This window comes from Hyperolius riggenbachi, chromosome 5, assembly GCF_040937935.1.
Source record: "Hyperolius riggenbachi isolate aHypRig1 chromosome 5, aHypRig1.pri, whole genome shotgun sequence".
Classification (NCBI taxonomy): domain Eukaryota; kingdom Metazoa; phylum Chordata; class Amphibia; order Anura; family Hyperoliidae; genus Hyperolius; species Hyperolius riggenbachi.
Window position 1 is genome coordinate 430,937,308 of NC_090650.1, and position 288,358 is coordinate 431,225,665.

General features: G+C 46.3%; 5 protein-coding genes across 9 annotated transcripts; all 5 read left to right on the forward strand.

Moving 5' to 3' along the window:
* The first annotated feature begins 78,931 nt into the window (after nt 1–78,931).
* LOC137519214 (E3 ubiquitin-protein ligase TRIM11-like) lies at nt 78,932–217,222 on the forward strand. Of its 2 annotated transcripts, none has more exons than XM_068238075.1 (2): nt 78,932–78,956; nt 215,150–217,222. In XM_068238075.1, exon 2 carries the CDS (start codon nt 215,152–215,154, stop codon nt 216,742–216,744), a length of 1,593 nt encoding a protein of 530 aa, XP_068094176.1. In that variant the 5' UTR covers nt 78,932–78,956; nt 215,150–215,151; the 3' UTR covers nt 216,745–217,222. The 2 variants fall into 2 exon arrangements, with proteins under 2 accessions (XP_068094176.1, XP_068094175.1); XM_068238074.1 differs by lacking the exon at nt 78,932–78,956 and adding an exon at nt 205,186–205,305.
* On the forward strand, nt 107,652–109,664 carry LOC137517895 (E3 ubiquitin/ISG15 ligase TRIM25-like). The gene has a single exon (XM_068234971.1). It carries the CDS (start codon nt 107,655–107,657, stop codon nt 109,248–109,250), a length of 1,596 nt encoding a protein of 531 aa, XP_068091072.1. The 5' UTR covers nt 107,652–107,654; the 3' UTR covers nt 109,251–109,664.
* On the forward strand, nt 149,740–160,460 carry LOC137519213 (E3 ubiquitin/ISG15 ligase TRIM25-like). The gene is made up of 2 exons (XM_068238073.1): nt 149,740–149,856; nt 157,176–160,460. The coding sequence occupies exon 2, from the start codon at nt 157,178–157,180 to the stop codon at nt 158,771–158,773; it is 1,596 nt and encodes a 531-aa protein (XP_068094174.1). The 5' UTR covers nt 149,740–149,856; nt 157,176–157,177; the 3' UTR covers nt 158,774–160,460.
* On the forward strand, nt 171,870–182,225 carry LOC137519211 (E3 ubiquitin-protein ligase TRIM11-like). 2 transcript variants are annotated; one of them, XM_068238072.1, is made up of 2 exons: nt 171,870–172,189; nt 180,569–182,225. In XM_068238072.1, exon 2 carries the CDS (start codon nt 180,571–180,573, stop codon nt 182,149–182,151), a length of 1,581 nt encoding a protein of 526 aa, XP_068094173.1. In that variant the 5' UTR covers nt 171,870–172,189; nt 180,569–180,570; the 3' UTR covers nt 182,152–182,225. The 2 variants fall into 2 exon arrangements, with proteins under 2 accessions (XP_068094173.1, XP_068094172.1); XM_068238071.1 differs by lacking the exon at nt 171,870–172,189 and adding an exon at nt 174,934–174,974.
* Nucleotides 217,223–237,165: 19,943 nt separating the features above from the next.
* On the forward strand, nt 237,166–264,474 carry LOC137519215 (E3 ubiquitin/ISG15 ligase TRIM25-like). Of its 3 annotated transcripts, none has more exons than XM_068238077.1 (2): nt 237,166–237,418; nt 244,692–246,965. In XM_068238077.1, exon 2 carries the CDS (start codon nt 244,694–244,696, stop codon nt 246,296–246,298), a length of 1,605 nt encoding a protein of 534 aa, XP_068094178.1. In that variant the 5' UTR covers nt 237,166–237,418; nt 244,692–244,693; the 3' UTR covers nt 246,299–246,965. The 3 variants fall into 3 exon arrangements, with proteins under 3 accessions (XP_068094178.1, XP_068094180.1, XP_068094179.1); XM_068238079.1 differs by lacking the exon at nt 244,692–246,965 and adding an exon at nt 262,394–264,474 and having other exon boundaries at nt 237,168–237,418; XM_068238078.1 differs by lacking the exons at nt 237,166–237,418; nt 244,692–246,965 and adding exons at nt 258,354–258,543; nt 262,394–264,474.
* Nucleotides 264,475–288,358: the final 23,884 nt, after the last annotated feature.

A 288,358-nucleotide genomic window follows, 5' to 3' on the forward strand; every position in this document is an offset into this window, starting at 1 on the left:
TGTAAACTGCTATTTCCCGCCATCGGTTTACGATATGTGGAGGTGACAATACTGCCCTCTCTCAACGTCAACTTGAGATCAAGAAACGGTAAGTGGCGTCCACAGTGAAAGTAAAGCATATATTGCGCTTATTTTTATTCAAGTCATCTATAAATACCTCCAATTCAGTTTTCGTTCCCGTCCCAACCAGCAAGGTATCGTCAATGTATCTTATCCAGAGGGCGACATGCGCCCCCAAATCCAGGGCTCTGGTAGACTTCCTGTCTTTCCCAGAGACCCAGATGTAGGCATGCATATGCCGGGGCGCATGCCACCCCCATCGATGTTCCACTGATCTGTCTATAGTATCTCCCATTGAACTTGAAGCAATTTTGTTTCAACACCATGCTTAGGCTTCTCAAGATCATATAATTATGCTCTTGTGTCTTTGGATAGTTTTCTTCAAGGAAGAAACAAATCAATGGCCCTGAGCCCCTCCTCGTGTGGTATTGACGTGTCCAATGATTCTACGTCGATCCCGACGAGGAGGGACCCAGGGGGTGCCCTTAAGTTCGAAAGGACCTTCAGGACATCTCTTGTGTCCTTGACATAAGATGGTAACTGAGCCACCAGAGGTTTTAATTTTTCGTCCATAAATCTTCCAAGTCGTTCACAAGGCCACCCATTTCCTGAAACTGTAGGGCGACCTGTTTTTTTTTAATTTTTATGTATTTGCGGGATGAAATATATTGTAGGGGCATTGTAAGTGGACAACCACAGATATTCCCATTCGATTTTAGATATTACCTCATGTTCACGTGCTCCATCTATAAGATGGTTTATTTTATCCTTTATTGCCGGAAATGGGTTTTCTTTACGTTTTTCATACGTATTCCTATCTGCCAACTGTTGCATTGCTTCGGCTACATAGTCCTCTTTATCTAAGAGCACTATATTGCCACCTTTGTCACTTGGTTTTATTATAAGGTTTCTGTCAGATGCCTGTCAGGTTGAATCTGATGTGTGCCACACAGTAAGAACATATTTCCAATAAATTTCAGAATTAAATCTAATGGAAATCTATTGAAAATCGATCTAAATGCATTATTGCCCCATTAGATCCAATGCAACTCTAGATTTTCCATCCTGTCAGATAGACTAAATTGATCCAAATCAAATAGATCAAAACCGATCGATTGTGCATCAATTTGCGGCTGATCGATCAATTCGATCAAATCGATCGGTGGCTGCAATCGACCAGTGTATGGGCCCTTCAACAATGTTCCTAATCTATCCCTGAATCTGTACACAGCTCTCCCTGGCTGTCTTCCTCTTCCTAGGTACAGAGCATAAAAAGGAGCAACTAGCCCCTCCCTCCACACCTTTAGTTATCTGCCTATGGTGGGATCTCTTGTAAAAAAAAAAAAAGTTGGGCCTTTCTCACAAAAAATTGTGGTAAGCGAGAAAGGTCCAGCCCTATTTATACATATTTATAGGTATATCAGTTTCATAACTGTACCCAGAAAGGTTAACCCTTTCCCTGCCAAGCAGGTACCCTGTACGTGTTGGCTTGGAAAGGCTTTGGCTGCCAACAATCTAAGCCATACATTGTTGGCAAATTTTCCCCCTAGGAAGCAGCGGGGAGGGAGACCGGCATCATGCCTCCCTCCATGTGGGCCCCCCTCCTCTGCCTCCCTGCCCGGCTGGAGTAGTGGTGCAGTGGGTAATTAACAGTGGTGCTCAGCAAGATTTCGGATATCCAAAGTACCTAGATAATCCAAACTTTTTCCACTATCCGAACTTTGAATAGCAATTCGGATATTTTTTAAAATTGAGAGAGAGAGAGAGAGAGAGAGAGAGAGAGAGAGAGGGGAGAGAGAGAGAGAGAGAGAGAGAGTGAGAGAGAGAGAGAGAGAGAGAGAGTGAGAGAGAGAGAGGAGAGAGCGCTCCGAAAGGTTTTTTTTTGCCATTTTCAGGTCACTTCCGGTTTTCCATCCGGATATCCGAATCCGGACGGATACTGAGGTTGGATATCCGATTCGGATCCGGATTGGGAAATTTTAAACTCGGATATCCGACCCGGATCGGATATCTGGGTATCCGGAACCGAATTAGATCCAGATAGTGAAAAGTGGTATCCGAGCTGCACTGGTAATTACTCACTGATCATTAGTTTATGCCAGATGTCCCCCGCCGCAGCTGCCTCCTCTTTCTCTCCTCTACTTCCTGTATGACGTGTGATTACATATGCGTCATACAGGACCGGTAGAGCAGAGAGGTGCCTGCAGCCGCTGGGGACACACCGCATGGAGCGATCGATTGGGTGAGTGATTACAGCCCGCGCCGCTGCACTCCAGCCAGGCAGAAGAGCCACAGGAGGGGGGCCCATGTGGAGGGTGGGAGGTTGGATGATGTCGGCCTCCCTCCCCGCAGTAGCCCCTATACCTGCTACTTACACTGGGGGCTCTTATTGCTACTACCTATACTGGGGCAACTATACTTGTGATCTATACCTACTACCTATACTGGAGGTACTTATACCTATTACCTATATTGGGATACCTATACTGGCTACCTATACTAGGTCACATATACCTGTTACCTATACTGGAGCACCTATTCCTGGCTATGTATACTGGCTGCACCTATATCTGGCTACCTGTACTGATGGCATCTATCAAACAGACATCAAACAAATGACAGCGCTCATAGGCTGCAACTGAATTGTAGACCAACAGAGGCATGCAGAGCTCCACAGGGGCTAAATACATGCCTTGAATGCAAATCAGATGCAAATCATGTACTAGTCCTAATCTATAATTTGAATGCAAATTGATGCACATGGATGCAGCTAGCCATAAGTATACTTACATGAGTTTTGTACAGCAGGAGACATTGGCAGCGCTTCCAAACAGAGGCTGCACCCGAATTGACTACCTGCAATAGATGTGCAGAGCTCCACAATTGTGGACTAAAATACACAACATGCATTCAAAACAGGTACAGCAAAGGAGGACGTCCATGTACATCAATTTGCATTCAAATTATAGATTAGGACTAGTACATGATTTGCATCTGATTTGCATTCAAGGCATGTATTTAGCCCTGTGGGGCTCTGCATGCCTCTGTTGGTCTACAATTCAGTTGCAGTCTATGAGGGCTGTCATTTGTTTGATGTCTGTTTGAGAGAAATGTGTATACCATTTTATGACTAGCAGCACTAGGAAAAAATTGTGTTTTTATCGTTAGACTAGCGGTAGTTCATCCCCGAGAGGACCGGTCACTGCCGTGGGGAAGTCTAGTAGGGAATAATTTGTGCACATATTATTTATACTGAAGCTAACGTCCTCCTTTGCTGTACCTGTTTCGAATGCATGTTGTGTATTTTAGTCCACATTGTGGAGCTCTGCACATCTATTGCAGGTAGTCAATTTGGGTGCAGCCTCTGTTTGAAAGCGCTGCCAATGTCTCCTGATGGCATGTATACCTGGCTACCTATACTGTCCACACCTATACCTGCCTATCTGTACTGGGGGCATCTAATCCTGACTATCTATACTTTCTGCACCTATATCTGGCTACCTGTGCTGGCATTGCTATTCCAGAACAGGAAAAGTGGGATACCAGTACATATCTGGTATCGTTGGATTCAGCAGAACTAGGGCTTTTAAAACCATTAACATTTTTGTCAGTAAATGTAATTCATTTTTGAAAAAAAAACACAACAGAAACATATTTTATTTTTTATTTCACTTTTTTTTAATATGTTATATCTGCAGAAAAAGTACAAAATATTGTTTCAGTGCCCAATTCATTACGGAAAAAAGCAATATATAATATGTCCTATTTCATGTAGGTTTTCTTGTCAAAAATACTAAGTAAACCTAATGAATGCAAAATGTCTAAAAACTGCTTTGCAGTAGATGTTTGCATTTAGGACAAATTGGCTGGCAGCAAAAGGGGTTAAATCAATGCCGTCGTGCACCAAGAATAATACTATGGGCTTGATTCACTAACCGGCGCTAAGCCGGTTAGTGAGCCTTAACACTTTGCGGAAGCAAACCAGGGCGCTAGGGGCTTAATTCACTAAGACAAATTCACTAAGACAAATAGCGTGCCTTATCAGAGATAAGGGGCCTTATCGGTGCCTTATCAGAGTTAAGGGGCCTTATCAGAGTTAGTGTGCCTTATCAGAATAGCATAGCGAGCACTATGAACTTATGCCTGATAATTGACGATGAGTAGAGCTCTCGGCATTGTCAATTTTCAGGCATAAGTTCGTAGCTCTCACTATACTACTCTGATAAGGCACACTAACTCTGATAAGGCCCCTTAACTCTGATAAGGCACCAATAAGGCCCCTTAACTCTGATAAGGCCCCTTAACTCTGATAAGGCATGCTATTTGTCTTAGTGAATTTGTCTTAGTGAATCAAGCCCAGAGTGTTAAGGCTCAGCGCCGGTTAGTGAATCAAGCCCTATATGTGCAATTTTGGCAAATAAAGTTAGCTTAATGCGCACCTGAACTAACAATAAACATACAAGGTTTATTCTTCAGTGCCCCCACAATCTCCCCGGCCCCTCAGCCTCCCCTCTGCCCTTGTGCTACAATCCACTGATTAATTGCAGCAGGCTGGCATCTGCCACTTCCTTCTTGGAATACTTTGGAATGGCTGTGTCTTATATTATTGTCAGAACTGACAAGAATAGCTGCATGCTTGTTACTGGTGTTATTCAGATACTTATGCAGCCAAATAGATGAGCAGGGCTGCCAGGCAACTAGTATTGTTTAAAAGGAAACAAATATGGCATCCTCCATATCACTCTTACATCAGGTTCACTTTAAATACAGTAATAGATATGCAGTCATCAATCAAAAATGACCACACCAAGCTACTCAACACTATAGAAGAGCGCCAGGGTAACATGTAACTAGTGGCTTATCTTGCATTAGTAAAAAAAAAAAAATAATAATAATAATAATAATAATCACGTGTTCAAAAAAATCAGCCGTTTGCTAAGTGTGTCATGGATAAAGCCAGACGGCTACCTACTGGAGGAGTGCCCTTTGGATTGGTGCAGCAAGAATTGCATTTTTGGAGTTGAAAATCATAATGTTTCACTCAAAGCAAGCACTACATTCTTGCAGAAGAACTGTGAAACATGACGGTGGCCGAACAATGGTTTTGGCTGACTTTGCTGCCTCTGACCACAATGACATTGCAATCATTAATGAAACTAAGAATTCTCTATTGTACCAGCAAGATCCAGAAGGAAAACATTGGGGTATCCACTTATGGATGGAAGCTTAAGGGAAACTGGGTCACAGGTCAGTCTACCAAAAAGTAGAAATCCACTGCTATAAAAAAAGAATATTGCAGACTGTCTATGATTTAAAAAATATGGATAAATGAGTACGGATGGCGTAAAAAAAAAAAGTCAATAAATAGTACTCAAATTACTGTGAGCCTGGAGGAGCAGAATTTTCCCTTGCCAGGGGGCTTATAAGCTGCCCTGAAATGCAGCTGATATAGAGACCACACCAATGTTATGGTTTCTTTGGAATTCCAACAGTAGAAATGGGTTTGGTAGCAGGGCTGCCATCAAAATCCATCAACATTTTGTGGGGTTAGGTACACTGACCACATAGGAGGACACAGGAACAACCAATCAGGGCACCTTTTGAACCCCCCACTCTGGATCATTTTACTCAATAAATAATGTAGATTTGCATTATTATTTTTTTGTGTTTGTTTTTTCCTTTTTTCTTTTAATTGAAAGTTCACCTGTGTCACTGGAGTGGCATGACTGGACTGTAACTTTTCTGATCCATAGGAATGTTCCGATTCCTTCTCTCTCGTTATTTATCAAGCAGAGGCTGATGAAAGGGATTCGCAAGAAACTCATCCATATTTAATAAGACGCGCTGGGCAATAACACTCAGCCAGTGAAATGTAATCAGGTCCGCGGCGCAGCCAAGATTATTTTTTTTTCTCGAGAGTACACTTCATATCTCTGTTCCTTGGAATATATTACATTTATAATTGAAATAATTTCTGCTAAAAGTATTGGTGGGATTGTATTATGATAATGGTGACATTATCTCTTATCTTCATAATATAGATTGATTCTGCTCACACTCCGGGCCGGAATAAGGAGAGAGTTTGCTCTTTTAATCAGGAGATCATTACAACGGAGGATGACATTTCCACCAAAAATGAGACGGTTCAGGTAGTTAGAAGTCAAATGACTCTCTTAAGGGGAGCTCTGCTTACATAGTACTGCTCTCTTGCTGCACTGTCCCAAATATACTGCAACCAGGGAAATCTTCTTTAAGAAATTGATGGAACTATTTCAAGACTTTCACAGATTAGATGATGAGAGGAAAACTCTATATTCTACTGGGAGAGGAGGAATCCACAGTGACAATCGCTGCACACTGTCACAGCATGCCACAGACTGAGAGGAGGAATCCACAGTGACAATCGCTGCACACTATGTCACAGAATGTCACAGACTGAGAGGAGGAATCTACGGTGACAATCGCTACACATTATGTCACAGAATGCCACAGACTGAGAAAAGGAATCCACAGTGACAATCGCTGCACACTAAATCACAGCATGCCACAGACTGAGAGGAGGAGCCCACAGTGACAATCGCTGCACACTATGTCACAGCATGCCACAGACTGTGAGGAGGAATCCACAGTGACAATCACTGCACACTATGTCACAGCATGCCACAGACTGTGAGGAGGAATCCATGGTCACCACACACTATGTCACAGCTTGCCACAGACAAGAGGAGGAGCCCACAGTGATTATTACGACATGATGTCACACCATGTCACAGACTGAGTGGAGGACTCCACAGTGACAATCGCTGCACACTTAATCACAGCATGCCACAGACTGAGAGGAGGAGCCCACAGTGACAATCGCTGCACACTATGTCACAGCATGCCACAGACTGAGAGGAGGAGCCCACAGTGACAATCGCTGCACACTATGTCACAGCATGCCACAGACTGAGAGGAGGAGCCCACAGTGACAATCACTGCACACTGTGTCACAGCATGCCACAGACTGAGAGGAGGAATCTACGGTGACAATCGCTACACATTATGTCACAGAATGCCACAGACTGAGAAAAGGAATCCACAGTGACAATCGCTGCACACTAAATCACAGCATGCCACAGACTGAGAGGAGGAGCCCACAGTGACAATCGCTGCACACTATGTCACAGCATGCCACAGACTGTGAGGAGGAATCCACAGTGACAATCACTGCACACTATGTCACAGCATGCCACAGACTGTGAGGAGGAATCCATGGTCACCACACACTATGTCACAGCTTGCCACAGACAAGAGGAGGAGCCCACAGTGATTATTACTACATGCTGTCACACCATGTCACAGACTGAGTGGAGGACTCCACAGTGACAATCGCTGCACACTATGTCACAGCATGCCACAGACTGAGAGGAGGAGCCCACAGTGACAATCACTGCACACTGTGTCACAGCATGCCACAGACTGAGAGGTGGAATCCACAGTGACAATCGCTGCACACTATGTCACAGCACAGACTGAGAGAAGCATTAATGAAGAACTGAAAACCTAAAAATGTCCACAAACAGCTAACTCACTGTACCCTTACCCCCCCCCCCCCCCCCCCCTTTGGCAATGCCTGTATGAATTTTGGTTATGCCAATAAAGCAATCCTCGATTTGATTTGCTTTGATCTGAAATGTACTCAATGGAAGAAATACAGGCAGGCACACAGTGCAATAAAAGACATGACACCACTTTACTTATCATTAGACATGCTATCATTAGACAGACGCTGCTCCACAATCTGGTTTCTCAGCATTTTAAAAAATTCACGTCAGCGGGCGTAAAACAGCATTCCATAGACTACGTCTGACAGCATTAAGCTCAGCAAAGCATAACAGACATGGAGCAAAGCTAGCAGTGCAGGCTACATGTGCGTGACCAGTTCAATGGTAGTATATAGATAAACCCAGAGATGTGGGCAATGCAGCAACGGGTGACAACTGAGGCTGTTGTCATAACAGCTGTTTCTCCTGTGTTCCCACAGCCTCATCAGAGGAGCTTCATGCTACACAGCACGTCCCTCACTGCAGCAAGACAGACACCAACTAATGTTTCCACCATTAAAGGGGCACTAGGGGCGAAACATTGTAAAATGTAAAATATGTGAAAACATACAAATGAGAAGTATATTTTTTCAGAGTAAAATTAGCCATAAATCACTTTTCTCCTATGTTGCTGTCACTTACAGTAGGCAGTAGAAATCTGACAGAAGTGACAGGTTTTGGACTAGTCCATCTGTTCATAGGGGATTCTCAGGGATTTATTTATTTTCAAAAGCACTTAGTGAATGACAGTTGCTCTGTCCAACTGCCAAAAAACTGTGCAGCGAGCAGGGAAGCTGACCAGCATCATTGTTTCAATCCTTTTTAGGGAACATCTTTATAAAGAATAAAAGCCTTGCTGAGAATCCCCCATGAAGAGATGGGTTAGTCCAAAACCTGTCGCTTCTGTCAGATTTCTACTACTTGAAAACGGGGAAGGCGAAGAAGAGGACGCGTTGCGGAGGGGGTGACTGTCAGTCGGCTGAAAACGAAGCTAAGCCGTGGCGGGGGGCCCGGAGGAGCTGCGAGGGCACAGGATGGCTGCGGAGGGCTTGGGGAAGCCCCAGGTAAGTTAAACTTTTTTTTTCTCCAACAGTTAATTTTCACTTTAAATGTACTCTCTAATTTCTTTGGCCTTGCCTTGCCATGCCATAGTGGTGGATACACACAAGAATTCATGGACATAGGTCGCGTGCATGTGCATCAGTTTTGCAGCTGTATACCGTCATGTTCATACACTATATATGTGTATATACTGTCTATACTCGACTATAAGTCTAGAAATGTAGGTCTGACTCACTAAATAAAAGTATAGTGCTCGGCTTATACCCGAGTCATTGGCAACACTGAGAACACTAAGTAATGTGTGTACTATTAGTGACATTCCCATTTGCAGCAATGTAGCCTGTAGTAAGTGATACTTTTTTGATAAAGGAAATGCAGAGAAAACACAGGTCTGAAAGTCCTGACCCCACATACTACAGAAAGGGAAGTGAATTCAAGGCTGCACTTGGGATCTGGAGGAGGTATTGGCAGCACATAAGGGACAGGAGGGGTTAATGGCTGCAGTACTGTATGCAGTGCAGTTATTAACCCTTCCTGGTCCTCAAGTGCAGCCATTAACTTTGCTGGGGAGACTTATACTTAAGTCAATAAAAAAATCCAACTTAAGGGGGTCAAATATTGGATACAACTTATAGTCGAGGATATATAGTATGACACTACATAACACTCACCTTCCCTGACCCTAAGCAGGGCTGGGCCGAGGCAGAGGCGAGGGAGGCTCCAGCCTCAGGGCGCAGTGTAGGAGGGGGCGCACAATTTACTATCTCAGCTATCATTTCCCTAATGTGTTTGAAGCAGAGAGGAATAAGAAAAGGGGATACATGGCAGTGACTGCAAGCCAGGGGAGGACTGGCCCAGGGGGACGGGGGGCAATTGCCCCCCGGGCTGCCCAAATCTTAAGTAATTAGGGCCGGCCGCTACCATACGCAGCGGCCGCAGACATACCACAGGTGACAGGTTCGCAGTGGGGATCGCAACCTCGCGCGATATTTCCCGGCAAGTTGAAGTATCCAATCAAAGAAGGGGCTGAGGCGGCCGGCCGTGGTATGCCCTTGTGCGTGGCTGCGCCTGCGGTGGATGTGAGCGGCACAAGGACACAAATAGCTTAGGTCCTCTCCGGCCAGGTGGGTTGACCCTGCTTGACTCCGCCCCCCGCCTGGAGCCATTGCCGCCCGCAACGTGCTGCTGTGCCTGCGGTGTCATCGGAGTGAGCTGTCTCACTCTTCAGCTTTCTGTGCTGGGGGGACTGGGGGCCTGGAGCTGTGGCTACGAGTGGCTGGCTGGAGGAGTCGGACACAGTCCTCCCCTGTGCTGCTGTGCCTGAGGTGTCATCGGAGTGAGCTGTCTCACTCTTCAGCTTTCTGTGCTGGGGGGGCCGGGGGCCTGGAGCTGCGGCTACGAGTGGCTGGCTGGCTGTCCTGGCTGGAGGAGTCGGACACTCTGGGGGCTGGGAGTCGGAGATGCCACCTATAGCTGCTTGCTGCTGTGGAGGAGGAGGAGGTGTAGGACTGAGGAGACAGGAGGATAGTGGAGGTCGGGTCCAGGTTGCCAGAGGAGAAGGTGTTTTTTATAAATTTTGTTTCTGTACTTCTTCTCCCTTCTTGTCACTGAGTTACTCACACTTTGCTGCCTGCCTGCTACTGCTGTCAAATTCAATTCTCTGCCCAGGCCAGTGCCCTCTGAGTTTTTTTTTGTGTGATAATCATCCCCATTCTGACCCTGGCCTGAGGGGGAACGTTTTTTCTTCTTGTGGTGTGATTGGCGGCAGGGGAGGGGGGAGGCAGGCAGTTAGGCACTGTCAAACAGGTAGTTGGAGGGGGGGGGGGAGTAGGTGTCAGACAAGTAGTTTGTATGGTGGGTGGGCAGGAGTGGGGTTAGGCATCACCAGGTAGGTAGGTTTGTGTGTGTGTGTGTGTGTGTGTTGGGGGGGGGGTTGTTTAAAGGATTTATCAGGCATTTTTAATGAAATAAGTGCTACTTACCCAGGGCTTCCTCCAGCCCCACGCTCCCAGCATGTCCCTCGCCTCAGCTCTGCAGTCAGCCATTCGCTGCCGCTGCCTCCCAGTCCCCGGCGATGGCACCAGTCCGACCTGGATGTCGGCCTGTACTGCGCCTGTGCGAGCAGCACTGTCAATCACCGCCACGTGGACCGGAGTGTACTGCGCAGGTGCAGTAATTCTGCGTCTGCACAGTACGCTCTGGTCCATGTGGCGGTGATTGACAGCGCCGCTCGCACAGGCGCAGTTGGCCTGACGTCATCGCCGGGGGCTGGGAGGCAGCGGCAGCGAACAGCTGACTGCAGAGCTGCGGCAAGGGACATGCTGGGAGCTTGGGGCTGGACGAGCCCTGGGTAAGTAGCACTTATTTTCATAAAAAATAAAAAGCCTGATAACTCCTTTAAGGTTAGGCATCAGACACAGACAGGTAGATTGTGCGGAGAAATGGGGTTAGGCATCAGGTACATAGTGTGTGTGTGTGTGTGTGTGTGTGTGTGTGTGCGTGCGTGCGTGCGTGCGTGCGTGCGTGTGTCTGGGGCTGTTAGTCATCACAATTTGAAGATTTGCACACAAGAAAGATATGGCTTTGGGCTGTGGATGCCGTGAAACGGGCCTCTAGTTTGTGTTGTCCCCCCAGGCCAAAAGGTCCCAGTCCTCCCCTGCTGCAAGCCAGATAACTAGAGATTAAGGTGTTGGGGGCCCTGGGGCACCTCTTAGTCTAATAACAATCAGGGTGTGAAGGCTGGGGTGGGAGGGATGGAGGGGTGCACTTTGGTGTCTTAGCCTTGGGTGCTGGAGGACCTTGTCCCAGCTCTAGTCCTAAGCCTGTTTGTTCTCACTGATTAAACTCCACCTGTCCTGGCCTAGGCTTACTCTATGACTCCTCTTAAAAGGAACCTGAAGTGAGAGGGATATGGAGGCCAGAGACACATTAAGATGAAATGGAGCCCTAGGCAAGCAAGAACTTAGGGCCCACCGCTGATGGTCACCTGGCTTTTTTTTCGTTAGTTGCGTTGGGAGTTAGCATAAACTAGTCCCCTAGACTCTCTCCAGGCCCTAGGCACCTGCTTAAGTTGCCTTGTTGGTCATCTGGCTCTGATGGAGGCTGCTATATTTATTCCCTTTTAAATAATACCAGTTGCCTGGCTGTCCTGCTGATCTGATCCGGCTGCAGAACTAGTGTCTGAATCACACACCTGAAACAGGCATACAGCTAATCCAGCCAAAATGGAGTCAGAAACACCTGAACTTAATGCTCGTTCAGGGTCTATGGCTAAAAGTGTTAGAGGCAGGGGATCAGCAGGACAGCCAGGCAATGTGCACTGTTAAAATGTAATAAAAAATGCCAGCCTCCATAAATCTCTCGCCTTGGGTTCTCTAAGCTACTTGCTAGGTCTGCTCCCTCATCGATGGGTTTTTCAGTAAAAAGAGTCACTTTTTAAGTGGGACAAAAACCTCCCACATCTAGGCAACTGACAGCGATGACACGTCGCATCATGGCCGTATTTCAGGGAAGGCCGCAAAGGCCTTGGCTCAGGGCGCCAGGAAACCAAGGGGCGAGCTGCGGGCAGCAGTGTATCAGTTAGCCTGTCGAACATTCGTCCTGCTCCACAGAGTTTGCACATAGTGGTGGGTGGCTACCAAAAGCCGGATCTGGCACTCGGGGGTGGGGGATGAAGGGGCAGCGAACAGGCACTCAGGCCTGGTGTACACCAAGCATTTTTGGTAGCGTTTTCAAAACCGCTGCCACCTGTGAAAACGCTTGGCTAATGTATCTTAATGGGATGGTGCACACCAGCGGTTTGAGGTTTTTTTTTTGTTTTTTTTTGCAGCAGGAGTTGTCGCGTAGGCCATGGGACCTAGAGGTGGTTCCACGGCGCTCATTACAATTTTGGTTTGGAGCAGCAGGAGTTGTCGCGTAGGCCATGGAACCTAGAGGTGGTTCCACGGCGGTCATTATAATTTTTTGGGGAACAGCAGGAGTTGTCGTAGGCCATGGGACATATACAAAATGGGTGGGATAGGTGAGATAGCTAGGGAGCTGGTTGCTAACGTAGGATTGTTTGGTTTTTGTTAAGACTCTAATTGGTGCTGAAATAATTCCGATTTTCATGCAGAAATCCTGTTGGTTAGTTTTTGTTAAGCCTCTAATTGGCGCTGAAATTCCGATTTTCATGCAGAAATCTTGTTGTTTTCACTTTAAGCTTCTGTCTAGGGTCTTCCTTGTGATTGGCTTAAAACAATCCGCATTCCGACGGAATTACGCATAGCAATTACGTTGTTGGAACGCTGTAGCAATTCTGTTCCAATGAGACGGAACGGAATCGCCAATTTCCGATCGGAATCGCAGAAAAATGAATTCCGCGGAATTCGGTGAGCATCCCTGATTAGGATGCTATCGGACCGGGGGCAGCTGGTGATAGTGGGCCTTGGGCGGTTAAAAGTACAAATCTGGTCCTGCTTTTTAAATTATCCCCTAGAGCAGGTATGCCAAACCGGTCCTACGAGGGCCGAGGTCCTCACACATTTTTGACACAGCTCAAATTAATTGATGTGTCTGAATCAGGAAAGGTGTGGTCCATCAGGTAGAACACATTCCTTTCTTTCTCAGTCAATGCTAAACACGGGCATGGATCTGGCCCTCCAGGCCTGGAGTTCCACACCTGTGCCCTAGAGGAAGGTGGTAGATGTTTCACTGACCATTCCCTGGTGAGCTTCCAACAGGCTAATGTGGGGCCAGCGAGGACGATCCTATTAGACTGACAGCATCAAAAATCAAACACTTGTTGTTGTTGTTTTGTTGCTACTCCAAAAAGTTCAGTATGACTATATATATATATATATATATATATATACATATACAAACGGAAATCCTTACTTTTAAATAAAATAAAACCAAAAGAAACAACATAATAATCTATGGAGACGATAGCCTCCTGGCTGTCTGTCTAAACCACATAAGACAAAATGACTGTTATCATTTTTGGGACTGGTTATTTTCGACTGTTATCATTTTTGGGACTGGTTATTTTCCTCTGCCTCCGTCGATAGTTTTTCTTCGGAGTTGTTTTGGTTGCTTGGTATGCAAGGTAGCTCTGCAGACTCTGGAAACAGTAGCCCATTTCTTTGGCTAAGTAATATTGCTCCGCGATGAGGTATTATGCTGTTGGAGGCGCGTGCTCGGCATGCGAAAGCGGATCGGCGCTCGCAAGATCCCGTTAATATCAACTTTCCATTAAAATGCTGGCGGAGTTTGCGTCACGCAGATAGGAGCGGCGGGAGAAATCCCTCGAACATTTATGCACCGTATACGTCAAAAAATGGCCCTTCCAGTCACCTGAGCCGCGATAATTCATGAATTTATTATAAACGCCTTCTCTTCCGCTTCTACAACCGCGGACTCCCGGTGAAAGATTGTCCAGGATATGTTTACTCGGAGGTGTTACGCTGTGAATGATAATGAAAAAATTATTTGAATGTATTTCCACCTGCCCTGAGCCGGAATATTTTATCTTGTTATTCTCGAAATAAGCGGTGATGAACGAGACGGCGGCGAAACTAAATTTCCACCTTCGTTACGTAATTATCCTGACATATATCAGCGCTGCACGAGTCATTCTGTAATTTCATCTTATTAAAATTGATCTATTGCAGTTTGAAAGGCTAAACATTCTCAGAAATATCTCTATCCCAATCATCAAATCAGAACTAATAATCCGATGAGATAAACAAGTCTTCCTTGAATCCCATAGATGAAAGCACACCTGAAGCGAGAGTGATATGGAGGCTGACATATTTATTTCCTTTTAAACAATACCAGTTGCCTGGCTGTCCTGCTGATCATTCCGGCAACAGCAGGGCCAATTCTTGACTTTTTTCCTGGCTGAGGTAAACTTGTGAGGAAGCACCCCCCCCCCCCCCACTCCCCGATTTGGAATGATCGCACAGCCCCCAACAATGTACTCTGCCTCATTTAATGTTCTCACATGACATGCTGCAGCTCAACACAATAGCACACTGGCTGGCTGTGAGTCTGTGACAAACAAACTGCTCACCCTCAGCCACTCCATTCCTCCTCAGTCAGGACAGCAGTGCCACCTCCTCCCTTCTGCTGTGCAAGTCAAATGAAACACTGCTGCTCTCCTGCCTCCCCCCTCCTCACTCACTGTCAGACTCCTCACACAGCACAACAAGCTGCTTTTCTCCAATGATGACCTCTTCACCTCGCTCTGCTCTCACTTCTCCTCCTACTCTGACTGCATGATGTTAGTGTAAATACACAGTACACACATGCTGCCCCTGTAATCTCTGCGCCTGATGCACGTTTCACCTTGCTTCATGAGAGGACCAGCCCTGGGCATCAGTGGAGTCTGAATTAAGGTAGCCATACATCTAGCGATGATGGGCAGATTAGACCAAGAGACAAATCTCTCTCTAATCGAATCTGTTTTGAGAGAGATCTGTTGGCTGTCCATACACTGCAGGCTGATTCCCTATCAATTTCATGTTGAAACTGATCCGGAATCAGCCTTGCGCGCCGCCTCGCCATCCTATTGTATGCATTACCTGTCCGCTGCTTGTCCACCACTGTTACTCCTTGCTCCGTTGTATGCATTACCTGTCCGCTGCTTGTCCACCACCGTTACTCCTTGCTCCGTTGTATGCATTACCTGTCCGCTGCTTGTCCACCACTGTTACTCCTTGCTCCGTTGTATGCATTACCTGTCCGCTGCTTGTCCACCACTGTTACTCCTTGCTCCGTTGTATGCATTACCTGTCCGCTGCTTGTCCACCACTGTTACTCCTTGCTCCGTTGTATGCATTACCTGTCCGCTGCTTGTCCACCACTGTTACTCCTTGCTCCGTTGTATGCATTACCTGTCCGCTGCTTGTCCACCACCGTTACTCCTTGCTCCGTTGTATGCATTACCTGTCCGCTGCTTGTCCACCACTGTTACTCCTTGGTCCGTTATATGCATTACCTGTCCGCTGCTTGTCCACCACTGTTACTCCTTGCTCCGTTGTATGCATTACCTGTCCGCTGCTTGTCCACTGCTGTTACTCCTTGCTCCATACACGCATACCCGTGATGTCAGTGATCCTGTTAATCTGGCTACCACATGGGGCGTATGTATGCAGCAAGGAGTGCCCGGAGCCAGCGGAGGACAAGCGGTGGAGGCAGACATGTAATGTATAGTGCACTGGGCACCGGGGGGGACGTTACACATTAGGGGGGACAGCGTCGGGGGTCTCGCCAAGTTTGTTGCTCGTCCAAATATTGCACGCTGTTATCGCCGCATGCAAGATCAAACATGTCGGCCCTACATCTTGCCGCATATCCGACCGATTAATGCAACCAATTTCGGACTGAAATTAGTCGCATTGTTGATCGTGCATGCGCTTGGCGGCATGGATTTCATCTGATTACAGTAATCGAATTTGATGGTCGATCGGCCGCCAAGTCCCCTGATGTATATGGCCACCTTTACACAGCTGAAACTGGCATGTGACTAATCTTGTCAGAAACATTTGATCTACATGCTTGTACAGTGTCTATGCCTGAGCAAAGGCTCAGCAGGAAATGCAGGCAAACTGGTATTGTTTAAAAGAAACCGATATGTCAGCCTCCATATCCCCCTCACTTAAGGCGAGCTTTAAAAAAAATATTTCCTTGTGTACCGAGACAGTCAAAACTTTAATGTTGTTCAGGTCCCATATTTAGCAATTTTTTTTTTCTGGCTCTTAGAAACATGGAGTTATGAACACCCCAGTTATGAACTGATACAAACGGCACGAAAATGTGAAATATAATACCTCATATACCCGCGTATAAGCCGAGGTACCCACTTTCCCCTCAGAATCCAGGGAAAAATGATTGACTCACGTATAAGCCCCCTCCCCAGTATAGCCCCCTCTACAGTATCCAGATGTGCTCGCAGTACAATCCCATCCCCTCCCCTCTCCTATAGATGTGCCCCAAGAATTAGCTGATAAGAAATCACCAGTGCACAATCCTTACGCTCCTCTGCCAGTAATAAAACCTGCTCCACCAACCGTTCTGCTCCACTGACTTGCATATATGTCAAGGGGGTAACTTTTCAGCACATTTTTTATGCTCAAAAATTAGGCTTATACGCGAGTATATAAGGTATGATGGACAACAAAAGTTTGCTTTCTTAGAACAGAAAGAAATTGTGATAATTCAGGTTGGAGTGAGCTTAGATGTCTCCCAGTGCATCACTGCTGAATATATGCAAATTAACCATTGTTACTCTTAGAAGCTAAACACACCTCCAGTTCCGCTGGAATGCAATGATGTGTCAGCTTGTTAATTTGTACAGAGCCATAATATTCCAACATGCATACAGACTGTTTCAGGTTGTTTGATCATCATCAGTGCATGGCATGGATTAATTTGGCTCTATGCAGTAGGGCTTGTAACACCCATAGGTACAGACTAACCAGCAAGCTTATGTTGAACCAGAACGCTCCAATGAGTTCTGGTTCACCATGAGCTTGCTGGTTAGTCTGTACCTTAAAGTATGATGGGAACATTTTCTTAGAAAATAAGATTTTAACCATTCAAAGAAAAATTATTTTTAAACCAGTAAAATGAGGTTTTGCTGTGATACACTGAGGGCACAAGGGGACAGAAGTGACACAGTGTGTGTGTGTGTGTGGGGGGGGGGGGGGGGGGGGGGTACAGGTGTCACAGAGGGGACAATAAAGACATGGCAGAACAGAGGTGGCACAGAGTGGGACACTGGAGTTGTAGAGGGGACCGAGATGGTGCATTGTGTTGACTTATGGACAGATTCATCTTAGAATGAACCTACAGTCCCTATCTTGTTTCGATAGTTAGAGGACTACCTGTAGACTTTTTGATATACAGAGAAACGTACAACTCTAAATATTACTATTGAGCGAAACTGCCTAAAACATTTTCTCAAAAGGTTTTGCAAAGTCCAGGAATGGCAGCTTCCATATTTCTGACGTGACAGGTGTGCTTTAATGCCTAATGGAGAAGACAAGCGGGCAGAGAAACGAGTTGCGTTCCCTTTCCCATTATCCTGCGTACGAAAGCGCTGCTCTGTTTCCAGATAATTGCTTCTCAATATAAACTGCTTCGCTGTGTCGTTTATATATATTCTTGCTCATTTCACTAACAAATAGCCAAGAACAGCATTATATTAATTTGCTGAAGAAAGAGAATCATGATAATATTACTAAATCAGCGCCAGGCTATTTTAATTTGGTATAAAACGTGACTGAACACGCAGAATTCTGCTGCAGTGTCTCCAAGGTTAGCCAAACTTTTCCATCTATCCTCACGTAATAAATTAAAGCAAATATATACAGTATATATATATATATGTATATATACATATATATATATATATATAGCCATTCTGCCAACATGGCTATTCAGTACCTGTACAAAGTATATTCTCCGTGTAATCATATCTGGGATTTGTTGTTCTATGAAATCAGCTCTGAAACAGTTAATTGCATAGTTGCTGTTTGCAGTTTTCCCTCCTACATCTAGGTGGAAAATTCCGCTCACCAATAGGAGAGCAGCTTTTATACTGTGGAGATTTTGAAGCCAATGAGAGAAAGTCTTAGCTCAGAGAACAGAAGATTTGCTAGAACATGAGCCTGGGACGTGTGTTCCACACACAGATCTGAACTGTCTGGAGAGATAGCAGAGAAAGAACCAGTAGAGCTTTGAAGAGGAGAGCTTTACTCAGAGCTGCTGAGCTATCTGTGGGGTGAAATACTTTCTCCACAATGTCCTGTGGCTGCATCCTTTCTGAGAGACTGTGACATATTACTTCACATGGCTGCTTCATTCTGCTTCATCTGAAGGGACTGTAAGCAAGCTACAGTACTTTATTACTACAGTGACCGGCTGATAATAAGTCCAGTTTATTGGTATGTTTATCTGCCTGCATAGCAACCCCCTGCAGATTCACAGAGCCAGCTTTGAGTGAGTGATTCCAGTTGGATTGTGACTTTCACATGGTCAGGCCTCCCAGGGTCTTATGCAAAGCAGGTCCAGTTTGGACTAGAGACAAACACTGTCATATTGGCCTAACAATCTGTTCTCTGGTGTCTAGACCTATCAGAAGAGGAACATTAATATATATCTAATAATTCAGCTTGTGTTATCTTCCTGCTGCTGCTCTCCTGAGTAAAGCTCCTTGTGGGTTACAAATACTGTTTTATATATGAGCTCCAACTGCCGGCCTACTACTTATATTAACATTGGCCAATGTTAGGGGAAATTAGCTTAAATGTTTATCTGAGTTTGATTATAGCAGACTGTGTATGCATGTGTCATTTAGAGTGCACTTAAAGCGGAATATAACCCTGCATTTCAACTTTGCTCTAAAACATTATTTTCAGTATATTATATGCAACCAGCATTTTTTTTACTACACCAGCATTGGAAGGGTTACACAGTGCTTTAAAGTTCCTGGAGATTTCTGCAGACGCATCCGAAGCTAACATAGATACATTTTGTTTACATAAATGTATCTAAGTGTTGAATGTGACTCACTGAGAAGGAGTTGGAGGAAAGCCAAAGAGTGTGTAACATTTATCAATAGATACATATAACTAAATAGAATGTAACAATCTGAACTTCTGCATATCTCTCCACGGAACTTTAAACCTCTGTGTTTAACCCTTCCAATGCTGGTCTAGTAAAAAAAATGCTTTTTGCATATAATATGCTGTAAATAATGTTTTAGAGCAAAGTTGAAATGCAGGGTTATATTCCGCTTTAATGATTTACTGTAGTTTGGGGGATTTGCCATCTCTGGATTTTCTGGTGCTTCTTTGGGCCAAACCCTTTCCAGAGACTTTGGAGGTGTCATTCTCTATTGCATTCCTTTGCCAGCAACTGTTGGTATTCCATTATTGCCATAACAGTTCAGATGCTATGACCTATCTGTTAGAACACATTGCTAGAAGGCAAATTGTTAATTTTATCTATATTACTGGGTCTTCGGATCCAATAAAATTGCTTAGCATTATACTGCTGGTTCATGTGTATCACTGGAGGTTGTGGGTGTCACCGGAGTTGGACAAGAGCAGGACCCATCTAACACAGCTACACCTACAGGTGCGATTTATGTCACAGGAGCCTATAGGCACAGATGTCCTGGCACCCTAGACTTCACCCTCCATGACCCTTCAAACCTCCACCAAACTGCACTGCAACTGTACTGGCTGGCCCACTGTCACTTCTCCCTTACTTCCATTGCCCATCATAGGTGTCCCTTAGTATTAGGTAGCCAGAGGTACCCTCAATATTAAGTAGCTAGAAGTGCCCCCAAGTATTATGTAGCTAGAATATCCTCAGTATTAAGTAGCTAGAGGAGACCCTGACTGAAGGGAGATCTCATCAGTGGAATGCTGAGAGGGGGGTGAGTAACCTCTCATCTACGCTCTCATCAGGACTCTGCGTGGGAAAGGAGAAAGGGAGGCGCTCAGGGAGGGGAGTGAGCCGCCTTTCCATCATCAGGCGCCTGAAGGCATATGCCTACAGTGCCTTATGGGAAATCCGGCCCTGGGTGCGATAGATAGATAGATAGATAGATAGATAGATAGATAGATAGATAGATAGATAGATAGATAGATTTATTGTGATTTGCTTTAAGAGGCTCTGTAGTGACATGTAATAGAATTCAGTTTATTGTTCAGGATACCCACAGGTAGTGATGCTCAAATACCCCTTTTTAAAATTCGAGTTTGGTCGAATTCGAATAGTAAATTATTCGAGGTCAGTCGAATATTCGAGTCGAATAATTTTTACTATTCGATTCGACCTCGGACTTCGAGCTCACTATTCGAGTCGGTATTCGAGCTCACTATTCGAGCTGACTATTCGAATTGGCCTTAAATAGCTTCCAACACTTGTTTTGAGGGTGAATGATGCAAGAAACATCTTTTTTTCCAAGTAACAACAGCAAGTGATTATGTGGGGATGTTCCTTTAAAAAAAAATGTGGAAAGAGAAGTTGTGTCCTTAATTTTGTTCAGTAGTGTTACTGTATATACTTGTTCTTCTTCTTCTTTATCTTTCTTCTTCTTCTTCTAGATCTTCTTCTTCTATATCTTCTTCTTCTTCTTCTATATTGTCTTCTTCATCATCTTCTTCTTCTTCTTCATCTTCATCTTCTTCTTCTTCTTCATCTTCTTCTTCTTCTTCATCTTCATCTTCTTCATCTTCTTCTTCTTCATCTTCATCTTCTTCTTCTTCTTCTTCTTCTTCTTCTTCTTCTTCTTCTTCTTCTTCTTCTTCTTCTTCTTCATCTTCTTCTTCTTCTTCTTCTTCTTCTTCATCTTCTTCTTCTTCATCTTCTTCTTCTTCTTCTTCTTCATCTTCTTCATCATCTTCTTCATCTTCTTCTTCTTCTTCTTCATCTTCTTCATCTTCTTCTTCTTCTTCTTCATCTTCTTCTTCTTCATCTTCTTCTTCTTCTTCTTCTTCATCTTCTTCATCATCTTCTTCATCTTCTTCTTCTTCTTCTTCATCTTCTTCTTCTTCTTCATCTTCTTCTTCTTCATCTTCTTCATCTTCTTCTTCTTTTTCATCTTCTTCTTCATCATCTTCTTCATCTTCTTCTTCATCTTCTTCTTCATCTTCATCTTCTCCTTCTCCTTCTTTTTCAATATCGTCTTCTTCTTCTTCACGTATTTCTCTTTTCAATTTTTTTTTTTAAAGAAATGCAGCTATTTTTGAGCGTAACAAATAGCTGGTGGGCGCACGCATGTTGGAAGCGCCATTGTATGTGCTCCCTGGCAGTGGAAACACAAAGACAGCAGGAGGTAAATTCAGCAGCAGGAGGAGGAGGATGAGTGTGTGGCAGCAGGCAGTCAATGAGGCAGGCAGCTCGCCGTGACATAATAGCCCTGGTACCTAGCGGTGATACCAGGGCTGTAAATAAACACAACAGGAGGTCCCAGACAGCGGTCGTGCAGCCCACATTGTGTCCAATACACAACTGGGACAACACAGTTTTCAACCCGGGCACCTCAGAAAAATTAAACCTTTTTTTTTTTTTTTTAATGGTTTGTTTGGTTTTGGTTTTGCAACCAATATAGCTATTGTTTGACGTAATAGCTGGTGGCAGAGTGGCAGCAGAAGGTAATTCTGTGTACCCTGGCAGTGGGAAACACAGACAGACAGCAGCAGCAGGAGGAGGAATGGAGGAGTAGGCGAGCAGCTATTGTTTGACGTAATAGCTGGTGGCAGAGTGGCAGCAGAAGGTAAATCATCTGTGTACCCTGGCAGTGGGAAACACAGACAGACAGCAGCAGCAGCAGCAGGAGGAGGTATGGAGGAGCAGTGTGAGTGTGGCAGCAGGTAGGCAGCGTGACATAATAGCCCTGGTACCTAGCGGTGATACCAGGGCTGTAAATAAACACAACAGGAGGTCCCAGACAGCGGTCGTGCAGCCCACATTGTGTCCAATACACAACTGGGACAACACAGTTTTCAACCCGGGCACCTCAGAAAAATTAAACCTTTTTTTTTTTTTTTTTTAATGGTTTGTTTGGTTTTGGTTTTGCAACCAATATAGCTATTGTTTGACGTAATAGCTGGTGGCAGAGTGGCAGCAGAAGGTAATTCTGTGTACCCTGGCAGTGGGAAACACAGACAGACAGCAGCAGCAGGAGGAGGAATGGAGGAGTAGGCGAGCAGCTATTGTTTGACGTAATAGCTGGTGGCAGAGTGGCAGCAGAAGGTAAATCATCTGTGTACCCTGGCAGTGGGAAACACAGACAGACAGCAGCAGCAGCAGCAGGAGGAGGTATGGAGGAGCAGTGTGAGTGTGGCAGCAGGTAGGCAGCGTGACATAATAGCCCTGGTACCTAGCGGTGATACCAGGGCTGTAAATAAACACAACAGGAGGTCCCAGACAGCGGTCGTGCAGCCCACATTGTGTCCAATACACAACTGGGACAACACAGTTTTCAACCCGGGCACCTCAGAAAAATTAAACCTTTTTTTTTTTTTTTTTAATGGTTTGTTTGGTTTTGGTTTTGCAACCAATATAGCTATTGTTTGACGTAATAGCTGGTGGCAGAGTGGCAGCAGAAGAAGGTAATTCTGTGTACCCTGGCAGTGGGAAACACAGACAGACAGCAGCAGCAGGAGGAGGAATGGAGGAGTAGGCGAGCAGCTATTGTTTGACGTAATAGCTGGTGGCAGAGTGGCAGCAGAAGGTAAATCATCTGTGTACCCTGGCAGTGGGAAACACAGACAGACAGCAGCAGCAGCAGCAGGAGGAGGTATGGAGGAGTAGTGTGAGTGTGGCAGCAGGTAGGCAGCGTGACATAATAGCCCTGGTACCTAGCGGTGATACCAGGGCTGTAAATAAACACAACAGGAGGTCCCAGACAGCGGTCGTGCAGCCCACATTGTGTCCAATACACAACTGGGACAACACAGTTTTCAACCCGGGCACCTCAGAAAAATTAAACCTTTTTTTTTTTATGGTTTTTTGGTTTTTGGTTTTGCAACCAATATAGCTATTGTTTGACGTAATAGCTGGTGGCAGAGTGGCAGCAGAAGAAGGTAATTCTGTGTACCCTGGCAGTGGGAAACACAGACAGACAGCAGAAGGGCAGTACACAGCAGCCCACTGTAGGTGTAAAATGTGTGGCTGCAGGCGACGTAATAGTCAAAGTGAACCAGGCTGGCTTAGTGAGCAGGAGCCAGGAGGTGGTAAAGGGTGGTAAGGCACATTAACGATGGTTCCGGCAGCCAGTTCATGTCCCCCTCTCGCCGACAACAGGGGCCAGGAACTCGCCTTCCACCCACGCCTGGTTCATCTTGAGAAACGTCAGTCTGTCCACAGACTTGTGAGACAGACGTGAGCGTTTCTCGGTGACCACGCCACCAGCTGCACTGAAGCAGCGCTCGGACAGCACGCTGGAAGGGGGGCAGGACAGCACTTCCAGGGCGTACTGCGCCAGCTCGCTCCAGATCTCCATGCGCTTGACCCAATACTCCATGGGATCAACAGGGGCATCGCTGTCAAGCCCGCTGTACGACCCCATGTAGTCAGCCACCATGCGGGTCAGGCGCTGGCTGTGACCGGAGGAGGATGCTGCTGCATGCATCTCCTCTCTAGTCACTGCTGCCGGAGCCTCTACAGTCCTGTAGAGCTCGTGGCTGAGAGACAGCAGGTCTGTGGGGCGCTTGCTGCTGCTGGATGCAGGCACCTGCTGCTGCCTCTGTGCTGGCTGCTGGACAGTGGGGGTGGAAGGCTGGGGGAAGGCTTCCTCCAAGCGCTCAACAAGGGCCTGCTGCAAGCTCCTTATTTGTTGCGCTGGGTCTCCTCCTGCAGGCGGCAGGAACTGGCTCAACTTCCCCTTGAGGCGTGGGTCCAACATCATGCTGATCCAGATGTCCTCCCTCTGCTTCATCTGGATCACCCTGGGGTCCCTGCGCAGGCACATCAGCATGTGCGCTGCCATTGGGAAGAGGCGGGCCACGTCTGCTGGCACATCGACGTCAGTGCTGTCCTCATCCTCCTCCTCTGCCGCCTCATCCTCTCTCCACCCCCGCACCAACTCAGCTGCGCTGTGCTGATCCCCCTCATCAGCAGCCAGGTCAGGGACCTCCACCAAGTCCTCCTCCTCCTCCCCCTCAGAGGTGGACTGCGCAGCTGGTTGCCGCTCCTGCTGGTCCAAGGCTGCCGCTCCCTGTTCCAGCAAAGCATCGAGGGCCCTGTTCAGCAGAGAAACCAGGGGCACCCACTCGCAGACCATAGCATGGTCCCTGCTCACCATGTTTGTGGCCTGCAGGAAGGGAGCCAGCACAAAGCACACCTGCTGCATGTGCCTCCAGTCATCATCGGGGACGATGGACGGGATGTTGCTGGTCTTGTCCCTTCTCTGAGCTGCGGAAACAGTGGCCAGGGCAAGGTACTGTTTGACAGCGTGCCTCTGTTCAACCAGACGCTCCAACATCGCCAGGGTGGAGTTCCAGCGAGTCGGAACGTCAAGGATCAGCCGATGGCGTGGCAGATCCAGCTCCTTTTGCACGTCTTCCAGGCTCGCACAGGCTGCAGCCGAGCGCCGGAAGTGACGCACAACATTCCTTGCCGTTTCCAGCAGTTCGCCCATTCCCCTGGTAGGTGCGCAGGAACTTCTGCACCACCAGGTTCAGCACGTGGGCAAGACAGGGGATGTGGGTCAGGTTTCCCCTGTCTATTGCGGCAACCAGATTGGCCCCATTGTCGGCCACCACCTCTCCGACTCTGAGGCCTCTGGGGGTCAGCCAAATCCTCTCCTGCTCCTGGAGTTTGGCCAACACATGGGTTGCCGTCAGCTTGGTCTTCCCAAGGCTGACCAAGTGCAGCAGCGCTTGGCAGTGGCGGGCCTTCACGCTGCTGCTGAGGCGGGGGGTTTGGCCAGGTGTGCCGGAGGATGGCAGAGGATCGGAGGAACCTGCTGCAGTTCCCCTGACCCTGCGGGGTGGCACCACCCACTGTGTTGCTGCTGCTGCTGTGCCCGCTGCTGCTCTCCCATCCTCACCCCCTTCCACCAAGCTGACCCAGTGGACAGTGAAGGACAGGTAGCGGCCTGTCCCGAAGCGGCTGCTCCAGGAGTCCATGGTGACGTGGACCCTTTCACCAACCGCGTGCTCCAGCCCTCGCTCCACATTGGCCATCACAAAGCGGTGCAGTGCAGGAATGGCCTTGCGGGCAAAGAAGTGTCTGCTGGGGAGCTGCCAGTCTGGGGCTGCGCAAGCAAGCAGCGCACGAATGTCGCTCCCCTCCTGCACGAGCGTGTACGGCAGGAGTTGGGAGCACATGGCCCGTGCCAGCAAGCCGTTCAGCTGCCGCACGCGACGGCTGCTGGGAGGCAGAGCCCTAACCACCCCCTGGAAGGACTCGCTCAAAAGGCTCTGGCGTGGCCTTTTGCTGACACGGGAATCAGCAGACACAGCAGAGGAGGCCACTGAGGACTGGCTGCCAGAACAGGCCTCAGTGTCGGCGGCAGGAGTTGCAGAGGGGGGAGGAGCAGTGCGTTTCCGCACTCCTGCTGGTGCTGCTGGAGGAGCAGGAGGGCGGGTGGCTGCTGTTGCTGCTGCTGCTGCTGAAGGCTGTGCAGTGATGGGTGTGGTGCCACTGCCAGCACCAGATGCCTTCAGCCTCTGGAACTCCTCATGCTGGTGGAAATGTTTAGCCGCAAGGTGGTTGATGAGCGAGCTGGTGCAGAACTTTAAGGGGTCTGCACCTCTGCTCAACTTCCGCTGACAGTGGTTGCAAGTGGCGTACTTGCTGTACACAGTGGGCATGGTGAAATATAGCCAGATTGGTGACTTAAACATCCCCCTACGGCATGGAAGCGCTGCTGCCTGTCTCCCTGTGGTGGTTGGGGGGGGGGCTTGGGGGGCTTGGGTGCGGCTGGTGGTGGTACTGGCAGATGCTGCTGCTGCTGCTGCTGAGCCTGAGACACCAGCAGGCTGTGGGACCTGCCTACTGCTGCTGCCAATGCTTGCAATGATGCGCCTCCTTGCAAGGCCCACAAGAGCATCCTCCTCCTCCTCCTCAGAGCTGCTGAGGACGACATCCCCTGGAGGTGGTGGCACCCAGTCTCTGTCTGTCACCGGGTCATCATCATCCTCCCCCTCCTGAAACATGTCCTGCTGGGATGAGGACCCCCCAAACTCCTCTTCTGATGCATGGATGGGCTGCTTGACTGTCGCCACAGTCTTGCTGTCCAATCCCTCATCCCCCAAAGTGCCCATCAGCATCTCCTCCTCAAAATCGCCAACAACAGCAGACAATTGACTCATGATGCCTGGGGTCAAAAGACTGCTGAATGACAGGTCGCCAACTGACGGTGAACTGGCCTCCTCCCCAGGCCCTGCTGGGCGGCTGCTGCGAACAGGGGTGGTGGTGGTGGTGGTGGTGAGGGTGGAGGCCTCGGATGCAGAGCTGATGGCGGGCTGCTCATCCTCCGTCATGAGTTGCACCACAGTGTCTGCATCCTTTTCCTCAATGGGACGTTTCCGACCCGGCTGGAGGAAAATGGGAGCAGGTGCTACACGCTGCTGCTGCTGTGTCTCTGCAGCGTGAGTTGCAGATGCTCCTGCTGGGCGGCGCCCAAGGCGTCCACGGCCAGTGGCTATGGGAGGAATGTTAGCCACTGACGCTGCTGCTGCTGCTGCGGAACTGTGCATGGTGGCGCGCCCGCGGCCGCGGCTTGCCACAATGCTGCTCCCTCTCCTCCTGATTCCCTTGCTGCCCTTCCCCTTGCCCAAACCGCGCTGGCTGCCACTTCCAGACATCTTAAATGTTTTGGGCGTATAGACAAAAGTTTTGTAAAAGGGCGGGTGAAAAGTGGGGTACTTTAATGGAGTGGGTTGGTTGGTGAGGTGACTGAGTGAGTGTCCCCTAGTACAGTAAGTAAGTAGTAACAGTCAGGAAGTACAACTAGCAGTTACAATAATCAGTAGTAATCACAAGTAAATTTAGTGTGTGTACACTCAGACAGTGAGTGCACGCACGCAGGAGCTAGTAGCCTATGGACAGTGACTGAGTGTCCTAGACTCCTAGTACAGTAAGAGTAAGTAGTAACAGTAAGTAGAACTAACTAATTACGATAATCAATCAGCGATCAGAAGGAAATAGAGTGTGTGTTGTGTGTGTACACTCAGACAGTGAGTGCACGCACGCAGGAGCTAGTAGCCTATGAACACAGTGACTGAGTGTCCTAGACTCCTAGTACAGTAAGAGTAAGTAGTAACAGTAAGTAGAACTAACTAATTACAATAATCAATCAGCGATCAGAAGGAAATGGAGTGTGGGTGTGTGTACACTCAGACAGTGAGTGCACGCACGCAGGAGCTAGTAGCCTATGAACACAGTGACTGAGTGTCCTAGACTCCTAGTACAGTAAGAGTAAGTAGTAACAGTAAGTAGAACTAACTAATTACAATAATCAATCAGCGATCAGAAGGAAATGGAGTGTGGGTGTGTGTACACTCAGACAGTGAGTGCACGCACGCAGGAGCTAGTAGCCTATGAACACAGTGACTGAGTGTCCTAGACTCCTAGTACAGTAAGAGTAAGTAGTAACAGTAAGTAGAACTAACTAATTACAATAATCAATCAGCGATCAGAAGGAAATGGAGTGTGGGTGTGTGTACACTCAGACAGTGAGTGCACGCACGCAGGAGCTAGTAGCCTATGAACACAGTGACTGAGTGTCCTAGACTCCTAGTACAGTAAGAGTAAGTAGTAACAGTAAGTAGAACTAACTAATTACAATAATCAATCAGCGATCAGAAGGAAATAGAGTGTGGGTGGTGTGTGTACACTCAGACAGTGAGTGACCGCACGCAGGAGCTAGTAGCCTATGGACAGTGACTGAGTGTCCTAGACTCCTAGTACAGTAAGAGTAAGTAGTAACAGTAAGTACAACTAACTAATTACGATAATCAATCAGCGATCAGAAGGAAATGGAGTGTGGGTGTGTGTACACTCAGACAGTGAGTGCACGCACGCAGGAGCTAGTAGCCTATGGACAGTGACTGAGTGTCCTAGACTCCTAGTACAGTAAGAGTAAGTAGTAACAGTAAGTAGAACTAACTAATTATGATAATCAATCAGCGATCAGAAGGAAATAGAGTGTGTGTTGTGTGTGTACACTCAGACAGTGAGTGCAGTGCGCACACGCAGGAGCTAGTAGCCTATATGAACAGTGACAGTGAGTGTCCCTACGGGTACAGTAAGAGTAAGTAGTAAGTAAGTACAACTAACTAACAATAATCTATCAGTAATCAGAAGGAAATAGAGTGTGTGTACACACAGACAGTGAGTGAGTGCACACACGCAGGAGCTAGCTAGTAGCCTATAAACAGTGACAGTCAGTGAGTGTCCTACTCCTAGTACAGTATAACTACAATACTATTAGTAAAGGACAGCAGAAATACTGGTATAGATGAGAGAAATAAACAGAGGACAGCTGCCCACAGAGGCAAGGCCCCCCTGAGGCCTAAACCTGTAAGCTTGCAGCAGCTGCCTGTCTCTAATGTAACACACAAGCTACTAACTAAAATACAATGTCTATCTAACTAACAACAATATAGGTGTATATGGCAGGTGTAGGTGAGCAAAAACGCTAGGCAAATGATCACAATAGAGCACTTGCTAAGCCAAAGCACAAAGGAGCAACTCTCTCTCTGTACAAGTCTCAGGCAAGCATGGAGAAACGGAACATGGCGGCCGCTATTTATAGGGTAGGGGCTGGCCAGGGTCCCCCTCTGTGATTGGCTGCCGTCAGAGGGCCTGGGAGCCCTCTGATTGGCTCTAAGGACATCAATCTGGGCTATGACGCTATTCGAGCTCGGTACCGAGCTCGAATAGCGCCGGGTTGCTCGAATAGCTCGAATAGTGAATGGGCTATTCGAGTGTACTCGGATAGCCCATTCGAATAGCTCCAGCTATTCGGAGCTCGAATACCGAGGTCGAATAGCTGAAAAAGAGCTCGAATATTCGAGCTACTCGAATATTCGAGCTCTGCTGAGCACCACTGCCCACAGGATACCAACATCAGCATCCCTGTAGCCCCGCCCTACCAGTGATATTTTACCTAGGCTGTTTAGCTACTGTATGTGGAATTCGGGGTCGCCTCTGCTCTGTGACCCAACTCATGTTATTATGTACAGGGCCGGATTTGTACTCTTTACCACCCAAGGCTACTGTCACCAGCCGCCGCCCTTCAGTATAGGTAGCGAGATGACCCCTCCCCTCCACTAGTATAGGTAGCCGGATAACCCCTCCCCTCCTTCCCTCTAGTATAGGTATCCACATGACTTAATTAATCCTTCCTTTCCCCACCCCTCTCCCCTTTCAGTATAGGTAGCCAGCTTGCCTTCACACAGCAGCAGCCATCAGTGTTACTCATTTCTCCACTCATCTCCAGTGCAGAAGCTTCCTCTTCCCTTCTGTCTGCAATGCGGCCCAAGTCCATAGCCGCCGGCCTCAATGCAAACGTGCACAGAGAGCAAGGTGGCTGCTGCACAGGCGGATGGCAGCAGAGTACCGCAGTAAGGCGCTTGCCTGATCTCCCTGCGTTGCAGCGTTTGCAAATGCTGCACCAGTTTATCCTGCTGCTTTGGTGCCCTTGCTCCTGTGGCGCCCTAGGCCATGGCCTAGAAGGCCTTGGCCTAAATCCGGCCCTGAATATGTAATAACATACCACTGGGTCACAAAGAAGTTGCGTCCAGTGGGCTGAAGATGGCAACGCATGGACTAACAAAGGAACACGCCTGCAGGGATAGGTGAGTTGCTACACTGCCAATAACTCTGCAGGGGGCCCCAGGGACCACAATAAAGTAAGGGGGAGAGACCTGGGGGCCCGGCAGTGTTCGGGGGCCCTGGGGAAATTGCCCATTTTGCACCCATGGAAGCACTGGTCCTTTTAACATCTCACAGCACTAAGACCCCAACTTTGAAAGCAAATTATGCCTCATCTATCCATATCATCTCAAAATAACAGGACAGATTATGTTTTTCCTCTGAGTCTGTGCTGGAGGAATGTTTTTAACATTAATGAGCCCTTTTTTCCCAGTTCTTTTGTCGCAGCATTTTCTTACAATCTTTTTTAGCGTGTATGACTTTTTTTTTTTCCTTTTTTTTTTTGCGCACTTTGAACTTCTGAAATATCGGTAACTTAATACCAGGAAGGGAATTGAAATAATCTTTGTATACCACTCACCATTTAAAGTAACATGATAGCAGGGATCAAAAAAAGGCCTTTCAAATGATAATATTCAGAAACTAAAGAGAATATCCTTCCGGAGATTAAATAAGGATGAAATCCTGGGAATTGCAGCCTATGAATATATGAATACAATGATCAGGTATTTGCTGCTTTTTATACACAAAGAGGCTAAAACGTTCCTTTAGGGTAAAAAAACACCGTAAGTAGACCTACGGTATATATCTAAATGTAAAGAATGAGTGCTTTTTTTTCAGATAATAATATGCCCAAGTAAGGCAACATAGAGAATGCTAAGCCAGTCTTTTTTTCAGTTCCATTTTAATTGACAAATAATTGTTTTTAATAATAAGATTCCCTTCGATACAGTTCTCTTATAGGCATCGCCGGATTTAAGCCAAGGCCACCTAGGCCATGGCCTAGGGCACCATAGGAGCAAGGGCACCAAAGCAGCAGGCTAAACTGGTGCAGCGTTTTCAAGCTTGCAAAAGCTGCAATGCAGGGAGATCAGGTGAGTACCTAATCTCCCTGCTGCCAGCCACCAGTGCAGCAGCCACCTTGCTCTCTGTGCACGATGGCGTTGTGGCCGCCGTCCGGCAGCTATGGACTTGGGCAGCATTGGAGACGGAGGGTAACAGGAAGCTTCTGCACTGGAGACTAGCAGAGAAGTGATGGCTGCTGGGGTGTGGAGGCGAGCTGTACTGAAAGAGGGGGAGTGGGAAAGGGAGGGATTAAGGGAGTCATCAGGCTACCTATACTGGAGGGAAAGAGGGGAGGGGTCATCTGGCTACCTATACTGGAAAGGGGTCATCAGGCTACCTATGCTAGAGGGAAAAGGGCAGGGGGGGGGGGGGGGTCACCTGGCTACATATACTGGAAAGGGGTCATCAGGCTACCTATGCTAGAGGGAAGGGGGCAGGGGGGGGGATGTCACCTGGCTACATATACTGGTGGGAATGGGATAAGGGTCAATTTGCTACCTATACTGAAGGGGGGCGGCTGGTGACATTGGCCTTGGGCGGTAAAGAGTATAAATCCGGCCCTGGTTATAGGGAGTATTGGCAGCGAGACAGGCAAAAACTGCACTGGTAATTTGGGCACACCAGGTGCAAACATAGGTCATAATGTGAATTACGGCGATAGCGGCGCTCAGTCAGTAATTTGGGCACCGTTAGAAGAGGGTACCCAAATTACTAGAAAAAAACAGCTAAATTATGTCTTACCCCAGAGTCCACGGCAACTTGGAGGGGGAATAGTAATTAACGCCACTAGGACTTTTGCAGGAGCAGGGGAGCCGTTTCTCAACTTTACGCTGCTCCCAAATTTTCTGGGGGCCTTAATTACAGGTACACGTTGGCAGACTTTTCAAAGTGCTTGCCTTCTTTGCTGTGCCTAGAGTTATACATTGTACACCTCTAATTGGGAGATATTGGGAGCTAGCTAAAAATAAAACACGCTACATAATTAACCCTCTGTGACCCTAAAAATAACCCTACATGTTTTGCCTCCTTAATGAAGGCTTCGTCGGGAATGTTTTAAAGTGCAAGGAACAAAAGTGCAAGATATAGTTTTGGCTATGTCTGTGGCCAAAAATGTTGCCAATGTGATTTATTTGCATGTATTCAGACTTGTGGAGAAAAAGAATGCAGCGACTCCGGGAGCCTGATCTGATGTAATATATGGAGTATAGCAATAGGGGTAAAGGTATTATCAGTAGATCATTATACTCTCAAGACTGGGTTGCTTAGTTAGAGCATGGGGGGGGGGGGAGGTAGGTACCATCCCCACTCGGCTTTGTGGAAGTGATATGTCGGTCATGACTCCAAAAAAAAGTTTTCCTTCTAGGAAGACTTGTAGAATGAGTCCCTCAGTTAGTTAAGGGTCACTAATAACAACTGAAAGTTGGCTGGATGGAGGTGCCCAAAATAGCATATGGATAGGTTTGTATGTATATTCAGCAATGAGCGTAAGGTGGTCCTAACTTCTAGAAGGAGTCTTAGCTGTATTTTGCACATAGGACAACACGTTTCACAGCATAAGCTGCTTCATCAGGCACTCGGGTCTGATACTGGAGAGCAGAGCGGCATGTTCTTTGACCTGATAAAGTAGATGATGCTGTGAAACGTGTTGTCCTATGTGCATAATAAAGATTAGACTTTTTTGAATATTTTTTTTACATGAAAACTCCTTCTAAAAGAGACTCTGAAGTCTCTTTTTTTACTTGCTTTTCTTATAAAATCCTCTTCAGCATCATTGCCCCACTTCAATTGCTGCATCTCCGCGGCACATGAGTGATTTATTACAGAGGATTAGCCCTGCAAAGCTTCAGGGTTCGCTGGGCTTTGCTTCCTTGGAGAGGCAGAGCTTTACGCTGTAGCTCTGCCTTCTCCTCAGTTAATCTCTGCTGATCGCCGCCTCCTCCCCGCCTGTCTCAGTCTTCTTTCCCTGAGAGGGGCGGGGAGGAGGCGGAGATCCGCGGAGATTGATTGCGGAGAAGCTTCTGATGAGTCACATAGTGACGAAACATGTCAGGCGGGGCCTAATGCGGAAGTGACAGCGGGGATACACGCGGCTACGGCGGGACCTCGGTTGCCAGAGGAGGACGGATCTGACTGAGCGCGCGGCGGTCGGAAGTCCACCAGAGGCGGAAGGATACCCAAGCCAGCAGGCCACCTTGGCGGGGTAAAATACTCTACGCTGTCATATTACCTCGGAAATTGTAAGTGTAATGGTTTTATAAAGTTTTCATTAAAGAAGCAGTATTACGCTATGTGGAGCTTTTTTATTGAGGTATACTGAGGAAGACATAAAGTATATGGGAATTGCCTGATATCTGCTGGATCTTGCCTGAGGGGTGAGGGATGATCCTGTGACCGTCCCAAGGCGTCATTTGACCTACCAGCAGGTCTAAATATCCGGTGAGTGTATCTCACAGAGGTGTGGTGACGGGTCTTTGGACGTATGAATACATCAGCACTTTAAGAAGAATGATTATGATCAAGCCATAGATGCCAGATGTGGATTGGATCTTATAGTGTGTAGAGACTGTGTAGAGACTGTGGAGGCTGGAAATAGAACTGTATTTTATGGGGGGATGCCTGTTATTGTGCCTTGGATTTGTCATATAGTGGATTTTGCATTTATTTAAGACGGAAATCTATTCCTGTTTATCTATTATTCTATATCTTTTATTGTTGTTTTCATTGGGGGGAAAGCATACATTGTGCATAGTGTTGAGCTGAAATTTTCGAAATTTCGCGTTACTATAATTACGCATGCGAAATTTGCTATTACGATGCGAAATTATGGTAGCGTAATTGCCATTAAAATCGTAATTGAAAATAACGTAAGCGTAATTTTCAACGCGTAATTTCGCGTTTCGTTCATAACGTAATTTCGAGTTAAACCATAGGGTAATTTTGCGTTAAACCACAACGTAATTTCGCATTTCTTCGTAATTTCGCGAATTTCGTAATTACTTGTTAGCAGGGTTGCTCGCGAATTTTCGCCAAAGGGTTCGCTTAATTTTTGCGAAATTTAGCTTATTTTTTTCGTGTTTTCGACTGCATGGCGAATTTTGATGCGAAATATCACTACATGGCGAATTTTATATGCGAAATAGCACATGTAGACAGTACAACTTGTCTCGAAAAACAACTCAGCATTCCGTAACGCGAAAACTACGCGAAAATTAACGCTTACAGTAGTATGAACTATCGCGAAATTACGTTATGTAACTACGCTTACAAACGGTTTCATGCAAGGCAAACGTAATTTTGCGATACCCACTGTAATGCGAAAATTACGCGAAAATTACGCTTACACGGAATTTCGCGAAAATGTTCTTCATTACGATTATGTACTTACGGCCATAATCGTAATTACACTAATTACGCGAAATTTCGCGAAATCGTAATTAAGTCATTGCGCTCATCTCTAATTGTGCATCACTTGTGAACAAAGGTGGATGGGGTAATCAGCATTGTTGAGCGCCAACCTCTGAATCTTGTAAATTTCACAGTATATCTCAGAGGGGCGATCTAGTGCGTGAGGAAACACGTGTCATTTTGCTAGTCAGCGCAGAGTGTGTATTTTTCACTTAACACATAGATATGTTTTGTTTTAAACCATTCCATTGTTGCCCTGGCTTTATGTTTAGGGTCATTGTCCTGCTGGAAGGTGAACCTCCGCCCCAGTCTCAAGTCTTTTGCAGTCTCCAAGAAGTTTTCTTCCAAGTTTGCCCTGTATTTGGCTCCATCCATCTTCCCATCAACTCTGACCAGCTTCCCTGTCCCTGCTGAAGAGATGCACCCCCCGACCATGATGCTGCCACCACCATATCTGACAGTGGGGATGGTGTGTTCAGAGTGATGTGCGGTGTTAGTTATCTGTCACACATAGCGTTTTGCATTTTGACCAAAATGTTCCATTTTGGTCTCATCTGACCAGAGCACCTTCCTCCACATGGTTGCTGTGTCCCCCACATGGCTTGTGGCAAACTGCAAATGGGACTTCTTATGCTTTCTGTTAACAATGCCTTTCTTCTTGCCACTCTTCCATAAAGGCCAACTTTGTACAGTGCATGACTAATAGTTGTCCTATGGACAGAGTCTCCCACCTGAGCTGTAGATCTCTGCAGCTCATCCAGAGTCACCATGGGCCTCTTGACTGCATTTCTGATCAGCGCTCTCCTTGTTCGGCCTGTGAGTTTAGGTGGGCGGCCTTGTCTTGGTAGGTTTACAGTTGTGCCATACTCCTTCCATTTCTGAATGATCGCTTGAACAGTGCTCCTTGGGTTGTTCAAGGCTTTGGAAATCTTTTTGTAGCCTAAGCCTGCTTTAAATTTCTCAATAACTTGATCCCTGACCTGTCTTGGACCTGTCTTGTGTGTTCTTTGGACTTCACAGTGTTGTTGCTCCCAATATTCTCTTAGACAACCTCTGAGGCCCTCACAGAGCAGCTGTATTTGTACTGACATCAGATTACACACAGGTGAACTCTATTTAGTCATTAGCACTCAGCAGGCAATGTCTATAGGCAACTGACTGCACTTAGATAAAAGGGGGCCGAATAATTATGCACACATCACTTTGCAGTTATTTAATTGTAAAAAAATGTTTGGAATGATGTAGGATTTTCGTTCTACTTCTCACGTGTACACTACTTTGTGTTGGTCTTTCATGTGCAATTCTAATAAAATTGATTCATGTTTGTAGCAGTAATATGACAAAGTGTGGAAAACTTCAAGGGGGCAGAATACTTTTGCAACCCACTGTATAGATAGATAGATAGATAGATAGATAGATAGATAGATAGATAGATAGATAGATAGATAGATAGATAGATAGATAGATATAGATTGATCATCCACAAGGCAAACCTAGGCATTTGCCTAGGGCCTGGAGAGAGTCTAGGGGCCTGGTGGATGTTAGCCCCACCAAATCTTGCTAGAAAAGCCAGGTGACTGTCTGCGATGGGCAAAAACTTATATCTTGCTTAAAGCCCTATTTCATCTTAATACTTTTCATAGCTCTGACTTTTGCTGGAGGGGGGGAGGGGGGGGAGGCATGTGAATTATATATTGTTTGTTACCACTGCACCTTGTCCATTATACTCCTGAGGAAGCCCTTCGGGGTGAAACATGTTGAGTGGGGTGTAGGGGTCACTGGTATATATGGACTCGGTAATTTTTTATGTGAATCCCAGCAAGTGGGTGCTTGCTCTTTAGGTGTGTAGTTGGTAAGAGGATCTGGGCAGGGGTGGTGGGGGATCTCAGGGGTGGCGGGGGATCGACCATGGTCACCCTGTTGTATCTCCATTACTGACAATAGTGATACAACCTCAGTATTGTTCTGGGGGGCAAAGGACCACTGTCATGAAAATCTTAAAATGTAAAATATATGTAAACATATACAGGCAAGAAGTACGTTTCATAGAGAGTAAAATGAGCCATAAATTACTTTTCTCCTATGTTGCTGTCACCCGTCGCACACTCGGCCGCCTGGCTCCCTGGCCCCATCCCCGTCCTCCTGTCTCTGTGAGGCTGGGTCCGCGCTGTGCACATGCGCAGTAGCAAAAAGCACGGACTCAGCTACACAGGGACAGCGTGACGCAGGGACACAGGGGCGCTGTACACAAGACCCTTCTGAACACTGCATAGGGACTTTCTACAAATCTTTGTCTACAAAACTTTGTATGATTCCTCATCAGTGGCTGAGCAGATGAAGTCATCAGAACAATTGTGCAGAGAGCTCTTAGTTGTCAGTCTCTCAGGACAGGGAAAATAAACTTCTCCCTCCACAGGGCCCCCTCTGGCTTCTGGGCCCCCCTGCGGCTGCATCCCTTGCAGGGTCTATTGTTACGCCCCTGGTGAGAAGTTATTTATGACTCACTCCGGAATAAACATGCTTCTTATTTGTATGTGTTAACATGTATTTTAAATGTTAAGATGTTGGCGACAGAGGTCCTTTACACGCTTATCTTGCGCTATAGGGCTTGTCCAATTGGACGTATTCGCTGCAGTGTATATATATATATATATATATATATATATATACATATATATATATATATATATATATATATATATATATAGCAAAGCTTTTTAAATATTAGGCCTACTAACCTCTTGGTGGAGGTTTCCTTACTCTGAGCTGCACAAAGGTTGCGTTCGCCCCCAGAATCTGCTTCCTATGCGCCCCTCCTACTTGCCGTGCGTACACATCTCAGCGCTCCTCTTCCTGCGAGGACAGATTAGATGCGTTGAGCTTAATGAAAAGAGATTTATTATGTAAATGAAAAGCATTCACCCGCCACTTGTTGATTTACTTTGAACAAGCAGTCCTCACTCACGGCAGCAATAAAATACCTTTTTTATCATTTTTCTTGAAGGCCAAAACAAAATAGAACATGATTAAAAGCAAGCGCCTCATGTTGGAAAGTAATAATGTACACAAGGATCACTTAAGGGCTTTCACTTAGTTAACAAATGTCAAAGTGTACATCAGAGGATGAGGGACAGGATACAGCGAGGAGAAGGAAATAGAAGAGTACATCGGAGGATGAGGGACAGGATACAGTAAGGAGAAGGAAATAGAAGAGTACATCAGAGGATGAGGGATAGGATACAGTAAGGAGAAGGAAATAGAAGAGTACATCAGAGGATGAGGGATATGATACAGCGAGGAGAAGGAACTAGAAGAAGAGTACATCGGAGGACGAGGGACAGGATACAGAGAGGAGAAGGAAATAGAAGAGTACATCAGAGGATGAGGGACAGGATACAGCGAGGAGAAGGAAATAGAAGAGTACATCAGAGGATGAGGGACAAGATACAGCGAGGAGAAGGAAAAAGAAGAGTACATCAGAGGATGAGGGACAGGATACAGCGAGGAGAAGGAAATAGAAGAGTACATCAGAGGATGAGGGACAGGATACAGCAAGGAGAAGGAAATAGAAGAGTACATCAGAGGATGAGGGACAGGATACAGCGAGGAGAAGAAAATAGAAGAGTACATCAGAGGATGAGGGACAGGATACAGTAAGGAGAAGGAAATAGAAGAGTACATCATCGGATGAGGGACAGGATACAGCGAGGAGAAGGAAATAGAAGAGTACATCGGAGGATGAGGGACAGGATACAGTGAGGAGAAGGAAATAGAAGAGTACATCAGAGGACGAGGGACTGGATACAGCAAGAAGAAGGAAGTAGAAGAAGAGTACATCGAAGGACGAGGGACAGGATACAGTGAAGAGAAGGAAAAAGAAGAGTACATAAGAGGATGAGGGACAGGATACAGCAAAGAGAAGGAAATAGAAGAGTACATCAGAGGATGAGGGACAGGATACAGCAAGGAGAAGGAAATAGAAGAGCACATCAGAGGATGAGGGACAGGATACAGCGAGGAGAAGGAAATAGAAGAGTACATCAGAGGATGAGGGACAGGATACAGCGAGGAGAAGGAAATAGAAGAGTACATCAGAGGATGAGGGACAGGATACAGTGAGGAGAAGGAAATAGAAGAGTACATCAGAGGAGGAGGGACAGGATACAGCGAGGAGAAGGAAATAGAAGAGTACATCAGAGGATGAGGGACAGGATACAGCGAGGAGAAGGAAATAGAAGAGTACATCAGAGGACGAGGGACAGGATACAGCGAGGAGAAGGAAATAGAAGAGTACATCAGAGGACGAGGGACAGGATACAGCGAGGAGAAGGAAATAGAAGAGTACATCAGAGGATGAGGTACAGGATACAGCGAGGAGAAGGAAGTAGAAGAAGAGTACATCGGAGGACGAGGGACAGGATACAGTGAAAAGAAGGAAAAAGAAGAGTACATAAGAGGATGAGGGACAGGATACAGCAAGGAGAAGGAAATAGAAGAGTACATCAGAGGATGAGGGACAGGATACAGCGAGGAGAAGGAAATAGAAGAGTACATCAGAGGATGAGGGACAGGATACAGCAAGGAGAAGGAAATAGAAGAGTACATCATCGGATGAGGGACAGGATACAGCGAGGAGAAGGAAATAGAAGAGTACATCATCGGATGAGGGACAGGATACAGCAAGGAGAAGGAAATAGAAGAGTACATCAGAGGATGAGGGACAGGATACAGCAAGGAGAAGGAAATAGAAGAGTACATCAGAGGATGAGGGACAGGATACAGCAAGGAGAAGGAAATAGAAGAGTACATCATCGGATGAGGGACAGGATACAGCGAGGAGAAGGAAATAGAAGAGTACATCATCGGATGAGGGACAGGATACAGCAAGGAGAAGGAAATAGAAGAGTGAATCAGAGGATGAAGGACAGGATAAAGCGAGGAGAAGGAAATAGAAGAGTACATCGCAGGACGAGGGACAGGATACAGCGAGGAGAAGGAACTAGAAGAGTACATCAGGGGATGAGGGACAGGATACACTGAGGAGAAGGAACTAGAAGAGTACATCAGGGGACGAGGGACAGGATACAGCGAGGAGAAGGAAATAGAAGAGTACATCAGGGGATGAGGGACAGGATACACTGAGGAGAAGGAACTAGAAGAGTACATCAGGAGACGAGGGACAGGATACAGCGAGGAGAAGGAAACAGAAGAGTACATCAGAGGATGAGAGACAGGATATGGCGAGGAGAAGGGAATAGAAGAGTACATCGGAGGACGAGGGACAGGATACAGCGAGAAGTAAATAGAAGAGTACATCGAAGGACGAGGGACTGGATACAGCAAGAAGAAGGAAATAGAAGAGTACATCAGAGGACGAGGGACAGGATTCAGTGAGGAGAAGGAAAGAGAAGAGTACATCGAAGGGCGAGAGACAGGATACAACGAGGAGATGGAAATAGAAGAGTACATCAGAGGAGGAGGAACAGGATACAGTAAGGAGAAGGAGATAGAAGAGTACGTCAGAGGACGAGAGACAGGATACAGTGAGGAGAAGGAAATAGAAGAGTACATCAGAGGAAGAGGAACAGGATACAGTAAGAAGAAGGCAATAGAAGAGTACATCAGAGGAGGAGGAACAGGATACAGTAAGGAGAAGGAAATAGAAGAGTACATCGAAGGACAAGGGACAGGATACAGTGAGGAGAAGGAAATAGAAGAGTACATCAGAGGACCAGGGACAGGATTCAGTGAGGAGAAGGAAAGAGAAGAGTACATCGAAGGACAAGAGACAGGATACAACGAGGAGATGGCAATAGAAGAGTACTTCAGAGGAGGAGGAACTGGATACAGTAAGTAGAAGGAAATAGAGGAGTACATCAGAGGAGGAGGAACAGGATACAGTAAGGAGAAGGAAGTAGAAGAGTACATCAGAGGACGAGAGACAGGATACAGTGAGGAGAAGGAAATAGAAGAGTACATCAGAGGACGAGGAACAGAATACAGCAAGGAGAAGGAAACATAAGAAAACATTGAAGGACGAGTGACAGAATACAGTGAGGAGAAGGAGATAGAAGAGTACATTAGAGGACGAGGGACAGGATACAGCGAGGACAAGGAAATAGCATGCCTTGTCGTTAATCTTCCGCAACGGGGGGACGTCAGAGCACCAAGGGAAGCGTCAATAGGATCCTGAGGCTTCCCTCTCTTTAGGGGTAAGTATCTCAATTTGTACCCAAGCTTTGGCTCGGGTACACTTTAAACCACCTATAACAGTTTATACAAAACTGTGAACACTGAACATCAAAAACATATAATTAAAAAAACAGTATTGTACATTTTGTATATGAAAACAACTTTGTATCTCTGAAACGTAATCCGAGTGGTTTGTAAGTAGGGGACTGTCTGTACTGTGTCAGAGTTTACTATTATGAGATTATGTTATATTGGCATCAGTCAGTGCCCAATAGCAGCTATACTTTTTCAACATATGGCCAGGGCTGGTTTTAGGTGAAACAGAGCCTTGGGCAAGAAAACCCAAAAAAACAAAACATGCCCCTTCCGGCATATAGCAGTATTAGTTGGCTACTGTAAAGCACATAAAGAGATGACTGTGCACCTGTCTCTTTAAGACCTTTTATTCAGTAAACAGCATACAGCCACGAATGCAACAGTTTGACAAATAGTAGAGATGCATCAAACCTGGATGATGGAGGGTGTCTGGTGAGGTGGGAAGGGTGACCAGGGGATGAACAGGACGGCACTACAGCCGTTTCACGCCAAAACCGGCGCTTGCTCACGTGCAATGTCCTGTTGGCTTCTGTCCCCCTACCCCCCTCAAAAAGCAGAATTGGGGTAACCAATCGGTCACCCTACCCCCAGATTGAGGTATTAGGTGGCCTTTGTCCTCCTCTCCTAACAATAAAGAGTAAGCACTAAGCACAGCAGAGCATCACATCTGGCCTGTCCTACGCCACACTCCCTCCCTCTTTGTCCTTCCTCTGCACACTCCAGCCTTCTGCATCTCCTTCCCGATACCTTCTCTCCATTCTTCATAGGCAAGCTCACACTGGCGTAACATATTAGCAGAGATGTCACATTTAAAGGACACCCGAGGTGAAAATGAACTAATGAAATAAATGATTGTATCTATCCTCTTTCTCCTTAAAATTATTTTTTAAGATATTCCACAGTTTTATTTTATATTAAAATCTACTTTTTAAGTTTTTACTGTCTTATTGTTATTGCTCAATGACACATTCATTGAAGTATGCCAGAGCTAAAATCTATGAACTATTGACCCTTTTTATCTCTTTCCTGCTCTCAGAAGCCATTTTCTGCCAGGAAAGTGTTTTATAGTTGTAATTTCTTATCAGTGAGGGTCACATTGTAGTCTGACCCCGTCCCGCTTGCAAAAGTATTCGGCCCCCTTGAAGTTTTCCACATTTTGTCATATTACTGCCACAAACATGAATCAATATTATTGGAATTCCACGTGAAAGACCAATACAAAGTGGTGTACATGTGAAAAGTGGAAAGAAAATCATACATGATTCCAAACATTTTTTACAAATAAATAACTGCAAAGTAGGGTGTGCATAATTATTCAGCCCCCCGAGTCAATACTTTGTAGAACCAGCTTTTGCTGCAATTACAGCTGCCAGTCTTTTAGGGTATGTCTCTACCAGCTTTGCACATCTAGACACTTAAATCCTTGCCCATTCTTCCTTGCAAAACAGCTCCAGCTCAGTCAGATTAGATGGACAGCGTTTGTGAACAGCAGTTTTCAGATCCTATGTTGCTGTCACTTACAGTAGATAGTAGAAATCTGACATTACCGACAGGTTTTGGGCTAGTCCATCTCTTCATGGGGGATTCTCAGCATGACCTTTATTCTTTATAAAGACACTCCCTGAAAAAGATTTATACAAAGATGCTGTCCAGCCTACCTGTTGGTCGGAGCAACTGCCATTCACTAAGTGCTTTTAAAAATAAAGAAAACCCAAAGAACTCCCGTTAGAAGATGGGCTAGTCCAAAACCTGTCAGTAATGTCAGATATCTACTCCCTACTGTAAGTGACAGCAACATAGGAGAAAAATAATTTATGGCTCATTTTACTCTGGGAGAAACATACTTCTTATTTGTTTATGTTTAGATGTATTTAAAATTTTAAGATTTACGCGACATGGGTCCTTTAAGTGTCTGCAGAAGAGCTGTGGACAGCAGTGAAGAAATCAAAAGCTATTTTTATGGCTAATGAACAATCTGCCTCACAATGGGCAATATTCTCTGAATTCCATTAAACTTAACAGGTGCAGGCAGCGCGGGTGAAGTATTTATGCAAATTATGTAAACATAATGGAAACATAATTTCCATAACGAGCATTATAATGTGAAACACCTACATTATCTGTTACATTGCCATATATAATGCAAGTTATGCAAATAGCATAGCGGGTTATGTAATTTGCGCCAATCCCGACAAACTTAACATGCCTGCATTACTTAAAGGACCACTATCGTGAAAAACTGTACGATTTAAAATACATGTAAACACATATAAATAAGAAGTATGTTTCTTCAAGAGTAAACCGAGCTATAAATTACTTGTCTCCTATGTCGCTGTCACTTACAGTAGTTGGTAAAAATCTGATGGAAATGACAGGTTTTTGACTAGGCCATCTCTTCATGGGGTTTCTCAGTATTGTATTTATTCATTACAAAAGCAATCCCTGGAAAGGATCTATACAAAGATGCATCCCGTCCCTCCTACCTGTGTCATACTATTCTGGCAGCTGAACTGAGCAACTGCAGTTCAGTAAGTGCTTTTGAAAATAAAGAAAACCCTGACAAACCCCCCTGAGGAGATGGGCTAGTCCAAAACCTGTCAATTCTGTCAGATTTCTACAACCTACTGTAAGTGACAGCAACATAGGAGAAAAGTCATTTATAGGTCATTTTATTCTGGGAGAAATGTACTTTTTATTGATGTGTATTTATGTTTGTTACATTTTACTTTTTTTTTGCAATAGTGGTCCTTTAAGTTTAACGAGGTTAAAGAGGAACTTCAGCCTAAACAAACATACTGTCATTAAGTTACATTAGTTATGTTATTTAAAATAGACTAGCTGACCCGCGGCGTAGCATAAGAGGGTAGAGGGCAGGAAGGGGGTATTGGGCACAGTGGCAGGGAGGGGGGCTGGAACCCCCTCAACTGGGTCCCCCATGTGCGCTCTACCTCCAGCTTAAGCTCAGCAGGAACCCCCCCCCCCCCTCACCTGGGTCCCCCATGTGCGCTCCCCCTCCTGCTTAAGCTCAGCAGGACCCCCCCCCCCCTCATCTGGGTCCCCCATGTGCGCTCCCCCTCCTGCTTAAGCTCAGCAGGAACCCCCCCCCCCCTCAACTGGGTCCCCCATGTGCGCTCCCCCTCCAGCTTAAGCTCAGCAGGAACCCCCCCCCCCCCCTCACCTGGGTCCCCCATGTGCACTCCCCCTCCAGCTTAAGCTCAGCAGGAACCCCCCCCCCTTCACCTGGGTCCCCCATGTGCACTCCCCCTCCAGCTTAAGCTCAGCAGGAACCCCCCCCCCCTCACCTGGGTCCCCCATGTGCGCTCCCCCTCCTGCTTAAGCTCAGCAGGAACCCCCCCCCCCCTCACCTGGGTCCCCCATGTGCGCTCCCCCTCCTGCTTAAGCTCAGCAGGAACCCCCCCTCCCTCACCTGGGTCCCCCATGTGCTATCCCCCTCCTGCTTAAGCTCAGCAGGACCCCCCTCCCTCACCTGGGTCCCCCATGTGCTATCCCCCTCCTGCTTAAGCTCAGCAGGACCCCCCTCCCTCACCTGGGTCCCCCATGTGCACTCCCCCTCCTGCTTAAGCTCAGCAGGAACCCCCCCTCATCTGGGTCCCCCATGTGCGCTGCCCCTCCTGCTTAAGCACAGCAGGATACCCCTCCCCCTCACCTGTGTCCCCCATGTGCGCTCCCCTCCTGCTTAAGCACAGTAGCAGCCGCCACTATTAGTAAGAGGCAGCGGGTGGGGATGACTCACCTCTTCCGTGTTCTATCGTGCGTTCCACTGTCGTCACTTCCTGCAATGCCACTCACTGTATTGGTGTAATTTGCCTTTTTAAAACAGAAGGAAATCTGCAATAATTCAGCTATAAGTGAACATTTGTGGCTACCACACTGCTACTAAATATGCGAATTACCCCTTTTCCCCCTTGGTAAGCCAAGCAAGCATCCAGAGCCGCTGGTGTAAAGTAAGCATATAGCTTTAAATTTTACACAGTCATATCAAACCCACATGTAGACAGCCTGTTTCAGACTTTCAACCCTCATCAGTAGATAGCAAAGATTGATACAGTTGAATGAGATAGGGCTTGGACCAGTACAACAGAGTAACCAAGCAGCTCAGGGTGACCCAAACTTCTAAGAATGTATAGGGGGATAAAAGAGACCAAAAATCCCTCCTACTAAAAAAAAACAAAGCTTGGTGTAATTTGTCTTCCTAAAACAGACGGAAATATGCAATAATTCAGCTATAAGTGAACATTTGTGGTTACCCACAATGCACTGCTACTAAATATGCAAATAATTCCTTTTGACCCTTGGTAAGCTAAGCAAGCATCCAAAACCACTGGTGTATAGCAAGCCTATAGCTTTAAATTTTACACAGCCATATCAAACCCACATGTGACAGCCTGTTTCAGACTTTTGTTCCTCATCAGTACATGGCAGAGATTGATATTGCTGTATGTGACAGGGCTTGGACCAGTACAACAGAGTTAGGCCCCGTTCACATCACAAACGCGGATGGCCATGCGTGCGGAACACAACGCATGCGAACGCACGCCATCCGCGTTTGTGTGCGTTGCGTGGCTGATCCCATCACTGAAAAGTGAATGGGAAAGCCACGCATTTTTACAAAAAATGCGTGCAGCATGCGTTACCGGACCGCACAGGTCCGGAACGCATGCATTGCGAACATCAGATTGTGCACTCTATGCACTGTCTGATGTTGTGCGTGTCTGCCTCCTGCACGCGTTTCCAAAATGCGTCTGGAAACGCGTGCAGTGTGAATGGGGCCTAACCAAGCAGCTCAGTGTGACCCAAACCACTCGGAATGTATAGGTGGATAAAAGGGACCAAAAAGACCTTCTTCCAAAAAAAATCAAAGCTTGGTGTAATTTGCCTTCCTAAAACAGAAGAAAATCTGCAATACTTCAGCTATAAGTGAACATTTGAGATTACCCACAATGCACTGCTACTAAATATGCAAATTATTCCTTTTCACACTTGGTAAGTCAAGCAAGCCTATAGCTTTAAGTTTTACACAGTCATTTCAAACCCACATGTGCCAGCCTATTTCAGATGTTTGGTCCTCATCAGTACATAGGAGGGATTGATAAGGCTGTTTGAGATAGGGCTTGGACCAGTACAGCAGAGTAACCAAGCAGCTCAGGGTGACCCAAACTACTAAGAATGTATAGGAGGATAAGAGAGACCAAAAAGCCCTCCTACTAAAAAAAGCAAAGCTTGGTGTAATTTTTCTTCTTAAAACAGAAGCAAATCTGCAATAATTCAGCTATAAGTGAACATTTGTGGTTACCCACAATGCACTGCTACTGAATATGCGAATTATCCCTCTTTGCCCTTGGTTTGATATGACACTACTTCTTCTTCTTGCTTGGACCAGCCCCTTCTTCTTGCTTGGACCGGCCCTGGGGGCAGGGCGCTACTTCTTCTTCTTGTTTGAAGGTTGAGGCACTTACTCTATTATATATATAGATAGGTAATATAATCTCTTACCCACCCTGTTTTAAAAGAACAGGCTTGTGATTTCATGATGGCAGCCATCTTTTTGGTTGAACAAAGGTGACAGGGAGCATGAGACACAGTTCCATCTGTCCTGTGTCCTGATGACCCCTCCCAGTTGCTAGGCAACATGAATAACAACATAGGAAATCCCATCATGCTTTGCACAGCATCAGGTGAAAAAAGCCCAGGCAGTTTTCTTTCATGGGGCGGAGCTTAGCTAAAAATGCAGCTAAAAATGAGACTTCCATAAGAAAAACAAAGTTCTGATGATGTGAAACTGTTAAAGAAACACCGAGCCTTTTCAGTTCTGCTGAGTAGATTTTTAGTCTGGAGCAGGGCCGGCCTTTGACCTGAGCGACCAGAGCGATCGCTCAGGGCGCCGGCCTTCAGGGGGCGCTCCTGCCGCCTGGCCGCATGCATTATCTGGCTGCTGCGGGCTCCAGATGGGTCCGTCTTGCTGTGCGTCTTGCTCCACCCCCTGGTGCCGCTGGGGGCGAAGAACAGCAAACTGCTGGCGTTTCAGCTGCACCTTTGCCACTGAGCCTCCCCTCCCGTTGCCGCCTCTGCACCCGCCGCCTGTCCCCGACAGACCTCAGATCGCGGCGACAGCAGAGTGGCTGGCTGCGCAGGCTATCCACACTGAAGGTATTCCAAATGCGGAAGTGACGTCATTGACCGCTGACGTCACTTCCACATTTGGAATACATTGAGCGCGGGTAGCGTGCACGGCCAGCCACTCTGCTGTCGCCGCATCTGAGGTCTGGACTGCCAGACAGGTCTGTCGGGGACAGGCTGCGGGGACCGGTCGCCGTGAGATCTGAGGTCTGTGACTTGCCCCAGCCACAACTGCCCACCCAGCCACAACTGCCCACCCAGCCACAACTACCCACCCAGCCACAACTACCCACCAAGCCACAACTGCCCACCCAGCCACAACTGCCCACCCAAACAGCCCACCAAGCCACAACTGCCCACCCAGCCACAACTACTCACCCAAACTGCCCACCCAGCCACAACTACTCGCCACAACTGCCCACCCAGCCACAACTACCCACCCAAACAGCCCACCAAGCCACACTGCCCACCCAGCCACAACTACTCACCCAAACTGCCCACCCAGCCACAACTGCCCACCCAGCCACAACTGCCCACCCAAACAGCCCACCAAGCCACAACTACCCACCCAGCCACAACTACTCACCCAAACTGCCCACCCAGCCACAACTGCCCACCCAGCCACAACTACTCACCCAAACTGCCCACCCAGCCACAACTACTCACCCAAACTGCCCACCCAGCCACAACTACTCACCCAGCCACAACTGCCCACCCACAACTACCCACCCAGCCACAACTACCCACCCAAACTGCCCACCCAGCCACAACTGCCCAAACTGCCTCAGCCACAACTGCCCACCCTGCACCCAGCCACCAGCCTGCACACTGCCCTAACCAGCATCCTGCCCCTGCACCCATCCTGCACACCGCCCTAACCTGCACCCAGCCACCAGCCTGCACACTGCCCTAACCAGCACCCAGCAAATACCCTGCACCCAGCCAGCAATTGGGTGTCCGCTATGGCTACCTAACATCTAGGGGCACATTTTTCTACCTACTGATATGTATGGGCACATAGCTATCTAATGCTTTTATTTTGTGAACATGGCTGTTTAATTTATGTATCCAGGGTGGACTTGGCTACTAAATTGTTTTATCTTGAGGCATCTGTCTATGTAATGTTTTTATTGTGAGGTACCTGGCTACTTACCGTAATTATTTTATCTGGTTGACTGTTGCAACTTTATTTTTATTGGGCAGCATGTGACTACTTGATGAATTATCTGATGGCATGTGATTACTTGATGAATTATCTGATGGCATGTGATTACTTGATGAATTATCTTATGGCATGTGATTACTTGATGAATTATCTGATGGCATGAGACTGCTTGACGAGTTATCTGATAACATGAGACTGCTTGATGAATTTTCTGATGGCATGAGACTGCTTGACGAGTTATCTGATAACATGAGACTGCTTGATGAATTATCTGATGGCATAGGATTACTAGATGAATTATCTGATGGCATGTGACTGTGATGTGTTGGGGGGGGGGGGCGGAGAAATTTCAGTGTTTACCATAGGCGCCGTATTACCCAGATACGCCTCTGGCTGCCTCTTGGAGTGCGAGACTCTGCCAGGCCCCGCGATATGTCAGGAATCAGCATGGGCGGAGGCGCCCTGAGGCTCAGGCTGCTGCAGGGAAGCACGCAGTACATGTGCCACCAGCTCTGTGACAGTGTCCTGAGTGACGACAAGACCTTCTCTCCTGCTCCCAGAATTCCAGCAGCTACACTGGCACTGCTCTGCAGACAGTAAGAATAGAAGACCAGCAAAAAAGTAAGGTTCCCCATCCCCAACCTCCCTACGCGAAAGGGAGAATATGCCTATGCTAGATACACTAAGAGGGGAGGGGGGGGGGGGGGGGGGGGATTGGCTGCCTAAATACACTAAAAGGGGATCTGCAACTGCAAGACTAGTAGCCTAAGCCTATATACACTAAGGGGGGATCTGCCTATATATACATTAAAGGGGATCTGCCTACATATGCAAGACAAGTAGCCTATATACACTAAGGGGGGGATCTGCCTATTATATGCACGTGAAGAGGATGAATGGGGAGGGAGGGGGCGCCAATATCTGATTACGCTCAGGGCGCTGTGAAACCTAAGGCCGGCCCTGGTCTGGAGGTTCACTTTAAGTAAATGTACCCCAATGCCTTTCTGTACTTTGCGCAGATGAAGGCTTAATATCTCAAAACAACTCGTTGCAAGCTGAAATCAATGACTATAAAATGAAAGCAGTTATTTATGCTATAAACCAGCAGTTCTGAAGTCATTATTGGCCAACAAAGACATAAAGGAATGATTTACACAGTTTCTCCAGCTGTTCAGAAGTGGGGCATTTTGTTCTTACCGTTTTACAGACAATATTGCACTTTGAAGCACTTTCAAAAGAATTATTTTTAGGTTTGTTTTTATTCACTATGAAAAATCCTTGTCCTCTGTGAGATCGCACACAGCCCCTAATTATAGTTACAATGATTGCATACATGTGTATAAAGAAGAACTGTAGTGAAAATAGCACAATGAATGAAATTTATTATATTTCCCACAATGCAACAAGGTTTACAGACAGCACACTGTCAGGCAGTGGCGTATCTACAGGGGTGCAGGTATGGCATGTGCCATGGGCACCTCGTACTGGAGGCGCTGCACCATACAGTCCCCGGTATTCTCCATATAGATCCTAGTTTTTATCTGGGGGATATTTTGCTGTCTGGTTACATTTTATGGGGGGACAAACTGCCTAGTTATTATTTGGGGTATATGTACAGGCTGGCCTATTGCCATACTATTGCCAGTCTTACAGGCCATGCTTCATGTCAACTTGGACACAACCAATTCCACAAAGCGACTGCACCTTACATTTTTTGGATGGTGTATCCCCCTTCTCTTCCCAGGGGCAGATTTCAGTGTTAGCCAATAGCCATAGGCGCTGTTTTCCCTAGATACGCCTCTGTCATCAGGACCATGGTCCTGACATCACACTGTGGGAGGGGTTTCACCACAATATCAGCCATACAGCGCCCCCTGATGATCCGTTTGTGAAAAGGAAAAGATTTCTTATGGGAAAGGGGGTATCAGCTACTGATTGGAATGAAGTTCAATCCTTGGTTACAGTTCCTCTTTAAACACCTCACGCTTGGCTATCACACTCAGGAGGACCAACAAACTAAAAAGGACTCCCAGCATCCACAGTAGTCCCAAAGATTGAGGCAGAAACTTAAAGGAATACCGTAGGGGGGAAAAAGAGTTGAACTTACCCGGGGCTTCTAATGGTCCCCCGCAGACATCCTGTGCCTGCGCAGCCACTCACAGATGCTCCGGCCCCGCCTCCGGTTCACTTCTAGAATTTCCGACTTTAAAGTTGGAAAACCACTGCGCCTGCGCAGCCGCACCCTCCCTCCCACTGACGTCACCAGAAGTGTACTGCACAGGCGCAGACCGTACTGGGCATTCGCAATACACTCCTGGTGACGTCAGCGGAAACGAGGGTGCGGCACAGTGGTTTTCCGACTTTAAAGTGGGATGCCATGAGTTGTCCCATCCCTAGGTCACATGGGACGCCATGAGTTGTCTCATCCCTAGGTCACATGGGATGCCATGAGTTGTCCCATCCCTAGGTCACATAGGACGCCATGAGTTGTCCTATCCCTAGGTCACATGGGACGCCATGAGTTGTCCTATCCCTAGGTCACATGGGACGCCATGAGTTGTCCCACCCCTAGGTCACATGGGGCGCCATGAGTTGTCCTATCCCTAGGTCAGATGGGACGCCATGAGTTGTCCTATCCCTAGATCAGATGGGACGCCATGAGTTGTCCTACCTATCCCTAGGTCACATGGGACGCCATGAGTTGTTCCACCCCTAGGTCACATGGGACGCCATGAGTTGTCCTATCCCTAGGTCACATGGGACGCCATGAGTTGTCCTATTCCTAGGTCACATGGGATAGCATGAGTTGTCCTATCCCTAGGTCACATGGGACGCCATGAGTTGTCCTATTCCTAGGTCACATGGGATGGCATGAGTTGTCCTATCCCTAGGTCACATGGGATGCCATGAGTTGTTCTATCCCTAGGTCACATGGGACGCCATGAGTTGTCTCATCCCTAGGTCACATGGGATGGCATGAGTTGTCCCATCCCTCGCTCACACCGGATGCCATGAGTTGTCCGATGCCTAGGTCACATGGGACGCCATGAGTTGTCCTATCCCTAGGTCACATGGGAGGCCATGAGTTGTCTCCTCCCTAGGTCACATGGGACGCCATGAGTTGTCCTATCCCTAGGTCACATGGGACGCCATGAGTTGTTCCACCCCTAGGTCACATGGGACGCCATGAGTTGTCCTATCCCTAGGTCACATGGGATGACATAAGTTGTCCTGTCCCTAGGTCACATGGGATGCCATGAGTTGTTCTATCCCTAGGTCACATGGGACGCCATGAGTTGTCTCATCCCTAGGTCACATGGGATGGCATGAGTTGTCCCATCCCTCGGTCACACCGGATGCCATGAGTTGTCCGATGCCTAGGTCACATGGGACGCCATGAGTTGTCCTATCCCTAGGTCACATGGGAGGCCATGAGTTGTCTCCTCCCTAGGTCACATGGGACGCCATGAGTTGTCCCATCCCTAGGTCACATGGGATGCCATGAGTAGTCCCATCCCTAGGTCACATGGGATGCCATGAGTTGTCCTATCCCTAGGTCACATGGGACGCCATGAGTTGTTCCATCCCTAGGTCACATGGGACGCCATGAGTTGTTCCATCCCTAGGTCACATGGGACGCCATGAGTAGTCCCATCCCTAGGTCACATGGGATGCCATGAGTTGTCCTATCCCTAGGTCACATGGGACGCCATGAGTTGTTCCATCCCTAGGTCACATGGGACGCCATGAGTTGTTCCATCCCTAGGTCACATGGGACGCCATGAGTTGTCCCATGTGACCTACTGGCCAGAGGTGGAGAGGAAGTGGCATTTATCTTCTACTTTGCTGCCTTCTCTGCATCCCACAGAAACCTTTCATTTTCCCGGATCAGAAATCTATTTTGGCCGCCGCGATAGGCTGTTTTGTTTTGTTTGCTTCCTCCGAAATGTCACAGCAGAAGAATAATAGATTTAGATTATTGATAGCTTTCATATTCTCTCAGTCTTCACTTCTCTCTAATGGCCTGCGCTGACAGTAAGTGTGAGGAAGATGAAGAGCGCGCATAAAATATACCATAAATTAGAATACTTTGTTTATCCGCGATTGTAAAATCAAAGAGGCTTCACGAGCTCTTCAGCATTTCATAATTCCCAATATTTGCCGAGATCGTTTGTGTGTTTTTTTAAACTTTGTTCCTCTTCCCTTCTCGACAGATGAATGGGGCATTGGAGAAAATGTTAGGCACTTATACATTTAAGTTTTCATTTACATTTCAGGTCAATCTGTATCGCTGTATGGAGATGTTTATTTATGCATATGTTTAAATGTAACTTACTGTTAACACTGAGCTGTTTATGTAACTGTCTGGCAACTTTTTTGCAGTAAGAGTTCAAAGCCACAATTTAAAGTGAACCTCCAGATTAAAAATCTACTCAGCAGAACTGAAAAGGCTTGGTGTTTCTTTAACAGTTTCACAGCATCAGAACTTTGTTTATCTTATACAAGCCTCATTTTTAGCTGCACAGAAGCTAAGCTCCATCCCATCAAAGAAATCTGCATTTTTCCCCTGATGCTGTGCAAAGCATGATGGGATTTCTGATGTTATTGTTCTCATTCTGCTGTTTTGGTGCAATTTTTTTCTTTTTTTTTAAATTTAAGATTTGAAGCCTAGTGCGCGCAGCTGAGAGGGTTAATCACGACACAGGACAGTTGGAACTGTGTCTCACGGTCCCTGTCACCTCCTTTCAACCAAAAAGATGGCTGCCCCCATAAAAAAGATGGCTGCCCCATGAAATCACAAACATTTGCTTGTTCTTTTAAAACAGGGTAAGTAAGAGATTATATTACTTATCTATTTTAATTAACATAACTAATGTAACTTAATGACAGTATGTTTTTGAGGCTGAAGTTGCCCTTTAAGGAAACTTAAAACAAAACTAAACCACCCAGGTAAACAAATATAGCAAAGTCTTTGGTATCCGGCACCGGCGGGGATCACCTGATACCGGATACATGCTTTTGCCGGTTGCTTGAGCAACTGGCCCAAAAAGCACAAACCCATCCCCACCTGCGCACTAATAAGTACTCATCAAGCCTCGAGCGACCTCTTCTAAGCTTCCGGTAGCTCCCGGTAGCTTTCAGGCGTCCTCTGTGAACAGCTCCTTGCGTCTCACCTGACCAATGTTGGGTCACATGACACGCCGGCAGCCGTGCATCAACGCCAGAAAGCCACTAGCAGCTACAGGAAGCTTATAAGACAGTGCTGGAGGCTCGGTAAGTATTTTAATCCCTGCAAAACACACAAAACACAGTCCCCATTATCCCCTCAGGCATGCTGGTTAGTTGAGACTTCTGCCTTCCTGAGTTCTGGAGAATGGGGACTCTGCTGTATATCTAATAATTGTACCCTCAAAAGGGACTTTCCTGACATCCTGTAGTCTTATTTTGTATTTAAAGGTTGAAGACCAGAGTAGGGTACTGATAGGTAGAAGACTTCCTACACATACAGGAAAAACACAGAGTAGGGACACCAAGAGCCAATTATAGTGTAGTATGTACTGGTAGCTGAAATGAAGTATGATAGAGTAATAAGCTATACTCACAAAGCAGGGTTACCTCAAAGGCAACCACTGTATAGGCAGGTGGGGAGATTAGACCTGACCCCACTCAGGATTAAGAAGTTGCTCTCCGTAGATGAGGAAAAAAGGGGGTATTACCCCTCCACCAGGGGTGGACTTAATATAGCGTAGTATGGATACAGAGGCGCCAAAAGGATAAAAGTATCTAAAAAGTTTAAAACATGAGGAGCAGTGGTGGACTTACCTCCTCCGAGCAGACACAAAAATTGCCAATGTGTTTGTCAAATAGAGGTGCCTGGCTCTTCTACTGACCACATATGCTATTGCTCTGTTGTTATTGCCTGATGAAGCTGATCAAACCTGCGAAACGCGTTGCATTGTCCCCCGGAGTATGTAAATAAACTTGTTGTATTTGACAAACAAATTGGCAATTTTTGTGTCTGCTCGGAGGGGGTAAGTCCACACCACTGCCTCCTTGTGTTTTAAACTTTTTAGATTCTCTTATCCTTTTGGCGCCTCTGTATCTATACTATGCTAGATACTGGAAAAAGCTTTTAGGCACTCCGAGCTTTGCACCTTGGCTACCCACTACATTATTTCCCAAATGACATCCCATCCAGCCTAAACCAGGCCTAGCTCATAAGTGTCCATCATGCCCTCTCTCAGCATTGGTCCACCTTACGCCCGCCCCAGATGACCCAACCAATGGTCAGAAAGGGAGGGAAGTTTCAAACACTATATATATATGTTTGTCCTAACTGTTACATTCATTTATGCTTGATAAAGCAGGGGTGCTCCTCTGTGAAATGCGTCGCAAAAAAATTCATATCATTTGCATATCATTGCGGCTAACACCGCCTTGCTTTGCTAGCTGTTTTTATCTCCTACTACATTCATAGCCGGGGAATCAGGCTCGTACCGGCCGAGTGCAGGAAAACTTTTGCACGCCCACCGCAGAGTGTTCCAAATAACCACCATGGAATCCTGACCGGATCACCATCCAGGACCGTGAGGATATCCGTGCAAGCCAGGTCCCCGGCATAAGAGGGACACAAGCGTGACAGCTGGCAAACCTATATAGGTTTCTCCAGGCTCAACAACCAGGTGAGACCTTTCCTATGGGGCCTAGAGCCCTGACCTACTAGTATCACAGTGTGCGATTCTTCTCCTTTCTGTCTCCATATCCAGCACTGTACTATACAGGTAGCAGCACCTGTGAGACAAGAGGACCCGCAGATCACTCTATGATAGTGAACTTTACTACCAGAATCCACAGATCTACATAACTTGGCTACCCAGACACTACTTTATCTGATCTGAGGAAGCGGACTGTGCTCCATGAAACGCGTTATCGTTTTTGTGTCTGATTAAAATGTCTTTTTAATGTTAGCGATGCCTGTTTTTCTTAGAGGTAAGCCATTTTACATTTATTACATCCATGGTTATTTTTTCGGATGCCTTCTCCCTCCCGGTGACTGTGAGTGGCCAATCAGCCACTCTGTAATAGAAGCAGCCAATGGCTGCTGGAACTTGTGGTCCCACCTGCTTGACCTTTCCTTTAAAGATCTGCCCCATTCGGTGTATCCCCACCCGTGATAAGGAATAGTTGTCTAAGTTGCCTTAGATGCTATTTTGTTGGGTGTTTGACCTTTTTGGAAAAGTTTGTGTATGACCTTTAACATTACCCTGTATTGGATTGTTGTCTGGATCAACCTTTTCCATTGAACCTACTCTCTGAATACCAAGGATTAGCCAGGAAGCTTATGGTCACCCAGAACCACGCACTGGCCGGGGCCCCAAGGCCAACATGCGATACCTGGAGGGGAGTGCAGGTGGGCCTGGACCTCTCACACCCAGGTTCTGGACCTCTCACATCCAGAAAACCCACCAACACTGCCTCCATACTGAATGCTAAATTCGACACACACAAGCAATAGAACACAGCAATACATGCATCCAGCTACATTTAAGTGGTCAGCAGGTGCTCGTCAGCCAATCAGGATGCACTGTCATACATCCTTTACCTGCCATACCACATCTAGCAGCCATTAGCATTCAGGTGGGAGGCTTCAGCAGGCAGATCTACTTGTGACCTGTGGCTGTGTGACTGTCCCTAAAGAGTAAAGGTTCGGAAGTCCACGGGGTGGGGGGTTAGGAGGCGCAATTTTTATACCCTTGCCCTGGGTGCAATTTAGCCTAGAAACTGCCCTGTGTGCCATGCTTCCCCTTTATACCCATTGCTGACCACCTGGTTGTACCTGTACCTTGTGGTGTACTGGTAATACTGCTTCCTTCTCGGCCTCAGTCATAATACCTTGCATACTTAAAGAGGAACTCCAGGGAAAAGGGGATAAGTAAATCAATACGTTGCAAAGTGAGACTTTAAAAGATAAAAAAAAGAGATCAAGAAATGATTGATACTCACCATGTAATTTGATCATATTGTTTCATCCCGAATCAGCCTGCAGGTCATCATCTTTACTACTGGCAGACATGAAAGAATAGAGACAGCACCAACTGCTATTATCTATAACCACACGTCCTAACAATGAGATAGGGTAAAAGGTTGTTTATTTATAGATATACATAGAGACAGAGGGAGATAATGGTTGCTAGGCAGTTAGAAACAGCTGTTTCCCACAATGCAACAAAGCTCCTACATTGTGATGTCAGGACCTAGGTGCTGACATCACACTGTGGGAGGAGTTTCACCACAATATCAGCCATACAGATGTGGTATTACGAGTGCAGAGATGATGTGAAGGAGACGTGATGAGGAGATTGGCGTAATGTGACTGAGGAAGGTGTGGGGATCTGGAAGGCCTCACAACCATATTGGCAGCGAAGAGTCAGAACTCCTTATTACTAGGCACTTGCATAGGTTGCCTTGTGGGTGATCCATGTCTAGAATGATGTGGGGTGTCAGTACCCTGTAGCTGGCAAGATTGGTGGCTTTACAGCAAGCAATCAGAAGTTTACCCTGGAACACTGAGGCAGAGCAACAAGAAAGTTGGCCAAGGGGCACTAAAAGTGTAAATCTGGCAATGTGCACAGCTGAAGAGAAAGTGGAGAGGATATGTCCCACCAACGAAACAAGGTACAGTACGACACTCTGCTGCCTGCAGGTGGCCCTCCTGAGACTGTTGTTAAAGACTGTACCTCCCTGCTCTACCTGTTGGTGGTATTTTGGTTTCTTATAACCGTCCGGCCACCAAAACAAGGTACAGTAAGTATGGAGCTCTCCTGCCATGCTACTCTGCAAGATCAGGGGTGGGGTTGGGGTGGGGTGGGGGGATTCGTGAACTGCACACACGTGGGGGATGGGGACTGGGCAAGCATACACATAGCACCATGTAGGAAGGGCCCAAACTGACAAATCTTGCGGGAGGCCTTGGAGTTAGTTAAAGTGAACCTGAAATGGTGCGAATTCAAAAATTTAAACATACCTGGGGCCTGATTGCTCCCTTGCCACCGTGCCTCCGCTGACTGCAGCCTCTGCAAATTGCCCCGGAAAGTCCTCCGGTCCAGGGCATACTGCGCATGCTCACCCGTCCACGTGCGTGTCGCTGTCACGTTCTGCACCTGTGCAGTACTTTGCAGACTCAGAACACTCCGGGCAATGGGAGCACGATGGGTGCACACAGCTGGATTGCGTCTGCGCCGACTGGCCCCAACTGGAAAACTTACCTGGGCCAGTTGCGGACGTTCAGGCAGTGGAGGATGACGGCGAGGGAGCGATCAGGTCGGAGGGGGCTGGAGGAAGCCCTAAGTATTTATACATTTTTTATTTCCCCCATCTCAGGTTCACTTTAAGTTACGCCCCTGCCAGGACAGTACACTTGGCTGTGTTACTGATGGCTCTTTTTGCGTAATGTCCGCTGCTTGCGGCGGGTTTAGCGGTCCTTCGGAGGCATCGGCCAGACAACAGTTAATGCGCTTAGCGTAGGCAGAGCCCTGAGATAATACATGGCACGCTCATTATGTGAATAGAGTTTTATGAAGACAAATATCCCGCTCAATCCAACGCGTTCCAGCAGTTAATTAATCCCTGGCAAAACGGGATGTTTACTTGTGATCATAAATTCTCCGCAGATGCTCATTTGTCTCCCGGATTGGTGGGAGTGAGGGATGGATGCTGCTTCTGCCGCTGATGTACAAGTTACACTTTCTGCTCTATGGGGGTTTTATGGCCAAGTAGTAATAGTAATGTAAAATAGTCATACAGTAATGTTCTTCAGGTCAGGTAATTGTTAAAGCATTTCTTTATTAAAGTGATATGAAATGCAGCATTTCCTCTTTGCTCTAAAAGATGATTTACAGCATAAAATCTACTACCACGAAAAAAATGTAGCAGAACAGCATTCAAACAGTTAAACACAGCACTTTGTTCTTCAGCGTGAAGCTCCTTGATTCCGTGGGCAGCTTCTGGCTACATCCAAAGAGGTGAAAACATTATCTTTTGTTTACATTCCTTGGTCCGATACATTTAGTAAACATTAGCAAAGTGCTGAAACTGAGCTCTCTCTGCTTCTAGTACTGTATGTGTGCAGTTTAGAAGTAGAGATGGCCCGAACAGTTCGCCGGCGAGCAGTATTCTGCAAACATCGTCTGTTCGCATTAGCGGCGAACATTTCGCGTGTTTGATTCGCCCCTATAAATCATCATTGAGCTAAACTTTGACCCCTTACCTCACAGTTAGCAGACACATGGCAGCCAATGGGCTAGCACCCCTTCCTGGACACCCCACCCCCCTATCAAAAAGCAGTTGAGGTGGCCATATCGGATACATTCTCTGCTGGCTGCTGACTGTTAGTGAGAGGAGGGTCAGACTTGCTGCAGATAGGTAGGGAAAGCATTAGCTAGGCCTGTGTTGTTGTTCCTCACTTGCTGTGAAAGCACCCCAAACAGCCCTGTTGGAGGGCTAGTACATCAGTCTCCTGTGTTTTTTTTTTCTGAGTGACAATCCGCAGCCCACTGACACCCAGAGCTGTGTGCACATTACTGCTGTGCTGTTGCCTCATTAAGTTGCAGGCACAGAACCACTCCAGTGCATTATTATTTCACTGTATTCTGATAGTACTATTGCATTTCTCTGTGTGAGACAGTCCACAGCCCACTGACACCCAGAGCTGTGCATAATGGGATTTCTGCGCTTTACGGATTAAAACCTGACTTTGCGTCAACTTCGTAAATTTTGGTGGGACTTTTGGCATGGATCCCCCTCCGGCATGCCACAGTCCAGGTGTTAGACCCCTTGAAACAACTTTTTAATCACGTTTGTGGCCAGAAACAGTCTTTGTAGGTTTTAAAATTTGCCTGCCCATTGAAGTCTGTTCGCCTGTTCTTGAACATTTGCGGAAGTTCGCGTTCGCAATTCGGAAACGGAAAATTCTATGTCCGCGACATCTCTATTGAGAAGTAATCACTAGATAAGTATTAATATGTCAATACAGCAGCCATGCAATAACATACAATGGCAGCTTTCAGAGCAAAAAAAAATGGTACTCTGGGAATTTGTAATTTATAAACAGACAATATTACTTGTGCACAAAAGCAAATATTATACTGTAATTGTAATGGTTATTAGAAATAGGAAAACACATTTCTATTGAATGTTATGCCAGCGGTTTATCCCACTTTAACCTACAGAAAAAAATGCAATGCTCATTACATCTACCATCATCTCTATGAATTTAAAGTGAAAGTACTTTTAACATTTACTCCCATTGCCAGGGCCGGATTTGTACTTTTTACCGCCCAAGGCCAACTATACTGTCTGTTTGGTTTTTATATCTGTGTGCCCCAATGAGAATTCTACTTACTTTCCATCATTGGTGTCACAGACAATAACTATTTTAGTAATATGCGTATAGACTATGTTATGTTTTCCTTAAGAATTTTTATGTTATGCTTGCCATCTCGTTAATGATGGACCCATTGTGTCACCATGAGAGTTAGGCTGATGTGTACTTGCAGGATAGAGCTTACAGGTGTTGCAGGGACGACACAAGTACAGGACAGAGGGTTCAAAGGGTAAATCTGTCCTTGTAGATAGGGATGGCTCCATAGAACAGCTTTACTGCCCCTCGCTGAGCCGCCCCTAAATTTCTGGTGCCCTAGGCCATGGCCTATGCGGCCTTGCCAGAAATCCGGCCCTGCCCATTGCCCCTGTATTCATACTTATGGTTGTATTTAATTTATTTAATTTATCATGCACATTTGATACAATAAACAGTTTCTGAACAGTGAAGCAGTGATTAATTTTGATTTTGTTAATTATGACTTCAGAGTGGAAATCCTGATTCTTGAGGTTGTTTGTGCATGTCATGTGACAGGCAGCCTATTGGGCCAATCAAAGTGCGGGGATAATGTATTGGACCCGCAGGGGCTCAGGGTAAGACGAGTGGAGCTCTTGCTAATGCAAATTAGCAGGCATAAGTTCGTAGCGCTCGCTATGCTACTCTGATAAGGCCCCTAACTCTAATAAGGCACGCTATTTGTCTTAGTGAATCAAGCCCACAGACTATATATATATTTTTAGAGAGTTTAGCCTGTCTAATTCACCCTAATCTGTGACTAATCACAAGTGTAATTTGATCTCTCAGCTGGCTTCCTCGGCAGAGCAGCTAATATGTAAAGATGGGATGTTAACCCTATGCCTGCTTCCATGAAAGCAGGAAGTAGAAACACTGCATATTTATTGCAAGATTACTATCAGCTGTAACAAGGAAATGTTTTTTCTTTAACCATTTAACGACCAGCTAACGCCCATAGGCGTCGGCAGGTCTTAAGTGGTTTACCATTGAGCCTTTCCATGTCAGTTCACGGAGGGTGTCTCCGTGAACAGCCGGAGAGCCGCCGATCGCGGCTCGCCGGCAAAATGTAAACATGCGGCCGGGGATCGCCGGCATATGATAGGCTGAAGCCTATCCTACAATGTGCAGGACGGATATCCGTCCTGCGCTGTTTAGAGGGGAAGGGAGAGGGAGGGAGAGGGACGGAGCACTGAAAACTCTGCGGAGGGGGGCTTTGAAGAGCCCCCCCCCGCAAAGCGCAGCAAGCCGGCGGCGATCAGACCCCCCCAGGAGGACATCCCCCTAGTGGGGGAAAAAGGGGGTAAGTCTGATCGCCCTGGCTCTATCCCGATCTGTGCTGCGTGCTGGAGAGTCCACGCAGCACAGATCAGGCAAACCACCCCTGGTCCTTAAGTGGTTAAACCAAGAAAAAACATTACCTTGTTTAATACACTGTTGCTGACCTTTTATAGCCAGGGAAGAAGTTCTGAGTTCAGGTCCACTTTAAACTTGATGGACACATGTCTTTTTTTTAAACCCAAATATTCATATAACTCTGCTACCTTTCAACTCCAACTTCATATGCGTGGCTGCAGTGGCATACCTAGGGCATTTGACACCTGGTGCTGGGTATTATAAGACACTCCCCCTACCCCCCCCCCCCCCCCCCCCGCACCCCACCAAAAAAAAAAAAGGATCGAATACGGCATACTAAACGCACCGCGTCAGGTAATGCCAGATATAGGTGCCACCGATGCAGGTAATATAGTTGCCCCAGTAAAGGTACCATAGTTGCCCCATTATAGGTAGCTAGTATAGTTGCCCCAGTAGTATAACTGGTATAGTTGTCCCCAGTATAGGAAGTATAGTTGCCCCCCAGTGTCGGTAGTATATTTGCCCCCAGTATAGCTGACCCCAGTGAAGGTAGTATAGTTGCCCCAGTGTAGCTAGTACAGTTGTCCCCAGTGAAGGTAGTATAGTTGCCCCAGTGAAGGTAGTATAGTTGCCCCCAGTGTAGCTAGTACAGTTGTCTCCAGTGTAGGTAGTATAGTTGTTCCCAGTGAAGGTAGTATAGTTGCCCACAGTGAAGCTAGTATAGCTGCCCCAGTGTAGCTAGTATAGTTGCCCTCAGTGTAGCTAGTATAGTTGCCCTCAGTGTAGCTAGTATAGTTGCCCTCAGTGTAGCTAGTATAGTTGTCCCCAGTGTAGCTAGTATAGTTGTCCCCAGTGTAGCTAGTATAGCTGTCCCCAGTGTAGCTAGTATAGTTGTCCCCAGTGTAGCTAGTATAGTTGCCCCCAGTGAAGCTAGTATAGTTGCCCCCAGTGTAGCTAGTATAGCTGCCCCAGTGTAGCTAGTATAGTTGCCCTCAGTGTAGCTAGTATAGTTGCCCTCAGTGTAGCTAGTATAGTTGCCCCCAGTGTAGCTAGTATAGCTGTTCCCAGTGTAGCTAGTATAGTTGTCCCCAGTGTAGCTAGTATAGTTGCCCCCAGTGAAGCTAGTATAGTTGCCCCCAGTGTAGCTAGTATAGCTGCCCCCAGTGTAGCTAGTATAGTTGCCCCCAGTGTAGCTAGTATAGTTGCCTCCAGTGTAGGTAGTATAGTTGTCCCCAGTGTAGCTAGTATAGTTGCCCCCAGTGTAGCTAGTATAGCTGCCCCCAGTGTAGCTAGTATAGTTGCCCTCAGTGTAGGTAGTATAGTTGTTCTCAGTGAAGCTAGTATAGTTGCCCCCGGTGTAGCTAGTATAGCTGCCCCCAGTGAAGCTAGTATAGTTGTCCCCAGTGTAGCTAGTATAGTTGCCCTCAGTGACGGTAGTACAGTAGCCCCCAGTGTATAGTTGTCCCCGCTGCTCCCCCTTCTAGCACTGCTTCCCCCTCCTGATCTGCCGCTGTGGGGGGTCGTGGCGACAACCTCCTCGCTGTCAGTCACCAAGTGCGCCACGCCCCCCTACGCTCAATGGTGGGAACGCCCCTGCGTGGCTGAGCCAGCTGAGCCAGAATCTCTCTAATTCACATTCCCTGGCAGTGACGTTGACGACTCTTATTAATCACCCGCTGTAAGTTGCCTTTTATCCATTCGTGTAAACTCACCTTAAAGAGGAACTCCAGCCTAAACAAACATACTGTTATTAAGTTACATTAGTTATGTTAATTAAAATAGATAGGTAATATAATCTCTTACTAACCCTGTTTTATAAGAACAGGCAAATGTTTGATTTCATGAGGGCAGCCATCTTTTTGGTTGAAAGGAGGTGACAGGGAGCATGAGACATAGTTCCAACTGTCCTGTGTCCTGAGTACCTCTCCCAGTTGCTAGGCAACGTGAATAACAACATAGGAAATCCCATCATGCTCTGCACAGCATCAGGGAAAAAAGGCCCGGGCTTTTTTTCTTTGATGGGTGGAGCTTAGCTAAAAATGCAGCTAAAAATGACGCTTTGGTAAGAAAAACAAAGTTCTGATGTTGTGAAACTGTTAAAGAAACACCAAGCCTTTTCAGTTCTGCTGAGTAGATTTTTAGTCCGGAGGTTCACTTTAAACATATTTTCATTTTGAGGTTGATAAAAAGAGACTCCACTTATGGAATGTTTCGTATTCAGAACGTTTCTGGAAAAGTTTTAATTACGGCGGGGTCGAATGCCATTTACCGGTGGGTGAGCCCGCAGGAGAGTTGTGCGGGTGTCTGGCTTGGTAATTAGCGGGAAGAAATTTCAATCACCTTTTTTTCAAACCACCTCGAACAAGGACATGAAATATACTTTTCAAAAGGCAGCCCGGGTCCCGCACAAGCAAGGCTGGAAAGAAACCAAACTAAAGAGGAATGGGTGGCAAAATAACATAATGCATCAAATTCACTTATTTTTTACAATACTCATTAAGGCCTTGTTCACATGCGTTCTGATCGCGTTAGCGATCACATTGGGCTTTTTTTTACTTTTTTTTTTTTTTTTGCGATTCCTGGCGTTTGGGTGGCTGGTGCATCTTTGTTAAAAGCGCTTTTCCCAAACGTTTTTTTTCTTCACTCACATAAGTCAGGAAGTGATTACTTTGCCCCCAAAATGAATAAGGGCTCGTTTCCACTATCGCGAATTCGCATGCGTCCAACGCATGCAGATTCGCACATGTAATGCAAGTGGATGGGCCTGTTTCCACTGTAGCGTTGTTGATGTGCATTTTTTTAATCGGTGAAAAAACGCACAAAAGAGCCGCAGAATTCGCCTGCGAGTGGAATGCATGCGAATCGCAGGCAATGTATTTAATAGGGAAATCGCATGCGTTTTCCTTACGCATTTTTTTTACGCGCTTACGCGTGCAATTCCGCATAGGAACCAGAGTAAATTAACACAGGCAGTGACATGGTTAAAAACGCATATAGCCTAACCTATGCCAAATCGCATGCGTAATCGCGTAAAATAACGCATAAAAAAACGCACCTGCATGCGATTTCATCAGAGGTGGAATCCAGGCGATTCCGCACCGCAATAGTGGAAACGAGCCCTCAATAGAATGTATTTATTCATTAAAGTGTTATGCGAAGCGCTTTTTCAATATCCCTATACCTTCCATTCAGGGCAAATCGACCTGAAAATGATCCATGCAGCTCTTTTGTCAGCGGCAAGTAAACGGAACGCCGCAATGAGAACGATCTCATTGGAGAGCATAGTAGTGTAAGCGCTTTTAGGACGATTTTAAAAAATCGCCAGCGCTAAAAAATGAAAAAGCGCCTCCAATGTGAACAAGCCCTTATGGATTATTTAGTCGGTGTTTGTCCATTGTAAAATCTCCCTTTCCCTGATTTACATTCTGAAACGTATCACATAGCGACATCTTTAGTCCTGTCAGGTGATCTCTGCGGAATGTTTATATACTGAGAGTTCTAAAGCCCGTACAAAATATACCTGGTCTCCCAGAATGCTTGGTGGGCGTGGAGTTAGGTGAATTCTCCATATTATACAGTATAGGCTAAGTGTGGATAAGCCTCAGCCTCAGTGTGTGTTGGGGGGGGGGGGGGGGGGGGGGGCTACATACCAATAATCTGCAATATATAGCTATAGGAAGTGTTTCTGATGCTAAAGCCTCTTTTTCCCCAAACACCTCTTTGGCTTGTAAATGGGCTAGACCAGGCCCTGACTCTAAGCTTCACCCCTCCAACCCCACCGTTTCCCAGGTTGGCATGTTTGGCCCAGAACCAATCTTTCCCAGTAATCACCACGCTACGCAGTTCGCCAAGCTATGCACATACATGTGCACTTTAAGGAGGCCACGCCCACCCTCCCAGCGGTCTTATGATCATGGCACACGCACACTCACACGCTGGAGATACAAAGTGCACAGGCACGCGTGTACGTCGTGTAGCCTGGCAAACTGCGCAGTGAATTTGGAACAAAAAAGTGTAAAATACCGAATGTGTATTTTACCGATCTAAATTATTTTCCAAACTGCGCTTAGTAAATTCAAACCATTCATTCAGTTCCTGCTTTGCCAGTTCTACAGCCATTCAAGGTCTGGGCTGCAGGATAGGAAAAGACACAGCATACATCGATATGATGATGAGTTAATGAATTTATTAATTTACTTAAAAGGGCACTACAGTGAAAAATTGTAAAATTTAAAATATGTGCAAACATATACAAATAAGAAGTACATGTTTTCCAGAGTAAAATGAGCCATAAATTACTTTTCTCCTATGTTGCTGTCATTTACGGTAGGCAGTAGAAATCTGACAGAAGTGACAGGTTTTGGACTAGTCCATCTCTTCATATGGGATTCTTGGCAAGGCTTTTATTCTTTATAAAGATATTCCTTAAAAAGGATTTAAACAATGATGCTGGCCAGCTTCCCTGCTCCCTACACAGTTTTTTGGTAGTTGGACAGAGCAATTGCCATTCACTCAGTGCTTTTGAAAAGAAATATATCCCTGAAAATCCCCTATAAAGAAATGGACTAGCCCTAAACCTGTCACTTCTGTCAGATTTCTACTACCTACTGTAAGTGACAGCAACATAGGAGAAAAGTAATTTTTGGCTCATTTTACTCTGGAAAAAGTGTACTTCTTATTTGTATATGTTTGCACATATTTTAAATTTTACAGTTTTTCGCTGTAGTGCCCCTTCAGTATTTATATAGCGCCAACATATTACGCAGCACTGTACAGAGTATATTGTCTTGTCACTAACTGTCCCTCCGAGGGGCTCACAATCTAGTCTGAGTTGGAGGGTGTTTTTGTACATCAGCCAGTCGTTCAGTGTTTACACTCAGCGTTATACAAGATGTTAAAGGCAAGCATTAGATTGATATGTTGGATAAACCTCCCTCCTTTCCAGTTTATTTCGGAGAGCATTGCTTTTTTTTTTTTTTAATCAGTACTTAAACCACATTTTAAACTAACCATCTCAAGAGCACAAAACTCATCAATCTGTCTCGTACCTATCTATGACATTTTTTTTTCCGCCCAGAGTTTCTGCTGCCTTTGGAAAAAAAAAAGTAATTTAAAGAAATCTCTCAGATCTTCAATAAATATCGTGAGTTAGCAAGCCAAATATAGTAAATATTATTTTTGTATCTATTCTTGGCGGTTTCTATAGAAACTGGAGCCGTTTAAGGCAGAGGAACTTGCTCTCCTACCAGTAGGGGCTGATCATTTTGAAAGATAGTTAAAAACTGTATAATATGTTACAGAGATGTCAGCATTTCTTTCAGCTAAAAAGAAAAAAAAAGGAAACTTAGGGGCAACAGCAGAGATATAAAAAAATCACATAACTAAAAACGGCCAATTAAGACAGCATGGTTCAAAAAAAAAGAATCGTTTATTTTATTTTAAAATTATGAAAATACAAAAACCACACAGTGCTCATATCTGCATAAAACAAAACAAAAAACACTTTGTTTGTCACAAAAATATAGAGGACAGGGTAGCCCAGAACCCCCCCCCCCCCCCCACACACACACACACACACATACACATACACACACACACACGCACACACAACCCTGCTCCTTAAAACATGATCGGTGGGACCCCAGGACCCTAGTGCTAAAGCTAAGGCCTCGTTCACATCTGCTGCGCTGAAAAACGTGTTAAAGCGCATGGTAAAAACGCATGCGCTTGTGCGCGCTTTAGTCCGCGTTTCTGTGCGCTTCTTTAAAGCACGTTTTGCTTACTGTAGCAGCAGCAGTTGTCAATAAAACTTTGTTTTTGTATGTAAATGTATTTTTTCTCCAAATTAGGGGTAAAAAACGCATGCGCTTCTATGCGCTTGTACGCGCTTCTATGCGCTAAAAAAGCGCACTCATTCACTTGCATTGCTGTGCGCTTTCCAGCTCAACGCACAGAAATGCATGCAACCCTACGTTTCAGTAACGCTGCTCAGCGCAGCGCATAGATGTGAACCAGCTACATTTAGTTACATGGAAAAATGAATACCTTGCTGAACGCACAGGGCAGTGCGCTGTGGAAAGCGCACAGAAACGGCCCTGATGTGAACGAGGCCTATCAGTTGGACCTGTCCCCACCAAACATACCATACAGCCATGCACACTAGCCGGCCAATAGTTCTGGATACATCGCTGAACCAAGCAGTTTTCCATATACAATGCTGGATGTAATGTAATGTGGATGGGATACTCTCACCACTCCTGGCCCTCGTAACAACACATGCCGACCTCCGTCAGGGATAGGGATTGCCCTGATTAGGAGAAACTCATGGAGAAGCATGTGATCAGTTTGATCAGCTGATAGATTTGTAAGTAGGGTTGCCAGGTCGGCTGATGGAGAAAACCGGACAGGGGGTGGGGTTAGGGTGGGAGTTAGGGGCGGAGTCAGAAGCGCACTTTTATGTAGAGTGGGGCTAAGCAATGGGCTTTTTTAAAAAAAATTTATAGTATTTATATCGCACTGACATCTTCTGCAGCACATTACAGAGTACATAGCCATGTTACTAACTGTCCTCACCAGTAGTACTGGTCCAGTGCACATAAGAGACAGTTTTTCACCAGTAACTGCACATTATAAGAGACACCTTTTCGCCAGTAAATGCACATAATAAGAGACAACTTTTCCCCAGTAAATGCACAAGAGACAGCTTTTCACCAGTAAATGCACATAATAAGACACAGCTTTTCACCAGTAAATGCACATATAAAGAGACAGCTTTTCACCAGTAAATGCACAAAAGAGACAGCTTTTTTTACCACTAAATGCACATAATGACAAACAGCCAGTGTTCCCAATATATGTAGCCAGGGATATATGTGCCCAGTATATGTAGCCAGGGGGTATATATGTCCCAGTATATGTAGGCAGGGGTGTAAATGTCCCAGTATACGTAGGCAGGGGTATATATGTCCCAGTATATGTAGCCAGGGAGTATATGTGCCCAGAATAGGTAGCCAGGGGGTATATGTGCCCAGAATAGGTAGCCAGGAGCTATATGTGCCCAGAATAGGTAGCCAGGGGCTATATGTGCCCAGAATAGGTAGCCAGGGGGTATATGTGCCCGGAATAGGTAGCCAGGGGCTATATGTGCCCAGAATAGGTAGCCAGGTGCCCCCCGCCCCCCCCCCCTCCCGCAGGAGGAGAACAGTGCAGCAGAGAGAGAGCTGGGAGCAGCGGTGGAGAAGGGGGGCAATCTCCCCCCCCTTCCCTCACCTTAGGGTGCTCTCTCTCCCCTGCTGTCTCCTCCAATATGATGTGCAGGCTGGCGGGTGGCTGCGGGTGGAACTTACCTCTGTGTCGCAGGCGCCGGAAGTTCGGGTCCCGCAGCCGCTGAGATTCGACTCAAAAAAGATCCGGATCAAAGATCCGAATCATTCATGAGCCGGACAACACTATTCAGACTGATTAGTGTTGTCCGGCTCATGAATGATTCGGATCTTTGATCCGGATCTTTTTTGAGTCGAATCTCAGCGGCTGCGGGACCCGATCTTCCGGCGCTGGAGCGACACAGAGGTAAGTTCCGCCTGCAGCCACTCGCCAGCCTGCACATCATCCTGGAGGAGACAGCGGGGGAGAGAGAGCACCCTAAGGTGAGGGAAGGGGGGGGGAGATTGCCCCCCTTCTCCACCGCTGCTCCCAGCTCTCTCTCTGCTGCGCTGTTCTCCTCCTGCGCTGCGGGGGGGGGGGGGCTCTAAACCGGACAACTTAATTGTCCGGTTTAGCATGCCTTTTTGCACCGGACACAGCGCACAAAAACCGGACTGTCCGGTGTAAAACCGGACACCTGGCAACCCTATTAAGGTCCTGATGTGCTGTGATGACTTCCTGGTTTAAAACCTGATCAGGACCAGCAAATCAGAACCTTACAAGTCTATCAGCTGATCAAACTGATCACATGCTTCTCCATGAGTTATCCTAAGCAGGGCCATCCCTAGTCAGGGACGCATACATAGGATGGTGTGGTCACTGCTAAGCACAGTGATGGCGTTGTTAGAGAGCAGTGAAATGCCGAATATACACACGCCGAGTCACGGAGCTCTGTGTAACTCTGAAACCTGTGGGTTCTGGAAATTCAGCCATGTTTCGCCTAATGGCCAGGGCTTTGTCAAGACTGCAGAAAAATTATACTGTGAGGATACAGCATGACGTTTATCAAATTTTTGATATAACGTCTACATCTTCTGAAGTACTTTGGGGTTGATTCACAAAACTTACTATCTTATGATTTATCTCTCCCTATGTGTTTTATCTCATGAATTATCACTACTTACCATATCTATTATCTCTCTGATGCTCAAAAGACCGGTAATTTTGCCATGCGCCGTCAGCACCAGGCGAGCCCCGCCCGTTACTCTCTTTGCGCCTCGCCCATGTTGCTTTGGTAGCATGTGTTACGCTTTTCGTTCATCAGGCCTCTTATCTGCTTATCTCATGAAAAGAAATTCCTCCATGCAGCTGAGCGGCTGAGCTGAAAAATCAGTTATGTGAAATATTTAATAAGATATGATTTGTGAATCAACCACTTTATTTTATATTACTTAAAGAGGAACTCCAGTGAAAATATAATAAAAAAGGTGCTTCATTTTTACCATAATTATGTATAAATGATTTAGTCAGTGTTTGCCCATTGTAAAATCTTTCCTCTCCCTGATTTACATTCTGACATTTATCACATGGTGACATTTTTACTGCTGGCAGGTGATGTAGCTGCTGTTTGCTGTTTTGGCAGTTGGAAACAGCTGTAAACAGCTATTTCCCACAATGCAATGAGGTTCACAGACAGGAAACTGCCAGGACCATGGTCCTGACAGTTTCCTGTGGGAGGGGTTTCACCACAATATCAGCCATACAGAGCCCCCCCTGATGATCCAATTGAGAAAAGGAATAGATTTCTCATGTAAAAGGGGGGATCAGCTACTGATTGGGATGAAGTTCAATTCTTGGTCGAAGTTTCTCTTTAGGACTGGGGATGGGGGGATGGGAGGGGATCAGAATCACACTGGACGGCATGCTGCAGTTTCCCGTAGTGCGCTCCCGCATGCCTATAGCCCTGCATGATGCAGCTGAGCGACTCTGATGTGTACTTGCATCATTGCAAGTGAGGCAACAGCTAGGAGTACATGGGGTCAGAAATGGATTAGGATGTAATGGGGCCCTGGGCAAGGTGATAGATGTGGGTCCCCGTTGTGTTACTTTTGGTAAGCTGAAGTGGAGAGAAGTCAGAGAAGGATGCAGATGGGCCCCTAGACACCCACTAGGCCTCAGGCACCTGCCTAGGTTGCCTGGTAAATGATCCTGCTCTGCATGGTGTGGGTGTCCTGGCAGAGAAGGGAAGGAAGAAGTGTTGCCCCTCCCCCAACCACTGGATGTCCTTTCTACTGGACGGCTGAAGATGCAAGAGGGGGATGCCACAATGGTAGCAACTGACAAGGGGACGGGCACACGGTTACCAGCGGCGCAGGTGAAAAAGGCCCTTATTTCCTGATCTATAATTCCAGCTGTCCACTTATAAGGCTCATCATTCGCTGAAATACACCTTTAAATTCTATTTTCTGCTTGACATATCGAATGAATAAATAAATACATTTTTAAAGGTCTCACTAATGCGAAAATCATAAAATTTTAAATACATGTCAACACCTACAAATACAAAGTACATTTCTTTCAGAGTAAAATGACTCATGAGACATAAATTACTTTTCTCCTATGTTGCTGTCACTTACAGTAGGTAATAGAAATTTGACAGAACCGACAGGTTTTGGACAAGTCCATCTCCTCATGGGAGGTTCTCAGGGTTTTCATTATTTTCAAAAGCACTGGCAGTTGCTCAGTCCAATTGTCAAAAAAGTGTGCAGTGAGCAGGGAGGCTAGCAAACATATTTGTGTAAATCCTTTTCAGGGAGTGTCTATATAAGAATCCCCCTTAAAAAGATGGACTAGTCCAAAACCTGTCAGTTCTGTGAGATTTCTACTACCTACTGTAAGTGACAGCAACGCAGGAGAAAAGTAATGTATGGCTCATTTTACTCAGGAAAAAAGTAGTGTGTTTACATGTATTTTACATTTTTTTCGGGATATTGGTCCTTTAAAAAAATAGTATTACCCAAAGCATAAAAACCTTTTTGAAAACAGAATTTATTGTCGGATCGCCCAGAGCTACCAGCTAATTATCAATGCTACTAATTAATTGATTGATGAACAGTAAAAGGCTGGATAACTTTTTAAAAAGAGGTTTTCCTGGCGCCCGATGAGGTATCCTCTGGCGGGATCACGCAGCAATTTTTTTTTATATTATTTTTTTAGACGGAGAAAGAAATTAATTTCCCATTAATCCACGCACCCTCAGTAATTGCGTAACGATTGAATGGGCAATTTACATTTGGCAATATTTACTCCCCATAAGACGATAATGCAATGTATAAGGCCTTATGTAGTCCTAACTGAATCCGGAATGAGCCAAATGTTTCTCTCTGGCCCTGGAGATAATTTTAGACCCAATAACAAATTCATAATTGGCTACTTAGTATTCATTTGTTATACGCTTTGCTGCCAAGATGGTCGATATATTTAATGACACACAATTACTTGGCCAAAACCCCACTGGTGATGTCATCTCGCTAAAATTTAAAAGCTCTTTTTTTTGTTGTTGTTGCAAGGATCAGTTTTAATGTGCGTACTTAAACGCCCGTCTCCATGTGGAGTTCTAAATATACCAACTGACGACTCAGTAAGCAGAGTCAATGTTACTAAAAAAAAGGGGAGTGAGGATTCTGCTGCTAAAATTCCTCTTTAAAGGACGACCGAGGTGAAAATAGACTAATGAAAAAAACAATTGTATCTATCCTTCTTCTCCTAAAAATGACTTTTTTAAGATATTCCATAGTTTTATTTTATATTTGAATCTACTTTTTAAGGTTTTTTTTACTGTTTTACTATTTTTGCTCAATGACACATTGATTGACGCATGCTACAGCTAAAATCTGTGAACTATTGACCCTTTTTATCTCTTTCCTGCTCTCAGCAGCTATTTTCTGCTAGGGAAGTGTTTTATAGTTGGAATTTTTTATCAGTGAGGGTCACACTGTAGTCTGACCCAGTCCTGACTCAGACAGGAATTTTTTACTCACAAACCTGATGTTTAACCCTTTAAAGAGACACTGAAGCGAGGATAATTCTCGCTTCAGAGCTCATAGCCCTGCTAAAACGCCGCCATCCCGCGGCTAAACGGGGGTCCCTTCACCCCCAACCCCCCCCCCTCCCCCCGCAAAATCAACGACCAAATTGGTCGTAGATTTTGCTGCTCCTAGAGGCAGGGCTAACGGCTGCAGCCCTGCCTCCAGTCGCGTCTATCAGCGGCGCATCGCCGCCTCTCCCCCGCCCCTCTCAGTGAAGGAAGACTGAGAGGGGCAGGGGAGAGGCGGAGATACGCGCTGACAGACGCACGTGGGGCAGGGCTGCGGCGGTTAGCCCTGCCTCAATCAGGAAGAGATCCCCGGCTGCACGGAGGGGATTTCTGGGGGTAAGGGACCCCCGTTTAGCCGCGGGATAGCGGCGTTTTAGCAGGGGCACACATGCCCCTGCTAACTATGAGCTCTGAAGCGAGATTTATTCTCGCTTCAGAGTCTCTTTAAGTCAGAGAAAGAAAGAAAAACTAACACAGCATAGCTATTTGTGTGCTGGGCATGCACACGTCTATCTCATCATGTCACATCAGGTATCCTTTAAGTATATAGAGCATGGGGAAACCCAACTGAAAGAACAGCAAGCTGTGTGGGCAGGACTGCTGCTTGGTATCATTAGGACTTTTGTACAGGGCATAGTAAGTTGTAAAAAGAATGGCATTTAAAGGATACCCGAAGTGACATGTGACATAATGAGGTGACATGTGACATGATGAGATAGACATGGGTATGTACAGTGCCTAGCACACAAATAGCTATGCTGTGATCCTTTTTTTTCTTTCTCTGTCTGAAAGAGTTAAATATCAGGTATGTAAGTGGCTGACTCAGTCCTTTCTCTGAAGTGACTACAGTGTGACCCTCACTGATAAGAAATTCGAACTATAAAACACTTTCCTAGCCGAAAATGGCTTCTGAGAGCAGGAAAGAGGTAAAAAGGGGAATTTCTTATCAGTGAGGGTCACACTGTAGTCACTTCCTGTCAGAGTCAGGACTGAGTCAGCCACTTACATACCTGATATTTAACTCTTTCAGGCAGAGAAAGAATAAAAGGAACACAGCATAGTTATTAGTGTGCTTGGCACTGTACATACACATTTCAATCTCATCATGTCACATGTCACTTCGGGTATCCTTTAAAGAGCCCCATGAGGATTGCGCCACCCTGTTTTGCTCCTCCGCTCTATCGCTATGGCTCCCGGTACACCAATCATTCGTGGCCAGTCTTGGGTTTTTGGGCATGTGCGCATGGGCGTAACTAGACATCTCTGGGCCCCCCTGCGAAACTTTGGATGGGCCCCCCCCACCCCCACCTCCCTCGCTTTCTGCACAGGAAAACTGAGGACCAATGTGTTTTCCCCATGCAGATAAAAACACTTAGACTTAAAGGAAACGTCAGGCAATCTATGCTACCCCCAGATCTCCTTACCCGGGGCTTCCTCCAGCCCCTTGCAGCCGACAAGTCCCCTGTCACAGCTCTGCTCCCAGTACATACATACACACACACACAGCCGTATTATTTTACTACATGAGAGCACATGCTATATGGAGGAACAACAATGACATGCTGAACATAAGATATAGTATTCACTGTAACTTTGGCAAAACATTCAGAATGTCACTGATTGATACTGTTATTACAGGATCTTGGACTCAGTATGAGACAACAAGCTCTCAATGAGTCAGCGACAGTCAGACATCAATTACCCACTCCATTGTGTTGTAAAAGTAATCAGACACCATAAGGTCATTAGCCTGTGTCTGATAAGAATCTAGGAATCTCTTTGGACTGATTGCTGGATAAGGGACAGTCTACAACTTTTTTTTAACCTGTAACTCCTTTGTTTGTAAGGTTGTACATCAGAACTTTGCTGCAGTGTGAGACAGATGTTTTTTTACGAACCCTAGAGAGCAAAGACAGTGTACAAATTCCAAAGTGTGTATGATTTCTTATCTGTGTGGTGGACACACACAGTTAATATAACAATGGTGCAAGTGCAGAATACGGTTTTTCTCTTTATGCCCTTAGTCAGCAGTCTCTCAAACTTTTCCCCCCACAGGCCCCCTGGGGCTTCTGGGCCCCCCTGCGGAGGCATCCCTTGCAGGGTCTATTGTTAAGCCCCTGCATGCACGGGTCAGTGACTCGCCGTTCTCCCGACCTGGTCTGTGCCTGCGCAGTACTACATTGCATGTGCAGAACGCTCCCAGAGGCGGGAGCACGACAAGGGTTGAGCGTGGCCAGCCGGATTATTGCGAGCCATAGCATAAGAGTGGAGGAGCCAAAGAGGATAGCGAGAAAGGCCACGGTGCTCATGGGAATGGAGGCTGCCCCAGGTAAGTATAAATACACTATATTTCAACACCTCAGGTTCACCTAGCATGAAATCTCTCGGGAATCGTCCGAGCCCGTCGCATCCACCACCTCACTGCTGTTCCCTAATGTATAAAGGTGTGCGCATTTATACATTACCTGTCCTGTGTTGCGGTGCCCGCCCCTCTGAATCCCCCGCTCTTCCATAGCCACGTACATGCTGCCGGCGTGGCGTATGACATCACACGCGGCGTCCTATGTACTGGCAACGCGTATGGGGCTAACAGAAGAGCGGGGATTCGGAAGGCGCTGAGAGATTGCAATACGGGACAGGTAATGTAAAAATGCACACATTACACACATACATTCATTTATACATTGCGGGAACAGCTCCAGCGGGTTCATCGCTCCTCCCAATATCGCTCGCCCTTACTGCCATGCAACCGACTGACCTTGAAAGCCTGACATCTTGCAGCATGTCCAAACCATATATATAACCAATTTTGGCCCGAAATTGGTTGCAGTGTCGGTCAGGCATGCGCTTGGTAGCATTGATTTTCATCCGATTCTAATTATAATAATCAAATCAGATGGTCAATCCGAATCGGATGGTCGATCGGCCGCCAAGTCTCCTGATGTATGGCCACCTTAAAGGAAACAAGAGACCTAATTAAAAAAAAAGTTTTATACATACCTGGGGCTTCCTCCAGCCCCATGCGCAGTCGCGGCCAGTCAGCGACTGGCGGAACTAACGGGACTCGATACCGGAGCTGCGGGCAGCGGAGGATGGCGGCGTGGGAGTGATCCGTGCACATGGACCTGGAGGAAGCCCCAGGTATGTATAAAACTTTTTTTTTTTTCGTCTCTGATACACTTTAACCACTTCACCACTGAGGGGTTTTACCCCCTGACCACCAGAGCAATTTTCACCTTTCAGCGCTCCTTCCATTCATTCGTCTATAACTTTATCATTACTTATCGCAATGAAATGAACTATATCTTGTTTTTTCCGCCACCAATTAGGCTTTCTTTAGGTGGGACATTATGCCAAGAATTATTTTTTTCTAAATGTGTTTTAATGGGAAAATAGGAAAAATGTGGGGAAAAAAAAATTATTTTTCAGTTTTCGGCCATTATAGTTTTTAAATAATGCATGCTACTGTAATTAAAACCCATGAAATTTATGTGCCCTTTTGTCCCGGTTATAAAACCGTTTAAATTATGTCCCTATCACAATGTTTGGCGCCAATATTTCATTTGGAAATAAAGGTGCATTTTTTTCAGTTTTGCGTCCATCCCTAATTACAAGCCCATAGTTTATAAAGTAACAGTGTTATACCCTCTTGACTTAAATATTTAAAAAGTTCAGTCCCTAAGGTAACTAATTATGTATTTTTTTTAATTGTAAATTTTTTATTTTTTTTTTAATTACAAAAAAAAAAAAAAATGGGGAGTGTGGGAGGTAATGAGTTAATTTTGTGTGTAAAAGTCATTTATTTGTATGTGAAAAATGTGTAGGGTGTAGTTTACTATTTGGCCACAAGATGGCCACAGTAACTTTTTGCTTTATTGCGACCTCCAAGCCTCCTTCCGGAAGCTTGGAGGAAGAATAAGGAGGCTGGACACGTGAGTTTCTTCTCACAATGATCGCGCTGCCCATAGGAGAGCAGCGGGTCATTGTGGGGCTTAGATCAACGAACGGGAATGGATTTTCCCGTTCATTGATCTCCGGGCGAGCGGGCGGCGGCGGTTTTACTAGCGGCGGGCGGCGTGTTTACGAGCGGGAGCGCGGACAGCGTCGGGAACGCGGAAAGTACGTGTTTCTCCGTCCCTGGTTTTTAAAGGATGGAAAAAGGGGCGGAGAAATACGTACGCGCGGGGGTAAAGTGGTTAAAGGAGTGTTTATTAATGGACACCTCAGAGTTATCACACAATTTACTGGCAGCTCAGATTTGTTTACTTTTTATTTCTTACTAGCTGCAGCATGTGCTGATCCCTGCTACTTCCAGTATGTACAGGATGAGCTATAAAGCCTGCTATACACATACAATTTTGATTAGCCAATTATACGACTTCTAGGTATTATGAGAGCCCAGCTCTGTTCATAGTTTTCAGTCTTTTGGCCCTCATATTACATAGTGGTGGTAAACAGCGGTGTTGCTAGGATCCCAAGAGATTCAGGCAATCTTGGGCACTCCAGCCCTAAAATGGGCGTGGTCACGCACTGGAATGTGGGTGTGGTCATGGGTGGAGCCAAAGTTACATGAACTTAACAGCGGTCAAAGTAGGCCTGCCCAGCAAAAAGTTAGATGATGTCCCCTCTCCATTAATACAAAAAAAATGCAGCATATATACTGTATGACATAACTAGCTGATTGCGCAGTGGTGCCCGGGTATGTATTTGGCTAGTGTTGGCTCTGCCCACTTTTTCTAATACTAAAACACAATTACTCAATTGCTCAATGACCTAGTTTGTGAGCTTTCCGGTCTTTGGCATCAATGATTTGCATTGAAATGAAATGAATCTGATTGGCTGTGGCTCCACCTCCTTTTCTCAATTTGAAACCCAGTCACCCAATGACCAGCTGCACCAGGTTTGAGGCCTGTGCCATTAACAGTGCAAGAATGGCAGCAATGAAATATTTCCCCTTGAAAAGCAATAGGTGAATTTTGATTGGCTTATGTAGGCTCCACCCACTTTTCTGAATATTAATCCTAGTCACCCAGTGACCAACTGTGCAAAGTTTGAGAACTCTACCATTGACAGTGTAAGAATGGCTGCAGTTTACATTTTCTCAGTGAAATTTGTCTTTTTCTCTGTCCTCTGATGTCCTGACGTTGCCCGGGTATGTATTTGTCTGGTGTTGGCTATGGACACTTTTTCTAACCCTAACACACAATTGCTCAATGACCAAGTTTGTGAGATTTGTGATCTTTGGCGTGAATAATTTGCATTGAAATGAAACAAATCTGATTGGCTGTTTGTGGCTCCACCCCCTTTTCTGAATTTAAACCCCAGTCACCCAAAGACCAACTGTACCAGGTTTGAGGCTTGTGCCATTAACAGTGCAAGAATAGCAGCAATTAAATATTTCCCTTGAAAATCAATAGGTGAATTTTTATTGGCTAATGTAGGCTCCACCCACTTTTCTGATTATTAATCCCAGTAACCCAGCGACCAACTGTGCAAAGTTTGAGAACCCTCCCATTAACTGTGTAAGAATGGCTGCAGTTTACATTTCCCAGTGAAATTTGTATTTGTCTCCGCCCACATTTTGGTTATAGGGATAAAAATTATCCGATATGTTATTCCAGGTAATGTACTATGTGTGTGCCAAAGTTCATTCAAATCCGTTCAGCCATTGTTGCGTGATCAAGTAACAAACATCCAAACATCTGAACTTTCCCATTTATAATATTAGTACGATTTTTTATTTTTTTTTGAAGATTCTTAGCCTTGTTTACTTTTTTATTGACTGTAACTGTAAATTTACTGACAGTTGGCAACTCTGCCAGGTAGTGTGTGTGTGGGCTCCTTCAGGCAGACTGCTGTGGTGATCATAGAACTGTACAGTGTAACTTCAATGCTGCACAGCTGTCACTAGAGAACAATCTGCCTTGTCTGCTAGTATCAGCAGTGACAGCCATCTTGCTGTAGACCAGCACAACAGTCATACATATAGACAGGAGGAGACCACAGCCTGCTGCACTGAGGACTAGAGATGGGAAGTTCGGATCTTTTCAATGATCCGGATGATTCGAATCGGATCATTGAAGAGATCCGGATCTTTGATCCGAATCTCGGATCATTTTACTACCGGAAGCATTCGGGGGTGAAATGAACAGCAGGACAGGTCTGTGGACAGGAGAAGGGGAGGGAGTGGACACATAGAGAAGGGGAGGGAGTGGACACACAGAGAAGGGGAGAAGATGGACAGAGGGCAGGGAGTGGACAGGGAAGGGAGGAGGGATGAGCAGAGAGCAGAAATGTTTGCACGTAATACCCACATGCTGCAATCATATGCTTTACATATATTTCACCTATATGTTCATCTGTGTACTTTGAAAGAAAAGGTCGCACAGTGAAAGAAAGCATTCCCAGAAGATAAGTGCAGCTGTTTAGTGCCGAGTGCAGGAGGATTATATTGCCTTTCAATCACACTGTCTGCAAAGTTACTGAGCTGTGCTGAGCCAAAAGCTTCCAATGTGATCACTGTGCAGCACTACGGAACAGACAGCCTATAATGGGCAGCACATTATAGCCAGTATGTGTGCTCTACACATATCTGGCAGTGGCACCCATGTCCCCTCTCTCTGATCTACCTGTCTCCCTGCAAGGCTGGCTCCCCTCCAACTCAGCTATCCATCCCTGCTCTGCTTCCAGGACCCCCGCTGCCCGCGGAGAGGGGGCGTGTCGCTCCTGGCCCCGCCCCTTTTGCGATCCGAATCACTCATTTTGATGATTCGGATGATCGACTCATAAAATAGATTCGGATCAAAGATCCGAATCGTTCATGATCCGGACAACACTACTGAGGACACTTTCTGGGAGGCTGTGCTGCTCTGAGCCTGTACAGCACAGTCATGTGACCAGCCCCCAATCTGCCGCTGATGTTTCTGAGCTTGCAGCAGCCTTGCCTGTGTCCCACAGTCCCCGGGTCATCTGGGAGAGGGAGCTGTGTGTGAGCAGCAGCCAGGCCTTCATTATCCTGAGTGTGCTGAGCAGGTGAGGGTCGCCTGGAGGAATGTGTGTCTCTGCTGCAATGTTTATACAGTAGAATCCCTTTATCATAAACTCCAAGGGCCGGAGAGAGTGGTTTATTAAATCAGACGTTTAGGCCTCTATCGCAGTGGGACGTTAAAGTCGCATGTTAAAACAACATTTAATACAGAATAACGCACTGCAATGAAAAATCAATGCACCATTCACGCAACGTGCAGCATTAGACACTACACATTGTGTTGGTGTCTAATGCTGCACGTTAAGTGAAAGTACTGCATGCAGTGCGTTATACACGTTATCAACTGCGTTAGACTGTTTGCACATGCTCAGTAATGACCTGCAGACATACTTTTCATTGCCTGTATTTTCCACTGTATATGCTGTATGCGTTGGTAGTGCTGCTTTGCGACTTTTTGGGCGCGTTGAGTTGTAAGTTTTGCGATGCAAGTTGCATCAGAACGCGACGTCCCACTGTGAAAGCGGGAGTGTCACCATAAAAATCAAATTTCAACAGCAACTGATCTGAGTGTATTAAGTGATAAAGATGCTAATCCTGCATTCAAAACTTGCAAAACTTTTTCTGCTGTTATGGTTTGGAGTTATCACATAATTAAGGAGCACTGGCCCTTTAGTAGTCAGTGCCAAACAGTTGAATGCTGGGAGTTTTTTTAATCTATAATATATTCCTCCTCTTCCATTTATTTCCCTGCCTAGCTGCTTATCAGAAACACCCTCTGATTACTTGTGTTTACAAGCAAGGCTGAGGTGACTCAGCGATTGGAGGAAAAAAAAAAAAAAAGACTGGGAGGAGGGCATCTAATGAATACACAATGAGCAAGAGAAGGGAGGGGGGAAACAAGAGTCAGGGAGGATATGTTGTCAGCATTAGCTTGGCAAAATGGCCACTGCCTAGAATAGGATTTTCTGCTTTTCTTTTATAAAATTCACAGGAATCAGTACGTGGATAGCACGGAACAGGCAAAAATGGCGCATAGCGCCAACAGTATAAAAAGGGCGCAGGAGTAATTAATATCTTTAAAAACTTTAGGCAGTGGGGTCGGGGGGACAGGCAGCGGGGTGCAGGGAGTAGGATTAGGCGGAGGATGTGTGCCGAGGGATACATTACCGTGTCCCGGCCGGCGTTTACTCCTTCACTTCTGTTAGTTTTCAGGAGTCCTGCATCCAGCCAATCACCATGCAGCTTCAGTTTCCACATGCTGATTGGCTGGATAAGGACTCCTGCAAGCTAACTATGAAGTGAAGGAGCGATCGCCGGCCGGGACACGGTAATGTATATTAATGCTACCTAATCCTCCCTCTACCTAATCCTACTCCCTCCACCCCGCTGCCTAGTGTCCCGCTGCCCCCCCCCCCCCAACCACCGCTGCCTCACTAGCCCCCCTGCAATGGCGCACCGTTCTGCTAATAAATCTTGTAAAAAACGGTATTTACCGTTTTAATGTATTTACATTAAAACAGTAAATAGCGGTTTATGATCGGCAGAACGGTGCGCCATTATTCACTCTGCGCCATTTTTAACTGTACCCGGATAGCACAATACATCTGTTATGTAAGTAGTATTTAAAGAGTAACTGTCAGGCTGCAGAAGCTAATTTAAACCTCTATTCTCCTGTGTTAAACAGTTTAGAAGGAAGCTCAAAAACCATTAGTGAAGATAAAAATCTCAGTTACCTTTGATGTGTGCTTATCAGCAAGTCTGTTATAGACCCATAAAGACGCATGCCGCATACTATACTGCAAAGCATTCTGGGGCCCTCCCCTCGGCTGCTAATGAGACGTTACAGCAGCTTGTAATCAGTCCAGCGCGTAGCACTGATAAATCTCTGGGCAGAGTACACTGCAGGAGTCAGCTATTGTTCCTAGCCACATGGCTCATTAATATTCACTGCACACTGTGTTGTTCAAGTAGGAGCTTATCTGTGATCAGGAAGCAGGCAGGACATGACGACACATTTGACAGAAAAACATGGAGCCTGCCATGAGCTGTCAGGAGCATCTATCTCTGCATATACTATATACAAATTCTGTGAAATCCAAACGTGGACAGTGAAATGCATATGTAATGTAAGTACAGCCAATCTTTAGCTACTGATATATGTGTTTATTTTCTCTGAGACCTTATACCTAACAGCTCCTCTTTAAGTAGTATTTAGTATTGTAAGTATTTATCTACTTATATATGTTTTTTATTTCTAGGTTAGCATGGGTGTCGCTTGTTCTTGAAAGAGGCCTTACTGTATCAGAAATGGTCATACTCAAGCACATAAACTTTACTATAGTACTGGACAGGGCCGAGGCAGAGGCAAGAGAGGCTCCAGCCTCAGGGCGCAGTGTAGGAGGGGACGCAGACACAGCTATTATTCTTCTATTGTGTTTGAAGAAGAGAAATAAGACAAGGGGACACATGGCAGTGACTGCCAGCCAGATAACCAGTTAAGGTGTTGGGGGCCCTGGGGCGCCTCTTAGTCTAATAGCAATCAGTGTGTGATGGTTGGGAAGGGGGGGATGGAGGGGTGCACTTTGGTGTCTCAGCCTTGGGTGCTGAAGGACCTTGTCCTGGCTCTGGTACTGGACCTTAAAGTGGACCTGAACTCTTGCACAGGACAGAAGGAAAACAGAGAAATGCCCCCTGTATGTATTTAAAGAGTTTAGCCTGTCTAATTCCCCATCTGTGACTAATCACAAGTTGTAATTTGATCCCTCGGCTGTGTCAGCTGACTGCCGCGGCAGATAAGCTCATTTGAAAGTACAGGTTGCTAAAAATATGTTTGCTTCCGTGAAGGCAGGAAGTAGTGCAGATTTATTTCAGAATTTGGACCAACTGCAACAAATAATGTTTTTCTGTAAAGGTCATTATGCTGTTGCGCATCTCTTAGAGCAGAGAGGAAGTTCTGAGTTCAGGTCCGCTTAAATTCAAGTCAATAGCTGGGAGTCATTTTTTTTTTCTTTTCAATGCTTCAGCAAGCGAACAGAGAGTGTCTTTGTTAGATCAAATTGCACAGTGCTCAATATCAGAGTTCCTTGCGAATTCTCGCCAAAGTAATTTTAACATCGAAAATATTTTTTGATTTCGAGAATTTCTTTAACGAAAAATTGCTTTGTATTTTCGAGAAAACACAAAAAAACAATATTTTTACTGCAAAAATTGCATCAATGCAGAAAAATAGAAAAAGGAAGGAAAGGGATCCTGAGAAAAAGAGCTGCACCACCATTGAAGTAATAACAATGCTTTATTTAACACTCTGTACAAACACAATAAAATCATCTAAAAACGCTCCTGAGGAAGTGGTCTTCTTTTAGCCACGCCACGCGTGGAGCGTCCTGTGTGCCTCCCTCCGCCCTCATCATGCGGCTGCTCTCACACCCAGGCCTGGTATACGTATGTATAAACCCCCCATTTACTCACATTGCTTGATCCTATGTGCATTGTCCCATTCATACCAATCATTTTAGGACATATATTTCTTTGAGCATGGTTTGTTCATTGCACTTTATTCACATACTCTGGGCTTTCACACATCTCTCTCCATTTGCACACTGCACTTTATATTAGGATTCAGACCCGGGTCTGGGATTGTCACATACTGGGCTCTTTGTTGAGCCCAGATCACAATCCATGCAGCTTGCAGGGTTCATTTCTGTAATTAGGAGGTGAGGCATTTGTGATGTTTCCCCACACTTATTGTATTGTGGTGAGTTGCTGTGTTCAGCGTTTTTAGATGATTTTATTGAGTTTGTACAGAGTGTTAAATAAAGCATTGTTATTACTTCAATGGTGGTGCAGCTTTTTTTCTCAGGATCCCTTTCCTTCCTTTTTCTATATGTCACAATTATCCTGAGGCTTGCACGCCTAACTTATTGAGGAGTGCGGATTGTTTTTCCAACTTCAACAATGCAGAAAAACATTTTTTGCTGCTACAGTTTTTACAGTGAAAACACATCAATTGATATTTTACCGTGAAAATCCATAAAAAGAGTGCAAAAATTAACTGCACGCATTTTCAAAGGAATTTTCGCAAAAAAAATCAAATGTTACATTATTTTCGTGAAAATTCATGCAAAAAGAATATTGGCATTTTTTCTCATCACTTCTGATTTTGCAGGGATTTGCATGCAATAATCAAGCAACATCTTGCACAGGACGCATAGGCCGCACCAGTTAAAGCAGGTACAGTACTTCTAGTGTGTCCACATGTCTGTGCAGCCTGGATGATGCTGCATTGTTGCAGCCATGCACAAGCAAGTCACAAATGACAGGCAATTCCCTCAGTAATCAGGCAGCAGCTTACACAGGAAACATAGGTCTCATCAGTCAATGCAGGTACAGTACGGTTAGTACACTCATCTGACCGTGCCTTAACCTCTAGACGCATTTGTGGCTAGGATATCTACGTCACGCGGGAAGACCCCATTCCAAATAGTAGATATAGCCTCCCGCTGCCACTCGCTCCCGCGCGTTCTCACCGCGGATCGTTAGAGGATCAATGAATGGGAAAGCAGTTTCCATTCATTGATCTAAGTTCCCATGTCAGTGAGATGCCTGCGGTCGATGTAACAAACGGAATTACACATGCACGCATTACTTCCTGTTCGCGTACTATCAGTACGTGGCAGGAAGAAATTGCGTGAGGACATCTTGTGGCCAAATATAAAAATTACACCTACATACATTTTGTTTCAATAAATAGACCTACACATAACTTAAAATTAACTCCTAAGCTCCCACACTCTCCCATAAATACCCAAATAAAACTTTAGCATAAAAAAGATAATAAAAAAATACATACATAGATACCTTAGGGACTGAACTTTTTTAAAAATATGTATGTCAAGAGGGTATATTAATGTTATTTTTTAAACTATGGGCTTGTAAATACGCAAAACTGAAAAAAATAAAATATTGGCACCATACATTGTGATAGGGACATAATTAAATGGTGTAATAACTGGGACGAATGGGCAAATAAAATATGCGAGTTTTAATTATGGTAGCATGTGTTATGTTAAAACTATAATATCCGACAACTGAGAAATTATTTTTTTCCCATTTTTTTTCTTATTATTCCCGTTAAAATATAATAATATTAGAATAAAATAATTCTTAGCAAAATGTATCACACAAAGAAAGCTTAATTGGTGGTGGAAAAAAACAAGATATAGATCATTTTGTTGTGATCAGTAGTGATCAAATTATTGGCGAATGAAAGGGAGGAGCGCTGAAAGGTGAAAATTGCTCTGGTCCTTAAGGGACCACTATCGTGAAAATCTTAAAATATACAGTATATAAACACATACCCGTATATACTCGAGTTTAAGCTGACCCCCCAACTTTTACCTAAAAAAACAGGAAAGATTGATTGACTTGAGTATAAGCCGGGGGTAGGAAATGCAGAGGTTAGTGTTAGGTATAGGTGGATGAGGAGTATCACATGTGGCAGAAAGTAGTAATTTCCGGCTTTATTCCTAGCAGATTTGGCCAAAAATCTGTTGCACCAACATGTTCTATCAATCAAATTTGACCTTAAAGGAGAACTATGGTGAAGAATAGTAAAATTTAAAATATGTGCAAACATAGACAAATAAGTACGTTTTTTTCCCAGAGTAAAATGAGATATAAATGACTTTTCTCCTATTTTGCTGTCACTTACAGTAGGTAGTAGAAATCTGACAGAAGTGAAAGGTTTTGGACTAGTCCATCTCTTCATAGGAAATTCTCTGGGGTCTATTTATTTTCAAAAGCACTTAGTGAATGGCAGTTACTCTGTCCAACTGCCAAAAAACTGTGTAGCGAGCAGGGAAGCTGGCCAGCATCATTGTTTAAATCCTTTTTAGGGAATATCTTCATAAAGAATAAATGCTTTGCTGAGAATCCCCTAAGAAGAGATGGACTAGTCCAAAACCTATCGCTTCTGTCAGATTTCTACTACCTACTGTGAGTGACAGCAACATAGGAGAAAAGTCATTTATAGCTCATTTTCCTCTGGAAAAAACCTACTTCTTAATTGTCTGCACATATTTTAAATTTTAAAATTTTTCACCATAGTGCCCCTTTAAATCGATCAGCAGTATCGATCAGACAGGATGGGATGTTCAGATTGATCAGGGTCAGTGGATGTTTGATGGGCCATAGCATTGTACTGCATCACACAGTGCAGCACTGCAGTTCCCCTTGAATGATAGTAGATGACAAACACATAATCTACTACTAACATGGGCAGCACGGTGGCGTAGTGGTTAGCACTCTCGCCTTGCAGCGCTGGGTCCCTGGTTCGAATCCCAGCCAGGTCACTATCTGCAAAGAGTTTGTACGTTCTCTCCGTGTCTGCGTGGGTTTCCTCCGGGCACTCTGGTTTCCTCCCACATTCCAAAAACAAATACGGATAAGTTAATTGGCTCCCCCTAAATTGGCCCTAGACTACAGTACTTACACTACATAATATAGACATATGGCAATGGTAGGGATTAGATTGTGAGCTCCTTTGAGGGACAGTTAGTGACAAGACAATATATATATATATATACTCTGTACAGCGCTGCATAATATGTCGGCGCTATATAAATACTAAATAATAATAATAATAACTAACGTAACTGTTCTACCCTGGTGTGCCAGCTTTGTACCTGAGCAGTATGTGTCCCCCACCTGAGTGCTCTTGCCATATTCAGATGAGTTTCAGGCGGATTTATAGCAATGCTTGTGTACATCGTCCCCACCCCCTCCCCAACAGAGTACAGCGAATGTATGTAATGACTCCACTGTGCTGCCTGCCGGCATATACCTAGTGTTAGGCAGATGACTATGGCCTTTCTCCCCACCAGAGCAGAGCGAGTACTCCCGTTATGGTTTGTGCTGTGACATTGGGGGAGATTTATCAACGCATTACTGACAGTTTTTTCTTCTTAATCTGTTCTAACCAGCAGGGAGAAGAGTTCTGCATGATCATAAGAACCTTCTTAAATCTTAGGTAATAGTGGCAATTTAGCATGAATTTCTAGAGCTGCACTACAGTTAAGAAAAGTGCAAATCCATCCCTAAACTGCTGCAGATTAAGAAGTGCTTGATAGCATGTCTACAGATGTAGAACTGCAGGCTAGACATGATTGCAGAGTGCAGGCTAGACATGATTTGTGATGAGCTCCTCCCCCCTGCTGAATTCCTGAGTCAGAGCCTGCTGCTATCAACACAGCAGGTGTATTGGTTACCTCAGCAACAGCATTCCCCTCACACACTGCACTGTCTGAGAGTCCTTCCTACTCCTTCTATTTTACAACAGTTTAGAAAGAATCTGCACTATCTACTGCTTTCTTAAGATGTCTGAGACAGTTCTGCACGGATTTCTAAAAACCTACCAATATTTTGTCTCAGACACTCTTGATAAATCTGGCCCTGTGCCCCCGCCTTCTTCCCGATCGGAGCAGAGCGAGTGCTTCCAACAACAACAAATAACATTTGTAGAGCGCTTTTCTCCCATAGGACTCACAGCGCATAAGCATGGCTCCGACCATCGTGGTACAGAGGAAGAATTTTATAAGTCCGGAAATGCCAGGCTAAACAGGTGGCTTTTCAGTCTGGATTTGAATAGCTCCAGGGATGGTGTTGTCTTTACTGGGTGTGGCAGGGAGTTCCAAAGAGGAGGGGCAGCATGACAGAAGGCTCTATCTCCAGATTTTTTGAGGTGCACTCTGGGAGTGACCAAGTTTATAGAGCTAGCTGATCTGAGGTTGTGAGAGGTGTGGTGCAGCTTCAGCAAGTCCTTCATGTATCCAGGGCCCAGATTGTGCAGGGATTTGAATGTCAGCAGTCCAATCTTGAAGAGTATTCTCCATTCTACTGGTAGCCAGTGCAGTGAGCGAAGGATCGGTGTAATGTGACAGTGGCGAGGCTGGTTTGTTAGCAATCTGGCAGCAGCATTCTGCACTAATTGCAGCTGACGCAGGTCCTTTTTGGGGAGGCCAGCATAAAGGGCATTGCAGTAGTCCAGCCGTGATGTGATGAAGGCGTGGACTAGGGTTGGAAGATCCTCTGGGGGAATCAGATGTTTAATCTTTGCAATGTTCTTCAGATGAAAGAAGGAAGATTTAACTACAGATGAAATTTGGTTTCTGAAACTCAATTCCCCATCGATTAGTACGCCAAGGCTGCGCACAAGGTTGGAGCTGTTTATGTCTGAATTCCCAATCCTGATTGGTGTTGCTTTAGGATAGAGCTGTTTTGATGGCGAGCACTGGCTTTGGACAAAGAGGACCTCAGTTTTGTCAGTACATGCAGTGAGCATACAGCAGGCTTCTTTCACTCACCTGTCTGCGCTGGGGACCTCACCGGGGATTCCTCTATAGAATGTTGGACTCCTCTCAGCCTGGTGACGTCTCGCATCATGTGTGCCACTGCAGATGAGGTCCCCGGCACGGACGGGTGAGCGGAAGAGCCTGCTGTGCATCCACTGCATGTGCTGTAAGCACTCGCTCTGCTCCGATCGAGAAGAAGGCAGGGGGCACAGCCGCAGTGCAAACCGCCCACAACTGCTCTGGTGGAGAGAAAGGCCACAGTCATTAGCCTAAAACAGGCATGGGTAAACTTGGTACTCCAGCTGTTACAGAACTACAAGTCCCACAATGCATTTGCCTTTATGAGTCATGACTGGCTGTCAGACTCCTGCAATGCATTGTGGGACTTGTAGTTCCGTAACAGCTGGAGGGCCAAGTTTTCCCATGCCTGGCCTAAAATAATGGGCATATGCCGGTGGACAGCACAGTGGGATCATTATATACATTCGCACGGTTCTGGGGAGGGTGTGGGGGACTGGACACACAGACATTGCTATAAATCAACCTGAAACCGCTCACGAGGGAAGCGCTCGGGTAAAATGTCAGTGAAATTACAATGATAACTCAAGTATAAGCCGACACCACACTTTTGGGCCACTTTTTGGGTACCAGAAATTTGGCTTATACTTGAGTATATACGGTACAAATAAGAAGTACATTTCTTCCAGAGTAAAATGAGCCATAAATTACTTTTCGCTTATGTTGCTGTCACTTACAGTAGGTAGTAGATATCTGACATTACTGACAGGTTTTGGACTAGTCCATCTCTCCATAGGGGATTTTCTTCATGACCTGTATTCTCTATAAAGACACTCCCGGAAAAAGATTTATACAAATCCTCCCTGCTCACTGTAAACTTTTTTGGCAGTTGGACAGAGCAACTGCCATTCAATAAGTGCTTTTGAAAATAAAGAAATGCCTGAGAATCCCCCATGAGGAGATAGGCTAGTCCAAAACCGATTGATTTTGTCAGATTTCTACTACTTACTGTAAGTGACAGCAACATAGGAGAAAAGTAATGTATGGCTCATTTTACTCTGAGGGAAATACACATCTTATCTGTGAATGTCTACATATATTTTAAAGTTTAAGATTTTTGCGACAGTGGTCCTTTAACTTCCAGGCCAATTTATGTAAAATAGGCCACTGCAGCTTTAAGGCCTTGCTGCAGGGCCACACAACTCAGCACACAAGTGATTTCCCCCCCCCCCCCCCCTCATTTTCTCAGTTGGTGGGGCCTGATCGCTCCCCCAGCCTATCACCGCCGATCGCTTCTGTGTCCCCCAGGGAGACAGCCGTGTCACATGGCTGTCCCCAGTACAGCGCTGCTGCAGATCGTAGCGTTGTACTATGTAATCAGACGGCGTGTCCCGAGCGGCGAGCGGCGCTCGGAGACTGAAGGAGGGGTGGAGCTCCGCCCCCCGAACAGGAGATGCGCGCGCAATCTCCTGCAAACTGGTGTCCCAGGACTTTACGCCGATCGGCGTAAGGCGGTCCTGGGGCTGCCGCTGCGGCCACGCCCATCTGCGGTCGGCAAGCAGTTAAGGGGGAAAACCTCTCAGTGATGAAGTGGTTAAATACCAATATTTTACTATGGCTAAACCTATCCCTACTCTCACACAGAACCCTCCCACCGAATGCCTAACCTTAAACCCCGCGGGCAGACACTACCTGTCTGACTCCAACAACCCCCCCCCCCACACACACACAACACACACACACAACCTGCCTAAGGGCCTGTTTCCACTAGACCCGATGTGGTGTGATCATAGCACAGCACCGCACCGCAAGCAAAATGCAACCAATTCACATCAGCAAAAGACTTTCCATTGACACAAAACTACCTATGCGATCCGGCATGATGTGACGCGGGGGAAATTAGCATGCTGCAGTTTTCCGCTGCGCGTTTCGGAGTCCCCATTGCTGCCGAGGAAGCAGCATGATGCTGCATCTGGTTGTTCCGACGACAACCGAAATCAAAGCACGTGCAGGGGGACGCGGCGATCGCCTCGCATTACAAACACTATTGAAAAACGGGCCCTAATGCCTAAACCCCTAAGTCCCCACACACACTACTGCAACAATAAAAAAACACACAAATTCTCGGTCGCCACCATGGAAGGCTATAGAAATATTGGCATTTGGGTGCCTGATAAATAGAGGGCGCTATACCAGGCTTTACTATAACAGAAGTTTTATTATAACAGAGTTTAATATACCAGGCGTTACTCCCATATACTTATAATGGTTTACTATACCCGAATGTTTACTATGTCAGAGTTTACTATAAGGCTGGGCATACACGGCACGATAATGCGCCGGTATCGATCCAGGGGCTCAATGCCGACTCGTCCGCGCTGGCACTTCCTTATCTGCGCTTCGTTTTTGCCCATTGTCCACCCGCGGGGATCGAGCCAGGAATCGATCAACACGGTGAACGGACACGTCGGAAATTATCAGTCGAGCCATCAGCGGCTCGATTGATAAGGAGCAGTCGAGCCGTGTATGCCCAGCAGAAAAGAAGTTATATTATATCAGGGTTTACTATACCAGGCACTGCTCCCATAGACTTACAGTAGCAGTAAAAAGTATGTGAACCCTTTGGAATAAAACGGATTTCTACACAAATTGGTCATAAAATAAGATCTGATCTTCATCTAAGTCACAACAATAGACAATCACAGTCTGCTTCAAACTAATACTACACAAATAGTTAATGTGAAGAAACGCGGAGAAGCCGCCGCATGAACTGGCGGCAAGGCGGCTGATTCCGCGTCCAGCGCGGCGGTTTGTCCGCAGCAGCAGGCGTCTGGTGTGGCTGGGTCTGTTAGTTCACACAGGTTGAGGAATACGCGCGCGCGCGCGCGGAGAAGCAGACCCTTTATAACAAACGAAGAGGGATCAGCTGACCAGGTTGGTCAGCTGACCTCAAAGCAAGTGGCTATTAGTTGATCGCTGATGGGTGGCGCCGGAGAGCGCTGCTCTATATATAGTCACTGCTGGTCACTTTCAGGTTGTCTGCCGTTGCGAACACTTATGTGGAAGCACTCAGACCTTAGTCAGATCCCACAGTGTGTTAGAACCAGGAGGACCTGGGAATTCACACTGAGCCAGATTACTACTGTTATTATTGTGTTATACTTCAGACTAGTTCCAGGGTGTCGAGACCACGGACCTCACACCCAAGACTAGGCATTGTTGATATCTGTTATGACCTGTTGCATTTCTGACTTTCCCTCTGCTTTCTGATTCGGTACCTCGCATATCTGATCACCTGTTGCCAAACCCTGCCTGCCTTGGATACCAAATCAGTCTTCTGTCTTTGTACCTTATCTGTCTGTGTGTTGCCGACCTGGCCTGCCCGACCTCAAGAGCTATCTTCCCCTTTAAGAGATAGTCTCCAGACCTGCTAGTGACATCCACCTTCAGGTGTCACTCACTCACAGGTTCCGCCTACCTTTACCCTGGGACTCCACCCCTTTGGAGTTCTCAGGCTGCTGGAAGGTGTTTGTACCTTCCAAAAGGCGGTATCACCTGTACTGCCAAAGACCACCTGCTCCTCTGGTGGTCTTACTCAAAGTCACTACTGTTGCACCAAACACTCACACTATAAAGGTGTCCAGAGGTTAGTTATACTTTGATTATCGGTGATACTGCAGATCACCAATAATCAGATTCTCTCTGTGTGCTGACACCGATCGTTACAGTTAAATATTTCCATGTTTTTATTGAATTCACCATGTAAACATTCACAGTGCAGGTGAAAAAGGTATGTGAACCCCGAGACTAATGACATCTCCAAGAGCTAATTGGAGTGAGGTGTTAGCCAGCTGGAGTCCAATCAATGAGATGAGATTGGAGGTGTTGGTTACAGCTGCCCTGCCCTATAAAAAACACCAGTTTTGGGTTTGCTTTTCCCAAGAAGCAGTGCCTGATGTGAATGATGCCTCACACAAAAACAGCTCTCAGAAGACCTATGATTAAGAATAGTAGACTAGCATAAAGCTGGAAAGGGTTATAAAAATATCTCCAAATGCCTTGCTGTCCATCAGTTCATGGTAAGACGCATGGGCCCATATGCAATTTACTTTTTCTCCTGAGTTTTCTCCTAAGAGATACATTTTCATCTTCTATTTAGAATAACTTTTGAGCACTTTGTAATTTAAGAAGAACAATAAAGTATGTGGAAAAGTACAGTCAAAACTATTTTAAGTATTTTCTTACATTCTGGTGTTTTAAAAGGCATTTTATTCACAAGGAGTAGCCGTCCTGTAAAGATGACTGCAAGAGCACAGTGCAGAATGCTCAATGAGGTGAAGAAGAAACCTAAAGTGTCAGCTAAAGACTTATGCTGGATCCACACGGTGCGTTTGCGCACTCGATTTCCCGCTCGATTCCCGTCGATTCGTTTATTTCCAACATGTCCGATTTGGATTTCGATGGATCGTTAGGTCGATTTGGCATACTTTGCATGCAAATTGACCTAACGATCCATCGAAATCCAAATCGGACATGTTGGAAATAAATGAATAGACGGGAATCGACGGGAATCGAGCGGGAAATCGAGTGCGCGAACGCACCGTGTGGATCCAGCATTACAAAAGTCTCTGGCATATGCTAACATCCCTGATAGCGAATCTATGATTCGTAAAACACTAAACAAGAATGGAGTTCATGGGAGAATACCGCAGAGGAAGCCACTGATGTCCAAAAAAAACCCCATTGCTGCACGTTTAAAGTTTGCAAAAGAGCACCTGGTTGTTCCACAGCAGTACTGGCAAAATATTCTGTGGACAGATGAAACCAAAGTTGAGTTGTTTAGAAGAAATGCACAATATGTGTGGAGAAAACGAGGCATAGCACACCAACATCAAAACCTCATCTCAACTGTGAAGTATGGTGGTGGGGACATCATGGTTTGGGGCTTCTTTTCTGCACCAGGGCCTGGGCGGATTGCTATCATCGAAGAAAAAATGAATTCACAAGTTTATCAAGACATTTTGCAGGAGAACTTAAAGGAGTCAAAAGGCTTTCCATGCCCCCCCAATCTACTTACCCGTGGCTTCCGCCAGCTCCTTCCCAACGACATGTCCCATGGCGCAGCTCCACTCGCAGCCTGCGACCCGGTGAGCCCGCCGGTACTGAGGCCTACCTCAGGGTCGGCCTCATACTGTGCCTGCACGAGTGCTGCTGTCAATCATGGCCACGTTGTCCGCAGTGTACTGCGCAGGCGCAGAACTACTGCACCTGCGTAGTACATCGCGGACAACGAGGCCGTGATTGACAGTGGTGCTCGCACAGGTGCAGTACGAGGCCGACCCTGAGGTAGGCCTCGGTACCGGCGGGAACACCGAACCACGGGCTGCGAGCGGAGCTGCACCGTGGGGCATGTCGTTGGGAAGGAGCTGGCGGAAGCCACGGGTAAGTAGATCGGGGGGGAGGGGCATAGAATGCCACGGGTAAGTAGATCGGGGAGGGGCATGGAACGCCTGATGACTTCTTTAAGGCCATCTGTCCACCAGCTGAAGTTCAGCTTAAAGAAACTCTGTTATAAAAACTCACCTCAGGGGGAAACCTCCGGATCCCAATGAGGCTTCCCCCGTCCTCCTGTGTCCCACGGCGGTCTCACTGCAGCCCACGGAACGCACAGGTGACAATTTGTCAGGCTGTGCAATATTTACCTTTTCTGGCTCCAGCGGGGGCGATGTTGCGTTTTTTCTGACGGAGATAGGCAGAAATAGCCAATCTCCGTCGGGTCTGCTCTACTGCGCAGGCAATTTGCGCCTGCACAGTAGGGCGGCCCGACGGCGATCGGCTATTTACACCTATCTCTGTGCAGAGAACCCGTACTGCGCTGGAGCCCGGGAGGTAAATATTTACATCCACGCCGCTGCGGGAGGATTTTCTCTGCCACCGTGGGACACAGGAGGACGGGGGAAGCCTCGATAGGATCCGGAGGCTTCCCCCACCCGAGGTGAGTACCCCCCAGGGGATGTTTTTAGTTACAGTTCCTCTTTAAGATGATTGTTGCAACAGGACAACGACCCAAAGCATAGAAGTAAATCAACAACAGAATGTCTTAAAGGACTTACAAGACGAAATTAAGAAAAAAAAGTTAATCACCTGCCTCATCTTTTAAGGCACGGAGGACGCCGTCCGCTCCCTTCGTGCCAATCCGCCAGGTCCCCCCGCTGATTAGCCCCCCGGGCCGGCTGCCGACCCTACGGCCCGGGTCGGGCTCTCTTGCTTCTCGTAAAATGGCCACTTGCTGTGGCCGCGGCTGCGCAGTCCGCATAGCCGCGAGTGCGGCTGCGCAGCTCTAGGGCCAAACCCCCCAATCCACGCTACGTACGACCCCACGGCCCAGGCACGCCGACCTGGGCCCTGGGGGGGGCCTAATGAGCGGGGGGACCCGACGATCGTTGCTTCCCTCCTCTCTGGCCGGCATCTCTGCTCGCTCTGTGTTAAGTGTTGGGTCCCGGCTTGATGACATCATCAAGCCGGGACCCGGAACTTAACGGCAGTGCGAGCGAGGATGCCGGCCAGAGCGGAGGGAGCTAGAGCTGCTCATCGCTGGAGCCTGGGAGGTGAGTAAAGACTGATGGGATTTTGGGGGACACCTGGCCACACCGGGGACACCATGCCCAGCTAGCCCTACCAGGGATCCGGATGCCTGACCCCCCCCCTCCCCCACAAGTAAAATGGCCTGGTCCTTACAGGGGTTAGGCAGCGGGTCCCCAAAGGGCTGTGCAGGTTGTACTTGTCTATTGTTGTGACTTAGATGTAGATCAGATCACATTTTATGACCAATTTGTGCAGAAATCCATATACTTCAGAAGGGTTCACATACTTTTTATTGCTACTGTATAATAATGAAGATTGTCCAGGACCTGGAGAGGTAGTTTTCCATACCCAAATGTTTACTATATCAGAGTTTACTAAATCGAGGTTATACTGTATTACTTGGTGTGTTTTTAGTGCCGCATTGTGTGTAGAGGTTTGAGCAATTATAATGTGTCTGTCTATCATATTAATGTAAAATGTTAGAGTGTTTCCATAACCTCTCCCACATCTAGCACTCTATTGGTGGCCACACACATTATCACAATTTTTAACATTTTTTTTTTTTGATTCGGCAATTTTGATCGTTTTTTTTTTTCCCTCGCACAAATGAAAAATTTGACTTTCTTATCAATGTTCTACACACTTGTGTTCGATTTTGACACAATCACGACAAAAGACAATTGAATAAAAGATATAAATTACAGTGGATTTGCAAAAGTATTCGGCCCCCTTGAAGTTTTCCACATTTTGTCATATTACTGCCACAAACATGAATCAATTTTATTGGAATTCTACATGAAAGACCAATACAAAGTGGTGTACATGTGAGAAGTGGAACGAAAATCGTACAGGATTCCAAACATTTTTTACAAATAAATAACTGCAAAGTGGGGTGTGCGTAATTATTCAGCCCCCTTTGGACTGAGTGCAGTCAGTTGCCCATAGACATTGCCTGATGAGTGCTAATGACTAAATAGAGTGCACCTGTGTGTAATCTAATGTCAGTACAAATACAGCTGCTATGTGACGACCTCAGAGGTTGTCTAAGAGAATCTTGGGAGCAACAACACCATGAAGTCCAAAGAACACACCAGACAGGTCAGGGATAAAGTTATTGAGAAATTTAAAGCAGGCTTAGGCTACAAAATGATTTCCAAAGCCTTGAACATCCCACGGAGCACTGTTCAAGCGATCATTCAGAAATAGAAGCAGTATGGCACAACTGTAAACCTACCAAGACAAGGCCGTCCACCTAAACTCACAGGCCGAACAAGGAGAGCGCTGATCAGAAATGCAGTCAAGAGGCCCATGGTGACTCTGGACGAGCAGCAGAGATCTACAGCTCAGGTTGGGGAACTGTCCATAGGACAACTATTAGTCGTGCACTGTACAAAGTTGGCCTTTATGGAAGAGTGGCAAGAAGAAAGCCATTGTTAACAGAAAAACATAAGAAGGCCCGTTTGCAGTTTGCCTCAAGCCATGTGGGGGACACAGCAACCATGTGGAAGAAGGTGCTCTGGTCAGATGAGACCAAAATGGAACTTTTTGGCCAAAATGCAAAACGCTATGTGTGGTGGAAAACTAACACTGCACATCACTCTGAACACACCATCCCCACTGTCAAATATGGTGGTGACAGCATCATGATCTGGGGGTGCTTCTCTTCAGCAGGGACAGGGAAGCTGGTCAGAGTTGATGGGAAGATGGATGGAGCTAAATACAGGGCAATCTTGGAAGAAGTACGAGGCAGTCACAGGAAAGGAAAACACTATCATGAAGAATACACTAGGGAAGAGCAGACCCTACCAAAGGCTTACAATCTAAGGGGAAGGGAGGCAGACACACTAGGTAGGACTGTGCAATAAGTATTCAGTAGAGAGTTACTGTGTGGTAGGGGGTGAGTAGGCCATCTTGAAGAGCTGGGTTGTGAAGGCTTGCTTGAATGTGTTGAAGGAGGCGGTGAGTGTGATGGGCGGTGGAAGGGAGTTCTAGAGGGTGGGGTGGCCTGCAGTCGTACATGGATATGGGAGATGCGCGGGGCAGTTAGGCAAAGGTTATTGACCGGGGGGGGGGGGGGAGATGGTGTATACCGGTGAACAAGCTCCAAGATGTAGATAGGGCAGATTTTGTGTTGTACTCAGTGGTGTCTGGTTAACTTGTATTTATTATTAAAATGCACACAAGCACAGTACAGGAATCACTTACATAGAGGGCCTCAATCCACTTAGGACTCTCCCTGGCAAATGTTGCTTCCCAATCCCGTGGTTCCATCTCAACTGTGTCACGACAACTATTTGATACTGCCCACTCTCGTCCCTTTGTGTACAGATTTATAGGCCAGGCACATAATCTTGAAACTTATCCTGAATCGGATAGGGAGCCAGTGCAGGGATTTACAGAGAGGGGATATGGATGCGGAGCTGTGAATGGATGAGTCTGGCAGCCACCTTCATAACTTATTGAAGAGGGGCAATGTGATTCAAGGGGAGGCCAGTGTGACAATCCAGTACGGGTAAAAGACGTTAAAAGACCGGTTGCTGGATCATCAGAAGGTAGTAATGTGACAGAGCGTGCCAATCCCGTCTATTGTGCTCCCATCACCAGTCGGGGAATAGTCACCTCGCTAAAGATTGGTCGGTGAACAGACTGACGCTAGAGATTGGTCACAACGCTGTCGACAATATGTAATGTGACAATCGCTCACCAATCCCGTATTACTAGGCCACTCTTGCCATGCAGGTCTCATGCACTAGAGACTTCTGGAGGCATATTCACTGTGTGCATAGGAAATGGTTAAGATTGGTTGGAGGTGCACATATATGTACAATCCCGATTTTATGTACGATCGGTAAACTAAAAATATCGATTTCACGCTGTAAATTGGGTAATTTCACAGCCACCACTCTCTCGTGTTAGAGGTGAAAAGAGGCTCCTGCTAGCTTTTCCTAGAAGAAAGAAAACGGGTTTTTACAACCTAACTAGCAAATGACAATTTATAAGAAAATAATAAAACAATGCGGTAGTATGATTCTCCGGAGGGCAGATTCTTTGTAGCAATCAGATGACCAGAACAGGCAAATTGTTAGTTTTATTCTAAAACTCCATACACACAGTATACTTTAACCCACAGATAAATATACCTGTCCGGCAGAACAGATTGGTTTGATAGAAAAAGGGTAGAGGTGAAAAGAAACAGATTGTCTTAATGTACAGTTCAAATACCGTTATTGGTAGTCCATGCGGCAATCGCAAGTCTTTGGAGAAAGTCCAAGATGGCCGATTGCCATACTCTTTTTGGGAAATAATCCAAGTGATTTTGCCAGTGTCCAGCTGGCTGTCGATTTGATGCTACTTCGACGTCAGATTTAGATGATGGGCTTTGGACCCCTCTGAGCCCTTTTAAGTTATAGCCATTCACTCCAGCAAGGAGGAGTGAGGGTGAGGATTACACACCTCTTGGAACCTGAGATGAGCCAGCCCCTTCTCATGCAGATAGAAAATATACCTAAATCATGATAGGCATTCTATCTACAAATCCGTACAGACTATGTTAAAGTGGATCCGAGATAAACTTTAGCTCATTGCATAATTGTGTTTCTTTCATATACAGTACAGACCAAAAGTTTGGACACACCTTCTCATTCAAAGAGTTTTCTTTATTTTCACGACTATGAACATTGTAGATTCACACTGAAGGCATCCAAACTATGAATTAGCACATGTGGAAGTATAGTAACCAAAAAGTGTGAAACAACTGAAAATATGTCATATTCTAGGTTCTTCAAAGTAGCCACCTTTTGCTTTGATTACTGCTTTGCACACTCTTGGCATTCTCTTGATGAGCTTCAAAAGGTAGTTACCTGAAATGGTCTTCCAACAGTCTTGAAGGAGTTCCCAGAGATGCTTAGCACTTGTTGGCCCTTTTGTCTTCACTCTGCTCATCCCAAACCATCTCGATTGGGTTCAGGTCTGGTGACTGTGGAGGCCAGGTCATGTGGCAAGGGTCAAATAGCCCTTACACAGCTCGGAGGTGTGTTTGGGGTCATTGTCCTGTTGAAAAATAAATGATGGTCCAACTAAACGCAAACCGGATGGAATAGCATGCTGCTGCAAGATGCTGTAGTGGCCATGCTGGTTCAGTATGCCTTCAATTTTGAATAAATCCCCAACAGCGTCACCAGCAAAGCACCCCCACACCATCACACCTCCTCCTACATGCACAAAGACATGATGGTTGGAACCAAAAAATCTCAAATTTTGACTCATCAGACCAAAGCACAGATTTCCACTGGTCTAATGTCCATTCCTTGTGTTCTTTAGCCCAAACAAGTCTCTTCTACTTGTTGCCTGTCCTTAGCAGTGGTTTCCTAGCAGATATTCTACCATGAAGGCCTGATTCACACAGTCTCCTCTTAACAGTTGTTCTAGAGATGTCTGCTGCTAGAACTCTGTGTGACATTGACCTGGTCTCTAATCTGAGCTGCTGTTAACCTGCGCTTTCTGAGGCTGGTGACTCGGATGAACTTATCCTCCGCAGAAGAGGTGACTCTTGGTCTTCCTTTACGCATGTGAGCCAGTTTCTTTGTAGCGTTTGATGGTTTTTTTAGACTGCACTTGGGGACACTTTCAAAGTTTTCCCAATTTTTTCGGACTGCCTGACCTTAATTTCTTAAAGTAATGATGGCCACTCGTTTTTCTTTACTTAGCTGCTTTTTTTCTTGCCATAATACAAATTCTAACAGTCTATTCAGTAGGACTATCAGCTGTGTATCCACCTGCATTCTCCACAATGCAACTGATGGTCCCAACCCCATTTATAAGGCAAGAAATCACACTTATTAAACCTGACAGGGCACACCTGTGAAGTGAAAACCATTTCAGGTGACTACCTCTTGAAGCTCATCAAGAGAATTCCAAGAGTGTGCAAAGCAGTAATCAAAGCAAAAGGTGGCTTCTTTGAAGAACCTACAATATGACATGTTTTCAGTTGTTTCACACTTTTTGGTTATGTACTATACTTCCACATGTGTTCATTCATAGTTTGGATCTACAATGTATATTCAATCTACAATCATAGTCATGAAAATAAAGAAAACTCTTTGAATGAGAAGGTGTGTCCAAACTTTTGGTCTGTACTGTAGTTTATAGGGCATTCCTCAAGCCAAATACTTTTTTTGTTTTTGTTTTAATACTCTAATTCCCTGTAAACTAAGCAAGCCTCTCCCACAGGTTTTCAGAGTGCCTTGGCATTTTCAGACAGTAGCCAGGGCTTATGGGAGCTCAGTCTGGGCAGGAGGAGGGGGAGGTGTTACTAGCCAGAGATTTCAGAGGCAGAGGGGAGGAGGGGGAATTAGGTTTTCACAGGCTGAGGGCTGGAGATGCAGATCAAAGTTTATGAACATGGCCGCTGCCATTGTATCACAGGAAGAAATAATCATATTCTGTTGAAGCTGTTTGCAGCTAGATTTGCTGTGTAAACTATCTAAACTTTAGATAATATATATAGAAAAGTTACTTGTTCTAGTTAGTTTTTCATCTCGGATCTGCTTTAAATCTAGTAACAATTTCAGGTTGGTCAGAATCTATCAAGAACAATGATATCAAACTTGAGGGGTCTGGAGTGAATTGTGACCCCAAAATGCATATCTCTGCTTTGGCAGGGCTTACCGTGAATACAGAAACATCCAATCGTGTGGTTTGTAAAGGCCGATGCCCATTTGGAAAGTCATATTTATGACAAAAGATTGATTCATAATTGTGAGATCACAGAAAGGTTTTCTAACTCAGTGAGAAGGCCAGCTGGGAGATGGCCTCCTTTGATCTCTCAGCTGAGGGCTAGGAGACCCCCCTCCCCCCCCCCCCCACCCCCCCCCTGCTGAGATTGATGCCAGCCAGTCTCAAATCCTTGCTCTAAATTGGATCTGCCAAGCTCATATCTGACTTGATCTGATGGATGGGACCATAGACCTAGGAACTCTTGGGAACAATTTTTCACACTTAGGTGAAAGGTTCTGCAATTAAAAGATATCAAAGAGCCAGGGAGAAGAGAAAAAAAAAGATGATTTAAAAAAAAGTCATTTTGGTATTTGCAATAAACTTTGCGTTTGTGACTTAAATGGCGCACACACGGTTTTCTCGGGAACCATGTGAGCATCACAGCCAGACAGAAGGGAGTTGCAGTAATCAAGACAGGAGATGAGGACATAGATGAGCAGCTTCATAGTGTCTGGGGTCAGGAAGGGGCGGATCTTGGAGATATTGCGGAGGTGGAAATTGCAGGCCCTGGGGGTGATTTGGATGTGAGGAATGAGGGAAAGTGCCGAGTCCAGGGTGACCCTGGGAGGTAGGGCGAATGGTTGTGTTGTCGATTGTTAGGTGGATATCAGAGAGGGTTGCAGTAGTGTGAGGTGGAAAGATCTGTAGCTCAGTTTGTGGAGGTTAAGCTTCAGGAACCTAGCTGACATCCAGGAGGAAAATAGTTGAAAGGCATGAGGCCTTGTCCATGGTGGTGGACGAAAGATCAGGGCTTTGGAGGTAAATCTGAGTGTTGCCGGCATAAAGGTGGTATGTGAAGCCCAGGGAGGAGACTTTGCTGTATATTGAGTATAGTGTATATTGAGAACAGAAGTGGGCCACAGAACAGAGCCCTGGGTGATGCTGATTGAGAGGGGAATGGGGGTTAAGACGGAGCCATTGAAGGAGTCATTGGCAAGATAAGAAGTGATCCAAGACAAGTCCATGGATGTCCAAGGACTGTAGAGTTTGGAGGAGGGGATGGTCTACAGTAAAAAATGCCAAGGTCAAAGAGGAGCAGGATGGAGTAACTACCTTTAGCTCTGGCAAGGGTAAGGTCGTTGACCACCTTGGCAAGGGCTTTTTCTGTTGAGTGTGCAGGCCGGAATCCAGATTGTAGGAAGTCAAGAAGGGAATTGGTGTCGAGGTATTGGGTAGTGCATCTGTGGACCAGAGGTTCAAGGAGTTTAGAGGCAAAGCGAAAGAGGGAGATTGTTGGAGGGTAGGGATGGGTCGAGTGAGGGTTCTTTTTTTTACATCACATATGCTCCCACGTGTACGCCAGCAACCAGGTGGGACAGAGGATGGCCCCCTGGAGCCAGCACAGAGCTAGCGGCGGATGCCGGACAGGTAATCTATAGCACACTGGGCACAGGGGAGGGGGGGATTTTGTGCACATTGAACATTAGGGGGACAGCATCAGGGGGTTTTTCATCCCATTTTTTTGCTCATCACGATATCGCTCGGCGTTACCACTGCACTCAACTCTCTACGATGGCCAGGCATCTTTCAGCATGTCTGATCGATTCATGCGACCAATTTCAGCCCGAAATTGGTGGCATCATCGATCGGGCATGCATTTAGCAGCACCGATTTTCATCCAATTCGTTTAAAATAATCGGATGGTTAGTCAGCCGCCAAGTCGCCTGATGTATAGCCACCTTAAGGTTTAGGAAGTTTTTTGTTCCTTAGTGTAGTGTGTTTGTCATACAGAGAGGCTGGGAGGTTCTCTCCAACGGAGGCAGGAAATTTGGGCGCATGAAGCAGGTGGACAAAAAGGGCGCCGCTATTCACTCCCATAATAAATATTGTTTAATGGGCGCCCAACAGGAAAAAAGGGCGCCGGAGAAAAATAACGTTTTAAAAGCGGCGCCCGGAGACTTTTAATGTTTTATAACTGCTTTTCATGATTACACATTATTTAATGATTTATAATTTCTTAAACATTATTTTTAAACGAAAAACAGTACAATATTTTTTTAAAACATTAATTTTAAACGAAAAACAGCACAATATTTTTTTAAAACGTTATTAATGCTTATTACAGGGGGGGTCTTAGGTTTAGGCCCCACCAGGGGGTCTTAGGTTTAGGCACCACCAGGGGGGTCTTAGGTTTAGGCACCACCAGGGGGGGTCTTAGGGTTAGGCACCACCAGGGGGGTGGTTAGGTTTAGGCACCACCAGGGGGGTCTAGGGGTTAGGGGTAGGTACACAGGGAGGGTTCTGTGTGAGAGTAGGGTTAGGTATAGCTTTAGTAACATTCTTATTAATCTATCTATATATATAAAATCGGATGTGTGTATGTATGTAATTATGTATGTATGTATGTATGTGTGTGTGTGTGTATGTACTGTATGTGCCGCGATCACGCAAAAACGGCTTGACCGATTTGAACGAAACTTGGTATGCAGATCCCTTACTACCTGGGATGATATGTTCTGGGGGTCTCGCGGCCCCCCTGCACATGTGGGCGGAGCTACAAAGAGCCAATCAGATTTCACCCATTCAAGTCAATGGAAAAAATTTAAAAGGCTGCCATTCTCACAGTAAACAAGCCAGAGTCCCCACACTTGGCACAGTTGGTCGCTTGGTGACCGAGGTTACGAATCCAGGAAAAGTGGGCGGAGCATAAAACAGCCAATCAAATTTCAGCCATTCATTTTAAATGGGAAAATGTAAACTGCGACCATTCTTAGACTGTTAATCGCAGGGTTCTCAAACTTGCCACAGTTGGTCACTGGGTGAATGCGATTAAGATTCAAGAAAGTGGGTGGAGCCTACAACAGCCAATCAAAATTCACCTATTGATTTTCAAGGGGAATATTTAAACTGCTGCCATTCTTACAACTGTTAATGGCAGAGGCTTCAAACTTGCTACAGTCGGTCTTTGGGTGACTGGGGTCAAAATTCACAAAAGGGGCCACAAACAGCCAATCAGATTTCCTTGGTGGATAAACTGCTTCCATTCACACATTTTTGATGCCAGGAACCTGAAAGCTCACAAACTTGGTCATTGAGTGACTGTGTGTCCTGGTTACAAAAAGTGGGCGGAGCCAAAAACAAATTTTACTAGGAAAATATAAACTGTAGCCATTCTTACACCGTTAATGGCAGTGTTCTCAAACTTTGCACAGTTGGTCACTGGGTGAATGAGATTAAGAATTTGGAAGGTAGGTGGAGCCTACAACAGCCAATCAGAATTCACCTTTCGGTTTTCAAAGGGAATATTTAAGCTGCTACCATTCTTATACTGTTAATAGCAGATGCCTCAAACCTGGTACAGTTGGTCACTGGGTGATTAGGGTTCAAATTCAGAAAGGGGGCGGAGCCACAAACAGCCAATCAGATTTGTTTATTTTTCAATGGGAATATACAAAGTATTGATACCAAGGACCCCAAAGCTGATACACTTGATAATTGAGTGACTGTATGTCAAGGTTAGAAAAAGTGTGCGACGCCAACAACTTAATTTTTTACATGGCAGGGTTCCCAAACTTGACACAATTGGCCACTGGGTGACTGGGATTAATATTCAGAAATGTGGGTGGAGTATAAAAACAGCCAATCAAAATTTACCTATTGATTTTCAAGGGGGAACATTTACATTGCTACCATTCTTACACTGTTAATGGCAGAGTTCTCAAACCTGATACAGTCAGTTATTGGGTGACTGGGGTCCGAATTCACTAAAGTGGGTGGAGCCACAAACAGCCAATCTGATTTTTTAGATTTATTTTAGCCATTCTGTTATTGGCAGGGTTCTCAAACTTGACACAGTTGGCCACTGGGTGACTGGGACTAATATTCAGGAAAGTGGGTGGAGCCTACAGCAGCCAATCAAAATTAACCTTTTGATTTTCAAGGGGAATATTTACATTGCTCCTATTCATACATTCTTAATGGCAGAGGCCTCAAACCTGGTACAGTCAGTCACTGGGAGACTGGGGTTTAAATTCTGAAAAGGGAGTGGGCCAAAACAGCCAATCAGATTTGTTTAATTTCAATGATAAAATGCAACTTATTGATGCCAAAGACCCCACAGCTCATAAACTTGGTCATTGAGTGACTGTATGTCAAGGTTAGAAATAGTGGGCAGAGCCAAAAACAACTAACTTTTTACATGGGAAAATATAAATTGCAGCTATTCTTACACTGTTAAAGGGAACCAGAGAGAATGAGAGATACATACCTGGGGCTTCTTCCAGCCCCATAAGCCTGAATCGCTCCCACGCCACCGTCCTCCGCTGCCTGGATCCGCCGCCACCGGGTCCCGTCATTGCCGCGAGTCGGCCAGTCGGCCGGCGGACGCGGCCAATTCTCCGCATCACCGGGTGCTCTCCCCATACAGATACGCATGTGGCTGCCTACTGCGCAGCCGCATGCGTACATGTATGGAGGGAGCCCCTGTGATGCGGACAATTGGCCGCGTCCGCCGGAAGTGACGGGCCCGGTACCGGCGGATCCAGGAAGCTGAGGACGACGGGGTGGGGGCGATTCAGGCTTATGGGGCTGGAAGAAGCCCCATGTATGTATAAAATCCTTTACTTTTTTCACCCCCCCATTCCTCTCTGGTTCCCTTTAATGGCAGGGTTCTCAAACTTGACACAGTTGGTCACTGGGGGACTAGGATTAATATTCGGAAAAGTAGGTGGAGCCTACAAGAGCCAATCAAAATTCACCTATTGATTCTCAAGGGGAATATTGAAACTGCTGTCATTCTTACACTGTTAATGGCAGAGGCCTCAAACCTGCTACAGTCGGTCATCAAGTGACTGGGGTTCAAATTCACTAAAGGGGTGGAGCCACAAACAGCCAATCAGATTTGCTTTTTTTGGATAAACTGCTTCCATTCACACAATTTTGATGCCAGGAACCCAAAAGCTCACAAAATTGGTCATTGAGTAGTGACTGTGTGTCAAGGTTACAAAAAGTGGGTGGAGTCAAAAACAGATTTTTCTGGGAAATTGTAAACTGCAGCCCTTCTTCGCTGTTAATGGCAGGGATCTCAAACTTTGCACAGCTGGTTACTTGTGACTGGGATTAATATTCAGAAAAGTGGGTGGAGCCTAAAAAAGCCAATCAAAATCACCTGTTGATTTTAAAGGGAAGGTTCAGGGAGGGTGGGTAAAAAATAAAAATCAATTTCCACTTACCTGGGGCTTCCTCCAGCCCGTGGCAGGCAGGAGGTGCCCTCGCCGCCGCTCCGCAGGCTCCCGGTGGTCTCCGGTGGCCGACCCGACCTGGCCAGGTCGGCTGCCAGGTCGGGCTCTTCTGCGCTCCAAGGCCCGGCACTTCTGTGTCCCACGCCGGTGCGCTGACGTCATCGGACGTCTGCGCAGTACAGCCCGGCGGACGTCCGATGATGTCAGCGCGCCGGGGTGGGACGCAGAAGTGCCGGGCCTTGGAGCGCAGAAGAGCCCGACCTGGCAGCCGGCCTGGCCAGGTCAGGTCGGCCACCGGAGACCACCAGGAGCCTGCGGAGCGGCGGCGAGGGCACCTCCTGCCTGCCACGGGCTGGAGGAAGCCCCAGGTAAGTGGAAATTGATTTTTATTTTTTACCCACCCTCCCTGAACCTTCCCTTTAAAGGGGAATATTAAAAATGCTACCATTCATTGCACTGTTAATGGCACAAGCCTCAAACCTGGTACAGTTAGTCATTGGGGTTCAAATTTAGAAAAGAGGACAGAGCCACAAACAGTTTCATTTCTTGGGAAAATACAAATTATTGATGCCAAGGACCCCAAAGCTCACAAACTTAGTCATTGAGTAACTGTATGTCCAGGTTACAAAAAGAAGGCAGAGCAAAAACCAAATTTCACTGGGAAAATGTAGACTGCGGGCCTTCTTACGCTGTTAATGGCAGGGTTCCCAAACTTTGCCCAGATGGTCACTGGGTGACTGAGATTAATATTCAGGGAAGTGGGTGGAGCCTATAATAGCCAATCAAAATTCACCTGTTGATTTTCAAGGGGAATATTTAAATTGCTGCCATTTTTATACTGGTAATAATAGCAGATGCCTCAAACCTGCTACAGTTGGTCTTTGGGTGACTGGGGTTCAAATGCTGGAGAGGGCAAGAGCCACAAACAGCCAATCTGATTTGTTTAATTTCTATGGGAATATACAAATGATTGATGCTAAAGACACCAAAGCTCACAAACTTGGTCATTGAGTGTTTGTGCGTTAGGGTTAGAAGAAGTGGGCGGAACCAACACAAGTCAAATACATACCCGGGCAATGTCTGGCAATCAGTGGGTGGAGACAAATACAAATTTCACTGGGAAAATGTAAACTGCAGCCATTCTTACACTGTTAATGGGAGGGTTCTTAAACTTTGCACAGTTGGTCACTCAGTGAATGGAATTAATATTCAGAAAAGTGGGTGGAGCCTACAAAAGTGTATTAAGCTTCACCTATTGCTTTTCAAGGGAATATTTAATTGATACCATTTTTGCACTGTTATTGGCACAGGCCTCAAACCTGGTACAATAGAAGTGAGTAATGCCCCAAACAAGACAGGCCAGAAGGACTGCGCTCCACAACACTTGACAAAATTAGAAGTATATAGAACCCAAAATGTCACCAGTATAGGGGATCCGCAAACTTTAACAGAGTACACACTCTCCAATCACGATTTTAGTCCACAGGGAAAGTTGCGATCACAATCCTGACCTCTCAGCGTGGCATAGGATTTCCCTGAAAAGAATGAGAATATAGTGCAATATTGCTTCCAATGAACCACCCAGTGATTCACTTCATGCAATTGTGTGAAACTGCCTCCACCAGTATATCAAGGAAACACGGGGGGGTATATATTCACCCCCTTAGTGAGTTGCACTCACCAGATACTTTCTTGTTTTTCAAGCATATAAGCCCTCCAGCCTGGGCAATCACATTTCAGGACCTTTAAAACATATAGATCGAAGCTTCCATAGCATAAAACCGTTTTTCATTTATTGCTAAAAATGCCCCTAATGAGTCAAATGACGAAACGCGTAGGGCGGAGCTAAGGAGTCACGTGGGACGGAAGGAGGAAGCTAAGCGGGGACTGTGGTGTGCAGCGTGGATCCGACCGCGGCGGTGCTGACACGCTCATAGAAACGCTTATGCACTGGAATCCGGTACGCATGTTTTATGCATTTTTAGCAATAAATGAAAAACGGTTTTATGCTATGGAAGCTTCGATCTATATGTTTTAAAGGTCCTGAAATGTGATTGCCCAGGCTGGAGGGCTTATATGCTTGAAAAACAAGAAAGTATCTGGTGAGTGCAACTCACTAAGGGGGTGAATATATACCCCCCCGTGTTTCCTTGATATACTGGTGGAGGCAGTTTCACACAATTGCATGAAGTGAATCACTGGGTGGTTCATTGGAAGCAATATTGCACTATATTCTCATTCTTTTCAGGGAAATCCTATGCCACGCTGAGAGGTCAGGATTGTGATCGCAACTTTCCCTGTGGACTCAAACCTGGTACAGTTGGTCATTGGGTGACTGGGGTTCAAATTCAGAAAAGGGGGTGGAGCCACAAACAACCCATCAGATTTTTTCATTTCAATGCAAATTATTGATGCCAAAGACTACAAAGCTCACAAACTTGGTCATTGAGTAATTGTGCGTTAGGGTTAGAAAGAGTGGGTGGAGCCGACACCAGCCAAATACATACCCGGGCAACGCCGGGCAATCAGCTAGTGTTTTATAAAACGTTATTATAAATTTCACTTTTTAAACAGGGAAGATTAACGTTTTTACAATTGCCGATTTCATACACATTATTTAATGATTTATAACTTTATAAAATATTATTTTTAAACGAAATATAGCACAATTTTTTTTTAAACGTTATTCATGCTTATCGTTTAAAACCCTGCGCCCTTTTTTCCCGGCGCCCTTTTTTAACGTATGCCTCTCCACCCTGTACAGTAAATGTGAGACTGCCTCTAGTTTCTGCACTTCTCAGACTTTCACTTTCGTTTCTCTCCTTTTCTGTCAGGAATGGCGTCTGCTGATCTGAGGAAGGAGCTGGACTGTTCCATCTGTCTGAGCATTTATACAGATCCTGTGAACCTGAGATGTGGACACAACTTCTGTCGGCTCTGTATTGATCAGGTGTTGGAGACACAGGAGGGGGCTGGGGTTTATTCCTGTCCTGAATGCAGAAAAAGATTTCAGGAACGGCCGGCACTGCAGAGGAACATAACATTGCAAAAAATTGTGGAGAGATTCAGCTCTGCTCAGTCAGATCAGGAAGAGACTGGAGTCTTCTGTACTTACTGTATTCACTCTCCTGTACCGGCTGTTATGTCCTGTGTGCATTGTGAAGCTTCTCTGTGTGACAATCACCTGAGAGTCCACAGCAAGTCACCAGAACACGTCTTGTGTGACCCCACCACTTCCCCGGAGAACAGGAAATGCTCCGTCCATAAGAAGATATTGGAGTATTACTGCCTTGCAAATGCTACCTGTATCTGTGTGTCCTGCAAGGTGGAGGGAGACCACCAGGGACACAAGGTGGAGACGCTGGTTGAGGCCTCCGAGAAGAAGAAACAGAAACTGAGAAATGATCTGCAGGAACTGATCACTAAGACAGAGGAGACTGAGAAAGAAGTCCAGAGGCTGCAGGAGAACAAAAGAAAAGTCCATGAAAAGTCATTTGGTATAGCAGCTACAGTCATTGGCCTGTTTAGAGACATCAGGAGACAGCTGGACGACCTGGAGAAGAGAGTCCTGAGAGAGGTTTGGAGGCAGAAGGAGGAGCTTTCTCTGCCATTGGCTGATTTCATTCAGCAGCTGGAAGTAAAGAAGGCTGAGCTGTCCAGGAAGATGTGTCACATTGAGGAGCTGTGTAACATGACTGACCCACTGACTGTCTTACAGGAATCACACACAGGTGACTTGTGTGACACTGAGGAGGGGGATAAGGAGGACAGAGAGAGACCTGATGGGAGGGATCTGGATGTGGCTCTCATCTCACACACATTATACACAGGGTTATCTGATATAATAGCCGGGGTAACTGGAGGCTGCATCATACAGGAGGCTACAGACATTTTACTGGATATAAACACAGCTAGTAATTATCTACATATATCAGATGACATAAAAATTGTATCCTGGTCAGATATCAGCCAGAATCGCCCAGAAACACCAGAGAGATTTCAGAATCGCTGTCAGGTGATGAGCAGACAGTGTTTCTCCTCAGGGCGACATTACTGGGAAGTGGAGGTCAGTAAATCAGAGAGGTGGGATGTAGGAATGTGTTACCCCAGTATAGACAGGAGAGGATGGCAGTCAGGGATTGGATATAATAACAAGTCCTGGGTTTTGCTCAGGCATAATAATCAGTGGGGAGCGGTACATGTCAAGAAAGGTATCCTGTTACCTGGGAATGCCTCCAGTAATAGAGTCAGGATATATCTGGATTATGAGGCCGGGCGGCTGTCCTTTTATGGTTTCTCTAACTCGATCAGACACCTCCGCACCTTCACTGCAAACTTCACTGAGCCCCTCCATGCGGCATTACATGTAGAAGAAGGTTCTATAAAGATATGTGGGAGAAGCAACCAGGAGATGGGAGATAATATAATGTAGGGCTGATAAAATATACTGCTGTGTCATAAACAGGTTATATTGCTGCATAGCAAGTAGATTACTAGTGGGACTCTGGATTTTTTTTTTCATTCTAAGGGGAAGGAGATCTTTTACCCAGTTTATATTGCTGTCTGTGAGACCATAGAGAGGATTTCTCACCACTTCCTGTCTCAAAGGAAGTAAGAGCGCATTCCTATGAAGAGGGTGGAAATCCCATTTCAGACAAATTTCACTGGAACAAATGTCCGCATTGGAGATTTATCACTTGTTCCCATGACAACCATACATTTCTTGAATTCCCCTGACTCTCTGCCCTGGTGCTGTTGTCACATGACAGGAAGTGAGGGAATAATCTGCACAATGGGGACACAGACTACAATAACAGCCTGACAGAGCATCTAACCCATCCACATGCTGTGCAAATACAAGAAAAACTGTTGCCTAGAGTTCCACTTTAAAGGGAGTCTGAAGTGTAAATAAAAAAAATAAAATAGATACTCACCTAAGGAGAGGGAAGGCTCTGGGTCCTATAGACCCCTTGCCGTTCCTTCTACAGTCCCCGGGTTCCACCGCTGTGTCCCCTGTTAACAGTCTCTGACCGATGGGCCATCCTCTGGAGCCCGAATCTGCGAGAATGCGTGCTCGTGCATGTGCAGCATGGACAGGCCCATCTTCGGGATCAGGCTCCAGAAGATGGCCGAAGCCTCCAGTCGCTAAAGACCCCCTAACGGGGGAGACAACGGTGGAATGCGGGGACCTTAGGAGGAACGGGAAGGCTCTATAGGACCCAGAGTATTTCCTCTCCTTAGGTATCTGTTTTTTTTATATATATAGATATATTTTATTTTACACTTCAGATTATTTTTAAAGGTGGCCATACACTGGTCGATTTGCCATCAGATTCGACCAACAGATAGATCCCTCTCTGATCGAATCTGATCAGAGAGGGATCGTATGGCCACCCTTACTGCAAACAGATTGTGAATCGATTTCAGCCTGAAACCGATCACAATCTGTGGAGCTGCCGCTGCTGCCGCCCCCCCCCCCCCCCCCCCCTTGCATACATTACCTGTTCCGCCGGCACGACTCCCCCGGTCTCCACTGTCTTCTTCTCCGACCCGGGCTCCGTACCGTTCCTGCAGCTACTGAACTTCCTGTCCAGGGGAAGTTTAAACAGTAGAGGGCGCTCTACTGTTTAAACTTCCTGCCGGGACAGGAAGTTCTGTGTAGCTGCAGGAACGGTCCGGAGCCTGGAGCGGAGAAGAAGACAGCAGAGACCGGGGGAGTCGTGTCGGCGGAACAGGTAATATATACCCGCTGAATTGCGTTGGTCGTCGGGCATTCGAACGCCGCTATCGTGCGTCACTCCCGACCCGCCGGCGATCGAGAAAAATCTTCCGCACGGAGGGATCGACGGGAATCGACGGGAACGATCGATTGCGGATGGAAATCGATCGTTCTGTCAGCGGTGTGCGCGGCGACAGCCAATTCAATCACTGTGATCAAATCGGCTGTATATCGGCGGGAAAATCGTTAGGTGTATGGGCTCCTTAAAGGGATCTCATTTGTGGTATTGTCTCGCACACACTAAAGGATCAAACCCTTTGTCTTTAGGGGGAATGTAACAGTTTGATAAGAGGGATGACGCCTTCTATGCAGTATTCAAATCCAATCCAAGAGCATGTTATCTGCTAATTCCCTGCTTGATCAGTTCCAGTCTGGCTTCTGGGCTTCCGGGGAAACCACTCCATAGATACAGCCCTTACTAAAGTGGCCAATGATCTTCTTACAGCTAAATCCAAAGGCCATTATTCCCTACTCATCCCTCTTGATCTGTCATCAGAGTTTGATACTGGCAACCACACTTTACTCTTACAGATCCTTTCAACTATAGGCATACAGGGCTTCGTTCTCTCATGTTTATCTTCCTATCTCTCTGGAAGGTCTTCAGCTGGCTCTTACTCAGATTAGACCTCCTCTCCACATCCTTTGTCTGTGATGGTACCTCAAGGCTCTGTCCTCGGTCCCCTCCTATTTTCCATCTACATGCATGGCCTTGGTAACTTAATCAACTCATTTGGCCATCTATATGCAGATGACAGACAACTGTACCTCTCGACCCCAGATTTTAACTCCCTCCTCACACGTGTTCCTGACTGTCTTTCTGCTATATCCGCCTTCATGTCCTCTCACTTCTTAAAATTTAATATGAATAAAACAGAACTAATCGTCTTTCCCCATTTCTGTCCACCTCTTTGCCTGATATTACAATAAATGTTAATAACATCCCTATACTTCAGTTCCCAAAGCACTGTATAAAACCCTGACATAATATTGAATAAAAACATGTTTTCCTACTTTTTATATGCCATACAGTTATCATATTTGCTTTTGTGTATAAGTATTAGTATTCATTTAGAAATTATACGTTCCCAAAGTACACTTTTTTTGCTCTGAAAGCGGACTTTTCATTTTATTTTTAACTGCTTTATTCATGTTCTAACAAGCAGAAATGCTTTCTAAATTGTCTGACTTTGTTCAGGAGACCCGGCAGCAGGGGCATAACAATAGACCTTGCAAGGGATGCCTCCGCAGGGGGGCCCAGAAGCCACAGGGGGCCCGTGGGGGGGAAAGTTTGAGAGACTGACAGCTAAGGGCATGGAGCGAAAAAACATATTCTGCTCTCACACCATTGTTATATTGACTGCATGTGTCCACAACACAGATAAGGAATCATACACACTTTGGAATTTGTACTCTGTCCCTGCTCCCTAGGTTTCGTAAAAAAACATCTGTCTCTCACTGCTGCAAAGTTCTGATGACTTTATGTACAACTTTACAAACAAAGGAGTCACATTTAAAAAAAAAAGTTGTAGACTTTCCCTTTTCAGCAAAGGATTCCTAGATTCTTATCACACACAGGGTAATGACCTTATGGCTCTGATTACTTTTACAACACAGTGGAGTGGAGATTGATGTCTTACTGTTGCTGCCTCATTAAGAGCTTGTGTCTCACATGGAGTCTAAGATCCCATAATAACAGTATTAATCAGTGACATTCTGAATGTTTTGCCAAAGTTACAGTGAATACTATGGCCTCGATTCATAAAAGTGCTGTCGGTAAAATAAATCCGTGCGGGGAAACACCGCTATCGGTATTTCAGCCTTCTGGGTGGTCATTCATAAAAATGTTTCTAGTTGCGATAGTAGTGCGGAGATATCCCGCTGTAGGCTAGCGTTAGGCTGTCGGTAGGCATGCGGAAACAGGAGAAGCTGGTCGAGTCCCTCCATGCGGTGTTCTCTCTGCTGCTGCTTGGGAGGTCTGTCCCATTCACTTACATGTACTCCGCACACTTCTCGCTACATCCGAGGTAGCGGTAATCCCCGTCCGCATACCGCTTGCGCTAATTTTTATAAATTGACATTTTGTTACATTTCTGCATAGAATCACCGCACAATGCGGTGATTTATCGCTCTGCTTGGGAAAGTCCGCTTCGCATGCGGAAACAGCCTTTATGAATACACACTTTGCTATGTGGTCGGTAAAGTGAGCTGTTTTTAGCATTTCCGCATGCGGTAATGCTTTATGAATCGAGGCCTATATCTTATGTTCAGCATGTCATTGTTGTTCCTCCATATAGCATGTGCTCTCATGTAGTAAAATAATACGGCTGTGTGTGTGTGTATGTATGTACTGGGAGCAGAGCTGCGACAAGGTACTTGTCGGCTGCAAGGGGTTGGAGGAAGCCCCGGGTAAGTAGATCTGGGGGTAGCATAGACTGCCTGACATTTCCTTTAAGTCTAAGGACCCGTTTCCACTTGTGCGAATCTGCATGCGTTTTCTGCATGCAGATTTGCATAACCAATTCAAGTGGATGGGCCTGTTTCCACTTGTCAGAAAACCTGTGCGGTTTTGTGTGCAGGAAAAATCTGCACGGCAGAGCCATCAAAATTCGCGGTGCGCGATCCGCATACAATGTATTCAATAAGAAATTTGCATGCGTTTTCGTATGCAAATTTTACTACAAATTCGCGGGCGTTTTCGCATAAAATCAATGTAAAACCACACAGCCACTGACATGGTTAAATTCGCATACTTACTAACATATGCGAAAATGCCCGCAAATTTGCGGTAAAATTTGCATCCTCGTGCAAATTCGTTTTGTGTTTTCGGGCCCGTTTCCACTGTTGCGACGCGATTTCGCCGGCATCCCGACGCTTGTAAAAACGCATGCGGATGCGTTTCCGCATGCGTTTTTACCCGCGATTTCGCATGGCAGGGTGCCATGCGAAATTAACCATGACTCTGCCAGGGCAAAATAACATTGAAAAAGGTGCGAAATCGCACGCGAATCGCGGGGGAAAACGCATGTAAAAAACGCATGCGTTTTTCCTATTAAATACATTAGCGGCGATTCGCATGGATTCCCGACGCAGGCGAATTCTGTGGGTCCCATCGTGCAGATTTGGCCCGCCGCCAAATCGCTCCCGCACGCCGCACATATGGAAACAGCCCCGGCCACTTCAATGTATCAAGCGAATCCGCATGTCGGCGCCGCATGCGGATTCGCTATGGTGGAAACGAGCCCTTCCACGACTAATTCATACCGCACAAGTGGAAACGGGCCCTAAGTGTTTTTATCTGCATGGGGAAAACACGTTGGTCCTCAGTTTTCCTGTGCAGAAATCGAGGGGGGTGGGGGGCCCCATCCAAAGTTTTGCAGGGGGGCCCAGTGATGTCTAGTTACGCCCCTGTTACCTCTGTCTCTCCATCTCCTTCTGGTGGATAGGTTCGATGTGGGGCAGTTCTCATGATATGCGCCTATCACCGCACTGGCCGAACTATGTCATTGGGACGTCCACGCAATGCCTCCGGTCCCACACGCCCACTATGTTTCTCTGTTTCCATGGGAACGAATGTGGTTGACGTATGAATGGACTGGCTGCTTGTTGGTTAAAAGGTGAGGGGAAACAGTATTGTGGCAACCACGCCCCCTTGAGGAAGCCGGAAGCCGGCGAAACATCGGGGGAGCCGCACACTTCCTGCATGGGACGCCACGCCACCCCGACCTCCATTCAGGGCATTGCGGGTCCGCATTGAGGCATTGACATCCAGCCGTGCGGTCCCGGGGCCGAGGTAGAGTTTGCTTTGGACTTGCTGTGCCCTCCCTCTGCATGCCCTCACATACCCGCCCGGAACACCTGCTGGAGCATCACACATGCACAATCTACCTCTACTCCAGTGATGGATGTCTGGGAGATGAGATTGCCATCCTCTGATGCGGTCTGGTGAGCCAATCTGTTGCATGTTGACAAGTTCTTTGCTGGGCATTCATACATATTGCATATGAACTGTGATCGTGGAGATCCGATTTGTATGTTCTCTTATGCTGCCTGGCTTTTGCATGGACTTACAGGTCATTTCGCATACAGCTTGTTGCGCTCTAGCTTACTAACAATCCGCTTTAAACCTGCTGCATAGACTCCCTTTCATTTACCCTGGTGGATTATACATCTATAGCGAGCCATACTTTGGTCTGTACTTCTTTCACTTCCCTGGAATTGCTGTTAACCAGTAGACCTTGGAACATAGACCATTTACATTGGGTCCGACTTTTTCAGATGCCGGCTAGCGAGTGATGGTGTGCATGAGGAGTTGGATGGTTTGTGTTGTGACGGGGTGGCCATCCCATGTTCCTTTTATTGATTTTATGCTATCTCTTGATATTCAATAAAATTCATATATTCTTTTGCTATATATATGTAAGAATCCTGTTCTTCTAGTTAATGCTATAGGGGGTGTAGGTCCTGCTACTTAAAATTTACCACTGCCATCGTATTGTTTGTTGTAGTTACGCCCCTGCCCGGCAGTGTCAGAGAAGAGTTTATTTACATTCCTCACTTGATACAATTAAACACAAGATATCATTATCAACACTTCGGATGCAGCCAGCTTTGCTGGCAGGGAAGCTTCTAAGTCCTGTGTGTAACCCTTTGAATGGTGTTCTAGTAAAAAAAAATGCTGGTTGTATATAGTACACTGTAAATAATCTATTAGAGCAAAGAGGAAATGCTGGGTTTCATTCTGCTTTGAGGGTAATATTTGATTCTTCTCCCTCATTTATTCCTCACATTAACTCCCTAACCAGATCCTGTTATCTCCAACTCAAAAACATAGCATACATTCAACCTTTTCTCACTCCGGACAAAACTAAAATGTTAGTACATGCTCTTATCATATCTCGCTTGGACTATTGTAATATATTGATTGGTGGACTTCCAACGAACCAACTGGCACCGCTCCAATCTGCACTGAACTCTGCTGCTCATCTCATTTATCTTCTCTTCTCGCTCTTCCTCTGCTGCTCCTCTCTGTCAATCTCTTCATTGGCTGCCAATTAACCAGAGGATCCAGTTCAAACTCAACCCTAAGCTACAAAGCTCTCCACAATCTCTCTCCCTGGTAATTTCCTTACTGGTTTCCAGATACCAACCCAACCGCAATCTCAGATCTGCACACAAGCTACTTTTATCCTCTTCTAGAATTACCTCCTCACATTCACGTATACAAGACTTCTCACGTACCTCACCCCTCCTCTGGAATGCCCTTCCACAGCACATCCATCACTATCCCACCTTTGAAATCTTTAAATGCTCCCTCAAAACTCACCTTTTCTGACAAGCATATGCTCTAACTTAGGCCATTCATCCTTCGACTTCCCATCTTGACTTACTCCTTACTAAATAATATAAACATGCAGTGCCTGTATTTATACTCCGTACTTCCCCACCTCTTGTTTCCCCCTATTCCTTTAGATTGTAATCTCGAAAGGGCAGGGTTCTCTCCCCCTTTTGTGTCTTGGATTTAGTTGTTCATTTCATAGCTTACATTTTATTCATCAAGTTACATCTGTCATTGTAATCACCAGTCCTGTATTGTGTACCAGTGTCCATATTTGATGTATATCATTGTCTGTATCATTATGTATCCCTTGTTTGTTTTCCTACTTTGTACATCGCCACAGAATATGTTGGCGTTTTATAAATAAATAATAATGTTATTGCACACAATTGCATTCTGTTTTATTCCACTGTATTTGGCATGTGAGACACTGTACACCTTTTAGATTGCGTGAGACACAGTCCTGATTTCCATGATTGGTTTTGCTTCCAGTATCACATAGTCTCAAGCTAAGTCTGGGCTATCTGTCTACTCTCATGTGCATGAATTGGGATTGGTGTTATCAGCTATATGTCCGCAGTGTTTTTCTTAGTTTCACTCCTGAGCGTTTTTAGTTGCCTTTAAAGGATACCCGAAGTGACATGTGACATGATGAGATAGACATGTGTATGTACAGTGCCTAGCACACAAATAACTATGCTGTGTTCCTTTTTTTCTTTCTCTGCCTGAAAGAGTTAAATATCAGGTATGTAATTGACTGACTCAGTCCTGACTCAGACAGGAAGTGACTACAGTGTGACCCTCACTGATAAGAAATTCCCCTTTTTATCTATTTTTTTGCTCTCAGTAGCCATTTTCTCCTAGGAAAGTGTTTTATAGTTGGAATTTCTTATCAGTGAGGGTCACACTGTAGTTACTTCCTGTCTGAGTCAGCCACTTACATACCTGATATTTAACTCTTTCAGACAGAGAAAGTAAAAAAGGAACACAGCATAGTTATTTGTGTGCTTGGCACTGTACATACCCATGTCTATCTCATCATGTCACATGTCACTTCAGGTATCCTTACACATACACATACACTTTTCTATTCGGTTAATGTAGTCCATACGGTTGTTTTTTTTGTTTTTTTTGTTTTGTTTTGTTTTGTTTATGTTCCTTTTAGTTATCGTTTTATTTCTGTACATTTTTGCCTCCCAACAAACATTGCCTTGCTAAAAGGGCCCCTAAGTGGCTCCGAAATGTTGGCCATATGCTTTTACATGGAACCAATAAAGATCAACTTTGGATGTGCCAGCTCTTTTTTTTATTGATCACTTTAAAGGGAACCTGAAATGAGAGGGATATGGAAGCTGCCATATTTTCTTCCTTCTGCAAGAAATACCAGTTGCCTGGCTGTCTTGCTGATCCTCTGCCTCTAATACTCTAAGGGCTCGTTTCCACTATAGCGAATCCGCATGCAGGCACCGCATGCGGATTCGCATAGGCAATACAAGTGGATGGGATTGTTTCCACTTGTGCGTCGTGCGGGTGCGTTTTGGCGTGCGGGGGAAATCTGCACAGCAGAGCCATCAGATTTCGCGTGCGGCAGGAATGCGGGCGAATCGCCTGCAATGCTTTTAATAGGGAAATCGCATGCGGCTTTGCCATGCGGATTTCCCCGCGATTTCGCATGCGATTTCGCATGTAAAGCTATGGAGCTTTACACAGGCAGTGACATGGTTAAATTCGCCTGGCTCCTTGCCATGCAAAATCGCATGCGAAATCGCGGGGACATCCGCATGCGGAAACGCATCCGCATGCGATTTCTTCCGCGGTGGAATGCAGGCGATTCCGCACCGCAACAGTGGAAACGAGCCCTTAGCCATAGACCCTGAACAAGCATGCAGCAGATCAGATGTTTCTGACATTATTGTCAGATCTGACAAGATTGGAAGCAATAAATAAAAAATGTTTCTTGCGCCAGTGAACCAATCTTCACACAAATGCATTCGCTAGAATTCAATAAGAATACAATTGCATAAAATGAATTTAATTCCATCCACAGCCACCTATCTGGCCAGATATCCACACACAATCACACACCTCATACACACTGGTCTGTTATATGTGCGCTGCACGTAGTATATTGCACCCTATATTCTCAGGGCCAGATTTATCAAAGCATTACCGACAGTTTTTTCTTCTAAAACTGTTCTAACCAGCAGAAGAACTGATAGTAAGAAACTTTCCAAAGCCTATGTAATAGCGGCAGTTTTGCGTGGATTTCTAGAGCTACACTACATGTAAGAAAAGTGCAAATCCATTCCTTAATTGCTGCAGATTAAGAAGTGCTCAATAGCAGTTCTACAGATAGTGCAGGCTAAACATGATTTGTGAAGGGCTCCTCCCCCCTTTACTCAAAGCCTACTGAGAGCAGATGTATTGGTTACCTCAGCAACAGCAATTCCCCTCACACACTGCACTGTCTGAGAGACCCCCTCAGGTCCCATCCTTTCTTCATGTTTTTGAGATGTTCCCCTATCCTTTCTCTAAGTAATCGTTTGGTTCTACCTACATAGTATTTATCACATGGACACCTGATGCAATAAATCACTCCTCGTGTGTCACATGTGATTAATTCATTAATCTTCATGGGGCCACTCACTGTGGCAACCTCTGTGATTTTGTTGTAGCCTCTAGTGTCTCTGCAGTTGGGGCATCTTCCGCATCTAACAAATCCTTTTCCAAGTTTAATATTTTTGTTATTTTTGTTCCATACGCCAGTGGCTGTGGCTACTTTCAGTCCAACTGTGCTGGCCCTCCTGAATATAAAGGACGGTGTTTCCGGAATAATTGTATTTAGGATCTTGTCTCTCCTAAGAACATTCCAATGTTTTGTTATGATATTCTGTGTCCTTTTATTATTTGTATGGTACCCCATACTAATCCTCATTACGTGATCATCTGTTGGTATCCTGGGTTTTTTCTTTAGCAGTTCTTCCCTATCTCTATCTCCCATGGTCTGGATGGCTATATTTAATTCGTTCTTTCGGTATCCCTTCTCCATAAATTTCTCCCTAAGTATGTTAGCTTCTTGTTTGATGGCGGAATGATGGCAGCAGTGGAGACCACCGAAGATATTTGGACCTTTAGATCAAATAGAGAAAACAGAAATAAAACCTTCTTTACCAGCAACCAACAAATAGATGACAAAGGTGTACACCTAGAAGATATGAAACAAAGAATATGTGGGAGGTAGCCACTTTAGACCAATATCTCCTATGGAATATTAGCCCGGTAGGGCTCACTATATACAAACAACTGGCTGTGGACCTCGCTAATCAAGAAACCCAGACAGAATGGGACCGAATGTTCCATGAATTTTCACTACAAGTTATGACCTTTATAAGAGATATAAGGAAAGGACAGTGCCTATCTTTAGGCAAGGACATTAAAAAAACAAGACTAGATATTATACAATATAGACATTTACATGAATATCAGGAGTTGGAAATCAGTATACAGAAACGACTGGTTGACTTAGAAAAAGAGATCATTGAAAAGAAAAAAACGGAAATTTTTACGTGATTCAATTCCAATTAGTGCACTAAATATAAATGGAGAGAAGGAGGACGAGGAAGAACTTAATTGGAGTACACATGAAACATCATGTATCTCCCCTCAAACCTTCAAAACTATGGATGAAACGGGACCATGCTTAACAGATGACCAACACATATGGGAACCCGCAAGTGACCTAAGTGATTGTGACATCAATGATGACTATACCCGAACCAATACAGCACTATCAGGGATTTGGGAATCAACCATACCAGCGAGTATCATCAGAAAAACTCTAGGGACCACAGATAAAAGGAAACAAACAGATAGAAAAATAGCCAAAGAAATCATTAGGAAAGAGAGTAACTCTAAGAGGACCCAACCATTGGAAACAGACCAACAAGATATCAGACAATCGAGTAAGGCTAAGAGATCTCAAATAAATAGAAACTATATACATATAGCAGATGAAAACATAATAAAAGAAAAGTATTGGGAACAAAAAGGAGCAAAACCAAAAGGAAAACAGAATATGGACAATATGAACACAAAAAGAAGCGAAAGGAATAACTCACGGAGTATTGATAAGGACAATGAGAGGAATAGAAACAAAGAAGCAACCTATAACATTCCAGTCCAAAATAGATTCTCACCCCTTGGAAGAAAAAGGAGAACACCCCAACATTTGAACCCTGAAAAAGACACACAGAAGCAAGAGAATCCAAAAGGGGACCATGTATCCCACAATACAAGATCAAGGGGTTGGGACCGGGGCAGAAAGGGAAACACCGTGACGAATACCCTGGATAAATATTTTTTAGGAAGAAGAGGGGCTGCAGAGGAAAAGGGCGGAGGGGGAGGAGAGGGGTGGGTACACTCCCAGGGAAAACAGAGACGGAACAAGAGAACCTAAGAAAAACTGATAGAGAATTAGGTATCTTTAATTTGAGCAACTATGAATTAAAAGAGGCAGAACGCAGTCTACTTTCTAAAGGCCTAAAATTCGCCCCTACAAAAAAACTCAACAAATTTGAGGCATACATCGACATTAAGAAATATATTAGAAAATTGTGCCTTAAAAAGTTTTTTCTGAAGAAGGAAAATGGAAACAATGAAGAACCAGACGAAACAATATATAAACATACCACCTTGAAGAACAAATCCAGATTCAATCCCATCCAGGAGATGAGTAAGGAGATGCGACTTTTTGAAGATTTAGTCGAAAAAGACCTAAGGAGATTAAGGGCTCCTACGAAGTATGATTACAATAATCTGAATCTGAAAGAAATTAAGGCTCTGAAGGAATTACAGAAGAACAACCAATTAACCATCCGCCCCGCTGACAAAGGGGGTGGAATGGTGATCCAGGACTCACACAACTATGAACAGGAGGCACTACGAATTCTAAGTGACCGGAATGTTTATAGGAAACTGAAGGGAGATCCAGGAGATACATTTGGGAAAGAATTGAAATCTCTATTAGAAGAAGCATATAATGAGGGCATCATTAATAAGAAGGAATTTGAATTTATTAACATCAAATATCCAAGAATTCCCATAATGTACCATCTCCCGAAGATCCACAAATCCTTGAATAACCCACCTGGAAGACCTATTATATCAGGGATTGGATCTTGTACTTCAAATTTATCAAGATACATTGACACATTCTTGCAGCCCTATGTACGGAATACACCTGCATTCTTGGAGGATACTAGACATGTAATCAATACTTTAAAAGAAATCAAATGGGAGGAAGGATGGATTCTTGGGACATTAGATATTACTTCCCTATATACAGTAATCGACCACAAAAAAGGCCTAGAATCCGTACAATACTTCCTGGAACAAGATGACACCTTACAAGATGCACAACGACAATTCATATTGGACTCTATATGGTTCATTCTAACACATAATAACTTCTTGTATAATGGTGACCACTACCTACAGAACAGCGGGACAGCCATGGGGACCAGGTTCGCTCCGGGATATGCAAATCTATTTATGGCACACTGGGAATCCAACCACATTTACGGTGGCGAGGGACCTGGAGAGAACCTGGTCCTCTGGCGTAGATTCATCGATGACATCTTGTTCATCTGGAGGGGGAGTATGGTAGCATTGGAAGAATTTACAACAAAGATAAACACTAATAATTTAGGGCTGATCTTCACAGGAGAGAAAAGCACGAAAAATATACACTTCCTAGACCTGGAGATATATATTGAGAAGAACGTTATGAAAACAAGAACCTATATAAAACCAACGGATGTAAATAGCTACATACTAACCACAAGTTGCCACTTTCCGCCATGGCTGACCAATATCCCAAAGGGACAAATGGCGAGAATCAGAAGGAACTGTACTGAGGATGATCAATTCAAACAAGAAGCTAACATACTTAGGGAGAAATTTATGGAGAAGGGATACCGAAAGAACGAATTAAATATAGCCATCCAGACCATGGGAGATAGAGATAGGGAAGAACTGCTAAAGAAAAAACCCAGGATACCAACAGATGATCACGTAATGAGGATTAGTATGGGGTACCATACAAATAATAAAAGGACACAGAATATCATAACAAAACATTGGAATGTTCTTAGGAGAGACAAGATCCTAAATACAATTATTCCGGAAACACCGTCCTTTATATTCAGGAGGGCCAGCACAGTTGGACTGAAAGTAGCCACAGCCACTGGCGTATGGAACAAAAATAACAAAAATATTAAACTTGGAAAAGGATTTGTTAGATGCGGAAGATGCCCCAACTGCAGAGACACTAGAGGCTACAACAAAATCACAGAGGTTGCCACAGTGAGTGGCCCCATGAAGATTAATGAATTAATCACATGTGACACACGAGGAGTGATTTATTGCATCAGGTGTCCATGTGATAAATACTATGTAGGTAGAACCATACGATTACTTAGAGAAAGGATAGGGGAACATCTCAAAAACATGAAGAAAGGATGGGACGGACATCCCCTATCAAGACATTACAAGGAGAAACACAATTGCAGCATTCAGGACACCAAATTCATAGGCCTAGAAATAGTAAGCAGAGACCCGAGGGGGGGGTGATTATATAGCACGAATGTCCAATAGGGAAAGTTTTTGGATCTTTAGCCTAGGAACTATGGCCCCCAGGGGATTGAATGCAGAGTTTGAGATATTTGGGTTCCTATGAATGTAATGCCTGCATACAGACCTACCCAATGTGACAGACAATCCATATGTGCAGGGGACTATGTGGCCCCTATCCTACCCGCATAGGGGATATTATAGCACGTGCACATGTTGCATGTACACATATATAGACACCCTATATAATTCACATCCCCAATACTCCCAGCCCTTAAAAATATATATTTTTCTACATTTCACATTTTCTCCATAGTCCCAATTTTTCCATTACTACACCCCTTTCTATATTTTTTATATATATTTTTTTATATATATATTTTTTATATATATTTTTTATATTTTATATATTTTTTCATCATGTACAGATTAGGGATTTGTGGTAATGCTTAAATGCACGCAAGAGGACCCCAGTGTGAAGGACACACGAAAAATACGTATTGACACGGAAAATACGTATTAATACGGAATACAGCCACTTTAGGACCCAGGGGAATCCACACCAGCAGGAGAGGAGGAGCTAATGGAGTATATCAATCCAGAGATGGCTGTTCACTAATTACAGGCTTTGAGAAAGGCGGCCGTAGTCCGCTGAAACGCGTAAGCCCTCATCATACAACCCACGCTGTCCAAAATTGCTACAGGAACAAATGCCTTGCAGCCGCATCAACTAGGTACAGGACGCACTTAACGGACTGACCCACTCAAGCTGTTACCAGGCAACAGCTGAGCAATACAGGACGCGGGGAATAGGTGACGTCACCGGAAGTGAACCAGCCGTCACCCGGAACTACCTTAGTGGTGGACGGCGGAACGGATTGAGGATACAGCGTGTGCACACGCTGAGTTGAGTCACGGAGAAGCCGGCCGGAGCTCTGATTCAAATACTGGACTCCAGCCTGACCCTAAACCTACCCGTCAGGAACGTGAGTAGAACTAGTGTGGATGCTTTATTGCAGGAACCATAGACGCCAAGGTAAACACTAATAACCCATCTGGTTCTACTTGGAACTTATAGTGAAGAGGATACACCCTTGTGATGTGATAACTAGTTCCCCATGGGGTATCTTTATTGGAGCACATCAACTTACTTCACTCCTATTAAGGATTAAAAAGACATTACAAGTGACACATATTCAGAGCTATCAATAGAGACTACACCATACAGATTTTTTACTTCAAAACCTCTCTATTTTAGTTTTTATCCCATTTTTTATCCCAATTTTTACCTTGATTTTTTTCATGCACATTGGAAGGTCTGTGTATGTCTGAGTGAGTGGATGATATGTATATACATTGAATATGAAATATATGCAATATCGTGATGAAAAAATTGCTTTATTTATACAACAACTGGCAGTTTGTGTTTTATGAATATATTTTGAATAAATTCTGATAAATGTTTTCATTAAGTTGAACTGTATCTATTATTCGCTAAACTGCTAGATAACATCTTTAGGCCCAGCGCAACTAGTCTCTTTGTTTACTATAGATTGCGCTCTCTGTTTAAAAACAAGACTTGCTGTAATAGATTCTTGCGAGCAGCCGCTGGTAGCAGAGCGGTTTCCGAGGTCACCTGACTGGTGATGTGTGCGTGAGTCATCAGTGGAGCGCACACGTCACCAGTCAGGGGACCCCGGAAGCCGCTCTGCTACTCGCGCGAGTGGCTGCAAACAAGAAACTATCACAGCAAGTCTTGTTTTTAAACAGAGAGCGTGATCTACTTTTCTAGTCACCGGAAGACTGCACTACTAGGTACTTACAGCACAGCCTGACACCCAGCACGGGGCACTCTCACTACTGACGCTACCTCCAGGCTGACACTCGGCGTATAAGACAACCCCCGACTTTTCAGAAGATTTTTAAGGATTAAGAAGTTGTCTTATACGCTGGTCTATACGGTAAGTTTTATTTGTAGATGTGTCTTTAGAGGCCCCCCAGATTGGGCCATAGCGATGCTGCGTGCAATTCTTGGTTCTCCTGGGCAGTGCAGAAACCGGGTGACTCAGACCCACATTGCATAAAGGATACCCGAGGTGACATGATGAGCTAGACATGGGTATGTACAGTGCTTAGCACACAAATAACTACGGTATGCTGTGTTCCATTTTTTCTTTCTCTGCCTGAAAGAGTTAAATATCAAGTATGTAAGTGGCTGATTCAGTCCTGACTCAGACAGGAAGTGATTACAGTGTGACCCTCAGTGATAAGAAATTCCAACTATAAAACACTTTCCTAGCAGAAAATGGCTTCTGAGAGCAGGAAAGAGATAAAAAGGGTCAATAGTTCATAGATTTTAGCTCTGGCATACTTCAGTGAATGTGTCATTGAGCAAAAACAATAAAACAGTAACAACTTAAAAAGTAGATTTAAACATAAAATAAAACTGTGGAATATCTTAAAAAGTCATTTTTAGGAGAAGGAAGATAGATACAGTTGTTTATTTCATTAGTTTATTTTCGTCTCGGGTGTCCTTTAAAAAAAGAATTGGATACCGCACAATGTCATTCCAAAATGAGAAAAAGCCTTTCTTGGATCAGGTATAAAACACACATCCAGGTCACTGACATGTTTCGGACTCACACTGGTCGTTAATTACAGTGCAAGTTCACCGTGCAAACTTCAGCATACTGTATATATACAAGAACACTCCCACCTCTAGGTGATCACAAGGACACACCCCAGCCAGGAGGAGGAGAGAGAGGCCATAATTAATCAAAATTGAGTAACAGCCCACAATATCTAAAATCAATAATTGATATGACAAGGAATATATAATATAGAACCTAGAAAATGAAAAAATAGGGATAGAACATCGCAGTATAATACACAATGCATTCTGTCATGTAAAGCAATGAGCAAAGGCCAAGGGGAAAAAACAAGGAAAGAAAAGATGCACACACATCACGACAGCCTCCGTACTCTGGATGGCGCTGTAACTCTATAGTGAGATCGCCGGTTCTGGTCATGATGACAGGTGGCGATCTCACTAAAGGGGGTGCAGAGCCCAGAAGACAGGAAGAAGAATGGCTGCCGTCGTCTGGATCCCCAGGGATGTGAGTTGAAACGACCTGTACTCTGCAGTAACCTCGTGATGGTCACCCCGAGTCTAGCTCGTGGTTACTAGTGTTGAGCTCACGAGTAGTGAGTTAATCGAATCTGTGGAGTGTCGCTGGGAGAGAAGGGGTTACTTACCCATAAGATCGCAGTCCTCTATGCGTTCCAAATGTCTTGCACGCGTCGTATTGGACGTGTTGCAAGACTCACTACGCACACTTCCTCCTTCCGGCTTGAAGGAGAAAGTGTGTCCAATAGGATGCGTGCAAGACGTTTGGAACGCATAGAGGGCCGCGATCTTATGGGTAAGTAACCCCTTCTCTCCCAGCCGCACACCTGAGGCAATCAAGCCTCATTTTAATCACGGATTACATTAGCTCACTACTCGTAGGCTCAGCACTAGTGGTTACTGCTGTGAGCTGTGGGTTTCGACCAGGGAGATTAAAGGGAACCTAAACTAAGAGGGATATGGCTGTTTCATTTTAAACAATACCAGTTGCCTGGCTGTCCTGCTGAACTCTTTGGCTTCTGAAGTGGCCGAATCACACACCTGAAACAAGCATGCAGCTAATCCAGTCTGACTTCAGTCAGAGCACCTTACCTGCATGCTTGTTCAGGGGCTGTGGCTAAAAGTATTAGAGACACAGGATCAGCAGGAGAGACAGGCAACATGCCTCTGTTCCATCTGCCCCCCCAAGAACCACCTTTAAAAGAAAATAAATACAGCAGACTCCCTATACTTCTTTCTTCCTTTAAAGGGAACCTGTACTGAGTAAAATTATTTAAAATAAACACACAAGGTAACTTCAAATGAACATTACATAGTTACCTTGCCATCAGTTCCTCTCAGGAGGTCACCATTTTCTTCTGACAGTGATCCCTTCCAGTTCTGACAATATTTTGTCAGAACAGAAATTCATCAGTTCCTGTCAGTTATAGCTGAGTGGACAACTGATATGCCCGGTAATGTCCATGTTTCCCTATGGCTCAACTGGGCGATGTTACTGTTTAACAGTGTGCTGACCAGAAAGCTGTTATGGGGTAATGGCCACTTTCAAAATGGAGGACAGAGAATCCCATTGAACACAGTGGACAAACAGGGCGCGGGGGTGGAGAAAGAGAATGAGGAGTAGACTACACAGGAGGTAAGTATGACTTGTGTATGCTTATTTTGATTTTTAATTTTCAGTTCAGGTTTTCTTTAACTATGGAAATTGTCAGTTGGTGAATGACACGTGATCCGTTGCTAGGAGGCAGCACAGGCAGTTGAATGAGGCTTATTACTGTACAGACATATTTTCATATTTCTCAACTTTTGGAGCCAGAAGAGAAGGACACTAAGACATGCAGGGGCCACACAGTTAGCCACGCCCCAAATTTTCATGTGGATTGCTCCCTCCCCTATAGTTTTCTTACAGTTCCCTTGTGTCTAGTGGCTCCCTCACACAATTCCCTATTGTCGAATGGTCCCTCCACTATATACAAAGTTCCCTGGTGTCTAGTTGCCCTCCCTCACAGGAGCAGGGACGCTACTATGAAGAACCATGATGGATGCTGCACTAAGGAAAGAAGATGGAGAATAACACTGGCCATACAGATCAGTGGCATGGTCTGCTGCATAATCATCTCCCCAGGTGTTGGCCAGGGAAGGAGCGCACCAGCCAGAGAGGCAAGTAGCATAGTCTGCTGCATCATCCCTTCACCAGGTCTTATTCTACGCACTCCACACATTCTTCCACACCCCTAAAGAGTAACACACACCCCAACTGTCCACACCCCTAAAGAATAACACCCACCCCAACTGTCCACACCCCTATAGAGTAACACCCGCCCACTTTCTATGCCCCTACACATTAACACCGCACCCACTGCCCACACCCCTAAAGAGTAACACCGCACCCACTGTCCACACCCCTAAAGAGTAACACCACACCCACTGCCCACACCCCTAAAGAGTAACACTGCACCCACTGTCCACACCCCTAAAGAGTAACAACGCACCCACTGCCCACACCCCTAAAGAGTAACACCACCCCAACTTGTCAGATATTGGGGTTAATTTACTATAGTATATTGCACTGAGAAGCACAAGCTAGAAGAGCAGAAGGTAAAACTAATGCTGCATGCTATGTGTGCTGCCGGCAGCGTAGTGTGCGTTCTTAGGTGTGCACGCTTATTTTAATGTGCAGTACCGATACTTGACTTGCGCGGCCATTACTACGTTAATTGATGTAGTAGCAGCCATGCTAGTCAAGTATCTCGGCAGCGGTACTGCACTAGTGCGCATAATTTAAATTGCATTTTAAGAGTGTATGCGCAATACAAATATGGCATGAAATAATGGTAATAGAATATCGGTATTTTTGCAGATATTCTATTATCCACTATAGTAGAATATCTGTAATTTAACCGATATTCTGCTATCACCCACTGTACCCTAACTCTCACCTGAACTATGCCACCCCTCAATTACTTCTAACCCTAACCACCCACCTCCTTTTCTTATCACTAACCAGTCCCTATCTAAAAGAACTGCAGAAAAGCCATAGGTGCACCTTGAGAATAATGGATTGCTGTGCATCCAGTTTGTTATCAGGATCAGAATAAGGTGAATTTTATGAGACTTCAGAGTCTCTTTAAAGGAGAACTGTAGTGAGAGGTATATGGAGGCTGCCATATTGATTTCCTTTTAAGCAATACCAGTTGCCTGGCAGTCCTGCGGATCTATTTGGCTGCAGGAGTATCTGAATAACACCAGAAACAAGCATGCAGCTAATCTTGTCAGATTGGACAATAATGTCAGAGACACCTGATCTGCTGCATGCTTGTTCAGGGGCTGTGGCTAAAAATATTAGAGGCAGAGGATCAGCAGGATAGCCAGGAAACTGGTATTGCTTAAAAGGAAATAAATATGGCAGCCTCCATATCCCTCTCACTACAGTTCTCCTTTAAGTGCTGCAATTATTCACTCCCCAGACCGGTTTTCTTGGCATTTTCTTTCCTCAAAGTATCACTTACCACAGGGTAAGTTGCTGCAAATATGGATGTCACTATTAGTACACACATTACTCAGTGTTGCCTGTGACTCGTGTATAAGCCGACCCCTATACTTTTATGAAGTGAATCAGACCTACATTTCTAGACTTATATTCAGGTATACAGTATATAGCACTGACACCTTCTGAAGCACTTTACAGAGTACATAGTCATGTCACTGACTGTCCCTCAGAGGAGCTCACAATCTAATCCTACCATAGTCATAGTCTAATGTCCTACCATATTATTATTATTATGTATTTATATAGCACTGGCATCTCCTGCAGCACTGTACAGAGTACATAGTCATGTCACTGACTGTCCTCAGAGGAGCTCACACTCTAATCCTACCATAGTCATAGTCTAATGTCCTACCCTATTATTATTATGTATTTATATAGCACTGACACCTTCTGCAGCACTTTACAGAATACATAGGTATGTCACTGACTGTCCTCAGAGGAGCTCACAATCTAATCTCTACCATAGTCATAGTCTAATGTCCTACCATATTATTATTATGTATTTATATAGCACTGACATCTTCTGCAGCACTTTACAGAGTACATAGTCATGTCATTGACTGTCCTCAGAGGAGCTCACACTCTAATCCTACCATAGTCATAGTCTAATGTCCTACCCTATTATTATTATGTATTTATATAGCACTGACATCTTCTGCTGCACATTACAGAGTACATAGTCATGTCACTGACTGTCCTCAGAGGAGCTCACACTCTAATCCTACCATAGTCATAGTCTAATGTCCTACCGTATTATTATTATGTATTTATATAGCACTGACATCTTCTGCTGCACATTACAGAGTACATAGTCATGTCACTGACTGTCCTCAGAGGAGCTCACACTCTAATCCTACCATAGTCCTAGTCTAATGTCCTACCATATTATTATTATGTATTTATATAGCACTGACATCTCCTGCAGCACTTTACAGAGTACATAGTCATGTCACTGACTGTCCTCAGAGGAGCTCACAATCGAATCCTACCATAGTCATAGTCTTATGTCCTACCATATTATTATTATGTATTTATATGGCACTGACATCTTCTGCAGCACTTTACAGAGTATAATAATAAGGTACATAGTCATGTCACTGACTGTGCTCAGAGGAGCTTACAATCTAATCCCTACCATAGTCATAATGTCCTACCATATTATTATTAAGTATTTATATAGCAGTGACATCTTCTGCAGCACTTTATAGAGTACATAGTCATGTCCTTGACTGTCCTCATCCTTTCCATAGTTATAGTGTAATGTACTAGCACATTATTATTATGTTAGTAGCTGATGACCCGGCGTTGCCCAGGTATGTATTTGGCTGGTGTTGGCTCCGCCCACTTTTCCTAACCCTAACACACAATTACTCAATGACCAAGTTTGTGAGCTTTGGCATCAATAATTTGTATATTCCCATAGAAATTAAACAAATCAGATTGGCTGTTTGTGACTCCGCCCCTCTCCAGCATTTGAACCCCAGTTACCCAATGACCAACTGCAGCAGGTTTGAGGCATCTGCTATTAGCAGTGTAAAAATGGCAGCAATTTAAATGTTCCCCTTGAAAATCAACAGGTGATATTTGATTGGCTATTATAGGCTCCACCCACTCCCCTGAATATTAATCTCAGTCACCCAGTGACCATCTGGGCAAAGTTTGAGAACCCTACCATTAACCGTGTAAAAAGGCCTGTACTTTATATTTTCCCAGTGAAATTTGTTTTTGGCTCTGCCCACTTTTTGTAACCTGGACACACAGTCACTCAATGACCAAGTTTGTGAACTTTGGGCTCCTTGGCATCAATAATTTGTTTTTTTCCCAGTAAAATAAAACAAATCTGATTGGCTGTTTGGGGCTCCACCCCATTTTCTGAATTTGAACCCAGTGACCCAATAACCACCTGTACCAAGTTTGAGGCTTGTGCCATTAACAGAGAATGGCAGCAAATTAAATATTCCCCTTGAAAAGGCGAATTTTGATTGGCTTTCTTAGGCTCTACACACTTTTCTGAATATTAATCCCAGTCACCCAGTGACCAACTGTGCAAAGTTTAAGAACCTGCCATTAACTGTGTAAGAACGGCTGCAGTTTACATTTTCCAAGAGAAATCTGTTTTTGACTCCACTCACTTTTTGTAACCTTGACACACAGTCACTCAATGACCAAGTTTGTAAGCTTTCGGGTTCCTCAAACAAAATTGTGTGAATGGAAGTAGTTTATCCAGCAAAGAAATCTGATTGGCTGTTTGTGACTCTGCCCCCTTAGTGAATTTGAACCCCAGTCACTTAATGACCGACTGTAGCAGGATTAAGAATGGCAGCAGTTTAAATATTCCTCTTGAAAATCAATAGGTGAATTTTGATTGGCTGTTGTATGCTCCACCTGCTTTTCTGAATATTAATCCCAGTCACCCAGTGACCAACTGTGTCAACTTTGAGAACCCTTCCATTAACAGTGTAAGAATGGCAGCAGTTTATGTTTTCCCATGTAAAAAGTTAGTTGTTTTTGGCTCCACCCACTGTTTGTAACCTTGACATACAGTCACTCAATGACCAAGTTTATGAGCTTTGGGGTCTTTGGAATCAATAAGTTTAATTTTTCCATTGAAATTAAACAAATCTGATTGGCTGTTTGTGACTCCACCCTTTAGTGAATGTAGACCCCAGTCACCCAATGACTGACTGTATCAGGTTTGAGGCCTCTGCCATTAACAGTGTAAGAATGGTAGCAATGTAAATATTCCCTTTGAATAATCAATAGGTGAATTTTGATTGGCTGTTGTAGGCTCCCCCCACTTTTTAAATATTAATCCCAGTCACCCAGTGGCCAACTGTGTCATGTTTGGGAACCCTGCCATTAACAGTGTAAGAATGATTGCAGTTTCTATTTTCCCATGTAAAAAATGTAGTTGTTGGCGCCGCCCACTTTTTATAACCTTGACATACAGTCAGTCAAACAGTGGCGTCGCTACCATGGGGCGGCCAGGAGCGCTCCGCTCCGGGTGTCAGCTCCAGGGGGGGTGTCATCAAGGCCTCCCCAGAATCCTTGATGACACAGGAGGGGAAGCAGCGCTGAAGGAGGGGTGGCAGCGTCGGCGGGGAGGTGGGAAATACCCCCCCACAGATCCCTCACCTGGGTCCCCTCCTTCGGCGCTTCCCCTCTACGGGCGCCGGCAACGGGCACTGACAGGGCGGCTGATAGCCGCCCTCAGTTTACCCGAGCAGGGCTACGGGAAGATAGCCGCCGACGCCTGCACTGGAGACAAAAATAGACGGCAAGATGGCCGCCGACGCCATCTTGCCGTCTATTTTTGTCTCCAGTGCGGGCTTCGGCGGCCATCTTCCCGTAGCCCTGCACTGATGACGCAGCGCTAGACGGCGCGGGACATTCAAGAGGAGCTGCGGAGAAAGAGGCTGCCTGGGATTCGGAAGAGAGGTTTCATCTGCAGGTAAGTGAAAGTTTTTTTTTTCTTTTACAGGTGCACCGGCCACCCACCGCTGCTGCCCACCTACCCACCACTGCTGCCCACCGACCCACCACTGCTGCCCATCTACCCACCACCTACCCACCACTGCTGCCCACCTACCCACCACTGCTGCCCACCTACCCACCAGGCTACCCAGCAGGCTACCCAGCAGGCTACCCACCACTGCTGCCCACCTACCCACCACTGCTACCCACCTACCCACCACTGCTACCCACCACTGCTGCCCACCTACGCACCACTGCTGCCCACCTACCCACCAGGCTACCCAGCAGGCTGCCCACCTACCCACCAGGCTACCCAGCAGGATGGGCCACCTACCCACCACTGCTGCCCACCTACCCACCACTGCTACCCAGCAGGCTGCCCACCTACCCACCAGGCTACCCAGCAGGATGGGCCACCTACCCACCACTGCTGCCCCCTACCCACCAGGCTACCCAGCAGGCTACCCACCTACCCACCACTGCTACCCACCTACCCACCACTGCTGCCCACCTACCCACCAGGCTACCCAGCAGGCTGCCCACCTACCCACCACTGCTTCCCCCCTACCCACCACTGCTACCCAGCAGGCTGCCCACCTACCCACTAGGCAATCAGGCTGCTCACCCTTCACCACCTACACACCAGGCTATCAGCTTGACAACACTCAAATCTGCTACCGACATTGTGTATTTTGTGGTCAGATCTGCTACCGACATTGTGTATTTTGTGGTCAGATTAACTACCGATATTGTGTATTTTGTGGTGAAATCTGGTGCTGACATTGTGTATGTTCTGGTCAAATGTGCCGCAAGATTGAATGATTTTTTTCTGGTCAAATCTGCCGACATGATTGAATGTATTTTCTTGTGAAATCTGTTCACATAACGTGAAATGTCTGGTGAAATGTTCTCGCATTACGTGTATTTTATGTTGAAAGCTTCTGACATTTTGTGTATTTTCTGGAGAAAAGCTGCGCAATGATGTGAATTTTCTGCAGAAAGGTTGACTAAAACTTGGGTGCACTTTTTAAATTAGCTCCGCCCCATCCGGTCATAGCCATGTCCATTTTTCACGCGCCGCAGGTGGTGTACCGTGGGTGGGGGGTGTCTTTCAATACCTAGCACCGGGTGTCAAATGCCCTAGCTGCGCCACTGCAGTCAAATACCAAGTTTATGAGCTGTGGGGTCCTTGGTATCAATAATTTGTATGTTCTCATTGAAATTGAGAAAATCTGATTGGCTGTTTGTGGCTCTGCCCCCTTTCTGAATTTGAACCCCAGTCACACAGTGACCAACTGTACCAGGTTTGAGCCATCTGCTATTAACAGTTTAAGAAAGGCAGCAATTGAAATATTCCCCATTAAAATCAACAGGTGAACTTTGATTGGCTGTTGTAGGCTCCACCCATTTTCCTGAATATTAATCCCAGTCACCTCGTGACCAACTGTGCAAATTTTGAGAACCCTGCCATTAACAGTGTAAAATGAATGGCTGCAGTTTATATTTTCCCAGTGAAATGTGTTTTTGGCTCCTCACACTTTTTGTAACCTTGACACACAGTCACTCACTGACCAAGTTTGTGAGCTTTCAGGTTTCTGGCATCAAAAATGCTTATCTAGCAAGGAAATTTGACTGGCTGTTTGTGGCTCTGCCCCTTTTGGTGAATTTGAACCCCAGTCACCCAATGACTCACTGGTGCAAGTTTGAAGCCTCTGCCATACAGAGTGTAAGAATTGCAGCAGTTTCTCCACCCACTTTCCTGAATCTTGATCTTATTCCCCAGGTGACCAAGTGTGCCAAGTTTGAGAACCCTGCGATTAACAGTCTAAGAATGGCTACAGTTTAAATTTTCCCATTGAAAATGAATGTCTGAAATTTGATTGGATGTTTTAGGCTCCACCCACTTTTCCTGGATTTGTAACCTCGGTCACTAAGTGACCAACTGTGCCAGGTGTGGGGACTCTGGCTTGATCACTGTGAGAATGGCGACCTTCTACATTTTTTCCATTGACATGAATGGGGGAAATGTGATTTGCTGTTTGTAGCTCCGCCCAGGTGTGCAGGGGGGATACGAGACCCCCAGAACATATCATCCCAGGTAGTAAGGGATCTGCATACCAAGTTTCGTTCAAATCGGTCAAGCCGTTTTCGAGTGATCGCGGCACATACATACCTGTACACACACACACACACATAGAGATGTCGCGAGCCTCCGAGTTTCGGTTCGCGAACTTTCACGGAAGGTTCGATTTGCGCGAACTTTCGTGAACCGCAATAGACTTCAATGGGGAGGCGAACTTAAAAATTTTGATAGATTTCTGCTGACTAGAAAAATTATAGAAACGATGTTTCAAGGGGTCTAATACCTGGAGGAAGACATGGTTGAGTGAAATACACATCAAAAGTCCCAGAAAAAAAATCTGGATTTACTACAAAGCAGTGTTTTAAGGTCAGAAATCTCATTGAATGTTCAATTGCAGGCCTACACTACTTTACAACATCAGGAAGTGTAATCCCTCTCTCCCTCCTCCCGTCTTTCAGGGAATTGTAGTATTTCAAAAGCCAGCTTACCTACCTTGGCCAGGAATTGAACCCAGGTCTGAGTGTGTGGTAGGTAGCTCACTTCACCACTATACCACCACCAACACTACATGCTGAAGCCAGCCTAGCATGTACCATTATGATATATCCAAGAGAAAAATTAGCTTGCTTAAGGATTTGTAGCATGTCAAAAGCTAACTCACATTAGCCAGGAATAGAACCCAGGCCTACCGCTCTGTAGGCTGCTATCCTAACCATTATACCACTAGAGTTAAGCCGAACGGTTCGCCTGCGAACGGTTCCATGCAAACTTCAGTGGTTCGCGTTCGCGTCCCGCAGGCAAACTTTTGCGGAAGTTCGGTTCGCCCCATAATGCACCATGAGGGTCAACTTTGACCCTCTACATCACAGTCAGCAGGCCCAGTGTAGCCAATTAGGCTACACTAGCCCCTGGAGCCACTCCCCCCTAATAAAAGGCAGGCAGCGGCGGCCATTACGGTCACTCGTGTGCCTGCGTTAGTGAGAGTAGGGCGAGCTGCTGCACACTCTCTCTCTCATAGGGAAAGATTAGTTAGGCTTAGCTTGTTCCTGGCTGCATACCTGTTCTGTGAACCCACCACTGCATACCTGTACTGTGAACCCACCACTGCATACCTGTTCAGTGAACCCACCACTGCATACCTGTTCAGTGAACCTGCCACTGCATACCTGTTCTGTGAACCCACCACTGCATACCTGTTCTGTGAACCCACCACTGCATACCTGTTCAGTGAACCCACCACTGCATACCTGTTCAGTGAACCCACCACTGCATACCTGTTCTGTGAACCCACCACTGCATACCTGTTCAGTGAACCCACCACTGCATACCTGTTCAGTGAACCCACCACTGCATACCTGTTCTGTGAACCCACCACTGCATACCTGTTCAGTGAACCTGCCACTGCATACCTGTACTGTTCTGTGAACTCACCACTGCATACCTGTTCTGTGAACCCACCACTGCATACCTGTTCAGTGAACCCACCACTGCATACCTGTTCAGTGAACCCACCACTGCATACCTGTTCAGTGAACCCACCACTGCATACCTGTTCTGTGAACCCACCACTGCATACCTGTTCTGTGAACCCACCACTGCATACCTGTTCAGTGAACCCACCACTGCATACCTGTTCAGTGAACCCACCACTGCATACCTGTACTGTTCAGTGAACCCGCCACTGCATACCTGCTCTGTTCAGTGAACCCGCCACTGGATACCTGTTCTGTTCAGTGAACCCGCCACTGCATACCTGTTCTGTTCAGTGAACCCGCCACTGCATACCTGCTCTGTTCAGTGAACCCGCCACTGTATACCTGTTCTGTTCAGTGAACCCGCCACTGCATACCTGTTCAGTGAACCTGCCACTGCATACCTGTTCTGTTCAGTGATGAACCCGCCACTGTATACCTGTTCTGTTTAGTGAACAGTTTGGTGTGTCAGTGTGAAGCAGTACCTTAATTACACTACCCCATTGATGTATACACATGCAAGATGTTTTAAAGCACTTTAGGCCTGTCATTTAGCATTCAATGTGATTTCTGCCCTTAAAACGCTGCTTTGCGTCAAATCCAGATTTTTCCCAGGGACTTTTGGCGTGTATCCCACTCCGCCATGCCCCCCTTCAGGTGTTAGACCCCTTGAAACATCTTTTCCATCACTTTTGTGGCCAGCATAATTTTTTTTTTTTTTCAAAGTTCGCATCCCCATTGAAGTCTATTGCGGTTCGCGAACTTTAACGCGAACCGAACCTTCGCGAACCTAAAATCAGAGGTTCGGCCCAACTCTATATACCACCAACACAACACACTAAAATGCTACATGCTGAAGCCAGCCTAGCATGTACCATTGTGATATACCCAAGAGAAAAATTAGCTCTCTCTCTCTCTCTCTCTCTCTCTCTCTCTCTCTCTCTCTCTCTCTCTCTCTCTCTCTCTCTCTCTCTCTCTCTCTCTCTCTCTCTCTCTCTCTCTCGAGAGAGAGAGAGAGAGAGAGAGAGAGAGAGAGAGAGAGGAGAGAGAGAGAGAGAGAGAGAGAGAGAGAGAGAGAGAGAGAGAGAGAGAGAGAGAGAGAGAGAGAGAGAGAGAGAGAGAGAGAGAGAGAGAGAGAGAGAGAGAGAGAGAGAGAGAGAGAGAGAGAGAGAGAGAGAGAGAGAGAGAGAGAGAGAGATGAATCTGCCTGGCTATCTGGGGTTCTCTTCGGACAGCTGTTGAACACAAAAGGCAAGGCCATGCCTGGGTGGGATTGAACCACCAACCTTTCAGTTAACAGCCAAACACGCTAACCAATTGTGCCACAAAGACTGTGTACGCAGTTGCTGTTGAATGATTTTATGGGGATGTATGCGTGTCTTTTGGAGCGAGGAAGTAAGTCTGCTCCAAGAAGTTTCAGCATGTAGTGTTGGTGGTGTAATGGTTAGGATAGCAGCCTACAAAGCGGTAGGCCTGGGTTCTATTCCTGGCCAATGTGAGTTAGCTTTTGACATACTACAAATCCTTAACCAGTTCGCATTCAGTCGTTTTTCACTTTATGCATCTGAGCTATGTTCACCTCCCATTCATTAGCCTATAACTTATTACTACTTATCACAATGAACTGATCTATATCTTGTTTTTTCCACCACCAATTAGGCTTCCTTTGGGGGGTGCATTTTACTAAATGCCACTTTACTGTAAATGCATTTTAAAAGGAAGAATAAGAAAAAAACGGAAAAAAAATCATTATTTCTCACTTTTCGGCAATTATAGTTTTAAAATAATACATGCCTCCATAATTAAAACCCACGTATTGTATTTGCCCATTTGTCCCGGTTATTACACCGTTTAAATTATGTCCCTATCATAATGTATGGCGACAATATTTTATTTGGAAATAAAGTGCATTTTTTCCATTTTGCATCCATCACTATTTACAAGCTTATAATAAAAAAAAATAGAAATATTTCATCTTTACATAGATATTTAAAAAGTTTAGACCCTTAGGTAAATATGTGGTTTTTTTTTATTGTAATGTTTTTTTTTTTAATTAAACATTTTATGTGGGTATTTTTGGGAAGGTGGGATTGAAATTGTATTTTTTTTTGTAAATATGTGTATTTTTATTTTTATTTAACATTTAGATGTAGTTTACTTTTTGGCCACAAGATGGCAGCCATGAGTTAGTTTACAGTGACGTCACTCTAAGCGTAACACGTAGGCTTATAGCGACGTAGGGGAACTGTAATGATGTGGTGTTAGGTGCACACACTTCAGAGTTTTCTGATTATTAGTGATCCGCAGTATCACTAGTAATACAGATATATTTGATTATATGGTGATCTGCGGCATCACCAATAATACAAATATTTATGCGTACTCTGGAAAACACAAGATACAGATATAATAACTTGTGGAAAACCCACCACACTGACGTTAACTCAGAGGGATGGTAACCTCTGGAAGGAAGGGCAGTGTGTGCGATTCTGCGACTCGGATAAGAACGCAGAATAGCGTTCCTCAGCAGTAATGGTATGCTGAGGAGTTACTGAGTTCCCCGCAAGAAGAACTCAGCAAAGTAAACCCTTTAGTGGAGAACCCACTAAAGGGGGCGATGTCAACGGAAAATGGTTCGGTATCAGAACTAGCAAGGAAGTACCGAATCGACAGACAGAAATCAAGATCAGAGGTCAAGCCAAGGTCAGCAACGGAAAATCAGATGGGCAGAGGTACAGAATCGAGAAACACAAGAGTAGTCAGAAGCCAAGCCAATAGTCGGTAACGGTACGGGCTGGCGAAGTACAACATCAGGAGACAAGAGAATTAAGAGGTAACAGGCAAAAGATCATACACAATATACAATGCAATTAGTACTTTAGACTATCAACAGAATCTGGCTAAGTGTGGATCCCCAGCTCCAGCTGGTTCTAGCACACTTTGGGATCTGACTAGGGTCTGAGTGCTAACACACAAGTATTCGCTGACTGCAGACAACTTGCAACTGACAGAATGCCTGCTTTTATACTGTGCTGGACTCAAACAGCCCGCCCAGCCATTCAACCAATCACAACCTGGCTCAAGGACCTTGCAGCACAGCTCAAGGACCTTGCTGAGGTCAGCTGACCAGCTGGTCAGCTGACTCTCTTTCTAAGAGTATAAAAGGCTCTACTGCACACGCGCGCGGCCCCTACGGGGTCCAGACTGTCATGAGAGGTGTCTCGGCGAGCAGCATGCCATGAGGCCTGTGAAGGTGTTCCAGGAGTGCAGCCTCGACGTGGAGTACGCCGAGAGGTCTGCGACTGAACGGCGGATCGTGCTACCGCTGCGGACGCGGACGTTTCTCCACGTTCCGCATGCGACCATGCGGGCGGTTGCGCTGCTGATGCGGACGCGGACGTTTGTCCGCGTTCAGCCCGCTGTTGCCTTATTACAGTACCCCCTCTTTCAGGCATGACCTCCGGGCATGCCTCACCCGGTTTCCCAGGATACAACTCATGAAATCTCCTCCTTTTCTCCTCAGCATGAAGATCTCGAAGGGGAACCCATGACCTCTCCTCTGGCCCGTACCCCTTCCAGTGCACCAGATACTGGAGTTTGTTGCGTAAAAAACGGGAATCTAAAATGTCCTGGACTTCATATTCCAATTCCCCATCCACTACCACAGGAGCAGGGGGAGTAGAATCTACCCTTACCGCAGGCTTCAATAAAGAAACATGATAAGTCCTGCCACATCTCATATTAGTTGGTAATTTTACCTTGTAAGTGACCTCATTGATCCTACTCTCTATAGGGAAAGGCCCGATAAAGCGAGGACCTAATTTTGCTGATGGTTGTCTGAGAGGAATGTGTCTAGTAGAGACCCAAACATAATCTCCTGGAATAAAGTTCCACTCAGTGGAACGTCTTCTATCAGCAAATTTCTTTTGAACAGAAAAAGCTTTGTCCAAATTATCTCTGACCTTCCCCCAGATCACTCTGAAAGTCCCCTGCCATTCCTGGAGAGCTGGAAGAGGTGACTCCTTGACTGGAAGTGACGTAAACTTGGGACACTTCCCATTGACAATCTGAAAGGGAGAATAACCAGAGGATGCGTTTTTCAGGTTATTGTGAGCAAATTCAGCAAATGGGAGGAATCTTGTCCAGAGATGTTGTGCATCTGCTATGTAACATCTAAGAAACTGCTCCATGGACTGATTGATCCTCTCCGTCTGTCCATTAGTCTGGGGATGATAACCTGAAGAAAATGATAAAGAAATCCCCAGATCCTTACAAAAGGCCCTCCAGAACTTTGACACAAATTGTACCCCCCTATCAGAAACAATATCCACTGGAATTCCATGTAATTTAAAGATGTTATTAATAAACAAATCTGCCAATTCTTGGGCAGATGGAAACCCAGACAGAGCAACGAAATGTGCCATTTTACTAAATCTGTCCGTAACAACCCAGATGACAGTGTTACCTTCAGATTCAGGCAGCTCACCCACAAAATCCATGGAAATGTGGGACCATGGAACCTGTGGAGAAGGCAGGGGCTGAAGAGAGCCTGCTGGAGCTTTTCTGGAGGACTTACTCCTGGCACAGACAGAGCAGGACTTAACAAATTCCTCACAATCAGACATGTAAGAAGGCCACCAGACTGCCCTATTCAAGAGTTCCTGGGTTCTGGCAATACCTGGATGTCCCACATTCTTATGTTCATGAAACATCTGGAGCACCCGTTCCCGAAAACGAATAGGGACGTACAGAAGTCCCTCAGGTTTTCCATTGGGAACATTGGACTGGCATGCAATAAGCGATTTTGACAAGTCTTCAGAGATCTCAGTGGCTGCCAAAAAATATTTCTCAGGTAGAATATTGACAGGAGTGGCTGGTGGGGCAGATTCAGACTCAAAACACCTGGATAAGGCGTCAGCCTTAACATTCTTATCCCCGGGCTTATAGGTTATGATAAAATCAAACCGGGGAAAAAAAAGTGCCCATCTCGCCTGTCTGGGTGTTAACCTCTTGGCCTTCTCAATGTATTCGAGGTTCTTATGGTCAGTATAAACAGTAAAGGGAAATTCTGCCCCCTCTAACCAATGACGCCACTCCTCTAGAGCTAGCTTAACAGCCAACAATTCCCGGTTCCCCACATCATAATTCCTCTCTGCCGGTGCAAACTTTCTTGAAAAAAATGCACAAGGATGAACCTTATTATCGGGTCCAAAAGCTTGCGAGAGGACTGCCCCAACCCCAACCTCCGATGCATCTACCTCTACTATGAAGGGGCGGGTGACGTCAACATGACGCAATATGGGGGCGGAGCAAAAAGATCTTTTTAATGATTGAAAGGCCTCAATGGCTTCTGGTGACCAGTTAGTCGCATCAGCGCCTTTCTTGGTCAACTGGGTCATGGGGGCAACAACAGAAGAGTACCCCCTAATAAACCGCCTATAATAGTTAGCAAAGCCTAGAAATCTCTGCAGGGCTTTGAGGCCTGAAGGCTGCGGCCAATCCAAAACTGCTGAGACTTTGCTTGGATCCATTGCCAGTCCAGAGGTGGATATAATATACCCTAAAAATGCCACCTCTTTCACCTCGAAGAGGCATTTCTCCAGTTTAGCATATAACTGGTTCTCCCTGAGCTTCTGTAACACAAGTCTTACATGCTGCCTGTGTTCCTGTAAATTTTTTGAAAAAAATAAAATATCATCAAGATAGACCACTGTGAACCTGCCTCTCGGTGGTCCTCTCGACGGCCGACTATCAACGAGAATGTCTTAGACAATTGGAGGACAGATCCACGTATTCGCAATTATCATCGGATCCCACTATAGGTTATATAGGGGAGTTGAAAAGATTATTGACAAGGGGAGTAGCACATGGGGCCATAGATAGATCTGAGGCGAACAAATTGCTACCACAACATCCACGTAGCCCGGTGTGGTATTGTATCCCAAAAATACACAAATCTTTGGTAGACCCGCCGGGCCGCCCTATTGTTTCAGCTATCGGATCTCTGACTGAACCCCTGTCCCAGTTTCTGGACTTCCATTTGAGACCGCTTTTGAGATCTTTACCCTCATATGTAGGCGATACAACTGAAGTCCTTAACATTCTTGGAGACTTTGAATGGCAGCCTAACTATCATCTAGCATCAATTGATGTGGTCTCGCTATATAGCAGGATTTGTCATACAGATGGCTTGGAGGCTATCAAAACTTTCATGCCTGAGGCAATACAGGATGAGGCATTACAGTGGTTTGTCCAGGCGGGTCTGGAGTTTGTCCTCACCAGGAACTCGTTCCTCTTTGACCGCCAGTGGTACCATCAGGAGGTCGGCACTGCAATGGGGAGCCCGGTGGCCCCCACGTATGCCGGCCTCTTCATGGGCCATTGGGAGGCCAATAACATCTACACCTCGAGGAATGGGTTCCTGGAGCGGATTAAGCTCTGGATCCGCTATATTGATGACATTTTAATTGTCTGGGAGGGGCAAGAAAGTGAATTCATCGAATTCATGAGTTATGTCAATTCAAATGATGTAAATATGATTTTCACCTATGATTGGGGGGGATCAGCAATTGCACTTTTTGGATTTGGATATTGAGATTAGAGAAGGGGTTATTCTAACTAAAACCTTCAGGAAAAAGACAGCAGTCAACTCTCTGTTGAGTGCATCTAGTTATCATCCCCCCTCTACTATCAAGGGAGTCCCCTATGGGCAATTCCTCCGTTTACGGAGGAATGCTAGCTCATGGGAGGACTTTATTATGCAGTCAGAGGATTTAAAAGCCAGACTGGCCAGCAGAGGTTATCGATCACAAGTAATAGAACAGGCCTTCTCAAAAGCAGCAGGGAGAGAGAGAGCTTCTTTGTTAAAACCAAAGGGTTATCAAAAAACAGCAGAGAGGTTTTATATGCATTTTTCTTTCTCACCAATGTATGAGACCATCAAGCAGTCCATTAATAGAAACTGGTGGATTATACAACAGGACAGATTGTTAAAAGAAAAAAGCACTTTTCCCCCTTGCGCTTCATATAAACGTGTCCCGAACCTGAAAGATAAATTATCTCACAGTGAGTTTATTAGTCCTCTAACACAGACTTGGTTAGGGTCAAATCGCCCAAAGGGTAATTTCAGATGCCAACGGTGCTCATGTTGCAACTTTCTGGTGCAAGGGGACACCTTCTACCGCTTTGGACAGATGTGCAGAATTAGACAGTTTATTAATTGCAGAACCAAAGGTTTGGTATATGCTCTGGTTTGTCCTTGCCAAAGGATATATGTTGGTGAGACCACCAACATGCTTAAGGACCGTTACCAGGCACACTGCAGATCTGTTCATAGTGGTGAGGGTTGCCCTAGGGTGATTGAGCATGTTCGTCAGGCTCACAACAGTGATGTAACTAAATTAAGATTTTTAGGCCTTGAACTAGTTAGACGGGACAGAAGGGGTGGAGACTGGCAGCGCAAACTTTTGCAGAGGGAAAGTTTCTGGATCTCTTATTTTGATGTGGTAGGACCTTTAGGCTTAAATGAGAAGAATAATCTTTCAGTATTCATTTAATGTGATTGATGCTTGTCTATAGTAACATTTATCTTTCAGATAGAAGTTTTTAATAATGTAACTAAGTTGTACCCTCTTTTAATCATTTGTTTTCTCCCTATTCTTCTTTTTACAGACTCTTTTGGCCTTGCTTTGCTGGCCCTTTACTCTAGGGGGTGGTGAGTAATAATATACATAACATATTAATTGGAATTTAGATATTTATGTGATGAGATTGGAGAGAATTTATCTCCGGTTTCCTCCCCTCCTCTTGGAATTTGGGCCATTCGAAGCAAGGTTAATATATATGCTCTATTGTCTAATTGAATAAGGAATGTATTTTTAAGTGTTCTGAACCCTCTCTCCAGCTGGCTCCATTGCTATAGTGAGCTTGTAGATCGCTATACTCCTTTTTGGCCACAAGATGGCAATATGGAGCATTTTGGTTTAGGGATGCGACGCGGCTAAATGTTTTTTCACGTTTTGAAGTGGAGCGCAGCGTGGTACATCTATGTTTTTACGCAGCGTCGACCGGATGTGACGCAGACGACGTTCCCGGACATGCGTTCCGCATAGAGGAAGTAATCCACACTTCACCGCTGGCGTGCGTTCCATACACTTTGCCGGCGATGCGGCCATGACTGGAGGAGGGAACTGGCTACACGAGTCTGTTTGTGGTAAGAACCTATTTAAGGGGTAACTTTTGAGGGGGTGGGTAGTCCTGGATACATGAAAGATATGTTGCAGCTGCGTAGCAATCCCCGCATTCTCAGATCAACAGGTTCTAATAATCTAGTCATACCCAGAGTCCACTTGGAAACTTTTGGTCCCAGAGCCTTCTGTCATGCTGCCCCTACGTTTTGGAACTCCTTACCTCAACAGATCAGGACAGCTCCATCCCTGGACGTGTTTAAATCCAGACTGAAAACCCACCTGTTCAGTTTGGCATTTGCAGAAATATAACTTTTGTTGTGTGAATACTTCATCCTACTAATTACTGAATCTGAGAGAGCCTAAGCGCTTTGAGTCCTATGGGAGAAAAGCGCTATAGAAATGTTATTGTATTGTATTGTATTGATGATGCGCCACAGCACAGACGGCGCAAAACGGCTGTAGACCTCCCTGCACTGCTTGTACACCTCTCTCCATGTGTCTGATGTGATGTAACGTATGCCTTTTTAAACAATTTTTGAATAAAGCCAAGTTTTATATGGGATGTGCATGGCCGCTCTACCTTCAATTCTGGAATTACTCTCTCATTGGCAAGATTGCACTCCCAGTACGGAATAGCCCTACCTGTGCATGGTATACCTTTTCCTTTTTGAATCATACAAATGCCATGAGGCCTGTGAAGGTGTTCCAGGAGTGCAGCCTCGACGTGGAGTACGCCGAGAGGTCTGCGACTGAACGGCGGATCGTGCTACCGCTGCGGACGTTTCTCCACGTTCCGCATGCGACCATGCGGGCGGTTGCGCTGCTGATGCGGACGCGGACGTTTGTCCGCGTTCAGCCCGCTGTTGCCTTATTACAGGAACATAGGAAGCAGAAAAAGCGTAGCTTCCGAGAGAAGCTGTCGCTTTTTCTGCGGGGGAGAGGAATCAGTGATCGGGCACCGTTGCCCGATTCACTGATTCGCTGGCTAACAAACCGCGGGCCGGGAGCACACGTGCACGCACGCAATCGGCCGCGGGAACGCGCAGGAGCGCACATGGCTTCCTGGACGTGAGTTTCATGTCCAGGAATGTCAAATAGTTAAGCAATTTTCTCTTGGATATATCATAATGGTACATGCTAGGCTGGCTTCATGCTTGTAGCATTGTAGTGTGTTGTGTTGGTGGTATAATGGTTAGGAGAGCAGCCTGCAGAGTGGTAGGCCTGGGTTCTATTCCTGGCCAATGTGAGTTCGCTTTTGACATACTACAAATCCTTAAGCAATTTTCTCTTGGATATATCATAATGGTACATGCTAGGCGTGCTTCACCATGTAGCATTGTAGTGTGTTGTGTTGGTGGTATAATGGTTAGGATAGCAGCCTACAGAGCGGTAGGCCTGGGTTCTATTCCTGGCTAATGTGAGTTAGCTTTTGACATGCTACAAATCCTTAAGCAAGCTAATTTTTCTCTTGGATACATCATAATGGTACATGCTAGACTGACTTCAGCACGTAGTGTTGGTGGTGGTATAGTGGTGAAGTGAGCTACCTACCACACACTCAGACCTGGGTTCAATTCCCAGCCAAGGTATGTAAGCTGGCTTTTGAAATACTACAATTCCCTGGAAGACAAGATCCTCCTCCTTCCAGGAGGAGGGAGAGAGGAATATAAGGAATAACAATCAGCTAGGAACAAGCCTACAAGAGCCTAGCTAAACTCTCCCTAACAGAGTCTGTCAGCAGCTGTCCCTTAACTAATTACTGTAGGCAGACGAGTAAGTAAAACGACAGGAGCACATTGCCTTTTATAAGGGGGGGTGGGGCTCCAGGAGTGAGTGCAGTCTGATTGGTGACAATGTGCCTGCTAACTGTGATGCAGAGGGTCAAAGTTCTGCTCAATGGAGCATTATGGGGGCGAATCGAAACTTCCGCAAAAGTTCGCCTTCGCCGGCGAACGCGAACCGCCTAAAGTTCGCCTGGAACCGTTCGGGTCATCTCTACACAAACACACACACATACATACATCCGATTTTATATATATAGATTATATAGCACTGACATCTTCTACAGCACTTTACAGAGTACATAGTCATGTCACTGAATGTATTCAGAGGAGCACAGTCTAATCCCTAATCTAATCGTCCGAGCCCGCGGCAACCGCCTCCTCGCCGCTGTTCCCTTATGTATAAATGTGTATGTGTGTGCATGTGTGCATTTATACATTACCTGTCCTGTGTCGCGGTGCCCGCCCTTCTGGATTCCCGACTCTTCCATAGCAGCGTACACGCTGCCGGTTATGTGATGTTACAAATCGCCGGCAGAGTATATGGAGCTAACAGAGGAGCGTCGATTCTGGAGTTGGACAGACACCACGACACGGGACAGGTAATGTATAAATGTACACATTACATACATTTATATATTACGCGAACAGCACCGGGGGTTTCGGCACGTTTAACGCTCATCTCGATATTGTTTGCCGTTACCACCGCGCTCCCGACCGACCACGACGGGCTAACATCTTGTAGCATGTCCAACCGATATATGTGACCAATTTCGGGCTGAGATTTTTCACTTAGGCCCCATTCACACTTGCGTTCTGTCACGCAAACGGACCGGATCCGCATCGGAGCCGGACCTGATACGCATGGGAGCTGTACGGCACCTATCCGCATGCGATGCGGATCCGGTCTGTTTGCATGCGTATTTCTTGCGGTGTGAACGTGGCTGCCATGCGGATCTGGGGGAAAAAAAATAAATAACAAAAGTACCTAAACTTGTTGGGGTCTGCAGAAGGTGCACCTGGTGCACCAGTAGAACCAGGTCCTCCGCTGTAGGCCTCACCTCCGACATACTGCCAAACAGCTCCAGCACGCTCCAGGCCTCCAGCACGTAAGTCACTGCTGCTCCACTACTGCCCATGTGTCCGCATCCGAAATGGCCGCTAGAATCCGCATAGGAAGTGGGGTAGAACGTCAGGTGTTTGCATCCTGTGTGTTCTGTGCATTCCGTTCCCCATTGGTTTCCACTTCCGCATGGTGCAGTCAAGATCTGTTCCGGGTGCGTGGGCCGGATGAGCCGGACCCAAAAAATAGCGCATGTTGGAAAAGCCTCCGGAGTCCGGATCCGATCCGGCTCCGGAGTGTACGGAACGTACGCGTGTGAACGTCCGCATAGCCTTTGCATTGCTATGCGGAACGTACGTTCCGTTTGTACAGTACAAGGTCCGGATCCGATCAGGCGGATCCGGACAGGGAACGCTAATGTGAACCAGGCCTTACCCGAGGCTTCCTACGGCCCCATAAGCACGGATGCGTCCCTCACCATCCTCCTGCCGTCTCCCGTTCAGTCACGATCACCCCCTGGTAAATGGCTCAGTAGCGCCCAGTCAGGAGTTCTGCGCATGCGCGGACCTTCTGTGCATGCGCCGAAGTCCCAGACTGGACGTGACTGAGCCTGTTAAGGGAGCTCACCTCGGCTGAATGGGAGACAGCAGGAGGACGGCGAGGGCATACCTCCCAACTTTTTGAGATGAGAAAGAGGGACACTTAAGCCACCCCCCTGCCACACCCCTGATCATGCTCCCGACACACCCCTAGTCACGCATACCATAAAGATTTTATTAGAAAACTATGTTGTTTTATAATTCAAACCACACCGGTCCTTTCTATCCTGGCTAATTTTTCCTCCATAATAAAATTTTAAAATTAATAGTATATCAATTTAAAGGATGGGAAGAAAGTTTAGAGTCAATCAAACACATTTTGTAGTAGAGAAATATATATATTTACATAGAAAGAAGGACAAAGTCCTGAAAGAGGGACAAATGAGGAGGAAAGGGTGACAGAGGGACAGTTGTGAGCTATGGGCGAGGGACACATCCATGCTTATGGGGCTGGAGAAAGCCCCGGGTAAGTAAAAGATATATAGTTATATTCATCTCAGGTACACTTTAAAGAAAATCTGTAACAAAAAAAGTTCCCCTGGGGGGTACTCACCTCGGGTGGGGGAAGCCTCCGGATCCTATTGAGGCTTCCCCTGTCCTCCTTGGTCCCACGGCGGCGGCGAAAATCCTCCTGGAGCGGCGGCGATGTAAATATTTACCTCCCCGGCTTCAGCGCAGGCGCAGTACAGGTAGTCCTCGGGTTACGTACGCCCGCTTTATGAACACCCCGCCGATACAAACGGGCCGCCGATAGCTCCGCCCCGTCGATGACGTCAGTACTTTAACATTGATCTAAAGACGCCATGTGTGTGTGGGGAGGTGAGCACCTACATACCGCAAACCTCCCGTGCCCTGGCGTCACCCTCTGCCTCTACAAACCACCTCCGTATCATTACACAGATCGGCGACTCGGCGTCCTCTGACGCAGGCCGGAAGGTGACCCGGCATACTGCGCATGCGCAGCGTGTACAGTATCCGGGTCAGAGGGCGAGGATCTGTTTAATGATACGGAGGTGTTTTTCAGAGGCAGAGGGTGACGCCAGGGCACGGGAGGTGTGCGGTATGTAGCTGCTCACCTCCCCACACACACATGGCGTCTTTAGAACAATGTAAAAGTACTTAAAAAACATTTAAAATGCTGCAATCCGGCGCTGTCTCGACTTAAGGACAGATTCAGGTTAAGAACGAGATGACAGTCCCTATCTCGTTCGTTAACCGAGGACTACCTGTATCTGCTCTCTGCATGGAGATAGGCAAAAATAAGCCGATCTCCGTCGGGCTGCTCTACTGCGCAGGCGCCAGTCTCCTGCGCCTGCGCAGTAGAGCGGACCCGACAGAGATCGGCTATTTTCCACCTATCTCCATGCGGAGAGCCGCAACAGCGCCCCCGCTGGAGCCAGAAAAGGTAAATATTGCACAGCCTGACAAATTGTCGGCTGTGCGTTCCGTGGGCTGCAGCGAGACTGTCGTGGGACACAGGAGGACGGGGGAAGCATCGATAGGGTCCAGAGGCTTCCCCCTACCGAGGTAAGTCCACCCCAGTGGAACTTTTTTTCGTTATAGATTCTCTTTAAGGGCTGGTGCACACCGAGCGGCTTTTTGGGCGTTTTCAGATCCGCTTGCGGCTGCGGATCTGCTTGGTCAATGTATCTCAATGGGGTGGTGCACACCAGAGCGGCAGGCGTTTTGCAGAAACGAAAAATGCCTGGGTGAGGCATTTTTTGGATTTCGGATGCGTTTCTGCCTCAATGTTAAGTATAGGAAAAACGCAAACCGCTCTGAAAAACGGCACTTCAGAGCGGTTTTGCAGGCGTTTTTGTTACAGAAGCTGTTCAGTAACAGCTTTACTGTAACAATATATGAAATCTACTATACTGAAAACCGCAGCAGCAATCCGCAAAACGCTAGCAAAACGCCATAGAAAAATTAAAAAAAGCGTTTCAAAATCTGCTAGCATTTTGCGGATCTGCTTGCGGTTTTTGGTGTGCACCAGCCCTAAGAAAGAGTTTTTTAATGGACACCTCAAAGTTATCCAAGAATTTACCTGCAGCCCAGATTTGTTTAATTTTTTTTATTGCTGTCTCTATTGCCACCTGCAGGCAGACTCCTGTGGTGATAGAGTTGCAGTGTAATGTCAATACTGCCCAGCTGTCACTAGAGAACACTCTGCCTTGTCTGCTAGTATCAGCAGTGGCAGCCATCTTGCTGTAGACCAGCACAACAGTCATACATATAGACAGGAGGAGACCACAGCCTGATGCACTGAGGACACTTTTGGGAGGCTGTGTTGCTCTGAGCCTCCACCACACAGTCATGTGACCAGCCCCACCCCTCCATTCTCCCGCGGATTCTCTGAGCCTGCAGCAGCCTTGCCTGTGTCCCCTGGTAGCTGGGAGAGGGAGCTGTGTGTGATCAGCAGCCAGGAGGAGCCCCCATTAGCCTGAGTGTGCTGAGCAGGTGGGGGTCTCTCTGCTGCAGTGTGTATATTACTTAGTGCTGGATTGTGTGTGAATAGGTTTGAATAGTTTGTCTATCATATTAATGTAAAAATATTATAGTGTTTCCATAACCTCTCCCACATCTAGCAGTCTAATGCCTCGTTCACATCATGGCCGTGCGATCAGAATGCGTAAGATTGAACGCCATCCGTGCCGCTACACGCTGCACTGCTGATCCTACTCACTACAGTGAATGGGTCAGAGCTGTGCTTATGGACAGAACGCATGCAGCAGTATGATAGCTCATTACACAGCTGCGCAGCGCCTATGATGTGTACGTCAGAAGGGCTGTCTGTGCCCTTCTGCCGTTCTTGCATGGCGCACATCATACGTGCTTCCAAATGCGCACAGAAGCGTATCATGATGTGAACGAGGCCTAAGGCTGCAATTACTTTTCACTACCCTGACCAGATGTACCGTTTTACCTGGGACACGTCCCAGGTTCAGGGTCCCCTGTCCCAGGCTGCAATGTGTCCCAGGTTATGTCCCACTTTTGGCTGCTGGGTGTCCCAGCCATGGGACTCTGTGGCAGCATGAGGTAATGTTTGCCCCATTTACTGTTTGCGGAGTCGGAGTAATTGTTTTCGGCTGCATTTCATATGTCAGAGGTAACGGTAGTTGCATTTCATTTGTCTTATGTAACGGTTATTGCAATTCATGTGTCGGAGGTAACAGTTGCTGCAGTTATTATTTGATGGTCATAGAGACTGCATTTGCTACTTTGGGGTTATTGTTGCAGCATTTGGCATTTTGGGGGCTCATAATTATTAAATGGTATGCTAATACTGTAGCATCGGCAGCTTCTGCAGATTTCGCACACAATCTAATCCCACCATAGTCATCATAGATGCACTGGCATCTAACACAGCACTTTGCAGAGAATGTAGTCATGTCCTTGGCGGAGCTCACAATCTAATCCCAGCCATAGTCAAAGTCTACTGTGCCGACATATCATTATTATGTATTTATGTAGCACTTGCATCTTCTGCAGCACTTTACAGAGTACATAGTCATGTCATGGACTGACATCCATGATGCAAATCTCCCATTTCCCAAGTTTTCAGATCACTGCACTACATCATTGTGGGAACACTGCTTTCTTATGCATTTAGGGAACATTGCCTAATTACCCTTAGGGTCACTTTGTCTATCTGTGTTTTCGGAGGAAACTCTGGCCCACTGCCTCAGTTACATTAGTTTGCTCCACCCACACCATGTCATGGACATGCCCATTTTTCCACCACGGTCATGGACACGCCCATTTCCCATCCCAGGTTGAGCCTAGAAAAATCCGGTCACTGTATTTTCACCAACTCGGCACTCTCTGTGGCCGGGGCAAACCCAGGATTTTCAAAAGGAGGGGGGGGGGGGGGGGATACTTGAAAGGTTCTCAGTATTAGCATGTGAGCTCTTCTGAGCTGAGGACAGTCAGTGACACGACTATGTACTCTGTAAAAATGGGAGTGGGAGAGCAAAAGATTCCTGTCCCCGATCACTACGATAAGTTCAACTGCACCTTGAGGCTGGTTTCACACTGGGGATTGGTGGTAGCAGTGCAACCCGGGGTCCCGCACCACACCGCCAAAAACAGGCCTTCGGGATTACCATGTTAGTACGCGGTAATTGCCATCTGGCACCTGGCCAACCAGGAAGTGATGCTTACTTCCTGTTGCCGAAGCGATCACGTGTACAGAAACGTATTTCTAAAATATGCTTCTGCGCATGTGCGACACGTAAAATTTGCAGTGGGTTTACACACACATGTCGTCATAGACTTACATGACTTCCTTTCCGCTGCACGTCGCTGCAGAACCGCACGGTAACATAGATTTATCCTAGCGTCAGGGATGTAGCGAGAAGTCCCATACCGCGTCCGTCGGAAAGTCCCCATGGACTTTCATTGGCCTGCGATGGGGTGTGGTAATAATACCGCAATACACCGCCCCATTGTAAAAGGCCCCTCTTCCCATTCCCAACAATCCCGACATAAATTGCAGTGTATATGGCCTGACAGCCGTTTCACAGGTAAAAACCCGCTTCGTCAGAGCCAAAATGTAGATACCATCCACTTTTTGCCTCTGACGAAGCGGGTTTTTACCTGTGAAATGGCTGTCAGGCCATATACACTGCAATTTTTGTTGGGAATGGAAAAATGGTGATGTTGAACTTATCCTTGTGATTAGTGACCTGAATCTTTTGCTCTCCTACTCTCAGTATCAACTTCTATGATGTCTGGAGGCCCAATCAAAGCACCTGCTTCTCCCAACACTGCCTTTCGATCTAGTGCAGATCCAACTTTCTCTACTTGATTGTACTCTGTAAAGTGCTGCAGAAGAAATTGGTACTACATAAATACACATTGTGAGCTCCTCCGAGGACAATCAGTGACATGACTATGTACTCTGTAAAGTGCTGCAGAAGATGTCAGTGCTATATAAATACATAATAATATGGTAGGGCATTAGACTATGATTATGGAATTCTTTATTTGTTTTCAGGGAGATGAAGGTGGGAGAGAGATCATGCAGAGATAGGAGTGGGGGAAAGGTAGAGAGAGGAAGGTGAAAGACAGTAAAGGGAAAGAGACAGGAGTGTCAGTGTCTGTGGGGGGGAGAGGAGAGGGGAGGTCTGAGAGACAGGAATAGGAGAGGCAGAGAGACAAACACAGAGGACAGAGGGAGTGGGGGGCAGCACAGACACAGGGGAGAGGTACCTGACCAGGATTGCAATATTCTATTTTGCAGGATCATATTGAGACCATACACTTACATATTGCACTGTGGAGGAGAGGCAAGGGGTAAAGGGGTTGTTGGGTTACCCCCTGGGCCCTTCCCGTGAACCTTCCAGCTGGCGAGACTTGCAGCACGTGTCCTGAAAAACTTTCTGCTCACACTTGAGCCAATCATGAAGCAGCTCTTCAAAATGCAGTCAGTCATGGCAAGCCACTCACATGTGTAATGTGAGTGGCTCCGATACCTCCGTGGGTGGGAACTAGCACTCTCCACTCTTAGTTTTGTAGCAAGTAGCCCTGCTGCATCCTCTTTTGTTTGTTTACATTATTCCTCATTTTCCCCAGGCTGCTTATTTGTACAGTAATGTATATCCAGCGCCGGTGCCATTCTTCTTGTCTTACAAATGTTATCAGGCATCAGACCATGGGTTTCACACTGACATGACGCATGCACCTCCCACTGACATATGAAGCATGCTCCACCCACTGACATATGAAGCATGCTCCACCCACTGACATATGACGCATGTGCCGCCCACTGACATATGAAGCATGCTCCACCCACTGACATATGACGCATGTGCCGCCCACTGACATATGACCCTCTGTTTACTATATGCAGAGTCAGCATCACGTAAGGGTCAAAAAAACAGGTTTACTATAACAGAAGTTTTATTATATCAGAGTTTACTATAGCAGGTGTGGCTCCCATAGTCTTATAATGGAGATTGGCCGGGACCTGGAGGGTAGTTTAACCTCCCTGGTGTTCAGCTTCTGCTGGATTTCTGTGCAAAAAGTGTTCCAGTTAGGCCTCGTTCACATCAGGGCCGTTTCTGTGGGCTTTCCACAGCGCACTGCCCTGTGCGTTCAGCAAGGTATTGATTTTTCCATGTAACTAAATGTAGCTGGTTCACATCTATGCGCTGCGCTGCGCTGAGCAGCGTTACAGAAACGTAGGGTTGCATGCATTTCTGTCCGTTGAGCTGGAAAGCGCACATCAATGCAAGTGAATGGGTGCGCTTTTTTAGCGCATAGAAGCGTGTACAAGCGCATAAAAGCGCATGCGTTTTTTACCCCTAATTGGAGAAAAAAAATACATTTACATACAAAAACAAAGTTTTATTGACAACTGCTGCTGGTACAACAAGCAAAACGTGCTTTAAAGAAGCGCAGCGCAACGCACACTAAAGCGCGCACAAGCGCATGCGTTTTTACCACGCGCTTTCACACGTTTTCAGCGCAGCAGATGTGAACGAGGCCTTAATTTTCATAACCTTTTTTCCTGTAACCTTTTTTCCTGTAATGTGTCAAGCAAGGGTCTAGTGTACGTTTTGAGTTTAATAAAAACTCAAAACACAAAATCTAAACTAAATTTCAAAATTACTCCCCAAAAACTAATATGATTTTAAAGGTGTCCATACATCTAACGATCATGGGCAGATTCGACCATACACCGCAGGACGTTTCCCGATCGATTTCAACATGAAATCGCGCAGGAATCGGCTGCGTCCGTTGCCTCACCACTGACCCCAATAATGTATAAATTTACCCACTTGTACATTTATACATTAGCTGTCCTGTGTCACCCACTGCAGGGTGCCTATCTGTCCAGGGCTCTGGGGGTCAGAGTCGAAGCAATTTTGGGTACCTGGAGTCGGTGGTTTCAATAAACTGAGGAGTCGGTGGTTTCAATAAACTGAGGAGTCGGAGTTGGATGCTTTTTTGAACCGAATCCATTGCCTTGGTAAATATTAGACTAAAGAGTCGGAGTTGAGGAGTCGGAACAAAGAACATCTATCAGGCCCTAGGCAATGTAAGTGTGGGTACATGTAAGAGTGATGTGCAGGTACTCTGCAGGGGAATAAGGAGATTCTTCCTCTATTACACATTCTTCATGCACAATCTGAACCAGGTTTATGGGTGATAGACAACACCTCTGTGTTCAATGTGCACAGCATTCTCAGTGGATTCCCTGCAGCTCTGTGGGGAGTGCATATGTAGAGTATAGTACTACTGTGTAACAAAGGAAACCTGAGACAGATGAAATTAAAGTTTTATACATACCTGGGGCTTCCTCCAGCCCCCTTCAGGCTAATCAGTCCCTCGCTGTCCTCCTCCGCCACCTGGATCTTCTGCTATGAGTCCAGGTACTTGATCCAGTCTGGCGTAGTGCGCATGCACACACTCCGCCGCCAGGAGCATACTACACCTGTGCAGCACTATTGCGCAGGTGCAGAATGTTACTCGCTGTGGAAGCAGCATGCGGCCGGACAGCGCTGACTGGCTGAATTACACGGGACCCAAAGCAGAAGATCCAAGTGGTGGAAGTGGACAGCGAGGGACTGATTGGCCTGAAGGGGGCTGGAAGAAGCCCCAGGTATGTATAAAACTTTTTTCTTTTCATCCGTCTCAGGTACCCTTTAATTCGTAGTCACCAAACCAAATTTTAACATATCAAATTATTTGATTTCATCAGCAAAGGGAGTGCATACATTTGCATAAATCAGCATCAACGCAGAATTATTTCCATCTCATTGACCATCTCTATTAGTGACACAGCTACACATCAGGCTTTATTCTTACAGCATAGATGTTATTTCGTGTATATACAAGAGATTCCTGTGTACACATCATATATACAGTCACAATCAGATGTCTATATCTGACTTTAAAAATACGGGGACTGCTTTACTGAAGCAGCACAAGTAACTAATTTTGATTGGTTTATTTCATTTTCATTTACACCATCAGCAGTTGGCTGATGGTGTAATGGTTAAGGGCTCTGCCTCTGACACAGGAGACCAGGGTTCGAATCTCGGCTCTGCCTGTTCAGTAAGCCAGCACTAATTCAGTAGGAGACCTTTGGCAAGTCTCCCTTACACTGCTACTGCCAATAGAGCGCGCCCTAGTGGCTGCTGCTCTGCTCTGGCGCTTTGAGTCCGCAAGGAGAAAAGCGCAATATAAATGTTATTTGTCTTGTCTTGTCTATTTTTGTGGACTAAGCACAGCTATTACTGTATATATAATTTATTTATGAGTATTATCTGAGAAATAGAACATTTTATCATATTTTCTATTTGAATTACAGTTTCAATTCATTAGGAGTCGGAGTCGGTGCATTTTTTCCTGACTCCAGGCACTCAAAATTGCTCTGACTCCATGACTCCGACTCCACAGCCCTGTCTGCCACTGCCTCTGGGCGCTGTCCTCTGTCCATACACCACAGGTATCTGCCACCTCGCCAGTCCGACACTGCCCTTCCCCAGTGCCCAGTCTATACATTACCTGTCTGCGTACGCCGATGCGCCCCTTGTGGTTGCTGGAGTAATGTGTGTGCATGTGTGACATCACACTCGCCCACGTGTATGCCATCAACCACGTGGGATGGAAGATGGCAGCTGGAGCCAGCGGCGGACATGGACTTGTAATGTATAGAGTACTGGGCAGGGAGGGCACATTGAATGTTAGGGGGACAGCATTGGGGGGGGGGGGGGGGTTGTTGCATTTGTCCCGATATTGCTCACCCCACTCAACTGACCACGACGGCCCAACATCTTGAAGTATGTCCGATTCATTTAACCAATTTTGGTCCAAAATTGGTTGCATCATCGATCGGGAATGCACTTGGCAGCACCAATTTTCATCTGATTCGATTTAAAATAATCAAATCAGATGGTTGATCGGCCGCCAAGTCGCTTGATGTACGGCCACCTTAAAGAGACTCAGAGATGAGTCATAAGTCAGTTTTTTTACTTACCAGGGCTTCCTCCAGCCCCATTAGCATGGATGCGTGCCTTGCTGTCCTCCTGCGGTTTCCTGTTCAGTCGCGGTGAGCCCCAGTAACAGGCTCAGTGATATCAGTCCGTGTCTACTGCGCATGCGTGGACCTACTGTGCATCACTTAGCCTGTTACCGGGGCTCACAGCGGCTAAACGGAAGATCGCAGGAGGACAGCGAGGGATGCATCCATGCTTATGGGGCTGGAGGAAGCCCCGGTAAGTAAACAAATGGACTTATGACTCACCTCTGAGTCTCTTTAAGTTTTAGGAAGATTTTTGTTCCTTAGTGTATGTTTGCCATACAGAGAGACTGGGAGGTTATCTCCACCACACCGTGTACAGGAAATGTGAGACTAGGGTTGCTCTTCTTAGTAGCTAAGAGTCTGTAGCTACTCGGATTCAAAATTAAATAGCTGTAACCGCGAGGTGTGGAAGGATAACTTACCCATGTGTCCGGCGGATCCTATGTCTTCCATTCGTGTCACACGTCACATTCCATGTCACTCCCATGCTTCCTTCATCCGACTTGAAGGCGAAAGGGTGGGAGTGACAAGGAACGCAATGTGTGACGCGGATGGAAGGCATAGGATCCGCCAGACACAGGGATAAGTCATCCCCCGCCTCCCGCGGTCACAGCTGTTTAATTTACATTTTGAATCGGAGTAGCTACGTACTCTTAGCTACTCAGAAGAGCAATCCCTGTGTGAGACTCCCTCTAGTTTCTGCACCTCTCAGACTTTCACTCTCATTTCTCTCCTCTGCTGTCAGGAATGGCGTCTGCTGATCTGAGGAAGGAGCTGGACTGTTCCATCTGTCTGAGCATTTATACAGATCCTGTGACCCTGAGATGTGGACACAACTTCTGCTGGTTCTGTATAGATCAGGTGTTGGATACACAGGAGGGGGCTGGAGTTTATTCCTGTCCCGAATGCAGAAAAAGATTTCAGGCAAGGCCGGCACTGCAGAGAAACATAACATTGTGTAACATTGTGGAGAGATTCAGCTCTGCTCAGCCAGATCAGGAAGAGACTGGAGTCTTCTGTACTTACTGTATTCACTCTCCTGTACCGGCTGTTATGTCCTGTCTGCATTGTGAAGCTTCTCTGTGTGACAATCACCTGAGAGTCCACAGCAAGTCACCAGAACACGTCTTGTGTGACCCCACCACTTCCCTGGAGAACAGGAAATGCTCCGTCCATAGAGAAGTGTATAAATATTACTGCACTGTGGACACTGCCTGTATCTGTGTATCCTGCAGTTTGGCCGGAGGCCACAAGGGTCATAATGTGGAGACGCTGGATGTGGCCTCCAAGAAGAAGAAGCAGAAACTAAGAGATTATCTGCAGGAACTGATCACTAAGACAGAGGAGACTGAGAAAGAAGTCCAGAGGTTGCAGGAGAACAAAAGAAAAGTCCATAAAAAGTCATCTGGTGTAACAGAGAGAGTCACTGGCCTGTTTAGAGACCTCAGGAGACAGCTGGACGACCTGGAGAAGAGAGTCCTGAGAGAGGTCTCCAGGCAGGAGGAGCAGCTTTCTCTGCCATTGGCTGATTTCATTCAGCAGCTGGAAATAAAGAAGGCCGAGCTGTCCAGGAAGATGTGTCACATTGAGGAGCTGTGTAACATGACTGACCCACAGACTGTCTTACAGGAATCACACACAGGTGACTTGTGTGACACTGAGGAGGGGGATAAGGAGGACAGAGAGAGACATGATGGACGGGATCTGGATGTGGCTCTCATCTCACACACATTATACACAGGGTTATCTGATATAATAGCCGGGGTAACTGGAGGCTGCATCATACAGGAGGCTACAGACATATCACTGGATATAAACACAGCTCATAATAAGCTACATATATCAGATAACATGAAAATTGTATCCAGGTCAGATATCAGCCAGAATCGCCCACAAACACCAGAGAGATGTCAGACATACTGTCAGGTGATCAGCAGACAGAGTTTCTCCTCAGGGCGACATTACTGGGAAGTGGATGTCAGTAAATCAGAGTGGTGCTATGTAGGAATGTGTTACCCCAGTATAGACAAGAGGGGAAATCAGTCATGGATTGGGGGTAATAACAAGTCCTGGTGTTTGGGCAAGAAGAATAATCAGTGTTATGTGGTACATGACAGGAACGATATCCAGTTACCTGACAATGTCTCCAGTAATAGAGTCAGGATATATCTGGATTATGAGGCCGGGCGGCTGTCCTTTTATGATCTGTGTGTCCCGATCAGACACCTCCACACCTTCACTGCAAACTTCACTGAGCCCCTCCATGTTGCATTAGCTGTACAGAAAGGTTCTATAAAGATATGTGGGAGAAGCAACCAGGAGATGGGAGATAATATAATGTAGGGCTGATAAAATATACTGCTGTGTCATATATAGGTTACATTGCTGCATAGCAAGTAGAATACTGGTAGCACTCCGGATATATTTTTCTTTTTTTCTCATTCTGAGGGAAAGGAAATTTGTCCGTTTTATATTTCTGTCTGTGAGCCCACAGAGAGGATTTCTCACCACTTCCTGTCTCATAAACCTCACAGGAAGTAACAGCACATTCCCCAGAAGAGGGTGGAAATCCCACCTCAGACAGATGTCACTGGAACAAGTGTCCTCATTGGAAATGTATCACCTGTTCCCATGACAACCATACATTTCTGGACTTCCCCTGACTCTTTGCCCTGGTGCCTATGTCACATGACAGGAAGTGAGGGGATAATCTGCACAATGGGGACACAGCCTGACAGAGCGTCTAACCCTTCCACAAGCTGTGCAAAATAAGAAAAGCTTTAGCCTAGAGTTCCACTTTAATGGGAGTCTGAAGTGTAAATAAAAAGAAAAAACAGATACTCACCTAAGGAAAGGGAAGACTCTGGGCCCTATAGAGCAGTGTTCCTCAACCCTGTCCTCAAGGCCCACCAACAGTGCATGTTTTGTGGAAATCCACAGAGGTGATTAATCCGCACTGCTAAAGCACTAATTACCTCACCTGTGAATGTTTGTGGTTTTCTGCAAAACATGTACTGTTGGTTGGCCTTGAGGACAGGGTTGGGGAACTCTGTCAAGGATGCGTGCTTATACATGCGCAGTATGGAGCGGGCCATTTTCGGGAGCACTCAGTCTCTGAAGGTGGTGGAACCCCCCACCCCCCGCCACGGAAAATAGAGCAGTCTCTAACCCATCGGTCACGCGGTGGAACGCAGGGATCTTAGGAGGAACGGGAAGGCTCTCGAACACTGCTGGTTGTGTAATGAGTTAATTCCAGCATTTGCTGCAGCAGGGAATACCCCAGTCATAAGCTATGTACACAAGACGATGTACAAGTCCCTGAATAAATCCAGGAGAAATTTCCAATTGTGTGTGAACATGTAAAGTGCATATCCAGTGCATAATCAATCAACACAGTCTTGTGCAGTTACATGTAGAGATATACATATCCCATCATTGGTGGCTGGATGGAGGCGGGGCTGTGGAGTTGGTACAAAAATCATCCGACCCCCAACTTCTCAGTTTGATACAGAAAACGGGACACCAAGAGCCCAATATAGTGTAGCATGTACTGGTTATGGAGGAGATAATGATAAGTAAGTATCGTTATACTCACAAATGAGGGTTACCACTCAGGCAACCACTGTAAAAGCAGGTGGACCTGCTAGACCTGCCCCCAATCAGGATTAAAAAGTCACTCTCCGTAGATCAGAAAAAGGGGTATCGCCCCTCCACCAAGGGTGGACTTGTACAATGTAAAAGCAAACAGTCACCAGTAGGATAAAAAAAAAAGGTAAAATGTTTAAAAATAAAGGAGGCAGAGGTGGACTAACCTCCTCCAAGTAGATACAAATTAGTAATGATGTTGTATCAACAAAATCATTTATTTATACAGATCCAAGATTCGTTACAACGCGTTTTGTAGGAATGACCCTGCTTCATCAGGCAATAGGGATGGAGTATACAGCAATGCAGGTCTAGGAATAAGCTGAAATGTCTCTGGGGCGCTTGACTTAGTCCTAGATAGCCTTGCTCATCACGAGTAACCACGGTGGTAACTCGTGATTCAAATGAGTTGTATTTGCCGCAGTTGAGCGGCTGTATGCGGCGGGGTTAATTACCCATAATGCCGCCGTCCACCCTGCGTTTCAAAGAGCTTGCAAGTGTCACATTGAAATCCTTGCTATGGAGCACTTCCTCTTTCAAGCCGGAAGGAGGAAGTGCGCTACAGCAAGGCTTGCAAAGCAACCAATAGGTCGCTTGCAAGCTCTTTGAAACGCAGGGCGGACGGCGGCATTATGGGTAATTAACCCCGCTGCATACAGACGCTCAGCTGCGGCAATTACAACTCATTTGAATCATGAGTAGCCGCCGTGGTAACCCGTGATTAGCTCGTGATGAGCAAGGCTAGTCCTAGACCTGCAAGTGCAATTATACTTGTATGCTTAGATACTTCTATACTCTTATTTTACAATGTTATACATTCCAATGATCGTTGAAGGAGAATTATTTTATTGCCTATCCAAAGAATGTTATTGGATCTGATTGCAATTAAACATTTCATTATGTTCTAAATGATATTTTTATGCAGTCTGTTAATTAGTATATCTATACGCCCTTTAGGGAATTGGTGAACTCTCCAAGGCAGTTCCTATCTCTGGAGACTGATGCAGCGTCCATCCACCAGCATTAAATTGGCCATATACCTAGTGATCTTGCAGCTCGATTGGCCATCTAATTTGACAATGTTATCATATTGGATAAAAATCGGTGGTGCAGCAAGCAAGCCCAATTGACGATTGGACGGATCTTGTGCTGAAACCGGTCAAATGTAGAAATCGAGCAAGCTGGAAAATCTCGGGTCTATGTGGTCGATCAGGTGCGCGGTGCTAGCAGGGTGCGATAATGGGATGAGTGATGAATGGGGCAGAACCCCTGGCCGCTGTTCCCCCCCCCCCCCCCCCACCTAATGATAATGTCCTCCCCATGTAATAAAATCTCTCACCTGTCCGGCCTCTGTGAGTGTCCAGCTGTTCCTGCTTCCTCCATTCGCATCCCAGGTGACTGCCGGGTATAGCACTGGCATGTGCATGTCACCCACACGGGATGCTAACAGGGAAGAGAGAGTAGCTGGACACTCATGGCGACTGGAGAGGTGAGAGTTTTTAATGCACCGGCACGGGGGCGGGGCCACATTAATATTTGGGGGAAGATAAGGGAGGCTGCATCACAAGGCCGATTTCTCAAGCGATTTTATGCTGAAGCCGATTGGGAGTCGGCCTGTGGTGTATGGGCAGTCAACAGATCTCTCTCATCTGTCGCTAGATGTATGGGCACCTTTACACCACCACCATTGTCTGTCTACCCAGAGATTTACACCACTCTCACTGTCCGCCCACCCAGAGACTTATACCAACCCCAGTGTCCACCCACCTAGAGACTTACACCACCCCACTTCCCACCCAGAGACTTACACCACCCTCTTTGTCCACCCACCCAGAGACTTACACCACCCCACTGACCACCTATCCATTGACTTACATCAACCCACTGCCCACCCAGAGACTTACACCACCCTCTGTCCACCCACCCAGAGACTTACACCACCCCACTTCCCACCCAGAGACGTACACCACCTCACTGACCACCCATCTAGATACTTACATCACCCCACTGCCTACCCAGAGACTTACATCACCCCACTGTCCAACCACCCAGAGACTTACACCACCCTCTCTGTCCACCCACCCAAAGACGTACACCACCCCACTGACCACCGATCCGGAGACTTACACCACCCCACTGCCCACCCAGAGACTTATACCACCCTCTCTATCCACCCACCCAGAGACTTACACCACCCCACTGACCACCCATCCAGAGACTTTCACCACCCCACTGACCACCCTGAGACTTACACCACCCCATTGTACACTGACCCAGAGACTAACACCACCCCACTGTCCAACCACCCAGAGACTTACACCACCCACTGTACACCCACCCAGAGACTTACACCACCTCACTGACCACCTATCCAGATACTTACATCACCCCACTACCCACCCAGAGACTTACACCACCCCATTGTACACCGACCCAGAGACTTACACCACCCCACTGTCCAACCACCCAGAGACTTACACCACCCACTGTACCCACCCAGAGGCTTACACCACCTCACTGACCACCCATCCAGATACTTACATCACCCCACTGCCTTCCCAGAGACTTACATCACCCCAATGTCCAACCACCAAGAGACTTACACCACCCTCTCTGTCCACCCACCCAAAGACTTACACCACCCCACTGTCCACCCACCCAGAGACTTACACCACCCCACTGACCACCCAGAGACTTACACCATCCCACTGTCCAACCACCCAGAGACTTACACCACCCCACTGTACACCAATCCATAGACTAACACCACCCCACTGTACACCCACCCAGATACTTACATCACCCCACTGCCCAACCAGAGACTTACACCACCCCACTGTCCACCCACCCAGAGACTTACACCACCCCACTGTACACCCACCCTAGGACTTACACCACTGTCATTGTCCACCCACCCAGAGACTTACACCACCCCACTGTCCACCCACCCAGATACTTACACCACCTACTGTCCCCCAACCCTAGGACTTACACCACTCTCATTGTCCACCCACCCAGAGACTTATACAACCCCACTATCCACCCTCCCAGAGATCTACACCACCCACTATCCACCCACCCAGAGACTCGCACCACTTACTCTCCACCCACCAAGAGACTTACACCACTCCCACTGCCCACCTACACAGTGACAGAAGTGGCAACCCAAGCACAAGAATGTCCCACAATGCTTAGATTGTCTCTTTTTGGGACTCACGTGGGAATGGACAGATTTGCTCCTAAAGGAGGGAGCTCTCCTATAGCTTAAGTGTGGGGTTTGATTAAATTCTCTGAGAGTACACTCTAATTGCGTCTCACACATTTTTCCACCTTTTTGCTAATGGTACTATAAATAGATAGAAATATTAATTTCCCATCTGATTCCGCTTACTTCTAGTCTTTTTTTCTCCTCTACTGTTGGTCTTTAAAGGGAACCTTAAAGGAGTCATCAGAGAAAATGTAGTAAAATGAGTGGTACTTACCGGGGTCTTCCTCCAGCCCCAAGCTCCCAGGACCTCCCTCGCCGCAGCTCTCCTCGCAGCCGTTCGCCGGAGCTCCGACCCGATCCCCGGCGATGACGTCAGAGCGACCTGGAGGCCGCTCTGTACTGCGCCTTCGCGATTGGCGTTGTCAATCACCACCACGTGGGCCGGAGCGGACCCCAGGCGAAGAACTACTTGAGGTCGCTCTGACGTCATCGCCGGGGACCGGGTCGGAGCTCCGGCGAACGGCTGCGGGCAGAGCTGCGGCGAGGGAGGTCCTGGGAGCTTGGGGCGGGAGGAAGCCCCCGGTAAGTACCACTCATTTTACTATATTTGCCCTGATAACTCCTTTAACTGAGAGGAATATAGATGTTTCCTTCTAAACAATACCAGTTGCCTGGCAGTCCAGCTGATCTCTTTGGCTGCAGTAGGGGCTGTATCACACACCTGAAACAAGCATGCAGTTAATCCAGTCTGACTTCAGTCAGAGCACCTGATCTGCATGCTTGTTCAGGGGCTGTGGCTAAAAGTATTAGAGACACAGGATCAGAGGAGAGTCAGGCAACTGGTATTATTTTAAAAGGAAAAATCGATATCCTTCTCAGTTTGGGTTCCCTTTAAAGATTACTTAAGGGTAGTCCCTTTCTTTGCAGATCATATGCCTAGGACAAACGTTTTTGAAATGTAAGATTGATTTACGACCCATCTCCTTTGTAAAAAGATCTGTAACAAGCTGCTATTCTTTGTAACCATGGTATCCAGATACGAGACCATATGGAGGTCATAATTAATCACTAATCTAATTTGTTCACATTTTAAATGCACGGAACTGATAAAGTTGACCAGAGTTGAGTGGTCCCGTCCAAACACAAAAAACGTAATCTATAAAACACCACCAAAATTTGGCAGATTCTTGAGCAATGGGTGAAGTGTTACATAAACGCTTCTTCATGTAACCCCATAAATAAATTAGCATAGACAGGGACCACACTCGACCCCATCGCAGTTCCTTTGCTTTGAAGAAAAAAAAGGATTGTCAAAACATAAATCGTTCTCTCTCAAAATCAAAGTGAAAAGCTTAAAGTGGATCTGAGATGAACTTTTACTCATTGCATAATTGTGTTCCTTTCCTATTGTTTATAGGGCATTCCTCAAGCCAAATACTTTATTTTGTTTTAATACTCTAATTCCCTATAAACAACACAAGCCCCGCCCACAGTTTTCAGAGAGCCTTGGCAGTAGCAAGGGCTCATGGGAGCTCAGTCTGGGCAGGAGGAGGGGGAGGTATTACTAGCCAGAGATTTCAGAGGCAGAGGGGAGGAGGAGGGAGGATTAGGTTTTTTTCACAGTCTGAGTGCTGATGGTGCAGATAAGTTTGCCTGTGTGTAATGTTTACAAACAACATGGCTGCTGTCATTGTATTACAGGTAGAAATAATCATATTCTATTAAAGCTGTATGCAGACAGATTTGCTTTTTAAACCATCTAAACTGTACATAAGATATATAGACAAGTTACTTGTTATAGTTAGTTTTTCATCTCGGATCCACTTTAATCAGAAAAGTTCCCTGATCCACATCATAATCAGAGTATGCAAAAAGAAAATACTCAACAGCCTCTACACCCAAATCATGGGGTAACGTTTGCTGCATTTCTAATGTGTGGAAAGGAATGCTGCTGTATTGACCAAGAAGGTCCTGCAAGCAGACGACATGACACTGAGGAGAGCAGAGCCGGCACACAAGGAGAGTCACTGCCATTCTTCTGGGCATGTTAAATGTGTCCATTTTTGTGTAAGGGGTGCAGGTGCAGATGATGGGGGCATACTATAATGTTTTATGTGTATGGGGAAGGGGGTTGCTTTACATTATCATAGATCTATTTGCTCACAGCATAGACACACATTTGGGCTGGAACTGCTGTGAAAGGGAGACTAGTTTGTGGTTTTCTCTATTTCAAAATTTTGATTACATTTTTCATAACTCCACATTTGCAAACAGTTGCATATCATTAAAAAAGAGAAGGCAAGACGTGTCATACAGGAAGTTGCAGGCAAAAATAGAGCCTGGTGAAATTTGCCAGTGGGCTCAAACACAAAAAAAAAACATACTGCCATAAAGATAGGCTCTAAAAACAAGGTAGGATTCCATCAAAACAATTGCAACATGGCAAGACTATGTTGCCTTCTCTAGAAAGGACACATAAACAGAGAAAGGAGAAGAGAAAGGGAAAGGGCAGAGGAAAAAGAGAGAGAAGTAGAGAGCTAGGCATCTCAAGAATACACACCTACCCACAGCCTCCAATACCATTAATTTTAGGGTTGGCCTATAAACAGACTCCAAGGATCCCACACTTTGTGGAACTTCCAGAAGGGACAATTGGGAGCCTGTTATTTATAGTTGTAATCTCCGGCACCCAACTTTCCTGTTATACCCGCTATTCAATGGTATTTCATTGGTTAAGAGGATTCCTGGATCCTCCTGCAGCCTATCAGTCCAGCATAAGGTTTCACCAGATGTATTTGACTATAAATACCCGTTAAATAGGTTTCTTCTGGACTCAAGCTGGGCCATGGACAAGCGCATCCACGCCTTACTTGCACATGCCCAGAAGAACAAAGTACTCATGCATGGAGGACTTTATAAGGGTGGATCTGAGTTACAGAGTCCAGGCACCGACCACAAGCAGTAATGCAGAAGTCACCTTTAATCCATTTCCAGCAAACCTGACTATACAGACAGTCTGATGAGCCTGACAGCCGTTTCGCAGGTAAACAGATGCATTCGTCAGAGGCAGAAGTAGGATTGCCTCTGACGAATGCATCTGTTTACCTGCGAAACGGCTGTCAGGCTCATCACACTGTATAGTCAGGTTTGCTGGAAATGGATTAAAGGTGACTTCTGCATTACTGCTTGTGGTCGGTGCCCGGACTCTGTAACTCTCTACAACCCATGATTTAAAGCTACATACCCGGTGGCACGATTACTGCACCTGTTTCTTCCAGCAGTGCCTAGGCAGCTAGTGACGGTCTACCTAATTTTTGAAATACATTATAAGGGCATCTATGAAATACGTTTTGAGCACTTTCCAAGCAAAATAGTAATTAAAAAAAAATTGTTACTGATTAACTTTAGTATTACTTTGTTCACCTTATTTTTTAAATTTGTTTTTACTTGTTTGGTGCTTAAAATATTTTATTGAATGTGAAAAACAGGTAAGGCGAGATAATACAGGAACAAGCTTTGGTAAATGAAGCCAAGAATAGCTAATGCTGTCCTGATAATTAAATCTACATTTCTACAAAACTTTTGTTTTTCTTTTAGGCTGCTTTCACAGTGGAACGTTACAGACGCAGGTTACAGCAGCCTGTAATGCAGCCCAACTCACAGTAATGAAAAATCAATGGGCTGTTCACAGTGCCCACGTTGCGTTACACAGTAACGCTGGACGTTCATAGAAAGTGCAGCATGCTGTGCGTATAGGTGGTTTTAGCTGCGTTAGACTGTTTGCACATGCTCAGTAAGGGGAGAGTCCCCTATTGTTCCTAGCCACATGGCTAATTAATATTCACTGCACTGTAGTGTTGTCCAGATCATGAACGATTCGGATCTTTGATCCGGATCTTTTTTGTGAGTCGAATCATCCGGATCATCACAATGAAGGATTCGGTTCACAGTGGATGTCTGGAAGAAACAGGAACTGCAGCTTCTGTGCACAATCTTCCTGCTGCATCTCTCCCTTCCCCATTAGCACCGTCAATGCCCTCATTCTCCCGCACCTCTCACTCTGCTGCCTCCTGCTTCGTGCTTCCCTAGTAAAATGATTCAAAGATTCGGTTCAAAGATCCGGATTTTTTCAATGATCCGATTCGAATCATCCGAATCATTGAAAAGATCCGGACTTCCCAGGATAGCACCAAGAGCCTCATAACGCTGCTTAATCTGACGTCCAACATCAACACCACCATGTGTTGCGTTAGGGACACGTTATGCGACCTTAACATCCCCTAAAACGCAACGTCTTGGTGTGAAAGAGGCCTAAGTGTAGGTGCGCTAAGAAAACCTATTATGAAAGCTAGTAGCCAGCTGATTGGAAGAAAAATACTATTATTTTTAGTGAAGTGACGCAATTTTTATATCACTGAATATTTACAACTGCTTGCCAATTGTAAACTCTAGCTACAAGAGTAGTTGGTGTCGCATAGTTTCCCCCAACATATAAAAATATTAGATAAATGTATACATTACCTGTGTCCATGGGCAGTGCTACCTGGGAATCACTGTGCCCCTTGTAAACAATACCAGTTGCCTGGCAGCCCTGCTAGTCTATTTGGCTGCAGTAGGGTCTGAATCAAACCAGAAACAAGCATGCAGCTAATCTTGTCAGATCTGACAATAATGTCAGAAATACCTGATCTGCTGCATGCTTGTTCAGGGTCTATGGCTGAAAGTATTAGAGACAGAAGATCCGCAGAATAGCCAGGCAACTGGTATTGCTTAAAAGAAAATAAATATGGCAGCCTCCATATCCCTCTCAGTCACTTCAGTTGTCCTTTAAATACGGCGGGGCATGTGCTTAGCTAGAGCAGTGTACATTCCAGAGTGACACAGGAAGGACTCGATTCACACAAGTGTGTTAACTGTAAAATGTGCCTTGCGTGAGTTGTAGCGTGAAACCGGTTATCGCGTGCAAAAATGTGCGTTGTTGCGCGCACGTGAATTTTTGCACGCGATAACCGGTTTTCACACGAAAATGTGAATGGGCTAGGTTCCATTTCATGGAAATTTTCGCATTACATTGTATGCGTGAAAAAAAAACAAAATAGCCTGTTCTATAATTTCACATTCTGTATCCGACATCTTGTACATAATGCGAAAAATCGCATTCCAATGCGAATTCTGACGTCCGTACTCTTCCCAGAAAAGGTAACTTGTCATGCTGGTACTAGGCAGAACATGTAAATTAGGGCCATTGTGAAAATTTGCATAAAGCGCTTGTAAAATACCATGCTTTTTTTTTTTTTTTTATATTTAGAAAAATCAATTGTGAAAATGCAATGCTACAGTGGGAACATAGTCTAAAGGTCCAGGGGAGTTTTTAGGCATAGGCATTTCAAGCCACTGCCTGGAGTGCCATTAGTCCTGAGGTGCGCCATTCCCCTGATTAAGCCCCACCCCCTAAGCCCACCCCCAAACAAAGCCACACCCCCACAGGTGTTTATACCTCCTTCTGTCTCCTTGTGCCACCTTCAGTCCTCCTATGCCACTTCTGCCCCCACAGAGATGAATTAAAGTGAAATGATGCCCTAGGCTGGCTCTCCTCGTGTAATCCCGCTACATGCGGTAGGAGATGCTGGGCACTAGGGCGGGTGGTGAGCGAGGAGGCAGAATCACAGCAGTAGACTCCAGCAGAGAGGTGAGAGCACAGCTTCAGCTGCACCATACTCTGCATTTACACACTAAGCTGGGGTGTGCAACGAAATGTGACAGGATCAGCCGGGATGTTTGTATCTCAGAGACTCTCTGTATTATGCATCCACTCTACACGGCACATGGTTTATATTCTCTAGTGTGTTGTGGGTTTTTTCAGGGGGGGGGAGGGGGGAAGTGACGCAGGACTTCTTGCCTGGAGTGACAAAAAGGCTAAAAATGCCCCTGGAGAGATCTGTTGGCTGTCCGTACACTGGAGACTGATTCCAGATCGATTTCTGCGGAGCCCGCCGCATCCACCACCTCGCCACAATGCCCTAATGCATGCCTCCCAACTTTCTGAGATGAGAAAGAGGGAGACTTAAGCCACACCCCTAATCACGCCCCCCATCACACCCCTAGTCAGGGGCATTCCTAGGGTCCTTGGAGATTGGGGGCACCTGTGGACACTAGGTGGGGGGTATATGGCAAAAATGGGCGTGGCCTTGTGTGAAGCCAAATGTACATGAACTTAACAGCGGTGTAAGCTACAGATAACGGGCCTGCCCATCGAAATATTGGATGGAGCCCTCCCTGTCCTTTATTTAGATAATTTGCAATCAGTATAGGCATAGATCAAAGATGTATACGCACATACAATTTTGATTGGTCAATCACTGACCAATCTTACCACCCCCATGCAGTAAGTGGGCCAACAGACAATGCATTTGATGAACAGAGCTAAAATTGGCTAATCAAAATTGTATGTGTGTACCAGGCTTTACAGCTAATACTGTACATACTGAAAGTAGCAGGGATCAGCATACAATACAGCTGGTTTACAATCAGTAAAGGCACAGAGTAACACCTTATACTCTACATACTGGACTTAGATCAGCACACAGTGCAGGCACTAGAGAACAGCGTATACTGTACATACTGTAGGCAGCAGAGATCAGCACACTGCAGCTAGCGCGCCGAAAAATATGAGGGTTACATTGCCGAAAAATGAGTGTGGCCATGGACCAGAATGTGGGTGTGGTCACGGATGGAGACAAATTTAGGTGAATTTAGCAATGTGGGACATTAGATTAGGACAGTGGTGGCGAACCTTTTGGAGGTCGAGTGCCCAAACTGCAACCCAAAAGTCACTTATCTATCGCAAAGTGGCAACAGCAATTTAAACTAAATACTGTACAAACGTTTTAAATCATACATGAACATTATGGAAAATCCAAGCTGAAAATAAACTGTGAAGATAAACAATTTCATCCATCCTACTCCTGAAAAATGTATTCGTTTTTTTAGAACCTCCTGGTTTTATTTTCTGTTCTAAAAAGCTAAAAAAGTAGGTTTAATGCTATTGTCTCATATGATGATGGTTCAGCTTTTCCCATAGTCTCGCAGTTAGCAATCATGTGACCCCCAACTAGACAAATTCAGCAATCATGAGGCCCCCAACAAGACAAATTCAGCAATCATGAGGCCCCCAACAAGACAAATTCAGCAATCATGAGGCCCCCAACAAGACAAATTCAGCAGTCATGAAGCACATAAATAGGCAGGATGCCCCCTGAATATGGTAGACACCTCTCACCTGGCTTCTGAATTCTCCTGTACTGGCTGCTGTGCCTGGCAATACTGTTTTTGGCTGGATTGGGGATGATGTGTGGGCTGAAAGGCCTGGCAGTGATGCTGTGGCCGGGCTGGCAGTAATGCTGTGGCCTGGCTGGCGGTGATGCTGTGGCCGGGCTGGCGGTGATGCTGTGGCCGGGCTGGCTGGCGGTGATGCTGTGGCTGGGTTGGTTGGAGGTGATGCTGTGACCTGGCTTGCGGTAATGCTGGGCTGTGCTTGGCTGGTTGAAGTAAATGCTGGCCTGACTGGTGGTGATGCTGTGGCATTTTTGACAGTGATTCTGGGCTGGTTGGCTGGTGGTGATGCTGGGCTGGCTGGCCTGGATAGTTTAGGTAGTGACAGGTGCCCCCTAGCTAAGGTAGCACCAGGAGTCCCCCAGTTTAGGTGGTGACAGAAGTCCCCCAGTTTAGGTAGTGACAGGCGCCCCCAGGTTAGGTAGTGAGTGACAGGGACCCCCAGGTTAGGTAGTGAGTGACAGGTGCCCCCCAGGTTAGGTAGTGAGTGACAGGGACCCCCAGGTTAGGTAGTGACAGGGACCCCCAGGTTAGGTAGTGAGTGACAGGCGCCCCCCAGGTTAGGTAGTGAGTGACAGGTGCCCCCCAGGTTAGGTAGTGAGTGACAGGGACCCCCAGGTTAGGTAGTGAGTGACAGGGAGCGTGTACGGGGTTACAAAAGAGCTGGGATTCGGGAGACAGACAGAACCCCCCAACACGGGGCAGGTAATGCATGCACACATTACATACATACATTTATACATTGCGGGAACAGCGCCTGGGGTTTTGTTGCATTCGTCGCTCGTCCCGATATCGCTCACCTGTACCGCCACACACCTGACTGACCACCACTAAACATTTTTTACTTACCCGGGGCTTCCTCCAGCCCCATAACCACGGATGCTTCCCTCGCCGTCCTCCTACGGTCTCCCGTTCAGCTGCGATCAGCCCCGGTAACTTGCTCAGTCGCGTCCAGCCTGGGTCTTCTTCAGCACATGCGCGGACCTACTGTACATTCGCAGAAGACCCAGACTGCACGCGACTGAGAAAGTTACGGGGGGATGGCAAGGGACACATCCGTGCCTTATGGGACTGGATGAAGCCCTAGGTAAGTAAAACATTATTTATTTAGTTATATTCATCTCTGAGGTTTTTTTAATAGACACCTCAAAGTTATCACAGTATTTACTGGCAGCCCAGATTCGTTTTTTATTGATTTTGTGTCCAATTAACTGACAGTTGGCAACTTTGCCAGGTAGTACGTGGCCTCTTTCAGTGGTGACAGAGCTGCAGTGTAATGATTGTCTATGCTGCCCAGCTGTCACTAGAGAACACTCTGCCTTGTCTGCTGTTACCAGCAGTGGCAGCCATCTTGCTGTAGACCAGCACAACCTTCATACATATAGACAGGAGGAGACCACAGCCTGCTGCGCTGAGGACACTTTCTGGGAGGCTGTGTTGCTCTGAGCTTCCACCACACAGTCATGTGACCAGCCCCACCCCTCACTTGTGTCCCCTGGTAGCTAGGAGACAGAGGGGGCTGTTTGTGAGCAGCAGCCAGGAGGAGCCCCCATTATCCTGAGTGTGCTGAGCAGGTGGGGGTCTCTCTGCTGCAGTGTGTATATTACTTAGTGCTGGATTGTGTGTGAATAGGTTTGAATAGTCTGTATACCATATTAATGTAAAATATTATAGTGTTTCCATAACCTCTCCCACATCTAGCAGTCTAAGGCTACAGTCACTTTTCATGGACTCGGCACTCTCTGTGGCCGGAGTAAACCCAGGATTTTTAAAAGGAAGGGGGAACCTGAAAGGTTCTCAGTATTAGATTGTGAGCTCCTCTGAGCTGAGGACAGTCAGTGACATGACTATGTACTCTGTAAAGTTGATACTGAGAGTAGGAGAGCAAAAGATTCCTGTCCCCGATCACAACAATAAGTTCAACGTCTCCTTGAGGCCGGTTTTACACTGGAGATAGCAGTGCGGTGCAGCCCGGGGCAGTACCACACCGCGAAAAACAGGCCTTCGGGATGTGTTAGTACGCGGTAATTATCTGGGACCGGGCCAAACAGGAAGTGATGCTGCGGGCCACACCGCCAAAAACAGGCCTAGAGGGATTACAGGGTTATTACGCAGTAATTGCCATCTGGCAGCTGGTCAAGCAGAAAGTGACGCTCACTTCCTGTGGCCGAAGTGATCATGTGCGCAGAATCGTTTTGCTAAAATAGGCTCCTGTGCATGTGCGACACGTAAAAAAAGTGCAGCGGGTTTACACACACGTCGCCATAGACTTACATGACTTCCTGTCCGCTGCAGAACCGCACAGTAACACAGATCTACCAATCCTCGCTCCAGGCCTCCGGAAGGCATATATATGTAATTACTGCCGGGAGACATGGGCGCAGGATACAGCCGATATGTGGCTTATCCTGCTGCTGCACAAGTCCCGGCGACGTTAATTACTATACTCCCTCCAGGTCCGTGTGGATAGTGGGGAATGATATAATTCAGCTTCCAGCTATTGCTGGCAGCAGAATAGCAGTGTTTTAAATTGTAACTTCTGCTCAATCTTCTGACGGTGCCGAAGTTACTGACTGTGCGCTGCTATAGCTGTAATTCCTATTACGGCCTATGGTGGCGCCGGCTGCACCCAAATCTCGTCCGGAAGATGCACCATTGGCTATCTATCATACATACTTCTCCGCATGCATTACGCTGAGTTTAGGCCCTGTTTCCATCAGCATGGTGCATTCGGCTTCTGTTTTTCTGCATGCGGATTTCTGCATTTTCTGTGAATATTAATGCAGAAATCCGGATGTGGCTGCCAATCATTGTACGGGAAACGGATGCATGGCGCCGAAGTCTGCAAAACGCAATCCATATTATTTCTGCACCGCAATGGCAAATGCACATTCAGTGGAAATGACCCCATTGACATGCATTGGTTACGCCCCCTAATCGCCTAAATGTGACTGGGCCCTTAGAGTCCATTGATAGCCCAGCGTTGTGTTTCTGAGCGGTTTGAGGGCCATTCTGGGCAGCGCTTTTCCAGCCTTTCTGAAGCGCTTTTATGGTCAATCTATAGAGTAACACTTTTACCTCACTAAAGTCCACAGAGAGAGATTGTAATGAGAATTTTCATTGGGGGGAAATATATTGTCTACCTCCCTCTATTGTTATTGTTCTGTATTTATATAGCAGTGACATCTTCCACAGCACTTTACAGAGTCTGTTGTCAGGTCACTAACTGTCAATCAAAGGAGCAATCTAATCCCTACCATAGCCATAGTAGACAGTTCTTATTGTAGTCTAAGGCTGCTTACACACCAAGACGTTACAGGCGCACGCACAGCGTGTCTCGCTCCGCATCACGTGGTCCCGCTGGCCAATCAGCGCCACTCTGGGAGACATTATAGGACTCGAGCCGCCTAACGCGGCTCACTCTACCGTCGGCTCTTGCAGCACCATACGTTGTGTTAGGTGCACGTTATGCGACCTTAACGTGCCACCTAATGCAACGTCTTGGTGTGCAAGAAGCCTAAAGGTGGCCACACACCATACAATTAAAAGATCACAATTTTGATCAGTTGTCCCGAAAAGTCGAGAGCTTTTCTTTGTTTTCGATCGATAAATCAGATCGAATTTCCCGCTTTTTTTCGATTTTTGGAGATGTTGGAAATTTCAGACCAGCTTTATCAAGAATTGTATGGTGTGTGATGGGTTGTCAATTACTTGATGTACAGTTCCACTGAATTTTATTCTGAGCTTTCAATTATTTTATTCATGATTGGGAAAACATTTAAAGAGTAACTGTTAGCCCCCAAATTGAAATTTAAAACACTATTGCAATGTTTTATTTATTATATAAGTGAGCCAAAACACCAATGCACAAGTTAAAAATCAATCTAATTTTGTTACTATCTAACCTTTTCCCCCAGCTCCGGACGCAAGCCGCATATCAGATACTGTGGCATGCAGAGCATGCCTATGTCTGGCCGACCCCCCTCTCCCCCCCAGGACCAGGTGCCAATATATTCTCCCCACCGCAGCTGACCGCTCTGACACGGAGAGAGAGCGGCAGCACTTCCAGAGCAGCACCGCAGAGCAGCCGCCGCCGAGTCACATGTGAGAGAATCACATGTGAGAGAGATGCACGGTGCTGGCTGCTCTGCGGTGCTGCTCTGGAAGTGCTGCCGCTCTCTCCGTGTCAGAGCGGTCAGCTGCGGTGGGGAGAATATATTGGCGGAACACAGAAGAGGGGAAAGGGAAAAGGTCGGCACTGCAAAAGGTTCACATCTGTCATATGGGGATCTGCGGAGCTGTAGTAAATGAACTCTTGGATGCCTTCAGCGTGCTCTGGCTATATTGGACAAGTGTCAGGTAGGTAAAAAAAGAGGTGCAAAAGCCGGCACTGCTGTTGGTGTATTTTATTGCCAGGTGCTGTTGTCATCACAAAAAATGCAAAAGATGTAAGGAACGTCACATACCGTGCAAAAGGGCTGGTAGCTGTGAGATAGTGGTGGGCGCTGGGTGCAGGAGCAGGAATATATTGGCACCTGGTCCTGGGGGGAAGAGGGGGGTCGGCCAGACATAGGCATGCTCTGCATGCTACAGTATCTGATATGCGGCTTGCGTCCGGAGCTGGGGGAAAAGGTTAGATAGTAACAAAATTAGATTGATTTTTAACTTGTACATTGGTGTTTTGGCTCACTTGTATAATAAATAAAACATTGCAATAGCGTTTTAAATTTCAATTTGGGGGCTAACAGTTACTCTTTAACATAGGTGTGTCAGATTTTTGAATTGTTACAATCAGTCTGAACCATTGATTGATTGGTATTCTTGAATTGAACAGATATTTAAAAAAGTGTATTATGTGTGGCCACCTTAAAGAGAGTCTGAAGCGAGAATAAAACTCGCTTTTTCCCTTATATTCAGCAGGGGCTTGTTTGCCCCTGCTATAACGCCGCTATCCCGCGGCAGAACGGGGGTCCTTTACCCCCCAAATCCCCTCCGTGCTGGGGAGCGCTTCCTGCTTGAGGCAGGGCTAACGGTCGTAGCCTTGCCTCTCAGCACGTCTATCAGCACTGATCGCCGCCTCTCCCCCGCCCCTCTGTCTTCCTTCACTGAGAGGGGCGGGGGAAAGGCGGAGATCCGCCACTGATAGACACGCATGGGGCAGAGCTACAGCCATTAGCTCTGCCTCCATGAGCAGCAAAATCTACGACCAAGTTGGTAGTGGATTTTGCAGGGGAAGATTTGGGGGATAAAGGACCTCCGTTCTGCCGCAGGATAGCGGTGTTTTAGCAGGGGCAAACATGCCCCTGCTGAATATAAGGGAAAAAGCAAGTTTTATTCTCGCTTCAGAGTCTCTTTAAGGCCATTAACTTACCAGTATTCTTTTGGGGGTGAGGGGGGAGGATGGAGTGCCCGGCAAAAACCAACACAAATACAGGGAAACTAAGAAAACTCCATTCAGATATCCTGGCCCATATTTGATCCGGTGACCATAGTGCTGCTGGTAAGAGTGTGATCCACTACCTTTGTGCTGCCCGTACACTACACCTCTGTGCTGTTATTCAGATACTACTGCAGAGAAATAGACCAACAGGGCTGCCAGGCAACTGGTATTGATTAAAAGGAAATAAACATGACAGCCTCCATATACCTCTCTCTTCAGTTCCCCTTTAAGAGTAATCGACACATGGCATATATAGCATTGGTTTAACCGGGGCAAGCCATATAATGTATTTTGAGGTGTTTTACAACTGTGTTATGTGAAAACTTCTGTGAAAATAAGGAATGGGGGAATCATGAAAAAAAAAACTTAATTTTTTTGTTTATGCCTAATTTTTCTGATAAAATGGATAAACAACTGCAGGGAAAAAAATATTACCGAAAGAATTCCTACATTGTCCTGTAAAAAGAATACCTGCATCACTTTCTTGGCATAAGTAATAAAATGTTATTGCTGGGGGGGGGAGGGGGGGATGCCGCTGAGCAGCGGCTATCATGTAGCGAGACATTGTCTCGCTACATGAAAAAGAAAAATAATAAAAAAAAAAAAAAACGGATTTGCTGCCCCCCCCCCAGTGGATTTTTAGCAAACCGCCAGGAGGGTTAAAGAGACTCGGAGATTATTATTATTGATTTATAAAGCGCCAACATATTCTGTGGCGCTGTACAAAGTAAGAAACAAACATAGGGTACATAATAATACAGACAATGGTGTACACCAATATACAAGATACATAATTAGTGACAAAATACAAAGAATGATACAAAATACAAATTATGGAATTGTATAAATAGTATATAGTATTAATGACAGTGATAAAATTAACATGATGAATACAATGTATAATGGTTACCAAGACACAAGAGGGGGAGAGAGCCCTGCCCTTGCGAGCTTACATGAGTCATAGGTCCTTTTTTTTTCTTACCCGGGCGTCCTCCAGCCCCATAAGCATGGATGCGTCCCTTGCCGTCCTCCTGCGGTCTCCCGTTCAGCCGCGGTGAACCCCAGTAACAGGCTCAGTGACATCAGTCTGGTTCTACTGTGCATGTGCGGACCTTCTGCGCATGCGCAGTAGGCCCGGACTGACGTTACTGAGCCTGTTACCGGAGCTCACAGCGGCTGAACGGGAGACCGCTGAAGGACAGCGATGGACGCATCTGTGCTTATTGGGCTGGAGGAAGCCCCAGGTAATAAAAAAAAAAAACAACTGACTTATGACTTATCTCTGAGGCTCTTTAAGGTTTAGCAAGTTTTTCGTTCCTTAGCATATGTTTGCCATACAGAGAGACTGGGAGGTTATCTCCACCACACCATGTACAGGAAATGTGAGACTAGGGATGTTCTTCCTAGTAGTTAATAGTACGTAGCTACTCGGATTCAAAATCAAAATTGAACAGCTGTGACCACGGGAGATGGGGGATTGACTTACCCATGTGTCCGGCAGTTCCTATGCCTTCCATTCGCGTCACTGGTCACTGGGTGATTAGGTTTCAAATTCAGAAAAAGGGGTGGAGCCACAAACAGCCTATCATATTTGTTTAATTTCAATGGGAATACACAAAGTATTGATACCAAGGACCCCAAAGGTGATAAACTTGATAACTGAGTGACTGTATGTCAAGGTTAGAAAAAGTGGGCGGTGCCAACAACCTAATTTTTTACATGACAGGGTTCCCAAACTTGACACAATTGGCCAATGGGAGATAGGGATTAATATTCAGAAATGGGGTGGAGCCTTCAACAGCCAATCAACATTCACCTATTGATTTTAAAGGGGAATATTTACATTGCTGCCATTCATACACTCTTAATGGCAGAGGCCTCAAACCTGATACAGTCAGTCATTGGGTGACTGGGGTCCAAATTCACTAAAGGGGGTAGGGCCACAAACAGCCAATTAGATTTGTTAGATTGATTTCAGCCATTCTGTTATTGGCAGGGTTCTCAAACTTGACACAGTTGGCCACTTGGTGACTTGGATTAATATTCAGGGAAGTGGGTTGAGCCTACAGCATACACTCTTAATAACAGAGGCCTCAAATCTGGTGCAGTCAGTCACTGGGAGACTGCCAGACTGGGGTTTAAATGTTTAATTTCAATGGGAAAATGCAACTTATTGATGCCAAAGACCACACAGATCATAAACTTGGTCATTGAGTGACTGTATGTCTAGGTTAGAAATAGTGGGCGGAGCCAAAAACAACTAACTTTTTACATGGGAAAATATAAACTGCAGCCATTCTTACTGTTAATGGCAGGGTTCTCAAACTTGACACAGTTAGTCACTGGGTGACCGGGATTAATATTCAGAAAAGTAAGTGGAGCCTACAAGAGTCAATCAAAATTCATCTATTGATTTTCAAGGGGAATATTGAAACTGCTGCCATTTATACACTGTTAATGGCAGAGGACTCAAACCTGCTACAGTTGGTCATTGGGTGACTGGGGTTCAAATGCTGGAGAGGGGCAAAGCCACAAACAGCCAATCTGATTTGTTTAATTTCTGTGGGAATATACAAATTATTGATGCCAAGGACCCCAAAGCTCACAAACTTGGTCATTGAGTGTTTGTGCGTTAGGGTTAGAAAGTGGGCGGAGCCAACACCAGTCAAATACATACACGGGCAACACCGGGTCACCACTGGGTGGAGACAAATATAAATTTCACGGGGAAAATGGAAACTGCAGCCATTCTTACACTGTTAATGGGAGGGTTTTTAAACTTTCCACAGTTGGTCACTGGCTGACTGGGATTAATATTCAGAAAAGTGGGTGGAGCCTACAAAAGTGAATCAAACTTCACCTATTGCTTTTCAAGAGGAATATTTAATTGCTGCCATTCTTGCACTGTTATTGGCACAGGCCTTAAACCTGGCACAGTTGGTTATTGGGTGACTGGGGTTCAAATTCAGAAAAGGGGGTGGAGCCACAAACAGCCAATCAGATTTTTTTCATTTCAATGCAAATTATTGATGCCAAAGACCGCAAAGCTCACACACTTGGTCATTGAGTAATTGTGTGTTAGGGTTAGAAAAAGTGGGCGGAGCCAACACCAGCCAAATACATACCCGGGCATCGCTGGGCAATCAGCTAGTATACAATAAAAATACAGTAAAAAGTCAATCTGAGTAACTAAGCAAAAGTTCATTAAGTGGAGCGCTCCCTGCTTATTGTGTAAAGCCAGAGAAAAGATTGTATATAAATGGGTACAGCGCTCAACACAGTCCAATCCCTCCTATGGGTCAAGGCGATAACACGTACTCCATAAAACATGCAGGGGGATATTTGCCGATGACAAGCTCCCCCTATATGAAAGGACTCACCGGATGGGCTGGCCAAACGGGCCCGTCAGCGCGATAGGGGTATGGGCCACCCCTCAGCCACGTCAGGCAATCACAGCTGGGCACTTGTTATCCAGGCCGAGTCACCTCCAAAAAGAAACGCCTCAAATAGCGTAAAAGTGTAAGGGATGTATTCCCACGTTTATTTTATAAAACAAAAAAAGAGCATATAAAAAGTGTGGACACAGTCCATAAAAACACACATGCAGGTGGTCTTAGCAGAGGAGAAGCGTTCAGCTCTGAAGCTGCCAGCCGTGCTGTATATGCTGCTCCAGCTCGCATCCCTGCTAAACCGCCGCTCGTGTATGGAGGCGCGTGTATCAGACAGTCGCCGCGTCCGTTGACGTCACGCGCAGCGCCGCTCCGTAGCTCCGCCCAACGCGTTTAGTTACCATAGTAACTCATCAGGGGCTCCTGATACACGCGCCTCCATACACGAGCGGCGGTTTAGCGGGCGTGCGAGCTGGAGCAGCATATACAGCACGGCTGGCAGCTTTAGAGCTGAACGCTTCCCCTCTGCTAAGACCACCTGCATGTGTGTTTTTATGGACTGTGTCCACACTTTTTATATGCTCTTTTTTTGTTTTATAAAATAAAGGTGGGAATACATCCCTTACACTTTTATGCTATGTGAGGCGGTTCTTTTTGGAAGTGACTCGTCCTGGATAACAAGTGCCCAGCTGTGGTTGCCTGAGGTGGCTGAGGGGTGGTCCATACCCCTATCGCGCTGACGGACCCGCTTGGCCAGCCCATCCGGTGAGTCCTTTCATATCATGTCATCAGCAAATATCCCCCTGCATGTTTTATGGAGTACGTGTTTTCGCCTTGACCCATAGGAAGGATTGGACTGTGTTGAGCGCTGTACCCATTTATATACAATCAAAAGGTTGGGAGTGATATGGAATGCAATGTGTCACGTGAATGGAAGGCATAGGATCCGCCGGACACATGGGTAAGTTAACCCCCCACCCCTCGCAGTCACAGCATTTTAATGTACATTTTGAATCGGAGTAGCTACATACTCTTAGCTACTCGGAAGAGCATCCCTGTGTGAGACTCCCTCTAGTTTCTGCACTTCTCAGACTTTCACTCTCATTTCTCTCCTCTGCTGTCAGGAATGGCGTCTGCTGATCTGAGGAAGGAGCTGGACTGTTCCATCTGTCTGAGCATTTATACAGATCCTGTGACCCTGAGATGTGGACACAACTTCTGCCGGCTCTGTATAGATCAGGTGTTGGATACACAGGAGGGGGCTGGAGTTTATTCCTGTCCTGAATGCAGAAAAAGATTTCAGCAACGGCCGGCATTGCAAAAGAACATAACGCTGCGAAAAATTGTGGAGAGATTCAGCTCTGCTCAGCCAGATCAGGAAGAGACTGGAGTCTTCTGTACTTACTGTATTCACTCTCCTGTACCGGCTGTTATGTCCTGTCTGCATTGTGAAGCTTCTCTGTGTGACAATCACTTGAGAGTCCACAGCAAGTCAGCAGAACACGTCTTGTGTGACCCCACCACTTCCCTGGAGAACAGGAAATGCTCTGTCCATAGAGAACTGTATAAATATTACTGCATTGTGGACTCGGCCTGTATCTGTGTGTCCTGCAGTTTGGCCGGAGACCACCAGGGACACAAGGTGGAGATGCTGGATGAGGCTTCTGAGAAGAAGAAACAGAAACTAAGAAATGATCTGCAGGAACTGATCACTAAGACAGAGGAGACTGAGAAACAAGTCCAGAGGCTGCAGGAGAACAAAAGAAAAGTGCATGAAAAGTCATTTGGTATAGCAGTTACAGTCACTGTCCTGTTTAGAGACCTCAGGAGACAGCTGGACGACCTGGAGAAGAGAGTCCTGAGAGAGGTCTCCAGGCAGGAGGAGCAGCTTTCTCTGGCATTGGCTGATTTCATTCAACAGCTGGAAATAAAGAAGGCCGAGCTGTCCAGGAAGATGTGTCACATTGAGGAGCTGTGTAACATGACTGACCCACTGACTGTCTTACAGGAATCACACACAGGTGACTTGTGTGACACTGAGGAGGGGGATAAGGAGGACAGAGAGAGACATGATGGGCGGGATCTGGATGTGGCTCTCATCTCACACACATTATACACAGGGTTATCTGATATAATAGCCGGGGTAACTGGAGGCTGCATCATACAGGAGGCTACAGACATATTACTGGATATAAACACCGCTGATAATTATCTACTTCTATCAGATGACCTGAAAATTGTATCCAGGTCAGATATCAGGCAGAATCGCCCAGAAACACCAGAGAGATTTCAGACACACCCTATGGTGATAAGCAGACAGAGTTTCGCCTCAGGGCGACATTACTGGGAAGTGGATGTCAGTAAATCAGAGTGGTGGGGTGTAGGAATGTGTTACCCCAGTATAGACAGGAGAGAGTGGCTGTCAGCGATTGGATATAAGTCCTGGTGTTTGCGCAGGAATATTTATCGGTGTTATGTGCAACATCTCAGTAACGTTATCCGGTTACCTGACAATGTCTCCTCCTGTAATAGAGTCAGGATATATCTGGATTATGAAGTCGGGCGGCTGTCGTTTTATGATCTGTGTGACCCGATCAGACTCCTCCACACCTTCACTGCCACCTTCACTGAGCCCCTCCATGCTGCATTATATGTAGGAAAAGGCTCTATACAGATATGTGGGGAGAGAAGCAGCCAGGAGATGTGAAATAATATAATGTAAGGTTGATAAAATATACTGCTGTGTCATAAACAGGTTGCATTGCTGCATAGCAAGTAGAATGCTGGTAGGACTCCAAACATTTTTTTTTCATACTGAGGGATCCCTTTGTTCATGTTATATTTGTCTACAAGTCCATAAGAGAGAATTTCTTACCACTTCCTGTCTCTTAGGAAGTCAGAGCAAATTCCCCAGAAGAGGGTGGAAATCCCTCCTCCGACAGATGTCACTGGAACAAGTGTCCTCATTGGAGAATTATCATCTGTTCCCGTGACAACCATACATTTCTGGAATTCTCCTGACTCTCCTGCCCTGGTGCCACTGTCACATGACAGGAAGTGAGGGGATAATCTGTACAATAGTAACACAGACTATAACAGCCTGACAGAGCATCTAACCCATCCACATGCAGTGCAAAATAAGAAAAGCTTTAGCCTGAAGTTCCACTTTAAAGGGTGTCTGAAGTGTAAATGAAAAGAAGAAACAGATACTCACCTAAGAAAAGGGAAGGCTATAGGCCCTATAGAGTCTTTCCGTCCTACAGTCTCCACGTTCCACCGATGGGTCAGAGACTGCCCTCTCTTCTCTGCTGCGGGAGACGTCGGCCGTCTTCAGGAGCCCGAATGTGGGAGAATGCGTGGTTGTGCATGCGCAGTATGGAGTGGACCATCTTCAGGGGCATTCGGGCTCCCAAACACGGCCAAAGCCCCCCGCCAGAAGAAAGAGCAGTCTCTAACCAGTCTACTAACGGGGGGCACTGCGATAGAAGATGGGGACCTTAGGAACGGTAAGGCTCTATAGAACCCAGAGCCTTCCCTCTCCTTATGCAGGTGTCTATCTGTTTTTTTTTTTTTATTTTAATTTACACTTCAGACTCTCTTTAAAGGGAACACGAAGGGAGAGGGGTATCGAGGCTGCCATATTTGTTTCTTTTTAAGCAATACAAATTGCCTGGCTATCCTGCTGATCGGCAGAGGCCTCTGATACTTTTAGCCATAGCCCCTGAACAAGCATGCAGCAGATCAGGTGTCTCTGACATTATTGTCAGACCTGACAAGATTAGCTGCATGCTTGTTTCTGGTGTGATTCAGACTCATAAACAGAATAGATGGCAGGCACTCAGACACTGCTGGCACGGGTGTAGCAATAGGGGTTGCAGAGGTTGCTGCAGCATCGGGGCCCTTGGGCCAGAGGGGTGACTGCTGGTTGTGTAATGGGTTATATCTAACATTTGTTGCAGCAGTGAATACCCCATTCATAAGCTATGTACACAAGACGATGTACAAGTCCCTGAATAAATCCAGGAGAAATTTCCAATTGTGTGCGAACATGTAAAGTGCATATCCAGTGCATAATCAATCACCACAGTCTTGTGCAGTTACATGTAGAGATATACTTATCCCATCAGAGGTGGCTGGATGGAGGCGGGGCTGTGGTGTTGGTACAAAAATCATCCAACCCCAACTCCTCTATGATACAGAAAAGGGGACACCAAAAGCCCAATATAGTGTAGCATGTACTGGTTATGGATGAGATAATGATAAGTAAGTATTGTTATACTCACAAATGAGGGTTACCACTCAGGCAACCACTGTATAAGCAGGTGGACCTGCTAGACCTGCCCCCAATCAGGGTTAAAAAGTTGATCTCTGTAGATCAGAAAAAGGGGTATCAGCCCTCCACCAAGGGTGGACTTGTACAATGTAAAAGCAAACAGTCGCCAGTAGGATAAAAAAAAAAAGGTAAAATGTTTAGGAATAGAGGAGGCAGCGGTGGACTTACCTCCTCCAAGTAGATACAAATTAGTAGTGAGGTTGTATCAACAAAATCATTTTATTTATACAGATCCAAGATTCGGTACAACGCGTTTTGTAAGAATGACTCTGCTTCATCAGGCAATAGGGATGGAGTATACAGCAATGCAGGTGTAAGACTGTGCTAAGCGCCTCTGTATACTCCATCCCTATTGCCTGACGAAGCAGGGTCATTCCTGCAAAATATATAAATTATTTTTTTGATATTCCGTCATTACTAATTTGTGTCTACTTGGAGGACTGAAGTCCACCTCTGCCTCTATTTTTAAGCATTTTACATACATCAGCAGGACAGCCAGGCAACTGGTATTGTTTAAAAGGAAATAAATACAGCAGCCTCACTATACTTCTTTCTTCAGGTTCCCTTTAACTATGGCAAGTGTCAGTTGGTGAATGACGTGATTAGATGCTAGGAGGCAGCACAGACAGTTCTTATTGCAGACAGATGAATGAGGCCCATTTCTGTACAGACATATTTTCATACCTCTCAACCTTTACAGCCAGGAAAGAAGTAACACTACCCCCACCGTCTACACCCCTAAAAGGTAACACCACCCCCGCTTTCCACACCCCTAAAATGTAACACCACCCCCGCTGTCCACACCCCTAAAGTGTAACACCACCCCCGCTGTCCACACCCCTAAAGTGTAACACCAACCCCGCTGCCCACACCCCTAAAGTGTAACACCACCCCAACTGTTTAATTGATTAAGAAATATAGCCAATATACACAGTATATCTTCCCTGCAGTCAATAGTATTTGTGTTCCCCTATTTGCTGTTATGTATTCTATGGTTTTATTTGGTGTTATGTACTCTATTGGTTTTATATCTCCAGAGAGTGTACTCCTAGTCAAACCTTACGCTGGAGAGTGTCCTAGTCAGACCCTACACCGGAGAGTGTCCTCCTAGTCAGACCCTACACTGGAGAGTGTCCTCCTAGTCAGACCCTACACCGGAGAGTGTCCTCCTAGTCAGACCCTACACCGGAGAGTGTCCTAGTCAGACCCTACACCGGAGAGTGTCCTAGCCAGACCCTACACCGGAGAGTGTCCTCCTAGTCAGACCCTAGACCAGAGCGTGTCCTCTTAGTCAGACCCTACACCGGATATTGTCCTCCTAGTCAGACCATACATCGGAGATTGTCCTCCTAGTCAGACCATACACCGGAGAGTGTCGTCCTAGTCAGACCCTACATTGGAGAGCGTCGTCCTAGTCAGACCCTGCATCGGAGAGTGTCTTCCAAGTCATGCCCTACACCTGAGAGTGTCTTCCTAGTCAGACCATACACCGGAGAGTGTCCTAGTCAGACCATACACCGGAGAGTGTCCTCCTAGTCAGACCATACACCGGAGAGTGTCGTCCTAGTCAGACCCTACATTGGAGAGCGTCGTCCTAGTCAGACCCTGCATCGGAGAGTGTCTTCCTAGTCAGGCTCTACACCTGAAAGTGTCTTCCTAGTCAGACCTTACACCGGATAGTATCTTCCTAGTCAGACCCTAAACCGGAGAGTCAGACTCTACACCAGAGAGTGTCCTTCTAAACCAGGCATGGGCAAACTCGGCCCTCCAGCTGTTACGGAACTACAAGTCCCACTATGCATTTGACTTTCTGAGTCATCACTGTGGCTGTCAGACTCCTGCAATGCATTGTGGGACTTGTAGTTTCTTAACAGCTGGAGGGCCAAGTTTGCCCACGCCTGTTCTAGACAGACCCTACACCGGAGAATGTACTCCTAGTCAGACCTTACACCGGAGAGTGTCTTCCTAGTCAGACCCTACATCGGAGAGTCAGACTCTACACCGGAGAGTGTCCTTCTAAACAGACCCTACAACAGAGAATGTCTTAGTTAGAATTTACACCGGAGAGTGTCTTCCTAGTCAGACTTTACATCGGAGAGTGTCCTAGTCAGACCCTACACCGGAGAGTGTCCTCCTAGTCAGACCCTACACCGGAGAGTGTCCTCCTAGTCAGACCCTACACCAGAGAGTGTCCTCCTAGTCAGACCCTACACCGGAGAGTGTCCTCCTAGTCAGACCCTACACCGGAGAGTGTCCTCCTAGTCAGACCCTACACCGGAGAGTGTGCTCCTAGTCAGACCCTACACCGGAGAGTGTCCTCCTAGTCAGACCCTACACCGGAGAGTGTCCTCCTAGTCAGACCCTACACCGGAGAGTGTCCTCCTAGTCAGACCCTACACTGGAGAGTGTCCTCCTAGTCAGACCCTACACCGGAGAGTGTCCTCCTAGTCAGACCCTACACTGGAGAGTGTCCTCCTAGTCAGACCCTACACTGGAGAGTGTCCTCCTAGTCAGACCCTACACTGGAGAGTGTCCTCCTAGTCAGACCCTACACTGGAGAGTGTCCTCCTAGTCAGACCCTACAGCGGAGAATGTCCTCCTAGTCAGACCCTACACCGGAGAGTGTCCTCCTAGTCAGACCCTACACCGGAGAGTGTCCTCCTAGTCAGACCCTACACCGGAGCGTGTCCTCCTAGTCAGACCCTACACCAGAGAGTGTCCTCTTAGTCTTAACAGGAAAGTTCACATAAAGGTCATACCTAAAAAAAATAACACATTTACGGTAGCTGTTTAGAAATCAGTTTGGAAACAAATATCTTGTCCAAATAAGGACTTACTTCTCATTTATTTTGTTGTCCCCAAGACGAATTACACTATTGGGGCTCTTGGTGTCCCTCTGCTATATATATATGCGTGTTTTCAATGAGAAAATGCATACAATGTGCAAAATGATGTTGTGCTTCTGTGTGTTCTTTTCTTGCATGCAAAATTTGCATGCACCGTAAGTGTGAGCAATCCCATTAACTGGTTTTAAAGTAAACCTAAGATGGTATAAAAGGAAGAAATGATGCATACCTGGGGTTTCCTCCAGGCTGATAGGTCCCTCGCCATCCTTCTGTGCTGCCTGGATTCTCTGCAATTTGCCCCGGAAAGTCCTCCAGTCCGGGGCATACTACGCATGCGTGGGCGTGGTTTGCGTCCAACTTCGGGAGTGTGATGGGTGAGTGCGCACAGCTGTACTGCACCTGCACGCCAAATGGAGGATTTTCCAGGGCAAATTGTGGAGGATCCAAGCGGTGCAGGAGGTCGACAATGGACCGATTGGGGGGGGGGGGGGGGGCGAGGTCTGGCGGAAGCCCCAGGTATGTATAATTTCTTACTTTTATACAATCTCAGGTACACTTTAAGCACAAGTACAAATGTTGATTCAACAGAAGCATACAACTTTGACCAGTGTGAATCCAGCAAATATATTTCATAACCTAACTGTGCCCATACACGGTACAATTTTTTCTTCTTTTTTTTTTCATGTGGATAATTTTGTTCGATTATTCTGTTAGATCGAATATAAAGATTTTTCCAATATATCCAATCAAATTTTTATTGAAAAAATTGGATATTCATTCGTTTTTCTTGATCGAAAAGAAAGCTTATTTTCGATTTGATTGTTTTAGTCGAATAAACAGGAAAATCGAACATTTTTATTGTACCGTGTGTATGGACAGCATCACGGCGACCATACATGGTACAATAAAAATGTTCGATTTTCCTGTTTATTCGACTAAATCGTTTGAATCATAAAGATTTTTTTTTGTTTATTTTTGTCAAGAAAATCGAACGAACTTCCCGTATTTTGTATAAAAATCCAATCCGAGATGTTGGAAAAATCTTTATATTCGATATAACAGAATAATTGAATAAAATTATCTAATTGAAACAATTGTACCATGAATGGGCAGTTAGAGAGACTGGGTGAGTCCTATGCTAATGACTTTCTATACCTTATACTTGTATTATTCTTATTATTTTTCTTAATTTATAAAATGCCAGCATATTCAATGGTGCTGTTTAAAGTAAATTGTACTTGTATGCTTAGATACGTGTACACTCTTATTTTACAATGTTACGCATTCCTATTATCTTTGAAGGAGACTTTGTTTTTTGCCTAACCAAAGAATGTTATTATATCTCATTGCTATTAAACGTTACATTATATTCTAAATGATATTTTTCTGCAGTCTGTTAATTAGTATATCTATACGCCCCTTTAGGGAATTGGTGAACTCTCCAAGGCAGTTCCTATCTCTGGAGACTGATACAGCGTCCATCCACCAGCAGACTTAAGCTGGCCATACACCTGGCGATTTTGTGGCCCGATTGATAACGTTATCATATTAGATAAAGATCGGTGGCGCAACAAGCATGCCCAACTGACGATTCGACTGATCTTGTGCTGAAACCGGTCAAATGTATAGATCAAGCAAGCTGGAAAATCTCGGGTCTATGTGGTCAATCAGGTGTGCGGCGTGTGATAATGGGATGAGTGATGAAAGGGGCAGAACCCCCGGGCCGCTTCCCCCCCCCCCCCCCTAATGTTAATGTCCCCCATGCAATAAAATCTCTCACCTGTCCGGCCTCTGCGAGTGTCCAGCTGCTTCTGCTTCCTCCATTCGCATCCTAGGTGACTGCCGGGTACAGCACTGGCATGTGCATGTCACCCACACGGGACGCTAACGGGGAAGAGAGAGTAGCCGGACACTTGTGGCGGCTGGAGAGGTGGGATTATTTAATGGGTGTTCACATTAATATTTGGGGGGAGGGCAGCGGCGAATATAGTGGAAGCTGCATCACAAGGCTGGTTCCCAAGAGATTTTATGCTGAAATCAATTGGGAATCGGCCTGTGGTGAATGGGCAGCCAGCAGATCTCTGATTAATCTCTCTCTGATCTGTCTCTTGTTATATTGCTAGATGTATGGGCAGCTTTACACCAACACTGTCTGCCCACCCAGAGATATACACCACCCCACTGTCCACCCACCCAGAGACTTACACCACTCACTGTCCACCCACTCAGAGAGTTACACCACCCCACTGTCCACCCACCCAGAGACTTACACCACTCACTGTCCACCCACCCAGAGACTTACACCACCCCACTGTCCACCCACCCAGAGACTTACACCACCCCACTGTCCACCCACCCAGAGACTTACACCACTCACTGACCACCCAGAGACTTACACCACTCACTGTCCACCCACCCAGAGACTTACACCACTCACTGTCCATACACCCAGAGACTTACACCACTCACTGTCCATACACCCAGAGACTTACACCACTCACTGTCTGCCCACCCAGAGAATTACACCACTAACTGTCCACCCACCCAGAGACTTATGCTGGGAATACACGGGTTGATCCGGCGGTCGATTAGCCGCCGGATCGACCCCAGCCGCGTCCCCGCTCGTCCGCGCGGATCGATTGCCGCTCGTCCCCGCCGGCGCTTCCTTATCAGCGATTCCCTGCCATTGTCCGCCGGTGGGGATCGATCGGGCGGGAGTCGAGTGGCTTGATCGGGCCAGCTGAATATTATCAGCTGACCGGATCAGCTAGTCGATACACGGTACAGAAACGTACCGTGTATCCCCAGCATTACACTACTCTCACTGTCTGCCCATAGTTAAAGTGTAACTGTCGGGCATAAAATCAAAAATCAATTCTTTATTTTTATCTTGTAAACAGGTACTATGGATGCTAACCAGGCAATCCAAAAGTTAAAATCACCATTACTTTTCTTGTTGATAAATGATCATCCCCCAGTTTATCTGACTCTTTTTTTTTTTGTTATACTGTTTTTTATTAAGTTTTTAAGAAAGAACAACAATCAAAAGAATTTCCGGAGGCTCAATGAATACAGTACAAGGGTCAAGTAGAACATATGAATGAGCAGGATTATGTTTACAGAATGTACAGACATCTCATAGTTAAGGTATAAGTGGAGGAGTCTTTCTGTAGCTACTTGACAAGGGAGTAGAGACAACATGCTTAATATATGTATTCTATTATAACCCCTAAAAAGAGAAATTCCAACATTTGAAGTATCTGAGTGGACCTTCGTCCAAATAGGTATTTAGTTGTAGTTAAAGGAGAGCAGTTAAAGAGGTGAGTGTGAAAATATTGAGAAAAGGAAGGGGGTAAGGAGTGGTAGCCAGTTGTAGAGCAAAAAAAGAGAAAATTGTGGTCCTGTGTATGGAGTTGCATGGTATCACAAAGGTTAGCCAATACTTGTAAGAGAAATCGACAGCTTGAATAAATGGGTATGTAGGTAAAGGCCTAATGTTAATAGAGTATGAGACATTTTTTTTTTTTTGTTTTATGTGGTCAAGGGGGGTGGTAAATAGGCGATGCATAAGGCCATGATTCCCAGATTTTGTGAAAGTTGCGTTCAGTATCCCTGAGTGAGGCTGTAAGTTGTTCCATGGATCTAGTCCAGTTAACTTTGAGGATGACTTCAGATATGTTTGAAGGGGCAATGTTTTTCCAGGCTGAGGCAATAGCTAGTCTAGAGGCGGTTAGTATATGGGTGATTAAGCGATTCGTATGTCTATTTACTTCCGGGATTGGTTTCCAACACAGATCAGATGTGCCCGGGTAGATTTTTGACAATTTTTCAGGGGTAAGATACCAGTGGTAGATAATTTTATAGATATTTTCCTTAATTTGTGTGCACATGGAAGAGTGTTTGGCGTTTTCCCAAATCTCCTCCCAGTCTTCCATAGATATCACTGTAGAGAGTGAGGTTGACCATTTTGTCATGTAGTGATGGTCTGGTATCCAAGTTCCCGATTTGGTAATAAGTAGTATGTAGATTTGGGAAATTAAACTCTTTTGGTAGCCCCCTTGACCACATAGTCGTTCAAATGAGGTAGGTCTGAGTGTTAAGACAGGCTCGTGTATGATGGTGCGTAAAAAATGCGTAGTTTGGTTGTAACCCATGATTAGTTGGGGTGTAAAGGGCATTTTGTCTTCAAGTTGGTTTCTGGTATAGATTTTGCCTGTAAGAGGGTGTATCCAGTTGCTGAGGTTAAAGTAGCCCATTTTGAGCCAGGTAGCCATAAAGGATTCTGAGAGGCCCGGTTTAAAGCCAGGGTTCCCTAGTATTGGGCATAGTGGTGAGGGGGAGGACTTCAACTTAGCCATGGTAGCTGTAGTACGCCATATGTGTAGTGTGAATTTGATAGTTGGTAGCATTTGTTGTTTGGGAAGTTTTGGAGTGGAGTGTGACCAGATTAAGGATGCTAGTGAGATTGGTAGCAAGCTGGTAGCTTCTATGAGACCCCATTTTGTATGAACTTTTAGGCTGGACCACTCAGGGAGTTGTCTTAGGTGTGAGGCATAGTAGTAGGAACGTAGATGTGGAAGCCCAAGACCACCTTGTTCTCTAGGAGATAGAAGTATGGTTTTATGGACTCTTGGCCTTTTATGGTTCCATATAAATTTACCGAAAGCTGATTGTAGAATTTTGAATTGGGAGGATGGTACTAGGACTGGTAAGGTTTCAAATAGGTATAAAAGGCGAGGTAAGATATTCATCTTTAGGGCATATATTCGGCCTAGCCAGGAAATCTTATAGGCTGTCCACTTGTGTAGGTCTTGTAGAATCTTTTGTATAAGAGATGGGAAGTTATGCTTATATATAGTAGTATACGTGGGGGTTAAAAAAATTCCTAAGTATTTTATGGAATGGGATTGCCATTTGTAGGGGAAACTTGATTTCAGGGAGATGAGGAGATCTGGGGTGATTTTTATTGGCAGAGCTTCAGTTTTCTCCTGGTTTAGTTTAAAGCCTGATAGAGATTCGTAAAGGGCTAGTGTAACATGTAGGGCTGGAAGTGAAGTGAGAGGATCAACGATGGTCAGAAGGATATCATCCGCGAATAGAGATATTTTGTATTCATGTTTACCCTGAGTAACCCCCTTAATATTGATGTTTTGCCTAATGGCTGAGGCTAGTGGCTCTATACTCAGGGCGAATAAGAGAGGGGAGAGGGGGCATCCCTGCCGTGTGCCATTATGTATATTAAAAGGTGAATGGGGGGTAAAAGGGAGTTTAACTGATGCTGTTGGTGAGGAGTAGAGGAAGTTAATTAGGTGAAGAAAAGGGCCAGTGAAGCCTTGGTGTTCAAGAACTCTAAATAGGAAGGGCCAATGTAAACGATCGAAGGCCTTCTCTGCATCTAAACTTAAGTATCTGACTCTTATTTGGTACACAAAAATGAACTTACAGGGCATGCTAGGTTGTCCTTTTTTGCTTCACTATTTCCCCTCAGACTTAACTAATGCAGCCTGATTGGCTGAAGCCTCTTTCCCTCCTGTGTTCTGCTGGGTACAAGAATTTTCTCTTTTTTTAACTGCAGCAATATCACTAAAATCAAAACGTGGACAGTGCAATACATCTGTTAAGTAAGTAGAGCAAGTATTTATCTACTTATATATGTATTTTTTTTCTGAGATAGTATGGCTGACTGCTCCTCTTTAAGGCCTGGTGCACACCAGAGGAGTTTTTATGAGCGGTTTGAGTTTTTGAAACCTCCTGCCAATGTTATCCTATGTGTCTATGCACACTGGAGCGATGAGGTTTTGTAAAAAAAAAACCACAGCATTACATTGGGAAGAGCTTTTGAAACCTCTAGCGTTTGGGGAGCTTTTCTGGGGTGTCTCAGCCTTAAGTGTGGGGTTTGATTAAATTCTCTAATATGGGGCAGCGAATCACTGAGTACACTCTAATTGCGTCTCACATATTTCTCCACCTTTTTGTTAATGGTACTATAAATAGATACAAATATTAATTTTCCATCTGATTCCTATTCTAGTCTTTTTTTCTCCTCTACAGTTATTCTTTAAAGATTACTTAAAGAGACTCTGAAGCGAGTCTAAATTCACGTTTTTATTAATGTTAAGCACTATAGCTGGTGCTAAACCGCTGCGTCCCCGCTGCAAAACGAAGGGTTTATACTTCTCAAATCCCTTCTCCTTAATCCGGGGAGCGCTTCCTGCTTGAGGCAGAGCTTAGGGCTGTAGCTCTGCCTCTTTGCGCGTCAATCCCTGGTGATCGCCACCTCTCCCTGCCCCTCTCAATCTTCCTTCACTGAGTGGGGCGGGGAGAGGCGGAGATCAGCCGGCAGATTGACACGCATGGAGGCAGAGCTGCAGCTCAAAGCTCTGCCTCCATGGGCAGCAAAATCCATGACCAAGAAAGTCGTGGATTTTGCACAGGGGATTTGGGGGCTATAAACCCCTCGTTTTGCCACGGGGATGCGGCAGTTTAGCACTAGCTATAGTGCTTAACATTAATAACAGTTAAAAATGTGAATTTAGACTTGCTTCAGAGTCTCTTTAAGGGCAGGGCCGAATTTAGGGGCAGGCCCCCGAGGCCTGGGACTAGGGCGACAGAATTTGCCACATTCCGAAGGGCGAGTGACAGGTTAACTGCACCTGTCACCTGCCATAAGAGCCGCTCACCCACTCTGCAAGTCCGCAGCCGCCCCGCTCTGTCCGCCCGAGCCTGTGTGAACAGAGCAGCTGGCAGGGGCGGTCGCCAGCTACAAGCAGCGCACTGTGAGACAACGAGCCTGCAGCTTCCTGCATACAGACTCTCTCTCAAGCCTCGCTCTGGGCAGTGTCAGTGGCGACTTCCTATACAGCGGGTAACTGCCGCATCGCTGTCTGCCCGCTGTCAATCAAGTCACGTAACATGCTACGTGACGTCAGCTAGCCCAGCCAGGAGTGTGGAGTAGATGTGAGGGTCTGAGGTCTCGCGTGCCACTGGGGTTGATTTATGCATGAGAATCCTAGTGCACAGCCAGGCACCGCGCAGCTTAAGGACTCCTTCCCCCCTCCCTGAAAAAGTTTCTCTGCTGTGCACAGCGATCGCCTCGCTTCCAGCGTGTGTGATGGATGCCAGAGGGTCTGACAGCAGGGGAGATAAAGGCTGCAGGCTGTAAGTGGACACCATTGAAATTACTGTACTGTCTGACTGATGTTGATTGTGTGTCCCCTCCCCCCGTTAGATAACTATACGTAGGGGGCTTCTTACCAGTCCCCATCCTCTGTTGTGATCCCTTCTGTTGTCACGCTGTGACTAATGCTGGGTACACACGTTGTGATTTCCCGCTTGATCCGCGGGATCAATCGATTATTTCCGCCATGTTCGATCGGGTTTCGATCAATACAGCCGTCAATTTACTCATGTTAAGTATGCAAAATCGACGGCTGTAATGATCGAAACCCGATCGAACATGTCGGAAATAATCGAATCGAGCAGGAAATCGAAACGTGTGTACCCAGCACAATGCTGTTGCTCTCTTGCTCTGGGTCTGTCTACTCTGTGCCCTGTGAGCTCCTATTCAGATATATACAGCAGCAACAGCCTATGAGCTTTCTCCAGCCCCCTTTAATCCATCTGCTTGATAGCTGTACTTTCGCAGTTTGACACTGTAAATTCCCCAAGCGGCCCTGTCGTGATTCACTGTGGTCAATCGCACTCCATAGGTGGGAGTGTTCTGTACAAGCGCAATTCTCTAAGACTGCAACATTACTTGTGCAGTAGGATGTAGGGCGATTCGAAGGTGTACACGGCCAGCCTGGGACCACACATGTGCAGTGGCACAAGACTGGGCTGGATCAAGGACTCCACTGCAGAGAATGGAGGGGAACAGGAGGACGGTGATTAAGCAGATAGATTCAAGGTGGCTGGAGGAAGACTCAAGTAAGTATAAAACCGTATACTTTATCTCAGGTTTCCTTTAAAGTGTACCTGAGATGGGAGAAAAGTTCTACTTTACTTACCAGGGGCTTCTTCCATTCCCTCATAGCCTTACAGGTCCCTTGGTTTCCTCCTTATCTGTTAAGTTGTGCCACTGTCCCCATCCAAAAGCTTGCCCACTAGACCAGTTCTGGGCTACTACATATGTGCGGCCCTGGCCATGCACCTCCTCAGTTGTGCTCCTGTGGATGGGAGCATTCTGCGCATGAGTAGTATGCTGCCAGCCATGGGAGCATGATCAAGGAAGTGCGCAGCCGTGCATGTGCAGTACCCCGCGACTGGCGATCTTTCAGAGGGAGATAGCGATAATGTTGGGGGCGGTTGGTGACAGCGGGCCTTGGGTGGAAAAAGTACAAATCCGGCCCTTTTTAAGGGTAGACCCTTTCTTTGCAGGTCATATGCCTGGACAACATGTTTTGAAATGTAAGATTGAGCTATGATCCATCTAAATTCTAAAAAGATCTGTAACAAACTTACTGCTATTCTTTATGACCATAGTATCCAGATACGAGATCATAAGGAGGTCAGAATTAATCATTAATTTAATTTTTTCACAAATGCACAGAACTGATAAAATCTCCCAGAGTTGAGTGGTCCCGTCCAAACACAAAAAAAATGTAATCTATAAAACACCAGCAACATTTGGCATATTTTTGAACAATGGATGAAGTGTTATTAAACTCTTCCTTGTATAACCCCATAAATAAATTAGCATAGACAGGGTCCACACTCGACCCCATCGCAGTTCCTTTGCTCTGAAGGAAAAAAGGATTGTCAAAAAAGAAATCATTCTCTCTCAAAATCAAATTTAAAAGCTTAATCACAAAAGTTCTGTGGCCCACATCATAATCAGGGTATGCAAAAAGATAATACTCTACATCAGAGGTCCCCCAACCTGGGGGCCGCGGCCCCCTGGGGGTCCGTGGGCAGATATCTGGGGGGCCGCGGCGGATCTGGCCTTTCTCCCTCTCCCCCCAGCGGCCGCCGTTCCTGATACCTTATGAGCGGGCGGCCGCTTTCTTCCTTATATTCCCCATAGCCCCTCTCGCATCTCGTATTACAGCAGCGCTTGCTGTGCGACTGCTGTAAGGAGGGAAGGAGGCGGGGCAGCGTTCCCATGGTAACGGCGATTGCCGCTACAGGAAGCCGCTGCCCTATTTCCTACCCTTCCTTACAGCAGCCGTGCGGGAAGCGCTGCTGTAATACGAGGTGTTGCAAGAGGAGAGGAGCTATGGGGAACATAAGGAAGCGACTGCCCGCTCGTAAGGTAACAGGAGCGGCGGCCGCGCGGGGGGAAGAGAGGAGAGGCTACACTGGGCTAACTGTACTGGCGACACTGGGGCAGCGATACTGGGCTAACTATACTTGCTATACTGGGCTAACTATACTTGCTATACTGGGCTAACTATACTTGCTATACTGGGCTAACTATACTTGCTATACTGGGCTAACTGTACTTGCTATACTGGACTAACTATACTTGCTATACTGGGCTAACTATACTTGCTATACTGGGCTAACTATACTTGCTATACTGGGCTAACTGTACTTGCTATACTGGGCTAACTGTACTTGCTATACTGGGCTAACTATACTTGCTATACTGGGCTAACTATACTTGCTATACTGGGCTAACTGTACTTGCTATACTGTGGTAACTGTACTTGCTATACTAGGCTAACTGTACTTGCTATACTGTGGTAACTGTACTTGCTATACTGGGGTAACTATACTTGCTATACTAGGCTAACTGTACTGGCTATACTGTGGTAACTGTACTGGCTATACTGTGGTAACTGTACTTGCTATACTGGGGTAACTATACTTGCTATACTAGGCTAACTGTACTGGCTATACTGTGGTAACTGTACTTGCTATACTGGGGTAACTATACTTGCTATACTAGGCTAACTGTACTTGCTATAGTGTGGTAACTGTACTTGCTATACTGGGCTAACTGTACTTGCTATACTGTGGAAACTACTGGCTATACTGGGGTAGCTATACTTGCTATACTAGGCTAACTGTACTTGCTATAGTGTGGTAACTGTACTTGCTATACTGGGCTAACTGTACTTGCTATACTGTGGTAACTGTACTTGCTATACTAGGCTAACTGTACTTGTTATACTGTGGTAACTGTACTTGCTATACTGGGGTAACTATACTTGCTATACTAGGCTAACTGTACTGGCTATACTGTGGTAACTGTACTTGCTATACTGGGGTAACTATACTTGCTATACTAGGCTAACTGTACTGGCTATACTGTGGTAACTGTACTTGCTATACTGGGGTAACTATACTTGCTATACTAGGCTAACTGTACTTGCTATACTGTGGAAACTGTACTTGCTATACTGTGGAATCTGGGAAAAAAGGGGGGGCTGCTGCCGCCGACACTAGCCACGCCCACTCACCCCTCGCCCCCAGGGGGGCCCCAGAGAAAATTTTGGTTGGGATAGTGGGCCCCTGGCTCAAAAAGGTTGGGGACCCCTGCTCTACATCCTCCTGGATGAAAAGTTATCTTAACCACTTCAGGTTCCGAAGTTTTTACATGTTGAGAATCCTGACAGTTTTGGTATCTTGTCTGTGTCGCTATTCATGCAGCAATAACATTTTATTACTTATGCCATGAAAGTGATGCAGATTTTTTTTTTCAGGACAATGTTGGATTTCTTTCAGTAATAAATATTTTTTCCAAGAACTGTTTATCTTTATATCCATGTTACCAGAAAATGTTGGCGTAAATGGAAAAATTACACTTTTTTCATGTTTCCCCCCCCTCTCTAAATTTCACATAACAAGTGCCACCGTTGTACAACCCTTCAAAATACATTATTTGGCTTGTCCCGGTTAAATCAATACCATATATCAATCAATACCATATATGCCATATGTCCATTAATCTTAGAGAACTCGAGGTGGGTTTTAAGAATCCTATTAGCACACAGAGGCTGGGTCTGCACATAATGCCCAGCCTCTGTTGCTATACTGTCTCCCCCAGTCCCCCCCTCCCCCCCCTGCGCTCTGCTAGCCCCCATAAATCAAACCGCTGTGCGATCGACACTGTCACTCCACCGCTCCCCCGCCTCCTCTATATCGCCACTCCCAGACTGCGTCCCTTCCCTCCAATCAGCAGGGAGGGAAGGGACGCAGGCAGGGAGCAGCGATATAGAGGAGGAGGAGGAGTGTTGGAGAGTGACAGTCTGCATGTAAACAGCCTGCTATTGACACGCTGCATGTCACTAGCACTGCGGTATGATTTATGGGGGCTAGCAGAGAGCAGGGGGGGCCTGGGAGGCAGCAGTATAGCAACAGAGGCTGGGCAGTATATGCAGACCCAGCCTCTGTGTGCTAATAGGATTCTTAGACCCCACCTCAGGTTCTCTTTAAGGCCAATTATAGATGACACTAGGGCTGTGGAGTTGGTCCAAAAATCCTCAGACCCCTCAGTGTAGGATTCTACCGACTCAGACTCCACTAATTTGCATATTACAATTTTGTTGATTGAAAATTTTGTAACATAAAAGGCAATTTATTGCTGCCAACCCTTAGGAATTGTAAAGCTATATTAAGAGGGCATCTGTGTTTCGGAACAAAAAGCTCTACATCCTCTACACCCCAGTCATGAGGTAACGTTTGCTGCATTTCAAATGTGTGGAAAGGAATGCTGCTGTATTGACCAAGAAGATCCTGCAAGCAGACGACATGACGCTGAGGTGAGCAGTGCCGGCACACAAGGAGAGTCACTGCCATTCTTCTGGGCATGTCAAATGTGTCCATTTGTGTGTGAGGGGTGCAGGTGCAGACAATGGGGGCATAGTATAATGGTGTATGTGTATGGGGAAGGGGGTTGCTTTACATTATCATAGATCTATTTGCTCACAGCATAGACACACATTTGGGCTGGGACTGCTGTGAAAGGGAGACAAGTTTGAAGTTTACTCCATTTCTGCTTCAAAATTTTTATTACATTTTTCATAACTCCACCTTTGCAAGTTGCATATCATCAAAAAAGAGAAGGCAAGACGTGTCATACAGGAAGTTGCAGGCAAAAATATAGCCTGGTGAAACTTGCCAGTGGCCTCACATAAAAAAATAACATACTGCCATAAAGATAGGCTATAAAAACAAGGTAGGATTCCATCCAAACAATTGCAACATGGCAAGACTGTTGCCTTTTCTAGAAAGGACACACAATCAGAGAAAGGAGAAGAGAAAGGGAAAGGAGAGAGGAAAAAGAGAGAGGAGTAGAGAGCTAGGCATCTCAAGAATACACACCTACCCACAGCCTCCAATAGCATTTCAGGGTTGGCCTCCAAGGATCCCACACTGTGTGGAACTTCCAGAAGGGACTTTTGGGCATACAAAAAATTGTGGAGGACGCTAGAGCCTGTTGTTTGTAGTTGTCTCCAGCACCCAATTTTCCTGTTATACCCGCTATTCGATGGTATTTCAATGGTAAAGAGGATTCCTGGATCCTCCTGCAGCCTATCAGTCCAGCATAAGGTTCCACTGGAGGTATTTTACTATAAATACCAGTTAAACAGGTTTCTTCTGGACTCAAGCTGGACCATGGACAAGCGCACCCACGCCTTACTTGCACATGCCCAGAAGAACGAAGCTCTCATGCATGGAGGACAAAGTGTAAGAGGCGCGTCATTCTGCTGGACGTGTGCGGACCTTACTCATACTAATCCAGTCTGAAGCAGCCACTTTCTACTGTTAACTATAAGAGTGAGAAGTTGAACAGAAGGAGTAAAGTAGGTGTTGTGAGCCTGCAATGGGAGATTAGGGAGTGGCTTTCACCTAGCATTTTACTGCTGCACTGGTGACGGTGGTGTGTGTGGGCGCGCGCAGCTGTGTTCAGGCCGTGCATAATTACAACTGTGTATAGGACTTGTCTTGTCTGGAAAATCCCAGATAGTTGTAGACTGAAAAGTAAAGGTAGGTTTTTTTTTCAGCCATACATAATAAGGGTGGGTTGTAGAGAGTAACACAGTCCGGGCACCAACCACAAGCGGTAATGCAGAACACCATTAATCCATTTCCAGAAAACCTGACTATACAGACAATGTGATGAGCCTGATAGCCGTTTCACAGGTAAACATGTGCTTCGTCAGAGGCAGAAGTAGGATTAACTTCTGCCTCTGACGAAGCAAGTGTTGACTTGCGAAACGGCTGTCAGGCTCATCACACTGTCTGTATAGTCAGGTGTTCTGGAAATGGATTAAAGGTGACTTCTGCATTACTGCTTGTGGTCGGTGCCCGGACTCTGTTACTCTCTACAACCCACGATGGTGGCATGATTACTGCACCTGTTTCTTCCAGCAGTGCCTAGGCATCTAGTGCCAGTCTACCTCTCCAGTGTTTGAAATACATTATAAGGGCAGCTATGACATACGTTTCCAGCACTTTCCATGCAAAATAATAATTCAAAATAAGTTGTTACTGATTTACTTTGATATTACCTTTCTCACCTTATTTTTAAAACTTTTTTTACTTGTTTGGTGCTTAAAATATTTTATTAAATGTGAAAAACAGGTAAGGCGAGATAATACAGGAACAAGCTTTGGTAAATGAAGCCCAAAATAGCTAATGCTGTCCTGAAAATTGAAAAAGTCTAAGTTTCTTAAAACTTTTGTTTTTCTTTAAGTGTAGCTGCGCTGAGAAAGCCTATTATTGAAGCTAGTAGTCAGCTGATTGGAAGAAAAATACTATTATTTTTGGTGAAGTAAAGCAATTTTTCTGTCACTGTATGTTAAAAACTGCTTGCCAATTGTAAACTCTAGCTACAAGAGTAGTTGGTGTCGCATAGTTTCCCCCAACATATAAAAAAATAGAGAAATGTATACATTACCTGTGTCCATGGGCAGCGCTGCACTGGGGAACTGAAGGCCCCTGGGAACCACTGTGCCCCTCCCCCCATGCCCCCCCCCCCCCGACCCCCGCTCAGTTACATACAAGGTTGTTGCATTGTACACTGAACAGGATGAGTCTGTAAAAACTCTCCATGTCACTCTGAGTCTATGTAGACGTTAAGTAAAGCAAGAGTCTCATCCGTTTGCCATAAATACCTCACGATCCTTGCAAGATCCCATGTAATTGATGTATCTGGATGACACTTGTAAATGCAAATAAAATGAAAAATCTCTCTACCTCCTTCTGATTGTACAGTATGTTCTAACATTGTCAGTCAACAGGAATAGAGTCTGAAGAAAGCTTTCAAGCTGAAATATTACTGTTTTTCTTTTAAACTAGCCAATAAACTAGAGCTTGCATTTTAAAGACAAGAAGTTTTGAATCAGGATAATAATCCTTATTCATAATTTCCCGTCTGTACAATACAAGCTCTAATCTCCAGCAATGCTCAGCTACTAAGATAAAGAATTACACACACAGTGTTTCTCTCCATCCTGCCTCTTCCTCCTCCCCTTGCTTGTAGAGTCGTGAGACACAGGCTGGGGGCTGGAATAAATTGTCTGTGATCTGTCCACACAGGAGTAGCTTGCTAGCAAGTAAAGAATAAAGCATGCCAGCAAGCTAGCCAAGTACATCTGAGGGTAACTTCTTCATTAATAGCACCATCATTTGGACAATCTGCTCTGTTTGTGATGTTTACATTTGGTTCCTATCATTGCTGAAATAGTTAGCCTGAGTTAGGCAAAAAAAATATCTGAAGCCCGCCATACAAACATCGATTTTGATCGCCCAAATGGGCCCTACCAGTCAACCATTGTGCCCCCCTTGTGCCTCCCCAAAGATTTGAAGCTGGAGCTGCCTCTGCCTGTACCCACCCCATACACTGCACTCACCAACAGTTGCTGCACCCACCAACAGGGACTGCTGCACACATACTGGATTATTGGCTGAGGCATATTCATGTCACTGACTGTATTCACAAGAGCTCACAATCTAGTCCTACCATAGTCATAGTGTAATGTCCTACCATATTATTATTATGTATTTATATTGCACTGACATCTTCTGCAGCACTTTACAGAGTACATAGCCATGTCGCTGACTGTCCTCAGAGGAGCTCACAATCTCATCCCTACCATGCGATAGTCTTACTGTCCTACCATATTTGCCATTTATATAGCGCTGACATCTTCTGCAGCACTTTACAGAGTACATAGTCATATCACTGAATGTATTCACAGGAGCACAGTCTAATCCCTACCATAGTCAGGGCCGATTTAAGGGGCCCTGTAACAAACTGTAGTGTTGGGGCCACCCTGCGCAAAGCCCATCCCTCCCCTGCCATTACCCCTCTGATCCCTGGGGCCCAGGAAGTATAAATTTTGCAGTATAATTACCTATCAGTCCCGGCGGATGGGCATCGGCTGCACTTTCGGGCACGCTGTCTCCCTCCCACTCTATGGGCTCGATTCAGTAAACCGTGCTAAGTGTTAGCATGCCTGTGAAAAGTCCTATATCACGCCTAAAGTTAGTTTAGGCATGATAAATTCACATCTAAAGACTTTGGGCGTGATAACTAGGGTGCTAACTGGGTTAGCACCCTTTACTAAATTCACATCGCGCGCAAAGTCCCGCACGCAAAACTTTGTGCGCGCACCGCGAAAACAGCGCACCCGATGCGCCTATAAGGTCGCATTGGGTGCGACCTTAACGTCGCACCTTGTGACGTTAAATTCGCACCCAATGCAACCTTATAGGCGCATCGGGTGTACCCTTTTCGGCGCAGACCACGCTGTGCGCACGCAAAGTTTTCAGTGTGGGACTTTGCGCACGATGTGAATTTAGTAAACGGTTAGCACCCTAGTTATCACGCCCAAAGTCTTTAGGCGTGCTAACTGGGTTAGCACCGTTTACTGAATCAAGCCCTATGACCCGGTGAGTGTTTACACATGAGACGCCGGATCATAGAGAAGAAGGGAGACAGCAGGTCTGAAAGTGCAGCCGCTGGCCGCCCGCTCACTTGCCGGGACTGATAGGTAATTATTGCTGCAATGAAACCTGACAGCCCATTCTATAATTTTGCATGCCGTATCCAACTTTTCGTATATAATGCAAAAAATAGCATTCAAATGTGAATTCTGGTGTCTGTACTCTTACCAGAAAAAGGAACTTGTCAGGCTGTTACTAGGCAGAACATGCATAAAACGCATGTAAAATGCCATGGATTTTTTTTAATTTTCAGGGCCATTGCAATAAACATTGCGTGAAAACACAATGCTACTGTGGAAACGTAGCCTAAAGGTAGCCAGCCATACATCTAGCGATGATGGGCAGATTCGACCAAGAGACAAATCTCTCTCTGATCGAATCTGAGAGATCGTTTGGCAGCCCATACACCGCAGGCCAATTCCCAATCAATTTCAGCATGAAATCTCTCGGGAATCGTCCAAGCCTGCCGCAAGCGCCTCCTCGCCGCTGTTGCCTAACGTATGTGTGCGCATGTGTGCATTTATACGTTACCGGTCCTGTGTCGCGGTGCCCGCCCTTCTGGATCCTCCGCCCTTCCATAGCCGCCTACATCACACATCACGTCACACACCGGTGTACCATGCACCAGCAGCGCGTGTGGGGCTAACAGAAGAGTGGGGATTCGGAGTTGGACAGACACCGCGACACGAGACAGGTAATGTATAAATACACACATTACATACATCTACATATTGCGTGAACTGCACCGGATATTTCGTCCCGTTTGTGGCTCATCTCGATATTGTTTGCCATTACCGCCGCGCACCCGACCGACCACAACGGCCCAACATCTTGCAACATGTCCAACCGATATCTGCAACTAATTTCGGCCAAAAATCGGTTGCATTGTTGGTCAGGCGTGCAGTTTACGGCACTGATTTTCATCCAATTCCGATTATAATAAGCAAATCCAAGTCAAGTCTCCTGATGTATGGCCACCTTAAGCCTTGTTCACATCGCGGTCCAATCGCGTTAGCGTTGCGTGTTTTTTGACGCGCTTTTTTTTTTTCGATTCCCGGCGCTCAGGTGGGCGCTGTGTTTTTGTTAAAAGTGCTTTTCCAGAGCGTTTTTTTAGTTTATTCATCAATAAGGAGAAGGCACTCAACTGGCTTCCAAAACTTGCGTTCATCGAATCATTTAGCAATTACACTGCGGTTTTTTAATTTACTCCCTGACGCATGTCAGGAAGTGAACTCTTTGACCCGGAAAAGAATAAATACAATTTATTAATTCTTACAAACGCAAACACAATCGCTGCACAAATCGAATTTGCTAGCGTTTTGTGTTTTTCCTATATCTTCCATTGAGGCAAAATCGCCTCAAAAATGGTACATGATGCAGTGCTTTTCTGAGCGGATCGGAAAGGAATCGCTCAGATGTGAAATTGCCTGCGCTTAAAAAAAGGGCAAAAACGTCCTTAGGGCATGTTCATACTGCAGGCGTTTTTGGGTTTTTTTTTTACACGCGGGCGATTTTTAAAATTTCCCACCAAACGCTTGTGCAATGAATGTCTATGAGAAGGTTCATATCAGCGCGGGTCGTGCGCTGTCCGTTCATTAAAGCAGTGCGTGCTCCATTTTTGAGTTGATTCTGCTTCAATGGAAAGTATAGGAGAAATGCAACACTCACAAAATCGCTTTGGTAGCGATTGCGTTCGCGTTTTTAAGAATAAATACATTGTATTTATTCTTTTCCGGGTCAAACTGTTCACTTCCTGGCTTGTCTCAGGGAGTTAATTACAAAACCGCTCGGGAAAAATGCTTAGAAAACCACTAAGCACAAAAACGAATCGCCCACCCAAGCGCCGGGAATTGGAAAAAAAAGACGCCTCAAAAACAGCCCACCGCGGACGGACAAGCAAACAGAACGCAATGTGAACAAGGCCTTAGTGTGAACGAGCCATTAGGGCTCATTCACACTAGAAGCGCTTTTCTGAGCTTTTTGCGATTGAATTATTTTTAAAAATTGCTCCCATTCACTTTCATTAAAATCGCGGTAAAAATCGTGGAAAAATTGCCATGATTTTTTAATCGTGTACACGAAAAATCACGGTGATTTTTCCTTGATTTTAATAAAAGTGAATGGGAGCGATTTAAAAAAAAACCAATAATCTCAAAACGCTCAGAAAAGCGCATCTAGTGTGAATGGGCCCTTAGAGAGAGTTTTTTAATGGATACCTCAAAGTTATCAAAGAAGTCATCAGCAGTCATGATTTCTTTACTTTTTTTATTGCTGTCTGTAAACATACTGACAGTTGGCAACTGTGCCTGTTATGCTAGGTACACACCATACAATTTTCTGTTAGATTTTCTCTTTTAGATTTACCTGCCAGATAGCTTTTTTCCATGTTGTAGGTAAATCTAACAGAAGAATCTAACAGAAAATTGTATGGTGTGTATCTAGCATTAGTGTGTGGCCCACTGGTCCTTCCTTCAGGCTGTCACTAGAGAACACTCTGCCTTGTCTGCTAGTATCAGCAGTGGCAGCCATCTTGCTGTAGACCAGCACAACAGTCATACATATAGACAGGAGGAGACCACAGCCTGCTGCGCTGAGGACACTTTTGGGAGGCTGTGTTGCTCTGAGCCTCCACCACACAGTCATGTGACCAGCCCCACCCCTCCATTCTCCCGCGGATTCTCTGAGCCTGCAGCAGCCTTGCCTGTGTCCCCTGGTAGCTGGGAGAGGGAGCTGTGTGTGATCAGCAGCCAGGAGGAGCCCCCATTATCCTGAGTGTGCTGAACAGGTGGGGGTCTCTCTGCTGCAATGTTTATTATACTTAGTGCTGGATTGTGTGTGAATAGGACTGAATAGTCTGTCTACCATATTAATGTAAAATATTATAGTGTTTCCATTACCTCTCCCACATCTGGCAGTGTAAGGCTGCAGTAAGCTTTCATGGACTCAGCACTCTCTGTGGCCGGGGCACACCCAGGATTTTCAGGGGAAGGGGTGTCCTGAAAGGTTCTCAGTATTAGATTGTGAGCTGAGGACAGTCAGAGACACGACTATGTACCTTGTAAATTTGATACTGCATAGTTCCCAATGGTTGCTCTTTTGGAGGGACAGTCCCTCTGTCTTTTTCATTTGTCCCTCTTTCAGGACTGTGTCCCTCTTTCTATGTTAATATATATATTCCTCTACTAAAAATGTGTTTGACTCTAAACTTTATTCCCATCCTTTAAATTAATAAGTTACTAATTTTAAATTGTTAATATGAAGGAAAATGAACCAGGATAGAAAAGACTGGTGTGGTTTGAATTATAAATCAAAATATTTTTCCTATGAAATCTTTATGGTATGCGTGACTAGGGGTGTGATGAGGTGTGATCAGGGGTGTGGCAGGGGCGTGGTTTAAGTGTCCCTCTTTCTCGTCTCAAAAAGTTGGGAGGTATGGATACTGAGAGTAGGAGAGCAAAAGATTCCTGTCCCCAATCACGAGGATAAGTTCAACGTCTCCTTGAGGCCGGGTTCACACTGGAGATTAGCGGTGCGTTGCAGCCCTGGGCCGTACCACACCGCCAAAAACTGGCCTTCGGGATTACCGAAGTAGCGCTGCGGGTCAAAAACAGGCCTTCGGGGATTACTGGGTTAGTACGCGGTAATCCCCGTCTGGCAGCCGGCCAAGCAGGAAGTGACGCTCATTTCCTGTGGCCGAAGCGATCATGTGCGCAAAAGCGCATTCCTAAAATATGCTACTGTGCATGTGCGACATGTAAAACTTGCAGCGGGTTTACACACATGTCGCCATCGACTCACATGACTTCTGGGCCACCGCAGAACCGCACAGTAACATAGAGTTATCCTAGCGTCGGGGATGCGGCGAAAAGTCACTTCTTTCACATCGCATCCGTAGGAAAGTCCCCATAGACTTTCATTGCCCTGCGGTGGGGTGCGGCAAAAATACCGCAATACACCACCTCAGTGTAAAAGGCCCCTCATAACAATCCCAACATAAATTGCAGTGTATATGGCCTGACGGCCGTTTCGCAAATAAAAACCCGCTTCGTCAGAGCCAAAAAGTTTTTTTTTTAGTTTACTATACCCAAATGTTTACTATACCGGAGTTTATCATAACGAGATAATACTGTATTTATCAATCCTCGCTCCAGGCCTCCGGAAGGCATAGATATGTAATTGCTGCTCGGAGACATGGGCGCAGGATACAGCCAGTATATGGCTTATCCTGCTGCTGCACAAGTCCCGGCAACTTTAATCACTATTCCCCCTCCAGGTGCACGTGGATAGTGGGGATTGGGGAATGATATAATTCGGCTTCGAGGTATTGCTGGCGGCGGAATTACAGTATTTTAAAATGTAACTTCTGCTCAATCTTCTGACGGTGCCGAAGTTACACCGCTATAGCTGTATTTCCTATTACGGCCTATGGTGGCGCCGGCTGCACCCAAATCTCGTCCGGAAGATGCACCATTGGCTATCTATCATACATGCTTCTCCGCATGCATTACGCTGAGTTTAGGCCCTGTTTCCATTAGCTTGGTGCATTCTGCTTCCGTTTTTCTGCATGCGGATTTCTGCATTTTCTGTGACTGTTAATGCGGAGATCCGGCTGTGGCTGCCAATCATTGTACGGGAAACGGATGCATGGCGCCGAAGTCTGCAAAACGCAATCCATATTTTGTCTGCACCGCAATGGCAAATTCACATTCAGTGGAAATGACCCCATTGACATGCATTGCTTACAGTTTCAGTGCAAATATTCACATTGTGAATTCGCAGTCAGCGGAAACGGGCCCTAGGTGTGACCCCTGCATAAGGGCCCATTCACACTTACATGCGTAAAATGATTAGCGCTAGAGTTTTGTGCTGCCGATTTTTTTATACTGATGAATGCAAATTTTTCACTGGACATTTTAGCATTTTTTGAGCAATTGTTGTCAGGTCAAGGACAGAAAGCCCATAAAGATAGCACCACTCTAATGAAATAGTAACATTTATTCAAAAAATATATAGCATTGATACAAAATATGACATCTTTGAGTTTCAAAAAAGATAAAAACAATTAAAACCGACCATATGGTCCAAAATGGTAACAACTGCATACAATCATGTCTTTGAGCAAATCAAAGGTACAATCCACCATATAAATATAATCACAGATATGCGCAAAAGGTGGATCAGCGCAACACCAGGCCGCCTCTGAATGGCCTCCAATCAGAGATGCGCTGAGCCCCCCCAGGAACTACAAACGCACCTTGAACCCAAACAGAAGCTCTGCATATACACCAAAAGCATGGCTGTTAAGTGGGAGCAGCTGACCAAAAACGAATTAAATTAGTACATAGCAAGGAAATGAGCAGAGCTACTTAAAAACAGACTAGTGCCTACCTGCAAAAGAGTGCAAGCCCCACTTGTGGAGTCGAATACACACCGAGCATACACATGACCTGTCTACCACTGGAGGATGTTGGTTTCCTGTAACAGCTTGCATGCAACCTATTAAGTACTCATCCCTCCCACTGCGAAGAAGTCAATCCTCCATGGGAGGGGCCTAACACTAACTAAATCCTAACCTATGTATATGCATAGCCTGGGTGCGCTACCAAGTAAAATTGAAAAATCGAAAATTGCGCAAAAGGTGGATCAGCGCAACACCAGGCCGCCTCCGAATGGCCTCCAATCAGAGATGCGCTGAGCCCCCCCAGGAACTACAAACGCACCTTGAACCCAAACAGAAGCTCTGCATATACACCAAAAGCATGGCTGTTAAGTGGGAGCAGCTGACCAAAAACAAATTAAATTAGTACATAGCAAGAAAATGAGCAGCGCTACTTAAAAACAGACTAGTGCCTACCTGCAAAAGAGTGCAAGCCCCACTTGTGGAGTCAAATACACACCGAGCATACACATGACCTGTCTACCACTGGAGGAGGATGTTGGTTTCCTGTAACAGCTTGCATGCAACCTATTAAGTACTCGTCCCTCCCACTGCGAAGCGCACCCAGGCTATGCATATACATAGGTTAGGATTTAGTTAGTGTTAGGCCCCTCCCATGGAGGATTGACTTCTTCGCAGTGGGAGGGACGAGTACTTAATAGGTTGCATGCAAGCTGTTACAGGAAACCAACTTCCTCCTCCAGTGGTAGACAGGTCATGTGTATGCTCGGTGTGTATTCGACTCCACAAGTGGGGCTTGCACTCTTTTGCAGGTAGGCACTAGTCTGTTTTTAAGTAGCGCTGCTCATTTCCTTGCTATGTACTAATTTAATTCGTTTTTGGTCAGCTGCTCCCACTTAACAGCCATGCTTTTGGTGTATATGCAGAGCTGTTTGGGTTCAAGGTGCGTTTGTAGTTCCTGGGGGGGCTCAGCGCATCTCTGATTGGAGGCCATTCGGAGGCGGCCTGGTGTTGCGCTGATCCACCTTTTGCGCAATTTTCGATTTTTCAATTTTACTTGGTAGCGCACCCAGGCTATGCATATACATAGGTTAGGATTTAGCTAGTGTTAGGCCCCTCCCACGGAGGATTGACTTCTTCGCAGTGGGAGGGACGAGTACTTAATAGGTTGCATGCAAGCTGTTACAGGAAACCAACATCCTCCTCTAGTGGTAAACAGGTCATGTGTATGCTCGGTGTGTATTCGACTCCACAAGTGGGGCTTGCACTCTTTTGCAGGTAGGCACTAGTCTGTTTTTAAGTAGCGCTGCTCATAATCACAGATATGGCACAAAATTATGCCTATATGATCGCCTCAGTGTGCATCTAATCAGAGCACACACAAGGGTGATCCCGGGTTCAGCAAGAAAAACATATAAATATATACATCCACATACAATAGTGTAAATAGCAAGTGCAAAAAAATATATGTATATATAGTAATGGAGCAATACCTAAATAAGAAATAATGTGCAAACCAGCAAGGGCTGCTATATCAATAACCCTGGGAGCAGCTGTTACCATTTTGGACCATATGGTCGGTTTTAATTGTTTTTATCTTTTTTGAAACTCAAAGATGTCATATTTTGTATTAATGCTATACACTTTTTGAATAAATGTTACTATTTCATTAGAGTGGTGCTATCTTTATGGGCTTTCTGTCCTTGAACTTTGTATATGTTTTTTGAGCCCTTGCACACTCCTATTAACATTGTTTAGTGTTGCGGACATACTGTTACTAATTGTTGTCAGGTCACTAACTGTCAAAGGAGCTCACAATCTAATCCCTACCATAGCCATAGTAGACTGTTCTTATTGTAGTCTAAAGGTGGCCACACACCATACAATTAAAAGATCTAATTTGTCCCCAATTCGACAATTTCGGTTGTACCGAGAAATCGAGAGCTTTTCTTTGTTTTCTGATCAAATTGCTTTTTTCAATCTTTGGAGATGTTGGCAATTTCAGACCAGCTTTATCAAGAATTGCATGGTGTGTGATGGATTGTCAATTACTTGATGTACAGTTCCATTCAATTTTTTCTGAGCTTTCAATTATTTTTTTCATAATAGGGGAACAATTGGACATAGGTGTGTGGTACATTGGTCAGATTTTTGAATTGTTACAATCAGTCTGAAAAATTGATTGCTATTCTTGAATTGAACACATATTTTTAAAAAGTGTATTATGTGTGGCCACCTTAAGGCCATTAACTTACCAGTATGCTTTGGGGGGGGGGGGGGGGGGGAGGGGGGAGCACCTCTGTGCTGCCCGTACATCTTCTGTGCTGCCCGTACACTACACCTCTGTGCTGCCCGTACACTACACCTCTGTGCTGCCCGTACACTACACCTCTGTGCTGCCCGTACACTACACCTCTGTGCTGCCCGTACACTACACCTCTGTGCTGCCCGTACACTACACCTCTGTGCTGCCCGTACACTACACCTCTGTTCTGCCCGTACACTACACCTCTGTGCCGCCCATACACTACATCCTCTGTGCTGCCCGTACACTACACCTATGTGCTGCCCGTATACTACATCCTCTGTGCTGCCCGTACACTACACCTCTGTGCTGCCCGTACACTACACCTCTGTGCTGCCCGTACACTACACCTCTGTGCCGCCCATACACTACATCCTCTGTGCTGCCCGTACACTACACCTCTGTGCTGCCCGTACACTACACCTCTGTGCTGCCCGTACACTACACCTCTGTGCTGCCCGTACACTACACCTCTGTGCTGCCCGTACACTACACCTCTGTGCTGCCCGTACACTACACCTCTGTGCTGCCCGTACACTACACCTCTGTTCTGCCCGTACACTACACCTCTGTGCCGCCCATACACTACATCCTCTGTGCTGCCCGTACACTACACCTATGTGCTGCCCGTACACTACATCCTCTGTGCTGCCCGTACACTACACCTCTGTGCTGCCCGTACACTACACCTCTGTGCTGCCCGTACACTACACCTCTGTGCTGCCCGTACACTACACCTCTGTGCTGCCCGTACACTACACCTCTGTGCTGCCCGTACACTACACCTCTGTGCTGCCCGTACACTACACCTCTGTGCTGCCCGTACACTACACCTCTGTGCCGCCCATACACTACATCCTCTGTGCTGCCCGTATACTACATCCTCTGTGCTGCCCGTACAATACACCTCTGGGCGCCCCTACACCTCTGTGCTGCCCGTACACTACACCTCTGTGCTGCCCGTACACTACACCTCTGTGCTGCCCGTACACTACACCTCTGTGCTGCCCGTACACTACACCTCTGTGCTGCCCGTAAACTACACCTCTGTGCTGCCCGTACACCTCTGTGCTGCCCGTACACTACACCTCTGTGCTGCCCTTACACTACATCTCTGTGCTGGCCATACCCTACACCTCTATGCTGCTCATACAGTACACCACTGTGCTGGCCGTACACTACACCTCTGTGCTGCCTTTACACTACACCTCTGTGCTGTCCATACACCTCTGCGCTGCCCATACACTACACCTCTGCGCTGCCCATACACTACACCTTTGTGCTTCCCTTACACTACACTTCTGCGCTGCCCTTACACTACACCTCTGTGCTGCCCGTACACTACACCTCTGCGCTGCCCATACACCTCTGTGCTGCCCGTACACTACGCCTCTGTGCTGCCCGTACACTACGCCTCTGGGCTGCCTATACACTACACCTCTGTGCTGCCCATACACCTCTGTGCTGCTCATACGCTAAAAACTGCAATTTGTGTTTCCTTCTACTATTTCTATACACAAACATATTCTTTCCATCATGCAACCTGCCTATGCCTGGTGGGCACACTATTTGCTAGTCAGTCATAAAGTTGAAAAAGAAAAGCTTTATAAGGCTTTTTTTCTCTAAAGTTAAAGTGACCGTGTCACATAAAAAAATTGTTTTTTTTTCTACAAATAATTAACAACTACATAATTAACTCAATGTGTCATCTAAATTTGGCCTTAAGAGTAATCGACTCATGGCATATATGGTATCGGGTTTAACCAGGACGAGCCAAATAATGTATTCTGAGGTGTTTTACAACTGTGGCACTTTCTATGGGAAAATTATGGGGGAAACGTGAAAAGTGTAATTTTTGTGTTCATGCCTAATTTTTCTGATAGAATGGAAGTAAAGATAAGCGGTATTTGAAAAAAAATATTACCGAAAGAAATCCTACATTGGGGTCAATTTCATAAAGCATTACCGCATTCGGTAATGCAGAAAACAGCTGACTTTACTGAGCACTTAGGAAAATATCAATTCATCAAGAATGTTACTGCATGGAAAGCTGAAATTACCGAGCAGTGAGGTAAATTACTGACTTGTGTGGTAATTACCTAAACATTTCAGTAAATGTCAATCCATAAAGCATACAACATGCAGTAAATCCACAAAACAATACCGTCTGCTTTGAAGTGGTGAAAAGAGAGCGGAGACTGTGTCGGGAGCGTGACTCACAAGCAGAAGCAGTGAAAAATGTGACTGACATGAGGCAGGGAGCCAATAGAAACAGCCCCTGTTCTCCTGCAAGTCTGAATAATGGAATCTGATAGGACCCACAGCCTTCTCAGGCGGGACAAGCTTTTAAACCCCCCAGGCTAGCAGTAGAGCGAGAACAGAACAAAACAGGCTTCCCCTGAATACCTTAGGCTGTTTAACCTCTTTGTTTCCTGTTTGAAGATGTGTAGGAGCTAGTGGGGAAAATCACCCAAGCATGGCATGTGTAAAGTTACTTGGAAGTTAATGTAAGCTGTGGCAATTAAATAGAATGTTAAGAAAGACTAATAGACAAATTCAGAGCAGATTCAGAGCAAGCAGAGGCAATATAACAAAACGTACATCTAAAGGGATGTCTGGGATGCCTCTTACTATTGTAATGCTCTCACTGCACGGAACAGCTTGTAACAACACAGAGACACTCCACTCTCTTCTGCTGTTATGGACAAGTTTTTTTGTCAATGGGCTTCGGTAATTTACTGAACTGCTACCGCACCTGTGAAAATTTTTGTCAATTAGCACACAAAGTCTAAAATACCGAATGCAGTATTTATTTCGCACAGCCTTTTATAAGTTGACTCCAATGTCCTGAAAAAAAAATCACATTATTTTCATGGCATAAGTAATAAAATGTTATTGCTGCATCAATAGTGACACAGCCAAAATGCCAAAATTCTAAACACGTAAAAACCCGAGATCTGAAGTGATTAAGATAACAGGAGAAAGTTCTGTTGCCTGCCCACTCACCACATGTATCTGCATCCGCCACCTCGCCAGCCTGATGCTGTCCCCCACACCTATTATTCAGTGCCCCCCACCCCTGCCCAGTCTATACATTACGTGGCTGCGTCCGCCGCTGCCTTCGGGCGCTGTTCTCTTCTGTCCATACACGTGCCTCTTGTGGGTGCCGAAATAACATGGATGCGTGTGTGACGTTACACACGCCCAAGTGTATGCCGTCAACCACGTAGGATGGAAGATGGCACCTGGAGTCCGCATGAAGCTAGCAGCGGACATAGAGAGGTAATGTATAGAGCACTGGGGGGGACATTGATTATTAGGGGAAACAGCGTCGGTGGGGTTCGTTGCATTTGTCACTCATCCCGATATTGCTCACCACACCCAACCGACCACGACAGCCCAACTTGCAGTATGTCCGAGCGATTCATTCAGCCAATTTGGCGCCTTGTCGATCGCACGTGCACTTGGCAGCACCAATTTTCATCTGGTTCAATTAAAATAATCGCATTGGATGGTTGATCGGCCACCAAGTCGTCTGATGTATGGCCACCTTAAAGGGCTGTTGAGCTCCTTTTAATTTGCACTTACCTGGGGCTTCCTCTAGCCCCCAAGGTCCCCCGGTTTCCTCCTGTCTCTTCTCCTGGTCCTGCTGGCAGCTCCGTTAGTTGTCAACTTTGGCTTGAAGTCGCCAGTACGCGTCCCGGCCGCGCACGCTATGTGTCATCACACCGGCTTCACAGTTAGAGAACCAAGCATGCATTGGACCCTCGCGCTGGGCGAAGTGATGACGCATAGCGTGTGCAGCGGGGACGCATACTGGCAACTTCAAGTCGAAGTCTCCAATTAACAGAGCCAACAGTGGAACCGGAAGAGGAGCCAGGAGGATGCCGGGTGCCTACGGTGGGCTAGAGGAAGCCCCAGGTAAGTGCACATTTTTAAAGGAACTTAGGGTCCCTTTTAAAGTTTAAGAAGTTTTTTGTTCCTTAAAGGGAACCTTAACTGAACGGGGGTAAAGAGTTTCAATTACCTGGGGCTATTACCAGCCCCCTGCAGCAGTCCTGTGCCCTCGGAGCCGCTCTGGAGTCCTCCGGTCCCCCGCTGTCACTTAGTTTCGTTTTTGACGACTCACCAGTCGGCCGGCCGCTATGCGTATTATTGGACGCATTCTCTACTGCAATTAGCGCTGTTGCGGACCGCAACGCGTACAAAAATATCTACACATGCGGAATGCGGCAACGCGTATTTTTGGACGCGTTGCGGTCCGCAACAGCGCTAATTGCAGTAGGGAATGCGTCCAATAATACGCATGGCAGCCGGCTGACTGGTGAGTCGTCAAAAACGAAACTAAGTGACAGCGGGGGACCAGAGGATTCCAGAGCGGCTCCGAGGGCACAGGACTTCTGCAGGGGGCTGGTAATAGCCCCAGGTCAGTGAAACTCTTTACCCCCATTCAGTTAAGTTTCCCTTTAAGGCTTAGTGTATGTTTGCTATACAGAGAGACTTGGAGGTTATTTCCACCACACCGTGTTCAAGAAATGTGAGACTAGGGGGATTGCTCTTGGAAATGTAAATGAAACAGCTGTGACCGTGGGAGGTGGGAGGTTAACTTACCCATGTGATCCTATGCCTTCCAATCGCTTCACACGTCGCGCTCCATGTCACACACACGCTTCCTCCTTCCAGCTTGAAGATGAAAGGGTGGGAGTGACATGGAAGGCAACGTGTGACACGCATGGAAGGCATAGGATCTGCCGGACACATGGGTAAGTTAACCCCCCGCATCCTATACGCACAGCTGTTTAATTTACATTTTGAATCGGAGTAGCTACATACTCTTAGCTACTCGGAAGAGCATCCCTGTGTGAGATTCCCTCTAGTTTCTGCACTTCTCAGACTTTCACTCTCATTTCTCTCCTCTGCTGTCAGGAATGGCTTCTGCTGATCTGAGGAAGGAGCTGGACTGTTCCATCTGTCTGACCATTTATACAGATCCTGTGACCCTGAGATGTGGGCACAACTTCTGCCGGCTCTGTATAGATCAGGTGTTGGATACACAGGAGGTGACTGGAGTTTATTCCTGTCCTGAATGCAGAAAAAGGTTTCAGCAAAGGCCGGCACTGCAGAGGAACATAACATTGTGTAACATTGTGGGGAGTTTCCGCTCTGCTCAGCCAGATCAGGAAGAGACTGGAGTCTTCTGTACTTACTGTATTCACTCTCCTGTACCGGCTGTTATGTCCTGTCTGCTGTGTGAAGCTTCTCTGTGTGACAATCACCTGAGAGTCCACAGCAAGTCACCAGAACACGTCTTGTGTGACCCCACCACTTCCCTGGAGAACAGGAAATGCTCCGTCCATAGAGAACTGTATAAATATTACTGCACTGTGGACTCTGCCTGTATCTGTGTGTCCTGCAGTTTGGCCGGAGACCACCAGGGACACAAGGTGCAGATGCTGGATGAGGCCTGCAAGAAGAAGAAGCAGAAACTAAGAAATGATCTGCAGGAACTGATCACTAAGACAGAGGAGACTCAGAAAGAAGTCCAGAGTCTGCAGGAGAACAAAAGAAATGTCCATAAAAAGTCATCTGGTGTAACAGAGAGAGTCACTGGCCTGTTTAGAGACCTCAGGAGACAGCTGGACGACCTGGAGAAGAGAGTCCTGAGAGAGGTTTCCAGGCAGGAGGAGCAGCTTTTTCTGGCATTGGCTGATTTCATTCAGCAGCTGGAAATAAAGAAGGCCGAGCTGTCCAGGAAGATGTGTCACATTGAGGAGCTGTGTAACATGACTGACCCACTGACTGTCTTACAGGAATCACACACAGGTGACTTGTGTGACACTGAGGAGGGGGATAAGGAGGACAGAGAGAGACATGATGGGCGGGATCTGGATGTGGCTCTCATCACACACACATTACACACAGGGTTATCTGATATAATAGCCGGGGTAACTGGAGGTTGCTTCATACAGGAGGCTGCAGACATATTACTGGATATAAACACAGCTAGTAATCATCTACATATATCAGATGACATGAAAATTGTATTCAGGTCAGATATCAGGCAGAATCGCCCACAAACACCAGAGAGATTTCAGAATTGCACTCAGGTTTTAAGCAGACAGAGTTTCTCCTCAGGGCGACATTACTGGGAAGTGGATGTCAGTAAATCAGAGTGTTGGTTTGTAGGAATGTGTTACCCCAGTATAGACAGGGGAGGAAAGAAGTCTTCAATTGGAAATAACAAGTCCTGGTGTTTGTGGAGGTATAATAATCTGTGTGGAGTGACACATGACAGGAAAGGTATCCGGTTACCTGGCAATGTCTCCAGTAATAGAATCCGGATATATCTGGATTATGAGGCGGGGCAGTTGTCCTTTTATGATCTGTGTGTCCCGATCAGACACCTCCACACCTTCACTGCCACCTTCACTGAGCCCCTCCATGCTACATTACATGTAGTAAAAGGTTCTATAAAGATATGTGGGAGAAGCAACCAGGAGATGGGAGATAATATAATGTAGGGCTGATAGAATATACTGCTGTGTCATAAACAGGTTATGTTGCTGCATAGCAAGTAGAATACTGGTAGGACTCAAGATATTTTTTTTCATACTGAGGGAAAGGTAATTTGTCCATTTTATATTTCTGTCTGTGAACCCATAGAGAGGATTTCTCACAACTTCCTGTCTCACAGACCTCACAGGAAGTCAGAGCAAATTCCCCAGAAGAGGGTGGAAATCCCACCTCAGACAGATGTCACTGGAACAAGTGTACTCATTGGAGATGTATCACCTGTTCCCATGACAACCATACATTTTTTAAATTCTCCTGACTCTCCTGCCCTGGTGCTGCTGTCACATGACAGGAAGCGAGGGGATAATCGGCACAATGGTAACACAGACTATAACAGCCTGACAGAGCATCTAACCCATCCACATGCTGTGCAAAATAAGAAAAGCTTTAGCCTCGAGTTTCACTTTAAAGGGTGTCTGAAGTGTAAATAAAAAGAAAAAACAGATACTCACCTAAGAAAAGGGAAGGCTCTGGGTCCTATAGAGTCTTTCCATTCCTCCTACGGTCCCCATGTTCCACCGATGGGTCAGAGACTGCCCTCTCTTCCCTGCTGCGCGAGGCGTTGGCCGTCTTCAGGATCCCGAATGTGAGAGAATGCGTACTTGCGCATGCGCAGTATGGAGCGAACCATCTTTGGGAGCACTCGAGCTCCAAAACACGGATGAAACCCCCAGCCACGGAAGAAAGAGCAGTCTCTAACCCATCAGTCAATGTCTACTAACAGGGGGACATCGCGGTGGAACGTGGGAACCTTAGGAGGAACGGGAAGGCTGTATAGAACCCAGAGCCTTCCCTCTCCTTACGTAGGTACCTTTTTTTTTTTTTTTTTTTTTTTACACGTCGGACTCTCTTTAAAGGGAACCTGAAGGGAGAGGGATATGGAGGCTGCCATATTTATTTAATTTCAAGCAATACCAGTTGCCTGGCTATCCTGCTGATCCTCTGCCTTTTAATACTTTTAGTCAGAGACAGCAGATCAGGTGTTTCTGACATTATTGTCAGGTCTGACAAGATTAGCTGCATGCTTGTTTCTGGTGGGATTCAGACTCATAGACAGCAGGGATGGCAGGCACTCAGACACTGCTGGTTGTGTAATGGGTAAAATCCAGCATTTGCTGCAGCAGCGAATACACCAGTCATAAGCTATGTACACAAGACGACATACAAGTCCCTGAATAAATCCAGGAGGAATTGCCAATTGTGTACGAACATGTAAAGTGCATATCCAGTGCATAATCTATCAACCCAGTCTTGTGCAATTACATGTAGAGATATACATATCCCATCAGTGGTGGCTGGGTTGGAGGCAGGGCTGTGGAGTTGGTACAAAAATCATCCGACCCCAACTCCTCAGTTTATGATACAGAAAACGGGACACCAAGAGCCCAATATAGTGTAGTATGTAATGGTTATGGAGGAGATAATGAAACGTAAGTATCGTTATACTCACAAATGAGGGTTACCACTCAGGCAACCACTGTATAAGCAGGTGAACCTGCTAGACCTGCCCCCAATCAGGATTAAAAAGTCGCTCTCCGTAGATCAGAAAAAGGGGTATCAGCCCTCCACCAAGGGTGGACTTGTACAATGTAAAAGCAAACAGTCACCAGTAGGATAAAAAAAGGTAAAATGTTTAGAAATAGAGGAGGCAGAGGTGGACTTACCTCCTCCAAGTAGATACAAATTAGTAATAAATAATTTAGACACTCCACGATTCACTACAACACGTTTAGCAGGAATGACTCTGCTTCATCAGGCAATAGGGACAGAGTATACAGCAATGCAGGTCTAAGACTATGCCAAGCGCCTCTGTATACTCCATCCCTATTGCCTGATGAAGCAGGGTCATTTCTGCGAAACCCGTTGTAGTGAATCTTGGAGTATCTAAATTATTTATTACTAATTTGTGTCTACTTGGAGGAGGTAAGTCCACCTCTGCTTCTATTTTTAAACATTTTACCTTTATTTATTTATTTATTTTATCCTACTGTCTCCTCTGTTTACTTTTACATTTCTCAGTTTATGAAACCTCCGAATCCAGGTACCCCAAAATTGCTTCGACTCCACAGCCCTGGGTGGAGGAGGCGCATTGGGCGCCAGGTGCAAAAAGGCGTCTTCCGAGGTCTGTTCACATGCAATTGGCACTTACAGCTATAGTGCCAAACATTTTCTTTTCTCCTGGGTTATTCAGATGCTACTGCAGCCACATAGATCAGCAGAACAGCCAGGCAACTGGTATGGATTACAAAGAAATAAATACAGAAGTCTCCCTATACTTCTTGCTTCAGGTTTTCTTTTAACTTTGGAAAGTTTTAGTTGTTGAATGAGGTGATTAGTTGCTAGGAGGCAGCACAGAGAGTTCTTATTGCAGACAGATGAATTAATATTCATATGTCAAATATTGTATCCATGTTTGATTGGTTTAGAAATGTATATAGCCAATATACACAGTATATGTTCCATATGTCAATAGTATCTGTTTACCTTATTTTCTGTTATGTATTCTAAGGTTTTATTTGGTGTTATGTATTCTGTTGGTTTTATATCTCCAGAGTCCACACCCTACACCGGAGAGTGTGCTCCTAGTCAGACCCTACACCGGAGAGTGTGCTCCTAGTCAGACCCTACACCGGAGAGTGTGCTCCTAGTCAGACCCTACACCGGACAGTGTGCTCCTAGTCAGACCCTACATCAGAGAGAGTCTTCCTAGTCAGACCCTACACCGGAGAGTGTCTTCCTAGTCAGACACCAGAGAGTGTCTTCCTAGTCAGACCCTACACCAGAGAGTGTCGTCCTAGTCAGACCCTACACCGTAGAGTGTCGTCCTAGTCAGACCCTACACCGTAGAGTGTCGTCCTAGTCAGACCCTACACCGTAGAGTGTCGTCCTAGTCAGACCCTACACCGTAGAGTGTCGTCCTAGTCAGACCCTACACCGGAGAGTGTCGTCCTAGTCAGACCCTACACCGGAGAGTGTCGTCCTAGTCAGACCCTACACCGGAGAGTGTCGTCCTAGTCAGACCCTACACCGGAGAGTGTCGTCCTAGTCAGACCCTACACCGGAGAGTGTCGTCCTAGTCAGACCCTACACCGGAGAGTGTCGTCCTAGTCAGACCCTACACCGGAGAGTGTCGTCCTAGTCAGACCCTACACCGGAGAGTGTCGTCCTAGTCAGACCCTACACCGGAGAGTGTCGTCCTAGTCAGACCCTACACCGGAGAGTGTCGTCCTAGTCAGACCCTACACCGGAGAGTGTCGTCCTAGTCAGACCCTACACCGGAGAGTGTCGTCCTAGTCAGACCCTACACCGGAGAGTGTCGTCCTAGTCAGACCCTACACCGGAGAGTGTCGTCCTAGTCAGACCCTACACCGGAGAGTGTCGTCCTAGTCAGACCCTACACCGGAGAGTGTCGTCCTAGTCAGACCCTACACCGGAGAGTGTCCTCCTAGTCAGACCCTACACCGGAGAGTGTCCTCCTAGTCAGACCCTACACCGGAGAGTGTGCTCCTAGTCAGACCCTACACCGGAGAGTGTGCTCCTAGTCAGACCCTACACCGGAGAGTGTCCTCCTAGTCAGACCCTACACCTGAGAGTGTCCTCCTAGTCAGACCCTACACCTGAGAGTGTCCTCCTAGTCAGACCCTACACCGGAGAGTGTCCTCCTAGTCAGACCCTACACCGAAGAGTGTCCTCCTAGTCAGACCCTTCACCGGAGAGTGTCCTCCTAGTCAGACCCTACACCGGAGAGTGTCCTCCGAGTCAGACCCTACACCGGAGAGTGTCCTCCGAGTCAGACCCTACACCGGAGAGTGTCCTCCGAGTCAGACCCTACACCGGAGAGTGTCCTCCGAGTCAGACCCTACACCGGAGAGTGTCCTCCTAGTCAGACCCTGCACCGGAGAGTGTCCTCCTAGTCAGACCCTACACCGGAGAGTGTCCTCCTAGTCAGACCCTACACCGGAGAGTGTCCTCCTAGTCAGACCCTACACCTGAGAGTGTCCTCCTAGTCAGACCCTACACCTGAGAGTGTCCTCCTAGTCAGACCCTACACCTGAGAGTGTCCTCCTAGTCAGACCCTACACCTGAGAGTGTCCTCCTAGTCAGACCCTACACCTGAGAGTGTCCTCCTAGTCAGACCCTACACCTGAGAGTGTCCTCCTAGTCAGACCCTACACCGGAGAGTGTCCTCCTAGTCAGACCCTACACCGAAGAGTGTCCTCCTAGTCAGACCCTACACCGGAGAGTGTCCTCCTAGTCAGACCCTACACCGGAGAGTGTCCTCCTAGTCAGACCCTACACCGGAGAGTGTCCTCCTAGTCAGACCCTACACCGGAGAGTGTCCTCCTAGTCAGACCCTACACCGGAGAGTGTCCTCCTAGTCAGACCCTACACCTGAGTGTCCTCCTAGTCAGACCCTCCTACACCGGAGAGTGTCGTCCTAGTCAGACCCTCCTACACCGGAGAGTGTCGTCCTAGTCAGACCCTCCTACACCGGAGAGTGTCGTCCTAGTCAGACCCTCCTACACCGGAGAGTGTCGTCCTAGTCAGACCCTCCTACACCGGAGAGTGTCGTCCTAGTCAGACCCTCCTACACCGGAGAGTGTCGTCCTAGTCAGACCCTACACCGGAGAGTGTCGTCCTAGTCAGACCCTACACCGGAGAGTGTCCTCCTAGTCAGACCCTACACCGGAGAGTGTCCTCCTAGTCAGACCCTACACCGGAGAGTGTCCTCCTAGTCAGACCCTCCTACACCGGAGAGTGTCCTCCTAGTCAGACCCTCCTACACCGGAGAGTGTCCTCCTAGTCAGACCCTCCTACACCGGAGAGTGTCCTCCTAGTCAGACCCTCCTACACCGGAGAGTGTCCTCCTAGTCAGACCCTCCTACACCGGAGAGTGTCCTCCTAGTCAGACCCTCCTACACCGGAGAGTGTCCTCCTAGTCAGACCCTCCTACACCGGAGAGTGTCCTCCTAGTCAGACCCTCCTACACCGGAGAGTGTCCTCCTAGTCAGACCCTCCTACACCGGAGAGTGTCCTCCTAGTCAGACCCTCCTACACCGGAGAGTGTCCTCCTAGTCAGACCCTCCTACACCGGAGAGTGTCCTCCTAGTCAGACCCTCCTACACCGGAGAGTGTCCTCCTAGTCAGACCCTCCTACACCGGAGAGTGTCCTCCTAGTCAGACCCTCCTACACCGGAGAGTGTCCTCCTAGTCAGACCCTCCTACACCGGAGAGTGTCCTCCTAGTCAGACCCTCCTACACCGGAGAGTGTCCTCCTAGTCAGACCCTCCTACACCGGAGAGTGTCCTCCTAGTCAGACCCTCCTACACCGGAGAGTGTCCTCCTAGTCAGACCCTCCTACACCGGAGAGTGTCCTCCTAGTCAGACCCTCCTACACCGGAGAGTGTCCTCCTAGTCAGACCCTCCTACACCGGAGAGTGTCCTCCTAGTCAGACCCTCCTACACCGGAGAGTGTCCTCCTAGTCAGACCCTCCTACACCGGAGAGTGTCCTCCTAGTCAGACCCTCCTACACCGGAGAGTGTCCTCCTAGTCAGACCCTCCTACACCGGAGAGTGTCCTCCTAGTCAGACCCTCCTACACCGGAGAGTGTCCTCCTAGTCAGACCCTCCTACACCGGAGAGTGTCCTCCTAGTCAGACCCTCCTACACCGGAGAGTGTCCTCCTAGTCAGACCCTCCTACACCGGAGAGTGTCCTCCTAGTCAGACCCTCCTACACCGGAGAGTGTCCTCCTAGTCAGACCCTCCTACACCGGAGAGTGTCCTCCTAGTCAGACCCTCCTACACCGGAGAGTGTCCTCCTAGTCAGACCCTCCTACACCGGAGAGTGTCCTCCTAGTCAGACCCTCCTACACCGGAGAGTGTCCTCCTAGTCAGACCCTCCTACACCGGAGAGTGTCCTCCTAGTCAGACCCTCCTACACCGGAGAGTGTCCTCCTAGTCAGACCCTCCTACACCGGAGAGTGTCCTCCTAGTCAGACCCTCCTACACCGGAGAGTGTCCTCCTAGTCAGACCCTCCTACACCGGAGAGTGTCCTCCTAGTCAGACCCTCCTACACCGGAGAGTGTCCTCCTAGTCAGACCCTCCTACACCGGAGAGTGTCCTCCTAGTCAGACCCTCCTACACCGGAGAGTGTCCTCCTAGTCAGACCCTCCTACACCGGAGAGTGTCCTCCTAGTCAGACCCTCCTACACCGGAGAGTGTCCTCCTAGTCAGACCCTCCTACACCGGAGAGTGTCCTCCTAGTCAGACCCTCCTACACCGGAGAGTGTCCTCCTAGTCAGACCCTCCTACACCGGAGAGTGTCCTCCTAGTCAGACCCTCCTACACCGGAGAGTGTCCTCCTAGTCAGACCCTCCTACACCGGAGAGTGTCCTCCTAGTCAGACCCTCCTACACCGGAGAGTGTCCTCCTAGTTAGACCCTACACCGGAGAGTGTCGTCCTAGTCAGACCCTACACCTGAGAGTGTCCTCCTAGTCAGACCCTACACTGGAGAGTGTCCTCCTAGTCAGACCCTCCTACACCGGAGAGTGTCCTCCTAGTCAGACCCTCCTACACCGGAGAGTGTCCTCCTAGTCAGACCCTCCTACACCGGAGAGTGTCCTCCTAGTCAGACCCTCCACACCGGAGAGTGTCCTCCTAGTTAGACCCTACACCGGAGAGTGTCGTCCTAGTCAGACCCTACACCTGAGAGTGTCCTCCTAGTCAGACCCTACACCGGAGAGTGTCCTCCTAGTCAGACCCTCCTACACCGGAGAGTGTCCTCCTAGTCAGACCCTCCTACACCGGAGAGTGTCCTCCTAGTCAGACCCTCCTACACCGGAGAGTGTCCTCCTAGTCAGACCCTCCTACACCGGAGAGTGTCCTCCTAGTCAGACCCTCCTACACCGGAGAGTGTCCTCCTAGTTAGACCCTACACCGGAGAGTGTCGTCCTAGTCAGACCCTACACCTGAGAGTGTCCTCCTAGTCAGACCCTACACCGGAGAGTGTCCTCCTAGTCAGACCCTACGCCAGAGAGTGTCCTCCTAGTCAGACCCTACGCCGGAGAGTGTCCTCCTAGTCAGACCCTACGCCGGAGAGTGTCCTCCTAGTCAGACCCTACGCCGGAGAGTGTCCTCCTAGTCAGACCCTACGCCGGAGAGTGTCCTCCTAGTCAGACCCTACGCCGGAGAGTGTCCTCCTAGTCAGACCCTACGCCGGAGAGTGTCCTCCTAGTCAGACCCTACGCCGGAGAGTGTCCTCCTAGTCAGACCCTACGCCGGAGAGTGTCCTCCTAGTCAGACCCTACGCCGGAGAGTGTCCTCCTAGTCAGACCCTATGCCGGAGTGTGTCCTCCTAGTCAGACCCTGCATCGGAGAGTGTCCTCCTAGTCAGACCCTACAGCGGAGTGTCCTCCTAGTCAGACCGTACACCGTAGAGGGTTCTACTAGTCTTAACAGGAAAGTTAACATAAAGGTCGTACCTAAAAAAACAATGACACATTTACGGCAGCTGTTCAGAAATCTGTCTGTTAAGAAATCAGTTTGAAAACTAATATCTTGTCCAAACAAGAACTTACTTTGAAAAACTATAAATATCTAAAGGTGCTCACTAACAGTACAATCTCCCGTACATTGGATTGAACGGATCGGGTACCGTTAATGGTGCTTTTTCGATCGTTCAGTCAATCTTTATTTTGGAACAATTTTTGTAGGCTGACCAGATTGCTCATCATTTTCTCATCCGTTGGGCCAGAATGATCATTTCTGATCGCTACAATTGGATTAAACGGTTGATTGTTTAGGAAATTGGTTTGTTATTGGGCAGGGTAGGAGTTCTGTGACTGGATTTGGGAGGGTTCACACTCGTATTTTACATCCAGATTTTTGGACTCCATGCACATTTACCTGCATTTATATGGGGTTAGTAAATGGGTGGGTGGAGCCTCTCCTTTTTCAAATATTCTAATAGCTTTACTGATCGAGACTAATGTCATCAATTCATCTGCTAACATTGGCATTGTACTCTCCACACTCCACAATTTCTTAAAGGAATTATCAGGCAAACAAAAAATGAGTTTCACTTACCTGGGGCTTCTACCTGCCCCATGCAGCCATCCTGTGCCCTCGCTGTCACTCACTGCTGCTCCAGTCCCCCGCTGCCAGCTAGTTTAGTTTTTGCCGACCTCGGGGTAGGCGGGCCGCATTGCGTAAATTTTTACGCATTCCTGCTATTGCAGGAATATTAACGCATACAATTTTTCGCATTAGCGGTGCAACACTAATAAATTTTAGCGTTAGCATTGCAATGCAAAAATTTATTAGCGTTGCACTGCTAACGCGAAAAATTGTATGTGTTCATGTTCCTGCACTAGCGAGAATGTGTAAAAATCTACGCAATGCAGCCCGCCAACCCACGAGGTCGGCAAAAACGAAACTAGCTGGCAGCGGGGGACTGGAGCAGCAGTGAGTGACTACGAGGGCACAGGATGGCTGCATGGGGCTGGTAGAAGCCCAAGGTAAGTGAAACTCTTTTTTTTTTTTGCCTGATAATTCCTTTAACCAGTTCGCATTCAGTCGTTTTTCGCTTCATGCATCCGAACAATGTTCACCTCCCATTCATTAGCCTATAACTTTATTACTACTTATCACAATGAACTGATCTATATCTTGTTTTTTCCGCCACCAATTAGGCTTTCTTTGGGGGGTACATTTTACTAAGAGCCACTTTACTGTAAATGCATTTTAAAAGGAAGAATAAGAAGAAAACGGAAACAAATCATTATTTCTCACTTTTCGGCAATTATAGTTTTAAAATAATACATGCCTCCATAATTAAAACCCACGTATTGTATATGCCCATTTGTCCCGTTTATTACACCATTTAAATTATGTCCCTATCACAATGTATGGCGACAATATTTTATTTGGAAATAAAAGTGCATTTTTTCCGTTTTGCATTCATCACTATTTACAAGCTTATAATAAAAAAAAAGAAGAAATATTTCATCTTTACATAGATATTTAAAAAGTTTAGACCCTTAGGTAAATATTTGTGTTTTTTTTTTTTTTTTAATTGTAATGTTTTTTTTTTTTTTTAATTAAACATTTTATGTGGGTATTTTTGGGAGGGTGGGATTGAAATTGTATTTTTTTTGTAAATATATGTGTATTTTTATTTTTATTTAACATTTAGATGTAGTTTACTTTTTGGCCACAAGATGGCAGCCATGAGTTGTTTACAGTGACGTCACTCTAAGCGTACCACGTACGCTTAGAGCGACATAGGAAGCAGAAAAAGCGTAGCTTCCGAGAGAAGCTGTCGCTTTTTCTGCGGGGGAGAGGAATCAGTGATCGGGCACCGTTGCCCGATTCACTGATTAACTGGCTAACAAACCGCCCGGCCGGGAGCGCGCGTGCACGCGCGCGATCGGCCGCGTGGACGCGCAGGAGCGCACATGGCTTCCTGGACGTGAGTTTCACGTCCAGGAATGTCAAATAGTTAAGAACCGGTTGGAAACGTTTTAAGATGATGTGCAGGAGGTCGTTATGGTAGCAACTACACTGTTATAGTTAATTTTATTATATGTTGTATTATGCACTTTAAAATGCTATATTCCTCATGTTGTTAACTGCAAGATGTACTATACTGTATGTTATTTTTCCTTTTAAAAAACTCAATAAACATGATTGAGAACAAAAAATATATATGTATGCGTGTTTTCATTTAATGCATACAATGTCCAAAATAATGATGTGCTTCTGTGTGTTCTTTTCCTGCATGCAAAATTTGCATGCACCATAAGTGTGAACAATCCCATTAACTGGTTTTAAAGTAAACCTGAGAGGATACATGTAACGATTGTGGAATTCTCTCCGTGATCAGCGCACAAGCCGTGCGCTGACACCGCGGAAATCCTCCACAAGCGTGTAATTTGCAGGAACCCAGCAGTAGGTGCAATGCACCTGCAGAGGGAAATTCCTGTCGGCAGGTGGAGCTGTGGAGTGCAGAGGAACAACTCCTCTGCCCTACCACACACGCCAGACAGGAATTGCACGAAGGGGAGAAACGCAATCGCAAGAGAAGCGATTGATAGTGAGCACAGAGACAGATTGTGTGTGTGTGCATCAAACTAGTCGCCAACCCGCGACTGTGCACACACCACAGCAGATATGAAGCAGGAACGCGATCGCGAGAGGTGCGATCGCCAGACGTGACACAAGGCTACAGCAAGGCGGAGCACGAGAGTAGCAAAGGCACAGCAAATCATACAATGAGGAGATACGGAAAATAACAAACGCTAGCTAACCGCGAACACCGCACTCATTCGCAACAGTGCACGAGGTTATGCGCGGTCTCCACGTGATAAGCACAATAGAGACAAGCACGCCTAACTAACCGACACAAGACAGACACCACACAAACGCGCTTGCTACACGGTTGCCTTACCGCAGGCACCAGCAAGCGCACGCAAACAGACAGACAACGAGAATCGATCAAACAGGAACCACTGCTCTTACCGTCAGAGCCAGTGCGAACCAGGTATCAGAAAGATCCACTGCTCTTGCTGTCAGAGCAGTGTGATCCAAGCACACGACAAACAGAAGGAGTAACCAGCAGCGACCGCAGCCGAGGTTAGGTCCAAGATCCAGACCAGAGGAATCCACTACCACTAACGCTAGGGCAAGTGCGATTCAGACAGACAGAACAGAAGGATCCACAGCACTAGCGAAAGTGGCTAGCGCGATCCAGAGAGACAGAACAGAAGGATCCACAGCGCTAGCGTAAAGTGGCTAGTGCGATCCAATGAGACAGAACAGAAGGATCCACAGCGCTAGCGAAAAGTGGCTAGCGCGATCCAATGAGACAGAACAGAAGGATCCACAGCGCTAGCGAAAAGTGGCTAGCGCGATCCAATGAGACAGAACAGAAGAGATAGCTGGTAGCAACCGCTGCACCAGCTATACTCCAAGAACAGAGATCAGAACCATTTCCTGTCGACCACCGTTGGGACAGGACAATGGCAACAGAACAAACAAACAGATAAGCAATCCTAACTGCACTAAGGAAACCTGCCTAGTGCAGTTTTCCAGAAATTACTCTAAGCTGATCTTCAAACAAAGAGCATGGCTGACACTCTCCAGAGTGTTTCACAGGAAGACTCCTTATGTCCAGCAAAGCATTGTGGGACACACATAGTACTTATAGTACACGCCTCCAATGAATGTGGCCAGGCAATTTGCATGACAACGTATGCAAATTCCTCAGCAAGCACAAGCTGCAAAACTGACAGAAGCTGTTCTTTCCAGAGTCCTGCAGCATGCAAACCTAATCAATGGTCAAAAGGCTGGCTGCCTGCACAGGCAGCTGAGCAAATCATCACAGTATAAAAGGAAGAAATTATACATACCTGGGGCTTCCTCCGGGCTGATCAGTCCCTCGTCGTCCTTCTAGCCGCCTGGATCCTTCGCAATTTGCCCCAGAAAGTCCTCCAGTCCGGGGCATACTGCGCATGCGTGGGCGTGGTACACTCCCAACTACGGGAGCGCAATGGGGGAGTGCGCACAGCCGTACTGCGCCTGCACGCCAACTGGAGGATTTTCCAGGGCAAATTGTGGAGGAACCAAGCGGTGCTGGAGGTCGGCAAGGGACTGTTCGGAGGGGAGGGGGGTGGGGTCTGGCGGAAGCCCAGGTATGTATAATTTCTTCCTTTTAGACCATCTCCGGTGCACTTTAAGCACAAATACAAATGTTCATTCAAGAGAAGCATACAACTTTGACGAGTGTGAACCCAGCAAATCTGTTTCATAACCTAACGGTGCCCAAACACAGTACAATTTTTCTTTATTTTCAATGAGATAATTTCTTTAATTCTTCTGTTAGATCAGATATAAAGATTTTTCCAACATGTCCGATCAAATTTTTATTGAAAAAATGGGATAATCGTGTGTTTTTCTTAGTTACAAACAAAGATTATTTTCGATTCTATCGTTTTGGTTGAATAAATGAGGAAATCGAATATTTTTGTTGTACGGTGTATGGACACCATCATGGCGCCCATACATGGTACAAAAGAAAACACCGTTGTCTGCCTACCCAGAGATTTACACCACTCTCACTGTCCGCCCACCCAGAGAATTACTTCACCCCCACTATCCACCCAGAGACTTACACCAACCTCACTGTACACTCACCAGAGACTTACATCACCCCACTGTCCACCCATCCATATGCTTACACCAAACCCACCTGTCCACCCACCAGAGACTTGCATCACCCCACTGTCCACCCATTCAGATGCTTACACCAAACCCCCCTGTCCACCCACCAGAGACTTGCATCACCCCACTGTCCACCCATTCAGATACTTACACCAACCCCACTGTCCACCCACTCAGATGCTTACACCAAACCCACCTGTTCACCCACCAGAGACTTGCATCACCCCACTGTCCACCCACCCAGATACTTCCACCAACCCCACTCTCCACCCACCAGAGACTTACACCACCCCACTGACCACCCATCCTAGGACTTAGACCACCCTTACTGTCTACCACCCACAGACTTACATCACCCCACTGTCCGCCCACCCAGAGACTTAATTCCACCCCAATGTCCACCCACCCTAGGACTTACACCAACCCCCATTGTCCACCCACCCAGAGACTAACACCACTCCACTGCCCATCCAAAGACTTACGCCACCAGATTGTCCATACACCCAGAGACTTATACCACCCCTAGAATCCACCCACCCAGAGACCTACACCACCCACTGTCTACCCACCCAGAGACTCACACGACCCCCACTGCCCACCCAACCAGTGACAGAAGTGGCAACCTAATCACAAGAATGTCCCACAATGCTTAGGTTGTCTCTTTTTGGGACTGATGTGGGAATGGACAGGTTTGCTCCTAAGGTAGGGAGTTCTCATATAGCTTAACCTCCCTGGCGGTTAATTTTTTTTTTCAAATGGTCAAAAAAAACTTTTTTTAAAATTTTTTTTTTTTGTTTCATGTAAAGCTACCAGAGTGGTAGCTACATGAAACACCACTAGAGGGCGCATGTGGCCCTCTAGTCCGATCGCCGCTGGCAACAATAGCAAACAGGGGAGCGCGTATATAACGCGTTCCCCTGTTTGGCTTCTCCTGTCGCCATGGCGACGATCGGCATGACGTCATGGAAGTCAGGTGCACTCGATCCAGCCCATAGCGCTGCCCGGAACTCATTGGTCTGGGCAGCGCAGGGCTCTGGCGGGGGGGGGGGGGCCTCTTCTGCCGCTGCGTGCGGGCGATCGCCGCAGAGCGGCGGCGATCAAGCTGTGCGCGCAGCTAGCAAAGTGCTAGCTGCGCGCACAGCACTTTACATGGTGCAAATCGCCCCACCAGGGGCTGAGATATCTCCCTGCGCGGCATAGCCCGAGCTCAGCTCGGGCTTACCGCCAGGGAGGTTAAGTGTGGGGTTTGATTAAATTCTTTAATGTGGTGGAGCGAATCACTGACTGCCAGGACCGGTTCTAGAAAGGCACATATGAGGGGGCAGTCTGAAAAATGAAGGAGGCATCATGTTCGAGCATATTTTTTTCAGTAATGCTAGTGCAGCACATGAAAAAATGGGTGTGGTAATGTTATGTGGGCGGTGCTAACTGTAATGTAACGCGTAAAAGTGAGGCGGCAATGCAAGAACCATTACTTCTGACACATGAAATGCAAGAACCATTACCTCCAACACCTAAAATGCAACAACCGTTATCTCCAACTAAAAAAACCTACAATGTGCGCTCCTCAATCAAGTCCCTGTCGATGTAAATGTATTACTGCTGTTTGTCTGGATCGCTCCTGTGTTTTTAAGTGTGTGTGTCACTTTAAATCAATTATATATGGGGTTATACATGGCGCTCTACAGTACAGTTCACAGGCAAGAGTTCCTTTAAGCTTAAACTAGAAATATAAAAACATATAAACATAAAAGTCCCAAAAAAGTCTGAGTAAAACTGCCTCCAGGCTCTTAAAGAATACACAGAGTGCAGAGAGTCTTCCAGTAATATACAGTAAACAGTATACGCTCACCAGATGTCAAGCTGCCCTTTTCAGGATCAGCCAATAGCGCTTCTGGCCCAGCCAGTAATCAAGGTCTGCTGGGTACATTCTGCTTCCTCTTGTATCCTCAAACCATGGGAGCATAAAACAGAAAGGCACTAAAATAGTGTGATACGGTTTGGTAACAATATATAACTATGATGCTCATCAAAACACCAGTGCTTCCAGCCACTACGGAAAAACCACGTGCTCCTTCACCATATACTCAATGAGGCCTCTGGCCAAATGTCATGGCTGACCCAGCACAGACCAGCAAGCATGCTCCACAGATATTGTCACCGATCCTCCTCCAGCATCAATGTTCCTAAGACTCAAGACTCGCCAGCACCACCAAACTCCAGCTCCTCTCCAACGCACAGTGGGGGCAGATGCAGCAGGGCTGCTTGGTGTTGGCTCCCTTCCTGCTGGGAACCAACCTGGTCAGCGAGGAATGGGCATCTCTCTGCCAGTGGGTGCCCTTTTTTTGTGCACATGCACATGCTGCACTGCCTGCGCACAGACCCCAGGGTCAAGCAGATGCAAGCGAGGGAGGACGCCTGCGTAAGCATGATCCTGGACCTACGGCTGAGGGGGAGGTGGGCTCAGTTTCTGCCTGCTGGAGATCGTGAGCAGTGAACAAGGGAGTTGCAGGAGATCCTTGTTCGGCGATTGGAGGAAGCCTTCCCCCAGCTTTCCACCCCCTCCGTCCCTGTCCAGCCAGCACAGCGGCCAGGGCCTGCGGACAGCAGCAGCATCAGCAGACCTGCTGACATTGACGAAGGCGCTCTACATGACAGTAGAGCAGCCGAGAGAGAAGGTGCGTGCAGCAGCCACCTCCTCTCAAAGTCACAGCCAGCCCATGATTCGGATGGTGGCCGACTACATGGGGTCCTTCAGTGGGCTTGACACCGGCAGCGTGGACCCCATGGAGTACTGGGTGGAGCGCTTGCACATCTGGAGTGAGCTGGCGCAGTACTCCCTGAAGTATTGTCTTGCTCCCCTTCCAGCGTGCTATCCAAGTGGTGCTTCACTGCGGCCGGTGGCGTGGTCACCAAGAAGCGCTCTCGTCTGTCCACAGAGGGCGTGGACAGACTGACATTTTTAAAGATCAACCAGGCCTGGATTGAAGGCACGTTCCAGACACCTGTTGTCGGCGAGAGGACATGAGGTGCCTGGGAATTATTGTTTGACATCAACCTTCAGTCCCTGGGTCCTGATAATTTGGCCTGGTTTTTCTTTAGTTGCTGTGGTGCTAACGCTAGGTACCATGGCCCATGACATGCCTGCTACCACACGTCACTCCTCCTCCTATTTAACATCCTGCTGTCTGTGGTCCCACCGCTAGGGTCCACAGAATACATTGCCTGTTGCCAAACGTCACTCCTCCTCCTGCTGCTGCTGTATTTATTTATTGTACTTATAAAGCGCCAACATATTACGCAGCGCTGATTTTTATCCTCCTGCTATCTGTGTTCCCACCGCCAGGGTCCACAGAATTATGCGCTGCTGCCATGCGCCACTAGCTATTTATTACGCCACTACAATAGCTATATAGTGTTGTAAAAAAAAAAAAAAATTCTGAGGTATCTGGGTTGAAAACTGTGCTGTCCCAGTTGTGCATTGGACACAATGTGGGCTTCACGACTGCTGTCCGGAACCTCCTGCTGTTGCTGTTTATTTACAGCCATGCTACCAACGTTAGGTACCATGGCCCCGTTAAATTGCCTGCTGCCGAACGTCACTCCTCCTCCTGCTGCTGCATTTATCCTCCTGCTGTCTGTGTTCCCACCGCCAGGGTCCACAGAATACATTGCCTGCTGCCAAACGTCACTCCTCCTCCTCCTCCTGCTGTATTTATCCTCCTGCGGTCTGTGTTCCCACTGCCAGGGTCCACAGAATTATGCACTGCTGCCATGCGCCACTAGCTATTACGCCACTACAATAGCTATATAGTGTTGTAAAAAAAATAAATTCTGAGGTGTCTGGGTTGAAAACTGTGCTGTCCCCATTACATTGCCTGCTGCCAAACGTCACTCCTCCTCCTCCTGCTGCTGCTGTATTTAAACTCCTGTTGTCTTTGTTCCCACCGCCAGGGTCCACAGAATTATGCGCTGCTGCCATGCGCCACTAGCTATTACGCCTCAAATTTAGGTATGCTGGTGTTGAAGAAAATTTTTTACAACAGTATAGTTCTGTAAGGGAAAAAACATTAAGTTGGGTACAAGAGGAAGAATATGGAACAAAACAAAAAAAAAAGATGGTGGTGGTGAAGAAGAAGAAGAATAACCAGGTGAAGAAGAATAACCAGGTGAAGAAGAAGAGGAATCAGGAGAAGAAGAAGAAGAAGAATCAGGAGAAGAAGAAGAATCAGGAGAAGAAGAAGAAGAACCAGGTGAAGAAGAAGAAGAACAAGGTGAAGAAGAAGAAGAACCAGGTGAAAAAGAACCAGGTGTAGAAGAAGAACCAGGCGAAGAAGAAGAACCAGGTGAAGAAGAAGAAGAACCAGGTGAAGAAGAACCAGGTGAAGAAGAAGAAGAACCAGGTGAAGAAGAAGAACCAGGTGAAGAAGAAGAAGAACCAGGTGAAAAAGAACCAGGTGAAGAAGAAGAACCAGGTGAAGAAGATGAAGAAGAAGAAGAACCAGGTGAAGAAGAACTAGATGATGATGATGATGATGATGATGATGATGAAGAAGAACCAGATGATTGAAGAAGAAAAAGAAGAACCAGATGATGAAGAAGAAGAACTAGATGATGATGAAGAAGAAGACGAAGAAGAACCAGGTGAAGAAGAAGATGAAAAACCAATTGAAGATGAATCAGAAGAAGAAGAAGAACTTGAAGAACCACATGCAAGTGAAGAAGATGATGAAGATGATAGTAATGATTGATGATAAGAAAGAAGATGGTAAAACAGAAAAAGAAGACGGTGAAGAAAAAGATGGAGAGAACAAAAAGAAGACGGTGAAGACGGTGAAGAAGAATAAACAAGAAATGCAGAAAAAAAGTTTTGCATCAATTTTTTTTTAATTACACCTATTTAAATGTGATTTTCCTAAATTCAGTTACCGATCACGAAGCGAATTCAAATTCGAATCGAATTCGATGGTCGTGATCAAATTCGAATCCGAATTTGCCCCGGACCCGAATTCGAATGTACTCGAATCGAATTTGGGTACATTCGAGCATGCCTGCCTGTAGTATGTAGCTAGGCACATAGGTAGGTGTCCCAGCATAAGTAGCTAGGTCAGTGTTCTCCCCAGGCTCTTTTATCCGGGTGCTCCACCCGGCTAGATTTGGTGACCACCCGGCTGTCATCGGCTCACCTCCTCCTATGCTGTAAGCACAGTTGCCCTGCATTTTCAACTCGCCCCACCCGGCTACTATTTCATGCCACCCGGCTACTATTTCATGCCACCCGGCTACTATTTCATGTCACCCGGCTGGAAAAAAATTCTGGGGAGAACACTGTAGGTATAGGTAGCCAGCCGGGGGTGCCTGTTGACGAAAAAGAAATTAGCTAGCGGCATGGGACAGGAGGATCTGTGAGTGACTGCAAGGGCACGGGACGGCTGCCAGGGACTGATAGAAGTCCTAGATGAGTAAAACTGATTTTTTTTTTTTAAAGCATGGCGGAAGTATCCCTCTAAATATAGTCCTGGTAATAAGTACATTATATGGAGGCTGCCATATTTCCTTTTTAACAATACCAGTTGCCTGGCAGCCTTGCTTATCTATTTGGCTGCAGTGATGTCTGAATAACACCAGAAAGAAGCATGCAGCTAATCTTGTCAGATCTGACAGTAATGTCAGAAACACCTGATCTGCTGCCTGCTTGTTCAGGGGCTATGGCTGAAAGTATTAGAGGCAGAGGATCAGCAGGGCTGCCAGGCAACTGGCATTGTTTACAAAGAAATAAATATGGCAGCCTCACATCCCTCTCACTTCAGGTAAATAAGGCTGGCCATGTGCTTAGCCAGAGCAGTGTACATTCCCGAGTGACAGGAAGTGATAAGCTGTAGCTGCTTTATTCCACTGGGTTAGGCTAGATTTCCATTTGTGCAATTTTTCCACAAATTTTCGTAATGAAAATTCACATGTGTATGAAAACCAATGATTGTGAAAACGAAAAAAGCTGACAGCCTGTTCTATAATTTCACATGCCGTATCTGACTTTTCATATATAATGCGAAAAATCGATTTCAAATGCTACTTCTGGTGTCCGTATTCTTACCAGCAAAAGGAACGTGTCATGCTGTTACTAGGCAAAACATGTAAATTAGGGGCATTGTGGAAATTTGCATAAAACACATGTCAAATAGCGTGTTTTTTTTTTCTAATTTTCAGGGCCAGTGCAAAAAACATTGCGTAAAAACGCAATGCTACAGTGGAAACGTAGCCTAAAGGTAGCCAGCCATACATCTAGAGATGATGGGCAGATTCGATCAAGAGAAGAATTTCTCTCTGATCGAATCTGATTAGAGAGAGATCTGTCAACTGCCCATACACTGAAGGCCGATTCCCGATCAATTTCAGCATGAAATCTCTCGGGAATCGTCCGAGGCCACCACATTCACCGCCTCACCGCTGTTCCCAAATGTATAAATGTATGTAATGTGTGCATTTATACATTACCGGTCCTGTGTCGCGGTGCCGCCCTTCTGAAACCTTTGCTCTCCCATAGCCGCGTACACGTTGCCGGCGTGGTGTGTGACATCACATACCGGCGTGCTATGCATCAGCAGCGTGTATTGGGCTAACAGAAGAGCGGGGATCGGGAGTTGGACAGACACCGCGACACGGGACAGCAGGTAATGTATAAGTGCGCACATTACATACATTCATATATTGCAGGAACAGCACCGGGGGTTTAGTCACATTCCGCGCTCATCTCCACCGACTACAATGGCCGATATCTTGCAGCATGTCCAACTGATATATGCGACCAATTTCGGCCCAAAATTGGTTGCTTTGTCGGTCGGGTAGGCACTTGGCAGGACTGATTTTCATTAATTTACTCGCAGCCCAGATTTGTTTTACCTTTTATATTGACTGTAAATGTACTGACAGTTGGCATCTCTGCCAGGTAGTGTGTGGCCTCCTTCAGGCAGACTGCTGTGTAGTGTTGTCCGGATCATGAACGATTCGGATCTTTGATCCGAATCTATTTTGTGAGTCGAATCATCAAAATGAGCGATTCGGATCGCAAAAGGGGCGGGGCCAGGAGCGACACGCCTCCTCTCAGCGGGCAGGGGGGTCCTGGAAGCAGAGCAGAGATGGATCGCTCTGTTGGAGGGGATTCAGGGGAGCCAGTCTTGCAGGTAGAGGGGACATCGGTGCCACTGCCAGATATGTGTAGAGCACACATACTGGCTATATAACGTGCTGCTGTCTGTTCCGTAGTTGTGCACAGTAAACACATTGGAAGCTTTTGGCTCAGCACAGCTCAGTAACTTTGCAGGCACTGTGATTGCAGCGTTATATGACCCTCCTGCACTCGGCACAACTGCACTTATCTTTGGGGAATGCTTTATTTCACTGTGCGACGTTTCCATTCAGGCAGGGAACACACTACATGCGTTTCTGCGCGTTTTGCCGCGAACGGCAAAACGCGCACGATTTTAGAGGCTATTGAAAATAATAGCCTAGCTCGGGAAACGCTGCGTCGCATGCGTTTGTGCGCGTTTGCGTTCGCGTTTTTTTCCGCGTTTTGTAGCCGCACAGTTTTCTGCTTTTTTCCGCACATTGCATGACACTACATGCCATGCAAACGCAAAAACGCACGCGGAAAAACGCACGCGTTAGACGCGACCGCAAAACCCGACGGAAACCTGGGAAACGCAGGGGAAAACGGCCCTGCAAGTGTGTTCCCTGCCTTAAGGTATACAGATGAACGTGAAATACATGTAAAGCATATGATTGCAGCATGTGGGTATTGTGTGCAATAAAACATTTCTGCTCTCTGCTCGTCCCTCCTCCATTTTATGTCCACTCCCTGCCCTCTGTCCATCTTCTCCCCTTCTCTGTGTGTCCTCCCCCCTCCCCTTCTCCTGTCCTGCTAGTCATTTCAACCCCCGAATGCTTCCCTTGTAAAATGATCCGAGATTCGGATCAAAGATCCGGATCTTTTCAATGATCCGATTCAAATCATCCGAATCATTGAAAAGATCCGAACTTCCCATCTCTACTGCTGTGGTGACATTGCTGCAGTGTAACTTCTATGCTGCCCAGCTGTCACTAGAGAACACTCTGCCTTGTCTGCTAGTATCAGCAGTGGCAGCCATCTTGCTGTAGACCAGCACAACAGTCATACATATAGACAGGAGGAGACCACAGCCTGCTGCACTGAGGACACTTTTGGGAGGCTGTGTTGCTCTGAGCCTCCACCACACAGTCATGTGACCAGCCTCACCCCTCCATTCTCCCGCGGATTCTCTGAGCCTGCAGCAGCCTTGCCTGTGTCCCCTGGTAGCTGGGAGAGGGGGCTGTGTGTGATCAGCAGCCAGGAGGAGCCCCCATTATCCTGAGTGTGCTGAGCAGGTGGGGGTCTCTCTGCTGCAATGTTTATTATACTTAGTGCTGGATTGTGTGTGAATAGGTCTGAATAGTCTGTCCACCATATTAATGTAAAATATTATAGTGTTTCCATAACCTCTCCCACATCTAGCAGTCTAAGGCTACAGTCACTTTTCATGGACTCAGCACTCTCTGTGGCCGGAGTAAACCCAGGACTTTCAGAGGGGGGGGGGGGGGGGGGGGGCTACATGAAAGGTTGCAGTATTAGATTGTGAGCTCTTCTGAGGACAGTCAGTGACACGACTATGTACTCTATAAAGTTGATACTGACAGTGGGAGAGGAAAAGATTCTGAGCACGAATCACAAGAATAAGTTCAGGTCTGTTTCACACTGGAGATTGGGGTTGCGGCCGCCAATTACAGGCCTTCAAGGATTACTGGGTTAGTACGTGGTAAACTCCGTCTGGCAGCCGGCCAAGCAGGAAGTGATGCTCACATCCTGTGGCCGAAGCAATCGCGTGCACAAAAGCGTATTCCTAAAATACGCTTTGGCACATGCATTATGTGTAAAACTTGTGGCGGGTTTACACACACATGCACGTCGCCATAGACTTACAAGACTTCCGGTCGGCTGCATGTCACCGCGGTACCGCACGGTAACATAGATGTGTGCTAGCGTAGGGGCTGCGATGAAAGCGTCACTTCCGTCGCAATGCGTCAGTATGAAAGTCCCCATAGACTTATTGCCCTGTGGTGGGGTGCAGTAAAAATACTTAACCACCCCAGTGTAAAAGGCCCTCACTCTCTGTGCCCCCACACCATCCACCTGATGCTCTCTCTGCCCCCACACTCCCCCCCACCATCCACCTGATGCTCTCTCTGCCCCCACACTCCACTCCCCCCCCCCCCCCCCCCCCCACACCATCCACCTGATGCTCTGTGCCTCCACCATCCACCTGACGCTCTGTGCCCCCACACTCCCCCCCCCCCCCCCCCCCCCCATCCACCTGATGCTCTCTGTGTCCCCACATTCTCCCCATTGACATCTAGCAGCTTTCCTGCAGCATCTAGCTTAAGTCAGCGCGTCACATGACCCAATGCGGGTCAGGTGACCCGCCAGCTTGTGTGAACGGGGAAAGCCGCTAGGTGCTGCAGGAAGGGGTATTTAGGGTGGGGGAGGTTTGTGCTTTTTAGACCAGTTGCGCAAGAACATGTAACCGGCAGGGATGGGCTTCTGAGTAGAAATCCATTCGAATTCGAAATTAAATTGAGGCTTAAGTAACGCAGGTGTGAGCACAGGAGACACTGGGGGTTACTTACCCAGAAGTCCGTCGGTTTCTATGAGTCTCACTCCACTCGCACGCAACCTATGGGACGCGTTACACGACCCACTACTGCACTTCCTCCTTCAAGCCGGAAGGAAGAAGTGCTGTAGTGGGTCGTGCAAAGTGTCCCATAGGTCATGTGCGAGTGGAGTGAGACTCATAGAAGCCGACGGACTTCTGGGTAAGAAACCCCCAGTGTCTCCCGTGCTCACACCTGAGGCAATTAACCACTTGAGGACGTTTTAAACCCTCATTTTTCATAAGTTGGACCACTGCAGCTTTAAGGCCAAGCTGCAGGGCCGCACAACTCAGCACACAAGTGATTTCCCCCTCTCCTTTTCTCCCCACCAACAGAGCTCTCTGTTGGTGGGGTCTGATCTCTTCCACAATGTTTTTTTTTTTTTTTTTTTACAAATATTTTTTTTCTTTCTGTTTTTTGTTTAACATTTTCCCCTCCCTCCCTCCTCCAGTCAGCCGATCGCTTCTGTGTCCCCCAGGGGAACAGCCGTGGCACGCAGCTGTCCCCAGTACAGTGCTGCCTTAGATCGCAGCGCTGTACAGGTATATTAGACGGTCTAACAATCTCTGAGTGGCGATCGCCGCTGGGAGACTGAAGGAGGAGCTCGCGCGATCTCCTGTTAGCCCCATAGAAGGCCGTTCATGCCAGTCAGCGTGGAGCGGACCTGGAGCTGCCGCCGCGTTCTCGTCGCTTGGCGAATTTGAATGGCTTTCTACTCGGAAGCCGACCTCTGGTAACCGGCATCAGGCTATCTGCACAGGTGCTGGATATTGGGGACTCTGCTGTACTATACTCTACATATGCACTCCCCGCAGAGCTGTTGTGAATCCTCTGAGAATGTTGTGCACATTGAAGGCAGAGGTGTTGCCTATCACCCATAAACCTAGTTCAGATCATGCAGATGTGTAATAGTGGAGGAATCCTCTCATTCTCCTGCAGAGTACCTGCACTTCACTCTTCGCTGTATCCACAGTTAGACTGCCTAGGGCCGGATCTATGTTCCTTGTTCCTTTCCTCACCCTCTACAAATACTCTTACCAAGAACTACTTTTGATTTTTATTTAACAGCTACTCTAAGCTATACCCTAAGTTTAGTTCACATGCATCCCTGGCGTACATGAAAAAAAAAACAGAGGTAAACAAATGCTTTAAAGTTAGGATGACCCAAAACATTGTATAATAGCATTTACTGGAACCCTGTATCAGCTGGGTTCTGGTGCATAGCTCTACTTCCTTGCAGAAAATGTCAGAGGCCTTTTTCTTACAAGTGACAGGGCTACACGCTGAAACCTGGCTGATATGGGGAATCTTATACAGACAACATGCTGGGGCATTCACATTGAGAAGTTGAAAGGTTGAAATAGCTGGAATGGGTAGAGTGTCAGCTTCTTGTCCAGGAGCTTTTTGTTCCCAAACACAGATGCCATCTTAAAGAGGAACTGTAACGACAAAACGGCCCCTGGGGGGTACTCACCTCGGGTGGGGGAAGCCTCAGGATCCTAATGAGGCTTCCCACGCCGTCCTGCGTCCCTCGGGGGTCTCGCTGTAGCCCTCCGTACAGCCGTGACGCAATATTTACCTTCCTGGCTCCTGCGCAGGCGCTCTGATGCCTCTCGGCGCCGAAGTAGGCGGAAATACCCGATCACCGTCGGGTCTGCTCTACTGCGCAGGTGCAAGTTTCCGGCGCCTGCGCAGTAGAGCGGACCCGACGGAGATCGGGTATTTCCGTCTATTTCCGTGCAGAAAGTCGCCACAGCGCCCCCGCTGGAGCCAGCAAAGGTAAATATTGAACTGACAGTCGGCACAGTCGCCGGCTGTTCGGAGGGCTGCGGCGAGACCCCCGTGGGACAGAGGACGGCGTGGGAAGCCTCATTAGGATCCGGAGGCTTCCCCCACCCGAGGTGAGTACCCCCCAGGGGATCTTTTTAATGTTACAGAGTCTCTTTAATATAGCTTTAAAGTGAACCAGAGACGAAGCACCCTCATGTATTTTACCATATATATCAGTGGGAACATTAGAGAAAACACCTACCCTGCTCTCTGTTTCATTTTTAACTATTCAGCTTGCTTCTTATCAGCCATGATACAATCCCAGACTGAGCATTCAGTCTGGCTTTGCTCAGGAATTTCTATAGCGGAGTCTGTGTTCTCTGGTGTCTTTTCAAGCCCAAGCCTGCCGTCTTGTGGCTCTGCTCAGGAATCATTATAGCTGAGTCATTATAGCAAAGCCAGACTGAATGCTCAGTCGGGAATTTTATCAGGGCTGATTAGAAGCAAGCTGAACAGTTAAAAATGAGACAGACAACAGGGTAGGTGTTTTCTCTAATGTTTCCACTAATGTATATGGTAAAATACACGAGGGTGTTTCGTCTCTGGTTCACTTTAAAATTCCTAGGCGTTGGCAGCAATAAAATGCCTTTTATGTTACAAATTTTAAATCAACAAGATTGTAATATGCAAATTAGGAGTCTGAGTCGGTGAAATCCTAAACTGAGGAGTCTGAGGATTTTTGGACCGACTCCACAGCCCTGGTGTAATCAATAATTAGCCTTAAAGAGAACCCGAGGTGGGGTCTAAGAATCCTATTAGCACACAGAGGCTGGGTCTGCATATAATGCCCAGCCTCTGTTGCTATGCTGTCTCCTCCCAGGCCCCCCCTGCTCTCTGCTAGCCCCTATAAATCACACCGCAGTGTCACACGCAGCATGTCAATAGCAGGCTGTTTACATGCAGACTGTCACTCTCCGCCACTCCCCCTCCTCCTCTATATCGCTGCTCCCTGCCTGCGTCCCTTCCCTCCCTGCTGATTGGAGGGAAGGGACGCAGTCAGGGAGTGGCGATATAGAGGAGGCGGGGAAGCAGCGGAGAGTGACAGTGTCGCTCGCACAGCGGTTTGATTTATGGGGGCCAGCAGAGTGCAGGGGGGGGAGACAGTATAGCAACAGAGGCTGGGCATTATGTGCAGATCCAGCCTCTGTGTGCTAATAGGATTCTTAAAACCCACCTCGAGTTCTCTAAGATTAATGGACATATGGCATATATGGTATTGATTGATATATGGTATTGATTTAACCGGGACAAGCCAAATAATGTATTTTGAAGGGTTGTACAACGGCGGCACTTGTTATGTGAAATTTAGAGAGGGGGGAAACATGAAAAAAGTGTAATTTTTCCATTTACGCCAACATTTTCTGGTAAAATGGATATAAAGATAAACAGTTCTTGGAAAAAAAATATTTATTACCGAAAGAAATCCAACATTGTCCTGAAAAAAAAAAATCTGCATCACTTTCATGGCATAAGTAATAAAATGTTATTGCTGCATGAATAGCGACACATCCAAGATACCAAAACTGTCAGGATTTTCAACATGTAAAAACTCCGGAACCAGAAGTGGTTAAGATAACGTTTTTTTTCTTAAAGAGAATCTGTAACCTAAAAACCTCATATAAATAAACTTACCAGCCTGTAGGTTTTCATCTCCTGTCCCCCTCTATCACATTTTCGCTGCTCCCCACCAGGATCCTGGCCATAAAAAAGCAGTTTTATAAACTGTTTTTGTAAACAAAAAATATGGCTGCCAAAGAGGAGGTTCATCATAATATTGCATGTTCCTGTAAACTGCATTACAGTTTCCATGAAAGGTTATATTATTGAACAATAAATTCAGCCTTTAGAGTTTATTTCATAGTTTAGAAGAAGTTTTACCTTGTAAAGAATGCTGCAATCTTTAGTAGTGATTACTGATAGCAGGTCCATGTCTGCATTCTGCAATAGTCTATGAGCTATGCTTCTCACAATTATCAGCTTTTATCAGTAGATGATACTGAGTTACTGAGAGCAGGGAATGTGTGAGCTCTGCTTTTCACAGTTTTCAGTGTGTGAAAGACTCAGAGACTCAGAGCAGGGCTATCAGTGTAACCTCCTCCTGTCTGTAAACAATTACAGCCACTTCCTCTTTGGGCCGACAAGCCTGACAAAGGAGAGGAAATTTGATTCATTACAGCAATGGAGCAACTAAAAAAGGCTGCAGTAAGCCAGAGCACTTTAGAATAGATATAGGAACTTGTAGGATAGTAGAAAAAAGGCTGAAAATTTTGTTACAGAGTCTCTTTAAAGGATTTTTAGCTGCAGGTGTGATTGTGGTGGCACGGTAAAGGTGCCTATACATCAGACGATGTATGGGCAGATCGGCCAAGAGACAGATCTCTCACTGATCATATCTAATAGGAGAGAGATCTGTAGCCTGCCCATACACCACAGGTATCTGCATCCAGCGGCCCGACGCTGCCCTCCCCCTAATATTCTATGTGTCCATGTTTGGCCCCAAATTGGTTGCATCGTTGATCGGGCATGCACTTGGCAGCACCAATTTTCATCTGATTTAATTAAAATAATCAAATTGGATGGTTGATCGGCCGCCAGGTCGCCTGATGTATGACCACCTTAAGGTTTTGTAAGTTTTTTCTTTTGTTCCTTAGTGTATGTTTGCCATACAGAGAGACTGGGAGGTTATCTCCACCACACCCTGTACAGGAAATGTGAGACTAGGGATGCTCTTCTTAGTAGCTAAGAGTACGTAGCTACTCGGATTCAAAAGGTAAATTAAACAGCTGTGACCGCTGGAGGTGTGGAGTTAACTTACCCATGTGTCCGGCAGATCCTATGACTTCAATTCACGTCATACACCGCGTTCCATGTCACTCCTACACTTCATCCTTCCAGCTTAAAGGGAACCTTAACTGGCGAGGAAAAAAAAATTCACTTACCTGGGGGCTTTCCCAAGCCTCCTGCAGCCGTCCCGTGCCCGCGCCGGTCCTTCGGTGCCCTCCGGTCTCCCTCCGCCGCTAAGTTTCGTTTTCGGACGTAAACAGCCGTAAAGCGCGTCCGCATGACGCCAAACGCGTCATGCGGACGCGCTTTACGGCTGTTTACGACGAGGAATGCGGAAGAGGCCCGAGGACGACTGACAGTCGTCCGAAAACGAAACTTAGCGGCGGAGGGAGACCGGAGGGCACCGAAGGACCGGCGCGGGCACCGGACGGCTGCAGGAGGCTTGGGAAACCCCCCAGGTAAGTGAATTTTTTTTTCCTCGCCAGTTAAGGTTCCCTTTAAAGAGTAACTGTCAGGCTACAAAAGCTAATTTAAACCTCTATTCTCCTGTGTTAAACAGTTTAGAAGGAAGCCAAAAAGGCATTACTGAAGATAAAAATCTCTCTTACATTTGATGTGTGCTTATCAGCAAAGCTGTTATTCCCAAGCTCTTAAGAAGACGCAAGCCGCATACCATACTGCAAAGCATTCTGGGGCTCTCCCCTCGGCTGCTAATGAGACGTTACAGGGTCAAGTAACAATAGCATGTAACTCAGTCCAGCGCAAAGCACTGATAAATCTCCCGGCAGAGTACACTGCAGGAGTCCGCTATTGTTCCTAGCCACATGGCTAATTAATATTCACTGCACACTAGTGTTATTCAGTACGAGCTTTTCTGTGATCAGGAAGCAGGGAGGACATGACGACACATTTGGCTTCATAGGAGACAGACAAACATGGAACCTGCCATGAGCTGTCAGGAGCATCATTCTCTGCATATACTATATAAAAATTCTGTGAAATCCAAACGTGGACAGTGAAATGCATATGTAATGTAAGTACAGCCTATATTTAGCTACTGATATATGTGTTTATTTTCTCTGAGACCTTATACCTAACAGCTCCTCTTTAAAGTAGAAAGGGTGGGAGTGACATGGAATGCAACATGTGACACAAATGGAATGCATAGGGTCCGCCGGATGGGTAAGTTTACCTCCCGCGGTCACAGCTGTTTAATTTACATTTTAAATCCCGAGTAGCTACATACTCTTAGCTACTAGGAAGAGCATCCCTGTGTGAGACTCCCTCTAGTTTCTGCACTTCTCAGACTTTCACTCTCATTTCTCTCCTCTGCTGTCAGGAATGGCTTCTGCTGATCTGAGGAAGGAGCTGGACTGTTCCATCTGTCTGAGCATTTATACAGATCCTGTGACCCTGAGATGTGGACACAACTTCTGCCGGCTCTGTATAGCTCAGGTGTTGGATACACAGGAGGGGACTGGAGTTTATTCCTGTCCTGAATGCAGAAAAAGGTTTCAGCAACGTCCGGCACTGCAAAAGAACATAACGTTGCGAAATATTGTGGAGAGATTCAGATCTGCTCAGCCAGATCAGGAAGAGATTGGAGTCTTCTGTACTTACTGTATTCACTCTCTTGTACTGGCTGTTAAGTCCTGTCTGCATTGTGAAGCTTCTCTGTGTGACAATCACCTGAGAGTCCACAGCAAGTCACCAGAACACGTCTTGTGTGACCCCACCACTTCCCTGGAGAACAGGAAATGCTCCGTCCATAAGAAGATATTGGAGTATTACTGCACTGTGGATTCTGCCTGTATCTGTGTGTCCTGCAGTTTGGCCGGAGACCACCAGGGACACAAGGTGGAGATGCTGGATGAGGCCTCAGAGAAGAAGAAACAGAAACTAAGAAATGATCTGCAGGAACTCATCACTAAGACAGAGGAGACTAAGAAAGAAGTCCAGTTTCTGAAGGAGAACAAAAGAAAAGTCCATGAAAAGTCATCTGGTGTAACAGAGGGAGTCACTGTCCTGTTTAGAGACCTCAGGAGACAGCTGGACGAGCTGGAGAAGAGAGTCCTGAGAGAGGTCTCCAGGCAGGAGGAGCAGCTTTCTCTGGCATTGGCTGATTTCATTCAGCAGCTGGAAATAAAGAAGGCCGAGCTGTCCAGGAAGATGTGTCACATTGAGGAGCTGTGTAACATGACTGACCCACTGACTGTCTTACAGGAATCACACACAGGTGACTTGTGTGACACTGAGGAGGGGGATAAGGAGGACAAAGAGAGACATGATGGGCGGGATCTGGATGTGGCTCTCATCTCACACACATTATACACGGGGTTATCTGATATAATAGCCGGGGTAACTGGAGGCTGCAACATACAGGAGGCTACAGACATATCACTGGATATAAACACAGCTAATAATTATCTACATATATCAGATGACATGAAAATTGTATCCAGGTCAGATATCAGGCAGAATCGCCCACAAACACCAGAGAGATTTCAGGGATACCGTCAGGTGATGAGCAGACAGAGTTTCTCCTCAGGGCGACATTACTGGGAAGTGGATGTCAGTAAATCAGAGTGGTGGCGTGTAGGAATGTGTTACCCCAGTATAGCCAGGAGAGGAGGGCAGTCATGGATTAGGGGTAATAACAAGTCCTGGGATTTGGGTAGGAAGAATAAGTGTTATGTGGGACATGACAGTAAAGGTATCCGGTTACCTGACAATGTCTCCTCCTGTAATAGAGTCAGGATATATCTGGATTATGAGGCTGGGCAGCTGTCCTTTTATGATCTGTGTGTCCCAATCAGACACCTCCACACCTTCACTGCAAACTTCACTGAGCCCCTCCATGCTGCATTATATGTACAAAAAGGTTCTATAAAGATATGTGGGAAGAGAAGAAGCCAGGAGATGGGAGATAATATAATGTGGGGCTGATAGAATATACTGCTGTGTCATATATAGGTTACATTGCTGCATAGAAAGTAGAATACTGGTAGGACTCCAGAATTTATTTTATTTTTTCATACAGAGGGAAAGGAAATTTGTCCATTTTATATTTCTGTCTGTGAGCCCACGGAGGGGATTTATTACCACTTCCTGTCTCATAGACCTCACTGGAACAAGTGTCCTCATTGGAGAGTTATCACCTGTTCCCATGACAACCACACATTTCTGGAATTCTCCTGGCTCTCTGCCCTGGTGCTGCTGTCACATGACAGGAAATGAGGGGATAATCTGCAAAAAAAGTAGCAAGTCAAAATGATCTACCATGGGGTCGGGATCTACCATGAAGCCCTTCGCAATCTACCTAATGGGCACCCCTGCTCTAGGTCCTATAGAGACTTCCTGTTCCTCCTCTGGTCCTGTGTTCCACCGCTTTGTCCCTTGTTAGCCGTCTCCAACCCATCGGTCAGACTCTGCTAACGGGGGACACATCGGTAAGAGCCGGGGACCTTAGAAGGAACAGGAAGGCTCTATAGGACCCAGAGCCTCCCCTCTTCTGGGGTGAGTATTTATTTTATTTTGTTTTTGTTTACACTTCAGACTCACTTTAAAGGGAACCTGAAGGGAGAAGGATATGGAGGCTGCCATATTTATTTCCTTTTAAGCAATACCAGTTGCCTGGCTATCCTGCTGATCCTTTGCTTTTAAAACTTTTAGGCTGGTTTCACAGTGGGACGTTACAGGCGCACGTTAGAGCAGCCTGTAACGCACCCCACCGCACAGCAATGAAAAATCAATGGGCTGTTCACAGTGCCCACGCTGCATTACATTGTAACGCTGCGCCATAACACAACGTACTGCATGCAGTAGACTATTTGCACATGCTCAGGCAAGTTGGGGAGGAGCGGAGAGCGGCCGGGCACATGGCTAATTAATATTCACTGCACGTTGTGACATGCAGTGTTTACTTCCAGGAGCGGCCGCTCTGTGCGGCGATTGGCCGGGCGGGACCACGTGATGCCGCATGCGTCCAAGAGTACGCATCACGGACGCCAGAGTGAGCTGCACAACGCGGCTCACTCCGACGTCCACATCGGAGAGCACCGGGCGCTGCGTTAGGGGCACGTTATGCGACCTTAACATCCCCTAAAACGCAACGTCCTGGTGTGAAACCAGCCTTAGCCATAGATCCTGAACAAGCATGCAGCAGATCAGGTGTCTCTGACATTATTGTCAGATCTGACGAGATTAGGTGCATGCTTGTTTCTGGTGTGATTCAGACTCATAGACAGCAGAGATGGCAGGCACTCAGACACTGTTGGTTGTGTTATGGGTTAAATCCAGCATGTGCTGCAGCAGTGAATACCCCAGTCATAAGCTATGTACACAAGGCGATGTACAAGTCCCTGAATAAATCCAGGAGGAATTGCCAATTTTGTGCGAACATGTAAAGTGCATATCCAGTGCATAATCAATCAACCCAGTCTTGTGCAATTACATGTAGAGATATACTTATCCCATCAGTGGTGGCTGGGATGGAGGCAGGGCTATGGAGTTGGTACAAAAATCATCCAACCCCCAACTCCTCAGTTTATGATACAGAAAAGGGGACACCAAGAGCCCAGTATAGTGTAATATGTACTGGTTATGGAGGAGATAATGATAAGTAAGTATCGTTATACTCACAATTGAGGGTTACAACTCAGGCAACCACTGTATAAGCAGGTGGACCTGCTAGACCTGCCCCCAATCAGGATTAAAAAGTCGCTCTCTGTAGATCAGAAAAAGGGGTATCAGCCCTCCACCAAGGGTGGACTTGTACAATGTAAAAGCAAACATTCGCCAGTAGGATAAAAAAAAAGGTAAAATGTTTAAAAATAGAGGAGGCAGCGGTGGACTTACCTCCTCCAAGTAGATACAAATTAGTAATGAATAAAATAATTTAGACACGCCACGATTCACTACAATGCGTTTCGCAGGAATGACTCTGCTTCATCAGGCAATAGGGATGGAGTATACAGCAATGCAGGTCTAGGACTATGCCAAGCGCCTCTGTATACTCCATCTCTATTACCTGATGAAGCAGGGTCATTCCAGTGAAAGGTATACATTTTTTTTTTGATAGAACATCAATACTAATTTGTGTCTACTTGGAGGAGGGAAGTCCACCTCTGCCTCTATTTTTAAACACTTTACCTTTTTTTCCCCCTATCCTGCTGTCTTCTCTGTTTACTGTTACATTCCTCAGTTTATGAAACCTCTGAATCCAGGTACTCCAAAATTGCTCCGACTGACTGCACAGCCCTGGGTGGAGGAGGCAGCAGTGGGCGCCAGGAGGTGCACAGCCTTATGACTGTTTTGCAGAGTGTGAAACGGCGTCTTCCGAGGTCTGTTCACATGCAAATGGCAACAAAAGCTATAGTGCCAGACATATTCTTTTCTCCTGGGTTATTCAGACACTACTGCAACCACATAGATCAGCAGGACAGCCAGGCAACTGGTATTGTTTAAAAGGAAATAAATACAGCAGCCTCCCTATACTTTTGTCTTCAGGTTCCCTCTAACTATGGCAAGTGTCAGTTGGTGAATGACATGTGATGAGTTGCTAGGAGGCAGCACAGACAGTTCTTATTGCAGACAGATGAATGAGACCAATTTCTGTACAGACATATTTTTATACCTCAAAACCTTTGGAGCCAGGAAAGAGGGACACTAAGACACGCCCCATGCCACACCCCCATTTTACATGTAGCTTGTCCCCTCCATCCCCTATAGTTTTCTTACAGTTACCTAGTGCTAGTTGCCCTTCTCCCTCCCCTATACAGTTCCCTAGTGTCTAGTGGTCCCTCCCCTATATACAGAGATCCCTAGTGTCTAGTTGCCCTCCCTCACAGGAGCAGGGGCGCTACTATAAGGAACCATGCTGGATGGTGCACAAAAGATAGAAGGTGGACAATTACACTGGCCATACAGATCAGTGGAATGGTCTGCTGCATAATCACCTCCCCAGGTGTTGTCCAGGGTAGGAGTGCACCAGCCAGAGAGGTAAGTAGCATGGTCTGCTGCATCATCCCCTCACCAGATCTTATACTACCTACAACCTTAAAGAGTAACACTCACCCCACTGCCTATGCCCCTAAAGAGTAACACCACCCCCGCTGTCCACACCCTTAAAGAGTAACACCACCCCCACTGACCACACCCTTAAAGAGTAACACCACCCCCGCTGTCCACACCCTTAAAGAGTAACACCACCCCCACTGACCACACCCCTAAAGAGTAACACCACCCCAACTGTCCACATCCATAAAGAGATACGCCACCACAACTTGTCAGATACTATGTTAATGTTTAATTGATTTAGAAATATATATATATAGCCAATATACACAGTATATCTTCCCTGCAGTCAATAGTATTTGTGTTCCCTTATTTGCTGTTAGGTATTCTATGGTTTTATTTGATGTTATGTATTCTATTGGTTTTATATCTCCGGAGCGTGTCCTCCTAGTCAGACCTTACACTGGAGAGTGTCCACCTAGTCACACCCTACACCGGAGAGTGTCCTCCTAGTCACACCCTACACCGGAGCGTGTCCTCCTAGTCAGACCTTACACTGGAGAGTGTCCTAGTCAGACCCTACACCGGAGAGTGTCCTCTTAGTCACACCCTACACCAGAGAGTGTCCTCCTAGTCAGTCCCTACATCGGAGAGTGTCCTCCTAGTCCAGGGGTGGGAAAACTTTTTAAGTCAAGGGCCACATTGAGCTTTGAAAATGGGCCTGGGGCCCGAGTGCATTGTCGTTCCTGCAAACAGGAAGCAGCGTGTGGATACCGACAATGCAGAGAGGAGACCAGCAGCAAGTGACCGGCGATTGGAACGCAGGCAGGTTAGTTGCACTCAATACACGCTTTCTGCTGCGCATTACTCTGCAGTCAAAGGGGGGAGCATGGAGGGCGGCCCAGGAGAGAAAGGGAGGGAGAGGTCGGGTCGCCCTCCCAGCGGCTCCCCCTACATCACCGCACCCCCCCTTCCTAACGCTAAGGGTGAAACAGGCATGAAATTTCAACATCCCTGCAGACAACTACAGCCATATCGGAAAAATAAGATAAATACATACCGATCCTGCGGGTAGTCCAGCGCAGCTCACCCGGCAGCCTCACTTTTCTCCTGGATCCGATGCTCTCTCAGCCCGCTCCCATGCTGAGGCCGCTACATCCAGGTTGCCCGGCCTGCAGCCTTTTCCTCCAGCCAATTAGAAGGGCCCAATTTCCTGGGCTCAGGTGGGCTGGGTTAACACGAGCGCCCAGCAAATCCTGAGCCCTCCTGCTGTCATCGGGCAGAACGGGCACCTCAGAAAAAAAAAACCTGAAACACGTTGCAAGCTTCGGCGGGCCGGATTGAGAAGGTCGGGCCGTACTTTGCCCATCCCTGTCCTGGTCAGACCCTACACCGGAGAGTGTCCTCCTAGTCAGACCCTACACCGGAGAGTGTCCTCCTAGTAAGACCCTACATCGGAGAGTGTCCTCCTAGTCATACCCTGCATAGGAGAATGTCGTCCTAGTCAGACCCTACACCGGAGAGTCAGACCATACACAGTAGAGTGTTCTTGTCAGGCCCTACACTGGTGAGTGTCCTCCTAGTTAGACCCTACACCGGAGAGTGTCCTCTTAGTCAGACCCTACATCGGAGAGTGTCCTCCTAGTCAGACCCTATACCAGAGAGTGTCGTCCTAGACAGACACTACACCGGAGAGTGTCATCCTAGTCAGACCCTACACTGCAGAGTGCCTTCCTAGTCAGACCCTACATTGGAGAGTGTCCTCCTAGTCAGACCCTGCACCGGAGAGTCAGACCATACACAGTAGAGTGTTCTCCTTGTCAGGCCCTACATCGGTGAGTGTCCTCCTAGTCAGACCCTACACCAGAGAGTGTCCTCCTAGTCAGACCCTACACCGGAGAATGTCCTAGTCAGACCCTACACCGGAGTGTCCTCCTAGTCAGACCCTGCATCAGAGAGTGTCTTCCTAGTCCGACCCAACACCGGAGAGTGTCTTCCTAGTCCGACCCTACATCGGAGGGAGAGTGTCTTCCTAGTCCGACCCTACACTGGAGAGTGTTGTCCTAGTCAGACCCTACCTCGGAGAGTCAGACACTACACCAGAGAGTGCCCTTCTAGTCAGACCTTACAACGGAGGGTGTCCTCCTAGTCAGACCCTACATCGGAGAAGTGTCCTCCTAGTCAGACTCTACACCGGAGAGTATCCTCCTAGCCAGACCCTACACCAGAGAGTGTCCTCGTAGTCTTAACAGCAAAGTTCATATATAGGTTATACCTAAAAAAAAAAAAAAAAAAAAAAGAACACATTTACGGTAGCTGTTCAGAAATCAGAGTTGGAAACTAATATCTTATCCAAACAAGGACATACTTACTTAAAAAAACTATAAACATCTAAAGGTGCCCACTAACAGTACAATCTCCCGTAAGTTGGTTCAAATAGTAAATGGGTGGGTAGAGCCTGTCTTTTTTCAAATATACCAATAGTTTTACTGATCCAGACTAATGTCATAAATGTAACTGCTAACATTGGCATTGTGCTCTCCACTCTCCACAATTTCTTAAGAGCCGGTTGGAAACGTTTCAAGATGATGTGCAGGAGGTTGTTATGGTAGCAACTACGCTGTTTTAGTTAATCTTATTATATGTTGTATTATGCACTTTAAATGCTATATCCCTAATGTTGTGAACTGCAAGATGTACTATACAGTATGTTAGTTTTCCTTTTAAAAATCTCAATAAACATATTGAGAACAAAAAAAAAATATATGCGTGTTTTCTATGAGAAAATGCATATAATGTGCAAAATGATACTGTGCTTCTGTGTTCTTTGTCTGCATGCAAAATTTGCATGCACCGTTAGTGTGAACGATCCCATTAACTGGTTTTAAAGTAAACCTGAGATGGTATAAAAGGAAGAAATTATGCATACCTGGGGCTTCCTCCAGGCTGATTGGTCCCTCGCCATCCTTCTGACCACCTGGATCCTCCGCTGTTTGTTCCGGAATTCCTCCAGTCCGGGGCATACAGCACGTGCATGGGCGTGGTACGCTCCCAACTACAGGAGTGCAATGGGGGGGATTTTCCAGGGAAAATTGTGGAGGATCCAAGCGGAACAGGAGGGGGGACCAATCGGGGGGAGGGACTGGAGGAAGCCCCAGGTATGTATAATTTCTTCCTTTTATACCATCTCAGTTACACTTTAAGCACAAATACAAATGTTCATTCAAGAGAAGCATACAACTTTGACCAGTGTGAACCCAGCAAATCTATTTCATAACCTAACGGTGCCCATGCGTGGTACAAATTTTTCTTTTTTTTTCATTTGGATAATTTTGTTCGATTATTCCGTTAGATCGAATATAAAGATTTTTCCAATATGTCCAATCAAATTTTTATTGAAAAAATCAGATAATCGTTCTTTTTTCTTGTTCGAAAACAAAGATTTTTTTCGATTCTATAGTTTTGGTTGAATAAATGGGGAAATCTAATATTTTTATTGTACAGTGTATGGTACAAAAAAAAGTTTGATTTTCCCATTTATTTGACCAAAACGATTGAATCATAAAGAATAGTTTTTCGATCAAGAAAAACAAACGATTATCCCGTATTTCTATAAAAATCCAATCGGACATGTTGGAAAAATCTTTATATTCGATCTAATGGAATAATCAAATAAAATAATTTAAAAAGAATTAAAAAATTGTACCATGTATGGACTCTATTAGAGAGACTGGGTGAGTGCTATGCTAATGACTTTCTATATCTTATACTTGTGTCATTATTATTATTTTTGTTGATTTATAAAACGCCAGTATATTCAATGGCGCTGTTTAAAGTCAATTATACTTGTAAGCTTAGATACTTGTATACTCTTATTTTACACAATGTTATGTTTTCCTATGATCGTTGAAGGAGACTGTGTTTATTGCCTATCCAAAGAATGTTATTGGATCTGATTATAATTAAACGTTACATTATATTCTAAATGATATTTTTATGCAGTCTGTTAATTAGTATATCTATACGCTCTTTAGGGAATTGGTGAACTCTCCAAGGCAGTTCCTATCTCTGGAGACTGATACAGCGTCCATCCACCAGCAGACTTAAGCTGGCCATACACCTGGCGATTTTGCGGCCCGATTGACCATCTAATTTGATAACGTTATCATATTGGATAAAAATCGGTGGCGCAACAAGCATGCCCAACTGACGATTCGACTGATCTTGTGCTGAAACCGGTCAAATGTATAGATCAAGCAAGCTGGAAAATCTCGGGTCTATGTGGTCGATCGGATGCGCAGCGCTAGCAGGGTGCGATAATGGGATGAGTAATGAATGGGACAGAACCCGCGGCCGATGTACCCCCCTATGGTTAATGTCCAACCCCCCGATGCAATAAAATCTCTCACCTGTCCGGCCTCTGCGAGTGTCCAGCTGCTTCTGCTTCCTCCATTCACATCCCAGGTGACTGCCGGGTATAGCACTGGCATGTGCATGTCACCCACACGGGACGCTAACGGGGAAGAGAGAGTGGCTGGACACTCGCGGCGGCCGGAGAGGTGAGAGATTTTAATGCACAGGCACCGGGGGAGGTAGGGGGGCATTAATATTTAGGGGAAGATAAGGGAGGCTGCATCACAAGGCCGATTCCTGAGAGATTGATTGACTGAAATTGATTGGGAATTGGCCTGTGGTGTATGGGCAGCCAACAGATCTCTCTCTGATCTGTCTCTTCTTATATCACTAGATGTATTGGCACCTTTACAGTAACACCATTGTCTGCCTACCCAGAGATTTACACCACCCTTACTATCCACCCACCCAGAGACCTACAGCACTCTCACTGTCCGTCCATCCTGAGAATTACTTCACCCCCACCCAGAGACTTACACCAACCTCACTGTCCACCCACCCAGATGCTTACACCAAACCCCACTGTCCACCCACCAGAGACTTGCATCACCCCACTGTCCACCCACCCAGAGACTTATACCACTCCCCGTGTGAAAAAATGGGTGTGGTCATTATGTTATGTGGGCGGGGCTAACTGTAAGGTACCGCGTAACAGTGAGGCGGAGATGCAAGAACCATTACTTCCAACACATGAAATGCAAGAAGCATTACCTCCGACACGTGAAATGCAAGAATTATTACCTCCGACAAAAGAAATGCAAGAACTATTTCTTCCGACACATGAAATGCAAGAACCATTACCTCTGACACATGAAATGCAACAGCCCTTACTTCCGACACATGATATGCAACAACCCTGACTTGCGACAAATGAAATGCAACAAATGATTTCCCCAACACATGCAGTGAGGCAAACATTATTTTTGACATATGAAATGCAGCAAATGGGAAATGAGGCAAATATTACCTCCCACACGTTAAAATTCAGTAAACATTACCCCCCACACATGAAAAGTGCACATACACATATGAAATGCAGCAAATGTTACCTCAGACATAATTTAATTAAATGTTCTGACAGAGGCGCTGCATCCAACTGCACAACGTCTGAGTCAGGCTGCATTTCCACTTGTGCGGTGCGAATCGCCGCGGTAAAAATTCGCATGCGGATGCGAATTTCGCATGCGGGTCTACGCGAATTTTCATGCGAATTCGCATGAAAATTCGCATGCATGACGATGTATGCGAATTTAACCATGGCAGTGCTGGTGTGCTTTTCCATTGTTTCTATGCGAATTCGCATGAAAATTCGCGTACCCAAACCGCATGCAAATTTCCTATTAAATACATTGTATGCGATTCGCATAGCGGTATGCGGTATGCGAATTCTGATGGCTCTGCCATGCGAATTTTTTCTGCACAGAAAAACGCAAAGGAATCCTGACAAGTGGAAACAGTCCCTTTCACTTGTATTGCTATGCGAATTTGCATGCGAAAAACGCATGCGAATTCGCAATAGTGGTGTGTTTTGTCTGAGGAAGCGGGCGTGAGACCCGCGAAACGCGTTGCAATTGTTTTATTTGGAGTATAAATTAAATTTTGTCTTTACCAATCACATTGGTTGTGTTTGACCTTCTGGGTAGGTAAGTCCATCCTTTCCCCCCTGATTTTACTGTTTTTATATTGGTTCATGTTTTTTTATTCTGCTGGCGCCTCTGTATCCATTGCACATTGTTATCCACCTGGTGGATGGGTGTAAAAACCCCTTTTTTCCTACTACGGAGAGCGACTTCTTAGCCTGAGTGGGGACAGGCTTATTTTCCCCATATGCGCAAAGAGTGGTTGCCTGACACTTGGCAACGAATGTTTGCGAATATATCTCTACTTGCTATTACATTTATACCTCAATATCATCAATAATACACTATTGGGGGCTCCCGGTTGTTGTTTTTTTCTGTTTTACATTATTTAATTAAATTTTCAGGCCCACTGGGTGCTGGTGGGATGGAGCTGCTGAGTAGGGTGGGAGAGTGACACTGGATGCGGCTGGGGGGGGGGGGGGTGACACTGGGCGGAAGGAGGGTGACATTGACTGGAAGGGGAGGAAGGTGAAACTGGGTGGGGAGGAGGATGACACTAGGTGGGGAGGAGGGCGACACTGACTGGGTCATGAGATGGGTGACAGACACTAGGTGGGGGGAAGGGTAATAGGTAGGTGTCCCAGTATAGGTAGCTAGTCATAGCATAGGTAGGTGCCTCAGTAGGTAGCTAGGCATAAGTAGGTGCCCCAGTATAGGTAGCTAGACATAGGTAGGTTCCCCAATAGGTAGCTAAGCATAGGTATGTGTCCCAGTATAGGTAGTTAGGCAAAGGTAGGTGCCCCAGTAGGTAGCTAGGCATAGGTAGATGCCCCAGTAGGTAGCTAAGCATAGCTAGGTGCCCCAGTATAGGTAGGTAGGCATAGCTAGGTGCCCCAATTGGTAGCTAGGCATAGGTAGGTGCCCCAGTAATAGGTAGCTAGGCAAAGTAGGCTGATGCCCCTGTAGTATTTAGCTAGGCACATAGGTAGGTGTCCCATCATAATTAGCTAGGTATAGGTAGCCAGCGGGGGTAAAGGTAGCCAGGCGGGCAGGAAGCGGGGACGCCGGGTGTCAAGCGCCTTTACTTACTTCAGGTTCCTGCGGTCCATGTGGAAAGCATGGCAATAATGTCCTGCGAAGAAGGAGAAGCGTGGCCAGGCCTAGTAAGGCACAGTAAGCCTGTCGGCGAAAATGAAATTAGCTAGCGACGTGGGACAGGAGGATCCGTGAGTGACTGCAAGGGCACAGGATGGCTGCCGGGGACTGGTAGAAGTCCTAGGTGAGTAAAACTGATTTATTTTTATGCATATCGGAAGTATCCCTCTAAATATAGTCCTGGTGATAAATACAGTATATGGAGCAGCGCTGCCATATTTCCTTTTTAACAATACCAGTTGCCTGGCAGCCTTGTTTATCTATTTGGCTGCAGTAGTGTCTGAATAACACCAGAAAGAAGCATGCAGCTAATCTTGTCAGATCTGACGATAATGTCAGAAACACCTGATCTGCTGCATGCTTGTTCAGGATCTATGGCTGAAAGTATTAGAGGCAGAGGATCAGCGGGTTAGCCAAGCAACTGGCATTGCTTACAAAGAAATAAATACACATCCCTCTCACTTCAGTTAAATAAGGCTGGCCATGTGCTTAGCTAGAGCAGTGTACATTCCAGAGTGACAGGAAGTGATAAGCAGTAGCTGCTTTATTCCACTGGGTTAGGCTAGATTTCCATTTGTGCCATTTTCCACACATTTTCACGATGAAAATTCACGTGTATGAAAACCAATGATTGTGAATGAGCTACGAAAAAAGCTGACAGCCTGTTCTATAATTTCACATGCCGTATCTGACTTTTCGTACATAATGCGAAAAATCGCATTGAAATGCTTCTTCTGGTGTCCGTATTCTTACCAGCAAAAGGAACTTGTCATGCTGTTACTAGGCAGAACATGTAAATTAGGGGTACTGTGAAAATTTGCATAAAACACATGTAATATAGCGTGTTTTTTTCTTTTTTTTAAATTTTCACGGCCATTGCAAAAAACATTGCATAAAAATGCAATGCTACAGTGGAAACGTAGCCTAAAGGTAGCCAGCCATACATCTAGCGATGATGGGCAGATTCGATCAAGAGACGAATTTCTCTCTGATCAAATCTGATTAGAGAGAGATCTGTCGGCTGCCCATACACAGCAGGCCGATTCCCGATCAATTTTCAGCATGAAATCTCTCGGGAATCAGCCGAGCTCGCTACATCCACCGCCTCACCGCTGTTCCCCTAGCGTATAAATGTATGTAATGTGTGCATTTATACATTACCGGTCCTGTGTTGTGGCGCCCGCCCTTTTGAAACCTTCACTCTTCCATAGCCGCGTATACGTTGCCGGCGTGGTGCGTGACATCACACGCCGGCGTGTTATGTACCAGCAGCGTGTATTGGGCTAACAAAAGAGGGGGGTATCGGGAGTTGGACAGACACCGCGACACGGGACAGGTAATGTATAAGTGTGCACATTACATACATTTATATATTGCAGGAACAGCACCAGGGTTTCATCACATTTGGCGCTCATCTCGATATCGTTTACAGTTACTGCTGCATACCCAACCGATTACGCCAGCCGATATATTGCAGCATTTCCAACTGATACAATGCGACCATTTTCAGCCCGAAATTGGTTGCATTATTGGTTGGGTAGGCACTTGGCAGCACTGATTTTCATTAATTTACTAGCAGCCCAGATTTGTTTACTTTTTTTTTTTTTTTTTTAGATTCACCTTTTTTTTTTCACTGTAAATGTACTGACAATTGGCATCTCTGCCAGATAGTATGTGGCCTCCTTCAGGCAGACTCCTCTGGTGACAGAGTTGCAGTGTAACTTCTATGCTGCCCAGCTGTCACTAGAGAACACTCTGCCTTGTCTGCTAGTATCAGCAGTGGCAGCCATCTTGCTGTAGACCAGCACAACAGTCATACATATAGACAGGAGGAGACCACAGCCTGCTGCACTGAGGACACTTTTGGGAGGCTGTGTTGCTCTGAGCCTCCACCACACAGTCATGTGACCAGCCTCACCCCTCCATTCTCCTGCGGATTCTCTGAGCCTGCAGCAGCCTTGCCTGTGGGGGGGCTGTGTGTGATCAGCAGCCAGGAGGAGCCCCCATTATCCTGAGTGTGCTGAACAGGTGGGGGTCTCTCTGCTGCAGTGTTTATATTACTTAGTGCTGGATTGTGTGGGAATAGGTCTGTCTGCCATATTAATGTAAAATATTATAGTGTTTCCATAACCTCTCCCACCTCTAGCAGTCTAAGGCTACAGTCACTTTTCATGGACTCTGCACTCTCTGTGGCCGGGCAAACCCAGGATTTTCAGGGGGAGGGGGGGGGCTACATGAAAGGTTGCAGTATTAGATTGTGAGCTCTTCTGAGGACAGTCAGTGACACGACTATATACTCAGTAAAGTTGATACTGACGGGAGAGGAAAAGATTCCGGGCATCACAAGGATGAGTTCAACGTCGGCCCGCCAAAAACAGGCCTTCGGGGATTGCTGGGTTAGTACTAGGTAATCCCCGTCTGGCAGCTGGCCAAGCAGGAAGTGACTCTCACTTCCTGTGGCCGAAGCGATCTTGTTTCCAGAAGCGTATTCATAAAATACGCTTTGGCGCATGCATGATGTGTAAAACTTGCGGCGGGTGTACACACATGCACGTCGCCATAGACTTACATGACTTCCGGTCTGCCACACTTCACAGCGGAACCGCACAGTAACATAGATGTGTGTGAAAGCGTCACTTCCGTCGCAATGTGTCAGTATGAAAGTCCACATAGACTTATTGCCCTGTGGTGAGGTGCAGTAAAAATACTTAACCGCCCCAGTATAAAAGGCCCTCGCTCTCTGTGCCCACACACTCCCCCCCCCCCCACCCTTCACCTGATGCTCTCTGTGTCCCCACACTCCCCCCACCCTTCACCTGATGCTCTCTGTGCCCCCACACTCCCCCCCCACCCTTCACCTGATGCTCTCTGTGCCCTCACCCCCCCCCCCCCAACTGACGCTCTCTGTGCCCCCACACTCCCTTCACCTGATGCTCTCTGTGCCCCCACACTCCCCCCCCCACCTGATGCTCTCTGTGCCCCCCCCCCCCCCCATTCTCCTGATGCTCTCTGTGTCCCCACACTCTCCCCATTGACGTCTCTGCAGCATCTAGCGGGCTCCTAGTGGCCTCCACCATCCGTGCGCTTAAGTCAGCACGTCACATGACCTAATGCGGGTCATGTGACACGCCAGCTTGTGTGCACAGGGAAAGCCACTAGGAGCCCACTAGGTGCTGCAGGAAGGGGTATTTAGGGTGGCGATATTTAGGGAGGTTTTGTGCTTTTTAGACCAGTTGCGCAAGCACATGTAACCGGCAGGGATGGGCTTCCAAGTAAAAAGCCATTCGAAATTAAAATGAGGCTTAAGCAACGCAGGTGTGAGCACGGGAGACGGGGTTACTTACCCAGAAGTCCGTCGGCTTCTGAGAGTCTCACTCCACTCGCACGCGACCTATGGGACGCGTTACACGACCCACCACCGCACTTCCTCCTTCAAGCTGTGCGAGTGGAGTGAGACGCATAGAAGCCGATGGACTTCTGGGCAAGTAACCCCGTCTCCCGTGCTCACACCTGAGACAATTAACCACTTGAGGACGTGTTAAACCCCCCTAAAGACCAGGCCATTTTTCATAAATTAGGCCACTGCAGCTTTAAGGGCTCGCTGCGGGGCCGCACAACTCAGCACACAAACGATCCCCCCCCCCCCTTTTCTCCCCACCAACAGCTCTCTGTTGGGGGGTCTGATCTCTCCCCCAATTTTTTTTTTTTTAACAAATATTCTTCTTCTTATTATTTTTTTTTTATAAAAATGCCTGTTTTTTTTTTTAATTTTCCATCCCTCCCCCAGTCAGCCGATCGTGGCACACAGCTGTCACCAGCACTGTGCTGCCTTAGATTGCAGTGTTGTACAGGTATATTAGACAGTCTAACAGTCTCCGAGTGGCGATCGCCGCTGGGAGACTGAAGGCGGAGCGCTCACCATCTCCTGCTAGCCCCATAGAAGGCCGTTATTGACAATCGGCGTGGAGAGGTCGGCAAGAAGTTAAGCCTCATTTTAATTTCGAAATTGAATGGCTTTCTACTTGGAAGCTGATCTCTGGTAACCGGCATCAGGCTATCCCCACAGGTGCTGGATATTGGGGACTCTGCTGTGCTATACTCTACATATGCACTCCCCGCAGTGCTGTTGTGAATCCTCTGAGAATGTTGTGCACATTGAAGGCAGAGGTGTTGCCTATCACCCATAAACCTGGTTCAGATCATGCAGATGTGTAATAGTGGAGGAATCCTCTCATTCTCCTGCAGAGTACCTGCACTTCACTCTTCGCTGTATCCACAGTTAGACTGCCTAGGGCCGGATCTATGTTCTTTGTTCCCGTCCTCACCCTCTACAAATACTCTTGCCAAGAACAGCTACTCTAAGCTATACCCTAAGTTTAGTTAACATGCATCCCTGGCGTACATGGAAAAAAACAAAAACACAGAGGTACACAAATGCTTTACAGTTAGGATGACCCAACACATTGGGCCTGATTCACAAAGCGGTGCAAAGTGTTTGCACGCCAGTGAAAAGCCCTTTATCACGCCTAAACTCAGTTTAGGCATGATAAGAAGAAACTCGCGCGAATTTTCCGCGGCGCACGGTGCAGTGCGCGCGATGCGCCCATTAAACACTATGGGCGCTGCGCGCGGAATTACGCAATTGCGCGCGTAAAACTTTGCGCGCGGGACTTTGCGCGCGATAAAGAGCACAAATCGGTGATAACATCTTAATATAGCTTTAAAATTCCCAAGCAATGGCAGCAATAAAATGCCTTTTATGTTACAAAATGTCAGTCAACAAGATTGTAATATGCAAATTAGAGGAGTCGGTGGAATCCTACACTGAGGAGTCTGAGGATTTTTAGACCGACTCCACAGTCCTGGTGTAATCAATAATTAGCCTGAAAGAGAACCCGAGGTGGGGTCTAAGAATCCTATTAGCACACAGAGGCTGGATCTGCATATAATGCCCAGCCTTTGTTGCTATACTGCCTTCCCCCAGTCCCCCCCCCCCCCCCCTGCGCTCTGCTGGCCCCCATTAATCAAATTATATAGAGGAGGCGGGGGAGCGGCAGAGAGTGACAGTGTGGATGTAAACAGCCTGCTACTGCCTACATTGGATATTAGGGAGGACAGTGTGTGTGTGTGGGGGGGGGGGGGGGGTTGCATTTGTATTTGTAACTTGTTCCAATATCGATCATCACACCCTACCGACCACAATGGCCCGACATCTTGCAGAATGTCAGATTGATTCATTTATCCAATTTTAGCCCCAAATTGGTTGCATCGTTGATTGGGCATGCACTTGGCAGCACCAATTTTCATCTGATTCAATTAAAATAATCAAATCGGATGGTTGATCGGCCACCAAGTCGCCTTATGTATGGCCACCTTAAGGTTTAGGAAGTCTTTTTGTTCCTTAGTGTATGTTTGCCATACAGAGAGACTGGGAGGTTATCTCCACCACACCCTGTACAGGAAATGTGAGACTAGGGATGCTCTTCTTAGTAGCTAAGAGCACGTAGCTACTCGGATTCAAAATGTAAATTAAACAGCTGTGACCACGGGGGGCGGGGGGTTAACTTACCCATGTGTCTGGTGGATCCTATGACTTCCATTCACGTCACACACTGCGTTCCATGTCACTCCTACACTTCATCCTTCCAGCTTAAAGTAGAAAGGGTGGGAGTGACATGGAACGCAATGCGAATGGAAGGCATAGGATCCGCAAGACACATGGGTAAGTTTACCTCCTGCGGTCACAGCTGTTTAATTGACATTTTGAATCGGAGTAGCTACATACTCTTAGCTACTAGGAAGAGCATCCCTGTGTGAGACTCCCTCTAGTTTCTGCACCTCTCAGACTTTCACTTTCATTTCTCTCCTCTGCTGTCAGGAATGGCGTCTGCTGATCTGAGGAAGGAGCTGGACTGTTCCATCTGTCTGACCATTTATACAGATCCTGTGACCCTGAGATGTGGACACAACTTCTGCCGGCTCTGTATAGCTCAGGTGTTGGATACACAGGAGGAGTCTGGAGTTTTTTCCTGTCCTGAATGCAGAAAAAGGTTTCAGCAACGGCCGGCACTGCTAAAGAACATAACGTTGCGAAAAATTGTGGAGAGATTCAGATCTGCTCAGCCAGATCAGGAAGAGACTGGAGTTTTCTGTACCTACTGTATTGACTATCCTGTACTGGCTGTTAAGTCCTGTCTGCATTGTGAAGCTTCTCTGTGTGACAATCACCTGAGAGTCCACAGCAAGTCACCAGAACACGTCTTGTGTGACCCCACCACTTCCCTGGAGAACAGGAAATGCTCCGTCCATAAGAAGATATTGGAGTATTATTGCCTTGCAGATGATTCCTATATCTGTGCATCCTGCAGGCTGGATGGAGACCACCAGGGACACAAGGTGGAGACACTGGATGAAGCCTCTGAGAAGAAGAAACAGAAACTGAGAAATGATCTGCAGGAACTGATCACTAAGACAGAGGAGACTGAGAAAGAAGTCCAGAGTCTGCAGGAGAACACAAGAAAAGTCCATGAAAAGTCATTTGGTATAGCTATGACAGTTACTGTCCTGTTTAGAGACCTCAGGAGACAGCTGGACGACCTGGAGAAGAGAGTCCTGAGAGAGGTTTCCAGGCAGGAGGAGCAGCTTTCTCTGGCATTGGCTGATTTCATTCAGCAGCTGGAAATAAAGAAGGCCGAGCTGTCCAGGAAGATGCGTCACATTGAGGAGCTGTGTAACATGGCTGACCCACTGACTGTCTTACAGGAATCATACACAGGTGACTTGTGTGACACTGAGGAGGGGGATAAGGAGGACAGAAAGAGACCTGATGGGCGGGATCTGGATGTGGCTCTTATCTCACACACATTATACACAGAGTTATCTGATATAATAGCCGGGGTAACTGGAGGCTGCATCATACAGGAAGCTACAGACATATTACTGGATATAAACACAGCTCATAATGATCTACATATATCAGATGACATGAAAATTGTATCCAGCTCAGATATTAGCCAGAATCGCCCACAAACACCAGAGAGATTTCTGACATACTGTCAGGTGATGAGCAGACAGAGTTTCTCCTCAGGGCGACATTACTGGGAAGTGGATGTCAGTAAATCAAAGTGGTGCCGTGTAGGAATGTGTTACCCCAGTATGGCCAGGAGAGGATTGCAGTCAGTAATTGGATGTAATAACAAGTCCTGGTGTTGGCGCAGGATTTGTAATCATTGTGGAGTGATGCATGACAGTAAAGAGATCCAGTTACGTGACAATGTCTCCAGTAATAGAGTCAGGATATATCTGGATTATGAGGCCGGGCAGCTGTCCTTTTATGGTCTGTATGACCCGATCAGACACCTCCACACCTTCACTGCAAATTTCACTGAGCCCCTCCATGCTGCATTATATGTAGAAGAAGGTTCTATAAAGCTATGTGGGAGGGGGAGCAACCAGGAGATGTGAGATAATATAATGTAAGGCCGATATAATATACTGCTGTGTCATAAACCGGTTATATTGCTGCATAGCAAGTAGAATACTGGTAGGACATTTTTTTTTCAAACTGAAGGAAAGCCTTTGTCCATTTTATATTTCTCTATGAGTCCATAAGAGAGGATTTCTCACCACTTCCTGTCTCACAGACCTCACAGGAAGTCAGAGCAATTATCCCAGAAGAGGGTGGAAATCCCCCTCAGACAGATGTCACTGGAACAAGTGTCCTCATTGGAGAATTAAAACCTGTTTCCATGACAACCATACATATCTGGAATTCTCCTGACTCTGCCCTGGTGCTGCTGTCACATGACAGGAAGTGAGGGGATAATCTGCACAATGGGGACACAGACTACACACCACAGCCTGACAGAGCATCTAAACCTTCCACATGCTAAGCAAAACAAATAAACAAGAAAAGCTTTAGCCTGGAGTTCCACTTTAAAGAGAGGCTGAAGTGCAAATAAAAAGAAAAAAACAGATACTCAGCTAAGAAGAGGGAAGGCTCTGGGTCCTATAGAGACTTCCTGTTCCTCCTCTGGTCCTGTGTTCTACTGCTTTGTTCCTTGTTAGCCGTCTCCAACCCATCGGTCAGAGTCTGCTAACGGGGCACACATCGGTGAAAGGCGGGGCCCTTAGAAGGAACAGGAAGGCTCTATAGGACCCAGAGCCTCCCTCCCCTCTTCTTAGGTGAGTATCTGTTTTATTCTTTTTATTTACACTTCAGACTCACTTTAAAGGGAACCTGAAGTGAGAGGGATATGGAGGCTGCCATATTTCCTTTTAAGCAATACCAGTTGCCTGGCTATCCTGCTGATCCTCTGCCTTTAATACTTTTAGCCATAGACCCTGAACAAGCAGGCAGCAGATCAGGCGTTTCTGACATTTTTGTTTAGTCTGACAAGATTAGCTGCATGCTTGTTTCTGGTGTGATTCAGACTCATAGACAGCAGAGATGGCAGGCACTCAGACACTGCTGGTTGTGTAATGGGTAAAATCCAGCATGTGCTGCAGCAGCGAATACCCCAGTCATTATCAGGGATGCTCAAATCCGAACTTTGGATGAATCTGGATAGTTGCTCTCCGGATTCCATTCTGTTAATTGCAATCACCTGGGCGGGGGGGTCAATCTTACCTCTCTGACGTTTTCTTAGGTCCCTCCCTCGGCACCTCCCATGTTGCGGTCCAAGCGGCGGTCATGTGATTACAAACACTTCCTCCTTCCGGTTTGAAGGAGGAAGTGTTCGTACTCACGTGACGCGCGTGGACCACATCGTAGGAGGCGCTGAGGGACGGACCTAAGAAGACGTCAGACAGGTAAGATTGACCCCCCCGCCCGCACAGGTGATTGCAATTAACAGGATGAAATCCGGATAGCAACTATCCGGATTCATCCAAAGTTCGGATTTGAGCATCCCTAGTCATAAGCTATGTACACAAGACGACATACAAGTGCCTGAATAAATCCAGGAGAAATTGCCAATTGCGTGCAAACATGTAAAGTGCATATCCAGTGCATAATCAATCAACACAGTCTTGTGCAATTACATGTAGAGATATACATATCCCATCAGTGGTGGCTGGTTGGAGGCAGGGCTGTGGAGTTGGTACAAAAATCATCCAACCCCAACTCCTCAGTTTATGATACAGAAAAGGCGACACCAAGAGCATAATATAGTGTAGTATGTACTGGTTATGGATGAGATAATGAAAAGTAAGTATAGTTATACTCACAAATGAAGGTTACCACTCAGGCAACCACTGTATAAGCAGGTGGACCTGCTAGACCTGTCCCCAATCAGGATTAAAAAGTCGCTCTCCGTAGAACAGAAAAATGGGTATCACCCCTTCACCATGTAAAAGCAAACAGTCGCCAGTAGGAAAAAAAAGGGTAAAATGTTTTAAAATAGAGGAGGCAGCGTTGGACTTGCCTCCTCCAAGAAGACAAAAATTAGTAAGGATGTTGTAGACTCCAAGATTCAATACAACACGTTTCGCATGAATGACTGCTTCATCAGGCAATAGGGATGGAGTATACAGCAATGCAGGTCTAGGACTAAGCCAAGCGCCTCTGAGGAGCTTGGCTTAGCAGGTCTAGGACTAAGTCAAGCGATTCGGAGTCGTTTGGCTTAGTCCTAGACCTGCATTGCTGTATACTCCATCCCTACTGCCTGATGAAGCAGGGTCATTCCTGTGAAATGCATTGTACCGAATCTTGGAGTGTAGAAATTATTTTTTTGACATCATTAGTAATTTGTGTCTACTTGGAGGAGGTAAGTCCACCTCTGCCTCTATTTTTAAACGTTTTACCTGTTTTTGTTTTCTTTTTTTTTATCCTACTGTGTACTTTTACATTCCTCAGTTTATGAAACCTCCAACTCCAGGTACCTAAAACTGCTTCGACTCCAACTCCACAGCCCTGGGTGGAGGAGGCAGCAGTGGGCGCCAGGAGGTGCACGGCCTTATGACTGTTTCACGGAGTGTGAAACGGCTTCTTCAGAGGTCTGTTCACATGCAGTTGACAATAAAAGCTATACTGCCAGACATTTTCTTTTCTCCTGGGTTATTCAGACACTACTGCAGCCACATAGATCAGCAGGACAGCCAGGCAACCGGTATTGTTTAAAAGGAAAAAAATACAGCAGCCTCCCTATACTTTTTTCTTCAGGTTCCCTTTAACTATGGCAAGTGTCAGTTGGTGAATGACGTGATTAGATGCTAGGAGGCAGCACAGACAGTTCTTATTGCAGACAGATGAATGAGGACCATTTCTGTACAGACATATTTTCAAACCTCTCAACCTTTGGAGCCAGGAAAGAGGGACACTAAGACACGCCCCTGCCACACCCCCATTTTACATGTAGCTTGCCCCCTCCATTCCCTATAGTTTCCTTACAGTTACCTAGTGCTAGTTGCCCTTCTCCATCCCCTATACAGAGTTCCCTGGTGTCTAGTTGCCCTCCCTCACAGGAGCAGGGATGCCACTATAAGGAACCATGATTGGTGCTGGATGGTGCACAAAATAAAGAAGCTGGACAATTTCTGGCCATACAGATCAGTGGAATGGTCTGCTGCATAATCATCTCCCCAGGTGTTGGCCAGGGAAGGAGTGCACCAGCCAGAGAGGTAAGTAGCATAGTCTGCTGCATCATCCCCTCACCAGGTCTTATACTACCTACACCCCTAAACAGTAACACCACCCCCACTGTCCACGCCCCTAAAGAGTAACACTACCCCAACTGTCCACACCCCTAAAGGGTAACACCACCCCCACTGCCCACACCACTAAAGAGTAAAACCACCGTGCTTTCCACACCCCTATAGAGTAACACCACCCCAACTGTCCACACCCTTAAAGAGTAACACCCACCCCACTTTCCGCACCCCTAAAGGGTAACACCACCCCTGCTGTCCACACCCCTATAGAGTAACACCCACCCCACTGTCCGCACCCCTAAAGGGTAACACCACCCCTGCTGTCCACACCCCTAAACAGTAACACCACACCCGCTGTCCACACCCCTAAAGTGTAACACCACCCCCGCTGTCCACACCCCTAAAGTGTAACACCACCCCAACTGTCCACATCCATAAAAAGTTACGCCACCCCAACTTGTCAGATACTGTGTTGATGTTTAATTGATTTAGAAATGTATAGAGCCAATATACACATATCTTCCCTGCAGTCAATAGTATTTGTGTTCCCTTATTTGCTGTTATGTATCCTATGGTTTTATTTGGTGTTATGTATTCTATTGGTTTCATATCTCCGGAGAATATCCTCCTAGTCAAACCTTACACTGGAGAGTGTCCTCCTAGTCAGACCCTACGCCGGAGAGTGTCCTCCTAGTCAGACCCTACGCCGGAGAGTGTCCTCCTAGTCAGACCCTACGCCGGAGAGTGTCCTCCTAGTCAGACCCTACGCCGGAGAGTGTCCTCCTAGTCAGATCCTACGCCGGAGAGTGTCCTCCTAGTCAGACCCTACGCCGGAGAGTGTCCTCCTAGTCAGACCCTACGCCGGAGAGTGTCCTCCTAGTCAGACCCTACGCCGGAGAGTGTCCTCCTAGTCAGATCCTACGCCGGAGAGTGTCCTCCTAGTCAGATCCTACGCCGGAGAGTGTCCTCCTAGTCAGACCCTACGCCGGAGAGTGTCCTCCTAGTCAGACCCTACGCCGGAGAGTGTCCTCCTAGTCAGACCCTACGCCGGAGAGTGTCCTCCTAGTCAGACCCTACGCCGGAGAGTGTCCTCCTAGTCAGACCCTACGCCGGAGAGTGTCCTCCTAGTCAGACCCTACGCCGGAGAGTGTCCTCCTAGTCAGACCCTACGCCGGAGAGTGTCCTCCTAGTCAGACCCTACGCCGGAGAGTGTCCTCCTAGTCAGACCCTACGCCGGAGAGTGTCCTCCTAGTCAGACCCTACGCCGGAGAGTGTCCTCCTAGTCAGACCCTATGCCGGAGAGTGTCCTCCTAGTCAGACCCTACACCAGAGAGTGTCCTCCTAGTCAGACCCTACGCCGGAGAGTGTCCTCCTAGTCAGACCCTATGCCGGAGAGTGTCCTCCTAGTCAGACCCTACACCAGAGAGTGTCCTCCTAGTCTTAGCAGGAAAGTTCACATAAAGGTCATACCTGAAAAAAAACAATGACACATTTACGGTAGCTGTTCAGAAATCAGAGTTTGGAAACGAATATCTTGTCCAAATAAGGACTTACTTTAAAAAAAAACTATAAATATCTAAAGGTGCCCACTAACAGTACAATCTCCCATACATTGGATCAAACGGATCGGGTACCATTAATGGTGCTCTTTCGATTGTTCAGTCAATCTTGATTTTGGAACAATTTTTGTAGGATTGCTCATCATTTTCCCCTCCGTTGGTGGGCCAGAATGATCGTTTCTGACCGCTACCGTTGGATCAAACGGTTGATTGGGTAAATTGTATTGTTAATGGGCAGGGTAAGAGCTCTGTGACTGGATTTGGGAGGGTTCACACGCGTATTTTACATCCAGATTTTTGGACTCCATGCGCCTTTGCCTGCATTTATATAGGGTTAGTAAATGGGTGGGGAGAGCCTCTCCTTTTTCAAATATTCCAATAGCTTTACTGATCCAGACTAATGTCATCAATTCATCTGCTAACATTGGCATTGTGCTCTCCACACTCCACAATATCTTAAGAGTCGGTTGGAAACGTTTAAGATGATGTGCAGGAGGTCGTTATGGTAGCAACTACGCTGTTATAGTTAATCTTATTATATGTTGTATTATGCACTTTAAATGCTATATTCCTAATGTTAACTGCAAGATGTACTATACAGTATGTTATTTTTCCTTTTAAAAAACTCAATAAACATGATTGAGAACAAACAAAATATATATATATGCGTGTTTTCAATGAGAAAATGCATACAATGTGCAAAATGATACTGTGCTTCTGTGTGTTCTTTTCCTGCATGTAAAATTTGCATGCACCGTAAGTGTGAACAATCCCATTAACTGGTTTTAAAGTAAACCTGAGATGGTTTAAAAAGAAGAAATTGTACATAACTTGGACTTCCTCCAGGTTGATAGGTCCCTCGCCATCCTTCTGCGCTGCCCGGATTCTCCGAAATTTGCCCCGGAATGTCCTCCAGTCCGGGGCATACTGCGCGGGCGTGATACGCTCCCAACTATGGAGTGCGATGGGGGAGTGTGTGCAGCCATACTGTGCCTGCACTCCAACTGGAGGATTTTCCAGGGCAAATTATGGAGGATCCAAGTGGTGCAGGAGGACAGCAAGGAACCGATTGGGGGGGGGGGGGGGGGGAGGGTGTTACTGAAGGAATTCCCAGGTATGTATAATTTCTTTCTTTTATACAATCTCCGGTACACTTTAAGCACAAATCTTTACATCAACCCCATTGTCTGCCCGCCCGGAGACTTACACCCACCCCACTGTCCACCCATCCTAGGACTTACACCACCCCACTGTGTATCCACCCTAGGACTTACACCACCCTCACTGTCCACCCACCCAGAGACTTACACCACCCCACTGTGTATCCACCCCATGACTTACACCACCCTTGCTGTCTACCCACCGCCCACTCTGTCCACCCACCCAGAGACTCACACCACTCCACTGTCCATCCACCCACAGACTTATGCCACCCCACTGCCCGCGCAATTAAAGTCTTACATCACTCCCCTGTCTCCCAACCCACAGACTTATACTGAACCCTCTGTCCACCCACCTAGAGACCTACACCACTCCACTGTCCATCTACCCAAAGACTTATGCCATCCCGCTGCCCACCCACCTAGAGAGTCACACCCCCCCCCCTACTGTCCACCCACCCAGAGTCTTACACCACCCACTGCCCGCCCACTTAGTGACTTACACCAACCCCAGTGTCCGCCCACCAGAGACCTACACCACTCCACTGTCCATCCACCCAGAGACTTATGCCATCCCGCTGCCCACCCACCTAGAGAGTCACACCCCTTCTACTGTCCACCCACCCAGAGTCTTACACCACCCACTGCCCAGTCACTTAGAGACTTACACCAAGCTCAGTGTCCACCAGAGACCTAGACCACCCCACTGTCCATCCACCCAAGAACTTACACCACCCTCGCTGTCCACGCACTATAGACTTACACCACCCCACTGTCCCCCCAACCCAGAGACTTATTAATCGTTAATTTCATTTGCTCACATTTCAAATACAGGTAACTGATAAAATTGAACAGGTTTGGGTGTGGTCCCATCAAAACACAAAAAAGTCATCTATAAAACACCACCAACATTTGGCATATTTTTGAACAATGGGGGAAGTGTTACATAAACGCTTCCTTGTATAACCCCATAAATAGATTAGCATAGACAGGGACCACACTCGACCCCATCGCAGTTCCTTTGCATTGAAGAAGAAAAGGATTGTCAAAAAAGAAAGAGTTCTCTCTCAAAATCAAATTGAAACGCTAAATCAGAAAAGTTATCTGATCCACTTCCTAATAAGAGTATGCAAAAAGAAAATACTCAACAGCCTCTACACCCCAATCATGAGGGATGAAGGTGAAGATGCTTTCAACATCAAGAGTGACCAACAACCAGTGATCTTCCACTTTGTCAAATCAGTTCCAAAAATATTCCTGTATCCTTAAAGGACAACCGAGGTGACACGTAATACGATGAGATAGACAGAGATAGACATGTGTATGTACAGAGCCAAGCACACAATTAACTAGCTGTGTTCCTTTTTTTCTCTGCCTGAAAGACTTATACATCAGGTATGCAAGTGACAGGTTCTGCCCGGGTTGGACTGGGTCAGACTATAGCATAACCCTCACTGATAAGTAATTACAGCCATAAAACACTTTCCGTCATGGTGTCAGTAAATAGCTTCTGAGCGCAGGAAAAAGATAAAAAGAGTCATTCATAAATTTGAGCTCTAACATACTTCAATTAAGGTGCCATTGAGCAAAGACAATGAAACAGAAAAAACTTAAAAACTTGATTTATTTATAAAATACTAGCTGATTGCCCGGCGTTGCCCAGGTATGTATTTGGCTGGTGTAGGCTCCGCCCACTTTTTCTAACCCTAACACACAATTACTCAATGACCAAGTTTGTGAGCTTTGCCGTCTTTGGCATCAATAATTTGCATTGAAATGAAAAAATCTGATTGGCTGTTTGTGGCTCCACTCCCTTTTCTGAATTTGAACCCCAGTCACCCAATGACCAACTGTACCAGGTTTGAGGCCTGTGCCATTAACAGTGCAAGAATGGTAGCAATTAAACATTCCCCTTGAAAAGAAATAGGTGAAGTTTGATTCACTTTTGTAGGCTCCACCCACTTTTCTAAAAAAATAATCCCAGTCACCCAGTGACCAACTGTGCAAAGTTTAAGAACCCCGCCATTAACAGTGTAAGAATGGCTGCAGTTTACATTTTCCCAGTGAAATTTGTATTTGTCTCCACCTACTGATGACCCGGCATTGTCCGTGTATGTATTTGACTGGTGTTGGCTCCACCCACTTTTACTAACCTTAACACACAATTACTCAATGACCAAGTTTGTGAGCTTTGGGGTTCTTCGCATTAATAATTTGTATTTTCCCATGAAATGGGAAAAAAAAATTCTGTTTTTGACTCCACCGACTTTTTGTAACCTTGACACACAGTACTCAATGACCAAGTTTTTGAGCTTTCGGGTTCCTGGCATCAAAATTGTGCTAATGGAAGCAGTTTATCCAGTTAAGAAATCTGTCTGTTTGTGGCTCTGCCCCTTAAGTGAATTTGAACCCAGTCACTTAATGACCGACTGTAGCAGGTTTGAGGCCTCTGTCATTAACAGTGTAAGAATGGCTGCAGTTTCAACATTCCCCCTGAAAATCAATAGGTGAATTTTGATTGGCTCTTGTAGGTTCCACCCACTTTTCCGAATATTAATCCCAGTCACCCAGTGACCAACTGTGTCAAGTTTGAGAACCCTGCCATTAACAGTGTAAGAATGGCTGCAGTTTATCTTTTCCCATGTAAAAAGTTAGTTGGTTTTGGCTCCACCCACTTTTTCTAACCTTGACATACAGTCACTCAATGACCAAGTTTATGAGCTGTGGGGTCTTTGGCATCAATAAGTTGCATTTTACCATTGAAATTAAACAAATCTGATTGGCTGTTTTTGGCCCACTCCCTTTTCAGAATTTAAACCCCAGTCTCCCAGTGACTGACTGTACCAGATTTAAGGGTTCTGCCATTAAAGGGACTCCGAGCTCAACAAAAAATGCAAAATAGTACTCACCCGGGGCTTTCTCCAGCCCAGTGCTGGTCGGGAGGTCCCACGACGGCGTCCTGGCTCCTCTCCTAGTCCTCGCTCCGGAATGGCTGACCGGCGGCAGCCCGGGCGACACTCGGCCGAGTGTCGGGCTTCTTCTTCCGCATATGACGCGGCTGACGTCACACACCGGCCGCCTTGCGTCATCACGGCGGCCGGCGTGACAGTACAGCGCATGCGCGCTTTAATCGCGCATGCGCAGTACTTTCACGCCGGCCACCGTGATGACGCGAGGCGGTCGGCGTGTGACGTCATACGCGGAAGAAGAAGCCCAACACTCGGCCGAGTGTCGCCCGGGCTGCCGCCGGTCAGCCATTCCGGAGCGGGGACTAGGAGAGGAGCCAGGACGTCGTCGTGGGACCTCCCGACCAGCACTGGGCTGCAGAAAGCCCCGGGTGAGTACAATTTTCATTTTTACGATGAGCTCGGAGTCCCTTTAAGAGTGTATGAATGGCAGAAATGTAAATATTACCCTTAAAAAACAAAAGGTGAATTTTGATTGGCTGCTGTAGGCTCCACCCACTTTCCTGATTATTAATCCCAGTCACCCAGTGGCCAACTGTGTCAAGTTTGAGAACCCTGCCAATAACAGAATGGCTGAAATCAATTTAACAAATATGATTGGCTGTTTGTGGCTCTACCCCCTTTAATGAATTGGGACCCCAGTCACCCAATGACTGACTGTATCAGGTTTGAGGCCTCTGCCATTAACAGTGTACGAATGGCAGCAATGTAAATATTCCCCTTGAAAATCAATAGGTGAATTTTGATTGGCTGTTGTAGGCTACACCCACATTTCTGAATATTAATCCCAGTCACCCAGTGGCCAACTGTGTCAAGTTTGGGAACCCTGCCATGTAAAAAATTAAGTTGTTGGCGCCACCCACTTTTTCTAACCTTGACATACAGTCACTCAGTTATCAAGTTTATGAGCTTTGGGGTCCTTGGTATCAATACTGTAATATAATCCTGTTGAAAAATAAACAAATCTGATTGGCTGTTTGTGGCTCCGCCCTCTTTCTGAATTTGAACCCTAGTCACCCAGTGACCAACTGTACCAGGTTTGAGGCATCTGCTATTAACAGTATAAGAATGGTAGCAGCTTAAATAATACCATTGAAAATCAAAAGGTGAATTTGTATTGGCTGTTGTAGGCTCCACCCACCTTCTAAAATCTTAATCTCATTCACCCAGTGTCCAACTGTGCAAAGTTTGAGAACCCTGCCATTAATGGTGTAAGAATGACCACACTTTACATTTTCCCAGTGAAATTTGGCTTTGGCTCCGCCCACTTTTTGTAAACTTGACACACAGTCACTCAATGAGCAAGTTTGTGAGCTGTCAGGCTCCTGGCATCAAAAATGTGTGAATGGAAGCAGTTTATCCACCAAGGAAATCTGATTGGCTGTTTGTGGCCCTGCCCCTTTAGTGAATTTGGACCCCAGTCACCCAATGACTGACTAGCAAGTTTGAAGCCTCTGCTATAAACAGTGTAAGAACTGCAGAGGCTGAAATATTCGCCTTGAAAATCAATAGATGAAGTTTGATTGGCTGTTGTAGGGAGCACCCACTTTCTTGAATCTTAATCTCATTCACCCAGTGACCAAGTGTGCCAAGTGTGCCAAGGACCCTGCCATTAACAGTCTAAGAATGGCTGCACATTTTCCCATTTAAAATTAATGGCTGAAATTTGATTGGCTGTTTTATGCTCCGCCCACTTTCCCTGGATTTGTAACCTTGGTCACCAAGTAACCAACTGTGCCAAGTGTGGGGACTCCGGCTTGATTACTGTGAGAATGGCAGCCTTTTACATTTTTTCCATTGACATGAATAGGTGAAATCTGATTTGCTGTTTGTAGCTCAGGTGTGCGGGGGGAGGGGAGGGGGGGGGGGCGCGTGACCCCCAGAACATATCATTCCAGGTAGTAAGGGATCTCTATGCCAAGTTTCGTTCAAATCGGTAAAGGCGTTTTTTGAGTGATCGCGGCACATACACACAGGGGTGCCTCTAGTCATTTTGTCACTCCAGGCGAGAAAACCTGTGCCCCCCCCAAGTCCCTCCCCCCCAGGAAAATAATCATAATGCAGCATCGTTTCACCAGAAAATAATCATAATGCGGCAGTGTTTCATCAAAAAATAATAGTAATTATCGTAATTCAGAATCGTAATTCACCAGAAAATAATCGTAATGTGGCAGTGTTTCACCAGAAAATACACTTATTGCAGCAGCAGTTCACCGGAAAATATTCGTAAGGTGGCAGCGTTTCACCAGAAAATACACTTATTGCAGCAGCATTTCACCAGAAATTAATTATAGGGCAGCAGCGTTTCACCAGAAAATAATCGTAATGGGGCAGCGTTGTCAGAAAATAATCGTAATGTGGAAGCGTTTCACCAAAACATACACGTAATCCGAGCAGAGGGAAAGAGTAGAGAGGGAGAGGCAGCATAAGATGTAAGAGGGGGGTAGAGGAACAGAGAGGGGGAGGGATAGACAGCATAAGATGGAAGAGGGTGCAAAGAAACAGAGGGGAGAGGGAGAGACAGCATAAGATGGAAGAGAGTGCAGAGAAACAGAGAGGGGTAGAGACAGCATAAGATGGAAGAGGGGGCAGAGGAACAGAGAGGGGAGAGGGAGAGACAGCACAGCACTAAAGCACAGGTTTACAGCTTTACCAGCCTACAGCCTAACCAGCTTTCAAAGAAAACTCTAGTATCAAAAGAGCAGGGCACATTCTAGCAATTATAACAGTACTGGGAGTCTGCACACTGGACAGGAAGTGTTCTTAGCAGCCTGCCTGCATACCTTCTCTTCTGCCTGTGCATGCAGCTTATCATCTCTGGAGTAGTGATGGGTCGTTCGCGAACGAGCCGGCTCTAAGAGCCGGCTCTTTACTGCGAATGACGAGCCGGTTCTCAGTTTTGAAAGAGCCGATGCCTCAGCCGCCCCACAGAGCTCTGCTTTGCTCTGCAATAAAGGGCGCTGAGGCATGTTGGGAGATGTAATCCTCCTCTTGCAGCTTGTAGGAGTGTATGGGGCTGAGCAGAGCAGTAGCAGGAGGGATTGACCCAGTCAGAGAAGCAGTCTGGAATTGTCATATAGAGACGGGGGCGGGGCTTTTACTCCGATTCTGAGTGGTGTTTAGTGATATTTAATGATAAGCCGATTCAGAGCCGTAAGAGCCGGCTCTTTAATGGGAGCCGATTCAGAAGAGCCGATTCTCTGAAAAGAGCCGGAATTCCCATCACTACTCTGGAGCAGAAACTTCCCTTCTCCCGGACTGTGTTGCTGTCTTGAGGTATTGAAGAAAAGAAATGCGTGCACCTTCCGTCTTAGATTATCCGTGTTTTATTTTCAGCAGCGGGAATAACATCACATAGGACTCTATGTAGTAGTCAGAATAGTTAACATACCATATTGTGGAGCGGTGGAGGTAGAGGAGGTGGGTGGTGGGTGTGGATGGCGGAGAGCGACGGCCGTTTCGTGTCGCAGAGACACTTGGTCACGCTGCGTTCCACCTAGTTACGGAGAGGTAGCTGGTTCCGGATTATGACGGAGATAGACTCCGCCTCTTCCGGAATAGCTGTCCTCTCTGTGATTGGAGTAGCGTGGGTAGCCACGTCAAGCGCGTCAGGCGCGATGCATCTGGTGTGTGCGTCCAAAGGGACATACCAATAAAAACTACATTACCCATAAATCAATAGGCGGGACATCCGAATACGAAGTCTGCCTATCTTACTATATTAGTAAAAGGACCCTAATTTGGGGCAAAAGCGGGACAAGAGAAACATTTTATCCTCTCAGTCCTAGGTAAGGGTATTTTTGGTATATGGTGCACAAAAAACGGGTTATCCTTAACAGGAACCCAACCATCATGCCTGTGCTATTTGACCTGGCTGACCCCGCATGAAAAGACTGTGTCGATGTATTTTAAAGTGACAGTGACTCATTTTAGTGAAACAATCAATTAAAAACAAATTGGACACTCAGCAGCTATTACTGGACATGTGGATAACATCAAATATTAAAAAATATATGTCATTAGATATTCAAAAAAAGGGGGAAGGAGATTCTTACATTATAAATTAATAATTGAGGACAAGGGGAATATAATTGGGTGAATCTCATAGGAATAAGTAATAGCCATCCCTAACCCCACGTTATGCAGAAAGGACCACTATTATAAATATACATATATATGTATATATACATATCTTCATCAGTCAATGGACTAACAATCCCCCACATAAATTTACCACATGTAGGGGGGTAGTGGTGCTATTGCATTCGTGAGTACGGGGAGGGCAGAACAAACTCCAACGATATAGATGCACCCTATGGTATCAAGGTTTCTACCATTATGGCATACCAAAGTAGGACAATGGCATCTCGAGATTAAATTTTGTATATAAAATGGAAAAGGGAATTCTGATCTCGACTCAATTCTATGGATCTAATGTGCTAGCCATCTCTATTTTATCATTCATCCCCAAGGGGCCCATTGCTTCAGTCCTTATGATTAATTTGGTCTCTTCTCTCAGAAGTATCTTATCACGATCTCCACCCCTTCGTGGATTTTCCACTTTAATCAGACCGGCAAATTTTATTCCTTTGCCTTCTGCCGCATGGAAGTTCCTCATATGACTAATGAAGCGAGTACAGCCCTTTCCAGTTCTGATGGACACGGTATGTTCACGTATTCTTACCCTCATAGGTCTAGTGGTCTGGCCAATATAGTACTTTCCACACTGGCAAAACATTACATAAACTACATATTCAGATTGACAAGTCATAAAATCCTTTACTGCAATGCTTTCCTTTCCTACCTGAATATTTCTCAGTGTTAGCATCTGTTTACAAAATCTGCAATGGCCACAACGGAAGTTCCCTTTGGGTAGTGCTTTATCCAACCAAGTGGTAGTTTTGGGTGACACAAATTCACTCCTGGTCAATATACTCCCTAGTGTGGGGGCTCTTCTAAAAGTGACTCTAGGTACTTCTACAATGCATGCGGCTAGCGACTGATCTTGTAAAAGGATAGACCAATTTTTATAGATGGACTTTCTGATTTGATCCGCCATAGGGGAGAAATCAAAGAGCAGCGACATTTTTTCTCCTAATTGTGTTTTGGGCTTACGATCTATCAATAATTTCCGATCTTGTAGATCTGCTCGTTCTTTGGCTTGTTTCAATATTCTCCCATTATAGCCTCTCTTTTTGAATCTGTCAGTAAGATCATTTGCTTGTTCCTGAAAATCTTCCTCTAACATGTTATTTTGTTTCAACCTGAGGTACTGGCCATATGGTATTGCTTCTGTCACGCTTTTGGCGTGAAAGCTGTCTGCGTGTAGCAATGAATTGGTTGCTGTACTTTTTCTATATCCTTTAGTGTACAATCTATCGTCCTTGATATTTAAACACAGATCTAAAAATTCCACTGAAGTATCACTTATCACTGAAGTAAATTGCATATTAATTGTGTTATCATTCAAGTATATCATGAATTCATTGAACTCTGATTCTGTCCCTGACCACACCACCAGGACGTCGTCCACGTACCTTGACCACTGTCTGACGCGCTCCTGGAAAGGGTTAGCATCCGAGAGAACGGCAGACTGTTCCCACGCCCCCAAAAAGAGGTTCGCATAGGAGCACGCCACTGGGGTCCCCATTGCCGTCCCGGATACCTGTTGGTACCATCTGTTATCAAAAAGAAAAGAGTTATGCGTCAAAACAAAATTTAAACATTCACAGAGAAAATCAATGTATTTCTCATCCTTATTTGTTTTCAATAAAAAATGTCTGACAGCTTCTATACCCAGGTCATGGGGGATACGGCTATACAGGCTGACCACATCAATAGTGGCCAGCCTGTCTCCGGGGACCCAAGTGGCGTGCCCCACCATCTGCAAAACTTGCAGTGTGTCCTTGAGATAGGACGGAACCCCCCTCAATAGGGGGCGCAGGAGGTGGTCAAGGTACCTGGACAGTCTCTCCGTAAGAGATCCACATCCTGATACAATGGGACGTCCCGGCGGTGCGGTCATGGACTTGTGCAATTTTGGTATACAGTACCAAACTGGTCGTCTCAGAAACTGAGGAAGAAGATCAGTAGCTAGCTTGGGAGAAAGGAATCCTATTTCTACACCAATTCGCAACAAAGAGCGCAATTTGGTTGAATATCTATGTGTTGGATCAGAAGGCAGTGGGAGGTAAGTATCTTTATCATTAAGTTGTCTAAGAGCTTCAGTTTTATATTGTACATCGGTCATAATAACCAGATTGTGTTGCTGTCTTGTGCTGGGGGCGGGGCTCCAACACGGACACATCACATTCTTCTCTCTGTGACTGCATCTGTCCCCTGGCTGTCTCACTCCAGTGTCTGTGTGCAGCCAGTGACACAGGTGGGGGGTCAGACTGTCGGGGGCATAAGCTGGCTGGCCGCTGGCTCCTGGTTTGACTGGCGTGGGGCGGAGTAAAAGGCTGGGCAACACGAGGTAAACACTTTACCTGTGTGGCTACTGAGAAGAAGGGGCACGGCTTTAAAGAAGGAGCCTGGCAGAGAAGAGCAGTATTGATTGCTCTATTGGCTGGGGCGAAGTGGAGGTGGAGGCACTGCTGAGCACATGGTAGCGTGCCGAGCACCGGGGACTGAGTCGGGAGATAATATAATATAAAAAAAAAAAAAAAAAACATGGTCACGGTAGCAGCGGCGGGGGAATGCGCATCACCACCTCATGGCGCCTCACCACCTCGTGGCGCCCCAGGCAACCGCCTATACTTGCCTGGTGGGTGAGACGCCCCTGCATACACACATACAGTGGGTTGCAAAAGTATTCGGCCCCTTTACGTTTTCCACATTTTGTCACATTACTGCCAGAAACATGCATCAATTTTATTAGAATTCCACGTGAAAGACCAATACAAAGTGGTGTACTTTTGAGAAGTGGATCGAAAATCATACATCATTCCAAACATTTTTTACAAATAAATAACTGCAAAGTGGGGTGTGCGTAATTATTCAGCCCCGAGTCAATACTTTGTAGAACCACCTTCTGCTGCAATTGCAGCTGCCAGTCTTTTAGGGTATGTCTCTACCAGCTTTGCACATATAGAGACTAAAAATCCTTGCCCATTCTTCTTTGCAAAACAGCTCCAGCTCAGTCAGATTAGATGGACAGCGTTTGTGAACAGCAGCTTTCAGATCTTGACACAGATTGTCGATTGGATTTAGATCTCTACTTTGACTGGGCCATTCTAACACATAGATATGTTTTGTTTTAACCCATTCCATTGTTGCCCTGGCTTTTTGTTTAGGGTCATTGTCCTGCTGGAAGGTGAACCTCCGCCCTAGTCTCAAGTCTTTTGCAGACCCCAAGAGGTTTTCTTCCAAGTTTGCCCTGTATTTGGCTCCATCCATCTTCCCATCAACTCTGACCAGCTTCCCTGTCCCTGCTGAAGAGATGCACCCCCCGAGTATGATGCTGCCACCACCATATTTGACAGTGGGGATGGTGTGTTCAGAGTGATGTGCAGCAGGGGTCGAGTCCTGCGCGGACGCGGGTGGACGGCGTCCACTTACTTTTTCCAGAGAGTGAACGCCGTCCACCCTGGCTTGTGTGGAGGGGAGCAGCGCAGAGAAGGCGAGCTATGGGTTACAGCGGGGAAGGGCGGACGTCTCCCCCCCCCCCTTCCCCTCACTTTTGTGCTCCCCTTCCTGCCTCTCCCCTCCGGTGTTTTCAAGTGTCGGGCCGGCGGCAAAAGTGGGCGGAGACTTACCGCCTTCTTCCAGCCGCAAGGGACGCTCCGCTCTGTGTGCGGCTAGAAGACCAGACTAGCCGCACACAGAGCGGAGCATCCCTTGCGACTGGAACGCGGTAAGTCTCCGCCCACTTTTGCTGCCGGCCCGACACTTGAAAACACCGGAGGGGAGAGGCAGGAAGGTGAGGGAAGGGGGGGGGAGACGTCCGCCCTTCCCCGCTGTCCCCATAGCTCGCCTTCTCTGCGCTGCTCCCCTCCTGCTGGGGGCACACCTGGCTAGCTGGGGACATATACCCCTGCCTACATATACTGGGGACATATCCCACTGGCTACATATAATGGCACATATACCTCTGCCTATATATACTGGGCACATATCCCACTGGCTATATATACTGGGCACATATCCCACTGGCTATATATACTGGGCACATATACCTCTGCCTATATATACTGGGCACATATCCCACTGGCTATATATACTGGGCACATATCCCACTGGCTATATATACTGGGCACATATCCCACTCTCTACATATACTGGGCACATATACCTCTGCCTATATATACTCGGCACATATACCCCTGGCTACATATACCCCAGCCTATATATACTGGGCACATATCCCACTGGCTACATATACTGGGCACATATACCTCTGCCTATATATACTGGGCACATATCCCACTGGCTATATATACTGGGCACATATACATCTGCCTATATATACTGGGCACATATACCCGTGACTACATATACTGGGCATATATACCCCTGCCTATATATACTGGGCACATATACATCTGCCTATATATACTGGGCACATATACCCGTGACTACATATACTGGGCACATATACCACTGGCTACATATACTGGGCACATATACCCCTGGCTACATATACTGGGCAAATATACCCCTGGCTACATATACTGGGCACATATACCCCTGGCTACATATACTAGGCAACTATACCTCTGGCTACATATACTGGGGACTACTATACTCATGGCTACTTATACTGGGGACACCTTTAGACCTGGCTACCTGGGGGTACCTATTTTGGAAACAGTAAATTCGGGCGCCTGAGGCTAGTGGACAAATCGGGCGCCGCCATTCACTCCTATAATAAATATCGTTTAATGGGCGCCCGATAGGAAAAAAGGGCGCCGGTGAAAAATAACGTTTTAAAAGCGGCGCCCGGAGACTTAATGTTTTATTACTGCTTCTCATGATTACACATTATTTAATGATTTATACATTTTTAAATATTATTTTTAAACGAAAAACAGTACAATATTTTTTTTCAAACATTATTTTTAAACGAAAAACAGTACATTTTTTTTTTTTTTTTTACATTATTTTTAAACGAAAAAACCAACAGGGGGGTCTTAGGTTTAGGCACCAACAGGGGGGTCTTAGGTTTAGGCACCAACAGGGGGGGTCTTAGGTTTAGGCACCAACAGGGGGGTCTTAGGTTTAGGCACCAACAGGGGGGGTCTTAGGTTTAGGCACCAACAGGGGGGTCTTAGGTTTAGGTACCAACAGGGGGGTCTTAGGTTTAGGCACCAAAAGGGGGGTCTTAGGTTTAGGCACCAACAGGGGGGTCTTAGGTTTAGGTACCAACAGGGGGGTCTTAGGTTTAGGCACCAACAGGGGGGTCTTAGGTTTAGGCACCAACAGGGGGGTCTTAGGTTTAGGCACCAACAGGGGGGTCTTAGGTTTAGGCACTAACAGGGGGGTCTAGGGGTTAGGGGTAGGTACAGGGAGGGTTACTTAGTAATTTTTTTTTTAACGTTATTATACGCTTCAGTATTTAAACGAAAGATTAACGTTTTTACAATTGCCGATTTAATGCACATTATTTAATGATTTATAACTTTAAAAACCATTAATTTTAAACGAAATACAGTACAATACATTTTTAAACGTTATCCATGCTTATCGTTAAAAACCCGGCGCCCTTTTTTCCCAGCGCCCCTTTTTAACGTACGCCCTATTTTGGGGGAACTGCTGTCAGATTATCTGCATTTTTGTGGAACCGCTGTTATGTATTTTGGGGAACAGCTGCCAGATTATGTGTATGTTAGGGGAACAGCTGCTGCCAGATTACGTGTATTTTGGGGAACTGCTGCCATATTGTGTATGTTTGGGGGACCACTGCTGCCAGATTATATGTATTTTGGGTGTTACGTGTATTTTGGGTTTTCCGCTGCCAGGTGTCGCGTATTTTGGGGAACTGCTTCCAAATTATGCGTATGTTGGGGGAACTGCGGCTGCCACATTGTCTATTTTGGGGGAACCACTTCCATATTATCTGTATTTTGGAGGAACTTCTACCAGATTATGTGTCTTTTTGGTGAAATGCTGTCAGATTACATCTATTTTTGGGGGATACACTACGGCAGAGCTCAAACTTCCTCGGCAGATATTTTACATCACTGCTAAGGTCATGTATATTTGGCCCCACCCGTGACCACGCCCACGGTATGCTTGACCACGCCCATTTTTGGCGCGCTTAGCGCGGCGCACGGGTTTTCCAAGTGAGTCCACTCACTTCTTTTCCCAGGACTAGACCCCTAATGTGCAGTGTTAGTTTTACGCCACACATAGCGTTTTGCATTTTGGCCAAAAAGTTCCATTTTGGTCTCATCTGACCAGAGCACCTTCTTCCACATGGTTGCTGTGTCCCCCACATGGCTTGTGGCAAACTGCAAACGGGACTTCTTATGCTTTCTGTTAACAATACCTTTCTTCTTGCCCCTTTTCCATAAAGGCCAACTTTCTGCAGTGCATGACTAATAGTTGTCCTATGGACAGAGTCTCCCACCTGAGCTGTAGATCTCTGCAGCTCGTCCAGAGTCACTATGGGCCTGTTGACTGCATTTCTGATCAGCGCTCTCCTTGTTCGGCCTGTGAGTTTAGGTGGACGGCCTTGTCTTAGTAGGTGTACAGTTGTGCCATACTCCTTCCATTTCTGAATGATCGCTTGAACAGTGCTCCGTGGGATGTCCAAGGATTTGGAACTCTTTTTGTAGCCTAAGCCTGCTTTAAATTTCCCAAAAACTTTATCCCTGACCTGTCTTGTGTGTTCTTTGGACTTCACGGTGTTGTTGCTCCCAATATTCTCTTAGACAACCTCTGAGGCCGTCACAGAGCAGCTGTATTTGTACTGACATCAGATTACACACAGGTGCACTCTATTTAGTCATTAGCACTCATCAGGCAATGCCCATGGGCAACTGACTGCACTCAGATCAAAGGGGGCTGAATAATTATGTACACCCCACTTTGCAGTTATTTATTTGTAAAAAATGTTTGGAATCATGTATGATTTTCGATCCACTTCTCACATGTACAGCACTTTGGGCTTGATTCACAAAGCGGTGATAACTCAGTTATCACGCCTAAAAGACTTTAGGCGTGATAAGCTTTGCACCACTGAGTTATCGCCGATTTGTGCTCTTTATCGCGCGCAAAGTCCCGCGCGCAAAGTTTTACGCGCGCAAACGCGTAATTCCGCGCGCAGCGCCCATAGGGCTTAATGGGCGCATCACGCGCACTGCACCGTGCGATTGCGCGCGGGAATTTCGCGCGAGTTTCATTTTATCACGCCTAAACTGAGTTTAGGCGTGATAAGGGGCTTTTCACAGGCGTGCAAACACTTTGCACCGCTTTGTGAATCAAGCCCATTGTGTTGGTGTTTCATGTGGAATTCCAATAAAATTGATTCATGTTTGTGGCAGTAATGTGACAAAATGTGGAAAACTTCATGGGGGCCGAATAATTTTGCAACCCACTGTACATACACACATACATACATACATCTGATTTTATATATATAGAAAACTATATATCTAAAAAAAGTCATTTTAGGAGGAGGATAGATACGATTGTTTTTCTTATCAGTTTATTTTCACCTCGGATGTCCTTTAATAAAGAAAGGAAAACTATTGACAAATGGTTGAAAATACAACCCAAAACGGTACTAAGTGGGGAAAAAATTATTTAATTGCTGCCACTATGAGCCAGCCTGGAGGACAGGCCAAGTTGTTATGAATGTTAAAACGAGTGTACCGTAAGGTAGTAGAGGGATGTGAATTAACCACTTTCGCCTTTTAGACGTTGCTAATACGTCCAAAAGGCTGCTATTGCGATGCTGCGCGTGCCCGCACACTTCCGTGCCGCTGCCCGTTAGCCCAGAGATCAATGAATGAGAAAATAGTTCCCATTCATTGATCTAAGTCCTCGTTGGAAAGACCGATGGCTTCTTTCAGAAACCGTGATCTTCCTAAAGAAAAAAAAGTTTCTCATCCTCCCTTCACATCCTGTGAGCAAAAGCGCTTTTGACTGTGGCCAAATAGTAAAACTACATCTACATACATTTTTTTTTAAATAAATACAATTTATTACATTTAAAATTAGCTATTTACCCCACACTCCCAAAAATACTCAAATACCAGTATTTTTTTTTTTATTTAGTTTTTAATAAAAAAAAAAAAAATACGATTAAAAAACAAAACATAAATAGTTACCTAAGGGTCTGAACTTTTTTAACCACCTGAGCGGTTTGGACGAGCTCAGCTCGTCCAACACCGCCGGAGGCTGCCGCTCAGGCCCTGCTGGGCCGATTTTGATGAAATAAAAAGCAGCACACGCAGCTGGCACTTTGCCAGCCGCGTGTGCTGCCTGATCGTCGCCGCTCTGCGGCGATCCGCCGCGAGCAGCGGCGAAAGAGGGTCCCCCCAGCCGCCTGAGCCCTGCGCAGCCGGAACAAATAGTTCCGGCCAGCGCTAAGGGCTGGATCGGAGGCGGCAGACGTCAGGACGTCGGCTGACGTCCATGACGTCACTCCGCTCGTCGTCATGGCGACGAGGAAAGCCAAACAAGGAAGGCTGCTCATTGCAGCCTTCCTTGTTACTTATGCTTGCCGGAGGCGATCGGAAGAACGCCTCCGGAGCGCCCTCTAGTGGGCTTTCATGCAGCCAACTTTCAGTTGGCTGCATGGAATAGTTTTTTTTTTAATTTAAAAAAAACCCTCCCGCAGCCGCCCTGGCGATCTTATCAGAACGCCAGGGTGGTTAATGTGCATGTGAAGAGGGAATATTACTATTATTTTTTAAATTATAAACTTGTAAATAGTGATGGACGCAAAACTGTAAAAATGCACCTTTATTTCCAAATAAAATATAAGCGCCATACATTGTGATAGGGACATAATTTAAATTGTGTAATAACCGTGACAAATGGGCAAATAAAATACAGGGGTTTTAATTATGGTAGCATGTAATATTTTAAAGCTATAATTACCGAAAACTGAGAAATAATGATTTTTTTTCCATTTTTTTCTTAATATTCCTGTTAAAATGCATTTAGAAATGCATCACACTCTACATTCCAGACTCCTCCCCACAGTGCCTCTCTTCCTCATTCTCTGCAGGCATGTATAGGGTCACCATAGCTGAGAGGGGAGGGGACACAGGAGGCAGCACCATGCTCTACACTCCGGACTGCTCCCCACAGCGCCTCTCTTCCTCATTCCCTGCAGCATGTATGTGGTCACCATAGCAGGAGGGGTGGGGACACAGTAGGCAGCACCGCGCTCTACACTCGAGACTCCTCCCCACAGCGCCTTTCTTCTTCATTCCTTGCAGGCATGCATGGGGTCACCATAGCTGGAGGGGAGGGGACACAGGAGGCAGCATCATCCTCTACACCCCGGACTTCTCCCCATGATGCCTCTCTTCCTATTTTCCTGCAGGCATGTGTGGGGTCACCATAGCTGTAGGGGACACTCATTGGGGTCTTACCTAATCCAGGCAGGACAAAGGAGGAAGCACTGCACTCTACACACCGGACTTCTCTCCACTGTGACTCTAATCTTCGTTCCCTGCAGGCATGTATGGGGTCACCATAGCTGAAGGGGAGGGGACACATAGCAGAGTATTACCTAATCCTGGCCGGACACAGGAGGCAGCACCACGCTCAACACTCCGGACTCCTCCCCACAGCGCCTCTCTTCTTCTATCCCTGCAGGCATGTTGGGGTCACTATAGGAGGGGAGGGGACCCAGGAGGCAGCAGTGAGCTCTACACTCCAGACTCCTCCCCACGGTGCCTCTCTTCCTCATTCCCTGCAGGCATGTATGGGGTCACCATAGCTGGAGGGGAGCACACACCTTAGGGGCCCCTACAGGCTCTGGGGCCCTGGGCAATTTCCCCCTTTGCCTCTATGGAAGCGCCGGTCCTGGCTGTAATCACTCTTTTGAACAGAAATAAAAGAGTCCCTTCGCTTGTTTGTGTTTTGCCTGTGCAGTAGATCGAGAACTTGATATTTTCAGGGACTTAATGTAATATGAAAATCACTTCCACTCAAGAGTATCTACTGTTTTACGACATGTTCCCCTTCTTGTAGCCTAATCTCCAGCTCCTCGAACATACAAGACCCGCTGGGCCTTACAGACATAATCTTGTTGTTTTAAGAGCTGGAATTCGAGTGTTGATCTAAGCTGCTTATCGACTTTGAAAGGCAAACTCACAATGAATTAATTATAAGGGGTTTCTAAGACAATATTGCTTGGCCATGTTTGTCGCTTGCGTTCTGCAATCTGTAGCCTAGGATGTGTTCTGTTTACTGCTTGAAGGGATTTTCCACTTGAAGGGAAAGCAATGCCCAATATTTATTTTTATCAGGGCCAGCTCTGCAATAAAGTGGTGCTCTGAGCTGACGACTTGGCGAAGACGTTACTGGAGATCAGAAAGCACAATCACGATCAGATAGTGATTTAGGTGAGTGAAGGCGATGAGTGATGATGTCATCAGATCCAGGAATGCATCAGGTACTCCGTGCCAACAGCCTGCTCCCAGAAGTGATCTTGGCTTAAAGTGGACCTGAGCTCTTGCACAGGAAAACAGAGAGAAATGCACCGTGTGTACAGTATTTAGAGAAAAGAGCCTGTCTTACCCCCCCCCCCCCCCCCATGTGTAAGTAATCACAAGTGTAATTGGATCTCGCAGCTGTGTCAGCACAGAAATTCAGAAGTCCTCAGCAGAGCAGCTAATTTGTAAACATAGGATGTTAACCCTTTGGGCTTGATTCACAAAGCGGTGCTAACCTACTTAGCACGTCTAAAGTCTTTAGACGCGCTAACCAGGGTGCTAAGTAGGTTAGCACCAGATTTCTCAATCAGATCGCGTGCTAACTTTGCGCGCGCAAAGTTTTACGCGCGCTAAGTCCCATAGACTTTATTGGGCACTTCGCACGGAGTGCCCTGCGCTCTGTGCAGTACGCGTGTAAAGTTTTACGCCCATAAAGTTTTGCGCGCGTAAAGTTTTATGCGCGAAAAGCTTGTTTAGACATGCTAAGGGGGTTTTCACAGGCGTGCTAACAGTTAGCACCACTTTGTGAATCAAGCCCTTTGTCTGTTTCCATGAAAGCAGGAAGTAGACACACTGCAGATTTATTGCAGGATTTGTATCAACTGTAGCAAAGAACTGTTTTTCTTTAAAGGTTAGCATGCTGTTGCTTATCTTTTAGAGCAGAGCGGAAGTTCTGAGTTCAGGTCCCTTTTAACCACTTATCTACCACAGGTTTTTTCCCCTTCAAAAGCTCTTCCCATTTATTCGGTAATAACTTTATCACTAATTATCAGACTGAAATCATCTATACATTATTTTTTTGCTGGACAAAGTAGGATTTCTTTGGGCAGCACTTTATGCTAAGAATTATATTATTTAATATGCATTTGACGGGGAACAAGAAGAAAAAA

Bases quoted from the DNA above. Each gene is read 5' to 3' on its own strand.
- LOC137519214 (XM_068238075.1), top strand. From the start codon at position 215,152: ATGGCTTCTGCTGATCTGAGGAAGGAGCTGGACTGTTCCATCTGTCTG.
- LOC137519215 (XM_068238077.1), top strand. From the start codon at position 244,694: ATGGCTTCTGCTGATCTGAGGAAGGAGCTGGACTGTTCCATCTGTCTG.
- LOC137517895 (XM_068234971.1), top strand. From the start codon at position 107,655: ATGGCGTCTGCTGATCTGAGGAAGGAGCTGGACTGTTCCATCTGTCTG.
- LOC137519213 (XM_068238073.1), top strand. From the start codon at position 157,178: ATGGCGTCTGCTGATCTGAGGAAGGAGCTGGACTGTTCCATCTGTCTG.
- LOC137519211 (XM_068238071.1), top strand. From the start codon at position 174,935: ATGCCTTCAGCGTGCTCTGGCTATATTGGACAAGTGTCAG. The intron at 174,975-180,568 runs GTAGGTAAAAAA...CTCTGCTGTCAG, and splicing joins CTATATTGGACAAGTGTCAG to GAATGGCGTCTGCTGATCTG.